The sequence below is a fragment of the Papio anubis genome, chromosome 5 (genome assembly GCF_008728515.1).
Source record: "Papio anubis isolate 15944 chromosome 5, Panubis1.0, whole genome shotgun sequence".
Classification (NCBI taxonomy): Eukaryota; Metazoa; Chordata; class Mammalia; order Primates; family Cercopithecidae; genus Papio; species Papio anubis.
The window spans coordinates 145,180,283-145,468,640 of record NC_044980.1 but is presented as its reverse complement, the minus strand read 5'-3'; the positions used below and the strand labels follow the sequence as shown (position 1 = coordinate 145,468,640).

The window sequence follows — 288,358 nt, the reverse complement described above, 5'->3', positions numbered from 1 at the left end:
TCTGATTGCTTTATTTTATACACTTACCTCTTCCTGTTTCATTTCTTTCAGCTGAAAGTTCATGATATGTTTTACTATATTAAAAATTATTTACATTTATTTTGAGCATCCTAAATATACTCTAATGCACATTTTGAAGTCTTTTTTTCAGATTATTTCATAAGATGAATTTTGTGTGTACTTTATTGCAAAGGTCCTGAACCCTGGGCCATGGACCAGTACCGGTCTGTGGCCTGTTAGGAACTGGGCTGCACAGCAGGAGGTGAGCGGCAGGTGAGTGAGCAAAGTTTCATCTGTATTTACAGCTACTCCCCATCGCTTGCTTTACTGCCTGATCTCCGCCCCTCCTCAGATCAGCAGTGGCATTAGATTCTCAAAGGAGTGCAACCCCTATTGTGAACTGTGCATGTGAGGGACCTAGGTTGAAAACTCCTAAGGAGAATCTAATGCCTGACGATTTGTCGGTGTCTCCCATCACCCCCAAATGGGACCATCTAGTTGCAAGAAAACAAGATCAGGGTTCTCCGTGATTCTTTATTATGATGAGTTGTAATAATGATTTCATCATATATTACAATGTAATAATAGAAATAAAATGCCCAATAAATGTAATGCACTTGAATCATTCTGAAACCAACCGCCCCACCGCCGGTCCCTGGAAAAATTGTCTTCCATGAAGCTGGTCTCTGGCCAAAAAGGTCAGGGACTACTGCTTTATTGCACAGGAATATTTTTTCTCTCTATTATTTTCACACAGGAGATAAACTCAGGCCACCCTTGCCTATAGCAGGCCTAGAGCAGCCCATGGCTCTGGTTTTTCTCTTAGCTTCTGTTTTTAATCCACTTCTGTTCATTTTGTTTGAGAATCCTGCAGTTTATTTTTTCCCCAAATATATTTAATGCATTATTGTTATGTTTGGAGCAGAGTGAGGTAAGTCAAATTATAAACTTACTGTAGTACCTAGACCAGAAATATTTGTCCAATATATTTTTATCATTCCAAGTAAGTGGGAGATTTAGTTGTAACAATTATTTTTCAATGCCTTTGATTTACCTTTAGTCATAATTTTAAGACAGTGTTAAAGCATTTCAACATGTGAAAATACAGATTAAAATAGATTGCTGTAATAAATTTTTCTCAACCTTATTGCTCCTTGCACTCTGCCACAGAACCATAAATACACACTATAATACATACTACAAAATGTTCTAAATCCCCATGAACATTTTATACTAACATAGCCTACTTCAGCTCAGGTCGAAGGAATGTAATGAAACTCTTTGGTTTTCATGGAGAGTACGGAAGACCTCTGATGGAGAACTCTTGAAGACTATTCCACTATTCAAAGAGCTTTCCATGGATGGTAGTATGTCTTATTTTCAAATATATTTCCTTCTGCCATTGTAGAGGAGGTATAAAATGGCCTGTTCCCTGATCAGCAGAAATGTAATGTCAAAATGATTAATTTCTGCTTCATGTAAACTAAGCAACACAAGAAAAAGCACCAAAAATTGTAAAGGCTTAAGTTGTATATCATTTAGTCGCCACTTTTATTCATTGAGTCTCTACTATGTTTCAGGCATTGTGTGGGCACTGGGAATATAGCAGTGAACAAAACAGACTAAAAAACCCCTGCCTGTATGGAGATAGAAGCAAATAAGTAAATAACATATATAAAATGTTGGATACATGATAAATACTATGAAAAAACAAAGCATCAGGAAAGAATGCTTATAATTGCCATTTGAAACAGAATGGTAACTAAGTTGAGATCTCAACATAAAACATAAAAAGGTGTAGGAGCAAGTCACCAGGATAACTTTGGGAGAGGAGAGGTTGGCGTAGCTGAAGACACTGAGCAATGCTCATGGTGAGTGTACTTAGAGGAGAGGTCAGAGAGCAAGGGTTTCAGATCATGTAGGGCCTTGCAGGGCAGGTAACAATATGGAGCCATTGGAGAGTTTTGGGCAGAGCAACATGATTTAACTTGTACTGAAAAGAATCCCTTTGACTATTGTTTTAAGAACAGAAAAGAGCAAGGGGAAGTGATTACTAGTTTACTGTCTTGGATGTATTTTAAAGTAGACACTGTAGGGTTTTCTCAGGAATTGGATTTGGGGTATGAATGAAAGAAATTAAGGATAACACTAAAGTTTGGGGCCTGAACAATGAGAAAGATGGAGTCATCATTTAATAAGATAGATAACTGTAAGAGGAGCAGGCTTGGTGCAAGGGTGATAAAGGTAAGAAGTTGTGTTTTTAAATTATTAAAATCGAGTTTCACATTCGATATCTAAGTGAAGATAGTGAGTAGACAGAAGAATCTAGAAATGTGGAGTTCAGCCATAAGTGCAGACCTAAGTTACACATTTGAAAGCTATTGGTATGTAGATGGTATTTAAAGCCAAGATTGCAGGAAGAGATCATCAAGGGAGTAAAATTAAAGAAGCTAAGAGACTCAAGGACTAATTCCAAGCCACTGGGATTTTCCTGGAAGAAAATAAAAATATGCTTCCAGGAGGACAAGGGATCCATTGTGTAAAAAACTGCTGATGATCAAGTAAGATAAAGACTAGGAACTGATCATTGGGCTTAGACATCTAATGAATGTTACTGATAATCTTCATCAGGGCTGTTTTGGCATAATGGTAGGGATGAAAGTCCCACTGAAGAGGTTTCAAGAAATAATGTTGCAGAAGTAGACATAATGAATTTTGTTGTAAGGTAAACAGAAATGAGGTAATATCTATAAAAGGTATGCAATCTACAGGAATGCTTATTTTACTAAATTGTATTTTATTTATTAAATGTATTCCCATGTTTCAAAATCAAAGTGATAGAAACAGTACATATTGAGAAGTATTTCTGCCATGATTTTTCTCATTTTGTTATCTGTGAATACCTCTTTTTAAAATTTGTTTTATATTTCTCAGGTTTATTAGAAAGTAAATATAAATCATTAGTTCTTTTAATCTACGTTTTGTACCTGTAGGTTAGATAAGTTAAATTCTTACTTTTTTGCATCTAGTCTCCTAGAAGTATTTCCATTTGGGTATGTATGTGAAGGGCTCTCATTCTTTTTTTACAGCTAAATAGTATTACATTTTGTGTAATAGTATGGTTTATTTAATAAATCCCCTCAGAGGGATGTTTAGAGTGTGCCTTTTGCTATCACAAACAATGTTGTAATATACAGCTTTGGAAATGGTCTTTGTGTACGTCTGCATTCCTAGAAGTGACTACTAGTTTAAAGAGCAATGCATGTGTGATTCTGGTAGATACTGCTAACTGCCTGCCATAGTAGTTGTGCCATTTTCTGTTTCTACTAGCAATGTGTGAAAGTGCCTATTTCCTCAAAATCTCACCAAAGTGGGCTTTCAAACTTCTCTAATTTTACTAATCCAGTAATAACTGGAAATAGCAAGTAATATAATTTATCTCACTGTAATTGAAGTTGAGCCTTTAAAAACTATGTCTAAGTGCATTTGCAGGTTATTCTGTGACCTGGCTAATCAAGTTCCATGCTCATTATTTCTTTAGAGTTTGGTTTTTTAAAATTCTCAATTTATAAGAGCTCTTTATAAAATCAGAGATAGATACATCTTTTGCCTAAGAAGTTGCAAATAGTATTTCCCTGATTGTCCTTTGTCTTTGATGTTTTATAACATTTTTAGTATAAAATAAAACTAACAGAAAACCACCTAAAACAAATAAATGGCTTACTGAATTTAATTGCAACTGCCACCCTGGTCATGAAGTGGACATTTCTAGTTACCCCAGAGGCCTTGTTTATGTACTCTGCTCATTCACAACTCTCTTCCTTCCCTAACGGTATCCACTATCCTGCATTTTATAGTAATAACTCTTGTTTTTCCTCATTATTTCACTACCTAAGTATATATCTCTAGATACTTTAATTTAGTCTTGTCCATTTTTAACCTGATATGTCTTTTAAGTTCCTTTTAATCTACAGGTTTCCTATCATTTAACTTTTTCCATACAATTTTTCTCTTGAAGAATTCAGGACATTTGATCTATAGAGTTCTTTTTTTTTTTTTTTTTTTTTTTTTTAATCTGGATGTTATTGATTGTACACTCTTGGTGTAGCCAATACACTCCATTGTCCTCTGGATTTTCTATAAATTGGGAGGCAGACCCAAAGGTTTGATTATACTTAGATTCGACCCCTTCAGAATGATTATGTGTGGCACTGTATTCTTTCATCAGGAGGTGTATAATGTCTAGTTTTTGTTCTTTGTGATGTTTTCACCCACTGCTGCTTAATACATAGATATATTAATTTAGTAACAATTGCAAAATGGTGATATTTTAATTGTGTTTGAAAACTATTTTTGAGAATAACTTTAATGAGACATTTCCTCTCATTATCATTGTTATTAATGACATAGTCCAAATAGGAAAGGCAAGAGAAATGCTGGTTTCTTTTATATATCCAGCTTTTAAGAAATAGGAACACTTTTACACTGTTGGTGGGATTGTAAACTAGTTCAACCATTATGGAAAACAGTATGGCGATTTCTCAAGGATCTAGAACTAGATGTACCATATGACCCAGCCATCCCATTACTGGGTATATACCCAAAGGATTATAAATCATGCTGCTATAAAGACACATGCACACGTATGTTTATTGTGGCACTATTCACAATAGCAAAGACTTGGAATCAACCCAAATGTCCATCAGTGACAGACTGGATTAAGAAAATGTGGCACATATACACCATGGAATACTATGCAGCCATAAAAAAGGATGAGTTTGTGTCCTTTGTAGGGACATGGATGCAGCTGGAAACCATCATTCTTAGCAAACTATCACAAGAACAGAAAACCAAACACCACATGTTCTCACTCATAGGTGGGAACTGAACAATGAGATCACTTGGACTCGGGAAGGGGAACATCACACACCGGGGCCTATCATGGGGAGGGGGGAGGGGGGAGGGATTGCATTGGGAGTTATACCTGATGTAAATGAAGAGTTGATGGGTGCTGACGAGTTGATGGCTGCAGCACACCAACATGGCACAAGTATACATATGTAACAAACCTGCACGTTATGCACATGTACCCTAGAACTCAAAGTATAATAATTTAAAAAAAAAATGAAAAAAAAATACAATTAAACCATCATGGAAAAAAAAAAAAAGAATATTTGCCTGTCATCCTAATAAAGTAAATAGTACCATTATAAAATTATGGATTAAATCCATATTTGAAAGCCTACCTAAAATGTCTAATTTCCTAGCACACATTATTTGCCCATAGAGGTTCTTCTGAAGAAAGGTTTAAGCAGATAAATTTTCATAGAAGAAAAAGGGAAATCTGACAATAAGATTAGGTTAGACAATGCTTTATTGCCAGAGGTGGGACATTATTCATTGTAAGATAATTAGCAGTATCCCTAGTCTCACTTCCTAAATATTTTCCACAGTTGTAAAAACAAAAGCTGTGCCCATATATTGTCAAATGTCCCCTGAGAAGCAAAATCACTTCAACTGCGAAATACTTATTCATAGATCAATGCAATTTCAATCATAATCCCAGAAGAAATTTTCTAGAAATTAACAACGTAATTCTAACATCTATAAGATAAGCAAAAGACCTAGACAATCCAACACACCCTTGAAAAAAGACAACATGAAGGACATAGAGTACTTTCTCTAACAATTTCTAAGATGGGGGTGGTGGTACTGAAATAATGATTGACAACCGAACCAATGGAACAAAACCAACAGCCCAGAAACCAACTAAGACTTACACAGTTGTTTGAGGACGGAATGTATTTGGGAAAGAAATGTGTTTTCAATAAATTGGTCTGATCCAAGTCGATATCCATATGGCAAAATGATTAAATGTAACCCTATGTCACAGCATACGTAAAATTTATTGAGAGAGGAATCATAACCAAAATATAAAAGTCAAATGTCATAGAACTTTTAAAATAAAATAAGCAGAAAAATATTTTCATTATAAGGGAATAAGCTAATGTTTCTTAAACAATGTGAAATAAATATAAAAGTAAAAATTAATACAATGGACATTTTCAAAATCCAATATACTTCCCATTAATGGTCACTATTAAGAAAATGAATAGGTACACCACAGAGTCAGAAAAATTTACAACACATATATCTAAAACAGGACTAGTCTCATGGATATATAAAGATCTAAAGATAATAATACCAAGACAAAAATAGGTTTATTTTTAAAAAGGCAAAAACAAATTGTGAACTAACAAGGTTATGGATCAAGTAGGAGTAAGAACATTTTCTTAATCCAGTCTGTCACTGATGGACATTTGGGTTGGTTCCAAGTCTTTGCTATTGTGAACAGTGCTGCAATAAACATATGTGTGCATGTGTCTTTATAGTAGCATGATTTATAATCCTTTGGGTATATACCCAGTAATGGGATCGCTGGGTCAATGGTATTTCTAGTTCTAGATCCTTGAGGAGTCGCCACACTGTCTTCCATAATTGTTGAACCAATTTACACTCCCACCAACAGTGTAAAAATGTTCCAGTTTCTCCACATCCTCTCCAGCACCTGTTGTTTCCTGACTTTTTAATGATTGCCATTCTAACTGTTGTGAGATTATTTCTCATTGTGGTTTTGATTTGCATTTCTCTGACGGCCGGTGATGATGAGCATTTTTTCATGTGTCTGTTGGCTGCATAAATGTCTTCTTTTGAAAGTGTCTGTTCATATCCTTTGCCCACTTTTTGATGGGGTTGATTTTTTTCTTGTAAATTTGTTGAAGTTCTTTGTAGATTCTGGATATTAGCCCTTTGTCAGATGGGTAGATTGCAAAATTTTTCTCCCATTCTGTAGGTTGCCTGTTCACAATGATGGTAGTTTCTTTTGCTGTGCAGAAGCTCTTTAGTTTAATTAGATCCGATTTGTCTATTTTGGCTTTTTTAATTTTATTAATTTTGGTGTACATAAATTTTACAGAAATGAAAAAATGATGAACTCTAGTAAGAGATACACATGCTGAAGTATTGAGGAAGTATGCATTGTCTACAATTAGAAGTCCATCAAAATTAAGATGCTTTGAAAGGTGGAGATATTAACTGTGATTTAAAAAAAGTGTAGACAATAGTAATAATATAATTTAGGTAGCAGGTATATTAGAGTTCATTATAAAATGTTTTCAACATTTCTGTGTATCTCGACCTTTATGTGATTAAAAAAAAAAAAAAAACGTGGGTAATGTCTATAAAATACTCACAGAAAAAGTGCCCCTCAGATTTTATTTTCAGCCAGTTTGAGCTTCAAGTATGAAGGCTAAGACAAATCATTATGAATATGCAAGAACACATAAGGTATTTGTCCCACAGGCATTTCATGAGAGCCTATTGTAGAACAAGCTTTAGAAATCCAGTAAAATTAGTGAAGTAAGAACATAAAGATTAATATAGACTACAGGGGAATAGCCAGTGGTTCTTTAATGGATACTGAGGACTAAGCTGTGATTTTTTATCTTGCCCAAATTCCTATCTAAGGGGTGTCGGGAATCATTCCCTACAAACCTTATATTCTCATCAGATGGGTTTTGTTTAACCCTGTATATTGTGACTTTACAATTTGACTCTGGCTTAACGCGGAAGAAAATCAAAGTGTTTTTCCCCAAAATATATTTCCCTGTCATACCTTGAAATTGCCCTGCAAAGTCTCTTGCAGGAAAAATTCACATTCTATAGAGAATCCCCTTCCCCCTTTGTTTTCCTTTCTTCCTTCCCAGATCCAGAGATAATCAACTCAGAGCCAGACACCCTTTTAAATCCAATAAAAAACAATTTATGTCTTGCTCTCTCTAACGTCTGCTATCTAAGAGCTTCCTCTATACAATAAAACTTGGTCTCCACAATCCTTTAACCTGAACATTCCTTTCTGGGAATCCCAGGTCTCTAGACAAACTCAACCAATTGTCAACCAGAAAATTTTTAAATTTACCTATGGCCTGGAAGCCCCCACTTTGAGTTGTCCTGTCTTTCTAAACCAAACCAATGTATATATATTTTTAATTTATTATACTTTAAGTTCTGGGATACATGTGCAGAACGTGCAGGTTTGTTACATAGGTATACATGTGCCATGGTGGTTTGCTGCACCCATCAACCCGTCATCTACATTGCGTGTTTCTCCTAATGTTATCCCTCCCCTAGCCCCCTACCCACTGATAGACCCCAATGTGTGATGTTCCCCTCCCTGTGTCTGTGTTCTCGTTGTTGAACTCCCACCTATGAGTGATAACATGTGGTGTTCGGTTTTCTGTTCTTGTGTTAGTTTGCCAAGAATGATGGTTTCCAGCTTCATCCATGTCCCTGCAAAGGACATGAAGTCATCCTTTTTATGGCTGCATAATATTCCGTGGTGTATATGTGCCACATTTTCTTTATCCAGCCTATCATTGATGGGCATTTGGGTTGGTTCCAAGTCTTTGCTATTGTGAACAGTGCTGCAATAATCATATGTATGCATGTTTCTTTATAGTAGAATGTTTTATAATCCTTTGGGTATATACCCAGTAATGGGATTGCTAGGTCAAATGGTATTTCTGGTTCTAAATCCTTGAGGAATTGTCACAGTGTCTTCTACAATGGTTGAACTAATTTACACTCCCACTAACAATGTGAAAGTGTTCCTATTTCTCCACATCCTCTCCAGCATCTGTAGTTTCCTGACTTTTTAATAATCTCCATTCTAACTGGTGTGAGATGGTATCTCATTGTGGTTTTGATTTGCATTTCTCTAACGACCAGTGATGATGAGCTTTTTTTCATATGTTTGTTGACTGCATAAATGTCTTCTTTTGAGAAGTGTCTGTTTATATCCTTTGCCCACTTTTTGATGGTGCTGCTTTTTTTTCCCTGTAAATTTGTTTAAGTTCTTTGTAGATTCTGGATATTAGCCGTTTGTCAGGTGGATAGATTGCAAAAATTTTCTCCCATTCTGTAGGTTGCCTGTTCACTTTGATGGTGGTTTCTTTTGCTGTGCGGAAGCTCTTTAGTTTAATTAGACCCCATTTGTCAATTTTGGCTTTCATTGCCATTGCTTTTCGTGCCAAACCAACATATTTCTTAAATGTATTTCATTGATGTCTCATGACTTCCTAAAATATATATGAATAATATAAACTATATTTCTTATATTTTATATTAATAATATAAACTATATAAATATAAATTATTTATCTTAGGAAGGCATATATATACACACACACACACAGCTTTCTATACTATAAGGAAAAATAAATAATGGTAAAAATATATATATAAATGTGTGTGTGTGTGTGTGTGTGTATATATATATACCTCCAAGCTGTAGCCAAACAACCTTGGGCACATATTGTCAGGACCTCCTGAGGGCTGTGTCAAGGGCCATGGTCACTTATGTTTGGCTCAGAATAAATCTTTTAAAATATTTTATAGAGTTTGACTCTTTTCATGAACAATACAAAAGTAAAGCTGCACGGGAAGAAAAAGTTCTAGGAGTCTATAGTACTATAGAGAGACTATAATAAAAAACAATTTTGTCTATGTTTTCAAATAGCTAAAATAGCAGATTTTGAATATTTTCAATACAAAGAAATGATAACTTTTTTATTATGAATATGCAAATCACCCTGATTTGATCATTGCACATTGTATATGTGTATTGAATTATCACATTGTACCCCACACATATATACAAAGATTATGTCAGTTAAAACTAATGAGTATAATAAATTATAGTAATAAATATGACCACAATAAAAAACAACAATATATAGATTTACAACTATTAATTTGAAAAGAAATAATATATAGTATATAGAGTTACAACTATTAATTTGAAAAGAAATGATATTTTATCATAACCATTTTCCAACCATGGTAAATTTTCCAACCTATGGTAAATTAATTGACCTAAGTTAGCCATTCTCAAAATTTAGTGTGCATAATAATTACCCAGGAAATTTGTTAAAGACTTCTAGGCACCATCTCCAGAGATTGTGATTTACCTGTCTGGGGTGGAGCCACTGATTTGCATTTCTTATAAGCTTCTAGGTGGTACCAAGATGGGTCCACAGAACACACTTTGAGGGGCACTGATGTAGACAATGGTCTGTAACAGTTGCTAATATCACAGGACAGTCAACTAGATATGAGTCTTCTGATGAAGAAACACCATGCCACATGTGTTGTTGTCATGCCAAAAGTAAATACAAAACCAGAATTAGAACAAGCCTCTATATCCTACCACCAATTTTTCTGAAAATAAAAAAGGTAAACATTACATAACCATGGAAATGTAATCAGCAAAGTCCAAGTTATGGGAAATTCTGCAGGAATTACTTTAGCAAAAAATTACAAGGAAATAAAAGGAGGGGGGAAATTATAGTTTAAAGAGACTCAGAATTTATATCAACCTATCACATTACATAGAAGTTATTTAGGCCCAAAATCAACAATAAATGCTAAAGTAAAATTTATAATACAAGTGAGAAAATTTGGAAACTGTATATGATGATATTAAGTGCTTGCTGTTATTTTTTAGGCATAACAAAGATTCACTATGATCATAAAAATACAGTCTGAGTTTTTCTAGATACATTCTCAAATATTTATAAAATTATATTTTGTCTGCAAACTGCTTTGAAGTAACCTTGTTTGGTGGTGAGTATGGATTAGATTAAACCAGATTAGCTATGAGTTGCTAATTGCTAAAATTGGGTAATGGACACATGGGGATTCAATATGGTAATCGTTTGATCGTTTCCGTAATAAAAAAACACATGTCATTGTAATAACTGAAGAATAATTCATTAGTTTGCATATAATTGGGCAATGTTGCAAGGCTGAATCATCAAATAATCCACATAGGGTTATTCATAACATAAAGGACAGATTGAAAATAAATGTCAGTCTATTTCATGTTGTAAAATATCCCCATAAACTTCTACAACCAAGGTGATTTACCAGTCAGCAGGAGACACTCCAGAAGCATATACTGAAAGAAATTTGAAAAGTAGTTATACCAAGATCACATAGAAAATCACTGGCATATGATAAAACCAAAAGCCATTGCTCCCCTCCATCCTTCCCTTTCATTTTGCCAAGTGTTATTGTATCAAATTCCCTATTTCCTGTTCAACATTGTATTTATTTTTTAACATATTATCCCACTGTTACGTGTTTCTTTGCTCTTTTTTTGAAGCTAGAATACATTGCAAATTGTGATTTTTCAGTGTAGGTTTGCTAAGTAAAATGAAATAATCTTGCTTAACTAACTAACTGGGATTTTATATAATGTGTTATTTTTCTATTTTTATGTGAGCATGGATGCTTTTCTAACAGTGATACTTACATATTCTTAAATTGCTTTGCATAATGTATGCTAAAACAAATTTTTTAATATAAAAAAAGTTTAATGTGCCAATTGCTCTCCAAAGGGAGAGCACCATCATTAGCCATCATGAATAACTGATATCATCAAAGTATTTCACTGTTGTCAATTTGTTGAGTGAAATACGCAACTGCAGTACTTTATTTCCCAGTGATATTGAGAATTGTTTCATGTGTATATTTGCATTAATCTTTGGTGATTTCCTTGTTCACAGCCTTTGCCTACTTTTTTCCGTTGGATTATTTACCTTTTTTCATTGATTTGTAGGATTTACTGCTGTGTTCTAAATATGAATCCTTAATTTGTTAGACATGTTGCAAATATATTTTCAGTTGCTTGCTCTGCTTTGAACTGTGTCTATTTTATTGTATCTAAATTTTTAATTTGATGCACTCTCTTATTGATGGGAATTTAAATTACCAACTGTCTCATGTTACCAATAGCACTGAAATTATTTTCTGCTTTATAAAACATAGCAAATTTAATTATTTTAGTTTTAATTCTAATAATAATTTTAAATGAATTATTTGTATGGTTCCTGCTCCCCGTCAGGTAAAGTGATAAGTACTTTAAATATTTTATTTCAATAAAATCTCGAAACAACCCATGTGACATAATAATCCTTAATTAGCAAAGGAAGAAATTTAAGTATAGAAATGTTAATTGAGTTGTCTAAACTCAAACTGCTACTAAGGAGTGAAACTAGAATTTTGTTCAAAGCCGTTTTGTTGTGAAAGCTAAAACTCTCTTCATTATGCTCTACTGCAGCTATTTTTATTGTAGCTAATCATGAGTTGTAAGTTTCAAGAAGGCAAAAATGATGTAGTCAATTTATAAACTCTAGACTCTCTTCAAAGAGCAAGTACTAAACAAATATATACTAAATGTATATGTCAGCTGATGAACCTCATTTTGGCAAAATGTATTTAATTAGTGAGATGTTAACTTTCTCAGAAGCTTTGGCAACTTTTTAAGAGGGGGACTTTTGCCTCGTTAGAGGGTTATTTATTAGTTTAAATTTGGCAGGTAGGAGACATTTGGAGGAAGATGGATCAAGTCTTTAGTCTTTGAAGAGTTAGATGTGTTAACACATAGGCTGTCACTTCCCCTGTATTTAAGGGAGTAACTTTTTTTCCTCTCTCTCTGAGTAAGAGTTGTCTTCACATTGAATAGGTTGAGGAGAAAAAAGAAGAGGGGGTTGTCTTGCTGTCTCAGGGATAGCAAAGGTAGAAAAGAAATCTGCATATAAGTCACCCACATGGTCCAAACCATGTTGTTCAAGGGTCAGCTACATTCAAAAACTGTCAATCAGTTGATGTTACTGTAGGTAGGTAAAGTAAGATGATGCTGACCTACTGCTGTCATGGAGTTTAAAGTCCAGGAAATTTGCTTGGATTTTCTATAAGAAAACATATTAGGAGTTTTTTTTAGACCTGGTACTGGGACATTATATTTCAACATAGCATGCATAAGTAGAAACATTAATACCTGGTGTACAAAATATAGTTAGTCTTTAGAGTACAGACTAGAATAGGAGCAAGGATACCCTTGGAGTTTAACTAGCTTTCTTGCCATTTAGCAGTTATCTCTAGTTCACACAGTATTGTGTTCGGCCTCATTAGTGGTGATACTGACAAATAGAGTAAATAACCTTGCTTTTAAAGAAATGCATATTGCATCTGAATGAAGAAGTCTTATAAGTCTTGCCTAAATTATGATAATCTGATTCAGATACATTTTATTATGGCTACTTAGATACTTTCTTTCCCTACTGACACTGCCACCAAGTCAAGTTGAAACCAGAGTTCTGATTATAGACTGGTACAGGTATGTTGTGTTTTTCTCCACCATTTTCTTTCATATCACATTCTCACTATGCTTCAGAATTTTTTTTTTTTTTTTTTTTTTTTTTTAGACATAGTCTTGCTCTGTCTCCCACGCTAGAGTGCAGTGGCGTGATCTTGGCTCACTGCAACCTCTACTGCAACCTCTACCTCCCAGGTTCAAGCAATTCTCTTGCCTCAGCCTCCCAAGTAGCTGGGACTACAGGCACATGCCATGACACCCAGCTAATTTTTGAATTTTTAGTAGACACAGGGTTTCACCATGTTGGTCAAGCTGGTCCCTATCTCTTGACCTTGTGATTTGCCCGTCTTGGCCTCCCAAAGTGCTGAGATTACAGGTGTGAGCCACTGTGCCTGGCCTTAGAACATCTTTATACCTTATAATATTGCTTTGTTAACAGCACAATTTTTGGAATCAAAAAATAAGCACAGCTTGACCACTCACCTGTGTGACCTTGGGTAAATAACATCACTTTTTAAAAACCAATTTCCTCATCTGTCAAATGAGAGTAACAATAAATGTATTTTAGAATACTGTAAGAAGTAATGAAAAAAATTACACTTCTGGTTGTAATGGAGTAGCTTAATAGCCTAGCCTTCCTGCTGAGAAAATTATAGAAATTTAATAAAACAAAAAGAAATCGGCATTTGAAAGCACTGAAGAGCAACCATGTTAGCTAGAACCTGAGAAGTCGTGTTATTAAAGAAAGTAGAACTACAAAGTTTGTCTGATATTGCATGTGACTTTTTACCTCAATGAATTTGCCTCACCCTAAACAGCAAAGAGCAAAAGTTTTCATAAGCCAAGAAGAAGGGAGATTCTGGGAAGACAGGTAGAGCTGTCAGCCACCAACTGGAGTTTAGGTCTCCCAGAGAAGAGGGTCCTACATGTATTGGCTTTCAGTCGAGAATCTTGAAGAACTAAGCCAGAGAAAGTAGGCAAACCAAAATAAACTAGGACTTACAAAGACTAAAACTAAAACACAAAAAATTGCAATTCCTGGTTCAAATCCTCTGCACCTACTTCAACTGCTTGCCAATAAGAGAACTAAATCATCTCTAGAAAAAGACACTATCATCCTTAAGCTCTTGAATAGTAAATGTGAAATGTCTGGAATTCTGAGAAGGGATATTTTCAAGCAAAACAAAAATAAACTCGGAAATGTGGAACTGCAAGTAAGATTGAATAACATACCAGTAAATATATAGACAAAACTAAACAAATATTGAGTAGTTAAAACCAAAGATAATATATTTCAAAATTTTCGATATATATACAATTTAATATAGCAACAGCACAAAAGGCATGAGGAGATAAATGTGCTAGAATATTATAAGACACCTTTATTTTATGGGACTTGGAAAAAGCACTTATTTATTACCAATGCTAATAAGTCAATAATCCATTCCAGCATATCTAGAGACACCATGAAAAATACTTTTAAATGTGTAACAAGCAATTTAATGAAAGGAAATAAAAGACATCAAATAACTTTAAAACAGACTAATTTTAAGTGGCAAGAAGAGAAAGTTACATGACAAAGGTATATTAGAACTCTAAAAGAAAATGTATTATGGAAATCCTAACCAAATGAGAACTAGTATACTAAAATCAATGTAGAATTTTAAAGAAAAAGTACTAGAGATTATGTTGAACATTTTGCTATGATAAAATACTTAATCTACACATATATACACATAAACATAGTTTCAACCTGCAAAACAAGTAAAAGAACCTCACATACAGAAAATGAGAATTAGTCAGATCAATAATTATTGTAAAAGATTTTTAGTATCTCTCAGTAACTGGTAAAACAAAGCAGTATTAAATATTTTTATAACAATAAAATTGATCACAAACAGACATATGCAATCAATAACTGCAAAATACAGTTGTAAATTCACATAGAATAATTACCAATATTGATCAATTGCTAGGTCATTTAACCAATTCTCAACAAATTTCAAATTGGAGATTATACACAGCATTATTTTTTATTTTCCTAAGGATAGAATTGGGTAAGAGGTTAGTTGGTAACACAAAAAACTATAAATCATGGCTATGAAAATCCTCTAATGTTTAAAAATTAAGCAGAACACTTTTAAATAATCCCCAATTCCTAAGAAACATAAAAATATAAATTAGAAAATATTTTAAATAATTGATAATACTTTTCAAATCTTTTGGCATGCAGTTAAAACTCTCTTAACAGAAAAAATGCAGACTTGAACTCATTTATGTGTATTAGAAAAGGAAAGCTCAGCATTCAAAAAGACAATGCACCATGAACAAATGGTTGATTACACATCAAAATCAGTAAATGCTATAATAGTAAAATAACTTTACATGATCATCTCAATAAATGCAGAACGATCATTTGACAAAACTCAATATACTTTCATAATGAAAATACTCAACAAAGTTGGAATATAAAGGGAATTTTCTCAACCTCACAATGAGTATCTTTGAAAAAAGCGTAGCTAACATCAGACTTAGTGAAAGACTGAAAACTTTTCCTGCTAACAAGAGGAACAAGATATGAATGTCTAGTGTCACAATTTCCATTTGACATTGTACTGGAAATGCAGCCAGGGAAACAGCAAGTAAAAGAAATGAAGTCATTCATATTGGAAAGGAAGAAGTAAAAATATCACTATTTGCAGATGGCATAATCTCATACATAAAAAAACTGAAGAATCCATAAAAAACTCTTGGTTGGTGCTCATAAATGATTTAGCAAATATGTAGAATGCAATATCAACATACAAAAACTAGTTTTATTTCCATTTTTCCTTCTTAAGGTATAATTAACAAAAGTTGTATACTGTGGCAGTGTGATATAAACATACAGTGTGAAATAATTACAGTTGAGTAAATTAACCCATCACCTCGCATCATTACCTTTTCTGTGTGTGCTGAGAACAATTAAGATATGCTTTTTTAGCAAATTTCACAGTATACTATTTTTAACTATATTCAACATTTTTACATTAGATTCCAGAACTTAATCAGTTATAACTGAAATTTTATATCCTTTGACCAATGTCTTGTCATTCTCCCCAGCCACTAGTTCCTGGCAGCCACCATTCTGTTTCTGTGTGATCAACGTGTTTCAGATTCCACATATAAACGAGATCACAGTGTTTTGTCTTTCTGTTTCTGGCTTATGTCACTTAATAGTGACTTCAGTTTCATCCATATTGATGCAAATGACAATTTCTTTTCTTTGTTACAGTTTAATAATATTCCAGTGTGTCTCACATTTTCTTTCTCCATTTATGCACTGATGGATATACAGGTTGTTCCCATATCTTAGCTATTGTGAAAACTGCAATGAATATGGATTTAGTATCTCTTCAAGATACTGATTTCATTTCTTTTGGATATACAGACAATTCCTAATTTAGAATAATTTGACTTACCATTTTTTGACTTTACAATGGTGTGAAATCAAAATGCATTTAATAGAAACTACACTGCAAGTACCCATATAACCATTCTCTTTTTCACTTTTAATACAATCTCCAATAAATTACATGAGGATAGTCAACATTTATAATAAAATAGTCTTTGTGTTAGATGATTTTGTTCAAATGTAAGCTAATGTAAGTGTTCTGAGCATGTTTAAGGTAGGGTAGAAAAAGCTACAATGTTTGGTAGGTGTATGAAATGCATTTTTGACTTACATTCTCAACTTACACACAATGAGTTTATTAGGACACAACCTCATTGTTAAGTCAAGGAACAACTGTATACCCAGAAGTGGTGTTACTGGATCATAGCGTACTTGTGTTTTTAATTTTTGAGGAACTCCATGATGTTTCCCATACTAGCTGTACTAATTAATATTCCTACTAAATCATATAGGTGTACAAGAATTTCCATTTCTCTGTATCCTTGCCAACACTTGTTATCTGTTGTCTTTTTATACTAGCCACTTAACAGGTGTGAGATGATATCTCATTTTAATTCATATGCCTATTGACCACTTATATGTCATCTTAGGAAAAATGTTTAGGTCTGTATTAGGGTTCTCTAGAAAAACAGAAGCAATTATACAGATAGATATCAGAGATTTATTATGGGAATTGACTTACAGCTCTGGAGGCCAAGTCCCACAATATGCCATCTGCAAGCTGGCAGAATCCGAAAAGGTAGTGGTGTAATTTGGTCCTAGTCTGAAGTCCCAAGAACCAAAAGAAATAATGTAACTCTAAGTCCATAGGTCAAAGGCCTGAGAACTCAGAGCCAATGGTGTACGGCCTAGAGTCTGAAGGCTTGAGAACTGGGAGCTCTGAAGGGAAAGGCAGGAGAAGACAGATGTCTTAGCTCAAGAAGAGAGAAATAATTTGCCTTTCTGCCACCTTTTGGTCTAATGAATTTGATAATGCTGTCCACATTAATGAGGGGATTTTTTTTTTTTTTTAACTTCAAGTGCTGGGATACATGTGTATAATGTGCAGGTTTGTTTCATAGGCATACATGTGCCATGCTGGTTTGCTGCACCTATCAACCCATCATGTAGGTTTTAAGCCCCACACACATTAGCTATTTGTCCTAATGCTCTCCCTCCCCTTGTCCCTCACCCCTTGACAGAACCCAGTGTATGATTCTCCCCACCCTGTGTCCATATGTTCTCACTGTTCAACTCCCACTTATGAGTAAGAACATGTGGTGTTTAGTTTTCTGATCCTGTGTTAGTTTGCTGAGAATGATGCCTTCCAGCTTTATCCATATCCCTGCAAAGGACATGAACTCAATGTTTTTTATGGCTGCATAGTATTCCATGGTGTATATGTGCCACATTTTCTTTATTCAGTCTATCATTGATGGGCATTTGGGTTGGTTCCAAGTCTTTGCTATTGTAAATAGTTTTGCAATAAATATATGTGTGCATTCTTTATACTAGAATGATTTATATTCCTTTGGGTATATAACCAGTAATGGGATTGCTGGGTCAAGTGGTATTTCTGGTTCTAGATCCTTGAGGAATCGCAAGGATCACACTGTCTTCCACAATGTCTTCCACAATCACACTGTCTTCCACAATGGTTGAACTAATTTACAATCCCACCAACAGTGCAAAAGCATTCTTATTTCTCCACATCCTCTCGAGCATCTGTTGTTTCCTGACTTTTTAATAATCGCCATTCTAACTGGCATGAGATGGTATCTTATTTTGGTTTTGACTTGATTTCTTTGCTTTCTTTAATGACCAGTGATGATGAGCCTTTTTTCATATGTTTATTGGCCATATAAATGTCTTCTTTTGAGAAGTGTCTGCTGATATCCTTCACCCACTTTGTGATGAGGTTTTTTTGTTGTTGTTTTTTTTTTGTTTTTTTTTTTTTTCCTTGTAAATTTGTTTAAGTTCCTTGTAGATTCTGGATATTAGACCTTTGTCAGATGGGTAGATTGCAAAAATTTTCTCCCATTCTGTAAGACTGTTCACTCTGATGATAGTTTTTATTTATTTATTTATTTTTTTGCTGTGCAGAAGCTCTTTAGTTTAATTAGATTACAGTTGTCAATGTTGGCTTTTGTTGCAATTACCTTTGGTGTTTCAGTCATGAAGTTTTTGCCCATGCATATGTCCTGAATGGCATTGCCTAGATTTTCTTCTTGGGTTTTTGTGGTTTTGGGTTTTACATTTAAGTCTTTAATCCATCTTAATTTTTGTATGAGGTGTAACGAAGGGGTCCAGTTTCTGTTTTCTGCATATGGCTGCCCAGTTTTCCCAGCACCATTTATTAAATAGAGAATCTTTTCCCCATTGCTAGCTTTTGTTAGGTTTGCTAAAGATCAGATGGTTGTAGATGTGTGATATTATTTCTGAGTTCTCTGTTCTGTTCTATTTGTCTATATTTTTGGTGCTGGTACCATGCTGTTTTGGTTACTGTATCCTTGTAATATAGTTAGAAGTCAGGTAGCACGATGCCTCCAGCTTTGTCCTTTTTGCTCAGGATTGTCTTAGCTATACAGGCTCTTTTTTGGTTCCATATGAAATTTAAGGTAGTTTTTTCTAATTCTGTGAAGAAAATCAATGGTAGCCTGATGGGAATAGCATTGAATCTATAAATTACTTTGGGCAGTATGGCCATTTTCATGATATTGATTCTTCCTATCCATGAGCATATAATGTTTTTCCATTTGTTTGTGTCCTCTCTTATTTATTTAAGCACTGGTTTGTAGTTCTTCTTGAAGAGGTCCTACACGCCCCTTGTAAGTTGTATTCCTAGGTATTTTATTCTCTTTGTAGCAATTGTGGATGGGAGTTTGCTTATGATTTGGCTCTCTGCTTGTCTATTATTGGTGTATAGGAATTTGTGATTTTTGCCCACTGATTTTTGTATCCTGAGACTTTGCTGATGTTACTTATTAGCTTAAGGAGTTTTTGGGCTGAGACAATAGGGTTTTCTAAATATACAATCATGTCATTTGCAAACAGAGACAATTTTACTTCCTCTTTTCCTATTTGAATACCCTTTATTTCTTTCTCTTGCCTGATTGCCCTGGCCAGAACTTCCAATACTGTATTGAATAGGAGTGGTGAGAGATGGCATCCTTGTGTTGTGCCAGATTTCAAAGGGAATGCTTCCATCTTTTGCCCATTCAGTATAATATTGGCTATGGGTTTGTCATAAACAGGTCTTATTAATTTGAGATATGTTCCATCAATACCTAGTTTATTGAGAGTGTTTAGCATGAAAGGTTGTTGAATTTTATCAAATGACTTTTCTGCATCTATTGAGATAATCATGTAGTTTTTGTCATTGGTTCTGTTTATGTGATGAATTACATCTACTGATTTGTGTATGTTGAACCAGCCTTGCATCCCAGGGATGAAGCTGACTTGGTCATGGTGGGTAAGTTTTTTGATGTGCAGCTGGATTCAGTTTACCAGTATTTTATTGAGAATTTTCACATCAATATTCATCAGGGTTATTGGACTAAAATTCTCTATTTTTGTGTGTTTCTGCCAGGTTTTGATATCAAGATAATGCTGGCCTCATAAAATGAGTTACGGAGGAGTCCCTCTTTTTCTATTGTTTGGAATAGTTTCAGAAGAAATGGTTCCAGCTGCTCTTTGTACCTCTGGTAGAATTAGGCTGTGAATCCATCTGGTCCTGGGCTTTTCTGGTTGGTAGGCTATTAATTACTGCCTCAATTTCAGAACTTGTTATTGTTCTATTCAGGGATTTGACTTCTTCCTGATTTAGTCTTGGGAGGGTGTATGTGTTCAGGAATTTATCCATTTCTTCTAGATTTTTTTAGTTTTTTGATAGAGGTGTTTATAGTATTCTCTGATGGTAGTTTGTATTTCTGTGGGATCAGTGGTGATATGGCCATTATCATTTTTTATTGTGTCTATTTAATTCTTCTTTCTTTTCTTCTTTATTAGTCTAGCTAGCAGTCTATCTATTTTGTTAATCTTTTCAAAAAATGAGCTCCTGGATTTATTGATTTTTTTCGAAGGTTTTTTTGGTGTCTCTCTTTCAGTTCTGCTCTGATCTTAATTATTTCTTGTCTTCTGCTAGCTTTTGAATTTATCTGCTCTTGCTTCTCTAGTTATTTTAGTTGTGATGTTACGGTGTCGATTTCAGATCTTTCTAGCTTTCTGATATGTGAATTTAGTGCTATAAATTTCCCTCTTACACTGCTTTAGCTGTGTCCCAGTAATTCTGGTACAATGTCTCTTTGTTCTCGTTGGTTTCAAAGAAGTGCTTGATTTCTCCCTTAATTTTGTTATTTACCCAGTAGTCATTCAGGAGCAGGTTGTTCAATATCTATGTAGTCGTGCAGTTTTGAGTCAGTTTTCTTAATCCTGGGTTCTAATTTGATTGTACTGTAGTCTGAGAGACTTCATGATATCCATTTCATCTCTCCATGATAGACTTTATGACTTCCATTTTGTTGCATTTGCTGAGGAGTTTTACTTCCATTTATGTGGTTAATTTTGGAATAAGTGCTATGTGGCACTGAGAAGAATGTATATTCTGTTGATTTGGGGTGGAAAGTTCTGTAGATATCTATTAGGTCTGTTTGGTCCCGAGCCGAATTTAAGTCCTGAATGTCCTTGTTAATTTTCTGTCTTGTTGATCTAATATTGACAGTGGGGTGTTAAAGTCTCCCACTATTATTGTGTGGGAGTCTAAGTCTCTTTGTAGGTGTCTAAGAACTTGTTTTATGAATCTGGGTGCTCCTGAATTGTGTGCATATATATTTAAGATAGTTAGCTCTTGTTGCATTGATGCCTTTACCATTATATAATGCCTTTGCCTTTTTTTATCTTTGTTGGTTTAAAGTCTGTTTTATCACAGACTAGGAAGGCAGCACCTGCTTCTTCTTTTTTTTTTTTTTTTCCTTCTATTTGCTTGGTAAATATTTCTTCATCCCTTTATTTTGAGCCTGTGTGTGTCTTTGCACATGAGATGGGTCTCTGAATACAGCAAACCAGTAGGTCTTGACTCTATCCAATTTGCCAGTCTGCGTCTTTTAATTGGGGCATTTAGCTCATTTACATTTAAGGTTAATATTGTTATGTGTGAATTTGATCCTGTCATAATGATGCTACCTGGTTATTCTGCACATTAGTTGTTGCAGTTTCTTCGTAGTATCATTGGTCTTTATATTTTGTTGTGTTTTTTGCAGTGACTGGTATCAGTTTTTCCTCTCCATATTTAGTGCTTCCTTCAGGAGTGCTTGTAAAGCAGGCCTGGTGGTGACAAAATCCCTCAGCATTTGCTTGTCTGGAAAGGATTTTATTTCTCCTTTGCTTATGAAGCTTAGTTTGGCTGGATATTAAATTCTGGGCTGAAAATTCTTTAAGAATGTTGAATATTGGCCCCCACTCTATTTTGGCGTGCAGGGTTTCTGTAGAGAGATCCGCTGTTAGTCTGATGGACTTCCCTTTGTAGGTAACCTGACCTTTCTCTGCCTGCCTTTAACATTTTTTCCTTTGTTTCAACCTTGGAGGATCTGACAAGTGTTTTCAGGTTGCTCTTCTCAAGGAGTATCTTAGTGGTGTTCTCTGTATTTCCTGAATTTGAATGTTGGCCCATCTTGTTAGTTTGGGGAAGTTCTCCTGGATAATATCCTGAAGTGTATTTTCCAACTTAGTTCCATGCTTCCTGTTGCTTTCAGGTGTAACAATCAATTGTAGGTTTGGTCTTTTCACATAGTCCCATATTTTTATTTGGAGGCTTTTTTCATTTCTTTTCGTTCTTTTTTCTCTATCTTGTCATCATGCCTCATTTCAGTAGGTTGATCTTCAATCTCTGATATCCTTTCTTCCACTTGATTGATTCAGCTGTTGATACTTGTGTATACTATGCGAAGTTCTCCTGTTGTGTTTTTCAGCTACATCAGGTCATTCATCTTCCTCTCTAAACTGGTTATTTTAGTTAGCAGTTCCTGTAACCTTTTATTAAGGTTCTTAGGTTCCTTGCATTGGGTTCGAACATGTTCCTTTAGCTCAGAGGAGTTTGTTATTATCTTCTGAAGCCTACTCTGTCAGTTCATCAATCTTGTTCTCCATCCAGTTTTGTGCCCTTGCTGGAGAGGAGTTGCAAACATTTAGAGGAGAAGAGGCATTCTGGTTTTTGGAATTTTTAGTGTTTTTGTGCTTTTTTTTTTCCTCATCTTTGTGGATTTATCTACCTTTGATCTTTGAGGCTGATGACCTTTGGAAGGGGTTTTTGTGTGGCGGTCTCTTTCGTTGATGTTGATGTTGTTGCTTTCTGTTTGTTAGTGTTTCTTCTAACAGTCAGGACCCTCTTCTGCAGGTCTGCTGTAGTTTGCTGGAAGTCCACTCCAGACACTGTTTGCTTGGGCGTCACCAGTGGAGGCTGCACAACAGCAAAGATTGCTGCCTACTCCTTCCTCTGGAAGCTTTGTCCCAGAGGGGCACTGACCTGTTGCCAGCCAGAGCTCTCCTGAATGAGGCATCTGTCGACACCTGTTGGGAGGTCTCTCGGGAGGCATGGGGATCAGGGACCCACTTGAGGTGGCAGTCTGTCCCTTAGAGCTGGTGTGCTGTGCTGGGACAATCCCCCTTGTCAAGATCAGTTGTTCTCTTCAGAGCTGGCAGGTAGGAAAGATTAAATCCACTGAAGCTGCGCCCACAGCTGCCCCTTCCCCCAGGTGCCCTGTCCCAGGGAGTTGAGAGTTTTATCTGTAAGCCCCTGACTGGGGCTGCTGCCTTTCCTTCAGAGTTGCCCTGCTCAGTGAGGAGGAATCTAGAGAAGCAGTCTGGCCACAGCTGCTTTGCTATGCTGTGGTGAATTCTGCTCAGTCCAAACTTCCCAATCTCCTTAGCACTGTCAGGGGAAAACTGCCTATTAAAGCCTCAGTAATGACGGACGCCTCTCCCCACACCAAGCTTAATCGTCCCAGGTCGACTTTAGACTGCTGTGCTGGCAGTGAGAATTTCAAACCAGTAGTTCTTAATTTGCTGGCTTCTGTGTGAGTGGGACTCGCTGAGCAAGACCATTTGGCTGCCTGGGTTCAGCCCCCTTTCCAGGGGAGTGAATGTTTCTCTCTCACTGGGGTTCCAGGAACCACTGGGGTATGAAAAAAATTCTCGCAGCTAGCTTGGTGTCTGCCCAAACAGCTGCCTAAATTTGTCCTTGAAACCCAGGGCCCTTATGGTCTAGGCACACAAGGGAATCTCCTGATCTGCAATTGCAAAAACTGGGAAAAGCATAGTAACCTGGTTGGGTAGCACAGTCCCTCAAGGCTTCCCTGGGGTTGGGGAGGGAGGTCCCTCTGCTCCTCGCACTTCCCAGGCGAAGCAATGCCCCACCCTGCTTCTGCTCACTCTCTGTGGGTTGCACCCACTGCCTAACCAGTCCCAGTGAGATGAACTGGGTACCTCAGTTGGAAATGAAGAAATCACCCACCTTCTGCATTGGTCTCGCTGGGAGATGAAGACTGGAGCTATTCATATTTGGCTGTCTTGGCCTCTCCTGATTGTCTTTACTCAATCTGATGATCCAAATGTTAATTTCTCCAGAAACACCCTCATAGACACACCCAGAAATAATGTTTTCTCAGCTGTCTGGGCATCCCTTATTCCAGTCAAGGTGATACATAGAATTAACTATCAATTGTTGTTTGCTGATTTTTAAATCAGATTATTATTGGTTTTGAGTTATATAAGTTTCTTATAGTTTTGCATATTCACCCTTACCAAACAGATGGCTTGCAAATATTTTCTCTCATTTTTCAGGTTGTCTTTTCATTTTGTTGATTATTTCCTTTGCTGTGCAGTAACCTTTTAGTTTGATATAGTCATACTTGTTTACATTTGCTTTTGTTGCCTGTGCTTTTGGTGTCATATCCAAAATATCATTCCCAACAACAATGTCTAGGAGTATTTTTTTTTTCTCCCCTATGTTTTCTTCTAAAAAAGTTTTGGTTTCAGGTCTTACATTTAAGTCTTTAATCCATGTTGAGTTAATTTTGTGTGTAATATAAGGATATAATTTTATCTTTTTGCATACAGACATCTAGCTTTCTCAACATCATATATTCAACACACTGTCCTTTCCCCATCACATATTCTTGGCACCCTTTTCAAAGCTTGGTTTACCATATATGTATGGGTTAATTTCAGGGTGCTCTATTCTGCTCCATTTGTCTTTCTGTGTGTTGTGTATCAGTACCATGCTGTTTTGACTACTAGAGGTTTGTAATATAATTTGACATTCAGAAACGTGATGCCTCCAGTTATTTTTTCTTAAGACTATTTTGTCTATGCAAGGTCTTTTGTGGTTCCACATATATTTTAGGATTTTTGTCTATTTCTATGAAAAAAAATGACATTAGTATTTTGATAAGGATTGCACTGAATCTGAAGATTGCTTTGGGTAGTATAACCATTTTAACAAGATTGATTCTTCCAAGTTGTAAACACAGGACATCTTTCCCCTTATTTGCATCTTTTACAATTTCTTTCAAAATGTAACTCCTTGGTTAAACTTATTCCTAAGTATTTTATTATGTTTGATGCTATTATAAATGGAATTGTTTTCTTAATATAATTTTTAGGTAACTTGTTAGTCTATAGAAAGGTAACTGTTTTTTATACTAATTTTGCATCCTGCAACTTTACTGAAGTCATTTATTAGCTTTAACAGGTTTTGGGGGAAGTATTCAGGGTTTCCTAGAAATATAATCATATCATTTATAAATAAAGACAATTTAACTTATTTCTTTGCAGTGTAGATACTTTTTATTTATTTCTCTTGCCTAATTGCTCTACCTAGGACTTCTAGTACTATGTTAATACAAATAGTGAGGTTGGACATTCTTGCTTTGTTGCTGATGTTAGAGGAAAAGCTTTCATCTTTTCACTATTGAAAATAATGTAGCTATAGGGTTGTCATATATGTTCTTCAGCATGTTGAGGTAAATTCCTTGTATATCTCATTTGTTGAGAGGTTTTTTTTTTTTTATTGTGAAAGGATACCAAATTTTGTCAAATCCTTGTTCTGCATCTATTGGGTGATTGTATAATTTTTAAATTCTCCATTCTGCTAATGTGGTGTACTATGTTTACTGATTTGTATATATAGAAACATCTTTGCATCTCTGATATCTTCTTTGACACACTGGTTGTTCAGTAGTGTGCTTTTTACATATTTGTATTCTTTCAAAATTTATCCTTTTATTGAATTTGAGTTTTATATCATTGTGGTTGAAAAATACATTTGATATTATTTAAAGCTTCAAATTTGTTAATATTTGTTTGGTGGCCCCACATATAATCTATTCTGGAGGATGTCCCATGTGTACTTGGGAAGAGTGTGTATTCTTCTCTTTGGATGGAATGTGCTGCATATGTATCTGTTAGGTCTATTTGGTCTATAGGGTTATTCGAGTTTTATCTGAATGATCTATCTGTTGTTGAAGGGGGCATTGAAACTCCCTGCTATTATTGCATTTCTATTTCTCCCTTAGGTTTTAGGCAATCTTTGCTTTATATATTTAGGTGCTACTGTGTTGGCTGCATATATGTTTATAATTCTTATATTGTCTCAATGAATTGACCCTTTTTATCATTATATAGTAATTTTCCCTGTCTCCTGTGACAGATTTTGACTGAGTTCATTTTGTCTAATAGAAATATAGCCACCCTTGCTCCTTTTGGTTTTCACTTGCTTGGAATATCTTTTTCCATCTCATCATTTTCGGCCTATGTGTGTCTTTAGGATTTAAATGCGTCTTTTATGAGCAGCATATTGTTGAATCTTATTTTTCTGTTTATCATTTCACTCTGCATCTTTTGACTGGCAAATTTAATCGATTTATATTTAATTATTAATGGGTAAGGACTTACTACTGCAATTTTATTGTTTATGACATTTTAATTTCCTTTTTCATCTCTTGCTATTTGCTGTTGTTTTGTAACAGAATGCTTTGATTCCTTTCTCTTTATTAAGTTTAATGGTACATGTGCAGGATGTGAAGGTTTGTTACATATGTAAACATGTGTCATGGGGGTTTGTTGTGTAGATTATTGCATCAGTCAAGTAGTAAGCCTACTATCCATTAGTTATTTTTGCTGATCTGTTCCCTCCTCCCAGCCTCTACCCTCCAGTAGGACCCAGTCAGTGTGCATTGTTTCCCTCTATGCATCCATGCGTTCTCATCATTTAGTTCCCATTTGTAAGTGAGAACATGTGGTATTTGGTTTTCTGTTCCTGCATTAGTTTGCTAAGGATGATGGCCTCCAGCTCCGTCCATGTCCTTGTAAAGTTACAGTTGCATAGACGTATTCTTTATCCAGTCTACCATTGATGAGCATTTAGGTTGATTCCATGTCTTTGCTATGTTGAATAGTGCTATTTTGAACATATGTGTGCATGTGTCTTTATAATAGAATGGTTTATATTCCTTTAGGTATATACTCAGTAATACCATTACTGGGTAATCCTGTTACTAGGTCTTTGAGGAATCACCACAGTGTCTTTCATAATGGTTGACTGCAATCCCACCAACAGTGTAAAAGTGTTCCTTTTTCTCTGCAACCTTGCCAGCATCTATTATTTTTTTGACATTTTAATAATAACCATTCTGACTGGCATGAGATTGTATCTCATTGTGGTTTGCTTTGCATTTCTCTAATGGTCAGTCATGTTGAGATTTTTTTCATATGCTTATTGGCTGCACGTATGTCGTCTTTTGATAAGTGTCTGTTCATGTCCTTTGCCAACTTTTTAATGGGTTTTTTTCTTGCAAATTTGTTTAAGTTCTGTACAGTTGGTGGATATTACACTTTCATCGAGTGCATCGATTGCAAAATTTTTCTCCCATTCTCTAGGTTGTCTGTTTACTCTGTTGAGAGTTTATTTTCTGTGCAGAAGCTCTTTAGTTTAATTAGATCCCATTTGTCAATTTTAGCTTTAGTTGCAATTGCTTTTTGCATTTTGTCATGAAGTCTTTGACCATCCCTGTGTCCTGAATGGTACTACCTAGGTTTTCTTGTAGTGTTTTTATGGTTTTGGGTTTTACATATAAGTCTTTAATCCATATTGAGTTGATTTTTGTAAATGGTGTAAGAAAGGGTGTCAGTTTCAATTTTCTGCATATGGCTAACCAGTTCTCCAAGCACCATTTATTAAATAGAAAATTATTTCCCCATTCTTCTTTTGGTCAGGTTTGTTGAAGATCAGATGGATGTAGGTGTGTGGTCTGATTTCTGGGTTGTGTCTGTTCTTGTACCAGTACTATGCTGTTTTGTTTCCTGTAGCCCTATAGTATAGTTTGAAGTCAGGTAGAGTGATACTTCCAGTTTTTCTCTTTTTGCTTAGGATTGCCTTGGCTATTCAAGCTCTTTTTTGGTTCCATAAGAATTTTAAAATAGTTTTTCTCTAGTTCTGTGAAGGATGTCAATCAATGGTGGTTTAATGGGAATAGCATTGAATCTAAATTGCTTTGGGCAGTATGGTCATTTTCAAGATAATGACTCTTCCTATCCATAAACCTGAAATTATTTTCCATTTGCTTGTGTCATAGGTATTGAAGGAACATACCTCAAAATAATAAGAGCCAGCCAATATGATACTGAGTGGGAAAAAGCGGCATTCTCCTTGAAAACTGGCACAAATCAATGATGTCCTCTCTCACCACTCCTAGTCAAAATAGTATTAAAAATTCTGTCTAGGGCAAGCAGGCAAAAGAAAGAAATATGGGGTATTCAAAGAGGAAGACAGGTTATTAAACTATTTTTTTTTTTTTTTTTTTTGCAGATGACATGATCCTATATCTAGAAAACCCCTCACATCTCAGCCCAAAAGTTTCTTAAGCTATTAAGCAACTTCAGAAAAGTCTCAGAATACAAAATAAATGTGCAAATATCACTAGCATTTCTATACACCAACAACAGGCAGGCAGAGAACTAAAGCACAAAATAACTCCCATTCATAATTGCCACAAAAAGAATAAAATACCTCGTAATACAGCTAACAAGGGAAATGAAGGGAGAACTACAAACTACTGCTCAATGTTTCTTTTCTGTTTATCTTTTGTGTACTTCCTATTTTGTTTTCCTCAGTGGCTACACGAGGCTTACATAAAATATTTTTAGTTATAACAAATCTATTTTAAAATAAAAACTTATTCATGTATAAAAACTCTACATTTTACTCCTCCATCCACCAAACACACATTGTATGCTATTGGTGTTATATTTTACACATTTTTATGTTATGTTATCTTTTAACAAATTATCATAGTTACAGTCATTTATTCTTTTGGCTTTTAACTTTTATACTCAGTTAAAAGTGACTTATGTACAGCTATTACAGTATTAAAGTATTCTGAATTTAGGTTTACCTTACTATTATATGTTTTCATTTTGTAAGTTTTATTACTTAACATCCTTTTGTTTCAGCTTGAGGAACTCTCTTTAGTATTTCCTGTAAAACACATTTAGTGGTGATATATTCCCTCAGTTTTTATTTGTCTTAGAATATCATTATCTTTTCTTATTTCTGAAGGGCAGCTTTGCTGATTATAATTTTCTTAGTTGGCATTTTTTGTTTTGTTTTTCAGCCCATTGAATATATTATTCCGCTTCCCTTGGCCTGCAAAGTTTCTGCTGGAAAATTCACTGATAGCCTAATACATACTCCTGTGTATGTGGTAAGTCACTTTTCTTTCACTGTTTTCAAAGTTCTCTGTCATAACTTTTGACAATCTGATGGTAAGGTTTCTCTGAGTAATCTTCTTTTGATTAATATAGAGTGGGGATCTGAAAGCTTCATGAATCTACATTTAGCATTGCTCTGAAGATTTTGGGAAGTGGCCATGTTATTCTTTAAATGAGCTTTCTACATTTTTTCTCTTTCTAGCATATTTCTGGAACTCTTATAATGCATATATTCATTTGTTGGGTGGTTCCCACATGTCCTATATGCTTTCTTGATTCTTTCTCATTTTTTTCTTTTCTTTTTGTTCCTCTAACTGGCTAATTTCAAATGACCTGTCCTTCTATTCACTGATTCTTTCTTCTTCATGATCAAGTATGATATTCAAGCTTTCTATTAATTTTTTTCAGTTGTCAATGTATTATTCAGTTCTGGGATTTCTGTTTGATTCTTCTTTATGGTGTTTATTTCTTCACTACATTTCTCTTTTTCCCTAAATCATTTTCCTGATTTTGTTTGTTTTTCTATTTGTGTTTTCTTACATTTCATGTCATTGAGCATATTTAAAATGAATACTTTGAATTGTTTGTCAGGCAATTTGTAGATCTCCAATTTTTTATGTTGGCTACTGGAGCTCTGTTCTTTTTGTGGTGTCATATTTGCTTGATTCTTTGTGATTCATGTAGGCTTGCATCAGTGTTCATGCATTTGAAGGAGCAAACATCTCTATTTCTTATAGTCTGGTTTCTGCAGATAATGACCTTATTCTATCAGGTCCCCTTACTGATGAAATTGCCTCTTGGGAATGAAGTAAAGTGGTTTTGTGGTTAAGTTATGTGACTGCCTCTGGGTCTGCAATGAAGTCTATGGTTCCTAGGCTTGCTATCAGGCAATTGTGGATCCTGCATGGTCTCTGGGTAGATGGAACTGTCTACAGGACATTGGTCAGTAGGGCTAGTGCTGGGGAAAGGGTCCATTTCAGGGTCCACATTTGGATCCACAGATGGTGGGCCTGATACCAGTTATGCAGATGGGGGTGGCTCATACTGCATCACTGGGTACATCCATGGACAATCAGAAGTGGTCCTGCAGCGTGGCTGATGGGCGACAATGGAATCACAGGGTTGCTTCAGTGTTGACAGCTGGTACTGATATGTACAGGTCTGTCTTTGGGGATGGGTATGCCTCCTTCTAGGTTCCTAGGCAGCAGGACTGGCCCCAGATCTCAATGGATTGCAGCCAGTACTGGGTCATAGGGCCAGTGGAACTGCAGTGGAACCTACATTGGCATTCCTGCCTTTGACTCAGTCTTTCCTTAGGGCTCAGTGGGGAACGTGCTCCTCCATGTACTCCTCTCTGAAGGGAAGGCAAGACTGCTCCTAGACTCCAACTGAAAAGGGCTAGAACCAAATCATAGGGCAAGTTTCAAATCCGCAGTCAAATTAGGTTGGCAAGCCTGTCTCCAGGGCAAGGATGGTTGTATCTCCTTCTGGGTTCTTGGTAAGCAGGATTCTTCCAGATCACAGCTGGGAGGTGGACTTGGTTTACAGGCCACTTCATAATCCACAGCTGGTAATGAGGTTAACAAGTCTGTTACCCAAGGCACAAGCAGATATGCCTCCAACCAGCTCCCTTTGTGGAAAGCCCAGGTGACAAAACTATAGCTGAGTCCATGGGGGTACAGGACTATTTTCAGGTCTGTATCTGAGACTACTGTGGGCAATCCTTCTGTGCAGGTTCAAGCCTGCCTTCTCAAAAGTGACCCTCTTATGTCTTCGATTCTACTAAGGTATTGTATCCTCCTACCTGGATCTCCAAGCTATAACAAACCATTTTTGTTCCCCTATCACTGACAAATTATTGTTTTGGGGGACACAAACAGGAGACCTCCTGTTCCATTGTCTTTCTGACATCCCTCTCCCTAAAACCAGTTGTATTTCTATATACTGGAAATGAACAATCTGAAAAGAAAATTGAAAAAACAATGCCACTAACATCAAAAATAATTTAAAACTACAATTTTAAAGATAAAGTCCAATACTTTTACACCGAAACCTACAAATAATTGTTAAAATAAATTGAGGTGGATTTAAATAAATTGATATTTCATGTACATGGGATAGAAGATTTAATATTGTTGAGGTAGCAGTACTCCCCAAACGGATCTGCAGATTCAGTGAATTTCTTATTAAATCTACAATTTTGTTTTTTCAGAAGTAAATAAGACCATAATAAAATTTATATGAAAATGCAAGGGGCCCTGGATAACCAAAACAGCATGGAAAACGTTAACTTACAATTCCATATTTCAAGACTTACTACAAAGTTGTAATAATCAAGACAGTGTAGTAGTGCCACAAGAATAGGCATAGTGACCAATGTAATAAAATTGAGAATTCAGAAATAAACCCATACATCCATGGTCAACTAAATATTTATAATACTGCCAAAACCATTCAATGGGGGAAATAATCATCTTCTCAACACATGATAATGAGACAACTGAATATCCAGATGCAAAACAATTTGGACTTTTACCTCACACTATGTATAAAAATTAGCTCAAATTTACAGGGCTAAATCAAACAGCTAGAACTATAAAACTCTTAGAAGGAAACATAGCTATAAATCTGTGTTACTATAATTTAGGCTGCAGTTTCTTAGATGTAACAGCAAAAGCTTAAGCAACTAAAGAAATAAAATGGATACAGTGAATATTATCAAAATGTTAAACTTTTTTTTTTTTTTTTTTTTTTTTTGGAGATGGATTTTCACTCTTGTTGCCCAGGCTGGAGTGCAATGGTGCAATCTTGGCTCACCACAACCTCCGCCTCCCAGGTTCAAGTGATTGATTCTCCTGCATGAGCCTCCCGAGTAGCTGGGATTACAGGCATGTGCTACCACGCCCAGCTAATTTTCTATTTTTAGTAGAGATGGGGTTTCACCATGTTGGTCAGGCTGGTCTCGAACTCCCGACCTCAGGTGATTCGCCTGCTTCGGCCTCCCAAAGTGCTGGGTTTACAGGTATGAGCCACCATGCCTGGCCCAAAATGTTAAACTTCTCTGCATCAAAAGACACCATTGAGGGAGAAGTTCCAAGAAGGCTGACTAAAAGCAACTTGTGTATGCTACTGTCATGGAGAGGAGATAGAGTGATGAGTAAACACTAGCTTTTCAAGAGGATTATCTGGGAAGCCATATTGTGATTCATCAAGGAAGTATCAGTGACCCATAGAGAGCAGAGAGGAGTGAGGCAAGACAATCACTCACCCAGGATTGGAGCAGAGGCAAGGGAGGTTACCCACCTACCACCTACCAATTTAATTTGTGAATAACTTGTACACTGAGAAGTATAAGAAATATACAAATAAATGGAAATATACTCAATATTCATACACTGAAAAAATTAATATTGTTAAAATGTTCATCTTACTCAAAGTGATCTACAGCTTCAATGAAATTTCTATCAAAATTCCAGTGTCAGTTTTCACAGGAATAAAAAACAAATCCTAAAATTCGTATGGAAATAGAAAAGACCTCAAAGAGCCAAAGCAATCCTGAGAGAAAAGAACACAGCTAAAGACATTACAATTTCTGATTTCAAAATATATTATAAAGTCATTGTAATTAAAACAGCATGGTACTAGCATAAAAACAGACACATCAACCAATGGAACAAGATTAGAAAGCCCAGAAATAAACCCAAGAATATATGGTCAATTGATTTTAGAGAAAGCTGCCAAGAAAACAATGGGGAAAAGCCTCTCTTTAGTAAGTGGTGTTGGGAAAACTGGATATCCACAGCGGAAGGATTATGTTGGACCTTTATCTCTCACCATATACAAAATTACAAAATCTCAACTAAAATGAACAAAAGACTTGAAAGACTTGAAACTCTAAAGCTTCTAGAAGAAAATGTAGAGGAAAATTTCTATGACATCCATTTGTGTGATGGTTTCTTCAATAGGATTCCAAGAGCACAGCCAATAAAAGCAAAAATAAACAAATGGAACTCTATAAAAGTAAAACAACTTTTGCACAACAAAGGAAATAATCGTCAGAATGAAGATACAACCCATGGACTGGGAGAAAATATTTTCAAATCATACATCTGATAATGGACCAATATCCAAAATATATAAGAAACTCAAACAACTGAATAGCAAGAAAAAAAAATTGAAAATGGGCAAAGGATCTGAACAGAAACTTCTCAAAACATGAGATATGAGTGTCCAGCAGACATATAAAAATGTTCAGCATTAATAATCATCAGTGTAATACAAATTAAAAGTACAATGAGGTTATCTCTTTACATCAGTTAGAATGACTATTATTAAAAATACAAGTAATAATAAATGTTTGTGATGATGTGAGCAAAAGGGAAACCTTGTACAGTCTTAGTGGGAATGCAAATAAATAAATAAATGCAAATGTATTTATTTGCATTCCCACTAAGTCACTTTGGAAAATAGTATGGAGATTCCTCAAACAACTATAAATAGAATCACTATACAATCCAGCAATCCAACTTCCGGGTATATAGCCAAAGGAAGTGAAATAGGTATGTCAAAGAGATAGCTCCACTTGCATGTTCATTCCAGCATTAGTCACAATAGTCATGATTATCAGAGCAACCTAAAAGTGCAACAGAAGAATGGATAAAGAAAATGTGGCATATACACACAATGGGATATTGTACAGCCTTTAAAAAGAAGAAAATTGTATCATTCATGATAACATAGATAAATCTGGAGAATATTATGCTAGGTGAAATAATCCAGGTACAGAATGACGCATAGCATATGATCTCTCTTACATGTGGAATCTAAAAAAGTTAATCTCATAGAAACAGAGGGTAGAAAGGTGGTTACCAGAGGCTAGGATGTAGGGAGAATGACAGGAAAAGGGGAGATGCTGATCAAAGGGTAGAAAGCTAGAATAAGCTTTAGTGACTTATTGCACTGCATGATGACCACAGTTAATAATAAAGCACATTTCAACATTTTTAAAAGAATAGATATTTAATGCTGTCACTACCCACAAAAAAATAAGTTTGTGAGGTGATGCATATATTAATTAGCTTGGTCAACTTTTCCAATAATGTTTACGTAGATCAAAACATCACACTGTGTTGCATAAATGAACATTATTATTTCTCAGTTAAAAATAAAATTTTAAAAACCCACAGATTGGGAGAAAATACTTGGAAATCATATATCTGATTAGGGACTTGTATTTAGAATACATGAAGAACTCTTCCAACTCAATAGTAAAAGAGCAAACTGCCCATTTAACAAAAAAATGGTTAAAGGATTTGAATAGACATTTCTTCAGAGAATATATACAAATGGCCAGTCCATACATAAAAATAAGCTCAACATCATTAGTCATTAGGGAAATGCAAATCAAACCACAATGAGATATCACTTCACATCCACTAGGATGGCTACTATGACGTGAATGTCTTTGCTAAAACTCATGATGAAATTTAATTGCTATTAAATTAGTGTTAAGAGATGCTGCCTTTGGGAGGTTATTTTGCCATGAGAACTCTACCCTCATACATGGATTAATGCTGTTACTGCAGGAGTGGGTAATAGCAGGCTCTTTTTTTCTGTCTTGTGTGCCAACTTCCACCATGAGATGATTATCACCAGGTATAAGCACCATGTTCTTGGAATTTCCAGCCTCCAGAAACATGAGCCAAATAAACTTACTTTCTTTATAAATTACCCGGTCTGTTACATTGTGGTATGTTAGCAGGAAACAGACTAAGACAATGGCTATGACCAGCAAGACAGATGATACCAAACATCAGTGAGGAAACTGAACTCTAACACATAGTTGATAGGGATGTAAAATGGGACAGCCACTTTTGTAAATTGTTTGGCAGTTCCTAAAAAAGTTGAATTTAGAATTATCATATGAACCAGCAATTCTACTCCTAGGGATATACTCAAGACAGTTAAAAACATGTTCACACAAAAACTTGTATATGAATGTCCACAGATGCATTATTCATAAAAGACAAAAAGCAGAAACAACCCAAATTTCCATAAGCTGCTAAAGCAATAAGCAAATTTAATATATCTATACAATGGAATATTATCCAGGCCTAAAAAGGAATGAAGTACTGTTACATGCTACAACATGGATACGCTTTGAAAACGTCATTTCTAAGTGACAGAAGCCAGACACAAAAGCCACAAATTGTGTGATTCCATTTATTTGAAATATCCATAAAAGATGTAAGCCAAAGATAAAATTCTAAACCCCCCAAACTGACTGATGGACCCTCCCCTCCCCAAATTATCCTAAATAACTAGTTCAGGACATGACAGGAAGTGGGAATCAGACATGCCTCACAAACATCAATACAGAGACTTTAAAACTGATAAAACAGACTCCTTAAGTATGGTAAAAAAACATTTACAATCTATTCTCTCTGAAGCCTGCTACCTGAAGGCTTCACCTGCATGATAAGACCTTGATCTCACAATCCCTATTGTAACCCAGACATTCTTTTCTATTTGATTCCAGACCTTTAGATAGTAACTCTTTCAACCAGTTGCCAATCAGAAAACTTTAAATCTACCTAGAGAGAAAAGGTCAGAGTCAGAGAGAGATGCATGCAACTAACAGGAAAACAATGCTACACAGAACTTGACCCACTGATGCTGGCTTTAGGATGAAGGAGCTATGAGTCAAGGAGTAAACATGGCCTCTAGAGGTGGAAAAGGCAGGAAAATGCATTCTCCCCTAGAGCCTCCAGAAAGAACATAGCCTTGCTTGCCAAAAACTTTATTCTAGCTGGACAAGACCTCTGTTAGACTTCTAACCTAGAACATTGTAAGACAATAAATTTTGTTGTTTCCAGCCATCAACTTTGTGCTAATATTTTAATTCAACAATATAAAACACAAGTTCTAATATGAAAAAATACAAACCACAGCCATAGATTTCACACTATGCACACAAATCCATTCCAAATGATTGCTTATCTAAATGAGAAAAACTAAATCAAGTAAGTTCTAAAGGATATATGGCAAAATATCTTCATAAATTTGAGGTGGACAACATTTTTTAAGCAGGAAACAATTGCACAAAGCATAGATAAAAATGAAAGTGAAAAGTTCTTTTTAATTAAGATAATATACAAAATAAAACATAATAAAATAAAAACCAATATAAAGAAAACTCTGCTTTCTTAAGTGTAAGAAAGCAAAATGAAAATACATGCCATGGAGTAGGACAAAAAATATATACATATACATATATACACACATATATATGTGATCATATATCTATATATGAGTATATGTTCATAGCCAGATTATATAAAAATTATAAATCAAGTAAAATTTTAATGTACATTAAAAATAATAAAAAGACAAGTATCTGATGTACCCCATAAAGATATATACCTACTATGTACTCACAAAAATTAAAAATATAACATTTATAAAAATAGAGATATCGTAATTTTGCAAATGCTAAGATATAAAAAAGACTTGACATTTCATCAGAGGCTACATTTCTACAGCAGTAAAAGTGAATGTATTGCAACTATGTACAATATCAGTGATAACCATCACAAAATGGCCAAAAAGATGCAAAAGAATGTATATTATATCTTGCTATTCATATAATGTTTAAAACAAGCCCAAATTACCTATAGTTTCAGAAGTCAGGACAGTGCTTATCCATGACATGGGGTTAGAAGTGAGATGGGTACATGTGAGTAGCTTCTCCTTGTAATTTTCTGTTTCTTGATCAGGATGTTTGTTCCACACCAGATGTGTGTGTTCACATTTTGAAAATTTACAAGGTAAATACTCACGATTTCTGCATTTGAAACAAGATGTATACTATTTCTTGATAAAAGTCAACCTTAAAAGCAAGCAAGCAAATGGAACTAGTATTAGTAGTTAAAGAACACAAGCAAATCACTTATGTGGCTCATTCTAATCTCTCAGTAAATGGTAGCTATTATTTTTAAACCGTTTTTTCCTTCTTCCACTTCTCATCAATGTGTTAGAAAACACCCTCCCTCTCTCTTCTTTGCTGTTTTTCTTCAAGACAACAAGAAAGACTATTGTTAATAATTATTTGCTTGTATTAAGAAAGCTCTGAAATCACAGTATCTAAGAATCTGGGCTGTAAATTTCTAAAATGATTTTAAGTGTTCATAAATCTCCTTCAGAATCTCTGCAAAAGGTATCTACCTCTTGCACTCCTTGAATTACATCCACTTTTCTTCAAGTACCAGTAATCAGTATTTTTTTACGAAATATCATTTTAAATAAACATTATTGTTTTATCAACTTCCATTTCTAGTACCTACTAGTGCAATGGTATTTTCTGTCATTTTGCTATACAGATCATGTTATATACATAAATATGTTATATACATATATATGTATGCATGCATATATGCTATGTGTATATATGTGTTTTGTTTTGTTTTGTTTGAGACGGAATCTTGTTCTGTTGCCCAGGCTGGAGTATAGTGATGCTATCTTGGCTCACGGCAAACTCCACCTCCCAAGTTCATGCCATTCTCCTGCCTCAGCCTCCCAAGTAGCTGGGACTACAGGCACCCACCACCACGCCCGGCTAATTTTTTGTATTTTTAGAAGAGATGGGGTTTCACCATGTTCGCCAGGATGGTCTTGATCTCCTGACCTCGTGATCTGCCTGCCTCAGCCTCCCAAAATGTATATGTGGTATTTCTAATACAGTTTACACAGGCTTTTATCAGAACCAAAATTTCAAAATTATATTCACCAGAAAATACATTCTACGTTCTGAGGTTATTGAATCAAAAATGACCTGTATGAACTTTAAAGTAAAACTGTATATTCCAAAAAGTTTAATATGGACATAAAAAATGTAATTTAAAACTCTTCATAGTGATTTTACTTCTTGTACCATTTCACCATATATCCATACATTTTTCTTAACAACTATTCCATGAAGGACCAAGGCAGACACTGTCAGCTATATTTTACATATGAGAAATCAGGCACAAAGTAATTGTCTCAAGTTCACAAAGTTTGTTTCAGATTCAAGGAAAAAAATTAAAAAACCACAAAGCCCAGGCTTTCTTTTTCTATTTAAGTTTGTTCTTTATGTCCTCTGTACTCCATTCTTCCTCCTATACTCAACACACTTTACTTATGCTGCTTTGTGTACTCCTTGTACTTAAAATAAGAAAGGTACATATAGATATTAAGAATACATAAGGAAGGTCCAAAGAATACAGGTGACTCTTGAAAACATGAACTTCGAACTGCAAATAGGATTAGGTTTAGCATTGGGTAGAGAGAAGTGCAATACAAATGGAGGAAGTTACCATCAGTCAAACAGGACACATGCAGCTATTAATAAGCAAAGTTAACTACTTAGAAGAGACTGACAGTGTTAAGATGAGAGGAAAATAGACTCAAAATTGAAAACTATGGCAAAATATTCAACCCACACTATAGTATAGTAATCCCTCCTTATCCAAGGAGATACATTCCAAGACTCCCAGTAGATGCCCACAACCCCAAATCATATAGAATCTGACCTATAATAAATGTATTTTTTTGCTATACATACATAACTATGATAAAGTTTAATTTATAAATTAGGCACAGTAAGTAATAATAAAATAAAACAGTTAATATACTATAATAAAAGTTCTGAAAATGTGTATTCACAGTCTCTTACTCACATATTCTCTCTCAAAGTACTATAATATTCTTGGACCACGGTTGACTGAGAGTAAATAAAACTGCAGAAAACAAAATTGGGGGTGGGAGGACTGGTACATTTCTACCAAATGAGTCAGTATTAATTAATGAAACTCTCTAGAAGTCTATTTGGACTTTAAGAGCGTGTTTTTATTTCTTGTTTAGCTCAGTTAGGATTGAGAAAGAAGGTAGACCTCCCTGGATGAGAAGCTAGTGTTAAAAATATACTTTAAACAAATTAAATTTAACAAAGTTTAATTGAGCAGAGAATGATTTGCAAATCAGGCAGCCCCCAGAACTGTAATAGGTGTTCAGAGCAACTCCAGGGCTGCCTCATGGTCAGATAAAATTTGTGGACAAGGAAAGAGAAGTGGCATACAGAAAATAGAAGGGAGGTACAGAAACAGCTGAATTGATTACAGCTGGGTCTTGCCTTATTTGAACCTAGTTTGAACAGTTGACTGTGGTTAATGTTCTAGGGTACATGTGCACAACGTGCAGGTTTGTTACATATGTATACATGTGCCATGTTGGTGTGCTCATGGAATGCTATGAAAATACATTTCTAATAACCTTTAGCTAAGGTTATAGCATTGGTCTTCTTGCATGAAAAAGCTTATATAGAACCAGAAAACATAGACTGAAAATGGCAATTGAATGAAAATCCCTCCAGAAATGTTCATATGGCCCATCAGGTAGCAGAAATGTACCCAAAGTTTTGATTATGTTTCCAGGATTATGGATTTGACAAAACATTGATCATAAATCATTTTAACAATTTTAGAAAAGTCTCCACACTTTTTTTTTTTTCATGATTTTGATCATTTTATTCCATGATGAGTCATGGAGTGCTGAGTTTTAATAATGGAGATGTTAAAGAAGCAGGAAGGGACTAGGCAGCTGTTCAGGCTTTCTATGAGTAGACATTTCATATTGAATTTATATCCTCTGAAATACCAATTTTGTTTCTCCAATTCCAGTGCATAGCACTGTTTATTAAATTAATTATTATAGGTAATTTGATTTGGATCAAGGTGTTCATTCAAATTACATATTTTAACAATTTCAGTACCAGCTGACTTAGCATGAAAATCTGCCAAAGTATTTGCTCATAATTTAATTCTCCTGCTTGGATTAGCAGTATTATAAACCAGATATTTTCATCAGAGTTCTGAGGTTTTTTTATCCAGTCCAACGGTATAATCTTAAAGTTATCAGACATTTATACTTTCAGAATCCCTTCCATGAACCTCCTTGAAAGCACAACCCTTTAGGATTATAATAGCTTACAAAGAGCTTTCAAAAAAAGCATCAGAATTAAGCAATTTGCTGTGTACAACCAGACTTAAAACAGTCATGGTTAAAGATGCAATTGACCGGGAGCGGTGGCTCAAGCCTGTAATCCCAACACTTTGGGAGGCCGAGACGGACAGATCACGAGGTCAGGAGATCGAGACCATCCTGGCTAACACGGTGAAACCCCGTCTCTACTAAAAAATACAAAACACTAGCCAGGCAAGGTGGCAGGCGCCTGCAGTCCCAGCTACTTGGGAGGCTGAGGCAGGAGAATGGCGTAAACCCAGGAGGCAGAGCTTGCAGTGAGCTGAGATCCGGCCACTGCACTCCAGCCTGGGCGACACAGCGAGACTCCGTCTCAAAAAAAAAAAAGATGCAATTGACAATGAAACTTGGTTATTCCTGTGGCCTATAATAATTTAACATAGTAGTAATAGTTATGACTCATAACATACATCAAGACATATCAGAATTTTAGGAATCTCATACAAGTTTGGAACATGTATTAATAGCACAGTGCTTCTTGAGTAATTTAACATTTCTTGTTACATGACAGTGCTTCTTCGTTTATTATCTTTGTTTATTATCTCTCTTTTAGATGCTTCAGGGGACCTCTTAGACGTCCAAAATTAGTTGGTCAAAAAGACTTCATTTTGATTTTGAATTTTGATTTTGGGAAGTCTGTCAATTATGTCAGAGGTTTAAAACAAGTGATCAAAATAGGATCACAGACCATGGTAATAATTATTCATTTAGCCAAAATAATAACCAAAAGATTTTAGAAAGAAAAAACCTTCACTGTTTGATAGAGACTCAATTTTCCAAATAATCAAAAGACCTAATAAAGACAGCAAAAAAAACACACAAAATCTGTTTCCCTTTCTCTCTCCTACCCCTTTTTTGGTTTTTGTAGTTCACTCAAAAGGTGAATGAAAATCTTTTACTCTCTTATTTAAAAGCGAAAACTGAATTTTAGTTTTATAATGGTGTACTTTTGATATTAAGGCTCAATTTTAAAAACGCTTATAATACATCTATTTAACTTGAGTCAGTTTAACCACACAAGATTTTTTTTACACTTTAGCTTTCAATATCCATTTAGTTTTCTCTCTACTTTTTTTATTTATTCCTTCATTTTAAAACAAACTTTTAAGTCATCTCTAAAATGGAAAATTTTTTTCTTTTAACAAAAATGACATTTTTATATCTTCTTCATAATCTTTCTTCCCCAAAACACATCCTGTTTTTCTTGTACCCTTTGCAGATGAAATTATTTATCTTATTTAGTAGTTTTAATCACACACATTAATGTTGTGTTTTAATCACAGACATTAATGTAGTAGTTTTAATCACACACATTAATGCTAAACACATTAATATTGGAAATAAGAGGCTGGAGTTGCCAAGAGAATGAGCACTCAAGCAGAGAATTTCTCAGCAAGTCAAAGTTTACTTTTGCAGAAGGGTGCTGCTCACAGTTTTGGCTACTTCTGGAGCACCCCAAAGAAAAGACGGAAGGAGTTTTTATCCCTAATGCAGTCCCTACCTCTGTGTCACTCCCGCCATGGGCTGGGGTCGGACCACACAATCTAAGCTGACCCAATTAGCTATTTGTGAATATGTTCCCAAATAAGGAAGGGAAAGGGGACGTGAGTTACAGGTGGAGGCTGGTGGGAAGGAAGAGTTGTTTACAAAGCAGTTAACTAGGGGTGAGGAGGTACAAGGGAGTTGTTTTGAGAAACAAAGAACGAAGAAGTTGAACAAGCTAAACCTTTGCAGAGGAACTCACTGTGCCTTACAATTTCCTCTCTTTTGATTTTTATAATTCTTTCTCTTCAAATTTGTCTAACATATTTTGGCTTTGTTGTTCTTGATTTCCTAAGAGTAACAGTTTATCTGAATAAGGCAGGGGAGAATTGGAGAAGGTTTTAGGTGAGGGCTGTTTCAATAAGTTTTTGCAGCAATCTGCAGACACAGGGTATAATGCAGCATCCTACAAGAATAAGTACACCTATGACAATTGCAAGGGAGGTGAGGATTGAGGTCGTGAGTCTCTTTCATTTGCCAAACCATTTTTCCATTAAGTTAGTGAAGGGGTTGATTATTCTGTAATTTTCAGCTAACTCATTGGCTAAGGTAGTAAGACCTTGTAGCACCTTTGTTATGGTTCCATCTCGATTATGGTAAATGTAATTTATCCAATTTACATTTTTATTTATAGTAGACCACCAGAGTAATGCAGATTCAAATACTGCGGCTATTTGATTTCGGGCTCTAAATTCATTTGGTACCCCTCATGCAACTCCAATGGCATCTATATAAATGTGAGGGTCAAAAGACCCACGAGAGGCACTTCTTTTTTTGAGATTTTCCTTTCTGTTTGGTTGATGAAACGCCAGGGTAAAAGGCATGGCCAATTGGGGTACAGTGCAAGTGCCGCTCCTGTTACTTGGCAGAGTACACAATAGTGGTCCACTGCAATACCACCATACATCCGCCCGGGGATGAACAAGGGCAGACAGATTGGTTAGCTTCTGAAAAGGCTTGGACTCACTGCATCCCATTAGGCTTCTGAGGAATGCTAAATTTTCCCTTTGCCGTGAGAGACCCAAGGTAAAAATGACATTGTTAACCGGAGGCCAGAAGGCCCTTGGGGGCTGACCTGCAGGGCCTTAAACTTCCAAGAATAGCAGTGAGAGAGTTAAGCATGCCTTATTGCCCCAAGCTGCAGGGTCTTGCAAGAGAGCTACCATACAACTCATACCCTGTTGATTGGAGGACCATCCAATGGAAACGGAACAATTTGGGTTTCTGGCCTGCCTGTTGCACAAGTGTAACAATCGCTCTTATTCAGGGTGTGAACAGAATATTTAATCCATTCCGGCCAGGTATTTACATCTTGATACCCAGTTTCTATGGCTAGGGTTTCTTTTAAACCCTTAACTTCTACAATGTTTACTATAGTTTCATCATTGGGTACGTAAAGAACAGCTGTTTGATTGGAATAAGGTTTAGACGGCGGAGGAAGGGAAGAGGGTAGAGGAGCAATGAAGTGCATTTCAAAGGATCCTATAGGGTCTATTCCAGGAACATCAGCTTCTATGCCATAGAAGCGACCTAGAGTGGGGTTAGTATTGGTAGAGGTGGTGACAGTAATAGAGATTTGCACAGGGTTACATTGTTGGAGTTGACAATTAGAGGGAGTTGTCTTTTTTGTAAAGTGGATGTAAGGCTTTAGGTTAGTGGAACCTCCTCCTGGGGAGGTCCAGCCTTGATACTTGATTGTCCAGACCACATCCCCACCAACCAAAACAGAACTTCCAATGACTGCCCTGTGCTCATTTGGTGCAGGAGTACTTTTCTGAAGAGGCTAGCTTTCTTTGGCTTTGGAATAAGATGTGAAGTAGCTGGGGAGAAGAGGAAAAGGAGGAAGAAATAGATTAAACTTTTCTTTTTAACATTACTCTGGTGGGAGTTGGCCCTGGGAAATGGTCCATGGCTTTGGAGAGGGCGATGCCTTTTTGACTCGCATATGATGGGTCCACCCCTTTTCAGCAGTTTGGACTGCTGTCTCAGTTGTGAGGAGCACAAGGTAAGGTCCTTCCTAGGTGGACTCAAGCATTCCCTCTTTCCAGCTTTTAACAAGGACGTGATCTCTGGGTTGGCGCTGGTGAACTGGAAATTCTAGGGGTGGAGTCTGCGGTAAGAGACCTTGAGTCCTAAGGGAGGAAAGGGTGGAAGACAGACCAAATATATAATTTTTAAGGAAATGATCTTTTGTTTCAAATGTAGGAAGGTTACTAGTAGAATTTAACCCGTAGAACCATTGGTGGTTGTGTGAGATTCTACTAATAAGAGTGTAAGGATTGGGAACAACAGCGTGGGTGGTTGGAATTATTTGATTAATAGCCCTTAGGTTTGTAATAACCAATATGACCCATCTGTTTTCCTTACAGGCAATATGGGAGTGTTATAAGAGGACATACAAGGTTCAAGGAGTCCATCATGGACAAGGCTTTCATTATAGGTTTTAAACCTGTTCTAGCTTTTAAAGGAATAGGGTATTGTTTTCTTTTTACTACTTCCCCAAGAATTTTTAATTTGACATGGATTAGAAGGACTGGTAGTTTTCCTTGATTACCTTCTCTTGACCAGATACTAGAATGGATATACTCTTCATCAAAGTAGTGAGTAAGTTTAGGGAGTTGAGAAATTTTCCCTGGTTAACATAGGGGCCTAAACCTAATTCTAGCATTAAATCTCTTCCTAGTAGGTTAGTTCTTGCCTCTAGTATTAACAAAAATTTTATGTTAGCTGATTTATTTTTGTATATGACTTTTGTTTCCTCTAAAATTTTTGCTTGAAATCTTTCTCCCTTCACTCCTGAAATAAGGAGTTGTTCTTGTGAACAAATTACACCAGATGAGGAATGACAAACAGAGGAGTGAGCCACCCCTGAGTTGATTAAGACAAGTAATAAGCTCAGAGTTGGGTCCCACCTCTAAATATATCAAAGGCTCTTGGTGGGATTCAAGATAGAAAAGACAGAGCCTTCATTCTTCCTCAAAAGCCATAAGTGGGATGACTTCCTTGTCTTTTTCCCACTTAGGGCATTCTCTTTTAAAGTGACCTATTTTCCATATTTGAAATATTTGTTTTGCCTTTTTCCTCTTTTTATTTCCTGGCCTTCCATCTTTATTCCTTTGCCTCCTGTGTAGGCTCTGACAGCCAGGTATTTGGAAGGCTTACAGGTTCTATTTCCCTGGGCTCCCTGTTGAAGAGTCCCCTGTTGTAGGGTGGACAGCATAATTTTTGCCTTTTGCTTCTGCCTTTCCTCATCCCTTCATATATATACCTTTTGGGCCTCTCTTAAAGGTTTCTCTATGGGACAGTCTTTCCAATTTTTATCTTCTGTAATTTCCTTGTAATATCTGGCCAACTATTGGTGACAAAGTGGAGTTTTAGCATCTCTTGTCCCAGGGATTCTTGTAATTCTGGCCAGCATACTTTCTCATTTGCTCCTTAAGCCTATCTAAGTACCCTATAGGTCCTTTATCCTTTCTCCACTGTATATTAAAGGCTTTGGTAATATTCTGGGTGTGGGGCACCTGTTCTCTAATTCCTTTAATTATCATTTCCCTTAGGTCTCTTGTATTTCCTCAGTGGGCTATTGGAGGGAATTTTATTGTCTCCCTTATACTTTTTATTTTCTGCCTTGCTTGAGATATTTCTCATCCTGGAAGTTTTAGGTGTTTCCCTGAGTTTTCTGAGTCTGTGGGGCTCAACCTCTCTTACTAGAGATTTCTTGCACCCTTTGCCCTGGAGGCTTAACGCCCCCAGCGGAGGTTTCCTGCACTACCATCCTTTCACTTCACACTCAATTGTGCATCCCATTCACACACATTCAACTTACCAGGATGTCTTGACCACCAAGGAAGTACTTCACCGCCCCTGTGGTTTTCCTTACCTTGGTTTTTGCACAAAGTTACCTGGTTACTGTGGTATCTGTAGGCCTTTTCATCCCACATTGCTGAGAGTCTGGGTTTATTAGTCAAACTCGGTGGGTCTTGATTCCTTACCCCCAAGGCCACTGCAGTGAGGCAGCGGAACGTGTCTCCTCATAAGAGGGGATCAGAGACCCTTCCCCAGAGGAGAATGGGATCCCGGATGAACACCTATGTTGTTGGAAATAAGAGGTTAGAGTTGCCAAGAGAACAAGCACTCCAACAGAGACCAAAGGCAAAGGCAACAGAGAGCAAGGCAAAGTTTACTTCTGCAGAAGGGTGCTGCTCACAGTTTTGGCTACTTCTAGAGCACCCCAAAGAAAAGAGGGAAGGGGTTTTTATTACTAACACAGTCCCTACCTCTATGTCACTCCCCCCATGGGCTGGGGTCAGACTGCACAATCTAAGTTGACCTGAATGGCTATTTGTGAATATTTTCCCAAATAAGGAAGGAAAGGGGGATGTGAGTTACAGGTCAGGACTGGCGGGAAGAGTTGTTTACAAACCAGGTAACTAAGCTGGTAACTAGGGTTGAGGAGGTACAAGGGAGTTGTTTATAGGAATGAAGAATAAGGAAACTGAACAAATTAAACCTTTGAAGAGGAACTCACAGTACCTTACATTAATAACAATTTAACTCTTAGTAACCTTAATTTCCAGTGAAAATCCTAGGATGTGAGCCATTTTGAACTGTTTTATATCAGTATTTATAGATGAAAACAATGTTATGATTTTTAGAAAGTCATGTTTCCTCACTTTTTTGTTTCTTAACATATGCAAATATATTTTGCTTCTCTATACTATGTAAAAGCAAGATGTTGGAATATATAAACAACTTATGTTTACCAATTAATGTTTCAGGATTTTAACTTGCTTAGAAATGATTCAGATATTCAGTATCTATTACTTAATTTAACATTACTTTAAGGTTTTAAATTGCTGAAAGAGTTTTGAAACTCCAAGTTCAATTGTAATTTTAATGCCATTTGCCTTTGCCTACATTATTAGTTCTTAACAATTATACTTGGATTGGTTATTTTTAAAAAGCTGACTATTGAAGAAGTTTAGAAAATACTACACTAAAATATGTCACTTTGGTATATTATTGCTACCAATAGTTAAACAAAGCAAGGCTTTTTGAATTCCTTGTCTATTTTCCAAAGGAACTCAATTATGCTTAATACTTTCCTTAGGTGTTCCAGCAACCTTGGAAGATTAACTTTTATCACAGGAAAGGAGACTTCACATTCAGACAAACCTTGACACAAACCATTATCCATTCTTCTAAGGGTCCATTCATCTTTCCTAAAAACTATTTACTAGCTCGGGCCTAAATACCATCATTTGCCAAAACCAAGGAAGGAAGGGAGGGTTTAGGTGAAGCCCTGGTTAAGATAAGATGGCCAGAAAAAGCACCTTAACAAAGTTTGGCTTGTTACACAAATTTAAACCAATGCCTTTTTCATTGTAAGTATTTCCAGTGACAGTCCTCCCTCTCTTCCCAGTGCCCAGAAGCAGACATCCTTACAAATGGAAATTTCCATTGTAAATGTAAATTTATTATACAAAAGCATTTCAAAATAGCCAGCTAAATGCCAGAAAGGTATATTTTAGAAACCGATTTTAGTTCCATAGGTGGTCTTTTTAACTTAGCTTCTGTTTCTTAGCTAAAATTACTCAGTTTAGGGTGGAGTCCATTAAGAAAGAAGGCAAAGAAAATATTATCTACACCTGGACTCAGCACAAATAGCTCTGAGAAAGAAGCAAGCCTCTGTATTTACCTTAGGGCCCATTATGTATAAACTTTTATCCAACTTGCTTTTTGCCTTTAGTTCAGGATAGTAACTAAACCAACAGGTTAACAGAGTCAAAGTTTTAAAATCAATTAGTCACTCATGCTTTCTATTTGCCTTTTGTAAAGAGTCTTTTAAAAGGGACAATAAAAATATCAAAATCTTTTTATAAGTTTCTACACATCAATAGGCATCCCTGGGTGAGCCTACTTTGGGAGCTGTCATTTGTAAATGCATTTCTTAAAGTGTAATGTTGTTCATTTGGAATGTTCCACCATAATTTAAAATTATGTTTAGTAATTATGTTTTGCCATTTTAGTAAGTATTTGCTGCCTCTGGAGCCTAATACCTACATATATGTAAAGGGAGGTATAGCATGAAGGGTAGAGTAAGTCCTTCAGAAATTAACATTTTTATACTCTATCTTGGCTTTGCCTCTGTGATCTTTGTGAACAACTTAGCCAATGAGATTTCCCTATCTCTAAGCATGTAAGAAAAAGAAACAAAAAGAATAGAACACAAAATTCCTATGAATTTCTGGAAGCCAGAATTTGCACTCCTTGCAGTATTGCCATTGCTGCCAGTTTATGTGTGACCCACCTATATATTGGAGGCTTATATCAAGATCCAATCCGGTTCGTTTTTGGATTCAATCCAAAACTAGAATCAGTCCAGTTTATGTCCTAATTTTTAGCCCAGTGTGGATAAAAAATTTGCTTCAACAAACTCAGATAGCTCAAAATACAAATCTCTAAAATTTTCAAAATTGACAAAAAACTTACCTTCCCTAGTTGTTGTGAGACAGCAGCGGACACAGTGGGCTCATCAGGTACTTTGCTTGGCCACACGATCCTCCTGGGGGTCACTGGAAGCTCTACTTCAGATTCCGCTTGTAATACCACCTGTTAAAAGAAAAACTTTAGACAAATTTAACAGAATTTAACCGAGCAAAGAATGATTCACAAATCAGGCAACCCCTAGGATCTAGAGTGGGTTCAGAGGAAAACCAGGGCTATCTCGTGGTTGAATAAAATTTATGGACCAAAAAAAGAAAGTGACATACGGTACACATGTTGCAGGACTTTTCCTTAGTTCCCCGCTAAAGATGGGATTCTTTGTCTCATGGCCACAAAAATTTAGGCTCACAGACAATTTGAATGGTAAGACAGGGTTTTATTGGGTGAAAAGGAAGAAAAGGAGGAAGCAGGGACTCTTGCTAAGCCACTGTCCCTGCTAGAGTGCTTCCTGCCTGGCCGTTCGAATCCCAGGTTCCACAGGAAGAGGAGGGGCCAGGCTCCTCTCTGCTGCAAATGTCATGAACTTCCCGAGTCTCCACTTCAGTGGGCAGGCTGGTTGGAGTGTCTCCAGGGAACCTCTCCCACCCGGCTCTCTCAAATCAAGTGAGGTACAGAAACAGCTAGATGGGTTACAAATAGACATTGCCCTTATTTCAACCTGACTTGAACATTTGGCTGACTGTGGTTGACTGACATTTGGCGACTGTGATTGGCTAAGACTCTGCTACTTGTTAGACATGTAGGTTATAATCTCTTTACACATCAAGTTGGCTTGCAGTTTATTATGTATGGAGAAATCTTTAGGTTGAACTTAAAACATACAAAAAGTCAGCTTTAGGCCAAATTTAATTTAAACCTAGAAAATTGCCTTATGCAAACAAAACCTTAAGACCATTTCAAATATCATATGTTCATCTTGACCCATTCATATATTTTCAGCACAATTTTCTCTAGTAAATGTATTTTCATGTATTACAAACATTTCACTCAAAACTGTTCTACAACTAGAAGAAAGATAGTGTTCCACATAGAGAAGAAAGCATTTAAAAGTTGTTTTTTAAAATGGTGGTGAGAAAACTACAAATAAAAAAAAATATTTCCTGTGTTTTTATTTTATTTATTATCATTATTACATTTTTTGAGACAGGGTCTCATTCTGTTGCTCAGGCTGCAGTGCAGTGGTGCAATCTTGGATCACTGAAGCCTTAACCTCTCGAGTAGCTGGGATTACAGGTGTGCCACCAGTCCCTGCTCAATTTTGTATTTTTTGTAGAGATGGGGTTTCACCATGTTGCCCAGACTATTTTGGCTTTTTGAAAAGATTTATTCTGGTACTCCCTTCCTTTCTGTCTCTGAGTTTGATTCTGTACCAAGTCCTATCATTTTTCCTCCTGAATATTGTGACTTTAACTTTATTCCAATTGTCAATCGTACCATATCTGTATCGTTTGATTGGTCTACCCTTTCCACTCTTGGCTCTCTTCAATCTGTCAAGGTACTATTATTTACCTTTCAGATGAACAAAGATCTAAGTTTGAAAACATACTCCATTGATGTGGCTATGTGAAAAAAAGTTATTCTTACATACTGTTAGTAGGAATTCAAACTGTTACAAACCCTATGGAGGGTATATGGGCAATACGTATAAACCTTTATTTTTTAAAAAATTATTAATTTAATAAAGACAGAGTCTCACTATGTTGTCCAGGCTGGTCTCAAATGCCTGGGCTCAAGCATTCCTCCCGACTTGGCTTCCCAAAGTGCTGAGATTACAAGTGTGAGCCGCTATGTCCAGCCCAAAATTTCTCATACTTGTATATTTTTACCCAGCATCCACCTGCAGGAATCTAGCAAAAAATATGAAAAGATATGTGTAACACATTATGAAATGAACAACTGCAATGGAAAGACAGGAAACCACCTATGTGTCTATCAAGTGGAGAATGGTTGAATAAACTATAATACATTTACCCTTTGGGGTGCTGTAAGATAAAATGTGGCATATTTCTTTATACTACTATAACATGATTTCCAGCATATATTGGGTGTAAAAGACAAGGTGAAGAAAAGTACATAAAGTATGCTACCATTTATCCATGAAAAGGAGGACATTGAAACATAAGTGGGTATTTGCGTATATATTTTATTAAAAAATTATCATCAAATAGAAATCATTATATGGGTTGGGTTGTTTTGTATATTTAATTTTGTATACACATAATTACATAACAATGAAACAAAAGTAAATTAAAAAATGCTAAAATCTAAAGCAAGATGAAACACATAAACTTGTATATCAAATTAGAGGCACAACTAATAGAGTTAAACAAGTGACCAAAAACAATGTGATTTGACCATATATTCCTAGGAGTATATGCCCTATGGACAAGCAAGACTGCAACAGGACTTAAAATGGTTTTAAGCAATCATAATGTTGGGAGTCACATTGGGACTTTTCTCTGGTCCATTAGGTGATTACAGCAAAAAGTGATTATTTCAGTGCCATGAAAATCAGGGTTCTTAAAGTGGGAGAAAGGAGATACACGTGGAAGACTGAAAGATTAGGTAAAAACCCTGTGATCTCAAATATGAATTGAAAGAATAAACACAAGAAATATTACATCTTTAAAACAAAACTTTATCCATGAAAAGGCCTAAAAACAATGATCCCCCAGCACTATTATTACCTGTATTGTAATCTGCAAATACTATTTCCCATAAAGGAGCCAACATTCCTTAGATAAATGGCCAAATTCATATCTGGCATAGTTAATGGACATGCTGAACTCAAAACATTTTGTCATACCTGAAAGCAAGGAAGTGACCACAGATCATTACCTGAAGTACTTTCTATTGCCTAAAGGTGAAAAAATTTGAGTATTGACTATTAATTGAATTGAAATGCAAACATGTTTAAATCTCTGTGTTTATAATGATACTTTAAAAGCCCTCATTGATCATTATTTTGACAACTTGTAAATTAAAGGAAAGAATCAACCATATTATCTTCCTTCCATTTACAAACTATATCTTCCTTCCATTTACAAACTATATGTCAGGGACCAAATAGTTAATAGGGGGAAAGTTTTTTTTTTTTTTTTTTTTTTTTTTTTTAACAGGAGTATTTCAACTAGTAAATGAATGCAGAATGGTTGAACTTGGTTACGATTTTGTGTATCCTGAGGAAATAATGGTCTAGGCCATGATCCTCAATGGCTGTGAACCAAAAGGAGAGACAACCCCTTGAATTACAGGGAGCCACCATGAGGTTATTCTTGCCAATGGTCAATGCAGAATCTGATCAAGCCCCTAATCCACCAATTATTTACAGAAAATACAGGAGAGAGAAGAATGTATTAAATAACACCATGGGTAGTCGATCCGCATTTCAGGCCATGAGAAATTTTATAGGACAAAATGTCCTATTTAAATTGGACAATTTAATAAAAACAATTTAAAATCAATTTTTAAAAACCCCAAAAATGTAGAAGGAACCTATAGAGAGAACAAGACTTAGGGGATATATCAACCAATTACAGTACATGCACCTTATTTAAATTTTAAACTATAAAAAATTATCCATCTATACACATATACATATATTTGTTTATACATAAAAGTTGGGAAAATCTGAACACTGACTAGATTTAATATTAATAATATTGTTTATATTCTAAGTATGAAAATGGTTTTGTGGTTAAATTTTTTAAAGGAGACTTTATATTTGAGAAATGAAAACTGACGTATTTATAGAAGAAAAAATATGCCTTGGATTTGCTTCAGAATAAGCCAGGTTGAGGACAAGTGCAAGAGAAGTTATATATAAAATAAGTATTGGCTGTAAGTTAATAATTGTTGAAGCTGAATGATAAATAAATAGAAGTGCATTATTATTTCTTCCATTAAAAAATTTCATTTGAAAAAAAGAGAGAAAAGAAAGCCCTGAATATATTTGTCCTGCCATCTTGCATCAACCCCCTCTCTGTCTCTTTGTGGGTGATCCACCCTATCCACCTTTACCTTTTGAGCATCTTTCCTGCCGAGGGATTTTCTGTGCTGTGCTGCCTATGTGGAGCTCTCTTCTGCACCATCTGTGCCACCTTAATGCCTACTCCATCCTTTGGACTTTGGTTCTGCTTTTGCTTCTTCAAGGACATCTCTGACTTCTCTGATTTGGTCAGATCTCTCTGCTTTAGGCCTCTGCATTATCATCTACCTCTGCTTTCTAACACTCGCACACTTAGAATTTTGTGAAAATTTGTATTTCTGTTAGCGCCACTAAATTCTAAGGTACCTAAAGGCAAAAGCCATGCTCATTTCATTTAACACAACAGCCTGGTATATCACTCAGTACACAGTACTCTGTGTGCTGAATGTTATACCACATCTGTTAAAAATCAGGTAATAAGAAGCAAGAGGTGTACCCACTAGGGATAAAAACAGTTCACGTTTCAATAAGTATAGAAGAGAAAGTGATTTTTCTGGGTGGAAAAAGCTGGGGTAAGTTTTTCTGATTTTATTTCTTATGATATAAAAATGAAAATAAATTAATAAAAAGCTACCTACTGTTATTAGATATAAGTCTATTTCCAGTCCTAAGGATACTAGGTATGATTTTAAGTGGAGAAGGAAAAGTGAGATGTAGTCTTCTGTGTCAATCTCTGGCTTAGGTTTTAATATATAGAGAGAATTTTTATTGCAACATGACTATGTACTTCTACAAAGTTACCAATAATGCTTCCAGAGATGGCTACAGTGTCCTATAGGGTAAAGTCACCTCTGAGTAGAAAGGGCTGATTGCGTTCTAACTTGTTTTGTGAATCTGACAGGTGACATACACTGAGGGATCAGTAAGCTCAGAATTGTGCACTTCAGTGGTTATTTCTGCTCTCTTTTCTGGAAAGCTCTACAATGGGCCATTAATATTTGGAGCATAAGGAATGTGGCCTTCTCAAAACTTCAGAATTCACAGCACAGAACGTTGTTAATTACAGAAATATTGGATACATGCAGCTTCCTAGCTTCTTAAGTATTTTATGTTTTCTGTTGCAAAACACAATCCAGTTACTTGCTGAGATGCAATTCCTCATTCACACAGAAAACCAAATTGTCAGCAATAGCTAGTTGGGATCAGTAAATCTTCTCAGGTTAGTACTTGGAAAGAAAGCAGGCTGTAAAAAATTAATTGAGACACATGTGTTTGAATAGGGAGCAGGAGAGTGGCAGGCATTTTTATTCTTCTGCTTTAAGTTGGAACCATGTGGCAACTCTGCTGTAAAAATGATAATGTACAGCCAGTTGTAGAATCTTATAAATTCTTAAGCATACAAACAAATCTCATTTATTTCAAAAATGGGTCATTCAGATAGGAGTTTTACTAGAAACAAGATGGGAAATTTAGGGCATTTAGTTGGAAGAAAATAAAAGTTAACCTCGTGAAAATGTGGAAGAAAATCTTAATAGTTTAGAAAGAATATGTTCTAAGAAGCATTTGGTGGGTGAAAGAACTACTAAGATTTAATGTCAGTGTTCTAGACCATTTCTCTTCCCCCTCACACCCCCCGCCAGCCTTTTTTATCTTCTAATGATTATAGTTTATTACAGTGGTTCTCAGACTTGAGTATAGGCAAGATTTATCTAGGGAACATCTTAGAAATGCAGATTCCTCTACCTTCTCCCTAGTAAATCTGATTTAGGAGGTCTGGATCAGGTCCTAGAACCTGCAGTTTTGCTCAGTGCCATAGTGGTCTTAACAAATGTGTTCCCTGGACTACAATTTGAAAAACACAGATGAAATAAAACCGACTGGGATATATGGCTAAAAACTCCTGAGCTGCACTAGCAATAAAATTGCTATATCATAAAGCTAAATAATGTCAGGTGCAAACTTATTCAATATTTGTTAAGTGATTAAGGGCTCTCATAGGACTGTAATCTAGTTTAAATAACACAAGTTATTTAAATAAGTAACAGTCCTATGAGTGATTACAGTCCTATGAGTGCCACTAAATTCCGGCTGTGGGCTACCATCTCAAGAAAATAGGGTGAGTACTTGTGTCCCACACACTGCCATAGAGTTCAGTATCGGGTAGGTCAGTGTTTTAGAACAATATAATATTTTGGTTAAGTGCATAGGCTTCAGACTCAGGTTTTTACAATCTTTGTTATAATGCTGTGGACTCTGTAACTTTGAGAAATTCATTTAGCCTCAGTTTCCTCATCCTTGAAATAGGAGAGTCAGTGACTTTATAGGAATGCATAGTGCTTAGATGAGAAAATGTTTACAAAGTGATAAGTGCAGTTCCTGGAATACTGTAAGCACTTAGTTTTTTAAAAGACACGGTTTTGGCCTTCGTAAAGATAAACTTTATTGTCAAGAGGAAGGCAATGACCCCCTGGGAAACAGGGTTCTTGTAATAGCCCAGCAAAATGGAGTTGAAGATTTGAAGTCTGGGTTTTTATGCACTTAAGACATATTGCCTTGAAAATCATGAGAAACAGTGATTGTCTCACCTAGTGACCATGGCTACATATACATAAGTAAAGTGTTTTAAATAATTATTTTTAATAATTTGAGTAAAGTTAAAAAGTAACAAAGACTACAAGAAGTGTAAAAAGTCATATATATTACTGAGGCTTACCTATGTTGCATTTCAGTACAACTATATCATTGCTGGACATGGAGAAGGTTTATTTTATTATTATTATTATTTATTATTTTCTTTTACTTAGGCCCATACTTGCTCGCTAGTTCCTGGAATAAGACCCAAACAAAAAATAGATATTTTTGCCATGACCTCCAGGAAACTTTCTGGATTCTTTATTCATCAAAGAAGAACCACTCCCCTAAATTTTAACAATGATTTTAACAATTATTTTATGGGAGAGCACATTTGAAAACATTTTCCTATTACACAGTAATTATACAAAATATGTTGGTGATTATAATTACTATTTCATATTGTTATTTTACTTGTTAGATATTAAATGTGCTTCCTCAAAAACAATAAAAATTCCCCTAATAATCCTAGAACTGACAAATATACCATTCTTTGTGTGTGTGTGTGTGTGTGTGTGTGTGTGTATATATATATATATATATATATTTTTTTTTTTTAAAACGTAACCTTGCTCTGTGATCTCGGCTCACTGCAACCTTCGTCTCCCAGATTCAAGCAATTCTCTTGCCTCAGCCTCCCAAATAGCTGGGATTACAGGTGCTTCCTACCATGCCTGGCTAATTTTTGTATTTTTATTAGAGACGGAGTTTCACCGTGTTAGCCAGGATGGTCTCAATCTCTTGACCTCATGATCCACCCGCCTTGGCCTCCCAAAGTGCTGGGATCACAGGTGTGAGCCACTGCCCCCGGCCCCGATCTACCAACCATTCTTTGTGGAATGAACATTGATTATCAATCCAAATGGTGCTCTGTTTCACTTCACCTGATTTCAGCACATTAAAGATGTCACTCCCTTGTCTTCTGATTTGCATAGTTTCTCATGAGAAGTATGTTCTGCTTCTTATTTTTGCTGTTCTGTATAGAAGGTCTTTGTTTTTTTCTGTCTGCCTTCAAAATTTTCTCTTTAGCTTATAGCAATTTGAATATGATGTGTCCAGGCATGTATGCTTATTTGTTTCAGTATTTATTCTGTTTGGTGTTCTCTGAGCTCTTCAATCGATAGTTTGATGTTGTTAAATATTTTTTAAAAGTATTATCTCCATCTCACTCTTAACTATACATTATGTTGTGCCAATAAGATCATTTGATAACACAATTTTCATGCTTTCACAGCTGCATCAGCACAGTATTGATGAGAATAGCAGTGCACTGACAGTCTTCATATTTGGGTTATAAGGCTGATTATAAAACAACCTGTGAATTTTTGATCAAACTACTGCCCTCTCCTAGCCCTCAGTGACTTCACTGATGTGAGAGATTGTATGAGATGATTCTTTAGGCTCTTCTAATTCAGGAACTGGTCTAAAAATTAGGAAGAAAATTGCATAAACTAATTGATACTAAGCCATGAATGGCTGTTTCTGGACTTTAATGGTCATTTTCATTTTCAAAGAGGAAGTACCCCAAGGACCAAATGACTCACTAATTGAGGCAATTAAAGCTATGCAATCAGGGTAAGAAAAGCCTTCAAGCAACCAGAAATTATACCATCACTTATTTCACCCATAGTGCCAGTCCTGCCTGTTTTCTGTTTTCCTAACCTTTCATTTGTTCATTCTGTTTATTGTTCAACTAAAGATTCTCCCAGACATATGCTAAAATCCAGAGAATATGTAAGATCATTTTAAAATGTAAGAATTCAAAATGCCAAAACTAAAAATAAGTCTAGTGAAGAAGCAGGCAGAGGACCTTGCTGTGAGTCCATATGAAGAGGTATATTTGTGTAAACTTAACTCTCTCTATCCAAAACAATATTACATGTTTCCTAGCACTTATTTTTATCCCAAGGTCCAAATCACAGTCGAAATGGTCAGCTTTGTACTTCTCCCTAATACACAGTCAATGTAGTAGAACCTGCTGCAGTGTTTTTTAGCATGATCAGGAGCAAGCTGGAGAACTTAGAGCAGACGAAGAGGCGTGAATAACCCTGTTCTCATTAAGGAAGAAGTGCTTTCATTGTGTGGCATACCTCACTCACTGGTCTTATGCAAACAGTTTGCCAGGGTAAATTTGCCTGAGCCAATTGTCTCTTGATCAAACCCCAATTTTAATGGAATCACTTCTACAATAAATCAACAAGAAATGATACATATTGTTTAAGAGTTTGGGCATTAGATAAACCTGGATTTGAAATGTTTCTGTCCTTCAGTACCTGTGTGTGTCCTTGAGAAGCTTGTTTATTTAAAGGTAAGCTTAATAATAAGGGTAAGCTCCCTTTTCTGTAAAATGATGGGGGCAGGGATGATTAATGATAGTACCACCTCAAACGCTGGTGGGGAGGCTCAAGTGGGATATTACATTTAAAGAAGTTTCTACTTAACAACAATAATGCGGTATTTTAAAGCTAGTTTTGATGCTTTCTGTAGTGGCCCAATATTTTTCCTCTATCTATAATAATTTATTTTAAAAATCATAAAAGTCCTAAATCTTGATAGGCTATCTAAAGATAGGCTTGATACGCTGTCTTTAAGATAGACTATCTTAAAGATAAGAAGAACCAAATATATATCTAACATCATATATTTAATCAAAATTCCTAGACTAAGGACCTCCTCAAGAACTACAAACCATTGCTCAAAGAAATAAGAGATGACACAAACAAATGGAAAAATATTCCATGCTCATGGATAAGAAGAATCAGTATCATGAACATGACCCTACTGCCCAAAGTAATTTATAGAATCAATGCTATTCCCATCAAACTACCATTGACATTCTTCACAGAGTTAGAAAAAACTACTTTAAATTTCATATGGAACCAAAAAGAGCCCATAGAGCCAAGATAATCCTAAGCAAAAAGAACGAAGCTGGAGGCATCAAGCTACCTGACTTCAAACTTTACTACAAGACTACAGTAGTCAAAACAGCTACTGGTACCCAACTACTGGTACCAAAACTACTGGTATCAAAATAGACATACAGGCCAATGGAACAGAACAGAGACCTCAGAAATAACACAACACATCTACAACCATCTGATCTTCAAAAAACCTGAAAAAAAAAAAAAGTGCAATGGGGAAAGGATTCCATATTTAATAAATGGTGCTGGGAAAACTGGCTAGCCATATGCATAAAACTGAAACTTGACCCCTTCCTTACACCTTATACAAAAATTAACTCAAGATAGATTAAAGATTTAAATGTAAAACCCCAAACCAAAAAAGCCCTACAAAAAAAGCCAGGTGCAGTATGACTCAGGACATAGGGATGGGCTAAGACTTCATGATGAAAATGCCAAAAGCAATTGCAACAAAAACCAAAATTGATAAATGGGATCTAATTAAAGCGCAAAAGAGACTATCATCAGAGTGAAAACCAACCCAAATAATGAGTGCAATCTACCCATCTGACAAAGGTCTAATATCCAGAATCTATGAGGAACTTAAACAAATTTACAAGACTCAAACAACCCCATCAAAAAGTGAGCAAAGGATATGAACAGACACTTCTCAAAAGAAGACATTTATGCGGCCAAAAAACATACAAAAAGAAAAGCTCAACATGACTGATCATTAGAGAAATGCAAATCAAAACCACAATGAGATGCCATCTCATGGCAGTTGGAGTGAAAATTATTAAAAAGTCAAGAAACAATAGATGCTAATGAGGCTGTGGAGAAATAAACACTTTTACACTGTTTGTGGGAATGTAAATTAGTTCAAACACTGTGGAAGACAGTGTGGCAATTCCTCGAGGATCTAGAACTAGAAATACCATTTGACCTAGCAATCACATTATTGGTTATAAACCCAAAGGAATATAAATCATTCTACTGTAAAGACACATGCACATGGATGTTTATTGCAGCACTATTACAATAGCAAAGACATGAAACCAACCCAAATGCCCATTATTGATAGACTAAAGAAAATATGGTATATATACACCATGGAATACTATGCAGCCATAAAAAAGAATGAGATCATGTCCTTTGCAGGGACATGGATGAAGCTGGAAGCCATAATCGTCAGCAAACTAACACAGGAACAAAAACTAAACACTTCATGTTCTCACTCATGAGTGGGAGTTGAACAATGAGAACACATGGACACAGGGAGGGGAACAACACACATGGAGGCCAGTCATGGGGTGGGGAATGAAATGAGGGAGAGCAGTAGGACAAATAGCTAATGCATGTGGAGCTAAAAACCTAGATGATGGGTTGATAAGTAAAGCAATCCACTATGGTACATGTATACCTATGTAACAAACCTACACATTCTGCACTTGTATCCCAGAACTTAAAAACTAAAAAATTCCTAGACCATAAATCACTTTACCTACTTCCCAGACCAATGCCCATTTTTCCTTTTTACCCTGGTAGTAATCAAAAAGTTGCACTAAAAATTATGGTTTTGTGTAATGAGTATATGTAGAAGTTAAATTTGTAAGTCAGGGAAATAGCAGAGACAAATGCCCGCTCACCCGCTCCCCAACAATGTGACTTTATGGAAGTGATTTTACCCCTCTGTCCCTCAGTGTCTTTACTTATAAAATAACAAATAAAAGATCAATAAAGCAAGATCTCTGGTCAAGACATTTAGAAGCTCTAGAGTGAGGGAGGGGAAATCTGATGGAGGATGGCCCGGCAGCTATGGCATTGGCTGCGTTTGTGACAAGCAGAAGAAACTCGTTTTGAAAGCAAAGGCAATATATCCAGACTGTAAGGGTTGCAGTGCTATTATCCCCGCTATTTGCTGCCTGTGTAACCTTGGACAAGATGCTCAAACTTTCTGTACCTCAGTGTCCTCATCTTTGAAATGGGAATCATAGGAGTATCTACTCCATAGAATTGGCATGAAGATTAAATAAAGCACTTCGAAATGAGGCTGGCACTTTGCTATAAACAACAGCTTTTGTTAGTTGAATTTTATTTATTCATATGCCATTCATTTGTTTAAAAGTTTTAAGGTAGTTTTCGAAATGACATGCAATGCCTCTGACTTGGACCTCTTTTCAAAATTGTGAAATTCTGCAACCCATCACCCACTAAACATTCTCATTTGCATGTCTTGCATTGTAGTTTAAATGCCCCAAATTGAACTTGCCTTATTTGTAAGACCTCATTTTCTTCTGTAGATTTCTTTACCTCAGTTAATGGTAACCCCATCCATCCAGGTATCCAAACTAGTTCATGTGAATCCTTCTAGACTTTTCTCCTTACCTTCACTCTTAATATCTAAATAGTCACTGCATTTTTCCACTTTTTCCCTCGTATGTATCACATTCACATACCCATATTTCAAAGAGTGAGTCCTGAGGGCAGGGATAATCGCTCTCTCAAGTGAACTCATCTGCTGTCATATAACAGTGAATTAGCCTGCTCTTGGCCATCCTGCCAGGGCCTAAGAGATTAAAGCCAGAGCCTCAAACAAACTGAAGGTCTTCTGACCCCTTGAACTGAAAATTTTACCCCAGTCAGCCTTTTCTTATCCAAACCAAAGCATGTCCTTGGCCACAAGGGAGAGAGTTGGCAGGAGGTCCCATGAAAAGAGCATGTTTTTATCACTGCAGCAACAGATCCTCTCCACTGCTATACTCAAAGCTGGAGGGAGAGTCTACATGCTCATGGTGGCAATTTGTCTCTACAGGAACCCTGAATTCTCTGGATTTTTACCTCCTTGATACTTATTGAATCCAATCATTTCTCTCCATTCTCATGGCCTCTGATCTAATCCAAGGTAGCATTATTTCTCATCAAATTATTGCCACAACCTCCTCCTCCTAGCCCAACATCCTCTCTGGAGATCCCAAAACTCTTCATGCTTTTTGTTTTAAAATAGGAATTTACCTATGCTCCATCTTCACCTAAAACCCTTCAGGGGTTTAAAATAAAATCCAATCCTTTGCAATACTGACATGACCCTACATCTGGATCTTGACCTTATCTCTGCCTCTCCATATTTCTCCTTATTCTCCAGCCACAGAGGACTTTCTGCCTCCTTTCCAATCATGTTGGATCTTCATGAATGCTGTCACTTCCTTCTGGGAAGCTTTTGCCCAAATCCCATTATTTTAAACCTTAATCTTCATACTTCATTTTGCACCCATACCATTTCTTCACAAAGGACTTCCTTGATAACTTCCTGGCATCTTCCAATATTCCCTATTCAGTGATTCTCAGCTTCTGTGTGCAAAAGAATGATCTAAGGAGTTCTTTCTGTTTGTTTAAAAAATAGTTTCCTAAGTCCCATCCCCAGAGTGTCTAGGGGTAGATCCAGTCATTGTGTATTTTTACCAACAAATATCCTTTGGGGTTTCTGACCAGGTAGCTCTCGGACCACACTTTGAGAAGCTCTGAGTGATGTTAACTTACCTTGCTGTATGGTGTCAGAATACCTTTCTTAATGTCTCCATGGAAATGCACATTGTTCTTTAAATTACTTTTTAAAAGTCTGTAGTCCCTGCTAAGTGCTGCATTACTAGGGCAGGGTTGCAGTTACAATCTTTATGCCCGTAGCATAATAGGTATTTAATATTTGTTAAACTGATCATTATTTTGTGGAACACTTAATAATTTATAAAGAATAATACAGATGCTCCTCAACTTATGATGGGGCTACATCCTGATAAACCCATCATAAGTGGAAAATATCATAAGTCAAAAATGCATTTAATATTCCAATGAATCCCTAAAGTCAAAAAATCATAAGACAAAACATCTTAAGTTGGAGACCATCTGTACATGTAAACCAAGCAAACCAGAGCTTTGAGAATACAGTGTATCCCACTGCATCTAGGCACCATGCCTTGAAATCTTGGGAAGCTCTTGACTTTTGAAAAATGGCTACTCAGCTTGCTAAAGCTCATTTATTTCATCTGCCTCTACGTAGGTCCCTCCTTCTCCTCTTCATGCCCTGTTGACGCTTACGGTTTAATTGAACAGTGAGGTTCCTGCCACCTTCCAGGGCTCTGATGAACTGTCAAAACAGAAAACTCCAGGGACAAAATGCTGCCACCAGCAAAAAGCAAGAGACTCATGGTGATCTGAGCACTTCACAGCAGTGCTGTGCTTTTAAGGGGTCAGCCTTTATGGGTGAAGGATGGTTGATGTTTAAAACAACACAAAACAAAACAAAAAAAAACCTGAATCAGCATTCTGAAGGCTTCCTTTCCAAGGAATCATTTAGCTAGGCAAGTACTGAGAAAGATACGCTAAGTCTCAAACATGCTTCAGGTTACCAAGAGACAGCACTTCTCCCAGGTCATGCTGTCACCATGATAGGGTAGAAAGTGTAAAAAGGCTCAGAAGATCTGAGTTAAAACTCCAAATGAACTAAGGTATATGGCAGTAGTTAGTGAGTGGACAGTTAGAACCAGTGAAAAACAAAGGTTCCTGAGTTCACCTCCATAGGCTGTGATCCAGTGGAAAGTGAGCTGGCTGCTAAAAGTCCCTTTTCAAAAAATACCTCCCCAAGAAATTCGAATGCTAGTAGTTTTCAGACCACATCTTGAAAGACTACTGTTTGGACTTAGGCAAGTCAGGCACTCTGTCTGAGCCTCAGTCTTCTCAACTACAGAATGGAGATGAAGATTTCCCAGGGTTGTTTTAGGAAATCCTGAATTTTGTGACAGTCATAAAGTACTCTAAATATATAGAGATTTTGTTATTAGAATTATTGATAATAGTGTTAATAATTTCAGGAAATGTATGAATTATAGATTACTTATAAGTTATGTAACCCAAGGGAATAGTTAACAATTAGAATTTGAAGATCTACTTAATTTATGAGGGACAAGACACATCTGTCTTAATTTATGTTGTATCTCCAGTGCTTGCGATAGAGTAGATACTCAAAAATACTATTGAATAGGAAAAGAAATGCTTTCTCTTTGATAACTAGGGGATGACTTACCACCCCCTCAAATACCTCCAGAGGTTTATTCCCCTTTCCTTCACCAGGATCAGCCCTGAATGTGGCAAAACTCTAGGAACCTGCAGGGACACCGACTTTGCTGACTTAAGACTCTTCTTTACTGTCCCAGGTCTGTGGAGTCACCTGTATTCTGGATTTCTCTTCTGGAAACACTCAGAATATAGAACCACGTATTTAGGGCTGAGGAGGATTTTCTTGAGAAGCATCTCCTTGCAACTGCTTTTGCTCTTTTTAAAAAAGAGACGGGATCCCTAGCTGAGTGTCAGAGATAACCTCCTGCCATTCTCTGAGGTTATCAGCTTCTCTTTCCCCAGCCATCCTTTTATGCTTACCTGTACTCTGGCACCTGATGAGCCCACCAGCAGAGACAAAATTTCCCAACCCCGACTTGTGTTCAATAAAAGGCCCCATGTCAGGTAGGAAAAACAGAGAAAAATCAGGTGGGTGGCTTCAGTCTGCAGAGGCAGAACTGGGAACCTGCTGACTGCAGCAGGAGTGGCTCCATTGCCATGGCAATGAGCAAGCTGATCACCAGCACCATCACTCACTCCCTAGCCATGGCCTTTATGGGGACAAAGGAAACACATGGCTCTCCCAAGGGCTTTGGTATTAATACAGGGGCTGCTTTCTCTACAAGATGACTAAATTTGTGGTCTATTTTAGAGTTATGTTACTATCTTTCAGAGGCTTTTTCAAAATCCCAAGGAATCAATTAAACTCCAGCTAATTCTGTTGTAAGAAAGAATATTTCTTTCCTATTAAAACTCTACAGTGCTACTTACATTTATTTGTAAATACTGAATATAAAATTAGAGAAATATTCTATCCTCAAGTCTTTACAGTCTAAAAATGAAATAAGACATGAGCAAAAATCACTGTGATGAAAAAAAAAGTATGCCCTGGGTAATGTTCTGCAGACTCTTTGCATTCATGGATTTAATATTCATAATTTCAACAATTAAAAAGTTACTGCAGTGGCCCATGGCAGTATAGAACTTGAGAAGATGATTGAATCTTACCCTGTAGGGTAAGACTGGTATGTGCAATGAATTGCAGCATTGGTAAATGAACTAAGCTGCCATCCCAATACCTCTGCTTCAAAGTGGCCTTATTGCTTCCTATTCACTGCCATCTACATAGTAGTTATCAGTAAGCATCTATAGTGTTGACACATATTTTAATTTTAGAATGTTGAATTTTATGTGGAAAATGATGACATGGTTCTTGAAGGTCTCATAGTCACTTTGAAATATTAAAGTAATGGACAATGTTAAATTTGGTGAAGGTAGAAGTTCATCCTGTTAGGAAGGGAAATGTTGGAGAGATACTTTATGGAGTAAATGACATTGAAATTGGCTTTTAAGGGTATAAACATATAACAATAACGCAGAATTTCATATCCTGAGGAAGAGCATAAAAATTTGAAGACATTAAAATGGCAATGATATACCACTATATATCTATTAGAATGGGTAATTAAAAAAATAATAATACCAAGTGCTGACAAGGATTTGGGACAACAGGAACTCTTATTCCTTGCTGGTGGGAATGCAGAATGGTACAGTCACTTGAGGAAACAGTTGGTCATTTTCTTCCAAAGCCAAATATAGTCACAATGCTGAGGTTTTTCCAACTGACGTGAAAACTTATGTCCACACAAATGCCTGCACATGGGTGTTTAGGACAGCTTTCTTCATAACTGTCAATAAATGGAAGCAGCCAAGACATCCTTCAATAGGTGAATGGTTAAACAAACCAGGAGATTCGTACAGTACTGCATTATGATCCAAAGTCTAAAATAAAAACTAATGAGTTCATACTTACATAAATAAATGACTGAATAAATAATTGAGGGAGAAGAAACAAATCCCCCATGCAGAAGAATTCCAAATAGTCTATGTCCATCCTCAAGGGGTGGGAGCATAACTTCCTGCTCCTTAAGTGTGGGCTGTACATAGTGACTTCCATCCAAGGAACACAGTAGGGAAAGTGTGAAAAAGCGTAACTGTATGTTACAGAAATCTAACCAAAACCTCATGTTGATAGTATGTGCTAATATGATATGATGCAAATGGCACTTCATCTCTGTGGTCCTCTTCCCAGAAAATCCCATCACCCCAGTATAACTATCAGAAAAATACCAACCATATTTCAGTATGGATCATTCTATAAAACCTGACTGGTATTCTTCAAAACTGTCAAAGTCATCACAAAGTCTGGACTGGGCGCAGTGGCTCACACCTGTAATCCCAGCATTTTGGGAGGCCAAGGTGGGCAGATCACTTGAGGTCAGGAGTTCAAGACCAGCCTGGACAACATGGTGAAACCCCCATCTCTACTAAAAATACAAAAATTAGCAGGGTGTGGTAGCGGGCGCCTGTAATCCCAGCTACTTGGGAGGCTGAGGCAGGAGAATCGCTTGAACCTGGGAGGCAGAGGTTGCAGTGAGCTGAGATCATGCCATTGCACTCCAACCTGGGCAACAAGAGCAAAACTCTGTCCGAAAAAAGAAAGTCTGAGAAACTGTCACAGTGCTGAGGAGCCTAAGGAGGCATAACACCCAAATGTGGTATTCTGGATGTGATCCTAAAAATAGAACTACCATAAGATTCAGCAATCTCACTGCTAGGCAGATATCCAAGAGAAAGGATATCAGTATGGAGAAGAGATATCAGCACTCCCATTTGTATTGCAGCACCATTCACAGTGGCCAAGACATAGAATTCACTTAAGTGTCCATCAACAGATGACTCAATAAAGAAAATGATGTATATATAATATATATATACACACACATATACACACAATGATATATATACACACACACACATATACACACACACAATGAAATACTATTCAGTCATAAAAAGAATAAAATCCTGTCATTTGCAGCAACATGGATGGAACTGGAGGACATTATATTCAGTGAAATAAGCCAGGCAAAGGCAAACATTCCATGTTCACACTTATAAGAGGAAGCTAAAGATATGTAACTCATAGAGATGGAGAGTAGAATGGTGGTTACCAGAGGCTGGAAAGGGGAGAGGGTACAGGAGATGAACAGAAGCTGGTCAAAGGGGAACAAAAATACAGTTAGATAGAAGGATTAAGTTCTAGCATTGGATAGCACAGTAGGGAAATTATAGTTAACAGTAATTTATCGTATATTTCAAAATAGCTAGAAGAGAAGAATTGTAATGTTTCTAACACAATAGAATGATAAATATTTGTGGTGATAGATATCTTAATTATCCTGATTTGATAATTGCAAATTGTATGCACGTACAACTATCACATGTACCCCAAAATATGTATAATTGTTTCAAAAAAATTAAATATATTTTAACAAAGAAAAAGGGCATTAGGTAAAAAATGAAGAAATCTGGATAAAGTATGGACTTTAATAATAATGTATCAATATTAGTTCACTAGTTGTAAAAAAAACAAGTACCATATTCATAGAAGATGTTAATGATACGGAAACTGTGTAGGGTGGGATATGGGACTTCCTTGTACTATCTTCTCAACTTTTCTGTTAAAATAGTTTTTAAACTCTTTTAAAAAGAGTCGAAATGTTTGGGGAACAGTAAAGAGTTGGGCTGGAACAAGAACTGTGTATAGTGGAATGGTGGGAAATCAGGTGGTGGGGGGGTCATATCATAGAAGGCATTAGGTGACAGACAGTGGAGGTTGACTACACAAAACCACATTTACAACCCGTTTCTTTGCCCAGGTTCCTCCTAGAGCTGGAAAAATGAAAAACTTATCTCTCCTTGAGGGATGAATAAATTGCACAGTTATAATAGAAAATGTCTTAGGAAAAGCCATCTGGGAAAGTTCTCGTTTTCCTGAAAAATGGGTTAAATGTCACTATTGTTACCACTTCCACTTTCTATGCCTCAAATATTTACCTGCTGCCTGGTTGTACAGCCATAGTCTTATGGCCATAAAGCTATAAGGGAACATGCTAAGGATAGTGAGAGTAAACATAGAAAGAGGTTCTGTCTTTGATACATCTTTGCACCTGCTGGGTCAAGACTGCTTCCCTCTGAGCATCTTGTTGTATGACCTAATTGAGCATCTTTATTGCTTAAACTTCTCATAAAGCATTTTGTTGGTTAAATAGGAAAGTACCCCTAATGGAATAATTTCTGAAGACCAGGGTAAAGAGATAGGATTTCATTTACTAGACAGTGGGAAGCTCATCTGGACACTCCATTTATTCACTCCTTCATTTGTCTCTTATCATTGAAGCATTTAAGTTTTCCAGTTTGACCAATGAAATGTCTACTATGTGCCAGTCACAGTTCTAGGTTTTAGGGATATACTGGGGAACTAAGCAATGTCTCTGTTCTCATCAAACTTGCATAGTTTGGGGAGACAGATACATTAACCCATTAAGTGCTTTTAAATGCTAAGAAGAAAAATGAGGCTGGGTGAGAAAAAAGTGATGAGTGTGGTTTAGAGCAAATTCACATTTGACAAGAAGCCCAAATAAAATGAGGATGAACACCATGTGTATACTAGGGGAAAATGTCTCCACATGGGGAAACACCAAGGGCAAAAGCCTTAATGTGCTTGAGCCATTATTGTGTTTGAAGAACAGCAAAGGGATAGTGGGGCCAGATCAGAGTGAGGTAAGATGACAGGTGGCAGAAAACCATGTCAAACAAAAAAATAGAGCCAGGTCACAGACGGACTGTAGGTCATGGGAGGGCTTTGGCTTTTACTCTGAATGAGATACAAACCCACAAGAGGCTTTCTGAAAAAGAACTAAAATGATCTGACCTTTTAACAAAAATGGATAAGGGGATGTCAGTTAGGGTTATTGCCATTGCAATAATCCAGGCAAAAGTGGTAATGGTAATTTCAAGAGGAGTGACATAGTAGAAATAGTAGGTGTCAGGTAAAATCTAGAAAATTGCTTTTGTATATATTTCATCTCGTAAACTAAATTGCAAGGTCAGAATGAACAAGGAACGTATCTTAAGCTTTCTTCACATCTTTCTTTGTCCTGGCACATCATGTATGCTCATTAAATACAGATTGAATAAAGGAATACAATGTTTAAAGGAAAGCAATTTTTTAACAGGAAAAAAATCTAGGAGGAGGAAGAAGTGGAGCTTGGCTTGGAGGATGGTCAAGATACCAGATGTAGGGATTGTCAGGACCTATTCTTCCTTTGGAGCCCATCTGGCCAAGCATTCAGAAATAGCCCCTGCACTTAGAGCCCAGCTCAGCCACATTTGACTCTGTATTTTTCACAAAGCTGTGCCTACAAGGGGTGGGTACTAGCTGAAAGGCTAAGTGAAAACAGCTTGGGAAAATCTTAGTTGAGAAGTGTCAGCAGATACAATCCCCCAGCACTTAGTGATTCACAATTGCTTTAAAATGTGGCTGAGAAAATGTATGATCAAGTTCCCTTAAGTGTGATTCGTGAGGATTATTTGGGGGCAATCAACATGTTATTCTGCAGGGCTTCCTTCTCAGACACAATTCCTATTTTGTTTGATGAGAGTTTTTGTTTGTTTGTTTGTTTGTTTTTTTGAAGGCCCTTGGACATGAACTCTTATTACGTGGCTAACTGAATAATCAGCAGAACCTGCTCATCCCTTAATGCAAGCAACTGAAACCAACAGCCACAGCAGCTAAGATAAAATCATAGCTTTACTATGGAGCCCATTAACTGGGTAGAAACTGCATCCTGGGGTCATAAATAGTTATTAGCCAGTTAATGATAGTGATAGTCAAATCATTGCATTTACATCTGATGAATAAGGATAAGCCTTGTTTCGTTTGCAGCTCTCCGATAATTTAGTGCTTTAATATTCTGGGCAGTAGAATTTCCAAAGTTAAAAAGTTAGATATCCTCCCACCTATCTTGAAGAGAAATAGTGAATAAAGTCAGTAAAGAATTATGTAAGTTTTCCTGGACTATTCCACTTTACCTTCATATGTGTCATCTTTATATTCTTAAGTTGCTTATATCGTATCGGAGGCAGAATTGGGACTAGAACCAAGTTGCCTGACCACTCAGCTGTGGAACTCTACATGCATAATTTAGCACTTCTAAGGTTCAGTTTCCTCACCTGTTAGCTGAGGGGATTGAGCTAGCTCAACTTCAAGCTCTCTAATGGATCTTCTATGCTATGCCACCAAGGCTTTATTCTGAATGACAGAAACATATCAAAGTGTAGCCTTCTTGTGTTCTCTCTTGTGCCATTTTGTGAATCTGATGTATTGTCCTATTTTTCTTAATGGCTCTGCATTGAGAAATTTAAAATACTTGTTTAATCTAGCAATGACGCTTCTCCTCCAGTGGTAGACACAAATTAACCCACCATATATTGCTTGTGGTTGATTTAATATTCAAAAATATGTATTTTAAGCTAGCTTTCCATTTTGTTTAATGAGGGGCTTCTGCTTTCATTGGAGCTACTTGGACTAGGATATGGCATTTGCTCAGGCAAGCTCCCTAAGTACAGGCAAACCTTGCCTTATTGCACTTTGTTTCATTGGGCTTTATGGATACGGCATTTTTCACAAATTGAAGTTTTGTGACAACCTTGCTTTGAACAAGTTTACTGGTGCCAGTTTCTCCACCAGCGTGTGCTCACTTTTTGTCGCTGTGTCATATTTTGGTAATTCTCCCAACATTTTAAATTATATCTGTTATGGTGACCTGTGATCAGTGATCTTTAATGTTAATCATTGTTTTGGGACACTACAAACTGTGACTATAGAAGACAATAAACTGTGTGTTCTAACCGCTCTATAGATTGGCCTTTCCCCAACCTCTCTCTCCCCCTTCTCCTTGGGCCTCCCTATTCCCTGAGACAAGAGTATTGAAGTCAGGCCAATGGCCTGACTTCAGGCCAAAGTCATGCCACAATGGCCTCTAAGTGTTTAAGTGAAAGGGAAAGTCACATGTCACTCACTTTAAATCAAAAGCTAAAAATGATTAAGCTTAATGAAGAGGGCATGTCAAAAGCTGAGACAGGCCACAGCTTGGCCTCTTGTGCCCGACAGCCAAGTTGTTAATACAAAGGAAAAGTTATTGGAGAAAATTAAAAGTGCTACTCCAGTGAACACACAAATGATAACAAAGTGAACAGCCTTGTTGCTAACATGGAGAAAGTTTGAGTGGTCTGTATAGAAGATCAAACCAGCCACAACATTCCCTTAAGCTAAAGCCTAATCCGGAGAAAGGACCTAACTCTGACTAATTCTGTAAAGACTGAGAGAGGGGAAGAAGCTGCAGAAGAAGAATTGGAACCTAGCAGAGATGAGTTTGTGAGATTTTATAAAAGAAGCCATCTCCAGAACTGAAAAGCACACTGTGAAACAGCAAGTGCTCCTGTAGAACCTGCAGCAAGTTCCCTGGAAGATCTAGCCAAAATAATAGATGAAGGTGGTTACATGAAACAACAGATTTTACATGGTGAGGAAACATCCTTCTATTGGAAGAAGATGCCATCTAGGATAGAGGAGAAGTCAATGCCTGGCTTCAAAGGACAGGCTGAGTCTCTTGAAAGGGCAAATGCAGCTGGTTACTTGAAGTTGAGGCCGATGCTCCTTTAGCATCCAAAAAATCCTAAGATCCTTAAGAATTATACTAAATCTGCTGAGTGCAGTAGTTCAGCACTTTGGGAGGCCGAGGTGGGCAAATCGCAAAGTCAAGAGTTCAAGACCAGCCTGGCCAACGTGGTGAGACCCCGTCTCTACCAAAAATACAAAAATTAGCCAGGTGTGCTGGCACATGCCTGTAATCCCAGCTACTCAGGAGCTGGGGCAGGAGGATGACTTGAACCCAGGAGGCAGAGGTTGCAGTGAGCCGAGATTGTGCCACTGCACTCAAGCCTGGGCGCCAGAGCAAGACTCCTTCTCAGTTGGGGGAAAAAAGAATTATAATAAATCTACTCTGCTTGTGCTCTAGAAATAAAACAAAGCCTTCATGACAGCACATTCGTTTAGAGCATGGTTTACTGAATATTTTAAGCTCATTGTTGAGAACTGCTAAAAAAAAAAATTCCTTTCAAAATATTACTGATCATTGACAATGCACCTAGTTACCCAAGAACTTTAATGGAAATTTACAAGGAGAGGAAGTATAGTGTAAGCATAACTTTTATATGCACTGGGAAACAAAAAAAAATTGTATGACATACTTTATTGCAATATTCACTCTGTTGCAGTGGTCTGGAACCAAACCCACCATATGTCTAAGGTGTGACTGTATAAAAAATAAAATGTGATCCACAAATATCACTGAATGGTACAAGTATTTAGAAGTCTTATGGTTTAGAAATTTCTAAAAACATTAGAGAAGATTAAAATTATTTTATTAATAGTGAACTTGGAAATTCTCTTCCCTCACCAAGAGTTATTAGCCCAAATACAAACACATGTGCTCTGTACACAAGCACTATACAATTTGTATTACTAAGGGATAAAGTTTTACATACATATCACTATTAACAGGCAGTTAGGTTTATTTGTCACTGGCTACATGTACAGACCCACTAAGTTGCAAATGGCATAAGATACATTGGGAAGAGGACGACAATATGATCATTGCCCTCAAGTATCCTGAGGTTTAGTTGAGACTACCAGACTAAATAACTAGAAAACAGTGTAACTATATAATCAATACTTGTTTTGAGTTCTGGCAATAAATGCTATGGTGTTTTCTGAGTGGGTAGAAGAGTTAAGGCAGGTTTTCTTGGCATTGGAAGACCTTGAAGGAGGCATGAGACTTGGACATGTAACAAGCAAAGCAAAGGAAGGACACCCAAGGGCAAGAAGGCTTTATTTTCAAGTTTATTCTTGCACCTCTGTAAAGAAATGTCTCATTAAGAAAACTTATGAAAAGTGTCCATTGTTTTCCCAGTTTACTTCCTACTCTGCTTTCCAGAATGCAAAGAAACAGGATTAGACTGATGTCCACTTCTCATGACTTATTCAGTTCAAGCCACCACAATTGCAAGGTCCTTTCAACCACAACGTCACTCAGAGAGGAACACTGAACATTCGCCTTTGTCTTATCCTCTTCTGAACATTGCCAAGAGAGGAACACTGAACATTCGCCTTTTGTCTTATCCTCTTCTGAAATTGCTTCTCTCTTTTTTTTTTTCTACCTAGCCTTCTCCTGCCTCATTCTCCAAGATGTTAAGACCAAAGGGCCTTCTCAAGCAACAGAAGGGTTCAGCTCTGCATCACACAAATCAAAGAGACACACAGAACACAGTAACCCTTGTGTCCCTCCAACTTTGTGACATTATCACCTAGGTAGATATTTGGGGGTGGGGGTGGCATGACAGAGGAAGAAATAAGATGAAAAGAATAGCATTCTTTTTAATGTAGAAGGATTCTTGTCATTATTACTAACACTTGTTGACTTTTTAACTGAAGCATAATTATAACCATATTTCCAGCGTTACCCTCTATCATCTCCCCAGCCTTGTAAATAGGTACCTCTTTAGGGCTGCTGAAAGCATGGTATGTGAGATTCTCCCAAAGTTATGTAAGGTTTAGGGGTAGAAGGGAGAAACTACACATGTGGATCAGCCCAATTTCTCTGAAGTTAAGGACGTTTTAGTGGCATAGGTGAAGACAAATTTGCCTCATAGAGTGCTGCATCCTGGAGACAGGCAACCTTCGGCAGATTATAGTCACTCTCAGCTTCACTGTCCTTCACAGGGATGTGTCAGTACCCATCTCACAGGATGTCTGTAAAGACAGCACAGGAAAAGCATTGTGCAGGGCCCTGGCATATAGTACTTCATGAAATGTTAGCTGCTGCTGTTACTGATAATTGTGCATGTTTAGCATCTTGCAAGAAAATGCCAACAACATGGGACTTGGAATCACAAAATCCTGCTTTGAGTTTCAGCTTTGCCAATAACTGGACGGAATTGGGTTAAGCAACTATTTATATGAACTCAATTTTTTAAAATAAAACCTAAAAAATGAAGAATACCTCCTTTTAGCTTTACCTCATAGATTTGTTTAGAACCTCAAACAATGAGCACATTTGTGCTTTGTAAACCGTGAGTCCTTTCAAATTGTACTTGCTTAATCCTCGACCACACATCTAGCTGAGCCTGGGCCCACACAGCCTTGGCTGCTTTCCCAAGAGTGTTTCCTGTACCTCCTTCCTGGAAGTCTGACGGTGCCCAAGGCCCCAGGAACTTCCCCGTGAAATGACTGATTAAAAGTGCTCAGTGATTTGCTTGACCGACTGCATGCAGTATTGCATTTGGAAGGCGTGGAAATCTAATCATATTTTCTGCCTCAAGGGACTGAGCAGCTCCCAATAAGATTTTCCTGAGTGTGTGTCTCTGCAGCAGCTGATGGGAGTGATGTGACTGGTGAGACTGAGACAGCCTGGGGCTCAGAGCAGGTAGGAGTGGTCATGTGGGTAGAGGAGAACACAACCAATGGGAAGCCCTGGGGAAGGTCCTCACTGTGGCTTCCTAACTACTTTTCTAGTTTCTAGGGTTGTGTGTTACAACTCTCTGAATGGATACCCGTTCTGGAATGGTCAACAGTCCACCTTGCTGAGATAGAGGAATTTAAATTCATTCCCCACAGTAGAGTTGGGGAAGTCAAAATATACATTTCAGCAGGTAATTGAATTCATTCCACAATGTGGTACTTCTTGCCACCTTAGTGAGCCAAGAGCCCATTACCTGCTCCTAGGCGAAGGCAGACAGTTGACAGATGTAAATTGCTTTGTCAGGTGACTGGTTTGCAGCATCAACTGCTACAGAGTGATAGCAGTCTTCCCCTCATATTAGTTTATGTTTGCAAATGAATTTCCTAACCTTGACCTGAACCCCATGAATACTTTCAAATCAGTGGCTGCCTTCAGGTTCAAACTTACAGCACAGGAGAGAATAATTTCTAAGCCCAAAACTTCTAAAATGCCTGGTTTTAAAGGATAGGAGTTGGCTTTCAAAGGCAGTGTCTTATTGTGGGCTGCAATGATGAGTCAGCTCATTTTATGACTAATCCACTTATAACACTGCAAGCGGCCGTGCTGTTCTGAGTCTCAGCACATTCCTCCTTATTAAATCATGTCACTTAGAGGCCAAGAGCTCTACTGAGGTGTTCAGGGGTGACCATAATGTGGGAGGAGAAGAGAAAGAAAGTCCAAATAGGGTGGGAAATCTCTGACTTGGACTAACCCCCACCCCTGATTGTAATCAGAGCTGCTCAACTTTCATTTGTTCATTGTATTGTGGCACCTCACAAAGTTTTCTGTAAAAAATGATTCTACTCCAGGGACTGTGATGTGATGAGAATTTTTTGATTAAATTTTAATTGACAAATAATAACTCTATACTTATGCAATACAATGTAATATTTTGATCTATGTATACATTATAGAAATATTCAGTCAAGCTAATTAACATATCTATCACCTCAGCAAGTTATTGTTTTGTGATTGAGAACATTAAAAGCCTATTTTTTTTCATGGTAAACTTTATTTCAATAGGTTTTTGGGGAACAGGTGGTATTTGGTTACATTAATAAGTTCTTTAGTGGTGATTTCTGAGATTTTGGTGCACCTATCACCTGAGCAGAGTACAATATACCCAATGTGTAGTCTTCTATCCCTCACCCCCACTCCCACCCTTTCCCCCAAGTTCCCAAGGTCCATTGTATCATTCTTATGCCTTTGTGTCCTCATAGCTTAGCTCCCACTTATCAATGAGAACATATGATGTAACTCATTTCTCAGTTACTTCACTTAGAATAATGGTCTCCAGTTCCATCCAGGTTGCTGCAAATGCCATTGTTGCATTATTAACTGTGGTCACCATGGAGTATAACAGATCACTAAAACTCTAGTCTAACTGAAACTTAGTACCTTTGGATCAACATCTCCCTTTTCCCCCATCTCCTTTCCCCTCAGCCTCTGGTAACCTTTCTCTTCTGTTTCTATGAGATTGATGTTTTTAGGTTTCACATATAAGTGAGATAATATAGTATTTGTCTATCTGTGCCTGGCTTACTTCACTTGGCATGATGTCCTCCAGTTTCATTCATATTGTCATGAGTGACAGAATCTTCTTTTCAAAGGATGCATAGTATCCCATTATGTATAAATATCACATTTTCTTTACTCTCTTTCATTGATGGACCCTTAGATTGCTTTCCTATCTTATCTATTGTAAATAATGCTGAAATAAACTTGGGAGTACAGATATCCCTTCAACATATTAATTTTTTAATGTGGACACTAATAATCTTTGACAGTTCTCTCTCAGTAGCATCTGTTATACTTTAATTTTTGTCCGGGTCTGCTCAGTCATAGGCGCATAATGGCAGAGTGAGAAGAATACTGCACAGGGATTCAGGAGACCAGGCCACTGGTGTCCTATTTCTGCCCCTAATTATTCTGTAACCTTGAGGAAATCTCATCCCCTTTCTCAACCTGACTCTCCCCCATTGGTCTCTAGGTGTTACTCTTCTGCCAGGTCTGTCCCGCAGACCCTGGCCGACTGACAGATGAAAGGAGTACTCAGACACAGGTATGCAGTATAAGAGCAGCTAGGGGACTGCCAGGCTCTAGTGGCCAAAGAGCAGCAGCCCTGAGAAGCTGGAGCTGCTGGCTTTTATTCAGCATAGGCACAATGCTGAAAGCATAGAGCAAACAGAATCTGTGGGTAACATTTATTGTGCCCCTTTCAGGGAATGTCAAGGGTGCATGAATGATTAAAGGTCAGCTCCTGGTCAACATAAGTAAACAAGCCTGTTTAAGATAAATTCCCCTACACTCCCTTGTACCTACTTCTTGCCTTCTGCCTCAGGGTTAGAGAACAGCTGACTTCAGCTAATCTCCCCTGAAGCTATGCAGAGCCTTCTGACCTTTCAGAAGGCCTGCTCCTTTCCGAAGGTCTGCTCCTTTCCCTATAGTTTCTCCCACCACTCTGACCCATCTCCTACAGTCTTCTATGGCTATTCCCAGGTGTGCGACTATGATATAGACAAGACTTGCTTTGGGTTATGTGTAGTTCCTGGTACCTACTATAAAACTACTAATCTCTGAAGTTATAAACCCCTGATGTTCACTTCCAGATATCAATGATTTTTTATACTTTTAATTAATCAGTACTAGAGACTACTTTTTAAATTGAATCTTGCATGGAAGCCCATATCTCTGGCACAAGAAAGTGAAGCCACTATGTTTGGGAGGAAGGTTACAACAATTGGCTACTCTCTCTTCTTTTATGATTCCTACAGTGAACCAAGAGACATCTTTGGGGGAAATCTAGAACTATCTGGAATGTGTTTTGTAAATGGTTGGATTAGATGTTTTTCATGCTCACTTCTAGTTACAATGATTTATGAATCTATGAGGCAGTACACTAGAATCAGGAAAGCATGATGTCATTAGAAGGTCTATAAACATCAATTCAGATCTCATGTATGGGGTATGGCAGCCAGGGACATATGCCATTGGGATCACTCTTAAGGAACTTGCTATTCAACTCTAAGAAATACAGTGAGCTGATGCCCTCCAAATATTAGGACCTTCAGGATCTGCCCCATCCTTCCAACTGATGCCATGTTCCTCACCCGCATCCCCAGCCAATGACTCAGTATGATGGGGTTATCGGAGTTTGACCATTTTTGCCCACTGTGGGTTACCTCTTTGCTCTGTGTCTTTGCTCTGTGTCTTCCCATTGGGTGGTCCAAGACTTGTTAGATTTGCCCAATTCTATTTCCTCCACTTTTTATCCCTCACAAGTATTAATATTATGACCTCACGTAACCTTTTACATCACTCTATAAAGCTTTCAGATGACCAAAACAATACTGATTAGTATTGGTTTATTACAGTAGGAATGAGACTTCCTTTCTACTAAAAACAAATGAGAGAATTAAGATGAGAGTGAGTGAATGGAAAGGAGAGGAAGAGGTCAGGCATTAATCATAGTATCTTGCATGTAATAAATGCTTGATAATCATTTCTCTTCAATACTAAGACTGGCCAGCTAAGCGCCTGGATTCTCCAGGTGGTTGACTGAAGTTATCTTTCTCTTGTTTTCAGTTAAGTCATAAGTATCACAGGTCTCTACACCAAGTCCTCTGGGCATAAATTTTGACTTTGGTACTAAGGACCTTTCTTCTCCTAGACTCTACTCTCAGTACCTATATCCCTTATTCCTCTATTGTGGAATCAGTTGTTAGTATACTGATTACTGTTCTGCCCTCCTTTTCTTTAACTTTTATATATACCTATCCATCAACAAATATGCTTATTAACTGTGATGCGCAAAATGTCATATTTGCCACCATGGGGAGGGGGTAGAAGTCTCATTTAGACATTAATTTTGGCCTCAGGATACTTATAGGTGATAATAGATTCCCAAAAATTACATTCATACTTTATTACAGTTATAAATACCTGTTAAGAGTATTTATAAGAGAAGTTCAGATGATGCTCAGTTAATACTCAGAGGATACAATTAAAATATATATATTTTATATAAACATTATATTTGTATACATATATATATATATATTTCAAAGTTTCAATATCAGATGACTTCTGGGAGAAAGTTGCATTTGCAATGGGGCTAAGATATTAAGTCATTAGTGGAAAGCTGATCAATAAGCCATAATAATATGAACTGCTGTATGAATCAATCATCCCTTACTCCCTGTCCCAAGGTGGGAGTCAAGGGGCAAAGTACAGATCATAGACCTGAGAAATGTCTCATTAGAACTTAATCTATGAAGCCAAAGTAGACGCAAATGCCAGGAAAAGCATCATCATGATGCACAGGTTTTTAGTCACACAGGGTTATCCTCACACACCATCAGCACAGCCTTCAGACCACTGAGTTATTTCTGAAAATCTGTCATATGTTATTTTTTTCCAGATGGTAGTCTGAAAGGGACAGAATGAGAGAGGGAGCTGGAGAAAGAAATGAATAAATACGAATGCATCTGGAGAATGAGGCATCTTAGAATCTGGAAAGTGAGGCATCCTGGAAGAGAGATGAAGGTAAAATTTTAAAGAATTTTTTAAAATTATACCCTCACCATAAGTGAGGATGAGTCGAAAGGCACATAGACACATTAGCTTGGATTTCCCCATGTAACCCAAACATAGATAAAAATAACAAAAGAAGCCAACTCCACTGTATATTCTGAGTGCCCCCATGTATGAAGAGTTGGGATTGCGACAGAATATGAGGAATGGAGGAAGGAGTGACTTCTAGTTCTTTTTATCAGTCCCCATAAAGAAATAAGAGAGAAACGAGACTTAAATGGGCCCCATCTTACAACCTCTAGAGATAAGCACCATAAATTAAAACAATCTTCCAGAGGCCATATTAAGAGTTTACAGAGTAAGTTGGTGACAGGGTGTGACGCTACTTCTAGAAGATGGGGTGGTGGAAGGAGAGATGAAGAGTGGGTTAAAACAGATGCTTAAATTTAGACTGACAAGTATGCATAAGTGTCATTTTGTCTAAAAGCAGAGTGGACTAAATGACATCAGAGGGTTTTTTTTGTTTTTTGTTTTTTTTTTTTTCAGTGTAATAGCTATTTTACAGATATGTTTGCCAGTTTGAAAGTTGAACATTAAAATAAATAAAAATAAATAAAAATAAAAATAAATTAAAAAAAAAGAAAGTTGAACATTAAGGTATTTCAAATCTAGGTCTTTGTTTGCATATGGACAAACAAAAGCTAAAACAAAACTCCCCAAATATATACCTTGGGTTCTTGGCTTCCCTTACTACTATTTCTCTCTTGCAGTGGGTATAGGCAAACCCTATGCTTTTAGTCAGCCAAATATTTTGGTTCTCTGAACTACTCTAAACCAAGCAGTGTCATTAATTTGACTTGGGACTGCTTTGGGGAAATGTACTTTTCTGTTAATTGTGGGCTTTCTTTCAGAGTTTGGGAATGTGGCTCAAACATTATCACTGGTGTTACCTAAGTTCAGCCCTGGAAAGCTATGTTTGGAAACTGAAATACAAACCTAACTTCATAATTATATAGAACCCAGAGGCTGTCTATATTTTATGATTTGAGAGAAATTTGGATTAGGAGTCTTTTACTCTCCAGCTTGGAAAACTCACAACAGGACAATCCTAGATGTACAGAGTAAAGAATAATGAAAGCAAAATTTGAGGCCACCACTGAGAATATTTTATGTACTCCACAATTTCATTTTAAAGCTGGGGCCATAGACAGTTGGCCTGCAACATGCATGGAGGTTCAGTGTTGCTTCTCTCCAACCTAGCTGCAAGTAACAATTCTAACCTCACTCCCCAACATCACCTTGCAGCCCAAAATAGAAACATTAACTTCTGACTTGTGCTTAATGCTTTCCTGCCTCTGTTCCCTTCTTCCACGCCATAACACTGTCTCCCTGCTTACAGGGTGTTCATGATCTAGCTCTACTGTGAATGTACCCTAACAATGAAGTCTTTTATAATTTTCCTAACCAGAATTAATGTTTCATTTTTTGAGATATTGTTAACATGCCCTAAAAATTTATGCTTTTAAAGTGCATCCTTTTAAAGTCAGTGACTTTTAGAATATTCTCAAAGTTGTGCATTCAACACCAATACTTTTAGGATATTTTCATCACTCCAAAAAGAAATCTCATTCCCATTAGCAGTCAGTCTCCATTCCACCTACCTCCCAGCCCTTAGCGGCCACTAATCTACTTTTTGTCTCTATAGATTTGCATATTCAGTACATTTAATACAAATGGAATCATAAAATGAGTGGCTTTCTGTGTCTGGTATTATGCACTTAGGATGTTTTCAAGATTTATCCATGTAGAACATGAACCAGTACTCTATCCCTTTATATGGCTGACTTTCCCTTCTGTCAATATATCATATTTTATTTCTTAATTGACAGCCATTGAGTCATTTCCACCTTGAGTATTATTAATAATACTGACATGAACATGTATGTATAAGTTTTCATATAGGCATTTATTTCCATTTCTCTTGGGTAGACACCCAGCTAGGAGTAAAATAATCTGAATCATATAGTAACTCTACATTTAGCCCATTGAGGAACTGACAAACTGTTCACGAAACTGGCTGTACCACTTTATGTTCTTACCCAAAGTATATGAGCTTTCCAGTTTCTCCACATTCTCTCCAACACCTATTGTCTTTTTAAAATGTATTTATCCTAGTGGGTATGAAGTGATAATATCATTTGGTTTTGATTTGTATTTCCCTAATGATGGATGATGATGACTATCTTTTCATGGTTTATTGGCCTTTTGTATATATTCTTCAGAGAAATGTCTTTCTTCTTTAATTGACTTATTTACAGCTGTAAATTTCCCTCTAAGCACTACTTTAGTTGCATCCCCGAATTTTGGCATGCTATTTTGTTTACAGTCATCTTGAAGTCTTTTGTAGTTCCCCTTGTGATTTTTTTCTTTGGCTTATTGTTGTTTAGGAGTATGTTGTTTAACTTCCACATGCTATTGAATTTCCCAAGTTTCCCTCTGTTACTGATTCCATTGTACTTGGAGAACATACTTATTGTGATTTCAATCATTATAACTTTATTGAAACTTGTTTTGTGGCCTAATATAGATTCTATCTTGAGAAGTATTCAGGAGCACTTGAGAAGAGGATTTATTTTACTGTTGCTGGGCGGAGTACTCTATAGAGACTTTGTATTTAGTTTATTTATATTGTTGTTCAGGTCTTCTGTTTTCTTGTTGATCATCTTTCTTGTTCTATCCATTGTTTAAATTGAGATATTGAAGTCTCCAATTATTGTCAAATTTTCTATTACTCCCTTCAATTCTATATGTTTCTACCTCATGTATTTTGGGATTTTTTTGGTGCTTACATAATTATTGTCTATTTTTGGATGAATTGACTCATTATAAAATATTGCTCTTTATTTCTAGTAACATATTTATCTTAAAGTCCATTCTGTCTGATACTAGTCTAGCCCCACTCCTGCTCTCTTTTGGTTACTGTTTACATCATGTTTGTTTTTTACATCCTTTGACTTTTAGCCTATTTTTGTGTTTGACGTAAAGCATATGTCTTGTAGACAACATGTAGTGGAATCATGGTTTCTTTTGATCCATTTTGCTAATTTCTGGTTCTTAATTTGAGAATTTAGTACAAATGGGATTACTGATAAGGTAAGGTAGGAATTATATCTGCCATTTTGTATTTATTTTCCTTATTTTTTGTTTCCTATCTCTTTCATTATTGCCGTCTTTATGTTAAATAGATATTTTCAAGTGTACCATTTTAATCACCTTGTTTCCTTTACTACTAATTTATATTCCTAGTGGTTACCCCAGGGGTTATAGCAATGACCTTAATTTGAAACAATCTAGTTTATTTCAATCAATTTTAACCAGTATACAAAAAATTGTTCCTGCATAGATTTCATCACTCTTCTCTGTGCTATTGTCATACAAATAACTTCTTTACACATGATATACACATCAACACAAAATTATAATTATTGATTTATGCAGTTTTTTTAATCAAATAGAAAAAACCTTTATAAACAAAAATATATTTAACCTCATTTTATATTTACCTATGCAATTATTTTTACCAGTTATCTTCACTTATTTATGTGAATTAAAGTTACTTTCTAGTGTTTCTTCACATCAGCTGAAGGATTCATTTAGCGTTTCTTATAGGAAAAGTCAAAAACTGAATTCTCAGTTTTTGTTCATCTGGAAATGTCTAAATTTCTTTTTTTATTTTTGAAGAATAGTTTGGTTGGATATAGATTTTTGGTTGACAGTCTTTCTCTTTTAGCATTTTGAATATGCCATTCCTCTGTCTTCTGGTCTCCTTGATATCTGATGGCAAATCAGTTTTATTCTCTTTGAGCGAGCACCCCCTTTAAATGGTCAGTTTCTTCTCATCTGATGCTTTTAAGATTTTTTCTGTCTTAAGTTTTCAACAGCTCAATCAATTATTATGGGTCTGAGCATGGATCTCTGAATTCATCTTATTTAGAGTTCTTGGACACGTTTTCAGCCATTATTTCTTCAAATATTCTATCTATCTCTATCCTTTTGGGGTTACCACTGTCTATATATTAGTATGCTTGATAGACTGCACTCCTTCAACACTCTGCCAGGCAGTTAACAACCATGATTTAGCCTTTACCTCCTCCTTCTGCAGAAACTCAAAGTTAGCCAGAAGTAAGAGCTTAGGCCTTTCTCAGTTGTTTCCAGGGCGTTTTCATAGGCCTAAACATGTACACAGCACTATGTGCATGCCTGTGACCTTCTGGATTCTCTGAAATATGTCAGAGCTTTTCAAAACACACTTTGGATCTCTTATTCCCAAGATTTCCTTAAGCTTTTTGGTTAGCCTATTATTTTCCTCAACTGTTTCACACTTCTTCAGGAATTAAGCTTCATGTTAGGTTAAATAAAGAAAGCTTTGCTAGTGGGTTCTTCTAGGAAACCACCGAACAGATCAAATAATGACAATTCTCTGATAATGGGACTTTGAAAGGGTTTGCCCCATTCTCCTCCCTTTGGTGGTTCTTAGGCTGCTGGATTTTACCATGATTGCAGGCTATTGGATTTCAAGACTACTATGGTGCTGGGGAGGGGAGGGTATGCAAATAGGGAAAACTAAAATGTCATGAAGCTCACTGTTCATATCTAGATACAGCTGGTTATCTTAAATGTTTTCAGGAGTTCCATAAACCTTTAATTAGAGTTTTGAAAAAGTTAATTCTGACAATTTATGCTGGTGTTCTTACTGCTTTTATGGAGAAGAAAATTTTCAGATTGACATTTTTGTTAATGTCCTTAGTCTTTCACTTTTAATGCACTTCTTCTATAGCACAAGTGAAACTAGGTAGGCACACAATGGTAAATATACATATATATAACCAAAAGCAAGGAATTTAGATGACTGTGGGCTCAACAGAATGTTATAGTTAGGATAGTACATGGATTGAGCTAGAGAGATGCAAGATGGTGGTTTTTGAATGAAATGTTTAAAAATGAGGTTATGGAGGTATTGTGGTTATTGTTAATGATAAGGTATGGGGAATGAGTAAGAGAGAAAGACTGAAGAAGGAGAGGTTAGAAGCAAAGGCCAGGGTGTTGGACAATCCACTGTGGTGAATTTTGACTTCACTCAAGATTATTCCAGAAGAAAATTTAAATAGGGAAAAGCAGTGAACCAAAATCTTTAAGGAATGGGGAATAATGATGAAGATGTCATCTGACAATGATACTAAGAGGGGGCAACACGTATATAAGGTCAATACAAGATTCCAATAGGTTTTTAGGTAAAAGAAAAATAAGAAGTATCTGGAAGTATCAATGAAGAGCAAGGAGGACAATTACTCCACCTTAGGACCCTTGTAGAAGAGATGTGGGGGAGAAAGAACCTATAGCAAGAGGGCTTCAGGGGTGGCCATGTCCTCAGGAAACATTCAGGTTTATATTAGAGGAAGAAGGTGATGAACATTTCATGAAAACATTGAGGGCATGGGAAATTTGTGGGGGAAGCCCACGGGACACAGTGAGATGATTGTAGGATATGGGGAAGAAGCAGCAATACTGATGTACAGAGTCATGTGGGGTATTAGTGTCTGCAACATGATGGATTCCAAAGGAGTCCTGGGTTTCTTGTGTTGCCAGTAGTCACAGGTAATGCAGGTAGGGGTAGAGAGAAGGGTGAGTGATGGGGGTTTCTCAAGAGTGCAAAGAGATCTAGGGCTTAGATTTCACTCTTGCTAAAGACAGAGGTCCAGCTGAGATACCTCTTAATGAGTGAATAACTCTTGCCCTGTGATGATGGAGGCACCTTGCCTCCCTTTGTTCTTCAATTTCTGTTACTGTGACTGGGTTTAGCACAAGCCCTAACAAAAAACTCTTCACTGGCAATCACCCAGCTATGAACTCTTCTATCTATAATGTGGCATGTTGGTTAGTACTTATTTATGTTCATTCTCTGCGTATAAGACCAGATCCCTTTAACTAGATATCAAACTTCTGCAGCACAGAAGGCAGCTTTACCTAAGCAAATTTTTACATTTAATCACACACTACCATCTAGTTCAGGAAGTCTCAACCCCCTCTTTTGCTGTAACATATACAACCATGCTACTCCAATGAGTGACAGTTTCTCATAGATACACCCATGTCTTGATGAAACATTGAAAATGGATATAACTATACAGTCATGTCTTGCAAGTACTACAGTAATTACCACAACTATTAATTATATACTAGTAATCATTCTCCACAAAGAATTGCTACAGTGTAGATTCTATCTATGAAATGTAATTCTTAACATCCTAGCTGTACCTTTGACCTGCCTCTCCTTGTTCAGAAAGCATATCATAGAAAGAGTGGCATAGCTGCAGTGACAGTCGTGCATTCACTCTAATGTTTAAATCATTTAAAAACGTTAGTACTTAGAGGAAAAATTATCTAAGGCCTATCTTAAAATTGTTTGAGAACATTAGTGTCATAACCACACTTGAGAACTACTGCACTTGAAGACTTTAGAGGATATATCTGAGTTCCCATAGATATTGGCACTTGCAGCCCATCCTGGGTGTTTTCAGTAATGTACATTCTTTAGGCACTGAGTTTAATATGTTCTTTTATACCTTAGAAATCTTCAATGAGGCCGGGCTCAGTGGCTCACACCTGTAATCCCAGCACTTTGGGAGGCCGAGGCGGGTGGATCACGAGGTCAGGAGATCGAGACTATCCTGGCTGACACGGTGAAACACCGTCTCTAATTTAAAAAATACAAAAAATTAGCCAGGCATGGTGGCAGGTGCCTGTAGTCCCACTACTTGGGAGGCTGAGGCAGGAGAATAGCGTGAACCCAGGAGGTGGAACTTGCAGTGAGCCGAGATCGCACCACCGCACTCCAACCTGGGCGACAGTAAGACTCCTTCTCAAAAAACAAACAAAAAAGAAGGAATCTTCAATGAAAACATTGTTCTTCTATTATAGTAGCTATGCAAATTCATCAGGTTTTTATTCTGGCTTCATGATTTTATAGTTTTATGATATTGGGCAAACTGATTTCTCCATCTTCAGTTTCCATATCTTTAAACACATGTAAAATGCTTAGAATAGTGTCTAGCACTTGGCAAGTACTCAATAAATGTTAGTTGCTGTTATAAGATTATTATACTCACAAGTCATTTTGTGATGTTGATGTCTCTTTTGTATAAAGTCATTAAGGTGTACTTCATAGGGTATAGTATATATTTTAAGTTGCTTTATTTAAAAATGGAAACGTTTTCAGAATCTTTTATAGTATCTCAGAATTCTCTTGATAAACAGAAATGTTACTGTTATCTTCATTATCATTATCATTGTTATGATACCACTTATGTGGTACTGACTTAAGCCTTGTGACAGGCACTGATCTAAGCACTTTGTGTATACTGACTGACTTATCAAATCGTTATAACAACCCTCTCAGGTAATATTATTACATCCATTTTGCTGATGAGAAAAAATTAGGCACTAAAAATTTTAGAAACTTACTCAAAGTGCTAGTAAGTGCCAGAGATGGAATCCATACCGAAGCTATCTGGCTTCAGGAGTCCACATATAACCCCAACACTCCACTGCCTCTCACAAGTAAATTATAGACATTATAACTGATGGGATTGTAGCTACAGTTTCCAATGCTAATCCAGGGCAGCACACCAGCCCACTTGGAAGAGGAATCTTTCACTCTGAGGTCATTTCCAACCCTCTCTAGGTAATGACTTTAAGAGTCATGACTCTTCATTTGTTCATCAAATAGTCACTTCACAGTGTTTCCAGCACTGTTCTAGGCTCTGGGATACAGTGGTGAAGAAAACAGATTAAACTGCTTTCAAGGAATTTGTATCCCAATTGGGAAAGCAGATAGTAAATTATGTAGTAAGTTAAAGGACAATAAATGGAATAGAGAAAATAATGTATGGAAGGAGAATAGATTATGCATGTGTATATGAGGGGGAGTTTGATTTTAAACATAGTAATTAGGGAAGACATCACTGAGAAAGAGTCATCTGAGCAAAGACCTGAAGGAGGAGATGAGAACAAACCATATGGCTATCTGGAGAAAGAGCATTGCAAGCAGAGAGAAAAGCCAGGACACCCAGCAAGAAGGCCATTATGTCTAACTCAGAGTGATTCAGAGAAAAGATTGGAGATTTGAAGCAGGAATGGGACATATTGCATGGGGTCTTATAGACTTTTGCAAAGACTTCATGTTTTCTGAGTTAGATGGAGAGCCACCACAGTGATTTAAACATGTAAATGACACGATCTGACTGACAAATTTAAAATATCGTTATGGCTTATACATTGAGACTAAGAGGTAGGGAGTAAGGTTGGAGGAAACAGGCATCTAGGAGGCATTTACAATAATCTGGGTAAAATATGGTGTTGACAGAGATCGTAGTGGTATCAGTGGAGAGTGAGTAGCAGTAAGAGTCTAGATATACATTGAACATGGAGCATGAGAGAAACAGGAGTCAGGTGACTTTATGGTTTTGGCTTAAGCAACTGAAAGGATAGAACTGTCATCAACTGAGATGTAGATAATTGTGGATGGAGTGGCTTTGGCTGAGAAGCAGGGAGTTTGCTAGATCAGTTTGAGATATGTTAAGCTTGAGATGTCTATTAGCATCCAGATGAAGATATTAAATAAGAAGATGGATGTCAGGAAGGTCCGTCAGCACAAGGCAGTGAGTGTAGACAGAAAAGAGAATTCCTAGGAATGAGCTCCTCTGTATTTCTTAACCATGAAGATGTCAGGAAGATGAAACCAGCAAGGGTTAGTGTGAAGGAATGAAACTAGGACTATGTCTGTTTGGCAGCTAAAGGTAGAAAATGTTGGCCTGGCACAGTGGCTCACACCTGTAATCCCAGCACTCTGGGAGGCTGAAATGGGTTAATCAGCTGAAGTCAGGGGTTCAAGACCAGCCTGGCCAATATGGTGAAACCCTGTCTCTACTAAAAATACAAGCAATAACCGGGCATGGTGCCAGGAGCCTGTAATCCCAGCTATTTGGGAGGCTGAGGTAGGAGAATCGCTTGAACCTGGGAGGCGGAGGTTGCAGTGAGCCAAGATCACGCCATTGCACTCCAGCCTGGGTGACAGAGCAAGACTCTGTCGTCTCAAGAAAAAAAAAAAAAAAAGTAGAAAGTGTTTCAAGAAAGAGGGAGTGATCAATGCCACATGCTGCAATGTGTAGGTGACTGTTAGAGGAACAGTGTCTGGAATGGTGAGATGAAAACCTAACGACAGTGGGTCAGGGAGAGAATTAAAGGAGAGGAACTGGAGACAATAAGCATAAACAAGTTTTTCTAGTAGCTTTGCTATAAAGAGGGCAGAGAAATGGGGTGGTAAGTAACTGAGGGAGAAAATGAGGTCAGCAGATGTTCTTTAAGATGGGAAAACTGCTGTATTTGTAAGCATACTGATCGGAAAGATCTAGTAGACAAAGGGAATTAAATGGGGAGAATGGCTGCAGTGTATCATCAGGCTTCAGGGAAAGGGTCAAATGCTGTGGTGAAGGTGTGAGTCTTCAATAGGCGCAGATGGCTCATGTCAGGAAAGGAGATCCAGGCTCCTGAGGCAGACTGCCTGGGGTCACATCTAAGCCCACACATGGCTTTACTGCATATTTTTGAGTAAATTTTTTAATCTCCCTGAACCTCTGTGGTGCTCGAAAAATACACCACAGAGTATCTAATGTATAGTAAGGGGTCAAGTAGCTATTGCTGCTTTAAGAGAAAATAAACCTCAATAATTTTGCTAACGACAGAAGAAAAACTTTCAGCATACTTTCTGCATTGTCTACAGCATGTTTTCCAAAATTTGAGTTAATCCTCCTTCCTCTGACGTATTTTCCAATGGCACACATAGATTTGTGTATTTTGCACACACTTTGCTTCGTCCATGTCATGGACTGCTCAGTAAGGTAATTATCCCAGCAAACTAAGCTGCATGAAAAGATAAACTGCTTAGTGGATTAAAATTGCATATTTTGTATAACCCGATGGCATAAACATCCTCGTTTCGCTTGTTGCACGTCTCATAAATCTCTCCAGGACGTCTACTGCTGCTGCTTTGGAGTTTTTCCATCATCACCTTCTTTTCTCTGGCGGTGGTGGAGCAGACAGAAAACATCTCCTCTGGCAGCACTGTTCCCTGTCTCCAGGAGATGAGCTATGATGACACCCGCCTCTCACAGAGACACAGGGGTTGTGACAATTTAATAGACTGGAAAAATAATTGAGAGAGAAAACCAACAATTCTTCCCTCCCTCTGGAGAGGAGGATGGGGTTTCATTAAGGGCTCAGATGCTTAGAAGCAGTTGGCTGTTATTACAGGGGCTTTGTGCTGGCAACCTTTATGTACTAGTGTTAATAAAAAAAAAAGGCAAGTGGCTTAATGCCATTTGCCACTGGAGCGGCCTTTCTAGCTTAGCTGCCACTGTAATGTCGCAGCCTTTATGCAGGTCCTGGCAGTTTTGCCATAGGCATTAAAGAATCATTTGGGGAGCATTTATTGACTGTCTATTTAATGGTCAGACAGAATAGGCGTAAGAGAGACTGCAGTTAGAAAGGAGGAAGTATGGACATAATTGTTAAGTCAGGTACAAGAGGTATAAAGTATGTCCCCAGAGATCTTTATTCCGATACGATACATTCCTCAGTTCTAAGATTCTATATATTTTTAAACTTTTAAGTTTAGGGGTACATGTGCAGTTTTGCTAGATAGCAAACTCATATCACAGGGGTTTGTTGTACACATTTTCATCACCCAGGTACTACACCTAGTACCCATAGTTTGTGGCATTTTTATCCTTTCCCTCCTCCCACCACAGGTAGGCCCCAGTATCTGTTGTTCCCCTCTTTGTGCCCATGAGTTCTCATCATTTAGCTCCTATTTATACGTGAAAACATGCGGTGTTTCGTTTTCTCTTCCTGCAATAGTTTGCTAAGGATCATGGCCTCCAGCTCCATCCGTGTTCCAAGATATTCTATATTCTACAGCTCTGACAGCTTCAACAAGCCTGCAGCCCACCTTGGCCATTCATCCCCCACTCCCATGCCAGTATAAGCATTAGGAGCACCTGAAGGCTAGTCCTTAAGATTGTGTATTTTTTTTTTTTTTTTTTGAGACGGAGTCTCGCTCTGTCGCCCGGGCTGGAGTGCAGTGGCCGGATCTCAGCTGACTGCAAGCTCCGCCTCCCGGGTTCCCGCCATTCTCCTGCCTCAGCCTCCCGAGTAGCTGGGACTACAGGCGCCCGCCACCTCGCCCGGCTAATTTTTTTTTTATTATTATTTTTTAGTAGAGACAGGGTTTCACCGTGTTAGCCAGGATGGTCTCGATCTCCTGACCTCGTGATCCGCCCGTCTCGGCCTCCCAAAGTGCTGGGATTACAGGCTTGAGCCACCGCGCCCGGCCAAGATTGTGTATTTTTATACTTTCTACTGACTTGAGTTTCTTGTATTGCCTTGCCTTCTTGTTTCCTATGTCATTTCAGTGGCTATAGTGACTGACAGATAGTAGGTATGCAAATGCTAACTGAATAGCTAAAGTCTTGACACCAACTCAGTAGTTTTGTTATCAGTGTCAATACCTGTAACTTCAGTTTTGAATCCACATATCAATTCTCTGCTGTCTAAACTAAAAATTTCTATGACTTTAGTCTCCATGACTACAGGGTGTCTACATCCCTCATACTCAGAAAAGAGCCACATCACAGGCACCAAGTGAGTACTGATTGCCTGGCTAACTTTTATACAGGATGTACAAATGAGGAGGAATCCAGAAGAGTCTTACTAGATGAGAATATGTCCTCAGACTTTGTCAATGTGCTTGTATTCCAAGCACGCTACCAGCACTAGCTTTACTTTTGCGGAGTACCTCCTCTTCCTTGCATCTACATTAGCTCTGAATGCACATTCCACACTTCCACATAGTCATCACTGAGCTCCATAAAACAAACCAGCAAACTAACGTGGCATGAAGGTGAGGGCATCCAGGATCATTTCAGATTCAAAAGCTGACTGGAAGAGCGATGATGTGAGACCTGACATCTTGGCACTGGAATTGGTGTCCCTTGGGCTGCCAGGAAAGCTGCCTCGAGTATAGGAACACTTTTCATTTAGAAAATGGAACTTAATTCTGTGTGTGTGTGTGTGTGTGTGTGTGTGTAAGAATCAAGAGGTGGAATTTATAGGAACATATATCTCAATTTAACACCACAAACCTATAAAAATTATGACTACTTTGTAATATAGCAAAATCATCTAAGGAAATATTCAAAAAAGGTCTAGGTGACTATCCAGAATATCAGAGAAAGCATTTCTGAGTCAGGGAAGTGATCAGTTAAGAAGATATTTAAGATCTCTTTTAACTTGAAAAGGCAAGTGTCCAAGAAACACGTAAATCTATGATTATTAGAAGTATTATGATGGCTATTATGTATTAAGTACTTAATATTTGTCTGGCACTATGTGAAACCCTTTAATTAACATCATTCCTATAACAGATTTATGAAGTAGGCAATGTTCTTATACCCATATTACAGGTAAGAAAAGCAGGTTAAGGTAACTTCCCCAAGGTTACCTACTAAGAACAGTAGTCTCCATTGTTACTTTCTTATAGTTTTAATTACCTATGGTCAACTGCAGTTGGAAAATATTAAATAAAAAATTTCAGAAATAAGCAATTCATGAGTCTTAAACATGCACTGTTCTAGGTGCTGTTATGAAATATTGAGCCATCTCATGCTGCTCTGTGAATCATCCCTTTCTCCACTGGATCCAAGCTTTAAACCATACTCACCCATTGTGACTTAGTAGCTGTCTCAGTTTTCAGATCAACTCACAGTGCTTCTGTTCAGGTAACCTTTATTCTACGTAATAATTGACTCATAGCCCAAGAGTGGTGATGCTGGCAATTCAGATATGCCAAAAAGAGAAACTGTCAAGTGTTTTCTTTAAGAGAAAAGGTGAAAGTTCTCAACTTAAGGAAGGAAAACAAAATCATATGCTGGGGTTGCTAAGATCTGCAGTAAGAATGAATTTTCTATCTGTGACGCTGTAGAGAAGAGAAGAGAAATTTGTGATAGTTTTGCTGTTGCACCTCAAGGATGGCAAAAGTTATGGGTATGGTGCATGATTGGTGTTTCGCTAAGATGGGAAAGGCACCAAATCTGTATGTGGCAAAAAAAAAAAAACACACAGATGTTCTTTTTATTTATTTATTTATTTATTATTATTATACTTTAAGTTGTAGGTACATGCATAAACATGGAGGTTTGTTATTATGTATACTTGTGCTTATTAAGTTAGTCTGCTGCAACTCCATCAACCTCGCCATTTGCTAATTGTGGTGGCACTCTAATGCAATCCCTCCCCCTCCCCCTCCCTGGGCGATAGGGCCCCGTGTGTGATGTTCCCCTTCCCGGTGGTCCAGAGTGACCTCATGGTTCAGTTCCTGCCCTATGAGCGGAGAGAACAAGCAGTGCTTGGTTTTGTGTTCTGTGATAGTTTGCTAAGAATGATGGCGTTTCCAGCTGCATCCATGTCCCTGCCAGCGACCTATGAAACTCATCCTTTTATGGCTGCAGTATTCCATGGTGTATATGTGCCACATTTTCTTAATCCCAACTTGGTCACTGATGGACATTTGCTGATTCCAAGTCTTTGCTATTATGTAATTAGCAAGTGCTGCAATAAACACAATGCAGGCATGTGTCTTTATAGCAAGTATACCTATAATCCTTTGGGTATATCCCCAGTAATGGGATGGCTGGGTCATATGGTGACATCTAGTTCTAGATCCTGAGGAATCGCCATACTGTTTTCCATAATGGTTGAAACCAGTTTTGCAATCCCCACCAACAGTGTAAAAGTGTTCCTATTTCTCCACATCCTCTCCAGCACCTGTTGTTTCCTGACTTGAATGATCGCCATTCTAACTGGTGCGGTATTGGTATCTCACAGGGTTTTGATTTGCATTTCTCTGATGGCCAGTGATGATGAGTATTTTTCACAAATTGTTGGCCGTGCTGAATGTCCTCTCTTTGAGAAATGTCTGTTCATATCCTTTTGCCCACTTTTGATGGGGTTGTTTGTTTTCCTTGTAAATTTGTTGAGTTCTCAGGGTTCTGGATATTAGCCTTTGTCGATGAGTAGATTGCAAAAATTTTCTCCCATTCCTGTAGGTTGCCTGTTCACTCCTGATGGTAGTTTTGCTGTGCAGAAGCTCTTTAGTTTAATTGTGATCCCATTTGTCAATTTTAGCTTTTGCTGTCAGCTGCTTTTGGTGTTTTAGAGCATGAAGTCTCTTGCCCATGCCTATGTCCTGAATGGTACTACCTAGGTTTTCCTCTAGGATTTTTATGGTATTAGGTCTAACATTTGTGTTCTAATCCATCTTGAATTAATTTTCGTGATAAGGAGTAAGGAAAGGGATCCAGTAGTTTCAGCTTACTCTATGGCTAGCCAATTTTCCCAGCACTTACTTATTAAATAGGGAACTTTTCCCCATTTCTGTTTTTCTCAGGTTTGACAAAGATCAGATGGCTGTAGATGTGTGTACATTCTTGAGGACTCTGGTTCTGTTCCATTGGTCTATATCTCTGTTTTGGTACCAGTACCATGCTGTTTTGGTTACTGTAGCCTTGTAGTAACACACAGATGTTCTGATGAATGATAATTAGGTTTGGTACTGTCTGCAGGTTCAGGCATTCACTGGGGGTCTTCGAATGTATGTCCCATGGGTAAGTTGGGAGTACTATAACTATCAGAGCTAGGATTCAAACCCAGGCACTGTGACTCCAGACCTAAATTTTTAACCACTAAATGCACTGCTTCCTCTTAAGAGAGAAAATAATTAGCTCCTCAGAGGGGTGAAGCTCTTAATTTTAAATTGAAAAACTCAAACAGCTTCTCTGAAAAAGGATATTTTAAGCTGGGACCTGGAAAGTTAGTTATGAAGTAGGGGTAAAAGGCTCCCATGAGCAGGGAGTGTCATACAACACTGAAAATAGGGTCCTTTCAAAGAACTAGAAGGAGATAACTATAGTAGGAACAAATGGAAGAAGAAAGTGATTCACAACAAGGCAAAATCTCTGGGCTGGTGTAAGGCCATACAGGCTGTGCTTAAGGACTTCGGATTATACTCTAAGTACAGCAGGGAGGTCTATGACATACTAAGGATGGATATCATCAGCTCATTTTGCAGATGGAGGAGAAAACCTGGTGAAGGGAATTAAATTCCCAGAGTCCTTAGAAGGATGCTATTATTGTTGTCAGCCATTGAGATTGGGGGATTGTTTGTTACTGTGTCATAACCATGCAAAAGTGGACTAGTACTACATGTAAGAGTTAGATACAGAAGGGCTGTGAGAATGGAAAGAGTGGTGTGGCTAAGAATGAACATTTACAAAGACCCTGGAGAAGGAAAGGGTATGACATGTTAGAGAGCCCAAAAGGTTGGAGTTTCCAGATCCAAGGAGGGAGTGGCTCTAAAGGAAACTGAAAAATCAGGCTGGGGCCAGATCATGTAAGGCTTTGTAGTTATTTAAAAATTTTAGATTTAATCCTAAGTGCGTTAGAAAACCAAGGATCAACAGGATAATCTTGGTGAAAGTGATACTTTTACTTTGCAAGCTGTAAAGCAATAGCAGATATAATGTATTTTTCATTAAAGATAAAAGACCTTTTCAGCCTGAAACATTGAAAGTCACAGTCATCCTAATTCTCCACTCCTAATTTCGCTAGCACATCTCTCTTCCATAAAAGGATATTCTCCTAAGTAGCCACAACATCATGATCACATTTAACAAAATAAAAAAATTGAAATTTACAAAATTTTAAAATAAAATTTCATGGGAATAATAAACCTGAGCCTCACAGAAGAGATAGTCCCAAATATAACAAAGATTATTTTAATTCCTACTAACCTGATAAGAAACACTTTAATTTAACCCAAGCATATTAAAGCTGTAAGATTCTACAGAAATCATGTAATTTTAAAACTATCATTCTTACTAGGAAGACATATATGTGCCACAAGTTATCGATTGACACAGCTGGGCCTAGAAATGTTTTTCACCTTTAGCTCCGTCCAACACCATCATCTCTACGTACTACTAAGAAAGCGTGGGGATTTTCCCTTGTTTTCAAGGGCAACAAGGGAATCAATTTAAGCCAAGTCCTACCAAGAATTGCTTTCTCTCCAGATAATCCATTTTTAATAAATCAGTCTGAAGTGTAACACTCCATTAGCATGCTTCATCTCTGTCAACATTCCAGAGGTGTTCAGTTGGCATGGTTAATTCCCAGACATTCATCTTACCTCTATAACAAGTGGCTAAACTCAGATAGAATTTAGAATCTTGTACCTAGTCATGAGGCACTGTTTAAAGCCAGTATTTTATCCATGAGCCCAATGGGAATATTGCTTATGACAGTTTAATACAGCTGCAGTATTAGAGCAATTTATTTTCAGAAACCTACACCAATGCCTTCTTTTTCTACTCCCCTAAATGCCACAATGAGATATGTTTGAGCCATGAGAAGTCTCACGGTGCAGGAGAAGAAGAATAAGATTATGAACTGCTGCTATATTACCTACGAGTTTCAGTAGATGTCAGTTCAACAGCACAATAAATCAGTAACTGTATATGCATTTCAAAATATACATTGACTTAGAGCCTCCCTGTCTTCTCAAAGAACATATTCGAAACAACTTATTGGGGAACTGTAGACCGTCCATCATTTCTCCTCACACTCACCCTCTGTTCATGTATCTCTAACTCCTCAGGAGCCAACACCTGACGCTTGCATTGAAAGATGGTTATTCGAACATCCCTTCCATGTGAATGTCACATAAAAGCATCAAATTCAGTGAGCCACTGTTTGCTTTTAAGTGCAATAACTGATCATCCCTCTTTCCCCATTAAGTTCATAACTTGGGAAAAAACACAGGAGGAATATATGGTACAAAATATTAGCCTATTCCTGGTAAAACTGGATAGGAGTTCTGGGGCTGATTCCAAATTGCAATTTCTAACCCCCTCAGACATCCCAAATTATATTTAACTACTGAGTCACATGCCAAGAAACATAAACATTGCAGGCTTCCTCCTGCTGTCTCTATTCCCAGTTACCTTACCTATTCTAATTTGTAGTCGTCTTCTTTCTTCTTTCTTCTTCTTCTTTTTTTGAGATGGAGTTTCACTCTTTCGCCAAGGCTGGAGTGAAGTGGCATGATTTTGGCTCACTGTAACCTCCACCTGCCAGGTTCAAGCAATTCTCCTGCCTCAGCCTCCCAAGTAGCTAGGATTACAGGTGCCCACCACCATGCCCAGCTAATTTTTGTATTTTTAGTAGAGACGAGGCTTCACCATGTTAGCCAGGCTAGTCTCAAACTCCTGACCTCAGGTGATCTGCCCGCCTTGGCCTCCGCAAGTGCTGGGATTACAGGCTTGAGCCACTATGCCCGGCCTTCTAATTTGTAATTTTAAATCTCACTCTGTGGTTTGGGTGCTGTCTTGAGTTAGATTGTAGGCCTATGTGAACTTGAGTGTTACTTACCTACTCAAAAGACCTTTCTCACTTAGCCTTGAGTTTCTGTTTGGAGTCCTGTGGATTAAGGATGGTATGAATCCTACTGCTGGTCAAGTCAAACTGATCACCTGGAAAAGCCTGAGATAGTCCATGATTTTAAGCGGATTGTAATCCAATTATCTTTCTAAATATGAACATGATTTTGCTTACAAAATACTGTCAAGTCATGTATAATCAAGGACCATTATATTTGGTGTATAAGATTGTTTTGTGTTTTGTTTTGTTTTCTGGGCAGTAAGGAAGGATAGAAGGAGAGAGAGGAATGTGGGTCTGCATGCATGTATGTGTTGTGACAGAAAAGATAATATTCCCTTATTTCCAATATCTGATGACAAATTCTAATTTACTTTTTACAAGTAGATAATTTTTAAAAATCAATAGATGAATATTAATGAAGTTCAATTTACCATTCTGTTTTCTTATGGTTAGTGCTTTTTGTGCCCTGAGAATTATTTGCCTACCTACCTACCTCAAGATCAGATGTTTGTCTATCTATGAGAGAAGATATTCTCTTACACATTATTTTCTAGAAACTTGTTCTTTTATTTTTCATGTTTAGATCCATGATCAAATAGAAATTGAATGTTTATGATTTAAGGTAGCAGATGAGCTTTACAATTAGGGCAATTGTGCTGGAACCATTTATTGACAAAACTTCATTTCTGTAAGTCAAGGGACTGTGAATATGTATCCATTTGTTCTAAGACTCTGTAGGCTGTTCGGCTGATCAATTTATCTACTCCCTACCTATATCATTCTGTTTTCATTTCTGTAGCTAATTTGTCTTGATTTCTGGCAGAATAGGTTCTCTTACTGTATTCTTTAAAATCAGCTTGTCAGTTTCTACAGAAAAAATAATCCCTGATATTATTTTTACTGATATACTGAGCCTAGCAACGTGGAAGAGAAATGACATCTGTAAAATAGTAAGTCATCTAACTCATGAACATTAAATAACTTTTCATATATTTTGGTGTTCTTTAGTTTATCTCTGTAATATTTTCTAGTTTTCTGAGGAATTTTGTGTATCTCCTGTTATTTATTCCTAGATATCTAATGTTGTTTGAATTCCAATTTCAGTGGTTTCAAACATTTATTTTCTAATTGTTGTTAGTATATGAAAATGCAATTGATTTTTATATTTCACATCTTAATATTCCCCTTTTATTCCTAAAATTTTGGGATTATTCTTTAAAATTTTTTAAACCTTTCCTTCTTGCTCTTTTAATTGATGAATTAACCTTGTACGTATTTTTTTGTAGAGCATATTTTAAAATAAGTATGCATGGTGGAATGGCTACATCAAACTAACATGTAATACATTTTTTGTGGTGAGAACACTTAAAATCGACTTTTAGTGATTTTCAAGAATAGAACACATTGTTACTAATGATAGTCAGTGTGTTATACATTAGAATTCTTAAACTTATTACCTCTAGCTAACAGAAATTTTGTGTCATTTGACCAAACAACATCCCTCCAGTCCCCATCCCAGCCCCTGGTAACCACCATTTTCTTCCATGCTTCTTTGGGCTCAATTTTTTTTTTTATTCTACATATAAGCTACATTATGCCATATTTGCCTTTCTGTGCCTGGCTTATTTAATGTAATGACTTCCAAGTTCATCCATGTTGTCTCAAATGATAGAATTTCTTTTCCTTTATAAGGGTTAATAGTATTCCATTATGTATATAGACTATTTTTCTTTACTCATTCCTTGATGGTCACATAGGTTGATTCCATATCTTGACAACTGCAAATAATGATGTAAGGAATATGAGAGTGCAGAGTTCCCTTTGAGATACTGTGACTTCATTTTCTTTGGATATATACCTAAAGTGGAATTACTAGACCATATGATAGTTTTATTTCTATTGTTTAGAAAAACTTCCACAATATCTTCAATATTGGCTGTACTAATTTACATTCCAACTAACACTTGTTTTCGTTTGTCTTTAAGTAGCCATTCTAACAGGAGCCAGGTGGTATCTTGTTATAGTTTTCACTTGCAATTCTCTGATGATTTGTGATGTTAAACATTGTTTCATATAGCTGGCCATTTGTATAACTTCTTTTGCTACATGCCGATTCAGGTTCTTTACCCACTTTTAATTAGAATATTTAAGTTCCTTATATATTTTGCTTTCTATTAAGTTCCTTATATATATTGGATATTAATTCCTTAATAGATATATGGTTTGCAAGTATTTTTTCCATAATCCATGAGTTATCTCTTCACCCTGTTGGTTGTTTTCTTGGCTGTGCAGAGGCCTTTTAGTTTCAGGTAATCCCATTTGTCGATTTTTGCTTTTCTTACCTGTGCTTTTGAGGTCATATTAAAAAAATCATTGCCTAGACCCATGTCATAGAATTTTCCTCCTATTTGTTCTTCTAGTTGTTTTACAGGTTCAGGTCTTCTGTTTATAAATTTATTCTACTTCGAACTGATTTTTGTGTGGAATGTTCAGATAAGGGTTTAATTCCTTTCTTCTACATATGGATATACGGTTTCTCCAACACTATTTAGGAGGCTACTCTTTCCCCATTGTATATTCTTGCACATTTGTTGAAAGTAGACTGTAAATGCATGACCTTATTTCTGAGCTCTATGTTCTGTTTCACTAGTCTGTTGTCTGCTTATACATCAGCAGTATGTTGCTTTGTGTAGTATCTTTTGAAAATGGGCAGCCTCATATCACCAGCATTGTTCTATTACTGAATATTGTCTTGGCTATTTGGGGTCTTTTGTGTTTTCACACAAATTTTAGGATTTTTTTTCTATTTCTGCAAAAAATAACTTTGGAATTTTGACAGAGATTGCATTGAATCTGTACATTTCCTTGACTAATATATTTTAACCATATTCTTCTAATTTACGAAAATAAGATATCTTTTCATTTAGTTGTGCCTTCTTCAACTTTTTAATGTTTTTAGTTTTTCATGTATATAGTTATTTTACCTTATTGGTTAAATTTGTTTTTGAGTATTTTAGTCTTTCTGATGCTATTATGAGATCATTTTCTTGATTTTCTTTTCAGATGGTTAATTATTTTTATAGAAATGCTACTGGTTTTTGCATGTTGATTTTTTGTCCTGAAACTCTGCTGTCCAGTAAGTCCTCTTTAACACCATCAGTGGGTTTTCAGAAACAATGACTTTAAATGAAATGACATATGGCAGGTCCTTGAATAACGTAGATTCCTTCAATGCTGTTTAATTATAATGTTGAGGAAAAAATGGTTTCATTATAGGTCATTTCACTGAAAGTTGCAGTTTCCGAGAACCTTTTGACAAGATTGAGACCTTACTGTATTTGTTTATTTGTTCTAGCAGGTTTTTTTTTTTAAACAGATCTTTAAGGTTTTCTATATATATAATCATATTATAAGTAAATAGTGACAATTTCACTTCTTTCTTTCCTACTGAATGCCTCTTTTCTCTTTCTTTTGCTTCATTGTTTTGGTTAGAATGGTCCGGTACTATGTTGAATAGAAATGATGAGAGTGCGCCCGCGTGGTGGTGGCTCACACCTGTACTCCCAGCTACTCAGAAGGCTGAGGTAGAGGAAATCACTTGAACCTGGGAGGCGGAGCTTGCAGCGGGCCGAGATCGCGGCAGTGTGCTCCAGTCTGGCAACAGAATGAGACTCCATCAGAAAGAAAAGAAAGGGCAGGGCAGGGCAGGGCAAGGGGAGGGGAGGGGAGGGGAGGATGAGTATCCTTATCTTGCTCCTGGTCTTAGAGGAAAACTTTCAAAGTTTCACCATTGAGGATGATGTCAGCTGTGAGACTGAAACACATGGCCTTTATTGTGTTGAAGTATTTTCCTTTGAAACCTTATCTGTTGAGATATTTTATCACGAAAATATGTTGAATTTCATCAAGTGCCTTTTATGCATCTATGAAAGTAATCATCAGAGTTTTGTCCTTCATTCTGTTAATGTGGTGTTATCACATTTATTGATTTGTAAATGTTGAATCACCCTTGCATGCCTGGGGTGAGTCCCAGTAGATCATGGTGAATGATCATTTTAATGTGTGTTTGAATTTGGATTGCTAGTATTTTGTTGTGAAATTTTGTATCTGTATTAGGGAAATCGGCCTATCATTTTCTTTTCCTCTAGTGTCCTTGTCTGGATTTGGTATCAGGGTAATGCTGGTCTCATGAAATGGGTTGGGAAATATTGCCTCCTCTTGGATTTTTTTTTTAAGAATTTGAGAAAGATCAGTATTATTTATTCTTTTATTTTTATTTTTGTAAAAATAGGTTCTCACTCTGTTGCCTGGGCTGGAGTGCCGTGGCTATTGATAGGCATAATCATAGCATATTACAGCCTTGAACTCCTAGCCTCAAGTGATCCTCTTGGCTCAGCCTCCCAAGTAGCTGGGACCACAGGTGCATGCCACTATGCCCAGTTCCTCTTTAAATGTTTGGTAGAATTTATCAATAAAGACATCAGGTCCTGGGCTTTTCTTAGATGTGATACTTTTTTTAATCACTGAATCAATGTTTTCCTTTGTTGTTGATCTCTGAGTTTTCTTGACGATTCAGTCTTGGTAAGTTGCCTGTATCTAGGAATTTATCCATTACTTTTAGGTTAGGTTATCAAATCTGTTGTTGCTTAGAGTCTCTTATGATCCTCTGTGTTTGTGGTATTCTTTCATTTCTGATTTTATTTGGGTCTGTTTTTTTTTTTTTTTTTAGTCTACCTAAAGGTTTGTAGATTTTATTTTCCTAAAAAATGAGCCCTCATTTTGTTGATTTTTAAATTATTTTTCTAGTCTCTAATCTTTATTATTTTCTTCCTTAAGCTAACTTTTGGATTTAATTTGCTCTTTTTGTAATTTCTTGAAGTGTAATATTGGGTCATTTACTTAAGGTCTTTTTTGATGTACACATTTATCGCTATAAACTGTCATCTTAAACTGCCTTTGCTATGCCCCATGTTTTGGCATGTTACATGCCCATTTTCATTTGTTTCAAGGTATTTTATGCTATTCCTTTTAGTGGTTTTACAGTAGCAAGTTGTTTCATTTCTATGTTTTTGTAATTTTTCTAAATTTTCTGTTGTTATTGATTTTTAGTTTGATACTGTGTGATCAGAAAAAAAATAGTTGATATTATTCCAATCCTCTTGAATTTGTTAAGGCTTGCTTTGTGGTCTACCCTAGAAAGTGTTCCATAGGTGCTTGACAGAAATGTATTTTCTGTTGCTGTTAGATGGAATGTTCTATATATGTCTGTGAGGTCCATTTAGTTTAAAGTGTAATTCAAGTCTGTTTGAATGATCTGTTCATTGCTGGAAGTGGGATATTGAAGTCCCCTACATAATTTCAGTGTACTCTATTTCTCCCTTCTGATCTATTAATATTTGCTTTATCTATTTAGGTGTTCCAATGTTAGGTACATATATGTTTATGAATGTTATGCCCTCTTTATATAATGATGTTCTTTGTCTCATTTTATAGTTTTTGACTTAAAATTACTTTATCTCATATAAGTACAGCTGTCTCTGCTCTGATTTTTTCTTCTTGCATGGCACACCTTTTTTTATCCCTTCACTGTCAATTTGTAACCTTAATAGTGAAATGCATCTACTGTAGGCAGCATGTAGTTGTGTATTATTTTTCTCCCCAATTCAGTCACTTGGTCTTTTGATTGGAAGATTTATTTACATTCAAACACACCCAGCTAATTTTTGTATTTTTAGTAGAGACAGGGTTTCATTATGTTGGCCAAGCTGATCTCAAACTCCTGACCTCAGGTTATCTGCCTGCCTCAGCCTCTCGAAGTGCCAGGATTACAGTCGTGAGCCACCACGTCTGGCCTACTGAGTTTTTACTTTGTATTTACCCCGACGCTTACATAAAACATATTATAATTATAACTGGCTATTTTAAGCTAATAATAACTTTGATTGCATAAACAATTCTACAGTTTTCTTTCACCTGCTCCCAAACTTTTATGTTTTCAATGTCACAATATATATGTTTTCTATTGTGCATTCCTTTTAAAATTATTGTAGATACGATTTTTAGTATTTTCATATTTTCCCTCATACTAAAAATATGTGATTCACATACCACCATTGGCGTATTCTGGAAAACAAAAAAAAGTGTACTTTTACCAGTGAGTTATATGTTTTCTTAGTGATTTGCATCCTTTTCTTTCAGCTTAAAGAACTTCCTTTAGCATTTCTTGTAAGGCAGATCCGGTGGTAATGAACTCTCGTAGCTTTTGTTTGGCTGAGTCTTTATCTCTCCTTCATTTTTGAAGGACGTCTTTGCCAGAAAAAAAATATATTCTTAATCATAAGTTGTGTTGTTTTGCTTTGTTTTTCTACAACTTTTTAACATATCATTTCCTTGATGGTGAAGTTTCTGCTGAGAAATCTGCTTGCCTTATTAGAAGTCCATTATATCTAATATGCTTCTCTTTTGCTGCTTTTGGGATCCCTTACTTATCTTTGATTTTTGATAGTTTGATTATAAAATATGCCTTGAAGTTGTCTTGTTTGGATTAAATCTTCTTGGACACATTTGACGTTCCTATCCCTGGATAGGTATATCTTTCCCAATATTTGAAAAGTTTTCTGCTATCATTTCTTTAAGTAAGCTTTCTACCCTCTTTCTCTTCTCCTACACAAACCCCAATAACTTGAATATTTGCTTTTATGCTGCCTCACAAATCCTTAACTTTTTAGAAGAAAGTTTTCTTAATTTCTTTTCATTCTCTTTTTTCTCCTCTAATTGTATATTTTCAAATAATTTTCTTTCAGTTTACTGATTCTTCTGTGTCATCAGTCCTCTATTGCATGTTGACATGTTCTATTGTTTTTTAAATTTCATTTTGTGGTTTTTGGTTCCAGGATTTGTTTAAGTTTCTAATTTTTGGTCACTTATTCCTTGAGTTTTTTCCCTGTATTTGATGTTTACTGAACTTCCTTAAAACAACCAGGTTACATTCTGAGGAATGTGATATTATGCAATTTTGTCATTGTGTGAACACCAGAGTGTACTTATACAAACCTAGATGGTATAGCCTATTGCTCCTAGGCTGAAAACCTTTATAGCATGTTACTGTACTGTAGGCAATTTTAACACAATTGTATGTGTTTGTGTATCTAAACACAGACAAGGTACAGTAGAAATATGGTATGAAAGATTTTTAAAATGGTATGCTATTTTAAAAATCTAGAGGCCACTTGCTGTAAATGGAGACTGCAGGACTGGAAGTGGCTTCGGGTGAGTCAGAGATTGGTGAAGGCCTAGGCCATTATTGTGTACTACTGTAGATTTCATAAACATTGTACAGTTAGGCTACACTAAATTTATTTTTCTTTCTTCAGCTTACTATAACTTTCTACTTCATAAATTTTAAATTTTTTTAACTCACACTTAGGTTTATCACAAACGTCTTGTACAGTTGGACAAAAATATTTTCTTTAAATCATTCTATATGTGGTTTTTTGTTTTTTTTTTTTACTTTTTAAATGTTTTTGTTAAAAACAGATGTACACATTAGCCTAAGCTTATACAAGGTCAGTATCATAAATATCACTGTCTTCTACCTCCATATCTTGTCCTACTGGATGGCCTTCAGGGGCAGTAACATGAATAGAGATTTCACTTCCTAGGATAGCAATGCCTTCTTCTGGAATACCTCTACCAATAACGTATTTATTGTCAAATATTTTGTACTATACATATATGTAATACTTTTATATGACTGGCAAGGCAATGGGTTTATTTACACCAGCATCACCACAAACATGTAATGCATTGTGTCCCAAAGTTATGATGGTTACAGTATCACTAGGCAATAGGAATTTTGCAGCTCCATTATAATTTAAGGGACCATATGCTTCATCATTGACCAAGATGTCCTTATGTGGTACATGACTGTCCTTTGTCAGGCAGTTTGTATGTCTCCATTTTTTAGAAGTTAGCTATTGGGAAATTGTTGTATACTTGTGATGGTATTATATCTCCTTGTATTTTTATGCCTTCTCATTGCTTTATGTTCGTGTCTGTGTGTTTGAAGAAGTAGGAACCTATTGTAGTCTTTCCAGACTGGCTTTGTCTGGGAAAGCCCTTCACCAATCACCCTGTCCTGATATTCTGAACAGATTATCTGATGTGGTCCATCAGCAGGAAGGAAGGTCTGGCACCTGAATCTACGTCATTGTGTACCCATGGGGTTGGCCTGAAGCCCGGATCTACAGAAGTGCGGGGATAGGCCTTGAGCCTGAGTCTACAGGGGCCAGCCTGGCACCAAGGTTTATTGGAGCTGGACCCTACTGGAGGAGCCCTGGACCCTGGTGCTAGGGAAGTCATGAAGTCTGAGTCCACAGAAATTGGCCTGAAGGTTGGGTTTGTGGATGCTGCCCTGAAAGCTAGGAAACGGGGTCCACAGGGACAGCTCTGGAGCCTGGATTCTTTGGGGCTATGCCAGCACTGGGGTCTACTGGAATGAATCTACTGGAATGAACTTAGACCCTAGGTCTTTTAAAGTGTAGATCCAGAGGGGAACTCTGGTACTGAGTGGATCCACCAAAGTGATCTGGAACTTGGAATGGGCCTGAAGCCTGGGTCCTCAAGTGCCAGCCTGATGACTAGGGATTGCTGTTGCAGGCCTCTGGGTGGGGAGGGCCTTGTAACTGGGTCTGTCAGGAAGGCCTCTAGCTACAGGATCCAGCCTGTGCTGAAGCAGGCCAGGATGCTCTGTACACAGGTATAAGCCTGAAGTCTACAGCCATGGGAGCCTGCCTAGTGTTACTCTAAGGTGTTAAAATTCTAGTGCTTACTTTCCTGTTCTTCCCTTCAGTAAATGGTATTTATCTCTATGCTGCACTGTCTGGTCTTGTGGGGACAGGTGACATGGGTAATTTGAAACTGTCCTTTCTACCGTCTTCAACATATGTCTTATTTCTGTGCTACACCAGGTGCTGTAATCTCTCATCTGCTTTCCTTAGCTTTTATGAAGGCATTTTGGCTCATACTCGTTCAAATAGATGTTTCTGTGGGGGAATGAAAGCTGGAAAGTCCTATTCCAACATCTTGCCTTAGCTTTTCTCTAAAATTTACTTTTAAATATATATACACAAAGATTTTCATAGATAATCTATGTATGTAACCATGTTATTTGCAAATAGTACCAGTTTTACTTCATTTTTTCAAATCTTATACCAATTATTTCTTCTTTCCTACTGCACTGGCTAGAAACTTCAGCACATGCTATATGGAAGTCACAATGTCAGACATCTTCATGTAGTTCCTAAACTTGGGGGTAAAGAAAGGCTTTCAGTATGGGACTGTTAAATATAATGGCCACTGTAGGTATTTTTTTTTAATCATCTTAAGGTTCACTTAATTTTATAACTGAAAAATTTTTTTATAACTGAAAAATGTTTTATCTGAATGGGTGTTGATTTCATCCATCTATTGAGATGATGTTATAATTTTTCTGCTTTATTCCATGAATGTAATGAAATACATTGACTTTTAAATGTAAAATAAATCTTGCATTCCTGGAATAATACCATCTTGGTTATATTATCTATTTTATGTATCACTAGATTTCAATATTTTGTTTAGGAATATTGTATCCATGTTCATTAGAAAAGTTGACCTGCAATTTTGGTTTCTTGTAATGCTCTTGTCAAGTTCTATTATGCTTGCCTCAGAAGGCAAGTTGGGGAGTTTTTACTTATTTTATATGTCATGGAAGAATGTGATTAAGAATAAGATTAGCGCTTTATTTTGCTCTTTCTTTAGCTGTATGGAAGAAATTACTATAAAATTCTATTTTTAAGAAAATACCTGTCTTGAATTAATTTTCGTATAAGGAGTAAGGAAAGGATCCAGTTTCAGCTTTCTACTTATGGCTAGCCAATTTTCCCAGCACCATTTATTAAACAGGGAATCCTTTCCTCATTTCTTGTTTCTCTCAGGTTTATCAAAGATCAGATGGCTGTAGATGTGTGGTATTATTTCTGAGGACTCTGTTCTGTTCCATTGGTCTATATCTCTGTTTTGGTACCAGTACCATGCTGTTTTGGTTACTGTAGCCTTGTAGTATAGTTTGAAGTCAGGTAGCGTGATGCCTCCAGCTTTGTTCTTTTGACTTAGGATTGTCTTGGAGATGCGGGCTCTTTTTTGGTTCCATATGAACTTTAAAGCAGTTTTTTCCAATTCTGTAAAGAAACTCATTGGTAGCTTGATGGGGATGGCATTGAATCTATAAATAACCTTGGGCAGTATGGCCATTTTCACGATATTGATTCTTCCTATCCATGAGCATGGTATGTTCTTCCATTTGTTTGTGTCCTCTTTTATTTCACTGAGCAGTGGTTTGTAGTTCTCCTTGAAGAGGTCCTTTACATCCCTTGTAAGTTGGATTCCTAGGTATTTTATTCTCTTTGAAGCGATTGTGAATGGAAGTTCATTCATGATTTGGCTCTCTGTTTATCTGTTACTGGTGTATAAGAATGCTTGTGATTTTTGCACATTGATTTTGTATCCTGAGACTTTGCTGAAGTTGCTTATCAGCTTAAGGAGATTTTGGGCTGAGACAATGGGGTTTTCTAAATAGACAATCATGTCATCTGCAAACAGGGACAATTTGACTTCTTCTTTTCCTAACTGAATACCCTTGATTTCTTTCTCTTGCCTGATTGCCCTAGCCAGAACTTCCAACACTATGTTGAATAGGAGTGGTGAGAGAGGGCATCCCTGTCTTGTGCCAGTTTTCAAAGGGAATTTTTCCAGTTTCTGCCCATTCAGTATGATATTGGCTGTGGGTTTGTCATAAATAGCTCTTATTATTTTGAGGTACGTTCCATCAATACCGAATTTATTGAGCATTTTTAGCATGAAGGGCTGTTGAATTTTGTCAAAAGCCTTTTCTGTATCTATTGAGATAATCAAGTGGTTCTTGTCTTTGGTTCTGTTCATATGCTGGATTATGTTTATTGATTTGCGAATGTTGAACCAGCCTTGCATCCCAGGGATGAAGCCCACTTGATCATGGTGGATAAGCTTTTTGATGTGCTGCTGAATCCGGTTTGCCAGTATTTTATTGAGGATTTTTGCATCGATGTTCATCAGGGATATTGGTCTAAAATTCTCTTTTTTTGTTGTATCTCTGCCAGGCTTTGGTATCAGGATGATGTTGGCCTCATAAAATGAGTTAGGGAGGATTCCCTCTTTTTCTATTGATTGGAATAGTTTCAGAAGGAATGGTACCAGCTCCTCCTTGTACCTCTGGTAGAATTCAGCTGTGAATCCATCTGGTCCTGGACTTTTTTTGGTAGGTAGGCTATTAATTATTGCCTCAATTTCAGAGCCTGCTATTGGTCTATTCAGGGATTCAACTTCTTCCTGGTTTAGTCTTGGAAGAGTGTAAGTGTCCAGGAAATTATCCAATTCTTCTAGATTTTCTAGTTTATTTGCGTAGAGGTGTTTATAGTATTCTCTGATGGTAGTTTGTATTTCTGTGGGGTCGGTGGTGATATCCTGTTTATCATTTTTTATTGAATCTATTTGATTCTTCTCTTTTCTTCTTTATTAGTCTTGCTAGCGGTCTGTCAATTTTGTTGATCTTTTCAAAAAACCAACTCCTGGATTCATTGATTTTTTGGAGGGTTTTTTGTGTCTCTATCTCCTTCAGTTCTGCTCTGATCTTAGTTATTTCTTGCCTTCTGCTAGCTTTTGAATGCGTTTGCTCTTGCTTCTCTAGCAACTTCAGCAAAGTCTCAGGATACAAAATTAATGTGCAAAAATCATACAATGTAATAAGGCCCATAGACAGAGGAAAAATAGATGGCATACACTTTGAAAAGCAAAACATGAAAATACCTTTCTCTAGAAATGTATAGAAATATAATCCTATATTTTAAAAATTTGAAAGAATATACAAATAAAACTAGAACTAAAAAATGAGTTTAACAAGGTCTATACACTGAAAACTATAAAACATTGCCAACCAAAATTCAGGATCTACATAAGTGGAGAGAGACACCACAGAATACGTTTAATACGGCAGTTCTACCCAAATTTATCTATAGGTTCAGTGAAATTCCCATCACAATCCAAGGAGGTTGTTATTTGTTTAATAAGTAGGGTCTGATATCTGGAAAGGCAAAAGACCTAGAATAGTCAAAACAATTATTCTTGCAGAAAAAAAAAGCGCAAATTGAATGTCTAATACTATCTGATTTCAAAACTACAGTAGTCAAGATAGTGTAATGTTGAAATAAAGATAAACATATAGATCAAAAGAACAGGAAAAATACCCAAGAAAGAAATACTGATATTTATGTTCATGTCAATACAACTCAAATTAGTCTTTTTAGCAAATGTACATGTAAGGAACAGAGACCTTTAATTTCTATTACACATAAGACTTAATTCAAACAGCATCATATGTCTAAGAATAAGAGTTGCAAATACAAAACTTCTGGAAAGAAAAAACAGGAGAAAATCTTTGTGACTTTGGATGAGGTAAAGATTTCTTAAATATGACACCAAAAACACAGCCATGAAAGAAAGAGATAAATCAGATTGTATCACAATATATCTGATACATGACTTGTGGTCAGAATATATAAAGAACACTTGTAACTCAAGATTTTTAAATGGGCAAAAGTTTATACAAATGGCTAATAAACACAAGATGCTTAATAGTCTTAGTCCTATGGGAATACAAATGAAACCACAATGAGATAGCACTACATACATGAGATAGCACTAGATGCATATTAGTATGGCTATAATCAAAGAGACTAATATGCAATATTGGTAAGAAGGTAAAGAAACTAGAACCTTCATACATTGCTAGTGTGAGAATGTAAATGTACAACCACCGTTATAAACAGATTGGAAGTTCTTTAAAATGTTAAAGATATACTTATCATATGACCCAGCAATTGCACTCCTAGGTATCTTACCAAGGTAAATGAAGACATATCTCCACAAAGACTCATCGTATGTTCATTGTGGCCCTATTCATAACAACCAAAAAGTAAAAGCAACCGAAATGTGTGACAACTGATGAACAAAAGTCACACATCGGCATATTATTCATCCACAAGAAGAAACAAACTACTGATTCACAAACCTCTGTCATTCAAACCCCTCTTTCAATATTTATATCTTCCCCTTTGCAGGACTTGATTTTATGACAGATTAAGAATGCAGTGGTATTTCCAGAAAATGCAGGTGGTGACTATTAATTAAACATGGATAAACCACAAAAACATTATGCTAACTGGGGGAAGCTAGACACAAGAGAGCACATATTGTGTGCTTGCAATTTGTAAAATTTCCACAGAAGGCAAATATATACAAACAGAACACAGATTAGTGGTTGTCTCAGGTGGGAGGTGGGAACGGGAGTAGACATTAGCTGTAGACAGGCAGGGTGAAATTGTTAGGTGATCAGAAAGTTGATTATGGTAATGGTCGCACAACTCTTTAAGTTTTCTATAAATGATTAAGTGTATACTTACGGTTAAATTTTGTGTTATGTAAATTATGCCTCAAGGAATGCATTAAAGCCCTACCAAATGTGATATCAAATCATATCCACTAATTTAAGAGAATGAAAATTAACTTAGGATAAGAGAATCAAAATAGTGGTTTCCTGAACAAGAGGGTATTCACTGGGAGGGAAAGTTTCCCGGATGCTGGTAATGTGTTTCTCAATCTGGGTGGTGATTACATAGGCACATTCACTTGGTAAAAATTAGTCAAATAGTTGACTCAAAATGTGTGGACTGTCCTCTATGGATGTTATCATTTAATAAACACTTCACAAAATGAAAACAAAAAAGTGGCTCATTTTAAAAGTAGGAATCCCATTGCAAATCCTAGAATTTCCTCAAACTGTTAGCTCTGCTTTTATTAAGAAGGGTCATGAAAATCATAGGTTAAAAACAAAACTAAACTTAGGCAGTTTATTCTCCAAAACCTAGTAGGTTTTTTCATGTGCCTGAGAGATATAGTTGATTCCAAACAGATTAGGTTTCCAAGTGAAATCTAGGCTTCCCCTGCAAAATGTTTGAAGGCATATATTTTCTGTTTAAGAGTGCCCATTCAGAATTGCTCTCTTTTTAGAACACTAAATTAACACTGGCATGCTTTTTACAATGACATTTTGGAAATCCCAATTCTATATGGCACTTTAAAATGCTCCTATTCTCCATAACACTAGGCAAGTGGTGGCAGCAGTCATTTAGGATGATGAAAAGAGTCTCACAGTGATTCACAACTAGGGGTCACAGTTGGAGCTCTCAGTGGGGTCGGGTATGTCACACAATCCCTGTCCCTGTGGAAGTCACCATACCAACTTTACCTAATTTATCAGATTATTGTAAAGGTCAAATGAGATGAAGTTTTGTAAGATGTCATTCCAAGAATTCAGTGTCATCCAAGGCCACTTGTTGGTATTATTAACAGCAGCAAATAAATACATGTTATAAAAATTGACTTGCTTTCAGTGCTGCAGCTTTTAAAATTGGAGTTATAATGAGTTCCTCGAAATGTGCTTATCTGCAAATATTATGTTCCTCCATTTGGTATAGAAATGGGTTCTCTAATAAACTGCAGACCAGTTTGAATTTGATATAATCTCAGTGGCAGCATAATTCTGCAGAGGGAGATTAGATACAAACATGGAGGTTCTCAACATATGTTCACCTTCATCACACTTGAGATGGACAACACACACCATGCCAATGATGATACTCCACAGGAAAATGGAGAAGGTGGAGGGGACCCTGGTAAGCGCATCTCTTCCTGTAGAACTTGACTAGATGCTTTGGGGGTTAAGGGATTCCTGGTTTGAGATGCAGCCCCCTCTCACAGAAGATTCTGACATGCCATCCTAGGGAGTGTGCCCCTCACTGAGTACAATAATAATAATGACAATAGCTAACATTTCTCAAATACTGGAAGCCAGGCATTGTGCTACATACTCTGTGCTACATACTCTATTTATTTACATTTTCTTCTGTTGGTCTTCTACACAGAAACTAAAGAGATTTTTTTTGTAAGGTAAATTAGATCATATCATTCCAGTGCTTAAAACTCTCCCATAGATTCCACTTGCATTTTGGGTAAAATCCCCTTACACCTCACCCTATCCATGAGGCCCTGGGAGGGCAGCCTGTGTCTGTCTCTGGCCTCAGTGTATACCACCCTTTGTTCCAGCCACAAGATACAAAGCACTTTTCCAGGAATGTGCTCAATTCTGGCAATCATTGTGTGTGCTCATTTTGCTCCTAGCTAACATGACACCTCTACAGAAATGCTTTTCCTGACCTTCCTCTCTGAAACAGACTCAAAGGGTTTAGTCATTTGCCCGTGGACACATAGAGGGAAAGTCATGATTTGAATCTAAGACCTTCTGAAGTGGAGGTCAAAAGAAAATGTCATTGAAGGAATCTGAGTAAGGCTTTATTCTAAAAAAATAATAATAATAAATTCAAAACTGAGTTTTTAGTTGAAGCAAAAATCATTCTTGACTCTGAGTTGGGTTTGAGTCCAGAAGGCACTTAATTAAATAAGGAGTGACAGAAAGGAAGAAAGTTATAAAAAGAGATGAAAGTAAAGAGAATCTTCATCTACCTTCAGGACAGCTCCATTTTTTCTGCTCATTAAAGTAACTGTTGGGCTAATCCAAGATCTTTTTGTCAAATGGGTCCATGTGACGTTGGACACTGAATAAACATACTGACTGATAACAACTGATGAAGGTAAAAGGTGAAATTTCCACTTAGAAACAGTTATTTCTTGTTGAAATTTCCCAGGAGCAAAGGGTCATCCAGCTGAGATAATTGCTAATTAAGACTGGACAATTCAGGCAAGAAGCCAAACCAGTACCCCTAGTGTTGCAATATGTTGGCCATTGATTGGATTTCTGACTCTTGATTAAATGTCACCAAATGATTAACTGATTAATCCTCAGACCTTTCTGGAAGAGAATCTAGTTCACCATGCTGAACTATAGCCTGTTACTCTACGATTCTTTTTGGCATAGGATCCTTTTGGAAAGTTTCATGACTCACTATTTTACTTCCTTCCTAATAGCCTCCTTAAGCTTCTGTTCCACTTGGTACTGACTAATGTGCGCTCTTTTCTTTGCTAAAGATATGACATGGTTAATTTAACGTATTTCTCAGGTAATAATGCTTTGGACCAATAAAGTATAATACAAATTATGAATACTTGCCTGTAGACTAATTAGAAAGGCAGTAAAGTCAGACTTCATGGGTTCACAACCAATTTTAATACTGTCACCTCGGGCAAGGTATTTAACCTCTCTAACTTTCAGATCACTTATCTAACAAAGGAGGGCAATACTTGTATCTATCTTAAAGAGCTATTGAAAATTAAATGTTACTAGAATAAGTCCATGTAAAAAACAAGTAGGAATAATAGACTATATGCACCATCCTTTTGGCAAGTTTAGCTTCTCCCAGGAGAGTGACTAGGAATATCCTCATTCTTCTGCTAGACTGAGTTCAAAAGAAGCAGAGACAAATAGTGCTAGCCTGGAATAGACTAAATGTGATAATACATCCTACTTTGTTCTTGGAAGATGTGACTTTTTATCAAACAATAGAAGAATAAAAGCAACTACTAATTATTAAGCATTTTCTATGGGTCAGGCACAGTTCTATACACTTTGTATGCATATATTTATTTAATCTCCCTAAAACCTAATGACGTTGGCATTAAGAGTGACAGAGGCAGCAGGCAAAGTCAGGCCACTGCCCTCCAGAGTGATGCAATGTAAGACTTCCCTTGCACACTGTAAATTCCCAGCTGGTCAATCCTTATACTGGTGCACCACATGCCATGACTTCTCACCTTCTCAGAATCATTTCAGTTTTATACATTCTCTCATGTCATCAATTTCTTACCTCTCTACTGGACTTTTCCATTCAGATCATAAATATGATTTTTTTTTCATTTTAAGACACAAAATGAAAATAACAAAACTCACATTAACCGACTTTCCTCTCTAGCTGCAGCCCCATTTCTCTGTTCCCCTTAACGGTATAATTCCTAAAAAGACTTTACATAATACTCTTTCTAAAGCCTCTCCTCCAATTTTCTTTAACTCACTCCAATTAGACTGCCACTTATCCTTTGTAACAAATTTCTTTTTAATATCACTGTTGCTCTGCACACATTGTTAACCCCAGTATTTCATTCTCCTTTTTCATCCCATTTGACCTATCAGTAGCATTTGAAACAAGCAGATCCTCCTTGAAACTTTTTTGAGAGTCTCAATCTGTCACCCAGGCTAGAATGCAGGCATGATGTTGGCTCACTGCAACCTCTGCCCGGCTAATTTTTGTATTTTTAGTAGAGATGGGGTTTCACCATGTTGGTCAGGCTGATCTCAAACTCCTGACCTCAAGTGATCCACCTGCCTCAGCCTCCCAAAGTGCTGGGATTATAGGTGTGAGCCACCCGCACCCAGACTGAAATATTTTTTTCACTTGGCTTCCAGGATACCTCAGCTGTTCTGGTTCAGCTTCTACCTCATCCAACTTAACTCCTTGTGCTGCTTCCTCCCCTTCTCCCCAGATTCTAAACATGGGAATAAACCAAGCCTCAATTCTTGGTCCTCTTTGCTTCTCTATGAATACCCATTCTGCTGATCTAATCTATTTGTAGTATATAAATACCACATATATGTTGACAACTACCAAATGAGGTATCCCTTGCCGAGAACCCTCTCCCAGTTTAAATAACCACAACTCTTAAAAGGTTGGCATGCCCCCGTGGTCATTGTGTCTTTTTTGCTTTCAGAATGTTTGAAATCTTTTCCTGGGCAACTCATGTTGATGGCCTTCAGGGTAGATCTCCTATGAAACTCGTCATGTTATGTTAGAAATATCCATATGGCAATTCTCCAGGGCTTTTAATTTGTCTGAAGAGATTAAAGATAAATCCTAGCCTAGTAAAGAGGAGAAGGGAATATGTGATTTCAGCTTAGAGAAAGGAGTTTAATCATGATACAATGCAAATCCAAATACCTGTTTGCTCAGTTTCATACCATGAATAACTTTTTAAAACTCCTTTTTTAGAATTGTTATATTTATTATGGATGGTGACAGAATGGTTCAGAGCAACCAGTCCTTATCCCCAAGGCAGATGTCCTGTTAGTATTTAAACACCTCTGTCATCCTTGCATTATAATAAGGTCATACTGTTTTAATTACTATTTCATTTATTTAATAGTCATTATTGTTAGTGAGTTTGTCCCTTAGAAGAAGAAATAACTTCAATCCTAGTTTATAAAATTAGAGTAGCCTCAGTTTGCTCAATTATAAAATAGAAAAATATATCTTCACTTTCAAAGGGTAAATAAACATTATTAAAATGCATGGTATTGGGGTTTAGAGATTGAGAAAATATTGGTCAAGGATATAAAATTTCAGTTAGACAAGAGGAATAAGTTTAAGAGATCAGGATGACTACAGTTACTGACAATACATTACATACTTGGAAATTGCTAAATTTTAAGATTTTAAGCATTCTTAATACAAAATGACAAATATGTGAGGCAATACATATGTTAATTAGATGGATCTGGCCTTTCCACAGTATATACATATATATAACATTATATATATATATATATATATATATATATAAACATGTTGTATACCATAAATACAGTTTTAATTTGTTGATAAAAATAATTTATAAAATAAAGTGTTGTAAACATACAAAAATCATAATGTGTCATTATAACGTATGTGAAACCCCATTTCTCACAAGGAATCATGAACTGGTCCAGCAATCTGAAGCAAAACAATATAAAATAGAGAATTTTAACTACAGTAGACAATTAGGCTGCCTAATTGCATAGCAAAGCTAAAACACAAACTCCTAAATCTCAATCCATATCAGGACTCTTCTTTTCCAGAAAGCAATCTCTTCACTTGAAATAGTTTATATGTAGATGAATTACAGTTTTCTACAATTAAAGAGATGGCTCTATTTCTATCTGATAACTTTTTAAAATCCTCCCTAAATTTTAAGAAAAATAAAAAGGATTATATTGCCTAAAAAGACCGAAGATAAAATTTCCGACGGCTCCTACCTGTTTCCTTTCTCTAGGAAGTTCATGTGCCCTGAAAACTGTGAGGTCAGAGAATGAATGTCAAAGCAACTGTTAATGTAACCTCTGCAGGATGATGAAGGCTTGAAGTATAAGACTAAGGTTATTTTGTAGAGGTAGGTAACCAGTTTCCTTCTAGGAATGGAATATAACTAGACACAAAGTGCTTCTGAGAGGTGTAGATTATGAAAAAAGAAAATCTGATTTACTTGAGGGGTTGCAAATTCTGATTCTCTGGAAGTCACCATGTACCATCATTATTTTATAACTCTTTAAATCTTCACATCTTAGTATTATGCCCATTTTATATAATAGCTGAGAATTTAAGGGAATGTAAGTACCTTGCCTAATGGGACAGAACCTAACCTCTTTTCACAGTGCAAAAATATGATCTAGCAAAATAAGCAAGTATTCTTCTTGGGGAAAAAACAGATGAAAATTGTCTCCAGACTAACTGACGTATTAGTTTGTGTGTATGTCTTAAATATAAGATTTAAACAAAGATACACCTAGGAAATAGTGGACCTAGGCAATGTGGCCTGGCAGGAGCTTATGTGGAATAAAGGTTGAAACAATTTGACATGCAATTGTGATTATGAGAACATGAGATGTAGAATTCTGATTATAAGCATGTGGAATGTTTCTGGGTGCTATTCATTAAGAAGGACACCATACCACCAAGTTAGTGTTTAGTGTTTTGAGAGGAAAATTACCAAGAGGAAAAAAAGATTTTAACACTATCAGTCATGGAGCATAATTGAACAACCTAAGGTTATTTAACCAGAAAGAAAAAGATTCTAAGGTCTGTGATACCCTCTTTGAATCAAATGAAGTGACTGTCTTGTTAAGGAAAGACTTGCTATGTACATTGTGACAACAAGAATTTAACTTCCGGAAGTTCAGGGAGTCAGAAATGTCTTTCATATAGTGTGTTTAAATAGAGCAGTTCAAGACATTCAAGATCAGAAGAGAATAAAGAGTCTCAAGAGATAGCAAGTCCCCTACCATCTAAGATATAAAAGCAGAAAGAGTTACTGTGGAAAAAAAGTCAAGCACTGGGATTGAATTAGACTAGAGTCCTCTTAAAGATGTCTTTGCTGAGCATATTAAGAATCTTTGATACAGTTTCTTACTCTGGGATTTAGAGATAAATTTGTGGTGACACAGCCTTTAAAAATTATCTAATCTTCTAGTTTTCTAATTAGTCTATCAGTCCAAGGGTATATTTAAGGTCAATGGCTTCATTATTTTTCTTAATCACTATATTCCTCTCAGAATGCATCCATTCTAAGTAATTCCTCAAAATAAATTTAACAAATTTTTTCTTCTCAAATGAAATAATATACATTTAAGGGTCACAATTAACTTCTACAAGATTTTTCATGATTAAGTTTGAAGTAAATTGACAACAGGTTCAGCACTCAAAGTATGCTAACAAATGCAAAGAATTTTACTAATGTTAACTTTCCTAACCTTTGGGACTTGAACAACCTTACCCTCATTATATAGGTTGTGAAATAGGTTTGGAAAAGTAAAATATTTTGCCAAATAGTAAAGTGATAATTATGTCTCAATCTCAGATCTGGGTGACAAGGACTTCATAACTAGAGATAGAAGTAATAGGTCAACCGAGCTGGGAGCCCACCTGGCCTGCCAAGTGGCAACTACCACACCATGGCAGGGGACCTATAACTCCATTTGCATTGTTCTGGCAAAAACTCAGGAACAAGGAAAAAACCAAAAACAGTACTGCTGGGTGCCTTGAACAATAACCATCTGAGAAGCAATGGCAAGATGATCTTATTCAAGCAGTGGCTTGAAGGGAAGCATTGTGTGATGGAACCTCCCTTCAGGAAGGATTCTGAGGCACACTTCTACCCATGCCTTTATCTGGCTCACTGAAATCTAAGAGGGGTTTTTTAGATGGGAGTTGAGTTGGAAGGAGGTGCTGTAAAACAGATCCTTCAGAATCTGCCCTGAGTGGGTCTGCCTATTACATTGCAGCCAAGCAGCCATTCAGTAGTGATTTTATTGACTTTACTCACAATAGGAGTAATAACTTTGTCCACAGCTGTCCAGTAAACAATTACCTATGCCTGGAGTCATGTGCTTGAACTTGTTTGTTAACTGATTGATTTAATGTATTCCTTTACTACCAGAGAAGGTCACGTACCAACATGCCATTATCTGGATGATTTCTTACTCTTATTAAACCATCTCATTTGTTGTTATTATTCTGTTGAAAATTGACTTCACTTCTATCAATACTCCTCCCACCCTTTCCCTTCTCAGCTGTTCCCCTCACAGTTCTGGCTTACATTTTCACTAACGTTCCTTATAATTTTGCAATTCAGTCACACCCTTTCTTTCTTTTCGAACGTTGGAAGATCTGTGTTTACAGACTGCTTTCTCACTCCATACTAGAAGGAATATTTTGCTTTTCACAGCAAGTTTGAACATGCTCAAGGGTTAAGTAAAAAGAGACTATGATTTACTTTTTTTTTTTTTTTTTTTTTTGAGACGGAGTCTGGCTCTGTTGCCCAGGCTGGAGTGCAGTGGCCGGATCTCAGCTCACTGCAAGCCCTGCCTCCCGGGTTCACGCCATTCTCCTGCCTCAGCCTCCCGAGTAGCTGGGAGTACAGGCGCCCGCCACCTCGCCCGGCTAATTTTTTTTGTATTTTAGTAGAGACGGGGTTTCACCGTGTTAGCCAGGATGGTCTCGATCTCCTGAACTCGTGATCCGCCCGTCTCGGCCTCCCAAAGTGCTGGGATTACAGGCTTGAGCCACCGCGCCCGGCCGCATCACATCAATTAGAAAATTCACTATAGTTCAGAGATAAGTGTCATGACAAATGTAATCTGCTTTCTTATACACAATTATATATTCATACCATCTGGGGTCAAATTTATATTACCAGGGTCAGAGAGCAAACAATGAGTTCTATGGGGGCTACTTGTAGACCGAGGTGGGCAGGAGAGTGCTTTTGTCTCTAATTGACTCAGAGCTTGGCTTGAGAGAAAACAATGGAAAAAGGAAAGATGTCATTCTTTGTAAGCTGATGGACTTCGTCTTGAAATATCTCTTTCACAGCCTGCCTGGGTTCTGTTATTAAATCTACCAAAGACTTTATTGTATTTGCATCAAATGCTTTACATGCATTATCTCATTTTGTTCTTAGAATATTAAGTTAGCTACTATGACTATCAATTTTATGGATGAGAAAACTGCGGTGTAAGCTGCTGAAAGGACTTGCTGCCAAAGTCACATTGCTTGAGATTGGTGGTTCTATAGTTTGAACCAAAACCTACTGGCCCACAAAGTTTGTCCTCTGCAGTTATTATTATTTCCAGTTTCTAAGTGAAAGGGAAATTAAACTTCCTTTTAAGATAATTATCATATGATGTTAAGTACGCTAATAATTTTTGTTCACTGAAAAAAAATACCAACTCCTGTTATTTCTCTCAAAAACAGTTGACACAGGAACTCCAGCATTGTGATGCCTAAAACTCTTAGCCTATCTGATTACTCACCTAGAGTTACTCACTGATAGGCAAATGTATTAACAGGCATTCTAAAATGTCACAGCAGTAATAAAAGGTCTTGAGGGAAAAATGGAAATTGTTGAGACCCCAGACTTGGAATCACTATAGTATCCCTGAATGACTAGGCAATAAATGGGGCCCCGATTACCTAGACAGAAAAGCTGGAGTAGAGAGGAAGGAAAATAGGCTTAGTGTAATGAAGACTGCAACTCCTTTTCTCTGGGGTTGCAGAGCAAAGGCTTGCATTTGAGCCCTAACTCTTCCCTGGTCTCCTTTAAGTCTCTAAGCTGAATTCTCTCATTTGCGTAAGAATTAATCATTACTGTCTCTTTAAGTTGCCCTGGGGATCATATGCACATACTGTGAGACTGCTTTGAAAATTACAAAGAAGTAAATAAGAAGTTACAAATGGGAGACCCAGATCCAATCTGCCCCACTGATGTTTTAAATTTGTCTTGCAAGAGTGGTCCTTCAAAAAAAAAAAAAAATCTGGATAATGATGAGCAATGAGAATGCCATTAGGCAAGGCCTGTTCTCCCCTATTCACCTCTGGCCTCACCAATCCCAGACTCTGTTGTGTTTTTTTTGTGTTTTTTGTTTTTTTGTTTTTTTTGCGCTACATTTCATGCCCTTGCAGGCATTTGTGTTTTCTCCTCTACTAGATATGGATCATCCTTTAGGATTAAGATGGTATAAGATGAAATTCACTTGTGTCACCAGTATGACTCAATCTTCCGTAAAATACTGACCAGTGGAAGGCCTACACAAAGAGTGAGGAGGTAGAGACTTGGGAATGTGAAACTCCCAGGCACACTTCAGCTTAGAAGACCAAGAGCCGCACAGCAAAGAGTGTGGTTCCATGCGAACTTGCCTGGTTGCCCTAGAGATTGGGAAAGAAGAGGGGAGAGGACTGAAAAAATCCCCCTTTTTAGGAATTTCTCAAGTAACAGATGCCACGCCAGCTAAGATAGCGAAAAAAACTAAATGTATAGTGGAGGAATGATGTGAGAGAGGAAAATTCATTTTGGCATCTGAAAGAACTGTTGGTTAAGCAGCAATAAGAATTTAAAAACCAATCTCTGAAAGGCCTCAAACGAGTGCCTCTGGAGTGTTCTGGCAAGCTGATGAAGAGCACAAATGCAGGAATTGCAATTCACATAGCAACTGGCCATTCATCCTGAAAATAAATCTACTCTGGTCGTTATTTATCCAGCAGTTATCCTTGATTGCTAAATGAATCTGTGGCACCTAATGTGTGTTCCTCAATTCTTTGATGTCTGTAGTCAACCAGGCATTTAATAACTGTCAACAAAGATACTGTATTTGAGGAAATATATTCAGTGGAAGATTAAATTAGGCACCGTGGCCAGCCCACCCACCATGCAGAAAAGCATTCTGTGCTGGAAAATAACATTACCATCGTAAGGATGAAAGAGCCAAATGACAGACTTAGGCTTTTCCTCCCCAAAATACAAGGCCTGAGTTGTTAATCCATAAACTAGGATATGTGTGGCTGGACCTGGTTGAAAATTTCCTCACGACCACTCCTGGCCCATTTCTTGTTTATCACTGCCTTTGAGATTTGTTTTTGCTCAGTAGTTTTCCCCGATTCTCCCCATCAAGTCCTATCATGGTATCTCTCCTAATTCCTCAGGTCATAATATTTGGGGCAGAATGGTGACAGAAAAAAACACCAAACAGTGTCAGAACACCAGGACCTGAATAATAAATTCCCTTCCCCTGCTCCTGTGTAACTTGGTCTTTATGGGGCATTATATAAGTGTATGTGCTATTAGAACCATAACATGTTACAAATATTGCCTTGTAAGAGTTTTCCTATTGTTTTCAGTGTGTGTGGTTTATTAAGCTTTTAATATTCCTTGGGCTAGTCCAAGGAATAGAGTTAAGATAAAGGAATAGAGAAAACACGTTACATGTGTTCAATTTCATGTAAGAGAGATTCCAGGCATGCAAAGGAAAATACAGAATTTAGAATTGAAGTAGTTATGGGTTAAACAAGAACAGCTGTAGCTGACAGGATTGAACTGTGTCTCATGGCAGAAGCTGTTTATAGTTGCACCATCTTTGCACTACCAGCCTAAAGTTGGTGGTCTTCAACCAAAATTTATTAAATTTACAAATTAGGGAGCTAAGAATGAATCCACAGTAGATTTAATCATCTTATCTCTGTAGGCCCCCTGAAACGTTAAGACAATTGTTTGTCAACAAATTTGGCCCAGTGATAAAATGACATTAATAGCTACTAAGAAAATTACAGACTGTAAGTATTGAGAGAGCTATATGCTTTCTAGCACTAAGTGGCTTTTCCATGTGATTCTATTCCCTACAGTATTTGAAGGAACTATAGCATTTTCAGAAATACTGTTGTTATGCAATTGAAAAATCCATAATGTTTGGATTTTTTTCTTTTTTTTTTTTTTGAGACAGGGTCTCACTTGTTGCCCAGGCTGGAGTGCAGTGGCATATCTTGGCTCACTGTAACCTCCGCCTCCTGGGCTCAAGCAATCCTCCCACTTGAGCCTCATGAGTAGCTGGGGCTACAGGTGCGCACCACCATGCCCCGCTAATACTTTGCAGAGACGGGGTTTTGCCATGCTGCCCAAGCTAGTCTCAAACTCCTGGGCTCAAGCAATGTATTCGCCTCGGCCTCCGAAAGTCCTGAGAATATAGGTGTGAGCCACCACATGATTTATTTTTTGGTTTATCTATGCTCTTTATTTCCTTAGACTATAATAAACAACTAACATTGATGAGACGTATTTGATATCAAACACTGTAGACAGTATTTATATCAGCATCTTAATTTCCATAACCAACCTTTTTAACTGAGAAAATGGAAACTTAGAGAAGTGAGGGGCCATATCCAAAGTCCTAGAGCTAATAATTGATAGAGTCAGTATATGAACCCAGTTCTGTATAATTTTCTCAGGGGAGTTTTGGTGACCTGAGTTGTTTTGTCTCTAGCATTGTTCTTCCCTCTATGGAAGTAGAACTTCTACCAAGGGAAGAGATCAAGCAGAATGCCTATGGCCCATCACTGGGCATCTTCACTTGGCATCTAAAGGCACCGGTGGATTATTTAAAACCTGTTTGGTCCTTCTCTCACCATGGAAACCAGCTAGAACTTGAGTCCAGTGCTTAATCTGATCTCTACTAACCTCCTGCCCATATATTTTATTGGCCCCATTTCTTAGACTTCCAATGTTTAAACTCACTTATTGGGGAATTTTTCAAAGACACTAACATTTCATTATCAATAGCCTATACATATTGATGATCTGAAAGGGAAGGACATGCCTGTCTTAGGATGAATTCTAGTTACACAGCTGTCTGCAAGCCTGCATTACATAACTATGCAATGAAATATGGTCTATCTGATGGGATAAATGTTTTCTATATTTGATAGTTGAGAAAATTATTTTATGTGAGATTTTTTTGAGAACAAATGTTTAGAACAGTTATCATTTAGCCTTACTAGTCTATGCTAAAGAAAGCAAACTTTTGATTATAAACCCTACTATTTTGTACAGGCTGTTAAGACAACCAAGTGTTTTATACATTATCTTCTTTCCACTGGGAAGTTACTTCTTAAATAAGAACAGTGAAAGCATGTATTCTGAGATTTTTCTTTAGACAGTATAAAATTTCAGTATTTTTTATGAAAATTGGAACAGTGTTAATGAAGAAACTGTGTTGAATACCTGAACTCTATTGAAGGCTGGGGAATTGCTTTTCCATTAAAAACTACACCTGCTCACCAGTTGACATTTTACCCCTACCCTCTTAATTCCCGTGGTCCCAGAGCTTCTGTAATTGGCATCTCAGATTTCCTATTTAGTGACGAGCCTGAGATCTCCAATATCCAAATTTGTGGCACATCTGAAATGCTCAGTTTGGCTGTTTCAAAGAACCATCTGGATTGATTCAGCTGGGAAGCATCTGGGTAGATTGGTTATGGGCCAGGTTTTAAAAAAACTACACTGGATGGAGTTGCCTTTCAACGGTCTGGTTATTTTTGCCTTACAGATTTGGACATGAAGTCATAAATTAGGAAATAGTCTCAAAGGGCAGAAACCTTTACTTCTGTGGGTAGAGTCCTCTATTCTAGTTCTGACTTACTATTCAGGAAATTCTTCTGCACCTGTAATAAAACTTTTATTGCTTTCTTTTAGCAGAGAGAGGGAAGTCTTCCAGTTAGTCCTACAAAGTTGTGAAATTATCACAATAAAACCATCATCACATATGAGTTTGTGTTAACTGGAGATTTCATATAACTGAGAGTTGGCTAACAAAAAAAAGGTGACTATTTATGTTGATAAATCTCTCTCCAAAATGTGTGACTTCACTCTCTAGGCATAGTAACCTTTACTGTTCTTTCTGTTCTTCAGTGGTCCTATTTTCATCTGTGGTAAGTAGTTGGGTTCCTTTTCTGTGGCCCATCTCAAGTATGAATACTGACTTCCTAAAATGGAGAGGCATAAGTGATGGAGCATCCTGTGCTATTTTATTTACATTCTACCTAGCATCTCAGGAGAACTGTTCAAGACATGTCTTCATTCATTCAGCCTTGCTTAGCCATATTTTTAAGAATCCGATTGACAAGGTCTGGCCTGAATAGAACTCTGGAGATCAAAGGGAACTCATCTGAGACAATTTAGAACATCAAATGTTACATCTCATAAATCATCCACCCATAGAGTGTCCATGCACTTCTGAACCTCCCTCTAAGAAAGGTATCCACGCCAGACTTGCTTGGTCTTCTTCATCTCAGAAAATGTCAACCACTTCCATCTATTTCTCAAGCCACAAACCTAGGAGTCATTCTAATTTCTACCTCTCCTAGAATTGCTAATTCATCAGTAAGTCTTAACCTCCTACCTCCAAAATATATCCCCAATATATCTACTTCTCACCAACTTCAGTGCAATTTAATCTATGAAAATGACTATTATCTCACCTGCAACAGCTTCCTATCTGTTCAAGTTTTCACTCTTGCCTCCCTACCATTATTTTTAAAGCAAATAAAAACATCACAATCTTATACTTAGGAATCACCACTAAGAGGATACTTTAATATACATCTTTGTGGATCTCTTTCTATCCATGTATGTACACATATGTGGTGTTTTTTTTTTAACTAATGTGACAGCATAGTGTTCCTGTTTTGTAAATTATTTCCAGTGGATAATCGGTCTCCATTTAATAATGTTTTAATTTCTTCAATTATTCTCAATTGTCTTTTCAGCTATTTTCCCCCATTCCAGATCACACATTATACCTTCTTGTCATTTAAACCTCTCAATCTAGCATAGTCTTTTTTAAGTTTCCAACTTACTAAAAACACTGGGCTGATTTTCTTAACATCCTTTCTTCACAAAAAAGTCTGACTTTTGTTTCTGCAGTGTGAATTACATCCATTCACCCTCCATCTTCAATATACTGATGGCATCACTCTGCATGTAGAGTTAAACCCAAAGTCTTACTATGGCCTAGAAGGCCTTATGGTCTGGCCTTTGCTCACACTCACTGACTTTTCTTCTAACTCTTCCTTCCCCTGCTCACAAAGATCCAGTCATAGAGGCCTCATCTCAGATGTGTAAAAATGCTAAGCTTTTCTTACTCCATCCCCTTTGTACTTGTTTTTTTCTCTGCCTAAAACCTTCTGTCTGATCTACTCACAGCCTTGAGGTCTCAGTTCAAATAGCACTGCTTCTGAAAGGCTTTTCTCATGTTTTGGTAAGAAGCAGTCATCTTCCCCAAACATTGGTATCTCCCATCACCCTGCATTTTTGTCCTTGTACTGTTCCCTCCTAAACCAACTCTAGGCTTGCCCATGTGACTTAATTTTGCCAATGGCACATTTAAAAACAAAACAAAACAAAACAAAACATGATGAGGCCGAGCATGGTGGCTCAAGCCTTTAATTCTAGCACTTTGGGAGGCTGAGGCAGGCAGATCACCTGAGGTCGGGAGTTCGAGACCAACCTGGCCAACATGGTGAAACCCCATCTCTACTAAAAAGTATAAAAATTAGCCAGGTGTGGTGGTGCATTCCTGTAATCCCAGCTACTCAGGAGGCTGAGGAAGGATAATCGCTTAGAACCCGGGAGGTGGAGGTTGCAGTGAGCGGAAATTGCACCATTGCACTCCAGCCTGGGTGACAAAGAGCAAAACTCCGTCTCAATAAATAAAACCATCATGACCACATATGCTTTAGGGGCATTTGCATATTGTGGCTTGTGCTCTTGGTGTCCCACTGCCATGCTCTAAAACAGCCTGGGAAGGAACACAGCGTGGCAACAGGATGAAGAGGCCTTGAGAATGAGACACCGTCTTGGTTATTCCAGCCCCAGCTGACGTCCCAGCTGAATGCAGTTGCATGAAAAACTTCAACTACAGCACAGGGAGGAGGAGAACCACTCAGTTGAGTCCAGTCAACCCACAGAACCATGAAAATAAATTTTTGCTTTAAGGAAGTAACTTTTTGATAGTTTTACTTTGAAATTGATAACTAAGACAATTCTTTTTCTGAAGTACTTCATAGCATTTATCACCATGTGAAATAATCAGGCAGTCCTATTACCTGGTTATCAATCCATCTCCTGCTATCATCAGATCCATGGGAACAGGAGTTTTGCCAGGCTATTTAACTTTGTACGTATCTTCAGTGCCTATGACAGTGTCTGCACCTGGTAGGCACTCAATAAAATGTGTCTGGTAAATGAATGGCAATTTCCAAGGCTCTTAAGTATTAGAAAAATGTATAAAATACTGGAGCTGAAGCAGATTCAGAGGTCATCTGGGCCAATTTTTCTTGTTATTGGTGAGGAAATGGGAGCTCAGAAAGGAAACGATACACATTGTTTAGAGCAAGGCCTGTTCAATAGAAAATAATCTGCAAATGTGGTCTTCTGGAATGCAAAATACTCACAGTTAAAATTTCAGATCCAAGAATACAAAAGCCTCTGAAAGCACTCAAAGAAAGGTGATACCTACAAATTACAAATTTCAGACTAGAAGTGTTCTGAATTTGGAGTTGATTTGCTGAATTCTTTTTTTTTTTTTTTTTTTTTTGCCTTCATTTTACCCCTTTAAAAGTGATTATTCTACTTTGAGAAATCTTACATCAAGCAAGATGTGAAAAATACTGTTCCGTGTTTGGAAATACAGATGCCATCTTTTATCACAACAAAGAAAAATCCCAAGTAATATTTTCCTTTTCCAAATATACAACTTAATACAATACAGTAAAAGTGTTTGATTTCTCAACTTGCTGATTAAAAACATACCAGCAACTTGAAGAATCTGCAATAATCAATATTCCTTTACCTTGATTCTATTATTTTGATTTAATGTTATTGTAAAGATTTTAAACTTTTTTATATATTCGGTACATCAAAATATTGAAGAGTTAACGAAAATAAATGATTTTGGTTCTCTTTTTATTTTTTTGGAGATAGAGTCTTGCTCTGTTTCTGAAGCTGGAGTGCAATGGTGCTATCGTAGCTAACTGAAGCCTCAAACTACTCAGCTCAAGCAATCTTCCTGCCTCAGCAGAGATCTATAGTAGTTTTCTGTGATACTTGAGAATGTGGCCTTTCACAGGCACTTGCTCTTTTTGTGCATCCTCTGAGCTGGTATCATTGACTAGAACTATTGATCCAGATCCCATTTGGACTGATTGCTTGGTGATGACATAGACTCCCACAGAAGTCTGGACTCCCAACTCCTATTACTGGACCTTTCCATGTTCGCTTCTTTCTCCTTTTTTTTTTTTTAACCATGCCATTCAGTTATAGTCTGGAACACTAACCCAAGTCCCTACACTGGCTAGCTCACTAGCCTCTATTCACTGTTTACAAATATGTCAGGCCCCAAGCACTGATGAGTAAACTATTTAAAGAAACATGCCCAAGGTTAACAATTAAAATAAGCAAAGGAGCCCTGCTTTAAATCTGTGTCTGCCAAGCTTACAATCTATTACTTTCAGTAATAGATTGTCACAGACATCTGACTGCAGGTGCTTTTCAACTCTCGGACAGGTGCATTTTCACACAGGAAATGACTATATATTTGTAGTTTGCCATTAGAGAAGGGATGGCAGAGGGTCATTTTCTAATAAATCAGACTCAGTGTTTCTCTGATTTAAGGGTTATGCAAAGGGGTGATGGCTGCAGTGGCAGGCATGAGGAGAAGCTGCTGCTACCTGGTTCCTTGACTTTTTGCTACTGTCAGAGAAACCAATGCTGGAGTAAGTCACCTACTCAAGGTCACATAATTTTCCAGATGACAATATATAGTTACCTGTGAGTGTTGGCACCTAACACTTTTATACTAAGATGCACTGCATAAATAAACATATGGACCACTTCTTTACCTGGATGGTAGACAGTACAATTGACTTTTTTTTTTTTTCTGCCTCAGCTGATTCTGAGAAAAGAATTGCTTTTCCCTATTTTCTAGACCCACCTCCCTAGATATCCTCTTGGTGCACACTGGTTGCTGCCTCCAGACTGGGTTGCCTAGCAACCAAGCTCTGCAGGCTTCCTAATAGACCAAGGCTTTTCCTTCCAGTCCAACTGCTATACTAATGCTCATTGTTGACAAGGGAGCAGCTCCCTGCTGAGCATATGCTGTATTCTGGAAGCAGATTTGGGGACTTGGTGCCAGGAGCTATGGACATCTCTCCTGAAACAGGAGGGATAGAAGTTTGAAGCTGAACTCATTTTATTGCATGGACTATTAGCTGCATTGATAGATATCTGTACAGGCATTTCCACTTGGTTAGTCATGAGACATTGCATTAGAGTAGATATTTTTGTTACAGTGGGATCTGAATTCAGACAAAAATTTGCATCATCTTCTTGACCCATACAATCCACAGAGAAATCCTCTAATATTCCAATGCATACAACCACACAGTCTGAAATAATTTCGTATCTCTCATCTAAGCAGCTCAGATTTCAGCTGTGTTCAACTAGAAACCCTTAAATTCATAGAGAATCTTCACACCCATCTCATTAGATCTTAACATTGGGCCGTCATCAAGGTCAATAGAAAATGGAGTGACACTCTCACTTACTGGAAAATGAGGTAAATCACCTAAAGGTAGACAGGGAAAAGGAGACAGAGCTTATTCTTCTAAAACCAGCTCTTCACAGACATCTGACTCCAGGTGCTTTTCGACTCTGGGACAGATGCATTTTCACATGGGCAATGACTATATATTAGTAGTTTGCCTGTAGAGAAGGGAGGGCAGAGGGTCATTTTCTAAATTAGTAAATAAGCTTGGAGAAATGTAACAACTTATTCTAGGTCACTCAGTAAAGCTGTGACCCTCTTATCTTTCTGAATCAAGGCAATCAGCTATAAATGCTGCATTACTGATTTCTCTGTTGCTTTATTCTAAAATAGCATATGACCATATTTAGAGAGACATGCAAGCAACTAAATTTTAAATAGACATGATTGGTAAAATACAGTTAAACACACTCAACTATTGAATGTGGCGAAATTTCATAATCTTTTTTGTTTTATTAGAAAAAAATCAAGATAATGCATTTAGTGAGAATAGGCACTCTGTTTTTCTCACCTTCATGTCATGTATAAGTTTGTACAGACCATGGCATGTAAGAGTCATATCACAAATATTTATATAATTAAAAATAAAACTAAAGAGAAAGCAAATAAGGAACTTGTATGTTACCAAATATAGCAAAAAGAGCTGTGTTCCAATTCCTACTTCCTGTGCTCTACTTAGATCATCTTAGGTTAAAAAGCAGGAAGACCTTTCTGGCATTTAATACCACTAAAATCTCAGAATGTTTTCCTGAAGAAAAATAAATTGATCTTCCTTGTGAAATAAGACTAGGCACCCAACTGTAAGGCCAGATGACCTGTAATTCATATTGGGAACAGGAGGCAGTTTCATCCAAACCAGAAGTGTCCTCTAGCCCTCAATATTTTAAATTTTCTTCCTTTTATTTAATATTACTTCATCCTTAAACACAGTGATAACCAAAGACATTTTGCTTACCAAGTTCTGCAATAGATTATTTTTCTGGCAAGTTAATCACAGCATAATGGTCAAGAGTGTAAAACAATTGGATATATAAGAGTCCAACTGACCTAGGTTAAAGGTCTCCCCTCCTAATGGCTGTGCTACCCCTAGGCTTCTTTCACCAGTTTCCTTAAAGGCAAAAATTGGGATAATCCCAGCATGTATGTCACAGTGCAGTTGTGGACACGTAATAAGATAATGCTTCCAAAGCTTTTAGCTCCATCTGGCATGTAGCTCAATAAATGTTAGCCATTAATTTCTATGATAATAGGTAATAGTAATTTGAATAAATACTTGGCTTTATATTTGCTTTTTATAATGGGTCTATGTTCTTTGGCCTTTGTTCAGTCAAGTCATGGAAAATGTTCCTAGTATACATCTAAGAAACGTATTCAAACAGCATTTAACAAAATTTAGCATCTTTCTAGACTCAAGGAAGAAATCCCAGAGAAGTTATCGTATAGACAGACCTTGTCCACAAAGGACTTTGCTATCGGTACCCTACCAACTCTTTTTCTCTTCCCACCCCACCACCTGGAAGGAGGAGCTCTTCAGTACACACTGTTCCTGCCCCTCCCTGTGCTGGATGGAAACATACCATGTTTTTCTATCACATGCTAGATTCTTCTGACACCATCTGTTCTTTTTAGCCCACAGCACACAGTTTGCCTTGCTGTCACAACTCTATTTGAAAATGTCGAGAAGAAATGTGATGAATGATTCTGAGGAATGTTGTTTACCTACTAACCATCCACCACTGAGTGGTAGGGAGTGCGGGCTGGAAAATAGCACAGGCCCTTCCAACCATGGAATTTCTATGATTATCCTTACCTAATATGTCACCAAGTTTGAAAGATAGAAAGAAAGGCTGATTCTAAGGAGTTTTAATCCAAGAAGCACTTGTTGCTATGGATCCTATTGGAGGTCTCATTTACTGAACTCTTATTTTCCACTAGGCACTATGTTAATTACCCGACCACACATTATAGCACTTAATCCTCACAGCACTCCAACAAGGAGGAGGATATACTGTTATCATCCATATATATACTTGTGAAATTAACAGCTTGAGAAAATCAGTTAACCTTCTCATAGTCACAGCACTAGGAAATGGAAGTGTTATGAGCCCAAGTTGTCTGTCTCCAGACTCTCTGTCCTTGACCCATGCATACCCTTCATTGGCATGCATACATTTCAAGAATAGGAAACTGATAACCAGTTGGCTTGTATTCTCTGGGTCCCACTGTTAAGATGACCCTGGAGTTGCAGTTCTATTTTGCTATTGTTGTAACCCTAAATTTGAAGCTCATTAAAGGAAGAGATGGTGGTGACATGATTCCACACACACCACCTTTGGTCATGCATAGATGTTAAGTATCACTGATGGATGGTTTATCAAATGGAGATGTTACCAAGGTGATCAAATTATCATCCAAATCAGGACATATTTGAAAGAGGAAAAGGGTCTACTAAAAATTATACTAGGACAATACTATAAACTGGGGTCATCTTCAGCAAATTGACCCACATGGTTGCCCTAGTTATAACTCCTGTTCTACTATATTTATTCAATGTCGTGAGTTTCCTCTGAGATGAAGGTTAGGAACAGGCTTCAAAAACAGGTAAATTAGAACACCACAAAATGGAGCCATCTATTCTAAATACAAATGTAGAAACAGAAAGTATCAAAAAGACAACTTGAATGTCACCCTGATTTTATTTTCCCTTTTATAAATGTGTTTGTGATTTTTTTTTCTGCTCCTCAGCAGATGCTACCTGATTTGTGCTCTGGCTAATGTCACTCACGTCAGGAGTGTTGCCAAACGCAATGAGGTGCGACCGACACCAGGAAAGATGATGAGCAAAGAGAATGGCAGCTGGCTGTGTTTCCTTCTTATAGCATTTTAATGAATCAAGGAGCATCCTCATAGAGTACATCTGTACATGCTAGAAGCCAAACTCTAAGATCTGAGAACCCTAAAGCAGCTCCATCTTCATGACAGGGAGGATGGGTCCTGAATAGAGGGATGAGGCCTGGGAAATATAAGAGGCGGTTGCAGTGCTATAGAAAGAACTATAGACTAGTGGTTAGAAAACCTGAGTTCTCTCTCACTCTGTGCTACCCATTAGTTTTTTGACTTAGGCAAAATGTTTGTCTTACTCGAGACTCTATTAACAATAAAAACACACTAGAGTTACCAATAGGGTCCCAAAGGGAGTGGATAGGGGATCTAGAAAGGGGCTCATTCTTCTTTCATTATTGCTTCCCTTTCTTCTCTCTCTCTGCCAATCAGCTTTTTTCTTTTACCTCCCAGTCTGCCTGGTGGAAGACAAGATAATCCAAGTTTTCATGGTATAGCCATGAAAGCCACAAAGAAAGACTGATTCCTGATTCTCATTTCCATGTTTAATTCCTAGCTGAAGATATGATAGATGTAGCTAATTCCCTCTCACCAAAAAGTATGAACAGGGTGTATATGAATTTTAGACATCATGCCTGAGGCCCACTCCAGTGTCCCAACAGATTGTGGATCAGTTCTCATTGCAAGGAAACTGTTTGTCAGCTGATATGTTTCCAAAGGTATTCATTTGTTTGTGTTACTTTATTTCCTCAAAAGTAAAATCTGACCTCCCTTCTCTTGTGTGGTTATAAGTCTTAAAGGAGACCATGTACAAGAAAAAAAATGTGAAATTCAAAGGGCTTTACATATATCAGGCACAAGCTGTAAACTTAAGTCACCCTGTGAATCAGATGTAGAGTTATCATATTTAGGCTCACACCCTCTAAATCCCCAAGGTGTAATCCTCTTTCCATGGACATTTGGAAGGTCAATGTCATTGCAAGAAGAAAGGTAAAGCTTACCTAATGCGAATGTTGTGGGCTTAGAGTTCACCAGCAGGCAAGAACTCTCTCCAGGTTTGTAATTAATTACCTTATTTGCATTATGTAAATGTTACCTTTTAAAATTTCATAATTGTTATCTCTGAGATACTTAATTGCTAGAACTGTAAACAGAACATAAGGGCTGCAGAATGCATGAATATTTAGTGATACTGACAGATTTTGTTCATGACCTGCCATGATTATTAATATTACTATCAATTTCACCAGGGCAGGTTGTCAACATGGGTACTAAACATGAAGCAAAGACAACTCCTTTATCCAGAACTTAATTCACTACGAATGTCACTCCAAAAGGAAAGGATATCCAATCTGACAAGGGATTAATCACAGTAATATATAAGGAGCCCAGACAATTATAGAGGAAAAAATCTAATAATCTGATTTTAAAATGGGAAAAAAGATCTGCATAGACATTTCTCAAAAGAAAACATACAAATGGCCAACAGGTATATGAAAAGGTGCCCGACATCAATGATATCATCAGAGAAATGTGAATCAAAAGTACAATGAGACATCATCTCACCCCAGTTAAAATGGCTTTCGTTCAAAAGACAGGCAATAACAAATGCTGGTGAGGTTGTGGAAAAGAGGGAACTCTAGTACACTGTTAGTGGGATTATAAATTAGTACAACCACTATGAAGAACAGTTTGGAGGTTTCTCAAAAAACTAAAAATCTAGCTACCCCTATGGTCCAGTAACCCCCCTGCTGGGTATATACCCAAAAGAAAGGAAATTAGTATATTGAAGAGATATCTGCATTCCCATGCTTATTGCAGCACTGTGCATAAATAGTCAAGATTTGGAGACAATCTAAGCATTAATCAACAGACAAGGGGATAAATAAAATGTGGTACATATACACAACAGAGTACTATTCAGCCATAAGAAAGAATGAGATCCTGTCATTTGTCATTGTGTTAATTGAAATAAGCCAGACACAGAAAGACAAACTTCACATGTTCTCATTTGTTTGTGGGAGCTAAAAATTAAAACAATTGAACTCATGAAGATAGAGAATAGAATGATGGTTATCAGAGGCTAGGAATGGTAGTGGGAGTAGGGGAGGGAAAGTGGAGATGGTTAATGGGTTCAAAAAATAGAATAAGATCTAGTATTTAATAGCACAACAGGGTGATTATAGTCAGTAATAATTGTACATTTTAAAATAACTAAAAGGGCATAATTGGAATGTTTATAACAAAGGATAAATGCTTGAGGGGATGGGATACCCCAATTACCCCGATGTGATTATTAAACACTGTATACCTGTATATCTCATATAGCCCATAAATATATACATCTATTATGTACCCCCCAAAAATAAAAATTTTCAAAAAGGATACACATCTCATTTATGACCTGTAATAATAGTCGATCAAATGACAGATCACTGCTAAGGCCTGTCGTGGGTAATAATTCAACAATATTGGGAGTTAGAAAAAGGCTAGAATGTAAAAGAATATTCTGGGAGTATTTATTGGTAAGCCCCTTCCACATGTCTGATCTGCAGAGTTCTTCCCTACCAGCCCTCTGTAGAACTCCATAGTCTAATTCTGACCCTCCCAGAGCCCTCTAAATCCTCACTATTCAAGGGGGAAAAATTATATCTGCTCTGTTTAGCTGGAGCTGGCAGATCATAAATGCTCTGCAAAGGGAGCAGCAGAAAAGAGTGGAGAGTCAAGGTTTCAGGCATATTTGACCCAAGAAAGCCAGAAGTGATACAAGTTGTGGGTGAACGTGAGCTATCTTATATGGAACCATTGAGAGACTAGGTGTAGTCACTCTGTGAGGCCCTCAGCAGGTAAATACATGGTAGCTTTAGCTTTAGGAGAAAGATGGTAAGGTGTAAACTGTTGAGTCTTAGTACGATATGAGAGAGTGAAACTTGTGGAGATGAGAATGGAAAAGTGATTGAGAAGGAGTAGAAAGAAAAGACAACAAAGGGAAAAAGAAACCACAGGATAACCTTGAACAGGCCGAGATTTAAAAAAAAAAAAAAAATCAACTTGAGGAGAGGTTGTTCTTTATACTGCCAGGGGTGCACACATGCAAACATATATACACAGAGACACATAGCTATACATTTCCTCCACCCACACATCCCATATATACACAATAGGCTCATTTCCTTAACTCAATATATACAACTCATGTGTCCACACCTACACATAAATATGTTCCTGTAAATGACACAATACACTCACTCTCTTTCACCTCTGCATATTTTCTGATATCAACAAGAGTAACAACGGCATCTCAGCAAAGCTGTCTAAAACAAGAGCCCCAAAATAAAGACAGGCACAGGCACAAAGACTGTGTGACCAAGACCTGACTAAATGCCAACAGAAAGGTTAGCATGACCGACTCCTGCTTCCTAAAGCTATTGGTAGTTTTTTCTGGAATTCTGTAAATAGAATTACAAATGGAAGAACTTCAGGTTAATGGCTAAGAATTAACATTATCCAGATTGTTTCCCATTTTGGAAAGGATATTTTAGTGTTCATGTTTACCAAATGACCCTATTCGAATGTTAACTGAAGTAGCAAGATATAAAAACATAAAGCACAGTCCTTCTAGATTCATTCCAAATGCACATAGGAATCAACTTGGACACAAACATACAGACACATACTTGACCATCTCTTACTATGAAATATATTACTGCTAAGACTCATATCCAGCTTTATCACTAAAGAAGCTTTTAGGCCAGGTGCAGTGGCTCAAGCCTGTAATCCCAATACTTTGGGAGGCTAAGGTAGGTGGATCAGTCAGGAGTTCGAGACCAGCCTGGCCAATATGGTGAAATCCTGTCTCTACTAAAAATACAAAAATTAGCCAGGCATGGTGGCATGTGCCTGTAGTCCCAGCTACTCAGGAGGCTGAGGCAGAAGAATCACTTGAACCCAGGAGGCAGAGGTTGCCATAAGCTGAGATCGTGCCACTGCACTCCAGCCTGGGCAACGGAACAAGACTCTCTCAAAAAAAAAAAAAAAAAAAAAAAAAGCTGCAGCAGCTTTTAATTACATAGCTGAAGGTAGTACTACATAAAGAAAAGGGCAATTAGGTTGACTTGCAAACTACCATATAGTAAGAACTATGTATAGACACTGTTCTAACATTTTTACATTCTCTCATTTAATCCTGACAACTCTATGAAGTAGGTATTATTTTCATATTACATATGACGAAATGAGACACTAAGAAATTAAATCTTATGTTGAGAAAAATGGACTTTGAACGCAGATGGTCTAGCTCTAAATATTATGCTAAAATGAGATTTTCTTCTTATGCCAGCCACAGACTAGTAGTGACTTTCTGTGGTCCTCTAAGGAGAAGTACTTTGGGCTATGTTTGGGCTTCATAAGAAGGAGTGCTATACTCAATGGCTGAAGTCTGCCACAGGTAAGAAGGTGAATTAAGACATGCATAGAGAGTATTTGAAACACTGATCTGGGTTCCAGAGGTTGAGCACTCACTATATGTGCAAGCTTGCCCAAATACCACAAGTGAGAAGTGAAGGAAGCAAAGACAATTTCGCTACCTTGTCAACATTGTAATGGATTTTGGACTCATGTGAGGACATGTTACCACAACCTGAGTGGCTCAACGTCGTAAGGTTTTAGATCACTATCCTCTAGTTTGGAATTTCACAACTGAAATGTTTGTTTTCCTAACTTCACTCTGCCTGAATTAGAGTTCTCCAGAGGGACAGAATCAATAAGATATATGTATGTACATAAAGACATTTATTAGGGAGAATTGGCTCCTGTGATTGCAACGGAAAGTCTCCCAGTGGGCCCTCTGCAAGCTGAGGAAAGAGAGAGGCTGGTAGTGTGGTTCAGTTCAAGACAACAACCTCTCAAAATCAGGAAAGCTGACAGTGCAGCCCTCAGTCTAAGGCTGAAGGCCTGAGAGCCCCCAGGGGACCACTGGTCCAAGTTCTGGAGTTCTAAGGCCAAAGAACCTGGAGCCTAATGTCCAAGGGCAGTAGGAGAGGAAGCAAGGGGTCCAGCGAGGTGTGAACTCCAAATATCCGAGATAGGTCTCAATCAATTTATGAAGTTTCTTTTGCTAAAGTTAAGGACTGTGCACCCCTGACAGAGCCTCAGAATGTCGTGATGACATATGCCCAAGGTGGTCGTGCACGGCTTGGTTTTATACATTTTAGGGAGACAGGAGACCTCAGTCAATATGTGCAAGATCCACATTAGTTCAGTCCAGAAAGGTGGGACAACTCGAAGCAGGGAGGGGGCTTCCAGGTCATAGGGTAGATAGAAGACAAACTGTTCCATTCTTTTGAGTCTCTGATTCGTCTTTCCAAAGGAGGCAATCAGATAGATATGCATTTATCTCAGTGAGCAGAGGGATGACTTTGAGTTTTGTCTGTCCTTTGTCCACAAGAAAATTCCTTGTCAGCAAGGTAGGTAGCTTATCTTAGTAGCTATCTTTTTAAGGAATAGAATGGGAGGCAGATTTGCCCTAAGCAGTTCCCAGCTTGACTTTTCCCTTTGACTTTGTGATTTTGGGGTTCCAAGATTTACTTTCCTTTCACAAAGGAAGAGAAAGAGAGAGAGAGAGAGCTGGAAGACTCAGCAAGCTGCTTATGCCCCTTTTTCCCCCTACTTTGTTCTGACTGTGCTGCCAGATGATTGGATGGTGCCCACCCACACTGAGGAGGGTCTTCCTCTCCTAGTCCACTGACTCAAATGTCAATCTCCTCTGGCACTCATAAACAGTATGAGACACACTCATAAACAGTACTTCACTAGCCATCTAGGCATCCCTCAATCCAGCCAAGTTGACACTTAATATTAACCATCACAAAATCCACTGTTTGTCAACTTGACACCCATATATATTTTAAAATTATAATCGCTAAAGATGATAATAAAGTCGTAATTCTGCCTAACATAATTCTTCATGCAAGCAAAAATGCACAAATCCTTAACTTAAATATTATTACACAAAATTAACACTTAAGTGCCAACATGAATTCAATAAATTTTACATTACGTTTCAAGGGAATAGAGAAAATAAAGATATTTGTTTAATACAGGTATATATATATGCACAAACATATTTTTACCAAAATGAGCAAATATAGTCTTCATTTCTGTAACTGGTCACATGGTCATAGTTGGTATTAATAATTACCTTTTTCTGCTCGCAATCCCAGTACTTTGGGAGGCTGAGGCTGGCAGATCACCTGAGGTCAGGTGTTCGAGACCAGCATGGCCAACATAGTGAAACACTGTCTCTACTAAAAATACAAAAATTGGCCAGGCATGGTGGCATGCCTTGGGAGACTGAGGCAGGAGAATCACTTGAACTCATGATGCAGAGGTTGCAGTGAGCCAAGATTGCACCACTGCACTCCAGCCTGGGTATTAAAGTGAGACTCTGTCTCAAAAAAAAAAAAGAAAAAAAAATACCTTTTTCTATTATTTATTTTGTATTTTCTTTGTCTTTAACAAGTACTTAGCTGGTTGTGCTTTTTATTTGCTAGAGTGACCCAAACTTATTTTTTTGTTTGTTTCATTTTGTTTTGTTTTTTGAGATGGAGTCTCATTCTCTCACCCCGGATGGAGTGCAGTGGCATGAACTTGGCTCACTGCAAACTCCGCCTCCTGGGCTCAAGCAATTCTCCTGTCTCAGTTTCCCAAGTAGCTGGGATTACAGGTGTGTGCCACCACACCCAGCTAATTTTTGTTGAATTTTTACTAGATACTGCGTTTTGCCATCTTGGCCAGGCTGATCTTGAACTCCGCACCTCAGGCGATCTGCCTCCCAAAGTGCTGGGATCATAGGTGTAAGCTAACACACCAGGCCTCAAATTTTCATTCTCACAGGGTCTGGGTCATCCCTAGTCCTGCCTGGATTGGGCTGTTGTCATTTCCTATGGACCATAATTATAGAGCAGGGTAATACTATTAATAACAGACACCCTAAGGGATTTTTTCTATTCCAGACATACTCTCTCTCACCTCCACTGTGGAGTAGTAGTCTGATTTTGATAGTCTGGGTCAGTCACCACAGCCAACACTGTAACCCCTTTCTTAACCTTTTGACTTAACGGCATGAGGTGTTAAAAGTGACCAGGTGACAGTCTTAAATTTCATTTCAATGGAATCGTTGTGTCTTGGTGGCAGCATTCCTCCCTCAGGAACTAAGAGCTCTAGGCCAGCAGAACATAATGTCATGGGAACAGGAAGCAAACATTCTGCTGTTAGGTCACTAGGGGTAGTGGTGAGTGGGGCCACTTCTACCTCCTATTAACCATCACACGGCCTCACATCTGTTACTAAACATGATAGAATTCAATCTACAATAAAACTCCTTTATGTCCTTAGAATACAGTGGGGAATTTAATGAACATTCAAAAGTTGTGATAGTAAAGAAAGTGATTTTCCATACTCAGAATTCAATAGAGAAGAAAATAAAAGGACAGTTGAAATTCCATCACTTGAACAAAGCTCAATATGTTTAGCTGCTCTATCAGACCACGAATAAAATCATGTGCTCACCTTCCGAAAAGAATATGATGCTTAATACTGATCAATGGATATGAGTAAGAAGAACGCTCTATATCAATTTTTTTTTTTTTTTTTTGAGATGGAGTCTCACTCTGTTGCTCAGGCTAGAGTACAATGGTGGGATCTCAGCTCACTGCAACCTCCACCTCCCAGGTTCAAGCGATTCTCCTGCCTCGGCCTCCTGAGTGGCTGGGATTACAGGTGCACGCCACCATATCCAGCTAATTTTTGTATTTTTAGTAGAGACGGAGTTTTACCATGGTGGTCAGGCTGGTCTCAAACTCCTGACCTCAGGTGATCCGCCCGCCTTGGCCTCCCAAAATATCAATTTAATTTTTACAACTTCTAGCAACCCCGTTAGAGAACTTATGTAAGGTCACCGAGTCATTCTGAGAAGATGCAGAACTATTACCCCAAGTTGCTAATACCCAGCTTATTTTTTCTCTGCCCTCAGATTTGCCATTTAGGGGATGGGAAGAACCAAGTGTTTGTCAGTCTCTCTCATGACCAAGGGTCTGTGGGCAGGTGACTGGCAGGGAAAAGGGCTGTGGGCTGTGTCCATGTAAGGGCTTGGCCCTCAGCCAGGCTTCATTTGAATCACACACTCAAGAGACAGAATTAACCAGCTGTGGAGATTGAGTTCACTGAAAAGGAAAAATGAGGCTGCCAAAGAGGGGGTGGGGGACACTACTGCAATCTAAGACTGTGTTGAATAGAACAACAGGCATTTGTTGTTGTTTTTCTCCCTGCTCCACTTCATGAAGGGTTTAAGGGTGTAATACAAATTTTGTCCAGAAACAAGTAGATAGAAATCTCTCTCTATACTTGTGGCTGTCAGATCACACACTTAAAAAGAGTCCTAAATTCCATAAAAGAGCTTCAGGTGGTCTTTTGGGAAATTAGAACTTGAAGGGTGACCAGGATGATGATGGGGCAAAAAGCAATAGCATGTGGTGGATGACTGAAGAATCTGAGAATATTTCTTCTAACAAAAGGAAATTAAAGACAGTTATGTTTTATCTAACACTTAAAATTGTCACATTGAAGAAGAAGACTTTTTTAATGTGGGTTTGGAGAACAGAATACAACTGATAGTTGAAAGTTCTAAAACCTGTCCAAAAATGAAAAACAATTCTTGTGAAGTAATGAGTACCTAATATCAGAACTATTCCAAAAGAAGCACACGTATAAATTTATCTGCAGCATGCCTAATGTTTGGTGGTCATAAGGAAATTTTAAAAATCATGCATTTAACCAACTCAGTCATGTATTTTCTAAGTTATCTTTTCTTCTTTATTAGGCACTATTGTGGAAGATTTCATATGCTTATTTGCTGAGTCTTAATAAGTAACTTGGGCTACTTTTATATAAAATGCCAAAGAATTTTATTAATCAAAATTAAGGAGGGAAGTATGTCACATGTCTGGGTGGATCAAGGTGGTTGGGGAGAGATATCATCTACTTCAATTGTCATGGGATTTACTTTTTAAACCTTTCCCTACAGAGGAACAAACATTTCAAATACCATACAGAATTCTGGGCTATGGATTATACTGTCAGCCATGTGGAAGATTTGACAATAGCAAATCATTTATCACTGATACAGCACATTAGTCCAGCTCCTTTGAACTGAAAGGGGTTTCAGGACCAATCCCCGTTTCCCCTTCTTTTCTCTCTTTATGAATTCTACTAAGTTATTATTCTCATAAGAGCCCATCTGATCCAGCTATTTGTAATACAGTTAGTGACCTCACTACCCTGACTCCAGTTGAATACCTTATTATATATGGAAAGAAAAGAGTGAAGCTGTTCTTTCATCTGTTCTGTCATTCCCAGACTTAAAAAAGTAACTATCTGCATTTTCAGAAGGTTTTATATCAGATTCCCTTTACTTTGCTGATACAGCAGTAGATACAATAGCTGCGTAGGGCAATTTTGTAGCCAACTCGCTGCAACTGAACAAGGCAGGATGAGAGATTGTATTCAAAATTTAAGTTTCACAGTTTTATACGTCTTTCCAGATGAGTAAGATCAGAACTTTCATTCATAGATGACAATAAGTCACAATGGTTAAAATAAATAAATAAATAAAAAAGGAGGGGGAACCCTTTCCTTATAGGTGCTGCTGAATTGAATGTATTTAGAACCAAAAATCACAAACATACAAATTTGATGCCTTCAAAATAAAGTAAATAGGTAAAAGGGATGGATATGAAGCAATAGAAAGCATAGTGTTGATGTTTAGTTGGAACCTCTGTGCTCTGCTTAAGCACTTTGTAATTCAACAACAAAGTCAATACCACAACAATTTAAAAATGTAGCTTAACCAAACACTTCAGTTGAATATTTTTAGCTTGTAGATTTGCCATTTAAGCGGGAAAGATCGTTAAACATCACCTGGTCCAGTAGTTTTTAACTCTGACTCCAGATTCAAATGCCTGGACAGCTTTTTAAAAATACTAATGCCTGCTCCTCACACCAGATCAATTAGATGAGTATCTCTGCCATGACAACCAAACAACAGTGCACTTTAAAAACATCACCAGCTGATTCTAATGTACAGCTAGGCATAAGAAGCACTATGAGGAAACAAAAGCTTAAAGGAATAAAACAGTTTAAGATTGCAGTAGCATATGGTAGCTACCATAACCAACTCTTAATTTTCAATGATTAACTTCATAAGTTCAAACTCCGAGATGTCCAGAAGCAAACGCAAAGAGGAAGTAAGGAAATGGATACATGCAAAAGTCGTCAAGATTCTCATTTGATTACAGTAAATATTTGGCGAGTTGGAAGTTAACGATATGCTACACCATCTATACCTGTAATGTGCCCAAACTAACTGAATACTTTACATCTCTCTTTAAATCCAGTAATAATCCATTAAAGAGATGAAGGTGCCAATGTGCAGGCAAGTAAACCACATTGCCAAGTATACAAGCTAATAAATTTCCCAGGATGGATTTAGGGTTTTCTATTTCAAGCAAAATTTACAAAAAGTTAAATGCACAAATCTTCAGTGTACAATTACATGAGTTTAGCAACTATATACATCCATGTAAGCAACACTATCACGATGAAGAACGTTTTTATCACCCAGGAAATTACTTTATGTCCCCTTCCAGTCAATCCACTCACCACAGGAAACAACTATGGTTCTGATTTTTATCACTGTGTACTAGAACTTCACATCTTAGGAAATTATATAGTACTTTCTCCTTTGTTTCTTGCTAGTTTGGGCAGTATCATTTTTTTGAAATCCATTCCTATTGTTCCATTTTATCAGTAATTTGCTCCTTAATGTAGCTGAGGAGTATTCCATTATATGAATATACCACAACTTATGTATCCATTGTACTCTTGACATTGGCTATTGTTAGTAAAGCTTTTGGCTCTTCACTAGTAAAGTTGCTATAAACATGCTCAAGTCTTGTTGTAGAAACATTTTCATTTCTCGTAGGTAAACACTTAGGGATGGAATTTCTGAGTCACAACAGAGGTGTATGCTTAACCTTATGAAAATTATCAAGCTGTTTTCCAAACTGGATGTTCCATTATCTACTTCTCTGAGTAAGATCTGAGAGTTCCACCTACTGCATATCCTCACCAACATTTGTTGTTGCCACAAAGAAGTGGTGCAATATTTTATTTTCGTTTACACGTTTACATTTCTCTGATGACTAATGATATCAAGCACGTTTTCATGTGCAATTCACCATTTTTTTAACGTCCAGCACTTTTGTTCAGTTGTAAAAAAAATAAAAAATAAAAAAACAGTATCTTTTTATTAATGGTTTGCTCTTATTCTGGGTCAAGTTCATCATCGAATATATATTGCTAATATTTTTCCCACATTGCAGCTAAACTTTTAATTTTCTTTTGATGAGCAGAGAATTTTTTCTTTTTTTATTTTGGTGAAATCCAATTTACTGCTTTTTTGCAGCTAGTGTTTTTTCTTTCATCTCTATAAAATCTTGCCTATCTTAAGATCATAATATAGTCTTCTGTGTTTTTTTTTCTTCACAAGACCTTTACAGCTTTAGCTTTTATAATTGGATCTAGAATTTATCTACATAAATTTTGTGAATATTGTGAACTGTGGCTAAGATTATTTCCATGATTATCCAGTTATTACAGCACTGTTCAAAAAGACTTTCCATTGAAGTGTCTTTGAGCTTTTATTGAAATTAACTGACTATATGAGTATTGATTTATTTCTGAGCTCTACTTTGTGCCAGTGATCAGCTTGTATATCCTTATGCTAATACAATACTGTCTTGATTACTGTGGTTTGCTGCAGGTCTTGATATCAAGTAATATAATTCATCTGAATTTGTTCTTTTTCACGATAGCTTTGGAAGTTCTTTATCTCTTGTATTTTCACATAAATTTTAGAATAAAGTTGTGTATTTCCACAACAGAATGCAGATTTCATTTAGTTTGTAATTAGGTCTAATCAAACCATATTAAATCTTCCAGTTCAGTAACATGTTATCTATCTTCATAAACTTAGGTCTTCTTTAAATCTCTGAGGAATATGTTAGAATGTTTAGTAGAGTTTCTATATCTTTTTGGGTAGTGCAGAGAGGGGCATAAAGAGAGAATGGTTAATGGGTACAAAAATACAGTTAGAAGGAGTAAGATCTAGCATTCTGTAGTACGATAGCCCAACTACAGTTAACAATAATTTGTGGTATATTTCAAAATAACTAAAAAGGTGGAATTGAAATGTTCCCAACACAAAGAAATGATAAATGTTTGAGGTGATGGCTACCCTAATTTGATCATTACACATTGTATGCTTGTATGAAAATATCACATGTACCCCATAAATGTGTATAACTATTATGTATCCATAATTAAAATTTGTTAAATATATATGGTCTGTTTATGCTATTGTAAATGGCATATATACATTTTATTTTCCATGTTTGCAGCTAGATAGAAATACAACTTTTTATTTTTTATTGGTGGTGTATCAATCATTACCATGGGTTACCTGTAATATGTCAGAAACTCTATTAAAGATTCTGCATTTCAATATTTTATGGCAATCCAAGAGAAAAGGAAACTGAGGCAGAAATAAATGAACTATACATTCAAGAACATAAAGCTAACAATGTTTAAACTGCTCTGCTTACGTCATAATATGGAGCACCTTGAGTATCACATCCTTGAGGGCATGAGCCCACCAGTCAGTGAGTTTCCTGGTAGGTCCTTCAGCAGGGAAATATAAGGATGTTTTAAGAAACATATACAGATGGAGGTAGGAAAAATGAAATGGATGGGGTGATGAGATTCAGACCACAAGCTGTCAAATATCTCACATACTGCCCCCTCCAATTCAACCCCACTTCTTTAAGTTGCTAGGAGTGAAGTTTCATGCTGCCACTTTGGAAAATAGCCTTGTAGTTATTCAGTGATAAAACATAGAATTATTTATTGTATGACCTAGCAGTTTCACTCCTAAGTACAGAGTCAAGAGAAATGAAAATATATGTCCACAAAAAAACCTGCATGTGAATATTTATTGGAGCATTACTTATAATAGCCAAAAGGTGAAAACAACCCAACTGTTCATGAACTGATAAATGGATAAGAAAAATGTGATGCTCTATTTAAAGGAAACTATTTGTCTGTGAAAGGAATGAAATATGATCCATGCAACATGAATGAACCTTGAATACATTATGCTAAGTGAAAAGAAGCCAGTCACAAGAAGACCACATATCACTTAATTCCATTTGTATAAAATGTACAGAATAAAGAAATATCTGTAGACAGAAAGTAGTCAGTAACTGCTCAGGGCTGGGGCAAGGGGAGACAGGAGAGTGATAGCTAAATGGCATAGGACTTTTCAGGTGATGAAAGTGTCCTAAAATTGACTCCGCTGATGGTTACTCATGTTGATGAGTACAATGAAAATGATTAAATTCACATATTTTACATATGTGAATCATATAGTAGTATGTGAATTTTAACTATTAAAAATAAAAGAATAAAGTTCCTGTCTTTTCTTTTTTTTTTTTTTTTACAGCACAAGGTTTGACACCTAATAGGTGCCCACTAAATATTTATTGGAAAGATTAAAGAAAGAATAAATTCACCATAAGAGACTCCTATTATGTCCACATACTGAGCTGCAGTGAGGAAGGAGAAAATGTTTTTGTAAGAGGAATAAAGTAACTCCCTTTCTTTTATTTATTCTACCATGTGTTAAATCACCTGAAACACCACTTACTGTTCTAGGCTTTATTTAACTAAATCTTTTACATCTTTTGAGACTCTTTCTGGAATACTATTGTCATCTATTATGACTGGTATTTTCAGCACTGCCTTAAAGCATGATCTTTGGTGGGTCACTTTACTTTTCCTGGCTTGTTTCTAACAGAATTCTTGAAAGCTACCTTGAGAAGCTGACTAATGAGAACAGCAAGTGAAGCAGAAAAGGCTCTGGGTGGAAACTACAACAGAGCTACAAGATCACGAAATATAACAGGCAACTTTGTATCATTCAGCATTTTTGCTACCCTAGTTTTGAACTAGAAAAAAAGAAAATCTTTGCCTTTTTCAGAAAATATCAACATCACTGTTGCTGTGTTTCCTCCTTCTCCTTCTCCTTTAAGTTCTTTCAGCCTACAAAGTTAGAATAGAAAAGGACCTTAGAGATTCTTTAGTTCAGTGTTTTTTACACTTTATTGTGAACCATCTGAAGATTTTAAAATGTAGAATCAGATGTAGTAGTTCTGGAGAGAAATTCAAGATTTCAACAGGCTTCCACGTGATGTGGATACCGCTGTTTCATGGACCATACTTTCAGTAGGAGACTTGTTCGAGGTCACAAAGCTTCCCAATAGGAAGACCCAAGATCGAACAAAGTCTCTAAAATCTTAACGGAGGGTTCTTTCCACTACACAGCATGTATCAGAAACCTGAAACACATTTCCCCTTCATCCCCTAATCATTAAGTCTTGAGGTGTCCTGAGATTCTCATACTTAAGCAAAAATCCTCATATGAGTTTTTTAATCTGCCCTACCAAACTCTTAAAAACATTAAACATGAGAGAACAAAACCCCCTCTTGGTCATCAAGGGATAATATTTTCCTCCTAAATGGCCACTCTGCCATCCCAGGATACAGTCAGCTTCTGCTCTACTTTCTGCCATCAGTGTGTGATTGGAGATACAGATGCATTTTAGCTTAGTCAAACCATATGCGTAGCAGATTTGAAGAAAAACACTCAGAAAAACTTTCAAGAGAAAAACTCCAAGAGTAGTCTGTGATTTATAACCCTATCAATATGGATAAATAAGAAAGTGTTTTAGAAATTAGAGACTTGATAGAATATAATAAGCATATGTTGGTATGTGCATAGAGCATTTTTGACAGACTCCATAATAAAGTTAATAATGATTAAATTTAATTGCTAATGGTTAAGTGTGCATACTTGTGATTAGGAAAAAACTGAAGGCCTTTTTATTTTCACATTGTATAATACCTTTTGGTCTTTTCATTTCTGCCATATGCACATATCGCTTTAATGTTTAAAAATCAGAAATGTTTGAATGATGTTAATAAAAGGCAGTGTGGCAGACTGTAATCTCCAAAGATGGCCACAGCATATTTTCAATTCCATATGCCCCTCCAGAACCCTGCAACTCCCTATCAAGAGTTGTCACCTATTTCCTCTCCCCTCAAACCTGGAAAGGCTTGTGACTTTTCCAGCCAATAGAGTAGAATGAAGTAATGCTGTATGACTTCCAGGACTGGGTCTCAAAAAGCATACCGCTTCCACCTGTCTCCTTCTTTTTGAGTTGCTCACTCCAAGAAGACAACTCTTATGCTATGAAAAGGCCCACATTCACCCACACAAAAGGATCACACAGAGAAGCTCATGGCTAGTGTAATTGAAGTTCCAGTCAACAACCTTTATCTACCACCATTTGTGTGAGTCAACAAGCCTTCAGATGATTCCAGCCCTCAGAATGAATCATCTTGCTGGGGCCCCACACGTCATGGAGAGGAGATAAGTCATCATCTATTATGTCTTTGTCTAAATTCCTGACTCAGAGAATCCATGAACATAATACATGGGTTTTATATATCCTAAATTTCAAAGTAGTTTGTTATGTAGCATTAAATAAATGAAACATATTTTATGCCTGGAAACAAGGTGCTGTCATAACAAAACTACCTAAAAACCACAGGAGAGTGACTTTAGGATTTGGAGATTAATAGAGACTGGAAACACACTGAGGAGCATGTTGGTGAAAACCTAAAGGGTCTTAAGAAGTCTGACAATGAAAGTTTGATGGCCTTCAAGAAGAGTCTAAAGAGTGGAATTAAATAAATAAAAGTGTTTCTGGAAACCGAAATAATACACTTGTGATATACTGGTAGAAAGTTTAGAAACACTATTACCTGTGATAACATGGAAGCTAGAAAATGTATTGACTGGTCTAGATAATCAATGGAGACTTCCAGGTAGAGTATTTATTGAAGGTGCCACCTGTACTATAGGCTGCTAGAGCATTCTATGATAAATATAGAGAAATGCTAATGAAAAGACTACTGAATGTAAAGGAGCCAGGACTTTCTGGGTTTAAAAATAACAATGTTTTTCATTCCTAGGCTTTCCAGATGGTAAATTATGCTGAAATTAATAAACAGCTTTGCTGTCGAGATCAAATCTTGGGTTCTGTCGGGAAACCATGATCTACAGATAAAATCAAGGGTATGACATTCAAACCCTTTGTTAAGATCTCAAACTTAAGGTGGTGTCTCAAACATATAAAACCTCATTCAAAGATCTTAAGGATATGTCTCAAAGATCCTCTTTATTTAAATGTGGAATTTCTAAAAATCTTAAGGGCATTGTTCCCTTGCAGAGTTACAATCAGTCTAACGTACGTAAGCACGTATTTCAACAATGTTTGTGGTTGGTACCTTTTGTCTAGTGGGGTTAACCTCTATAAATAAATAGAAAATCTACAACATTTACAAGATAATTATTATATTCCCTTATATATTCTCATATACAAAGGAAAACACTGCCCACTATTTCTTGAGGAAATGGAAGAATGACTCTGAAAACACAGCCAAGAGCCACTGAGAATCATTCTCAAGCAGTAGTCCTGAGAACCAGTCAAAGAACCGGCAAAAATAATTTTAAAAATGCCTAGTTGGATTTCAAAATTCCTATGGACTAGTGATTGCTGTGTGCCTCATGTCTTCTAATTTTTTAAATAAGAATGCCTTTAGTAGTGATCCTATGCCAGTTCTACCATGGTATGTTGGGTGGATGTGGGGAAGACAATTGTTTCTATAGTTTATAGGTTAAGAGAAACTATACCCAAGAAGCTATATTGAGATGCTGTATCTATGAAACATTTTTCATCCCTGTACTTGTTTCAGATTATGAGATTCTAGACCACAAACCTGAGCCTGACGCTATAATGGGATGGGACTTTGATAAACGTGTATAGATGGAGAGGTGAGTATATTTTACATGCATGTGAGAAGAATGTGAATTATTGTGACCAGAAGGCTGACTGTGGCAGATTATATTTTTCAAAAATAGTTACAGCAATATTTCAAATCCCACATGCTCTTCTATAATTTTGCTTGTTCCAATCAAATGATAGTCTATTTCTCCTCCCCATGCACCTTGGCTCTCTTATGGCTGTTCTGACCAACAAAGTACATTGACAGTGATGTTTTGTGACTTTTGAGGCTTTGTCTTAAAAAAAAAAATACAACTTCTCCCTCCCTGTGTTTAATACCTAGGTAATGAGTTGATCTGTGCAGCAAACCACCATGGCACACTATGTAACAAACCTACACATCCTGCACATGTACCCCTGAACTTAAAATAAAAATTGAAGGTAAAATAATAAAAATTGTAAAAAATAGAAGCATCCAAACCAAAAGAAGAAAAAAGGACACAGCTTCTATATGCTCTTTTTATTTGAAATGTTTGCTGTGGATCAAGCAGCCATCCAGGAGGTAGCCCACACTAGTCCATGCAAAGGGGCCCACATGGAAAGAAACTTAGGCTGACAGCCAGCAAGCATCAACCACCAGACATGTGAGTGAACAAACCTACAGACGACTTCAGCTCCCAGTCTTCAAGTCTTCCATTCAAGTCCCCAGGCATCAAGAGGCTAAAGACAAACCATCCCTGAAGAGCGATGTTTGAATTTTTCACCCACAGAATTTGTGATCATAACCAATGGTTGTTTTATAACACTAACTTTGAGTTAGTGTTATACAGTATTACATAACTAGAACAGCTAAGAAGAGTGGCTACCTGCAACATTTTCACTTTGCTTAGTAATAAGATGAATAAAATTATTTTAAAATGCTTTCATATCCAATAACATATATGATCTTCACAAAAAAGCAGGACAACATTTTTATGTCTGAATTTACTTTGTCCAAGTCTTGTGTTAAATATAATGATCTAAAACCACAGTTAGGAAAATTAAGGTGACTTGACCAAGGTTATACACCAGTAAACAACAAAGCTATGGCACTGACCCAAATTCTCTAACTCTAAAATCCAACCCTCACATGAAATATTAACACCATATTCATGAATGTCCATGAAACCCAGGTGTGCGTTAGAAAGACAGGCCACTCCAAAGGAAGAACAACCAAGCACCCCTAAATATTGACATTCTGTGATTTAATTAAGTGTAAAAATAATGATTGGTTTATCCCTATGGCTCCTTGGAAAGTTACCATTCAACTTCCCATGAATGATATCAGGAATATCAAAGAAAAGATGAACACATAACATATACATCAAACCAACTAGGATGTCAGTTTCATAAGAGAATGATGTTTTGCCTATTTTGTTTAGTATTATACCCCCAGTGACTGAAACAGTGTCTGGCATTTGGTAAATGCTCAGCAACTTTGGCTTACATGATTAAACCCAAGAATACTTCAAAAGTGATCTTTTTTCCATATTCATTGTAAAGCTCTGGTCATGTAAATTCAAAATAAATGAAAGGAAATGGAGTTTAGAATCACACACTTGAATCTCCCAGAGAACTTCCAATTCAGCTAATGAAGGTCCTTTGTATTGCCAGTGGGGAAAATGAACACCTAAGACTGTACATCCCCAGGCACAGGTCACATGGCAACTGGGTGTCACAGAACCACAAAGGCTCCTCCTATTTCAATGTCCCTTTTCTAAGTCTGGTAAATTCATTATTCCCAAGGAACTGTGCAGAATTAAAAGACAGATTTAGTAAAACTAATATATCATCAAAGGAGAACAGAATGTCTTTGGCATGTCCCTAACCTTTGAAAATAGGATCACAAAGAACAGGCAGGACCTTCCATCTCCATCTCCTTGGCTACTGATTGAAAGAGGCACCTTATGCAGAGGCCTTTGGGGACACTGCTGATTTGTGTCTGGGTTTCTTGTTGCGTACTGAGATTCAAGAAAGATAAAGGGGATTTTCTTAGCCAGAGACAAGATTTCAATATAATCTTCCCTTTATTAATAGGTAAGATTAGTATTAATCTTTTAATCTATTAATACTAAGATTAATAGAGAATTAATCTAGCAATACTAATCTTACCTTTACTATTCATTCAGCTAACATTTACTGAATGATTACCAGTGCCATACATTAGGCTAAGTGCTTTCCCATCATTATCTTAAATTCTTTATCAACAATGAGGGGGAAACAAATAGCATCTCCATTAATAGATGAGAAAAGTAACACATGGAGAGTGGAAATCAGTTGCCCCAAATCAGACAGCTCATTAATGGCAGAAGCAAGATTTGAAGCCAGGTACATATGACTTTAAAGTTTGTTACATAGCTTATAAAGAGAGTTGCTTTTGGTTTACCACTATAGTATAAGTCCTTTGACCCACTGAGAAGCCCCCAGTTCTCCTTCCCCTGAGTATAGGATTCTGCAGTCAAATGCTCTACCACTGAGCTATACAGCCCCCTGAATATAGTATTCTGTGAGGAGACCCATATTTAATCTGAAGTCTCTTTGAACTAATGGGAAGTACTTTTTACAAAGAATACTTATTCCCACTGGCCATTACTTCTCGGTTTCCCTTATTCCCTCCAGAATGTGGTTCATCAGGGTTGCAATTTTCTTAGTGACAATAGGGTCTCAGGGTTTATCATACCTCTTCCAGAACACCTTCTTGTATTCTCCCCTCCATTTGCTATTGTGAGGAACAGAGTGGGGAGAAAGTCAGCTGGACTTTATTTGGCCAGCTGGTCTGCGGAAGCCTGAACATCAGAGCCAAGATGCTGATCCTGAGGAGGAAGGCCAAAAGCCTGCCACGTTCCATTTGTTTTCTTTCAAAGGCCATTGCAATGGCTCTAGACAATTGTCTGGCAGGCTACATCAGAGGATATTTACTTCACACCTACTCACAGATGGCTTTACCAAGTTACACACAAGTTCCAATTTTTCCCAAAGCTTAAGTTTATAACTAGAAAATTACAGAAGTTATAGCTGAGCAGTTAGTCATTATTAAATATTTTCATCAGCTATAGCATTCTCGCATGCTAGAGAATGTACAAAACACTTAACAGTAATACCTCACTTAATCCTCACATCAACCTTGTAAAGTAGGCATTGCTGCGACCCTTATTCTACAAATAAATAAGCTGAGCCTCAGAAGGGCCAAGTAACTTGCCTAGCATCACACAGTTAGTGAGAAATGGAGTTGATTTTAAAACTCCAGGTAGTCTGACTCCATATCATATAAATATTCTTTTTTTTCCTTTGACGGAGTCTCCCTCTGTTGCCCAGTCTGGAGTGCAGTGGCACAATCTCAGCTCATTGCAACCTCTGCCTCCTGGGCTCAAGTGATTCTCCTGCCTCAGCCTCCTGAGCAGCTGGGATTACAGGCATGCACCACCACACCCAGCAAATTTTTGTATTTTTAGTAGATACGGGGTTTCACCATGTTGGTCAGCTTGGTCTCCAACTCCTGACCTCATGATCTGCCCCTCTCGACCTCCCAAAGTGCTGGGATTACAGGCATGAGCCACCACGCTTGTCTCATATCCTATATTTTTTAATCCCACTGTGCTATAAAAGCTAATAGAGGTGATAATGATAGTAGTAGTGGTAGTGGTGGTGATAGAAGGTATTGTTATTAAGAACAGAAGCAGCAAAACACAAACGTTGTTCTTGCATTGTGCCAACTGATTTATACACACTATGTCATTTCACCCTTACGGTTTTTCTTGGGGTACATCAGTATCTTTATTTTGCTTCAAGAAACTGAGCTCCCAGATGAACATAGATGCAAAAATCCTCAAAAAAAATACTAGCAAACCAAATTTGACATCACATCAAAAAGATAACAGATCACAATCAGGTGGGATATATACCAGGGATCCAAGAATGGTTCCACAAATGCAGATCAGTAAACATAATATATCACATTAACAGAATGAAGGACAAAAACCATATGACCATATGATCACCTCAACAGACAAAAAGAATTTGATAAAATTAAACATCCCTTCACAATAAAAAATTCTCAACAAACTGGACAGAAGGAACAGGATACTAAAGGTCATCTATAACAATCCCACAGCTAATGTCATACTGAATGAAGAAAAGTTGAAAGTCTTTCCTCTAAGAACTGGAACAAGACAAGAATGCCCACTTTCACCACTCCTATTCAACATGGCACTGAAAGTCCTACCCAGAGCAGTCAGGCAAGAGAAAGAAATAAAAGGCATCCAAATTGGAAAAGCAGAAGTTAAATTGTCTGTCTTTGCTGATAATATGATCTCATGTCTAGAAAAACTTAGACTCCACCAAAAAGCTTTTAGATTTGATAAATGAATTCAGCAACATTTCAGGAAACAAAATCAACATGCAAAAATCAGAACCATTTCTTTTTTTTTTTTTTTTTTGAGATGGAGTCTTGCTCTGTCGCCCAGGCTGGAGTGCAGTGGCCAGATCTCAGCTCACTGCAAGCTCCGCCTCCCGGGTTTACACCATTCTCCTGCCTCAGCCTCCCGAGTAGCTGGGACTACAGGCGCCCGCCACCTCGCCTGGCTAGTTTTTGTTTTTTTTTTTTTTTTTTGTATTTTTTTTAGTAGAGACGGGGTTTCACCGTGTTAGCCAGGATGGTCTCGATCTCCCGACCTCGTGATCTACCCTTCTCGGCCTCCCAAAGTGCTGGGATTACAGGCTTGAGCCACCGCGCCCAGCCCAACCTCTTTTCAATTGTGACTGCTACCATTTCATTTTAAAGCTGGAGAAACTGAGACCCAGAGAGGGAAAGTCCCGAGCCCATATTTCCAGAGTAAGTTAGTCTAGCAGTCTGGTAGTGACAGCCCTCAAACGTGGATTACTAACTCCTAGAGAAGTGCTCTTTTCTTAGAAACACCTATGAGAAAACTCAGCAAAGCTTTGTTTTAGGCAATCAAGGGGTGTTCTGAGAAACAGTAAGGGACAGAGTTGGCCTTGAAGCCAGAAAATAAGAAATGAGCCATTTATTACCTGATTCTTTTTTACCAAGACACTTAATTTGTCTCAGGCCCCTCCTCTTTCAGTAGGAAGCTGATTGTATGATTGGGAAGTTTTGCCATTAGGGACTATTCAAGACAGTGTGTGGGCAAGAGCTAAATTAGGCTATAAAAATATTAAGTGCTATCATTTGAGACTGAATACATTTCTATTGGTCAAAGTAACAAAAAAGTGCTTTAATTGAAAATGTTGACTTAGGTTGGCTGTGAAATATATGAGAATAAAAATTCTTTTTTTTTTAACTACATTCTTAGCATGAACAAGGTCCTGAGATAAACAATGTATATGTATTACTTCAGTTTAGCATCACAAAACCCTATAAATTGACTGTTATTGTTCTTCCTATTCCAGAGGTGTGAAAAATGAGGCCCCAAGAAGTGCAGTACCTGTCCAAGTTAAAAGCTGGCAGGTGACATAAGTTGAGATTCAAACTCAGGGAGTTAGACTCAATCACTGTATTATGCTGCCTTTGTGGGTAGGCTGAGAAGGAAATTGTAGGGATGGCTTCAGTGAAAGCCAGAGGCATCCAGACTTACATCCTCCACAGAAACTAGGAGGACATGCATTCAACCATACAGAAGTCAGTATTTCAGAGAGCCTAAAATGATATCCTGGCTGTGCCCTGTGCTTTCAGAGAAGGGAAGCATCACCACCTGTGTGCATTTCAGAAGGGTTAAAGGATATTCCACAACATCACACATTAATTATTCGCCTCCTTCTCCTAAGGAAGTTCCTTTTTCTCAATCCCTTGCCTTGAAACACTGTTCGCATTCATGAACATCCAGGTCTCAGATAAAAACTCTCCTGTCTACCTTACATGTATCTATTTTATAGACCACAGATTATACACCTAAGTGCTGAGTTGTATTAAAGCTCTTTCACAGAGAGAAAACTTTATATAAATACCAGGGATCTTATGGAAACCTAGAATCAAAGATCCTGGGCACTATCAAAAACAGCCAGATTGAAATTGAAATGCATGGGCTTTGTTAATCAACAGAGCACTACAGCTAAAAGAAGACACGAATGTAAGGTAATCCAAGACACCCGTGTTTGGGTGTAAGCCCAAAGAGTAAAAAGTAGAATGATTTGCACAAGGGGTCACAGATGGCAAAAGCAGAACCTGAGCTGGCACTCAGCTTGCAGATTTGCAATCGCTGTTCTTTCTTCTTCATCATGCTGCCCTCTCTCTCCATTTCTATCACTCTGTTAGGTCCACCCCCCACTTCTCATTTGCATCACTTCCCAGTTTCTCTGAAGCCATGGCCTCAGAAATAATCACTTTTAAACTATCTGTTTTTCATTAAAGCAGTCTCCTTGCAGACCTTTTCACCCTCTGCTCACTGGTTTACTCGAATGGAGGTCCTGCAATACTCTCATTAACTACCAAGATGCTTATGTGGCTCTTTCACAGGTGTGGATGTAACATCCTATTGAGCTGACCCTGATTGCACTGCACAGAACAGGCCTCCTCTTTGACAGGAAGCCTGAGAGAATTCTGAAGCAGAACAACTGTCAGTGTGTTGGGAGGGAATAGCCTGCTGTGAGTTGAACAGCTTCTCAGTATAAAAGCCCATTTGATTTCACATAATGGAGGCTGGGGGGATTCAGAGTGAATAATGGTGGAAGTTCATTTACATTTTTAAAAAACACAACATTTGCCTAAGAGCAATGTTTCATCCTAATCATCTAATCTGTAAAACACACCATATCTTTTTCAAAATCCCTTTCCTTAAAGTCAATAACAAATATATTTCTACTGTCCAAATCTGCTACTATCTGTATATCTTTTAAGCATAAAATTAAGACTGTGTCTTCAATGAAAGACTGATGTGGGCCATATAACCATTTCCACATGAGTTAATAGATTGAATGACTTGTGGGATTCTTTTTATTTAAAATGCAAAGAATTCTCACTGGGGAGAGATTCCCCAGCCACATCTCCAGTCTCCCCTTCCCTTGTAGGGGGAGAAAATAAAGCAACATTACTTGGCAAGAAAGGCTTCACAGATGCTTCAATGATTCCCAAGGTAATTCCACAGAGAAAAATCCATTCCCTTCAGGCAGCCAGGGCCACACGAACGGAATGTGTTCCACCACAAAGAGCATTTGTCACCCAGTGAAATTATATGTTTGAAACAGAATCAATTAAGGATAGTGAAAGAGTTATGATAGAGCCCTGGCAGGGAAAGAGGTGATGAATTTTCTTAGCACCAGCTTCTCCAACACGTGTTTAGAGAATCATGGTATAATTGAGGTTTGCCAGGGTCATTTAGTTAATAAAAAACAACAACAAAAAAAAGTTATGATTCCTCCAATTCCTGTGATTACACCAAAGCACATACATTCTTCTTAGAAATAGAAAAAACAATCCTAAAATTCATGTGGAACCAGAAAAGACTCCAAATAACCAAAGAAATCTTGGGGAAAAAGAATACAACTAAAAGCATCAAACAACAAACAACCTGACTTCAAAATATACTACCAAGCTATAGTAATCTAAACAGCATGGTACTAGCATAAAATCGGACACACAGGCCAATGGAACAGAATACAGAGCCCAAACATAAATTCATGTATCTAGGCCCTGTGCAGTGGCTCATGCCTGTAATCCCAGCACTTTGGGAGGTCAAAGTGGATCACCTGAGGTCAGGAGTTCAAGACCAGCCTGGCCAACAAGGTGAAACCCCATCTCTACTGAAAATACAAAAATTAGCCAGGTGTGGTGGTGTGCACCTGTAGTCCCAGCTACTTGGGAGGCTGTGACAGGAGAATTGCTTGAACCCAGGAGACAGAGATTGCAGTGAGCCAGGATCCTGCCACTGCTCTCCAGCCTGGGCAACAAAGCGAGACTCTGTTTCCAAAAGAAGAAAAAAAAAGAAAAAGAAAAACAAACAACAGAAAAAGCATGCATCTACACCCAACTGATTTTCAACAAAAGTGCCAAGAACACATAATGGTGGAATAACAGTCTCTTCAATACATGGTGCTGGGGAAACTGAGTATCTACATGCAGAAGAATGAAAGTTGATGCTGATCTCACACTATATACAAAAATAAACTCAAAATGGTTTAAATACTTAAACATAAGGCCTGAAACTATAAAACTACTAGAACATGGGGGGGAAAGCTCCATGACATTGATTTTGGCAAATTATTTTTTTGGATGTGACTTAAAGCACAGGCAGTCAAAGTAAAAATGTACAAATGGGATTACATCAAACTAAAAAGACTCTGCATAGCAAAGGAAACCACCAAGACAGTAATGCAACAACTTTCAGAGTAGGAGAAAATATATGCAAACTATTATCTCATAAGGGTTTACGATCCAAAACACATAAGGAACTTAATAGCAAAATCAAACAACAAAACACCTGAATAACCCAATTAAAAATGGGCAAAAGTCCTGAATAAACATTTCACAAAAGGCATACAAATAACCACGTTATATAAAAAATTGCTCAACATCAACCATCAGGGAAATGTAAGTCAAATATCCAGTGAGATATCACATAACTCCTTTTAGAATGGTTATTATCAAAAAGACAAACCATAACAAGTGTTGCCAAGGATATGGATAAAAAAACTCTTGTACATTATTGATGGGAATGTAAATTAGTACAGCTATTATGAAACACACTATGGGTTCCTTGAAACATTACAAATAGAATTACCATATGATCCAACAATTCCACTTCTAGGTACACATGCAAAGGAAATAGTATCAGTAAGTTGAAGACCTCTCCATATTCCTATACTCACTGCAGCACTATTCACAATAGCCAAGATATGACGAAATCAACCAAAGTGTCCACTGATGGATGAATGGATAAAGAAAATGTGGTGTATGTACAATGGAATCCATTCAGCCATAAAAAGAAGGAAATCCTGCCATGGACAACAATATGGATGAACCCGAAGGAAATCTATTAAGTGAAATAATCCAGGTACAGAAAGACAAATACCACATGACTCCACTCATATGTGGAATCTAAAAAAGTTTACCTCATAGATAGAGTAAAATGGCAGTTACCAGAGGCTGGACAATTGGGGATGGTGGGTTGGAGAGATGCTGGCTCAAGGGATACAAAATTATAGTTAGATAGGAAAAATATGTTCAAAAGGACTATTTTACAGCATGATGACTAGCATTAATTATGACATTGTATTCTTGAAAGATGTTAAGGGAGTAGATATTAAGTATTCTCATCATAAAATAACTGTGAAATAATACATCTATTAGGTAAATTTAACAATTCCATTATGTATTTATACTTATAACATGTTATACAATAAATGCCATTTTATCTGTCAATTTTTAAAATAAGTTTGAAAAAAGTTAAAAATGCAAATTATTATAAAATACATGTAAATATCCATTTTAATATTCCCTCACTCCCACCCCTAGTGTTGCTTCTTATTGTATGGGCCTCACCCTTTGGAGACCTCTGATCCAAACAATGAGATCAGAGACTCCTGCCTCCATACCTCATCTCACTCTTCCTCTACCTGGAATCAACCTATAACCAGACAGCAACCGCTGACAGTACAACTACCATGGTCAGGTGAGAAGCAGGTACTGTGGGGGCTGTAACAAGTTGCTGGAAATTGAATGCCACATGCTTGTGAAAACCAAGTGTTCAACTCTTGTTCAAAGGTTACATAAGCTCTATCATCTCTATAACTTTTTCCAGCCTATTTGAATCTGAAACGCTCCTTTTACCGCCCCCACCCCTCCACCCCGAATAAATCCCTGTAATGAACTGACATTTGCCTGGGATCAGGCATTTTCAAGTGTTCTCATGTCTGTCACTCCCATAAGTCAGAGAGAGAGGCAGCTTAATTTTCTTTTCCTCAGATAAAAAAAAAATTGGTTAAGGTTTCATAGTTATTAAGTGGTATACCTACAGCATTCAAATCTTGGTCTCACTCTAAACTATCTCAACACCACTTTTCCAATAATACATATAACCTTTGTCATTCATTTGAAGTAAGTTTTACATATACTTTTGTAATAATAATTATTACCTAGACTTTAGGCTCCTTCAGCAAGCCATTTCTGAGAGCGCCTCCTCTAAAGTTGTGTCTCCCAGCATTGAATTTCCTATGTTGAACTTGTACTTGGAACCTGGTATATGCCAGGAATAGTGCATGACTTCTCTCACTCAATTTTCCTGATAACCTTTCCACATTGCATAATTAAACCCATTTTAAAATGAAAAAAGTACATCAGACAAAAGTTTAAAACCTTCTAAGATCACTGATTTTTATAAAGGGGTTGAGTTGGGATTGAACCTTGCTTAACTCCCAAGCCCGTATTCCACCAGATTATTTTATATGCCCTTTATCAGGAGTAGGCTCATTACCATTAATTTCCTTGATGGGCTTGCTATCTTTGCATTTTACATGTTCCGGATACATGACACTTCTTCATGTGGCTGCTGTTAGTCACATGCTAAGTACTCAGTACATGATAAATATTTTTTCTCCTCGGATAAGTCTCTTTAGAATAGAAACACTTGCCAATGGTTCAGATTAGAACATGTCAACAACAATGACAAAAAGGAATACTTGCTGATGAAAATTAAAGAATACATTGGACATCATTCCATATAAATGAATTCTATATGTGGTCCTTGTGTCTGATTTCATTCACTCAGCAGAATGTTTTCAAGGTTCATCCATGTTATAGCAGATATCAGTAGCTCATTCTTTTTTATGGCAGAATTACATTTCATTATATGTATATACCACAATCCAGTTATTCACTAGTTGTTGCATATTTGTGTTGTTTCTTTTTTTACTATTACAAATAATGCTGCTATGAACATTTGTGTGAAAGTTTTTGTGTGGATATGTGTTTTCATTTTGCTTTGGTAAATACCCAGGGAGAAAGAAGCAGGAAGAATATTTTAGGAAATAATAGCCCCAAATTTCCCAAATTTGAAGAAAAACATTAATCTTACACATCTAAGAATATCAGTGAACTCCAGGTAGGATAAATTCAAAGAGTTCTACATCCAAACGTATCATATTTTAAGCTATTGAAAATTTTTTAAAAAAAGAGAATCTAGAAGACTGCAAGAGAAAGAAAATATAGTCTTCACATACAATGAGGTCCTCAAAAAGAGCACACTTCTTATCAGAAACCATGAAGAACAGAAGGCAGTGGTGTGACATTTTCAAAGTGCTAAAAGAAAACAAAAAAAGAATATCATTCTATATCCAGCAAACTCTAGGCAAATCTGTAAAGACAGAAAGAAGATTGTGATTACCAGGGACTGAGGGGTAGGAAAAGGAACTGCTAATGAGTATGGGATTTCTTTATGGGTTGACTAACATATTCTAAAATTAGGTAACAGTGCCTGTTCCACAACTCTCTCACTAAAATTCACTGTATTATACACTTTAGTAGGGTGACTGTTATGATATGTGAATTATTTCTCAATAAAGCTGTTTCAAAAAAAAAAAAGCAGAACCCATTAGAGAGTTAATGGTATACAAGGGATAGCCATCATTATTGCTATTTTTATTATTTTTTCATGAGTCAATCTGGCTGCTGTGTGAAGAACAGATTCTTTGGGGAAAGCAAGTTAGAGGCTACTGCAGTACACAACGGCAAGAGACCCCAGAGGCCTAAAGGAGGTGATTTTGAAGATGGAGAGAAGAGGCAAGATTCAGGATAAGTTTTGAGGTAGAGCACCCACGATATGAAAACACAGCAGTGCCCTTGGTTAAAACATCTTTGTGTCTGTATGCCTGCAATAACCCTTAGTGAACAAACCACCACCAACTCCCCAAGCAAATACAGCTGCTATCAAAGGAAACCTTTTAAGCACAGAGACTATTTTCTCATTTCCTGCCCAGTTGCTGACTCAAGAGCTATTTCAATCAAATACTTCTGGTTCTTTGAAAAAAGATAAAAGATAACATTTGTCTAAGCTGATTAGTCTAAAGATTTTCATGTGGCAAGTCTGTAGAGGAAACAATTAGGGCTCATGATCCAAGTGATAGGTGGTTAGATTCCAGATCTAACAAAGATGGATTCGAAGTTGGAATTCAAGTAAAGAATCAGTCAGTGTGCTCTTGACTCACCCAGTAATAAACAAGTGAACAGGGAATCCTCAATTGGTAAGGAGACAACTGCTCAAAGGTATGAAATTCCTGGCCAGTTCTTGTCAGTTGTTAATGTCTGACATGGTACTGAGGGCCAGCTGTGATTTCCATGCAATGCTCTGGAATGAGCTGGTCAGGTTATTACCAAGACCACTGAGGTCTTATCCCTCACTGTAATGACCTCCAGGGGAAAAATACTTGAGATGGGCCTCTATGGATTGGTGATTCCTTCTGACAATAATGGGTTGAAAAAAAAAAAAACTCTAATAATTAAGTATTAAAAAGTAAAGCTACTCCATATTTGAGATTTTTGACATTAAAGACAATTAACATTTAATGACTATAAATAATATTCAAAGACTGCAAATTACTTTATATGCATGCTTCATTTAATGCTCACAACTTCATGAGGTAGTTACCATTATTGTCTACATTTTGAGAGATGCAAGATCACAGCTCTTAAGTGGTGGAACAAGAAAACTATCTTCAAACCCAGACTATTTGATTCCAGAGCAGCTTTACAAGATATATTACCAAAGATAAACACTATTTTCCTCTGGCCTAATAGGAAGACATCCAAGATTATGTAGTCTGAGCCCCACTCATCAACAAACTCAAACATTCTTTCAGTTGATATTTACTTTGTGCTTAAGAATATAACACAGTGTCCATCAAAATGTCAAAAAATTAACTACAAAATGTTATGCTTAGCTCTGCTAGACATTTTAAGTGGGAGATACAAAGGCCACATAGGATTTTTGTCCAAAGTATCTTTGAACCTAAAGAAACAGACAACAATCTTGCAGAATACAATGCAAGACAGCATAAAATTACATGCTCTATTGTGTAGCCCTGAAATGTATATTGTGAGAATAATTAAAATGAATTTTGACATCTTCACAGACGCTTATGACTATAAAACTCCATTTTAGTAGCCACAAAAATGTGCCTTGACTAAGAGTAAAGAAATATGGTGGTCAAAAGGAGGAAGACTTTTACTTTAAGAAAAATTTCATGGTCTACACAACTCATAAAAATCTATAAAATGGTTCCCCTGCTTTTGGAATTGCAGAATTATAGAAAAGTAAGGTAACTCATAAGAGTAAACGAACTTGAGGTATGACAAAAGGGCACATGGAAACTATCTTCAAATATGGGCATGACCATTCCACAAAGCAGCCATGTTTGTTTCTTGTAGCTTCAAAACAGTGAGAGGTCAAAAAAGAGAACATTCTCATGTGCATTTATTAATAGGGATATGGTAATGCAACATTTTTAATGGTCTATAATTGAAAGCTGCACATTTTGTTGTTTGAAAGGTGTGGGAAAAAATATCAGTAACATCGAAACACAAACATTCTAGCTACACAGTGGCTTGCCTTTGAGGTTCGTCCATGATAGGTTAGTCCAGTATAATGGCATCCTTACACCTATACACATCACGTTCTATGTCCCCTCCTGGAAACACAAGTTACTCATTCTTCCCTCTAAATAAACCCACAGAATTCAGTCAACTATTTAAAGACTACCCTATGTCCCCATCCATACTGATAGATTCCTCCCTTCTTTGAACTTATGTTGCATGTATTACTTGAGTCCCACAATACCATCTCTTCACTATTCCCCTGGATGAATCTGACCTCCCAAGGAGAAAAAGGCAGGTCTGTGTCTTCTACTTCTCTGGTATTTCCAGTAGAGCCCAGTGCAAATGCGGAAACAGGCTGGTCAAAAATAGCACAAATAATTTGTGTTACAATCAATAGGTTACCAGGTACTCCCAGAAACGCTATTTAGTTGAACTCTTATTAACAACCTGCTAATATAATTGTTGAGAAAATGGAAGTTGAGTTATGTAAGTGATATACTTATGGTCCTATAGCTAATGAGTAGCATGAGTTCTGCTTCTCTGAACCCGAACTTGATATGATTAGGTCATCCTGTTATATGATCTCATAGTACTCTGAACTTCTATTGCCTCTTCAATTGAATAAATAAACGAGCAATTATTTGCTTTTACTTTTTCCCCTAAGTCTATGAACGCCATATGGGTAAGATTCTACCTGGTTCATCCCAATATTTTCTATAGTCTTTGGCACAGATAGGCACAAACTAAATATGTGTGAAAAAAAGAGAGAGGAGAGGAGAGAGGAGAGGAGAGAGAAGGAATGGAAGTGTCAATAAATGTTAGGCTAGAACCAGAGTCAAAGACTTGAGTTATAGGTGAGCCTATAGTTCTATATCTTACATGCATGTAGGCAAATTCTATCTGACCCATTCTGGGGGTTAGGAATTGGGTGAGAGCGTTAATGAGAAGAGAAACTAAGAGAGCGTGAGAGCATGATTTAAATAGTATAAGCAGTTCCATACACCATTCCCCTCAATGAGCCTCATGTCCAGTAGTGAGTGTGAGCTAGGAGACTTAGCAGATCTGGTTCTTACCTGTGCTTCATGGAAAGAACATCTAACAGGGCTGTATGTGATTTGTGTTTAATGACACACTGCACTTTTTTCAATATTGCACAGCCCTGAAAATACTTTAACTATATTCATCCAAAGAAATAGATATCTGTTTTGTCACTGGAGGAAAAACTGGCTCTGTTGAATTTCTGAGATATTATGTCACCTGCTTAGGATATTTTCAAGAATAGTTGTAACTAAACTTGATGTTTGCCTCATATGCTGACTTGAGAGCCCCTTTTTAAATATGAGGCTTGACTGCCTTGTTAGTCTTCATTGATGCACTAGTTCTACTAAACTTACGTTTTATATAACATCTTAAACTTCTGTAATTTTAGAGGAGAATTTTTCTCTACTGCCTTTTTCTTCTGACTCACAAGATACTTGTGAATCCAAATAGAAGATACCATTTTCTTCAAAATACCTGTAAAATACTATTGGCTAGAAACTTCAAAACAAATAAAAACCTCTCTTGCACCTTGAAGAATTGCAAGGGTGTTCTGTAAAATCAATATGGCTGAAACACACTCAGTATTGAGTTGGCCTTGGGAAAAGGGTACTCATCTAAAAGAGCAGACATTCCCTCCAGTTGAGGCTTTGAATTTAATTAATGGCTTTATAAGGAAGGGTTTGCTTTCCTGAGAATCTCAGACTTGGTTTTCAAACAACACCCTTCTCTTGATTTATGTTGTGACCCTGGGCAATTTATTTCCCATCTTTGAACATGGTGTCCTCATCAATTGAAAGAAAAGTCAGAGAAAGTAATGTCTATGGCTGTCTCCATCCTTGGCAAAGTGACCCCACATTCAAGCCATACCAAACAAGCTTATAAATTAAACCAATGTGTCCATTTCAAGACAAGGTTTCTAGCTCATATAAGACTCTCCAATTAAATTCTGGAACTACCACTATCTATAATTGTGGTTCTGGTTTTAAAAGATGGAGGGTGATACGGAAGGGCAAGGGCCACTTTAGTTTGTCATGTATTTCAAATTTAAGTAAAATTTCTAATATAACTTCTGGGGCTAACCTTAAAGAATAAAAAACAAAAAATCCCCTTATGGTTGCATTTAAGATATGTCCTGGTCAGCTGACAATGTCTTTCAAAATCCCAGACACCCTTCAGAAATTTTACCTATAAAATCCTCATGTTAGAAGGCAAATCCTATTGGCAGGGCAACCCCCTAAGGTCATGTTTGTTATTTAGGGGCTGGGAAAATAGGGATACTAGTAGGTGGTACTGGGGTATAGAAATACTAAGTTAGGTGCCAGACACTAAAGCCATATTTCACTAATCCACAGTTTGCCAAGGTTATCTCCCACACTAGGCCTTTAGGTGCAACTATTGAGTATTTCATATGGCTTTGCCCAAAAGGCTGTCCACTCTGCAAATCTTTGTCATCTGAGGCTCTCAAAGAACAAAAAACTTCTTTATTCTATCTACTGAGAGATACTTCAGTCCTGTAAACTTACAAAGTGTAGGAATTCAGGCCAGAGACACAGCTGGAATAGGAAAAATAGAACCTTTTTACAACTAGTTATGCATTTAAAGCAATAAAAATAAAGACAGGCACAGACATGGCTTTTGTTAAGGATAACAAAAAGATATCACAGGAAACAGTGTTAAACCAAGACCTTGGGAATCACAGACAATATAGGAAAAAGGTGATACTTTTTATGCGAATACTGCCCCCATCAACTAATAGTACAGACGTTGTTCAACCCATCCTTCCCCTCCCCTGGGCATCTCCCATGATCTATCCCAGCTATGACTTTGCCCAAGAAGTCACCAGTTCTAACACTCTCATTTCACATTTTGTGTGACTGAGGCATAGCATCCAAAAATAGTTATTTGCTTATGGGAACATAACAAGTTTTAGTAGCAAAACACAAACTCTCTCTTCTCTGTCTACGATTTTGTTGGTAGCTGTGTTTACGGCAGAGTCCTAAATTATGCTTATTCTCCCAAGAACAATTTTTTTCCGGAAATATGCCAAACTACCAGCAGTAGAAAAATTCATAAAAGCAACCCATTTCATTCTCAGGACAGACAAAGACTAAGATGCTTAAATTAAATTTACAAAGAAAAAAGAAACACCTTGGGATTATCTAGTTCTGTCTGCCAAGTGCAAAATTTCACACTGATTCATGTCAGTTCTCTTCCTACAATCACATCTCCCATTTATAATTGCTAAATATGCCAGGTTCACAACGTTTCCCCATTTGGGTGCCCTATTTGAATTTGTATATAAATACTCGCTCCTCCAAATGTTCCATTTGAATACACAAAATATCCATTTCAGCACAGAGTGCATACATTCTGGGCCAGAGGAGTGCGATGTACTGCAAAATAGCACCAACTCTGGAATCGGGTCATAGGGATACGGACATGGCTCAACTGTATCCTGGCCATGCGACCTCGGGTAAGTCAGTTTCCCTCTCTGAACCTGTTTTCTTAATCCCAACGTGGAGGAAATGAGACTTTTCATGTTCTTCTCGCTGGATAATTGGAAGAATCATATGAAGCCATAGATATGATGTTTTTAACTCTTCATGATCCTTGCTTTGAGTTAAAAGAAATATAATCAGCGGCAGATATTTAAATACATTGCAAGGAACTTGGGAGCCAAGTGATATGTACTCAGTTCCAATCTTTCTACCAACGTGCTCATGTTTCTTCTCTGGGCTGTAAGTCCTCACCAATGAAATAAGAATGCAAGATTGAATAATTTTTAAATCCCTCCTCTAACTCTGAATCTGGCTAATTCAGCATTTGCAGCATTATTTAACAGTCCTGTTATTGTGACTTGAGTTTTAGTCATATCATTACCTGAATAAACTCTCTAACACCTTTCAGAGCCAGGATTCTGCCTCTGTCACGTGGAACATGGAACTATTAGATAGAACAGTAAAACGTGCCGTATGTAACAACTAAAAACAATGTGGAACTCCTAAGCTGGGTCCTGGAATAGGGGACAAAAATAGTGAAAAACATTGATGAAATATAAATACAGTCTAGAGTTAGTTAATAGTTTTGTTCCAGTGTTAATTTCTCGGTTTCGATCTTTGTTATATAGTTAGGTAAAACGTTAACATTATTTATGAGAAGCCGAATTAAGTGTTCACAAGAACTCCCTGTACTGTCTTTATAACTCACGGGAAGTCTAAGATTATCTCAAAATAAAATGTCAAAAACATATGCACACTATTTTTCATAGGAATCACCTGAAGTGTGACGTGAAAACACAAATTTCTCCAATCCCAGAGACATGGAAATGATAGTCCTAGAGCAGAGCCCAGGAATCTGCATTTCAACAGGTATACCAGGAGATTCTGATGCAGATTTCTTAGGAGCAATACTTGAAAAAACTCTGATCTGAAAGAAGCACCAATTCATGATAAAATGGGTGATAATTACAGATAAGTAAATTAAACATATATATAACCTGAGGATGTAAAAGGGCTCTGGGATAATATATAAGTTTGGGGTTTACCTCTTTCAATTACAGTATAAAATTAGTCAAATTACTAATATATTGGGTCTCACAGTCAGTCCTCATTATACAGGAAGAAGGTAGGTTATAGATCACTAATGGGATTCCTGTAGAATACATAAAAAGAAAGTCCAGAATGGTGAACAGTGTTCTCCAAAACCTCACATTGGCAGCCACAAGTCTCTTACAGCATCTCCGTGGATTCCCTTCTCTTATGCTACTCAACAGAGCCAAGCGGCAGCATCTGTCCTAACCATGCAAGGGTATGGTCCTGCAGTGAGTTAAAGCACAGTCACAAAGGGGACACAGCCAGGTTAAAAAAACAAAAACATTCCTGATGAGTTCCCCCAAGCATGGAAGTATTTGTCTGAATTTTTGTAATTGGCTTCTTTCATGTCAGAGTAGGCTCTCCACATGTCCCGAGACCCTGGAAAGGAAAGAAAATGATCAAAACAATTATGTCTGGGAAAATAGAGGAATGAGCAGTTTTCTTCTCACTAATTTCTTCCCGAAGATTTCAGCCTTTAACAAAGCCCTCCGAAATTATACTGGCTTGAAATAAATATTCTTCTACTTTTCAAAAAAAAAAACAAAAAAAACAAAAACAAAAACAAAAACACAGCCCCTATAACAAGGTCGGCAGCAGGGGACGTTAGATTTTGAATTTGCTTAATTGAGTGGAGAAGCAGAGACTGTAAATCCAATAGTAAGCTCTTTTGCATTATGAAATAGAAATCCTAACCTCCATCTGTGAAGACTCTGGGGAAAAGAAATAAGGTCTTTGGCTCTAGGCCTTTCATTACAGAGCAATTTTATAACAGATGAGGCTACAGACTCACAGCTACTATGTCTCTGGAGAGACCCTGCCCAGAAGAAAAAGAAGAAATGTGGATTTAAGTTAGCTCAGAGCAACTAAATGTAGGAGTAACACTGACTAGAGTCTGGGCATAGCTCCTTGCTTCTTGCTTGACTATTAATTATCTCTTCCAAGTGTAGTGCATGCATACATACACACACACACACACACACACACATATGCACACACACACTAGCATGAATATAAACTTTCCTAATCAGAGGGGGTCAGGGTATATACTCAAACAGAAATTCCCATACTGCAGGTAATATGCCAAATTCATCTGATTCCAATTCTATTGACCTGACTCAGGAGGTTAAGTAGATTAATGTGGGTTTTTAGAATTTTTTTTTGTACAAAGAGCTTTAAACCAAATTACATTTATTAACAGACAATTAACCAATTACATGGAAATACTTGTCTTAGGAGAAGTCAACTCAATAAATAAACCTCTTCAAAAAATACTATTTACACTTTTTTTGGTTATAGAAAATTGAAAAGCAATGCCAATATTTCTTAAATTACTTTGTTTTCAGTAACAACACAATGAAAGTCCTTTAAGAGATTCAGAGAGAAATAAATGTAATTTATTATTAAAATATAATTTTGTCGAACAGTATTATTTTCATTGAATCTGTTTTCATTTATGTTGCATTCAGACATAGGATTCTAAAGCTGACTAGCTTTTGAGATATATTGAATAGATTCTTAAGTTATAGCTGTACAGAGTGGCACAGTCATCAAAATTGACTAAATTAAATTAAATTAAATTGACTATCAGAAACTCTGCAGAATTTCCAGTAAAGTGACCAAAAATTATTAGCTCTCACTATGCATTTTATATTTGGTCTGACAAAAATGTTAGAAAGTTTTTCTTTATATTGATCTCAAATTACTTAAATTTCAACCTTTGTTATTTCTAGTTCTTATTATTTGCAGCTGAATAATATATCTTTTATTTTTAAGGGCAGCATGACTTCTTATTTTCTTTAATGTTTTTAATAGTACCTACGAATCAACTGTTGGCCAGGCGCGGTGGCTCACACCTGTAATCCCAGCACTTTGGGAGGCCGAGACGGGTGGATCATGAGGTCAGGAGATCGAGACCATCCTGGCTAACACGGTGAAACCCCGTCTCTACTAAAAATACATTTAAAAAAATGAGCCGGGCGTGGTGGCGGGCGCCTGTAGTCCCAGCTACACGGGAGGCTGAGGCAGGAGAATGGTGTGAACCCAGGAGGCGGAGCTTGCAGTGAGTGGAGATCGCACCACTGCACTCCAGCCTGGGCGACAGAGCAAGACTCCGTCTCAAAAAAAAAAAAAAAAAAGAAGGGACAGTTTGTGTTTATGAATGGTTTCCTCAGAATAAAACACGCTAGGTAGATGGAACAAGTTCCCCTACCATCTGGAAGTAAGATCTAACCCAAGGTGAAATAGAATGAACAGAAATCACTTCATCTATTTATTCCAGAAATACTGATCTTCTGGATAAAGAATTACAGGTATGGGCATGGAAATAAATAACGGGAGTCAATAAAACAAAAGTTGGTGTGTCGAATCACTAGTTCAATCTTCCTTTATGTTATGTTTTGTTTACCAGGGGTAAGACCATGTTATTTGTTTAACCAAGCCTACTGCTCACTGTTGTGTAAATTTTTCATTTCCCAACTCTAGAGGGCACCACTCACATTCCTCGTTACTAAGTATTTGTTGTGATACCATGGCAGTTTTCAAGCAGATGACATTAAAGTGACTTAAAGAAATTTAAATAGAAAAATATATATATATGTGTATACACACACACACACACACACATATATATATCTCAGATAATAGCAGGGTTGTGCTTTGCCTCAGAACCACAAAAGAAGAGAGAAATATCTGGAGGATTATGCTAAGTCACAGCATAAAACCCTTTGTATTGTAGACAAAGCAGGAGAAAATACAAGCATCAGTAGAAGAAAAGATAAAAGTGCTCAGGAATTGTGGCACATTCCTTTCTGGCATTCTCCTTGTCTTCCACCTCATCTGAGCACCATACCTGCTTAGAAAGCCCATAACCTTGGCTCAATTCTACAGTCTTCTGTCTCTGCCCTTCTAAGTGACTAGCATCACTGGAAAGATTGATTTCACTGTGAAAATCAGAGTCTTTATAATTTCATGAGTTGAAACTACTTATGAGCCTCATGTTTTTTTGCAATCAGTTCACTTTCCCATTTTTCATGGGAATTACACAGGTCTTTATCACCATCTTCAAGCCCAGTATGCAGCCCATATATCTCTCTTAAAGTATGGTCCAGTCTTCTATTGCATCAAAAAATTGAGGCCACCAAGTATGATTTGCATCAACTAGCTTCCCTACTGCCAACTGTAAATTACATGCGGCTACACCAATCCTCACCTTCATTCCTCCAGTCTTTAAAAATAACATGATACAATATCCCCTCCAGTTCTCCCTCTTGTATACATTCATGTTTCTTCTTCAACCTTTGGTTGTAGATATTTAATTGCAGCCAGAACAACTTTATCTGCATCTCCCACGGATGCCCGAAATGCAACTTGTCTAAACTTCTATCTTGTCCCCTAAATTGCTTTTTCCTACCAATATTCTTGATATCATTTCATAGTACTATCAAGCTGTAAATCAGGGAGTGTTTTCTCCTCATTTACATTAGGTACATCTCCTAATGCTATTCTCCCCCTTCCCCACACCCCACGACAGGCCCTGGTGTGTGATGTTCCCCACCCTGTGTCCAAGTGTTCTCATTGTTCAATTCCCACCCATGAGTGAGAATATGCGGTGTTTGGTTTTCTGTCCTTGCGATAGTTTGCTCAGAATGATGGTTTCCAGCTTCATCCATGTCCTTATAAAGGACGTGAACTCATCCTTTTTTATGGCTGCCTAGTATTCCATGGCGTATATGTGCCACATTTTCTTAATCCAGTCTATCATTGATGGACAATTGGGTTGGTTCCAAGTCTTTGCTATTGTGAATAGTGCTGCAATAAACACGTGTGCATGCGTCTTTATAGCAGCATGATTTATAATCCTTTGGGTATATAGCCAGTAATGGGATGGCTGGGTCAAATGGTATTTCTAGTTCTAGATCCTTGAAGAATCACCACACTATCTTCCAAAATGGTTGAACTTGTTTACAGTCCCGCCAGCAGTGTAAAAGTGTTCCTATTTCTCCATATCCTCTCAAGCACCTGTTGTTTCCTGACTTTTTAATGACTGCCATTCTAACTGGTGTGAGATGGTATCTCATTGTGGTTTTGATTTGCATTTCTCTGATGACCAGTGATGATGAGCATTTTTTCATGTGTCTGTTGGCTGCATAAATGTCTTCTTTTGAGAATTGTCTGTTCATATCCTTTGCCCACGTTTTGATGGGGTTGTTTGATTTTTTTCTTGTAAATTTGTTTAAGTTCTTTGTAGGTTCTGGATACTAGCCCTTTGTCAGATGAGTAGATTGCAAAAATTTTCTCCCATTCTGTAGGTTGCCTGTTCACTCTGATGGTAGTTTCTTTTGCTGTGCAGAAGCTCTTTAGTTTAATTAGATCCCATTTGTCAATTTTGGTTTTTGTTGCCATTGCTTTTGGTGTTTTAGTCATGAAGACCTTGCTCATGCCTATGTCCTGAATGGTATTGCCTAGGTTTTCTTCTCAGGTTTTTATGGTTTTAGGTCTGACATTTAAGTCTTTAATCCATTTTGAATTAATTTCTGTATAAAGTGAAGGAAAGGATCCAGTTTCAGCTTTCTACTTATGGCTAACCAGTTTTCCCAGCACCATTTATTAAATAGGGAATCCTTCCCCCATTTCTTGTTTTTGTCAGGTTTGTCAAAGATCAGATGGTTGTAAATGTGTGGTATTATTTCGGAGGGCTCTGTTCTGTTCCATTGGTCTAGATCTCTGTTTGGTACCAGTACCATGCTCTTTTGGTTACTGTAGCCTTGTAGTATAGTTTGAAGTCACGTAGTGTGATGCCTCCAGCTTTGTTCTTTTGACTTAGGATTGTCTTGGCAATGTGGGCTCTTTTTCTTGGTTCCATATGAACTTTAAAGTAGTTTTTCCAATTCTGTGAAGAAAGTCATTGGTAGCTTAATGGGGATGGCATTGAATCTACTACCTTGGACAGTATGGCCATTTTCACGATATTGATTCTTCTTATCCATGAGCATGCAATGTTCTTCCATTTGTTTGTGTCCTCTTTTATTTCGTTAAGCAGTGGTTTGTAGTTCTCCTTGAAGAGGTCCTTTACATCCCTTGTCAGTTGGATTCCTAGGTATTTTATTCTCTTTGAAGCAATTGTGAATGGAAGTTCATTCATGATTTGGCTCTCTGTCTGTTACTGGTGTATACGAATGCTTGTGATTTTTGCACATTAATTTTGTATCCTGAGACTTTGCTGAAGTTGCTTATCAGCTTAAGGAGATTTTGGGCTGAGACAATGGGGTTTTCTAAATATACAATCATGTCATCTGCAAAGAGGGACAATTTGACTTCTTCTTTTCCTAACTGAATACCCTTGATTTCTTTCTCTTGCCTGATTGCCCTGGCCAGAACTTCCAACACTATGTTGAATAGGAGTGGTGAGAGAGGGCATCCCTGTCTTGTGCCAGTTTTCAAAGGGAATTTTTCCAGTTTTTGCCCATTCAGTATGATATTGGCTATGAGCTTGTCATAAATAGCTCTTATTATTTTGAGATACATCCCATCAACACCTAATTTGCTGAGAGCTTTTAGCATGAAGGGCTGAAGTTTGTCAAAGACCTTTTCTTCATCTATTGAGATAATCATGTGGTTTTTGTCTTTGGTTCTATTTATGTACTGGATTATGTTTATTGATTTGCATATGTTGAACCAGCCTTGCATCCCAGGGATGAAGCCAACTTGATTGTGGTGCATAAGCTTTTTGATGTGCTGCTGGATTCGGTTTGCCAGTATTTTATTGAGGATTTTTGCATCGATGTTCATCAGGGATATTGGTCTAAAATTCTTTTTGTTGTGTCTCTGCAAGGCTTTGGTATCAGGATGATGCTGGACTCATAAAATGAGTTAGGGAGGATTCCCTGTTTTTCTATTGATTGAAATAGTTTCAGAAGCAATGGTACCAGCTCCTCTTTGTACCTCTGGTAGAATTTGGCTGTGAATCTATCTGGTCCTGGACTTTTTTTGTTTGGTAGGCTATTAATTATTGCCTCAATTTCAGAGCCTGTTATTGATCTATTCAGGGATTCAACTTCTTCCTGGTTTAGTCTTGGGAGGATGTATGTGTCCAGAAATTTATCCATTTCTTCTAGATTTTCTAGTTTATTTGCATAGAGGTGTTTACAGTATTCTCTGATGGTAGTTTCTATCTCTGTGGGATCGGTGGTATAATCCCCTTTATCGTTTTTATTGCATTTAGTTGATTCTTCTCTTTTTTCTTCTTTATTAGTCTTGCTAGCAGTCTAACAATTTTGTTGATCTTTTCAAAAAGGCAGCTCCTGGATTCATTGATTTTTTGAAGGGTTTTTTGTGTCTCTATCTCCTTCAGTTCTGCTTTGATGTTAGTTATTTCTTGCCTTCTGTTAGCTTTTGAATGTATTTGCTCTTGCTTCTCTAGTTCTTTTAATTGTGTTAGGGTGTCAATTTTAGATCTTTCCTGATTTTTCTTGTGGACATTTACTGCTATAAATTTCCCTCTACACACTGCTTTAAATGTGTCCCAGAGATTCTGGTATGTTGTGTCTTTGTTCTCATTGGTTTCAAAGAACATCTTTATGCCTGCCCTCATTTCGTTATGTATCCAGTAGTCTTTCAGGAGCAGGTTGTTCAGTTTCCAGGTAGTTGAGCGGTTTTGATTGAGTTTCTTAATCCTGGGTTCTAGTTTGATTGCACTGTGGTCTGACAGACAGTTTGGTATAATTTCTGTTCTTTTACATTTGTTCATGAGTGCTTTATTTTCAACTATGTGGTCAATTTTGGAATAAGTGCGATGTGGTGCTGAGAAGAATGTACATTCTGTTGATTTAGGGTGGAGAGTTCTGTAGATGTCTATTAGGTCCTCTTGGTGCAGAGCTGAGTTCAATTCCTGGATATCCTTGTTAACTTTCTGTCTCATTGATCTGTCTAATGTTGACAGCAGTGTGTTCAAGTCTCCCATTATTATTGTGTGAGAGTCTGAGTCTCTTTGTAAGTCTCTAAGGACTTGCTTTATGAATCTAGGTGCTCCTGTATTGGGTGCATGTATATTTAAGAGAGTTAGCTCTTCTTGTTGAATTGATCCCTTTACCATTATGTAATGGCCTTCTTTGTCTCTTTTGATCTTTGTTCATTTAAGGTCTGTTTTATGAGAGACTAGGATTGCAACCCCATCTTTTATTTGTTTCCATTTGCTTGGTAGATCTTCCTCTATCCCTTTATTTTGAGCCTATGTGTGTCTCTGCACATGAGATGGGTCTCCTGAGTACAGCAAATGGATAGGTCTTGACTCTTTATCCAATTTGCCAGTCTGGGTCTTTTAATTGGAGCATTTAGTCCATTTACATTTAAGGTTAATATTGTTATGTGTGAACTTGATCCTGTCATTATGATATTAGCTGGTTAGTTTGCTCATTAGTTGATGCAGTTTCTTCCTAGCATCGATGGTCTTTACAATTTGGCATGCTTTTGCAGTAGCTGGTACCTGTTGTTCCTTTCCACGTTTAGTGCTTCCTTCAGGAACTCCTGTAAGGCAGGCCTGGTGGTGACAAAATCTCTCAGCATTTGCTTATCTGTTAAGGATTTTATTTCTCTTTCACTTATGAAGCTTGGTTTAGCTGGATATGAAATTCTGTTCTTTTCTTTAAGAGTGTTGAATATTGGACCCCACTCTCTTCTGGCTTGTAGAGTTTCTGCCAAGAGATCTGCTGTTAGTCTGATGGGCTTCCCTTTGTGGGTAACCTGACCTTTCTCTCTGGTTGCTCTTAACATTTTTTCCTTCATTTCAACTTTGGTGAATCTGACAATTATGTGTCTTAGAATTGCTCTTCTCAAGGAGTGTCTTTGTGGCATTCTCTGTATTTCCTGAATTTGAATGTTGGCCTGCCTTGCTAGGTTGGGGAAGTTCTCCTGGATAATATCCTGAGGAGTGTTTTCCAACTTGGTCTCATTCTCCCTGTCACTTTCAGGTACACCAATCAGACATAGATTTGGTCTTTTCACATAGTCCAATATTTCTTGGAGGCTTTGTTCATTTCTTTTTACTCTTTTTTCTCTAAACTTCTCTTCTCACTTCATTTCATTCATTTGATCTTCAATCACTGATACCTATTCTTCCACTTGATTGAATCAGCTGCTGAAGCCTGTGCATGCATCACATAGTTCTCATGCCATGGTTTTCAGCTCCATCAGGTCATTTAAGGTCTTCTCTATGCTGTTTATTCTAGTTAGCCATCCATATAATCTTTTTTCAAGATTTTTAGCTTCTTTGCAATGGGTTTGAACATCCTCCTTTAGCTTAGAGAAGTTTGTTATTAACGATCATCTGAAGTCTTCTTCTCTCAACTCATCAAAGTCATTCTCCAACCAGCTTTCTTCTGTTGCTGGCAAGGAGCTGCATTCCTTTGGCGGAGAAGAGGTGCTCTGATTTTTAGAATTTACAGCTTTTCTGCTTTGGTTTCTGCCCATCTTCGTGGTTTTTATCTACCTTTGGTCTTTGATCATGGTGACGTACAGATGGGGTTTTGGTGTGGATGTCCTCTATGTTTGTTAGTTTTCCTTCTAATAGTCAGGACTCTCAGCTGCAGGTCTGTTGGAGTTTGCTGGAGGTCCACTGCAGACCCTGTTTGCCTCATATCACCAGTTGAGGCTGCATAACAGCAAATACGCGGAACGGCAAATGTTGCTGCCTGATCCTTCCTCTGGAAGCTTCGTCTCAGAGGGGCACCCAGCTCTATGAGGTGTCAGTCTGCCCCTACTGGGAGGTGTCTCCCAGTTAGGTACCTGGGGGTCAGGGACACACTTGAGGAGGCAGTCTGTCCATTCTCAGATTCAAACTCTGTGCTGGGAGAACCACTACTCTCTTCAAAGCTGTCAGACGTGGACATTTAAGTCTGTAGAAGTTTCTGCTGCCTTTTGTTCAGCTATGCCCTGCCCCCAGAGGTGGAATCTACAGAGGAAGGCAGGCCTCCTTGAGCTGCAGTGGGCTACACCCAGTTCCAGCTTCCCAGCCACTTCGTTTACCTACCCAAGCCTCAGCAATGGTGGATGCCCCTCCCCCAGCCTCACTGCTGCCTTGCAGTTCAATCTCAGACTACTGTGCTAGCAGTGAGTGAGGTTCTATGGGCATTGGACCCTCCAAGCCAGGCACAGGATATAACATCCTGGTGTGCCATTTGCTAAGACTGTTGGAAAAGTGCGCAGTATTAGGGTGGGAGTGTCCCGATTTTCCAGGTACTATCTGTCATGGCTTCCTTTGGCTAGGAAAGGGAATTCTCCAACCCCTTGCACTTCCCAGGTGAGGCAATGACCCACCCTGCTTTGGCTCACACTCTGTGGGCTGCACCCACTGTCTGACAAGCCCCAGTGACATGAACCTGGTACCGCAGTTGAAAATGCAGAAATCACCCGTCTTCTGTGTCGCTCATTCTGGGAGCTGTGGATTGGAGCTTTTCCTATTCGGCCATCTTGGAACCTCCTCTGTTTTCTGATTTTTATCTTCCCCTCATCTTCAAATATAATATATTCATCTAATCAATTATTATATCCCACTCATTTTGGCTTTTAAATATTTCTCGCATTTTATCCCCCAACCCTCTTTGCGTTTCACTTCTGTCCAGTTTCTGGACATAGGTCCTCTTCTGGATAGCCTCCTAATAAAGCCATGGCTTCCAGGATTTCTTTAAATCTTCTGTCTACATGGCCACCCGAACTACTTACATAAAATTAAAACCTGAACATGTTAATTATCCACCTAAGAACTTTCACTGGATCCCTACTGATCTACTTTTCTAACCTCATCTCTCACTTAAGCACCACACATACTTCAAAAAACTTACTCTTCAGAAAACATTGTAAGTCTATGAGTAATTCTCTGCACATATTTTTGTACTCTGGTCACGTTATTTTCTCCTAAGAATATGCCCTCTTAATGCCTCCCTTTTCTCTCTAATCATTCCTCATTTAACTTTTTTTTTTTTTTTTTTTTTTTGAGATGGAGTCTCACTCTGTCACCCAGGCTGGAGTGCAGTGGCATGATCTTGGCTCACTGCAACCTCCACCTCCCAGGTTCAAGCAAGTATCTGCCTCAGCCTCCCGACTAGCTGGGACTACAGGCACCCACCACCATTCTCAGCTAATTTTTGTATTTCTAATAGAGATGGGGTTTCACCATCTTGGCCAGGCTAATCTCAAACAGCTGATCTCATGATCTGCCCACCTCAGCCTCCCAAAGTGCTAGGATTACAGGTGTGTGCCACCAAGCCTGGCCTCCTCATTTAATTTCACTTTCACTTCAGGACATATCTCAGACACGACCTCCTCTAGGAAGACTTTCTTAAGCATCACTATTGTGCTAGGTTAGATAACTCATCTTCAGCACTCCTATAGTAGCCATTAATGTTCTTAGATTGTATAATTTGTTATTCTGTGTCTTTTTTCCTCCATTACAATCCAGTTTATAGAAAAGGTATTGGCAAACTATAGTCAATGAGCCAAATCTAGTCTATCACCTGTTTTAGTAAATATATTTGAGTACTGAAAGTAAAAATTATAACATTGTCTAATATGGTTCCCAGCAGATGTATACACAATATATAAGAAAACTGCAACATAAAAGAAACTTATATCAAAGTGTAAGGTTTGAACATTATGCTTGAGGTGGTAAAATACTGATTCTAAATAAAAGAATTAAGTATTTGCATTTGTAATCCCTAGAGAAACAATTATCAAAATGATAGGATGAGATAGTTTTAAAATAAAGCAGATAAAGTAGAATTTTTTAAATGTTCAAAATAATATGAAAGATAGGGAAGGGAGTAGAGAGAAACCAAATAAATGGGAAACAGAAAACACACAAGAAAATAACAAATCTAAATCCAAATATGTTAATAATTATGTTTAAAGGCTTAATCACAGCAGTTGAAAATCAGTGATTGCTGAGTTTCTACCCCTGCTAATCTTCACTGTGCAGGGCCACTCAACCTTGTATCCCAGCACAGACATTCCATTCTTCACTGAACTCTGGGGCCAGCAGAAGCTTTGCATTTCCAAGGGATAGAGCTCAGAGGTAAAAGACAGGCCTGACATTTTTGCCCCTCTCTTCTCTCCCACCCCGCTGCCCTCAGGCTTGGTGGGGAATGAAGAACTTATGGACAATTACCGGCCTCCAGGACAGCATAGATGCCTTCCAAAATGCAGTCAGAGTGTTTTTCACAAGGGTCCCTGCCCCTGTTACTCCTAACTGCCCGGGATCTCTCAACCTGGGCCCCCAGCACAGCTGCCCTACCCCTGTCTACATACTTTAGTCAATGGCAGCTCTGCCTTTCTCTGGGAAGAAAAGCCCAGAGTCAATCCACAGCCCCTCTGCCATTGCAGCTGTAGAGGTACCACCTATATTGCTCTTGGGCTGGGGAAGGAACTAAGGGCCTGGCCACTTCGCTGGCACCTCTAATATGCCACAGCTGCCATACAGAGAGGAGCTTAGTCTCTCTTCACTGTGAGCCCCTACCCACTACCCTTCACCAAGCAGGGCCCCCAGCTCTGTCCACAGCACAGCCACACCACCCGTGACTGAACCTTCCCATTGGCAGTGGCTCTGTGTTTCTCTGAGATGGAGCTCCCAGAGGCAACTGAAAGGCCTCTGCAACTGCAGTGGAACTGCCCTTGCTGCCCTTGGACTGGAGAAGGAACAAAGACCCTCAGTGATTTACTGGCATCTCCAGCATGCTGCAGGTGCCCTGTGGAAAAAAGGCCAGTCTGTCTTCCCTCTGAGCCCCTGCAAACCCCCCACCTTCCTCTGCTTATCACCAGGCTGGGCCCCTGGCTTAGGCCCACAATGCAGCCACCCAACCCCAAGAAGATTGTTCCAATTGGCGGTGGTTCTCTGGGGTGGAGTGCCAAGAGACAAGTGAAAGGCCCTCTGCCATTGCCACTGCCAAGGTTCCCACCCCTGCTGTCCCCAAGCTGAAGAGGAAACATGAAGCCTGAGCTTGCCCCAGGGCTTCTTTATGCAGTCTGGAAGTGCCAAACCAAGATGTGCAGCCAGCACTCAAGTGGGAGAGGAGCCCATACTCAGAGCATGGAGAGAGAGCATGGCCATAAACACAAGGACACAGAAGAGCCTTGTGACTGAGCAACAGCCTACCTACTAGCCATTACATGTAAAGGCCATCTACTGCATCACAGCCCAAACTTCAAAACCAAAAATACTTTGCTATGTCCCCCTGTGAAACCAAGGACAAGAATTTAGTCACAAATAAAGACCCTGCACAAAGCCTCAGTCCTCTACAAACATCCAGAAAAGAAGTCAACTGACTATACTCAAATTACACCACAGGTAAAGGAACATCAGCCCACACAGATGAGAATGAACCAGTAGAAGAACTCTGACAATGCTAAAAGCCAGAGTATCTCCTTTCCTCCAAATGACTGCACTAGCTCCCCAACAATGGTTGTCAACCAGAAGAAAATGACTGAAATGTCAGAGAGAGAATTCAGAATCTGGATGACATCAAAGACCACCGAGATTTAGGAGAAACTAAAACCTATTCCAAGTAATCTAAAGGATCCAGTAAAATAATTCAAAAAAATGAAACATGAAATAGCCATTTTAAAAAAGAACCAAACCAAGAAGATAGAGCTAAAAAAAATTCACAAGAATTTTATAACACAATTGAAAGTATCAACAGCAGAATAGAAAAAAACTGAGAAAATAATCTCAGTGCTCAAGGACCAGTTCTTCAAATTAACTCAGACAAAAATAAAGAAAAATAATTTTAAAAAATGAAAAAGACCTCCAAGACATATGGGATTATGTAAAGAAACCAAATCTATGACTCATTGGTGTTCCTGAGAGGGAGAGAGGCACACAACTTAGAAAATATATTTGAGGATATTGTCCATGAAAATTTTCCCAGCCTCACTAGAGAGGTTAACATAAAAACTCAGAAAATTCAGATAACTCCTGTGAGATACAAGACAACTCTCCCCGGGAAAAACAGTTATGAGAGTCTCCAAGATTAGTATTAAAGAAAAAATATTAAAGGCAGCCAGAGAGAAGAGGGAGATCACCCTACAAAGGGAACCCCATCATGCTAACAGCAGACCTTTCGGCAGAAACCCTGCAAGCCAGAGGAGATTGAGGGCCTATATTCGGCATCCTTAAACAAAAGAAATTTCAACCATGAACTTCATATCCAGCCAAACTAAGCTCCATAAAAGAAGGAGAAATAAATTCATTTTCAGGCAAGCAAATGCTAAGGGAATTCATTACCACCAGGCATTCCTTACAAGAGGTCCTTAAGAAAGTGCTAAGTATGGAAATCACAGACTGTTACTAACCAACACAAAAACATGCTCCAGTACATAGACCATCAACACTATAAATCAAATACACAATAAATTCTATATAACAACCAGCTAACAACACGATGACAGGATCAAATCAAAACATATCAATATTAGCCTTAAAGTAAACAGGTTAAACACCCCATTCAAAAGGCACAGAGTGACTATTGGACATGGAACAAGACTCACCTGTATGCTGTCTTCAAGAGACCCATCTCACATGTGAGGACACCCACAGAAATAAAAAAAAAAAAAAAAAAAATCCTCAGAAACTATTATGAATATTTCCATGCATGCAAACTAGAAAATCTAGAATAAATGAATAAATTCCTGGAAACATACAACCTTTCCAGCTTCAAACAGGAAGAAATGGAAATCCAGAAGAGACCAATAACAAATTCCAAAATTGAATCAGTAATGAAAAGACTGTGACTGGGCACAGTGGCTCACGTCTGTAATCCCAGTACCTTGAGAGGCTGAGGAGGGCAGATCACCTGAGGTCAGGAGTTCAAGACCAGCCTGACCAACATAGTGAAACCCCATCTCTACAAAAACACAAAACTTAGCAGGGCAGGATGGCAGGTGTCTGTAATCCCAGCTATTCGGGAGGCTGAGGTGGAAGAATTGCTTGAACCTGGAAAGGGGAGGTTTCAGTAAGCCAAGATAGTGCCATTCCACTCCAGCCTGGGCAATAGAATAAGACTCTGTCTCAAAAAAAAAAAAAAAAAAAAAAACAGAGAAAAGATAAGAAAAAGAAAAACCTGCCAACCAGAGAAAGGCCTGGACAAAATGGATTCACAGTCAAATTCTACCACTTGTATCAAGAAGAGCTGGGTGGCTCATGCTTATAATCTTAGCACTTTTGGAGGCTGGGTGAGGATGATCACTTGAGCCCTAGAGTTCGAGACTAGCCTGGGCAATATGACAACACCCTGTATCTACAAAAAAAAAAAAAAATTTTAAATATCCAGGTCTAGTGAGGCATGGCTGTTTTTCCAGCTACTTGGGAGGCTGAAGTGGGAGGATGGCTTGAGCCCAGAAGGCCAAGGCTGCCCTGAACCACGTTCATGCCACTGTACTCGAGCCTTGGTTGCAGAGTAAGGCCCTGTCTCAAAAAATAATAATAATAAAATAGAGAAGCGCTGGTACTGATTCTTTTGAAACCCTTACAAAAAAACTGATAAGGAAGGATTCCTCCCTAACTCATTCTATGAAGCTAGTATCATTCTCACACCAAAACCTGGCAGGGACAAAACAAAAAAAGAAACTTTCAGGCCAATATCCCTGATGAACATACATGCAAAAGTCCTCAACAAAATACTAGCAAACCAAATATAGTAACAAATCAAAAAACTAATCTACCACAATCAAGTAGGCTTTATTCATGGGATGCAAGATTGGTTCAACATACACAAATCAATAAATATAATTTACCACATAAACCAAACTAAAAACAGAAATCACATAATCATCTAAATAGACATGGTTATTGATAAAAAGGCTTTTGATAAAATTCAATACCTCATTAAAAACCCTCAACAAACTAGGCATTAAAGGAACATATCTCAAAATAATAAGGGCCAGCTATGACAAACCCATAGCCAACATCACACCGAACAAGCAAAAGTTTGGAGCATTCCCCTTGCGATGGGAAACAAGACTAGGATGCTCTCTCTCACTATTCCTAGTTAATATAATATTGGGAATCCCAGACAGAGCAATTAGACAAGAGAAATAAATAAAAAAACATCCAAATAGGAAGAGAGGAAGTCAAACTGTTGCAAATGATATGTTTCTATACCTAGAAAACTCCATAGTCTCTGCCCAAGAGCTCCTAGAACTGATAAACAACTTCAGCAAAGTTCCAGTATACAAAATCACAGTACAAAAATCAATAGCATTCCTATACACCAACAATGTCCAAGCTGAGAGCCAAATCAAGAATGGAATCCCATTTACAATAGTCACAGAAAGAATAAAATACCTAAGAATACAGCTAACCAGGGAGCTGAAAGACCTCTACAATGAGAATTACAAAACACTGCTGAAAGAAATCAGAGATGACACAAACAAATGGAAAAACATTCCATGCTTACGGATAGGAAGAATCAATATGGTTAAACAGCCATACTGCCCAAAGCAACATATAGATTCGATGCTATTCTTATCAAACTACCGAAGACATTTTTTGGATTTAGAAAAAAACATCTAAAATTCACAGGGAACCAGAAGAGTCCAAAGAGCCAAAGCAATCCTAAGCAAAAAGAAAGCTGGAGGCATCACAGTACACAACTTCAAACCATACTACAAGACTACTGTAACTAAAACAACATAGTACAAAACAGACACATAGACCAATGGAACAGCTTAGAGAACCAGAAATGAAGCTGCATATCTAAAACCACTTTATTTTTGTCAAAGTCAACAAAAACAAGCAATGGAAAAAGGACTCCCTATTCAATAAATGCTGCTGGGATAACTGGCTAGGCACATATAGAAGAATGAAACCAGATCCCTACTTTTTATAATACGCAAAAATCAACTCAAGATTAATTAAAGGCTTAAATGTAAAACATAAAACTATAAAAATTCTAGAAGAAAACTAGGAAATACCATTCTGGACATTGGCTCAGACAAGGACATCATGACAAAGACTCCAGAAGCAATTGCAACAAAAACAAAAATTGGTAAGTGGGACCTCATTAAAGAGCTTCTGCACAGCAAAATAAACTATCAAAAGAGCAAAAAGATAACCTACAAAATAGGAGAAAATATTTGCAAACTATGCATCTGACAAAGGTCCAATATCCACAATCTATAAGGAATTCAAACAAATCAACAAACAAAAAACAAATAACCCCATTGAAAACTCAGTAAAAGACATGAACAGACACTTCCCAAAAGAAGACATGCATGTGGCCAACGTGTATGGAAACAAAATGCTCAATATCAATCATTAGGGAAATGCAAATCAAAACCACAATGTGATACTATCTCACACCAGTCATAATGGTTATTATTAAGAAGTCAAAAAACAACAAATGCTGGCAGGTTGCAGAGAAAAGGGAATGCTTATACATGGCTAAGTTGTAATTTAAGTTAGTTCGGCCACTGTGGAAAGCAGTCTGAAATTTCTTGAAGAAGTTAAAATATAACTGTCATTCAACCCAGCAATTCTACTATTGATTATATACCCAAAGGAATATAAATCATTCTACCATAAAGGCACATGAATGTGTATGTTCACTGTAACACTATTCACAATAGCAAAGACATGGAATTAACCTAAATGTCCATCAGTGGTGAACTAGATAAAGAAAATGTGGTACATATATACCGTGGAATACTATGCAGCTATGAAAAAATGAGATCATGGCCTTTTCAGCAACATGGATGGGCTGGAGACCATTTTTCTAAGCAAATTAACACAGGAACATAAAACCAAATGCTTCATGTTCTCACTTATAAGTGGGAGCTAAACAGAGTACACATGGACCTAAAGAAGGGAACAGTAGACACTGGAGCCAACTCAAAGGTAGAGGGTAGGAGGAGCGTGAGGATTGACAAACCATGTATTGGGTGCTATGCTAATTACCTGGGTAACAAAATTATCTGTATACTGAACCTCTGCAATGCACAATTAGCCTATATGACAAACCTGCATATGTACCCAATGAACCTAAAAGTTAGAATTTTTTTAAAAAAGAAAAATCAATGATTGTCAGAATGTATATAAAAGAATTACTATATCTACAAAAAAACATACTTCAAATATAATGAAATAGAAAGGTTAAAATCAAAAGGATGAAAAATACATATACTGCACAAACATTAATTAAAAGCAGGCTAGAGAGGTTATATTAGTATCAAACAAATTAAACATCAGAGCAAAGAAAATTAACAGGAAGAAAGAGGACCATAATGATAACAGGGCTAGTCATCAGCAAGAAATAACAATCCTAATTACATACACACTCAATAACAGAACTTTTAAAAGACATGAAGCAAAAGTTCATACAACTGAAAAAACAGATTTGCAATTATTGTTGGAGACATCAACAGTTTTCTCTTAGTAATAGAACTAACAGACCATAATTTGTTAGAATACAGAAGAATTGGACATCATCAGTCAATTGAATGAATCCCACTGCAACTTTGAACCTCTTTATCCAAGAGCAGCAGAACACATTCTTTTCAAGCACACACAGAACATTCATCAAAATAGGCATATCTCAGGCTTAGTCAGTTTAAAGAATTAAAATCATATGAAACATTTTCTATGACTATAATAGAAGTAAACTAGAATTAAATTACTGAATAACAGAAAAATATCCACTTAGAAATGAAACCTGCATGTTGTGCACATGTACTCCAGAACTTAAAGTATAATTTAAAAAAATAATATTTGTAAATACTTCATGAATCAGTCTCGTGAATCAAGGATATTAGAAAATACTGTGAACAAACAATGGTAAGTGGGAACTTAGCATACTCTCAAAAATGAAAGTAAGACGTTGCAAAAGTTATGCAATTCAGCTAAAGCTGGGCTAAGAGTTAAGTGTGTAGCATTAAATGCTTACATTGGAAAAGGAAAATGGTCTCAAATCAAAAATCCAAACTTCTATTTAAGGAACTAAAAAAAATTAAGAATATTAAGAGTAAGCATAAAGAAGGAAATAAAGGTAAGAACAAAGTCAATGAAATATAAAACAAAGATAAAATAAAGGACACTAAAAGTGAGTTTACAAATTGTTTGGAATCAAAGAGGAAATGGCAGTACAGACTAAAGACATCAAAATAACTTAAAACAGGGAAATAATACAAAGACCTCTATATACATAAATTCATAAATGTAAATAAAACTGACCCATTTCCCAGAAAACATGAATTACCAAATAAATGAAATAGATAACCTGTATAGCTTTATAACTATTTTTTAAATGAATTCATAGTTGAAACTCTTTAGAAAAAAATTCCCAGGCCCAAATGTTTTCACCGGTGAATTTACCAAATATTAAAAAGCAGATAATATCAATTTTACATATTATTTCTGGAAAACTGAAGATAAGGCTACCACTTTTCTATTTATCCTGTAAGATCTGTATTACCCTTAATACTGACTACAGACAATGACAGTCCAGGGAAAGAAAATTAAAAATCAATAATTCTGATGAGCATACACATGAAAATCCTGTATCAAATATTAACAAAGCCAATTCAATAATATATAAAAAGAAAGGTGCACCACAAGTGAGTGGGCCTTGTCACAGGAATGCATTTTGGTTGCAATATTTGAAAATAATTCAATGTAATCTACTATATTAACAGTCCAAAGGGAAAAAAAACCTACAGAATAAAATTGACACAGAAAAGGCATTTAAAAAATCATCATCCATTCATGCTAACAGTCTAAGTAAAGTAAAAATAGAAGAAAATTTCCTCATCCTAACAGAAGGTATAAAAAATAAAAATAAAAAATTGTAAAGCCTACCACTACCCTAATATATAATGGTAAAACATAGAATGTTTTCCCCCTCAGATTGGGAATATAGCAAGGATATCTACTCTCACCACTTCTCTTCAACATCATCCTAGAAGTCTTAGTCAGTGAAATAACCTAAGAATAAGAAATAAAAGTAATGTACATTGTAAAGGAAGATAATTGAGAAAATTCTCAGGATCCGTAACAATTTCTTAGAAATAATAATTGATTTTAGCCAGGTCACAGGATACAAGATCAACACACAAAAATCAATAGTATTTCTACATATTAAGAATGAGCAACTGAAAACAGAACTTTTTAATGCAGAAAAGTTCCAAAATAATAATACACTTATGTATAAATATAATAAAACATGTGCAATATCTGTATGCTGAAAACTACAAAATGCTGATAAATCAAAGAAAATCTAGGTAAATGGAGAAAGATAGCATGTTTATGGATTGGAAGATGTATCCTATAAAGATGTTAATTTTCCCCAAATTGACCTATAGACAACACAATACCAAATAAATCTCAGCAGAATTGCCTATAGATAAAAGGAAGCTTATTTTAAAACCTACATGAAAAGATACAGAAACAAAGACAGCCAACATAAATTTGAACTAAAAAAATAAAGTCAGAGAAATCACACTAGCAGATTTTAAGCTTATTATGGAGCTACAGTAATCAAGACAGCAAGGTATTGACTAAAGTATAGACCAATGGAACAAAACAAAGAATCCGGAAGCATATCAGCACAAATATGGCTGATTCTTGACAAAGGTGCAGAGGCAAATCAATGAAAGAAGAGTTTTTTTCAATGAATAATGTTAAAGCAACTGGGCAACCATTTACCAAAAAAACAAACAAACAAACAAAAAAACCTTAACTTAAATCTTACATCTTATATAAAAATTAACCCAAAATGGATTATAGGTCTAAATGTACAATATAAAACTATTTTTCTTTCAGAAGAAAACACAGGAGAAAATCTTTATCATCTTAGATGAAACAGCTTGTTTTAAAAATAATGTTATTTATATAATTGAATGAATTATTTTTAAATTAAATAATATTGATATATTAGTAATCACTGATTATTAGTTTTATAGAGCTATAATATATAAATTTATGATATATTATTTACATAAAATTTACCCACGGTACACAATTTGAAGAATTTTAGTATGTTCACAGAGTTTGAAACTCTTTCTACAATCTAATTTTAGGACATTTTCACCAGCATAAAAAATTTTATACCTATTTGCAACCTTTCCCATTCCTCCTCATCATTTAGCTCTAGCCATCCACTAATCTCCTTTCTTAGCAAAGAATTACTACACAACTTTAGATGCATGATTCATAGAAGAAAATATGGACAAATTGTTACTTCATAAAAATTAACAACTTCTGTTCTGCATAGGGAACTATGAGAAGATTAAGCTGGGAGGTAACAACTGCAAATTACACATCTAACAACTTAAATACAGAATATACTGAGAACTTTCTAAACTCAACAGTAAGAAAACAAACAGCCCAATGAGTCAGCCAGGTGTGGTGGCTCATGCCTGCAATCCTAGCATTTTTGGGAGGCTGAGGAAGGAGCATTGCTTGAGGCCAGAAGTTCAAGACCAGCCTGGGCAACATAGTAAGACCACGTATCTACAAAACTAAAAAACTTAGCTGGGCATCATGACTAGCATCTGTAATCCCAGCTATTCAGAAGGCTGACATGGGAGAATCACTTGAGCATAAGAGTTTGAGGTTGCAGTGAGTCATTATCTCACCTCTGCACTCCAGCCTAGGCAACAGAAGGAGACCCCAAATCTGAAAACACAAAAACAGACAGTCAAATATCAAAATAATGGATATTTCACAAAGAGGATATATGGATGACAAACATGCACACAAAAGACTGATAGCTGTTATGGAAACACAAGTTAAAACTACAATGAGATATCACTTCATGTCTTTTAGAATGGTTAAAATTAAAAATACTAAGAACACCAAGTGCTGATGAGGATGGCAAACAACCACAATTCTCATATAAGGTTGGTGAGGATGAAAAATAATACAGTCACTTGAAATCCATTTTTCAGTTTCTTAAGTTAAACATACATTTACCGTATGCCCCATAAATCCCACTCCTGGATATTTACCCTAGAGAAGTGAAAACTTACATTCACAAAAACAAATCTGTACACAAATGTTTATAGGAGCTCTATTCACAATCACCAAAGAATAAAAAATCCAAATGTTCTTCAGTAGGTGAATAAACTTTGTTTCATCCATACAATGGAGTACTACTAAATTTTTTTTAAAAAGTAAAAATAAAAAATAAAACTACTGATATAGTCAACAAATCAAATGAATATCAAAGATATACTGAATGAAAGAAGCCAGTCTCTAAAGCTTATATTGTATACAATTTCATTTGTATATCATTCTTATAAAGATTAAATTATAGTGACACAACAGATCAGTGGTTGCCAGGGATTAGGAGTTTAGGGAAGGTGTAAGTACAAAGGGATAATATGAGAGCATTTTATAATGTAATAGGACTGTTATATATACTGATTTTGGCAATAGTTACATGAATCTAAACATAGGCTCATAGAACCATACACATAATAAAGGTAAATTTTATTGTATGTTCTATTAAAAATTAAACACAAAAATAGAAAATAAATGACAAGCAAAGGACTATGAAATATGGAAAACTTGCCACTCGCTTCTCCCATTTGTCTGTGTACCTCCTCTCAAATCAAATAAAAGCTTAATATTTTTCTTCCACAATGATGTGCTTTTATTCACTTATTTGGTACATACTTACATAGTACTTACTGTGTGAACAAGGGGGTAAGACTAGAAAAGACATGGGAAGTTCTATGGAAGAGGTAGCATATTAACTGAATGCTGAGATACAATTTTATTGAGAAGAGATGGAGGAAATACTTTGGGTATCTTCCTATTTGAAAGCTGAAAATCATCTGCCTATTTAAGGAACGCTCAGTTTGAGACTAGAATAGAGGTAATTTGGAGATAAAACAAAAAGATTGAGATAGGTCAAGAAAACCTTGAATGCCAGGTATATTAGTCTGTCCTCATGTTGCCAATAAAGACATACCTGAGACTGGATAATTTATAAAGGAAAGGGGGTTAATTGACTCATAGTTCCACATGGTTGGGGAGGCCTCATAATCATGACAGAAGGTGAATGAGAAGCAAAGTTACATCTTACATGGCAGCAGGCAAGAGAGCTTGTGTAGGAGAACTCCCCTTTATAAAACATCAGATCTTGTGAAACTTATTCACTATCAATGGAACAGCATGGGAAACACTTGCTCTCATGATTTAATTACCTCCCACCTGGTCCCTCACATGACACATGAGAATTATGGGAGATACAGTTCAAGATGAGATTTGGGTGGGGACACAGCCAAACCATATCATTCCATCCCTGGCCCCTCCCAAAGCTCATGTCTTCACATTTCAAAACCAATCATGCCTTCCCAATAGTCCCCCAAAGTCTTAACTCGTTTTAGCATTAACTCAAAAGTCCACAGTCCAAAGTCTCATCTGAGACACGGAAAGTCCTTTCTGCCTATGAGCCTGTAAAATCAAAAGCAAGTTAGTTACTTTCTAGATACAATGGGGCTATAGGCATTGGATAAACACATCTGCTCCAAATTGGAGAAATTGGCCAAAACAAAGGTGCTACAGACCTTATACAAGTCTGAAATCCAGTGGGGCAGTCAAATCTTAAAGCTGCAAAATAATCTCCTTTGAATCCATATCTCACATCCAGGTCAGGTTGATGCAAGAGGTGGGATCCCAAAGCAGTTCCACCCCTGTGGCTTTGCAGGGTACAGCTCCCCTCTTGGTTGCTTTCATGGGCTGTCATTGAGTGTCTGTGGCTTTTCCAGGTGCACAGTGCAAGCTGTCAGTGGATCTACCATTCTGGGGTCTGGAATATGGTGGCCCTCTTCTCATAGCTCCACTAGGCAGTACCCCAGTGGGGACTCTGTGTGGGGGCTCCAACCCCACATTTCCCTTATGCACTGCCCTGTCAGAGGTTCCCATGAAGGCCCCACTCTTGCAGCAAACTTATGACTGGACATCCAGGCATTACCATACATCTTCTGAAATATAGGTGAAGGTTCCCAAACATCAATTTTTGGCTTCTGTGCACCCACAGGACCAACACCACATGAGAGCTGCCAAGGCTTGGGGCTTGCACCCTCTGAACCCATGGCCCAAGCTGTATTTTTTCCCCTTTTAGCCATGGCTGGAGCAGCTGGGATGCAGGGCACCAAGTCTCTAGGCTGCGTAGCAGAGGCACCCTGGCCCAGGCACATGCAATGGTTATTTTTTCCTACTAGGTCCCCAGGCCTGTGATGGGTGGCCCTGCCATGAAAGTCTCTTAACATGCCCTGGAGACATTTTTTCCATTGTCTTGGTGGTAAACATTTGGCTCCTTGTTACTTATGCAAATTTCTGCAGCCAGCTTGAATTTCTCTTCAAAATATGGGTTTTCTTTTCTATTGCATCATCAGGCTGCAAATTTTCTAAACTTTTATGCTCTGCTTGCTCTTGAAGGCTTTGCTGCTTAGGAATTTCTTCTGCCAGATACCCTAAATCATTTATCTCAAATTAAAAGTTTCATAGATCTCTGGGGCAGGGGCAAATTGCCACCAGTCTCTATGCATAGCAAGAGAGATCTTTACTCAGTTCCCAACAAGTTCCTCATCTCCATCTGAGACCACCTCATCCTGGACTTCATTGTCCATATCACTATCAGCATTTTGGTCAAAGCCATTCAACAAGTCTCTAGAAAGTTCCAAACTTTTGCACATCTTCCTGTCTTCTTCTGAACCTTTCAAATTGCTCCAACCTCTGCTTGTTACCCAGTTCCAAAGTCACTTCCACATTTTCAGGTATCTTTACAGCAGCACCCCACTCTACTGGTAACAATTTACTGTATTAGTCTGTTCTCATGCTGCTAATAAAGACATACCTGAGACTGGGTAATTTATAAAGAAAAGAAGTTTAACTGACTCACAGTTTCACATGGCTGGGAGGACTCACAATCATGGCAGAAGGTGAATGAGGAACAAAGTCATATCTCACACGGCAGCAGGCAAGAGAGCTTGTGTAGGGGAAATCCCCTTTATAAAACCATCAGATTTCAAGACACTTATCCGTTATCACAAGAACAGCATGAGAAAGACTTGCCCACATGATTCAATACCTCCCACCAGTTTCTTCCCATGTCACATGGGAATTATGGGAGCTAAAATTCAAGGTGAGATTTGGGTGGGGACATAGCCAAACCACATCGCAGGGCAAAAGAGTTCATATGTAATTTATATCTTATCTACTTGCAAATAAAGATCATCTCATATCCTGTTTCTTAGCCTCATCACGTGGGCCTCATTTAAAAAAGATTTTGCATCATTAAAGCCAACTCTACGGGTTAGAATATGGATTTCAGTATGTTCTTCAACACTGATTTACCATACAAACTTTGTCAAATTAGTTCAGCTCCCCTTTTACCATGCATAACATATAAGAAATTTTGCCAGCCTCTCCTATTTCATGTAGCTTATCTGACAAACAAACCTGATGATTACTGTGAAAGAAAATTTTAAAGCACAGTGTAAAACATTTTCTCAACATGTAGTCCTTGAGTCAGTAGCATTAGCACAACCTGGGAACTTATTAGAAATGAAAATTCTCATACTCCACCCCTGACTTACTGAATCAGAAATGCGGGGGGAGAGGTGCAGGGGCTGGCAGTTTGCAATATCATTTTAACATGCCCTCTTGGTTATTCTGATACACTATAAAGTTTGACAACCACTGACATAAAATATTATGCAAATATATTTAAGTGCTATTAAGCTCAAACTGTGCATGCTTTAGTCCACTCTGAACATCAGTCTCACAAAAGGAAAATGTCTTACTTGTAGCCATAAAATCAGATATTCTTCATTAGCATTTTTTCACAACTCATGAAGTTATCCAAAGTTTATTTTCCTGAGGAATAATTACTTTCAGAAATATTCAGCACTCTATATAAGAAGGACCAGGAATAATTTCTTCAAAGGAAAGAAAATAGAAAATTTTTCTTCATTAATTTGTATTTTGATAAAATAAATTTTCTTGGGAGAATTGATGTCAGCACACTGACCTGCAGTCACAATAAATTTGTGTCAATTTACTCAATGATTCATCTCTAATGTCAGCATTTTCCCCTATACCTAAATGTTCTTATCCATTATAAATTCCTGCTGCAAAAAAGATAAACAATAAAGACATTGCTAGTCAGAGGACAAAACACAAATAACAGCCAGGTAGTTAGGACATTTTTCTCTCTCAGAAAAAAATAATTAAAATATATTTCTGTATATTTCAGCAGGAGATATTAAGATATTACCAGAATAAATAATTTAATAGACTGCCAGTGCTTCATTCAACTAAACAACTAGAAATCTGTGAACTTGTTAATGCTTTTAAATCTGTATCCTTTTTCACTGATCCAGATCACATTTTTTCTATGGCTTGCTTGGTTCAAGTTATCACCATCATCATCAATATCATTATCATTTTTGCCCTAAGACTGAGATGTCCCTGTAAGTCAACCTGTCAGGATGAGCTGCATGTGAACATTCAAATTTAGAAGGCAGTTGTCTTTGAAAACAGCTTCTATTAGGGTGTAAGAAAAACAACACGGGCTGGGCGTGGTGGCTCACACCTGTAATCCAAGCACTTTGGAAGGCCAAGGCGGGCAGATCACCTGAGGTCAGGAGTTTGAGACCAGCCTGGCCAACATGGTGAAACCCCGTCTCTACTAAAAATACCAAAATTAGCAAGGCATGGTGGCGTGTGCCTGTAATCCCAGCTACTTGGGAGACTGAGGCAGGAGAATCACTTGAACCCAGGAGGTGGAGGTTGCAGTGAGCCAAGATGGCACCAGCACACTCCAGCCTGGGAGACAAGAGCAAGACTTTGTCTCAAAAAAAAAGAAAAAGGATAAAAGAAAGAAAAGAAAAACAACACGTGACAAGTTGAGTGGTTGACTGACTAACTTCCAAGTTTAGCCATTGACTTACTGTGTGATTCTAATTGGGTTTCAATTTTCTATCTATAAAAGAGGAACTAATGACTTCTATAGAAAGGAGTCTCATTCCCTCCTTTCCATAGCCAAGTACTTTCTTTTAATGCCTCCTGTTTTCCATAAAACATCCCATTCCTCATTCTGCCCACATTAGCCCTGTCTCCAGAAGAAATAAATCTGATAAAGTCATTACTATTTAGGCCAGAGGTCATATATTCAAATGTATGAAGGTTAATAAAGTTATCACAATGCTTTCTGGGTATACAAAAATATGTACTCAGCACTTGTTCTATTACTAAACAAAACACTATTTCATTGCAATGCTTTTAAAAACCTATGAGAGTATATGTAACAAAATGCTCGGTCAAAAAACCTGTACTAGTTGAAAAATTTTGAAACCACCAATTTGCATCCTTTAGTTTAATCCTTTAGTATGTCATAATACAGTGAAGGATTATATAGTTAAAATAAAAGATTACTATATAGGAAAAATACTTGACATGACCCACTACTGATGATTTATATCTTGTCTGCTTGTCAAAGACTCTCAAATGTCATTTCTACATCTCACATTTTTGTTTTTCTACCAAATATATGATATATGTCTCTCTCTCTCATTTACATTCCTATTACACTGTCTGTACCTCTCAGTAAAGGCATTAGTTTATTCTACCTTGTACTGAAGGTGTATTAGATAATATGTCACCTGTTATACTTTATCTTATTTTGTAATCTGACATCAGGGAATGTGTGTTATTGCAGTTTAGCTCCACTATAATTTAAATCTGTGCCTGGGACATTTCTAAATCACCCTCAAATGTGATACTGCTAACAATGGAATTTTATTCATTGAGTTAAAATACTTACGCATAAGCAACTACCTATTCTTGCCCAAACATAAGCACTAACCAAAGTCACCTACAGTGTTACAGATTTCCACTCACACATTTCCATGGAGTCACATTCCTGTGCTCTACAGATTTCAGTATCCTTTATCCATACGATTTTATTATGAAGAAAAAGATAGACATTGAAAGAAAAAAAAAAGCTGCCTGGGTTGATAGATTTTTTTTTTATAGATTTTAAAAGAAGCAGCAAGACACAAAACTTTTCAAACACTATAGAACACTGATTCTTGTCTAAAATATTTTTCCTTAAGTCCTTATTTACTAGAAGTTATTGTCAGGCTGTGATTAAACATGTTGATCACTAACTCCTCCCTGTTAACAAGACTAGCAATCAGTCCTCTTAGAAGAAGTCTGATTGCCCCCATTGTGAAGGCCTAAATATTCCAGATGGCTTTGCACAGATTCTTGGTTTTTGTCCAGTTCCACGGACAGCTCCACTTATTCACCCACAATAGCCTGTGTACAAGTCCTCCCCAGAAGTATTATTATGCATCCTTTGTCTAGCGGTTGTCACAAGCCTAAGTATATATTTTTCTCTTCCACTAAGAGATACAGTGGCATTTTTGGATTCAACGTCCACATTTCATGTGCATTGGACTTCTCTCTGAACCACCGCCAAGTTATATAGCAAGCTCTTTGATGAAGTACATAAGTCAATGACAAAAAAATAATTTCTTCCAAATCTCAAGAGAGCCTCAAACTTGGCATCTTGTTTTCTGTCTAGTGACTGAGAGCTTTTATGAGTCATTATTACTATTTTTTTTAAGTATCATCATCATTATTAGGTTGTCATTGCTGGGAGAAAGAAAAGAGAAGAAAAAATAGATTTCAAAACTATCATTGGCAAGGCACACAATTTTAGATGAGGAAAGAATTGTTGCTTAGGATTTTGGTGAAAATAAGTGCTTCTCCGATACTTATTTGTTTCAATAGGGAGAAAAATAATCCCAGAAATCATAGTTTCTGTACTACATACGAAACATTGGCACCCATTGTTGGATCACAAAGGCTTAGCATTTCTGTCATTCCCAAGAATGGCAGACACACTAAGGTCGATGAGCCTCTATCCCCTCCCTCTAGTGTCTCTAGCTTAAGGAGGAAATCAGTTTCCCCACTGGCCTCCTATTTGCTTCAAGTAACCTTGTAAAAATATCTATTTGCATTGTACTTTTCATTTCAGGTGTTAATAAAAAACCTGGTAAATCCTCCAATAGCTACCTTTGATTCAATCTAAAGTTGCTCCCAGTAGAAATAATAGCATGAATTTACTTCAGGACCTGAACTACCGCCATATTTCTATGCCATCAAGGAATTAAAGTAGATGAGAAATCTTACTCATTCCAAAGCTGTATAGATCAGTTCATGTGATCTGATATGTAACTACTGATAATGCTTCCATGCCTGGTCAATTTGTCCTTGAATACGGTTAAAAGAGAATATATTTTAGCCTTGATGATATTAGTAGCTCAATGTATAAAGTTGAATAGATTATGCTTTCTCCCCGCAAATGTCTCCTCTATAAGATGACAGGTTTAAACAAGATGACCTCCAAGAATTCTAAAATTTTGTGAAATGGCACAATTTCTTCATCAAGTCATTTTAGGCCTCTCTCAGTTTTCTTATTTACAAAGGTAATTAAAGAGATATCCTCTACTGCTCAGATCAAAAGGCAGATGATTAATATAAAATTCCAGAATTGTTTTAGCTAGATACCTCACTGTATTTATTTTTACAGTGTTACATTACACCAATGGCCAGTAATTCATAGCAATAAGTGTAAGGCCTCTGGAGTTAAGACTGTCATGTTCAGATCTCAGACTACTTATAAACTGAGTTACTCATAACCTCTCTCAACACAAATTTCCTCATTTGTAAAACAATAGGAGGAGGAAGAGGAGAGGGGATATTTGATACCAGCACTAAATGAGAAAATCTTTTCAAAGCAGTTATCATAGTTTTTGACATTTAGCAAACACCCAAAATTGATAGTTATTACTAATTTTAGAACTGGGATCATCAACATGGTAGGGGTAAAGTCAAGAAACTAGGTTATAATAGCAAAGCCGATAGCAGCAGCAATTACTTCAGCCATACTGAGCATTTGCGAGGTACCGGACTGTGCTAAGTGTTTCATATGGATTGTTTCCTCCATTTTCTTATTTGTGCACCTCTTCTTCACTTGTCTAATTATCATCTTGCAAAGACAGGTCATTTTAAGGTTATTTTGTAAATAGAATTATCTATTAGAAAACATTTTCATACATCTTCTCTCATTTGATTCTAGAAACAATCCAGTGGCTATTGAAGTGATTTTTAATTCCCATTTTGCAGAGTCAGAAACATTGAGACAAATGGAAAAGTTAGTAAATATTAGAGCAGGTCTCCTGATTTCAAGTCTGGTATTCCTGTCATCCTATCCTGCTGCCTCCCACTGCAAAGACACTCTAGGTGAGCAAATGGCATTGGGCTAATTACTGAGGGGCACTGAAATGGGAAGGATGCCCCACTGAGGAAATCTGAGTAGATGCACAGCTGGATGTCTTTTGAATCCCTCCCCTGCCACAAGTATATCTGGCCACGGAGTTATTTTATTCATCAGATGCCAGAGGGTTGAATTTGTATGTAAGCGCAATACTGAGTTGGCTGGCTAGAAGAGGGCTAATAAAAATTGCATGAAGTTTGGAGTAGGCTGGGGTGAGTGGCAGGAGTCTCCCTGCTGACTTGGCCTTTGCTGCTTGAAAGAGAAAGCTCAGCCTCAGTAAGCTTCATGTACATCCTAGAGAAATTCTTTTGACAAAAATATAAACCTTCCTTATGAAGGGAAATTCATGAAGCTACAAAGGCCAGAGAAACTGACTATACATTTTTTTTTCTTTAGAAGGTAATGTGACAAATAGAAACTCTCTATTTTCCCTTTGCTCATTCAAGATATATTCAATTCCTACTTTACATCCAACCGTATTGCTAGGCACTGGGAAACACATAGAATAAATGTAGATTCTTATGCTCAAAGAATTAAATATATTTAGTACCAATGCTGGGCTATGAAAAATACAAAAAGATGGTGCCCATTTAAGGAACTCAGTTGGAGAGTTGACACCACCAACAAACAACAGTACTATTAGCACTACAAGACTGGACCAAGACTGGGCCATGACTGGAGGTGGACTCTGACAAGTAGCATAATAGAGATGGTTTAGCACTGTAGGAGGAGGAAGCAGAGAGAAATTGCAGTGGTGATAGTCTGGAAGGCTTCACAAAAGAGTTGATATTTTAGGCATGCCAGTGAGAATATTTCAATATTGTAGTATTTCCGGAAGAAATGAGACTTGTAGAAATGCTGAGGCATTCAAGGAAGGCTTCCTGGTGATGACAGGTCTCCCACTTAAAAATTTCCACTTTTTCTTTAAGACAGCATCTTAATAGAATCTACTGGGAAGCTAGTGGAATCAGTAGAGTAGGAGAAATGTGATCATTGCGAATGCCGTACAGCAAAAGCAGAACAATGATGCAGTAGAGCATAGCATGTAAGAGCTGGCACTGCAAGTCAGACCCTCCCAGCTTCAAATCTCAGTACCACCTTTTCTGAGATTTATAAGCTTGATTAATTGAAGTAAAGTCTTTGAACTTCAGTTTTTTCAACTGTAAAAGGAGATAATACAACTAACTTAGGGTTGATGAAAACCCAATGGTAAGCTTTTAATAATATTTAAAGTGCAAGGATACATAATATTTAGAGAAAGAAAAAGAGAAGAAAGTACTGACTGGTGTTTAGGACATAGTGGATGATTAGGTTCATACGAATAAAAAGTGGACAAGAAAGGTAGAAATAATTCAAGTCGTATTATTTTACTTGATATGAATCTTTTGGGGAAATGTTCATCTTTTTAGGTATAGGTAGTATATCATTAAAAGAATCAAGTAGAGGAGAAGAATGGTGAAAAGTAAGCATTATTCTCTGTTTATCTTGAGCTCTTTAACTGATATTTTTGGCCACTCTAACAAAAGTGGTCAGTGGTCACCGGCCAAAAGCATATTAATTTGCATAATAAAGCATGAATTTAAACTAGCCTTTGCCATACAGGGAAGTAAGTTATATCAGGGTGCCCTATGAAGGCAGCCCTGCATATGGAAAAAGTATGAAAGGCTTAGCAAAGGTGAAAATTACAGTAAATCAAAACTTGATTATTCCCAATGCTCTTTCTGTTTCTGAAAACTTTAGGTTTATCCTTGACTCTTTGCTTTCTTATCCCACATGTATTTCATCAGAAGGTATCATCTGCTTTAGTTTTAAAATGTGTCCAGAATCTGACCACATTTTTTCACCTCTAAGGCTATCTCTTTAGTCCAAGCTACCATCCTCTCTCATGGCAGCATAACAATGGTCTTTGGTCTGCCTTTCCCACACTTATCCTCGTCAAGTCTCTTTTTCACATAACTGCTAGACAGATAGTTCAAAATCATATCAGATCATGTCACTCCTTTACTCACATCCCCCAAAGGCCTCCTGCTTACTCCGTTTGAAAAAAAAAAAAAAAAAAAGACCTATGTTATTTGACCCCATTACCTGCCCCTCTCTCCTTCCTGCTTGATCTCCTCCTCCAGCTATCTGCTATGCTGGCTTCTTTGCCACTTCACAAGCACACCCAGCACCCTTCTCAAGGCCTTTATTCCTAATTTTTCTTTTGCTGGATCACACTTCTTTTAGGTAACATCATGGTTTATTCTCTCACCTTATTCAGGCTCTAATAAAATAGGACCAATCCTATCGCTGTCTCGTTCCACCTTGGCTTTTTGTTTTCATAGCATTTATCACCACCTGATATAGTAAACATATTATTTTTTATTATTTTCCCTCACCAGAGTGAAACTTCATAAGGACTAACACTTCGTTTTGTTCTCTGCCGTATTCACAGTGCCCAGGCTATATACTCAGTATGTTTTTTGTTGAGTAAATAACTACAGAGTCAGTCTTAGGAATTAGGTGTGGTACTTTATTAGTCTATTCTCACGCGGCTGATAAAGACATACCAGAGACTGGGTAATTTATAGAGAAAAAGAGATTTAATGGACTCCCAGTTCCATGTGGCTGGGGAGGCCTCATAATCATGGTGGAAGGCAAAGGAGGAGCAAAGTCACATCTTACATGGTCGGAGGCAAGACAGAACTTGTGCAGGGAAACTCCCAGTTATAAAGCCATCAGATTTCATGAGACTTATTTACTACCATGAGAACAGTATGGGGGAAACCACCACCATGATTCAATTATCTCCACCTGGCTCCACGCTTGACACTTGGGGATTATTACAATTCAAGGTGTGATTTGGGTGGGGACACAGCCAAACCATATCAGGTACCTTAACTGCCTTATTATCTAACTTCAACCTTGGGATACTAAAGACCCACCAACCATGTAATAAAAAAACCTATTTGAAGATATTACTGTTTATTGACTTAACACTAAAATGAGATGCTAAAAAATGGAAATGTTTATTAATATACAAATCAATATCAAGGAAAAGCTGTGACATTAAATACATCCTAGGTTATTGGATCCTACCTACCCCATGCTGATTTTTATTAAAGAAAGCAGAAAAGGAATTGCAAGCCCCAAGTTAAAAATGATAAAAAAAATTAAACTGAGAGCTGCTAGTTTAAGAGCTACTTCATAAATATAAAATCTATTTTTACCTCATTAAAAGTAATGATCAACATTTGCCGTAAAGTTACTACTGAAGCAATTATACCCACTCATCTGCTATTTTGTTTTACAAGCATGTTAATCTTATGAAAGTATTGTGGAAGTATAAAGTGGCATATAGCCAAACTATTTGAATGTGTTTTATATTTAATTTATCATATGACAGGAGAAAAACATGTCCCTAGCTTGAACTCCTATTTCTATGAATATTATTACTTTGACTGAGAGCTATGTAGATATTTCAGATTTTTAAAAAGTGAATAGAAAGAAAAATATTAAGTAATAGATGTGTTATCTGCCTGTGGCAAAAAAAGTGAAGGTTGTTTTTGAGTTACTGAAGTATAGAATATACTGACACATAGTATTTAATTTTAGCCTTATAGTAATCCTGTGAAGAAGGTACTATGAATTCCATTTTTTTGGTACAATATTGATACTCAGAGAGATGAGAACTACTCAAAGTCTCCTAGAGTTTTGCAGAATTGAGACTCACATCAAGTCCCCTGACCACACATTTGGTATCCTTTCTACTACTCCACCATAACCAAAGGTCTCTTCCATCTCAAAACAATGATTGTCAAGAATTAGATCAGGATTGCAAATGGACAAGTTATGCTCTAGGATCTGGCCCACAGTGGGGGTTTGTTTATCCTATATTCTACTTTTTATAAAATTTATACTTGTCACCAACATTTTTTACAAACCAAGAAATTGCACGTATTTTTTTTTCTAGTTTTATTTGAAAAATCCAGCAAATCAGGCAATAAATAGAGGCATATATTCTCTAGAAACTGAAAAACATCTCTAGAAACATGAAAACATCCAAAGTGGGACTTGAGTCCCATAGATGTGCAAATATTCTCTAGAAACTGGTTAACTATGTTTTTGGTGCCTGACTGGCTATGATAGACGTTTTAAACGTTGAGACCAGGGGATTAGAGGATTATATGGCATCCTGGTTCTTCACCTGAAAGGTGAACACAGAAACACTGGGTAAAATTCAATTAAGTTACATTAACAAATCATACAAGCCCAACTCAGTACTCAGGGCAGAATTGGCACCAAATAACTACTAGTGCGCTTTTGTCTAGTCTGCTACCTTTATTCCCCTGTCTTAATAAAAGGGATCTTCTAGAAAAGACAAAGAGCCCTCAGAGTCCAAAAGAGTCATCAACAGAACCTGTTGATCACCAGCATCACAACCATCTGGAAAGTTTCTTAAAATGAACATTTTCTGAGCCTCAGTTTGAGATGCATTTGACAGGATCCTGCAAAATAAACTTGGAGTCAGGGCCTCACCTTTGGATCACCTCTGAGTCCAGTTACTTTGGTTAGAGTTGTGTTTCAAGGGGTGGCATTCACATTGAAGGCAACAAGAAAGGTGTCCCTGTAAATGCATGGTAGGGTAGCCCTTATTGACTTCCATACAACTTGGCTTCCAGGAGGCCAGAAAATGGCTGGAACGTAAAGTAAAAACATTTTGCAGAAAAACATATGGATGGATACCTCTATGGAGAGATGGCAGAGAAGTCAATTTGAATAGGCTTTAGTAGCCACGAATAGCAATTTCTCATATGCACCAGCAGCTGTAACTGAAGTCTTGGTCCATCGGGCCTAATAATCTCATATTGTGGCCAATACTTGCCATCACTTTAAAATACTGCCTGTGAATGTAAATTCCCAAAACACCTTGGTCACACAGGTGAAATTTTCTTTTCTTGGAAGAAATGAAAATAATTCCCAAGGTGACTAAGTGTTAATTCCAAACCGATGACAACTTTTCACCAGCAAAGAGAGCGTCTCCTCATCTACCACGCTGCCTCAGTCCAGGTGATGGGCCATGGCAGCGCACAGGAACCGCAGCCAAGCCTTTTGATATCTGCTGCTGGAATTGCTGCCACAGGACCTGGAGCAAAACCTACTCCATGATCCCTCCATACCCCTGAGGTTCTAGCCTTCCAGTGTCTACGTGAAAATAATGGAAATCATAACTCCCTATGTTGGATGCTGCTTATATCCTAGGCATGGAATACAGTCTGAGCTAGCCTTTCATGAATAGATGGGTCTCACTCCAGTAAGACTCGAGGAAAAGGCTGTAAAATAGGGATGGTGTGCCACTTACTGCCTCACCACCACATGGTGTTATGTCAGTTTCAGCCTACTAAAATACTGCACTTGATTCTTACCCTATTTTATTTAAATATTCTGCACTAACAAGAACACAATTTATTTGCCATGCAGGTAGTTAGAAAGCAATCTTGTTCCACACTCGTAAGCACCACAAAGACATCTCCAAGGAATAAGACCACACAAAGACTGGCTGTGGGTATTGTTCAGAATAAATTCAGCTCCTGGCGTGAGTAAACATGCAGTGCCCCCTCGTGGTCACAAGAGGCCACAGGAGCATGTCCAGGGTAAGAGTAACAGCTCGGAAATGCGGCCCAAAACAGGATATTTGGTGTGATTGACAGTGCTGATTTATAAAGTCGTTTTTCCCTGCTCACATGGCAGTGCAGTAAGTTCCAGTAGTCACCTTGTTTGTCAAAGTGAAAATCTCAAAAACACACATTCCTCCTTTCAGAGGAGGATGGTCTTCCATTGTACCAAATATTTCATTTGTTTATCAAAGAAACATACATTCATTCAACAAACATTTAACTGATTGCCTACTAAATGTGAAAAATTTTTCTGGGCACTGGGAATATCTATGGGAAAAATAGAAACAGTCTTTGACCTTGTAGTGACTGTTTTGTGAACGCTGGGGATACATATGTTAATAATGATTATGACTTGAGTTTACTGATCGCAAAATAGAGTGACAGGTTCATACTTAATCCTCATTACAGATGTAGAAAATAAGGCAAGAAGTCATGCTACCCCACTATGCCATTCCGCCACCCTAAATCATAGACTGTGTTGGAAGGACTCCACAAGACCATGAAGTCAAACCCTTTCAATGGTATTGGTGGCAGAATGGCATTGTGATCAGGAGTATGGACTTCAGGCTGGGAGCAGTGGCTCATGCCTCTAATCCCAACAATTTGGGAAGCTGAAGCGGGTGGATCACTTGAGGCCAGGACTTTGAGACCAGCCTGGCCAACATGGCAAAACTCTATCTCTGCTAAAAATACACAAATTAACCAGTTGTGGTGGTGCATATCTGCAGTCCTAGCTACTTAGGAGAGACATGAGAATTGCTTGAACCCAGGAGGCAGAGGTTGCAATGAGATGAGATTGCACCACTGCACTCCAGCCTGGGCAAGAGAGAGAAACTGTCCAAAAAAAAAAAAAAAAAAAAAAGAGTAGTATGACCTTTGGATTCCAAAGTCAGGATGATCCACATTTTAGCTTTATGGCATATGCAAGTCACTTAATCTAAGTCTCCATACTCTCCTCTTTTTGATGAATATTATAAAATTAACTTGTAGGTTTGTGGTGATATTAAATGAGGATCCAAAAGTAAAATGCTCAGTTAAGCAAGTGGCAGGGTGTTTCAGTTAGTGAAGGGGGACCATCATTCTGGGGGGCAACAGGGAGTTGCTCCATAAACCATTGCTCCTTGTACCTTTGCTTTTCATTTTTATCTAGAGGGGGAAAATGTGATTTTCACAATGTTGCAGAACAAATAGAACTGTGACTTTCATTTCACATTGTACTTTTGTGTTCTTTCCAAGGGTTTGGCACATTCCAAGTCATCCTATTTTTCCCTTCTTTAGTATATCCTAGGAGCACATTTAGATGTTGCACTAGGTCATTTGGGAGCACACGAGGATGCCCACCATCCCCATACTGATGCTACACTTACAGTGATTGGCTCATGGCTGGGTTCAATAATGTTAGTTAACATTGAAAAATATTCTTCTTCTTTTAATATTATAGGCAATATTATTAATAACATAATTAATAACATTATCATTACCACCTTGAGTAGAGCTGCCTAAAATGGCCCTCAGGCAATAAAATGGTAGCCCCAAAATCTATGATCTTAGTTCAAAGTGTGTCATATCCAGATCGTTTTGGACACTGTCCCTGAGAATGTGATGACATATGGAGTCAGAACACACAAAAGCAGTAAAATCTTCCAGGCCATAATGAGAGGTAGAGTCAGGTCATCATAGATACACAGCGTCACACTCCTTCTTAGCCTTTAAGACGAATGATTTTATGGTGAAGGCAGAGTTGAAAGGAGACCAAGGATGACCTATTCCAGGTGTCCCTCATTCATGAACCAGGCAGATAACACACACGTGTGATCTGGTTTGGAGGTGGGACCATGATAAACCAAGGAGCAAGTAATGCCCTATCTTGTGAGAGTAGCCACAACTCGGAACTGGATCATTGTTTTTAGGCAGGAATGTGGGCATGCTTTTGCCAGCTTTGCAAATATACTAAGAGAAGTCAAAACTCTGGAATTTATATAATGTTTCCTGGTTTTTCAAAACATACTTTGTTTCAGTGCAATTCAAACAAGCAGATCAGCGACCAAGATTCAGCCTGCAGAACTTCTACTTGCCCTTCTGACCTATTTAGGGCCCCATATGTTAAAGAATGAAACCTGAAGTTAGGGGAAAGGGATCTCGTCACATGGTTAGTTAACAGTAAGGACAGAAGGAGACAAGAGAATAATCTGCACCTCATTTTATTGGGGAACTGATATATTTCTCAGATGTTTTCCTCTCCCTCACACACATCTTGTTACATCTGCCATTTACGAAAAGAACCACAATGACACAAGTAGGGACTTTCATCTACAGTTGGCCTCTGTTTTCCAGAAAGTGCCAATTTCAAAAAAAAAAAAAAATGCATGCTGATTTGGGTAAGAAATGCAGCCTGGATGGATCAAAAGCACTTAGAGAAAAGAAGGATGCATTATAAGCTGAATTATTATTTGTGTGTCTACAAGTAGTTTACATATGGAAAGAGCCATTCAATGTAATGAGACTTGGAGCCATAATCATCTTTAAACAGGAGAAAGGAATTATGGAGGAGCTTAACTACCAAACTAAGATTCCTACTGGGATTTGGAAAGCTTGCATTACAGCCCCATTTTGAGAACTAACTAGCAAGTGACTTGGAAAAGTCACTTTGACTCTACAGCTCTCCTGGGATGATAATCTCCCCTACCCTGAACATCAAAATGATTAAACTTTTTCTATGTATTAACATAAATATCTAGCAAATCTGACACTAGGACAAACAACAGAAAGCTCAATGCCACATTGGAGGGATCCATGAAGGAAGCAACATGGGATCTCTGAATCTCTCTCTCTTCACTGTCATGAAGCAGGCCCTGGGGCTGATGCAGAACCTGGCACTGCAGCTAAGGAGGTGTTGTGAAGAGAAGCGGACAGCTTGCCAAGTGAGAACAGTGTATAAAAACTGACTCCCACCTTTAAATACATTAAGAAGTTTGCATCCTGTGAATTTCAGGATCCTTGCTCTCCAGGTCCAGCTCATGGCTGTATTTGAAGGGAGTCATTTTTCATATCTTTATGTCCTATACTAGAATGATGCTTTTCCTATTCTAATGACAGTCACTTTTATTGCTTTCCCTTATACAACTGAGCAGTAGAAAAGTTGGGAGCTCTTGACTCCCAGAAGTGGAAATATGAATGGAGAGATGATATGGCTTGCCCAAGTTATGGAGCCGGTGAGTGGCAGAGATGCAGTCAGGCCTCAGGGCCAGTTCCACACCCCATTCTTCTCTGCCTCAGAAGCAGATGCTCCTGTGTTGGGGACCAACTTCCTCCAACCGTGAGCTCTCTTTTCTATGAAAGGGGCTTTGGTGACACTGTTTTAGCTTTACACTAGTCACCTTTCACCCTACAGCATGTTTCTAATTAGTATGAGAGGGAGGGAAGAAAAGAAATGACACTTTGAAGCTGGGGCAGAAGGAGGAGGAGTGAGAGAAGGATTAATTGCCTCCCAACTGTCAGAACAGTAATTAAATTCAGGTTGTTGACTCCAGCCTTGCTTCAATAATGTGAAATAAATCTCTAAATGCATCCACATTTCCACTGCCTTTTGCTTTTGTGCTGAAAGCAGGATGGCTCGAATAGCATGCAAACAGAGAGTGACAGGTCCTTGGCCAGTATCCAGCTCCAATCAGCTTCTTGGTGCCAAGCAGGGCTAGGGGCTCCCTAACTTTCAGTGTTCTTTATAAAGCAAAAACACTAGACTCATGTGTTCATGCAGGGTCACCTATGGAGGGAATGAGAATAAAGCTTTAGAAAGTCTTTATAAAAAGAAGAGACAAACATATTATTCTCAGGCCCAGTGAGTTTAAACCATTCCAAAGGGAAGTTAGGGTTTTGTAATCAATGATGTTAAATTGCAGATGTGGATTCTAGCACAGCTTGACATTGACTCTGTCTGACTTTAAGCACAGTGTATTTTGCCTCTGGACTTCAGATTAAATTTTCATCCTAAGATTAGACTACAGTAATCCTTTTCCAGTCCTCGATTCTATGACCTTCCCACATTCCATGAAAATCTATTCATGTCTAAGTATTTCAGGCTCCTACCCTAATAAAACTGTAGCTACGGAATGATCTGAATTTTCCCCTGGCCTTGAGATACCTAGGAAAAGGGATGCCTACCTGTGTATGTAGGAAACAATAGTTTGTCAACACATCGTCAAATTTAATGATTCTAGACTTTTCTTGCACCTGGCTCCCTAATGCCAGGAATTCATTTTGGTGGGAAAAGTCCTAATGCCCTCAGAGTCTAAGTATAAAACCTTTGAGAGAACCCAAAGGTCATCTTCCCAATGTGCTGACTGCTGTCAGAATCTTTCCTTTAGCAAGTGAAGATTCTGGAAATAGCATGCAATTCCTTGACATCTAGGAGTGGAGGTGCCATGAATAGGGGTAACAGGACAAAAACAAAGGGTGATTCATGCAGTATCTTGTCCCAGGCCAGCTCTGAATAGCAAGACTTGTTACCAACATAAAATTTCATCTTTTTTTTCCTGAAAAAGAAACAGCAAGAGAAGAAACACAGAGCGTGGGTCTTCGTCATCTTAACAGAAAACTAAAAACAATGGTAATTACTGCAGAGAACTATTATTGCAAACATCTAAGGAAGTAAGGATGCAAAATACTTTTGAGTATGCTACTTCATTGGAACAATAGTGTTGAATATTTGTGGAACAGAAATGAAAAATAACTTTTACAGAGGAACAAATATGGGCTAGATACTCTAAGTACTTTACTTGCACTACTTTATTTAATCCCCTTATGATATAAATACTATCTATCCTTCCTCCCTATCCCCCAACTCACTAATGTGAAGCCCAAGGTTTAGAGAGGATGTCATGGACTCAAAGGAAAACACTTGGCCAATTATGAATCGAGGATTTAGGTAAGTCTTTCTTATTTCAGAAGCTGTATTCTTTTTTGTTTTAGATACAGGATCTCCCTCTGTCACCCAGGCTGGAGTGCAGCAGTGAGATCGTAACTCACTGCGGTCTCCAACACCTGGTTCAAGTGATCCTCCCACCTCAGCCTCTTGAGTAGCTGAGATTACAGGGGCATGCCACCATGCCTGGCTTTTTAAACAATTTCAACATTTATTTTAGATTCAGGGCGTACATATGCTGGTTTGTTACATGAGTATATTGTGATGCTGAGGTTTGGGATATGGATCCCATCTCTCCTAGGTAGTGAGCATAGTACCCAATAGGTAGTTTTTCCAACCCATGGCCCCTTCCTCCCCTCCCATCTCTAGTAGTCCTCGGTGTCTACTGTCTCCATCCTCATGTCCATGAATACCTGTTGTTTAGCTCCCACTTAAACTACAGAGAACATGCAGTTATCTGGTTTTCTGTTCCTGTGTTAACTCGCTTAGGATAATGACCTTCAGCTACTTCCATGCTGGTGCAAAGGACATAATTTCATTTTTCATGGGTTTATAGTATTCCATGGTGTATATGTACCGCATTTTTATCCACTCTACCACTGATGGACATCTAGGTTGATTCCATGTATTTGTCATTGTGAACAGCACTGTGATGAACATACAACTGCATGTGTCATTTTGGTAGAATGACTTATTTTTCTCTGAGTATATACTCAGTAGTGGCATTGCTGAGTTGAATGGTAGTTCTGTTTCTTTTTTGTTGGTGGTTTTTTTGTTTTGTTTTGTTTTGTTTTGTTTTTTGAGACAGAGTCTCATTCTGCCGCCCAGGCTGGAGTGCAGGGGCACAATCTTGGCTCACTGCAACCTCCACCTCCCAGGTTCAAGCAATTCTCCTGCCTCAGCCTTTCAAATAACTGGGATTACGGGCACGTGCCACCACACCTGGCTAATTTTTGTATTTTGAGTAGAGACGGGGTTTCACCACAGCCTGGCTGGTCTCAAACTCCTGACCTCATGTGATCTGCCCACCTGCGCCTCCCAAAGTGCTGGGATTACAGGCGTGAGGCACTGTGCCAGGCCGGTAGTTCTAAGTTCTTTGAGAAATCTCACAGCTGCTTTCCATAGTAGCTAATTTGTATTCTCACCAACAGTGCATAAGCAGTCCCTTTTTCCACAGCCTCACCAGCAACCATAATTTTTAAATTTTTTTGTAGAGACAGGGGCCAGAAACTTTTTTTTTTTTTTTGAGACGGAGTCTTGCTCTGTGGCCCGGGCTGGAGTGCACCGGCATGATCTTGGCTCACTGCAACCTTTGCCTCCTGGGTTCAAGTAATTCTCATGCCTCAGTCCCCCAAGTAGCTGCGAATACAGGCACCCGCCACCACACCCAGCTAATTTTTGTATCTTTAGTAGAGATAGGATTTCACCATGTTGGCCATGGTGGTTTCGAACTCCTGACCTCAGGTGATCCTCCCTCCTCGGCCTCCCAAAGTGCTGAGATTACAGGCATGAGTCACTGCACCCAGCCAGAAACTGTATTCTTAATGAACCAAAACCCTGTAATGCAAGTGAGCTCCCTATCATCAGATGTGTCCACACAGAAGCCGGAGATCCAAGTATCATGAACATTGAATGAGGTGGGAGTTAGATTTTAGAGACTCAAGCTCATTTGCAAAGAATGCAAATTCTATAGACATAGGTATTAGTTTAAATACCTGGCATTCCTTAATGGTTGAAGAGGGCAACCATCAAGGGCTGAGTCACATTCTCCAAAGTAAAGACTATCTTCTCGGGAGAAGTTACCTTCTTTTATTTTAAACCACTTTATTGAAGTATAATTGACATTTTTTAAAAAGCTGTATATATTTAATGTATACAACTTGATGAGTTTAGAGATAAGTATACACTTGTGAAACCATCCCTACAATCTATGCCATACACTTATCCATTACCTCCAAGAGCTTACTCCTATCCCATTTTTGTGAGTGACAAGAACACTTAACATAAGATCTACCTCTTAGATTTTTAAGTCATAGAATATTGTCAGCTATAGGCACTACACTGTATAGGTTTCAAGGGCTTACTAATTTTGCATAACAAATTTTATACCCTTTGACAGTATCTGCTGATTTTACTCATACTTTCAGCCCTTAGCGACCACAATTCTACTCCCTGCTTCTTTAAATTTGGCTGTTTTAGAGATTCTTCATATAAATGGTATTGTGCAGTATTTTCCCTGTGTCTGGCTTATTTCACTTTAGCATTATGTACTACAGGTCCATTCTTGCTGCCATAAATGGCAAGATCTTCTCCTTTAAGATTGAATAATATTCCATTGTATGTATATACCAAATTTTCTTTATTCATCTGCCTCTGGCCATTTAGGTTACTTCGTTTTCTTGGTTAATTTGAATAATGCTGCTATGAACACACAAGTGCAGATCTCTCTTCAAGATTCTGATTTCAATTTCTCTGTATACCCAAAGGATTGCTAGATCACATAATTGTTGGTTCTACTTTTAATTTTTTACCTCCACACTATTTTTCATCGTGGCTGCACCAATTTGCATTCCCACCAACAATGTACAGGGCTCCTTTTTCTACACAACCTCACCAGTACTTTTTAAAAATATAACAGCCATCCCAGCAGGTATAAGGTGATACCTCGCTGTGGTTTTGATTTGCATTTCCCTGATGATTAGTGATATTGAGCACCTTTTCAAGTGCCTGCTGTCCATTTGTGTATTTTTTTTTTTTTTTTTTTTTGGAGAAATGTCTGTTTAGTTCTTTGGCCCATTTTTTAAATGGGGTTATTTGGTTTTTGGATATTAAGTAGATATTCCTTATATGTTTGCAATGGATATTAACCCTGTATCAGATATACGTTTGTAATTATTTTCCCTCATTCCATAGGTGGCCTTTTAATTTGGTCATTTCCTTCTGCAAAACTTTTTTAGTTTTACCTCTGTTTCTTTGAAATTTGCTCAATTACCCCTTGATTTCCCAGAATATGCATTTTCCTCCCCATCCAATTACTCATTGTCTAAGCCTCTATCTTCAGTGCACTCCACCATGGGCTCTGGTATTCAATCCCCATGCCCTCTCATTAACCTAATTTTCTTTTCCATGGTCTGCAAGAAAACCATGACTAATATAACTTCCTTTGCTCTGTGCTGTTGGCCCTGCATACTTGCCACTAGCTAATGGGAACAAAAAGGTAATTAATTCGCTCAGGTACCATTACCACTGCTATGAAAAGAAAAAAGCCTATTGTTCATATTTTTAGAAGCTATAAAATTAACCTTTATGGGAAAGAAAATCTGCCTTTGGATACAAAGATAACATCACATTTCTCTAGTTTTCATCTATGGCCTGATTTTAATCAGCAAGCATTTACCAAACACCTATTGTGTGTGCAGACTTATGCTTAAAAACAATCAACTTTGAAGAAATTATAAGGAAGACTCTTTTCCGATATGGATGGGAAATAGACCATTGTCCATAAGTTATTTTTAAATAATTAAAATTTACCCTCTGGATCCCAAAACTTCAGAAAATAATGTAGCTTTTTGTTCTGCAAAATTTCTACAATAAACACTTTCTCATCTATTTGAATTGAGCATACATGCAATTAGATAAATTTCTTAATATGCATATCAATTACATGACTGGCTATGACACATTCTCTTGGGGATCATCATGCTTTTTGCCTTCATGTTATACATCCCATAAGATATGAATACTACTGGAAATGTTCACTCTTTTATACATCTATATGTATTTTGTTTAAAGACCACCAGTCACCCATGCACATATACACCCATTCTGATACACACTATTTGATTAGCCAAAGTCTCTGCAAATGTTTGCGTCCCTGCCTTCAGCCCCACATTCTGAATTGCTGCTCCTTGTAAGTTCTAAGACAAAATCATGGTAGTTGATCTGCAAATATAACTTACAACAATTCCCCCCATTAATAGGTGGATCTGTTTGAATCAGGGTCAGCCTTATGACTTGCTTTGACCAAAAGAATGCTTCAGAGGTGATGCTATGCTGATTCTGGGCCTAGCCCTTAATGGGTCTGACAGTTTCACTTCCACTCTAAAAACCCAACCTCCATGCTGTAAAGCACCTCAGAACAAACTACTAAATAATGAGAGGCCCAGGACGAGAGGTAGGCCTCAGAAGATGAAAGGCTGTCTTGGACACTGCAGCCCCATCCCTGATCCCCCAGTTAAATGCAGCCACTTGAGCGACCTCAGCCTATACCATGTAAGGCAGAACCAACCAGCTGAGCCCAGTAAACTCACAGATTCCCTGAAAATAACTAGCTGTTGTTGATTAAAGCCACTAAATTTTTGGTTGGTATGAAATATTTTGGAATCACATGAGAATAAAGGAGCTCTAAACATGCAAGGTAGTGCATAGAGTGACTCGTCACTTCTATGAACTAAATACATCAGATTTAGTAATAAACTCTGGCATCTATTCATAGTGGTCAAAAAACTAATTTTTTTACCCTTCTAATTATGGCTGTATTCTATCAAGTGGGTATTGCTAGATGAGTGGGGAACTATCAGAAAGGGGAGGGAGTCTGTTTTCAAAAGGTATCTAAGGAAAAGATGCAAAGGCAGACCTGAACATGGTATGATGCAAGATGGGAAGATGAGACTGATTGAAATCAACAAGGGTCATGTTAGAAACCAGGAATACCATGAGGTAGGGAGAATGGGTGGCAGGTGGCAAATAATAAATGGGTTTAGGAACTTCATGAGATGTGCTTTTGAAACAGAATGTCAATTTTAAACATAAATTGGATAATATAAGAAGCGTTGTTATATCTTTAGCTAGGGCTAACTGGAAGTTTACAGTTTGGCCTAGAGTTTTATAAACTCTCAAAAAGCTAATAAATAAATTAGTAGAAGTATAAAGTAGGCAATGGTCATTTATTCAACCTATATTTGTTGAGCACTTGTTCTAGCTGACAGATACGTGTCAGTGAGGACACAGCCAGATAACCACGCTTTCATCAAGACTTCACCCTTTCTTAAGGAGGTAGATAATAAACCGAATAAGCAGATAAATTCATTGTAGATTAGATAAGAGCTATGGGAAAAAAAAAAAACAACAGAGCAGAGACAGGTAATCAGAAATGCCATGAGAAAGTTGTGATTTTAAGTAGGGTGGTCAAGGAAGATCTCATGTAGAAAGGGGCACTGAAGCAAAACCTTGAAGGAGAAGGAATGAACCAATCATGGGAAATGAGGTGGGGGAGTGGAGTGTGCATGGCCGAGGACACCCACTGAGGTTATGAAGAGGGAGAAAGCCTCGCATGTGTGAGGCACAAGGGGGACAGTGTGGCTGGAGTAAAATGGGTGAGAGGGTAAGAATAAGAGGAGAGATCAGCATAGTGATAGAGGAAAGACCCTCAGGGCCATCCTAAGCACTTCGGCTTTCACTCATAATGACCAGTTTTGTAAAGATATCATTCCAGCTATGACATGTTGAGAATCAAATAGAGAAGAAAAAGGAAGAGGTTATAGGTTATTTACTCGATCTACTGGAGAACTAATAGTGACTTAAATCAGGGTGGCACACACGCACACATGTACACACACACAAATATTTAGGTCTATAAAGAACTTTGGAGAAGAATGAGTCACAGAATCACAAATATGGCATTGAAATTTCTTTCCAACGCTAAGGCTCTGGGACCCTGGCTAGGTACTAACAAGGCAAGATTCTAGGGATTTACTATCCCTAGGCAAGATTCTGGGGGATTTAACAAAATTTCCGGAGACATTCTAAGAATGGCTGGGATGTTCGCTACAACATCCTAGTCATTCTTAGGATGTCTCCTGAAGTTTTATCACCAAAATTTTAGTATTTTTTTTTTTCTTTTCTGAGACGGAGTCTCGCTCTGTCGCCCAGGCTGGAGTGCAGTGGCGCGATCTTGGCTCACTGCAAGCTCTGCCTCCTGGGTTCACGCCATTCTCCTGCCTCAGCCTCCGGAGTAGCTGGGACTATAGGCGCCCGCCGCCAGGCCCGGCTAATTTTTTATATTTTTAGTAGAGACAGGGTTTCACCGTGTTAGCCACGATGGTCTAGATCTCCTGACCTCGTTATCTGCCCGCCTCGGCCTCCAAAAGTGCTGGGATTGCAGGCGTGAGCCACCGCGCCCGGCCATTTCAGTATCTTTTTTAAGGAGTCCATTTTTATTTAAACATGAACTACCCCTGGGACTTAAACTCTATGAATAATTATCATACATCTGTTTGAATGAAGAAATTGAGGAGAAAAAGAATGGTTTTAGGTAAAAGGGGATTAGACTTGCACTACACATTCACCAGAAGAAATGCTTTATGTGGAAGCTAAAGGAAAACTGATTATAAAAGAAAAAAAAACACAGGCAATTGATAAATACAATAGCCTTTGGTAGAGGCTAGGGTTTTTGCGGAGAAGGCTCTTCATTTTGGTCAAGAGGGCCGTGAAGGGGAGATAAGAAGCAGGATCTGTGAGAGGAAAAGCTTCCTGTTGTGTCACATATTCCTTCTCCACAACTTCCAAGTCTGCAGTAAACTCAGCAAATGCTTACGGTGAGGGGCGTGTGTGTGTGTGTGGTGTGAACACAGAGAGGCTGATAAAACAGACAGCACAGTGAGCAGGGATAAAACAGTATAAGAGGCTATGGAGGCAAATAGCAGAGGCACCAAAACCAGATTGAGAAGTGAGGGAACATTTAACAGAATGAGGGACCTCTAAGCTGAGAGCAAAAGAATGAGTAGACGTTGTTAAGTTGAAGGTAGTGATGATGGGAAGGAGTGTAACATTCCAAATAACGGCAATATCATGTGCAAAGGTCTTCAGGTGAAAAAAAAGGAGAACAGGCTCTTTCAAAGAAATCAGAAAGTGGCTCACTGTTCTGTTCTGTATTGGAGAAAGGGTCCAGGGTGTGGGCCAGAAAAGCAGTGGAGGAAACTTTATACGAGATTGAGCATTGAGGCAAAAATCTTACAAGCCATCAAAAAGTTTTAAGAAAGGAACTGATTAATGTTTACATTAGACAACTTCCTATGTCTTCTGTGAGCAGGGAATCCACTTAAGATACTTTATAATAGCCAAGAGAATAATGATGGTGGCCTAGATAGTGAAGACTTTTTTTCAAGTGAAGATATTTAGAAGTACTTAAGAGTTAAAGTAGGTAGAATGTCCTGACTGACCACATATGGCAGTGAGGTGAGAGAGGCAAGCTGAGATGGTGTGTGTGTGTGTGTGTGTGTGTGTAGCAAATTTGGAGTTTTAAAGATTAAGGACTATACAATGGAAAGAGCACAACACTTCTTGTGAGAAAACCTAGATTCTATTCTACTGAGGCTATGGTTCCAGTGGTCAAGAGACCTTCCTCCATGTAAGGTGCAACATGTATTGATCTTTGAAAAACAGGAGACTCCAGCTTGAATGTGGGAGCCAGGCGGGTGCTGCAGACAGAAGGAACATCTCTCTCTGATGTCTGGCAGGGGGCCACATAATGCACTGATTCCATTTGGCAGAAGCAAAGTAGTTAATGAAAACTCCTCTTTCAAGATGTGACATGTTCCGCGTGAGCTGTCAGAAGGAAAGTTTACATAATGAAGTGTACTGGCATGGATCAAAGCCATCTGGAGTAGCCCAGTTCCCCTTTGGGCATCTTGTGACTGGGGAGTCCTTATGAGAGAAAAGCATAGAGATGAATTCTGGTTCTGTGAACAGTCAGCCAAGGAGATTAGCTCATGGCACTAAAAAGATTGAGATTAGAGGTTTGATTTATAGAGGATCAGTGAATGTGATGTTGCATACTATTTGTTGGATACAGGACCATCTAGAATTCATTTACTGTACTTCTAAGAGTAGCCCCCTATTTCAAGTTATACTGTCATTCATTCCATAGTTCAGGTGGTATAGACTCACAGGTGGCACTCCGTTGCTCAAGCCCCCACACTGGTTCTTGGGTGGGCCTGTGAAATATGTGATCCCAAACAGAGAAAACACCTTTTCTGGAGTTGTGAGGACCAAGGTACACCCCCTGCCACACACACACACACACACACACACACACACACACACACACACATAAACTCTAGATTTCAATATGGAATGATGTAATTCTAGCTAACTCACTTGTCTGACTGCTCTGACACAGGGAACTCACAAAGCCAATGATGAGTTCAGAATAGACACCAGGCTTCCTTCTTTCCAATCTTGTACTCTTTCCACTGTGTGCTACTGACTCTTTAAGATATAGGATGCTCTTTTAAAAGTATGAGTTGAGTCACTAAAAGAGGAGATGTCTTTTTTGATAATGGAACCAATCCAAAGGCAGAGGAAATGAGTGATGATTCATTATTTCATCATTTGAACCCTGAATCCATTGCTGTCTTTGGGCTTTTTAGTTATAGGAGCCAATATATTCCTGTGATTTTAGACCACCATAAGTTGTATTTTGGTTACTTGTGAAACAAAGATTCTTAATTGATACTCAGACTTTTTTCTCTCTGAATTCAAAGGATTCTCTTAAACCTAGTTTCTGGTTTTATAATCAAATTACATTGAATAGTAAAGGAGGAGGAGAGGAGGAAGTACTCCCTCTTTATTCTATCAAGATGACTTGCCTATCCCGACTTCAAGTGCTACCCACACTTCATCCAATACTCCATAGAATAACAGAGGTGGTCCCAAAGGTCCCTGTAAGAAGAGGCAGATAATGTCCCACACGTCGTACTTTCTCATGTGGCTAAGTATGAAATGACAACATGTTTATGAATGAATGTTGTCAAGTCTAAAGTCTAGTAGAACTAGGTATTATCATTAGTTCAAACTAGATGCTCCGGTGATAAAATTTAGTATCACATGGAGTTATGAAAACAACCTGCCAAGACAATAAATGTACAAATTTGGTGCTGGACTAGGCAAGATGAAAAGGTTAAGCAGTCATTCAAGTCAGTGTTATACTAATTAGTGATGTCTAACGACTATCTGTAATACATATTGCTAGCTAACTGAAAAGTTGCATTTCTACAGAACAAAGCACATGACATTTTGCATGTAAAAAAATCATTTAAAGGTAATTCTCTTGGCTCTAGAACTCAAACTAATGTACCATGACACTGTAGAAAAAAAAAAGTATATAAACAGAAACCTGTATTATGAATTCAAGTTCTTGACAAATTTTTAAATCAATGAAGCTGACAAAAATTACTGCTGAAAAACACAGCTATTTGCCAGCACCCCAACCATGGGCATTTCATCTGCATAATCACTTATATCTCACACCATAAATTACTAATCTATGCAGTCTGAATGTTATACATTTGGAGAAGAAACTCCAAGGACTGACAGCTTTAAAAATAGTCAAGTTATTTTAGGTCAATTTCCTATTCAGTTCTTTACTTTCTCATATTTTCTTTCAAAAGCTTTCAAAAAGTAAATGTCTCCAGACCTCATAAGTTAGCTTCCTTCTAGCAATATCATAAAAGAAATTTTTAAAAAGCTTTTATCCTACTTTTAATCATTCTCAATTGATTACTGATACAACATTTAAAATACACACACACACACACACACACACACACACACACACACACACATATCTCTTGCCATCGTTCCTTTTTTTTTTTTTTGAGATGGAAGATCCACTCTGTCACCCACACTAGAGTACAGTGGTGGAGTCTTGGCTAACTTTAACCTCTGCCTCAAGTGATCCTTGTGCCTCAGGCTCCCAAGTAGCTGGAACTATAGGCTCATGCCACCATACCTGTCTAATTGTTTTATATTTTTAGTAGAGAAAGGTCTTTGCTATGTTGGCCAGGCTGGTCTTGAACTTCTGACCTCAAGTGATCTGCCTGCCTCGGCCTTTCAAGGTGCTGAGATTACAGGCATGAGCCACCACGCCCAGCCCATTATCATTTGCAAGTGTACAGTTAAGTGATAATAACTACATTTATATTCTTTCCCCCTTCATATCCCCTCTCCCCACCCTTCCTGGCCTCTGGGAACCACCAGTCTGCTCTCTATCTTCATGAGGTCCACTTTTTAAACTCCCACATATGAGTGAGAACATGTAAAACGTGTCTTTCTGTGCTTGGCTTATTTCACTTAACATGATCACCTTCAGTTCTATCTATGTTGCTGCCAATGGCAGGATTTCATTCTTCTTATGATAGTATTCCATTGTCTACATATTACATATTTTCTTTATACATTCATCCACTGATTCAACATTTAGGTTAGTTCCATTTCTTGGTTATTGTGAATAAAACTACAGTAAACATGAGAGTGTAGATAACTCTTCAATGTGTTGATTTCCTTTATTTTAGTTATATATCTAGTAGTGGGAGTACTGGATCGTATGGTAGGTCTATTTTTAGTTTTTTGAGAAACTTCCATAGTGGCTGTACTAACTCACATTCCCACTAAACAGTGTATAGGTGACCCTTTCTCCATATCCTTGATAGCATCTGTTATTGCTATTTTTTTAATATACAAGCTATTTTAACTAGAGTAAGATGACATCTCATTGTGCTTTTGATTTGCATTTCCCTGATGATTAGTGATGTTGAGCATTTTTTTGTATACCTATTGGCCATTTGTATGTCTTCTTTTGAGAATTGTCTATTCAGACATTTTGTACATTTTAATTGTTGTTGTTTTTGTTTGTTTGTTGTTTTTCTGTGGAGTTATTTGAGCTCCCTATATATTCTGGTTACTAATCCCTTGTCAGATGCATACATTGCAAATATTTTCTCTCATTCTGTGTGTTGTTTCTTCACTTTGTTTATTGTTTACTTTGTTGAGCAGAAGACTTTACAGCTTAATGTAATCCCATTCGCCTATTTTTGTTTTGGTTGCCTGTGCTTTTGACGTCTTGCACACACACACACACACACACACACATATACAAAAAAACACTTTGCCTATACCAATGTCCTGGACCATTTCCTGAATGTTTTCTTCTAGTAGTTTCATAGTTTCAAGTCTTAGACTTAAGTCTTTAATTCATTTTGATTTTTGTGTGTAGTGAGAAATAGGGGTCTAGTTTCATACTTCTGCCAATAGTTATTCAGTTTCCCAGCACCATTTATTTCAAACCATCCTTTCCCTATTGTATGCTCTTGGTGCCTTCAGACATGAGTTGGCTGTAAATGCGTGGATTTATATCTGGGCTCTTTATTCTATTCCATTGGGCCATGTATCTGTTTTTATGCCAGTACCATGCTCTTTTGGTTACTATAGCTTTGTAGAAAACTTTGAAATCAGGTAGAGTGATTCCCCTAGCTTTGTTCTTTTCGCTCAGGATTGTTTTACCTGTTAGGAATCTTTTGTGGTTCGATATAAATTATAGGATGCTTTTTCTATTTCTGTGAAGAATGTTATTGGTATTTGATAGTGATTGCATTGAATCTGTACATCGCTTTGGGTACTATTGTCATTTTAACAATATTAATTATTCTAATCCATGAGCATGGAGTAGCTTACTTTTTTGTGTCTTCTTCAATTTCTTTCATCAGAGCTCTATAGTTGTCCCTATGTAGATCTTTCACTTCTTTGATTAGATTGACACCCAGTATTTCATGGGTTTTATAGCTATCGCAACTGGAATTTTTTTCTTGATATCTTCTTCAGACTGTGTTGGTATAAACACATGCTATAGATGTGTAAATGTGGATTTTGTATCCTAAACTGTACTGAATTTGTTTATCAGTTCTAAGAGTCCTTAGATTGTTCTAGGTATAAGATCATATCTTCTGCAAACAAGCCTAATTTGACAAATTCTTTTCCAATTTGAATGCCCTTTCTTTCTCTTGCCTATTTGCTGGCCAATATTTAATTTACATTAAGTTTATTAAACTTCTTATAAGCAAGAATCTTGCCTAACTTTTTTGTTCCATGGTAGGCGCTGATATTTTCAAATCAAATCACATAATAGAGTTGACAAATGATCAAACATGATGATAGATGCTGTGAGGGGCTCCAGCACTTGGGCTCTACAAAAAAGATTCATTAGGAAGTGACTCCTGTAATGCAAAACAGGGATTGGTGCATGCCTCGGGAGATAGCATGGTGCTCTCCATGGTACTGGCCCACACATTGCCTGAGTTTTGCATGATGTGGCTATTTCTGCTCCTTCAACTTTCTGTCATACACAATACAATTCACTCAGCAAGCTCCAGTTTCTGTCAGTTCTTCAAGCATACCAACCCAGTTCCTTTATTGGGGACTTCTTCCTTTTGTTCCACAATATTCTTTCTATTGCTGTTTTTTTCTCACCTCTCAGATCTCAAATGGGGTGACAAGTTGTACCTGAACACCCCATAAAGTACACCCTTTCCCATTTTCCTCTAAAGACCTCGTTTATTTCACAGCACCTAAGACAATCCCTATTTCTTTAAAAGGGCACTAATTAATTGTCTACCACTCCTTCTAGATCTATGCTATGCAATTCAGTAGCCACTAGCTACATGTGTCTATTTACATTTTAATTAATGAAAATTACATAAAATTAAAATTTCAGTTCCTCAGTCACACCAGCCACACTTCAAGTGCTCAATAGCCACAGGTCGCTTGCAGGTACACATTTAACAAAAGAGATGTGGCACATTTTCACCATTGTAAAAAGTTCTATTGGATAACGCTAATCTAGAACATAAGTTCCTCCAGCACAGGTGATAAAGCCTGGAACATATTATGTGCTCAAATGTTTGTCAAATAAATGTATCAAAGAGTGAATAGAAAATAATAAAAGAAAAACTGAATGACTACTAGTGGGGGAAATTATTAATTAAGACCAATAATTAAAGTGGATGGTTGGGGTAGGTCATTTGGGAGAATTCAAGCCCCAGGAATGAGGCAGGGTTGTCACAGACATTACAAATGTAACTCTTGGTTGTTGACTGATTCTCTCCCCACATTAGACTATAAGCTCCCTGGGAGCAGGGACTTTTGCTTGTTCACTGTTGTATTTCCAACACTGAGAACAGAGCCTGTCTATGGTAAGGAGATACAAACCGTCTTGTCCTTTTTCATATCATTACTGTCACATATAAAAATGAAATGACAACTTTATTTCTAAAGAAGGTTGCATCCATTTTTCAAATATTTCATCCATAACATTGTCCTTCATATTGCTTCTTCCAAATCTTATTTGTCAATTCTCACTTTTAAAAATGTATAAATCTGTCCCTGATCTTGTGTAAACTACCTGACACCTACTTGAAGGCAGACAAGGGAATTCTCCCACTTTCAAGGTCATTTCCCCACTCCCCAGAATCACCTGCCTCTTCAGGGCATGGCCTGTGCTCAGCCTCTCCTCTTTCTATTCCCATCCATTTCTGGGTGCCTCCTCTTAATTCTGACAAATACTGTCACCCCTAAGCTAAGCATCTAATAGCCACAAATGGGTTAAAGTGATTCCTCTGCCAAGGTAATTTGGATCCTTATAGAATTTCTTGGAGTTGTCTTAACACTGAATCTTACTCATCTCAAGGCTCAGCTTAAACCCCTTCTCCTTCACAAAACCCTCCCTTACCCCAGAATTAAATGCAAACATACTTTTAACTTTAGCCTACACACATTTGAAGTCAGTCATTTACTTGCAGTCAAATGATGCCAACATACAGCATTCCTCAGCCCCTCTACAACAAAGTGACTTCTTTATCCTCTTACCTCCCATAGCAATTTATCTCTTCCTCTCCTGTGACACACATTACTATCTATCTTGTGTTGTGCTGATTTATATCCAGGCCTTATCTCCATAAGACAGCAATTCATCTTTATACACCCAGACTTACACAGAATAGGTATTCAATACATGATTTTCACCTAAGTGAGATAGAGAGACTCGTTTTTGGCCCATGGTTTAGATTTTATGTATTTGCCTAATAATTTCTGCAGGAAGCCCTTGTCAGAAACGGAGAGGAGAAAGAATTTCTGGGCCCTGGGACCTATGAAGAGAAAACAACCACCAAACATATATGGAATACATAGGGATTTAATATAACATGATCTAAAAATTATCAGAAGCTGCCCCACAACCTGAATTTTTACCCCTGTTAGCACATCATGCTAAGGTAGTAGCTAGGGAGGTAGGAAAGGCCACTTTCTAGAAAATTGGTGCATTTTTTATTGTTTGATTAGATAACAGGTGAGAATAAAAATGTGAAGCATGTGATTAATAGGCTATTTGCATGATACCCATAAATGCAACACCATGGTGACAAAGGTAGAAAAGCGATCAATGGCCGATGCTTTATAAAGTAAATACTGCCTTACCAAATAATGGTGCAGACCCTGTGTTTTCTCTAATGCCCCTTCTCCTCAAGGTTATGACCCATCTGCACATTTCTGGTAATGGTACTCCAAATTCCAGCATTTTACACACATATCTTTGAGTTAAAGTTTTTCATTTCTAAGGAGACTGACATAAATTGTAAAATCCTCTTAAAGTGTTAACTTTCCAAGGATAAGGCATGAATATATGAGTATAATCTCATATATATATATATATATTTTTTTTTTTAAAGCTCTCCACTAGGAAATTTAGAACTGGCCCCAATACTACTTGTCAGCATGTCTCCAGTAAGTTCTGTGTGTCTGTTTGATTATGTGCAAACACAGCAACGTATACACAATCGCACACAGACCCATGTATGTACCTACATGTGCATATATATACATCTACTTATACAAATTTAACATATGTAATGAAAAGGCTACAGAGTACTATTTCTTTTCACAGAAAATTAGAATGTATTAAGCAACTCATAAGAACAACTGATTCATATTTTCTGTTTTACATATGAAAAAAAAAGGCCCAAATTGGTGATACCATTTCCTTGAAAAAAAAAAAAAAAAGATATTCATTCTATTTTCTCCTAGTGTAATTTTCCTATGGAGAATCAACCACTTTCCCAGTTCTAAATCATTATGTTCAGGAGAGATCACCCCCATTCTTAACTCTAAGGATGAGCCGGTAGCCAAGGAACAGAAATACACAGTATGTAGCCCTGGAAGAGCATAGAATACGTCAGCCACAAACAGCCATAACAACTATAGGGGTGATTACTGAGTGATCTCTTTCCTGACAAGAAGCAAGAAAACTCAGCTATTTCATCCTCAGTGGCTGTAGTGATTAGTTTCAGAATGGTCACAAGGGACAAGTCAAGCCAATGTGCAGAACTAAGGTCTTTGGAGGACTTATTAAAGAAAGGAGATGTCTCCTTCTTTGGAGGCTTGTTGAGCTATAAGAGACAGAGAAATCCTAAATTCATTGGGGGCTCCCACGTAGAATCAGAGAATCACACCAAAGGAGAGGAAAGAAGAGCTAAAGAGATGGTGAAATAAGTTTCTTGTAATAATTCTTGGGACATTGATCCAGCTATACTTGGAGCCAGCCAGAATCAGCCTTAGATATGTGAACTAAACCCCCTCTTTTTGCTAAAGCCAGTGTGATTGGGTTTCTGTTTCTTGAAAACAAGTAAGTCTTGAATAATAACGAAGTTTATCTAGGAAAAAAGTGACAGGCCAAGATTCAAATCCAACAATGTCCTCTGACTTAAAATTTAAGTATCTTTTCCATCGCATTGGTGGTCTTATTTGCAGGGAAGAATGAGACTTAGGTCATGGAATAACTTAGAATAACTTTTCCAACAGGTACATTTGCCCTCAATAGTCACCTGCCCCCAGGGAAACCAGAATGAAGAGAGGCTGAAGGTTGACAGTAAAAGGGAAATAAAGTTGAGAATATAAGCAAATTTATTTCAAGAAAGCTTTCTTGAGTGATTGATTCATTCCTAGCTCTAAAACAACTTTACAGTCTTATACTGCTTTGTTACATTGAGTGCCAAGAACTCAATTATGGTGTAGAAGTGAGATTCCAATTTAAAGCAGTGCCTTACACTTTATGAAACAAATAACTGGTTTCTGAGCTAGTAACAATGAACAATAAAGTAGAAAAATTTTCTTCTCTAAAGTAAATGATTGACTTCACCGGCTCCCTAGAATAAAATTACTTCTTAGAAGTACAGGAAGTAAGTGCATAGCAATTATGCTTTTGAAGAGGGGAATTCGCGAATGACTACTGGGTGGCCACTGTGTCTTCTTACAAGCAGAAATGATAATATCCTCAAAGATGTAGAAAAAACAAAGTACCCAGTCTGTCAGCTTCTGTGCAAATGTCATGTTCTTTGGAATGTTTACATAATTTCGTATGAATTGTAATAACACAGGCTATCTTGTTAATAAGTATCAGGCATAATAAAGAGAATAAAATTGTTTTGAATATCACCTAGAAAAGGAAATGGGGTTTCAAGGATGGTTTTAGATCAAAAGGCTCAGGCAAACCTCTAAGTATGTCTGTGCTTAAAGCAACATGGAAAATAGACTAGTTCTGAACACTTAGCAGTGCCTGACTAGAACACCAAATTGGAAAGAACTATGAAGCTCATCTGGATCCAATGAGAAAGAATATCACAATTGACTATCGATGACTGTCATGGTCATGGAAATGGAAAATGGTAGCTTGAATATACTGTACATATCTTCTCTGACTTAAACTACCCATGACTAATAAAGGACTGCAGTTTTAGCTTTCAACTCATGTGACCTCTTATAAGTATTCTGAAATAATCATATTGACATTTGGCCATTATTTTAAAATAAAAAACAATTAAGTGGCTTATTTGGAGTGAGAACCTTTCAGCTGTGAAGCCTGTGTCTGTCAACTATACCTCTGCTGATCCTTTCAGGGAGACTTCGTCTCCATCTAATACAAGTGAACGGGCTGGATGGTAACTGATAATGTTCACTCTCAGGGAGACACTGTTGCATTCTGGGAAAAGCTAAGTTATGTTGACTTAAGATTTCTAATAGCAATCTTACCTCTTTCAAGTATTGACTATGCATCCTCATGCTAACCATTTGACCTTTTTGGGCTTTAGGGTCCTTAGCTACACTACACAGACACTTATTAGCTGTCATAATGCTCCATTGAAACAATGCACACAAAGGTGCTTTGGAAATTGAGAAGTGCTATAAAAATATGAGTTATTATGAGGCAAAAAAATATCTGCAGGCTTCCTATTTAAAATTGAGAGATCTTTTGCAATTATAGGTCCCAATGGGTTTACCCATTTTACTTAGGATTACATGAACTCAATTCTACTATGCAGGGTGATAACAACTCAGTTAAGTGTTATATATTGATTGACTCACCTGATACCATCAAGCTTTTTACCCTGTTGAATATTATTCCAGTCACCATACAGGTCAGTTACAGCTCTCTTTATTAACTCTCCTCCCACTTGAAGAATGCTATTATTTTAGACAGAATAGAATAAAGGTGTTAATGTAGCCATTTTTTAACTCATAAAGCTGATATTTTCTTTATTCCAGCCTAGGCTTCCCCTGTTGACTCTATATTTGACCTATGAACCCAGATTCTGAACTTGTGAAACCTCTAGTTATGCTCACTTTTTACTATTCAAGTGGCTTTAGTGGGCTCTATTCTTGTGTCTAAATCAGTATTTTGGTGGCCATCATTCTATGACCTGCACGTTGTTTTCCCTAAACACTTCTGTTCTGATTTTGTAATTCTTTCTCTAACTCATATATTTTTCTTATTTTTAAAAATCTACAAAAATGATAAAAACTTTACAAGTATTACCTCATGTAATCATCATAGCACACTTATCAGGTTTATAGATGGGAACATGAATACCCATGAAGGCTAATAAAACTTGCCAAGGTCACAGAGGTAGTACACAATGGAGATGAAATAGAAATCCAGGTCTACATGATGCAGAAGCCTGCAATCCTTCCAGAGTACCATGCTGCTTTTAAATCCTCATCCATATTGGAATTATCTTCGTTATCTTTACCTCTGATCAAGAATGTGCCAGAATGGCCTATAACAAAATGTGTTCATCTGAGAAACAGATATACCATTATTGCAAGCACAATTTAAGTACTAGACAACATTGCTGAAGTTGATGATTGGCTTGTGTCTTTATCTATAATAGCTATAGACTTTAAACAGAAACAATAAAACAATGAAATATAGATCAGCATTACTGGTCACTAATTAGGACAAGAATTAGAGAATATTAAATATCTCCATTTTGCTAGTTTAGAAGTGAAGATGCAGGTCAAAACCTTATCATTCTCATGGATTATGCCAGAAGTTTAGAACAGAGATATTCAGATTTTTCCCAAGACCCTGGGCTCCCAGAAGATTACTGTGTTTAAAATTATAGAACTCAGAATAGGTTGAATCTTCATGTTTGTTTTCCTACCTAATCATTTGAGTGAAAGTGAAATTGCGATCAGAAAGGTCAAGTGAGGCTGGGCACGGTAGCTCACGCCTGTAATCCCACCATTAATCTATGGACAAATGGCTGAGGGAGGCAGATCACCTGAGGTCAGGAGTTCAAGACCAGCCTAGCCAACATAGTGAAACCCCAAAATACAAAATTTAGCTGGGTGTGGTGGCACGTGTCTGTAATGTCAGCTACTCGGGAGACTGAGACAGGAGAATCACTTGAACCCAGGAGGTGGAGGTTGCAGTGAGCCGAGATTGCACTACTGCACTCCAGCCTGGGTGACACAGCAAGACTCCATCTAAAAAAAAAAGAAAGAAAGAAAGAAAGAAAGGTCAAGTGACTTACTACAATCACTGCAGCTAATAATACTCCGAGTGTCAGACTTGCAGTAGAATATAAATCAGCATTTATGACTTCCTTCATCAGTCTGGCTACAAATAACCCCAGCTCAACTAAATTGTATGCTTATTTTATACATTTTGTTACATTCTGGTTTCTTATGTAGTGCAGTCTAATAGCAGGTAGTATGCAAACTGGCAGTCCTTGGTCATATTTTGAGTAGCACTGGCTGCAGCTAAGTAGTTTACAAGACCAGAATTGGGAATTAGTTTCCAGATATCCAAACCTATGCTCTTTCAACTGAACTAGCATTTCCTACAATACTCCATGAAACAATATTCCCATCAAGATGTTAAGTAATAGGTGTTCTACATATTTTTAAGTCTGAAAAACATTGGTCAAATGTAAATTTTTTTCTTTTTTTTACTGAATTTCTTGGTGGTTTTATGGTGTTAATGTGCTCTGTGACACTCAGAATGGAAGAGACTGTGTATTACTTTTAAAACCTTATGGTACAAATACTTATTAACAAAATTAATCCAAGTGATTCAAGGAATACAGTTTGCAAAACTGTGTCCTGTATAGTAGGATGTTATGCAAGTGAAGATCTTACTGGTAGTTTAAGGTACAACACAAATGTATTTCCCCCTCACATTTAGACGAGATCGATCTGATAGCCCCTGAGTTAGTACACAGCTTGGTGTCACATTTAGAAAAACCACTATTCTAATGTTCAAATTTAAATTAGGGAGTCCTTTGAGTCTGTATCAGGCTTCCTTGTAGTTAAATCCCAGGAAATACTATATTGGTCTATTTTCTGTTGCTTATAACACAATTCCTAAACATGGGTGATTTAATAAGGAAAATAAATTTATTTCTTAGACTTAGAAGGCTGAGACGTCTAGGTTGAGAGGCCACATCTGATGAAGGTCTCCTTGCTGGTGGGGGCTTTCTGCAGAGTTCTGAGGTGGTACAGGATATTGCATGGTAAGGGGGCCAAGTGTGCTAACGTGCTAGCTCAAGCCTCTCTTCCTCCTCTTATAAAGGGCCAGTTCCCCTCCCATGATCATCCATTAGTCTATGGACAAATTAATCCATTCATGAGGGCAGACCCCTTATGTTTCAATCACCCCTGAAAGGCCCCACCTCTTAATATTGCCTCATTGAGGATTAAGTTTCAACATAACTTTTGGAGGGGACATCCAAACCATAGCAGGTATATTTCAGAACTCCTATCAATTTAAGATTTTCTCTGTATCCATCTATTGCATCTAAACCTCATTTATCATAGTAAAGCAACTGACTGTAATTCAAAACTGCAAAACTCTCTTCAACCCACCCCAAGCTGACTCTTCTCTTTCTCATTTCACCCACCTTGGTATTTTCCCCCCTTTTAAGAGACATCTTTGCTCATTCCAAACTAAATCCATCCAGCCTATCTGTGCTCACTTCCATTAGCTCTCTTACCCACAGTCCTGCTTTTACAATGAAGCCCAGAAACAGCATGGCAGGCACAATTCCCCTTGGCAAACAGTAAAGGAAAAGCTGTGAACACTCATACACTAACAACTGTTTTCTCCAACATATACTTTTCATTAATCGTGCAAAGGCTTAATCTAGTCTCTCTTTCATATTTATAATTCACACTCATTTTCAATCTATTGTATATGTTGGAGAAAACAATTAGTCATGTATTAGTGTTTACACCTTTCTGCCTCCACCGCCTGCAATCTATTAAACTTCAATTACTGTGACCTGGTAGAGGACATGAACTTCCATGAATTGTTCTAGGTTGATAACTTATCCTGCCTGGAATTCTCTGATGATAAGGAAGCTGATTTTACTGTCTGAGGTCCACTATGTAACTCACATTTTGGACTAAATACTATATACTCTCCAGGCAGGTTTCCACTCCACTCTTTAACTTTTACCTTGAAAAAAGATCTTAAACAAGGATCACTATAACACACCAGAGTTTATGCTATCCCAGAAGCAAGACAAAAATGTCAGCAAAAAAACAAATAAAAGATCTAGCATAGTCTCTTTGAATAATAATATGCTGGATTGATACTTCCTGTTTACTTTTAAAACCCCTTATTATCAGAACTGGACTGGGAACAGAAAATGCAGATTCTTATACCATCCATCCCATCCCTCAACCAAATGATCTTGAATACATCCCTTAAAATTTATAATTCTCAGTTTCTTCATCCATAAAATGAGTCAGTCAAACTAAAGTCCCTCTTGGCTCTAAAGTAATGTGATTTTATAGTATGCCTCAATGTCTGTTAGGTACTTTGAGCAGTGGTTAAATGATCAGGCTCTGGGTTTGAATCTCAGCTTTCCCATTTACTGCTTGTATGACCTTGAACAAATTAATTATTCTCTCTGGGTCTCATTTCCCTAATCTATAAATTGAAATTACAATAACCTACCCTGCAAATTTTGGAGAAGACTAAAGAAATGCATTTAAAGTACTTCAAACTTAGTTCCTAGACCCTAGTTACAGATCAGTACGTAGAAATTATTATCAACACCATTATAGGTTTTTTAAGTTTTATGCCACGCCCATTAAATGTCTGGTACAGTGTTCAGTGAACAGGTGCTGATCTGGGTATATCTCAGGCCTATGTTCACTTCACTTCCAGATAAATTCCTTAAATAATACAAACTATTGTCTTTTCATCACTAACCTTATTTTGACTTCTTATGCCTAGTGCTACACAGAAACTTATTTATTCAAAGACTTAATGTAGTTCTTAAGAGCTAGACGCTTTTCTAAACACTGTAAAAATATAAACTCAATCTTTCCATAACCCTATGAGTTGAATATATTATCATCTCACTTTCTCAACAAGGAATTTGAGTTGGTAACATGCCCCAAAGTATGTTCCAACAACTAGTATGTGCCACAGCTGGGATTTGGACTCAGGTGGCCTGTCTGTAGAATCTGTGTTTGTGCCACCAGGTCACACTGCCAGCCTTACATGCTACCCTTCTCGGACTTATCCCATCTTGAATGGTTAACTGGTCTCTTCCCATTCTTCTGAAAAGTCCAGGCTATTTCACTCATTTACACTGCTATACATTTAACTCTGCCATCCTTCCCACCCCTTTCTAACCCATCAAGTGGCCCCTTCCAGGTTCAACACTCTACAGACCCAAATCTAAGACACCCATCAAGACTTCTTGCAATTTTCTCCCTTTCGATGTTGTCAGCTTTTTCTTCCACTCACTCTAATTTCTCCTGTCTTGGTCTATTTCACTTGCAGGCAAAAGGAATGGGTAACATGTAATTTTTTGCACATGACTCCTCCTGCACATCCCACTAAACTGTAATTACCAAGATACTGGTATTATTGTACCTCTGTAGGATTCTTTCATATTTTGTTCTCATGGTTGGCGGTCTGTCTCAAGACAGCCCTAGAAATTCCCTTATAAGCTAAAACATTAGGATGTATAGCATTTATTTGATCCCATTTTTTCCTCAAAGCAAATCTGGCAACAGATACAGTAGTCTTATTTGGCATAAGCTAGCCTAGGGTGACATCTGGTGGCTATATTCTTAAAAGGTTTACAAACATTCACTAAAAGGGTAAGGTTTGTACCTTTACTAACCTTTAAGGTTAGTAAACTAAGGAAAAGTTCATTATCTATCAAAGCATGTGTCAGAACTGAGCTACCCACCAAGAGGGCAGGAAAAATCTAGTGAGATCTACACTTAGTCCTGAAGGACGGAGCACCTTCCCTCAGAAGGAGAAACCACAGAAACTGAGGACAACTACACAGAAGTTGAAGTTCTGTGTCCCAGTCCTGACTATTCCTAGAGAATAGACAGGCCTCTGTTTCTCTCTGGGCTTCGGTAATGATGGAAATAAACTCAGCCTCTAAGTTCTTTCCTCTCTAATAAAACAGAATATAATCTACAAATAAATACCTACGATTTCGCTCACATATCTAGTGCCAAGTAAAGTTGTTAGTTACGATTTCTCATTTAAACATCACCTGTCTTATACAAGTACATCATAGAATTAGCCAAAATTAAGAGGCTAAAATCTCTCTCATACCAGTAATAACAATAGTACCATTCATGAGAGTAATAATAACAGCTAACACTGCTATATAAGTTTTCTTGTATGTATAACCTCATACTGTTAGACACAGCTGAGGAGCCTTCAGCAGCAGACAGTCCTAGATGGCATGTTATGACTCAGGATGGCTCTGTGGAAGAGGTTGGGTTTGCACAAGCCTCACAGGGCCGGCCTTCATAGCTGGAGAGCATCAACATGAGATTACAACCCTGCCTGTCCTATAAGACTTTAAGGCCTCTTCCCTTTTCTCACAGCCCTAACCTATAGTCATGCAGGAGGCAGAGCAGTCCTGTAAGGACAAGTGAGCAGATGTCCAAGCTGTCCAACCATCCCTCACTTTCTCCATTGGTAACCAAGCCTGGATCTGGCTCAACAGAAAGGGGTAAAGGCAAAAACTGGAAGAAATCTTGTAGCTGATACTAGACTGGATGCCTGAAAAAGGAGACTGTTTATTACTACTACAAGTGACATCAAAAGTTATGGAATATACTCAAGGTAGTATCAGGGTTACAGAAAGGCGGTTTGACACAGTACAGAGTAACAGCAACAGTGAAAGAATAAAGTTGTTTTCTGTTGGAGGTTTACTTAATCTGCCTCATTCAATAACCATACTTACTATTATTAACTGAATAGAATTGCCCATTTTGAATGATAGGTAAGCAGAAGAAATAACCCAGTACAGAACCTCTAAAAGAATGAAAGAGATATGGAATATGGGATAGCAAAGAAAATAATATATTCCAACTGCTTTTCCCTGTTAAGGAAATTAAAGAAAATAATGAAGCTATAAAACATGAAATAAATCCACAACACACAATAAAAAGAAAAGTAATAGTACAGGAATACTAGTATTGCATATATAGCAGGAACAGCTGCCGACAAAACCCCTCAGACACCGAGTTGAAGAAGGAAGGGGTTTATTCAGCCGGGAGCATCAGCAAGACGCCTGTCTCAAGAGCTGAGTGCCCCGAGTGAGCAATTTCTGTCCCTTTTAAGGGCTCACAACTCTAAGGGGTTCCGCCTGAGAGGTTGTGATCGATTGAGCAAGCAGGGGGTACATGACTGGGGGCTGCATGCATGGGTAATCAGATCAGAACAGAACAGGATAGTGATTTTTACAATACTTTTCCACACAACGTCTGGAATCTACAGATAACATAACCAATTAGGTCAGGAGTCAGTCTTTAACTACCAGGCCCAGGGTGTGGTGCCAGGCTGTCTGCCTGTGGATTTCATTTCTGCCTTTTAGTTTTTACTTCTTTCTTTGGAGGCAGAAATTGGGCATAAGACAATGTGAGGGGTGGTCTCCTCCCTTACATATACTCTCTAAAAGGATGAGGAGTTAAAGCAGAAATGGCATTTATGACAAATAAATAACAAGTCAGTGATGTTGCAGGCAGGCTTGAAAAATATCATATATAATGTTGAAGTCAAAAAAGACCAAAATAAAGATGATTAGAGAAAAATGTAACTATGTAGAGGGGAACAGATAATACAGGACCATTACATGTACAATTTCTCCCCCTGAAAAAGGAGAAAAACTAATTGCAATAGAAGAAAATATTCAAATAGGTATTGGAAGAAAATAATTTAGAAGTGAAGGCAAGAGTTTATCTGAAGGTCCAACAGGTTTCTCATTTTCCAGGAAATTTAAAGAATGTCTGAAATCACAATTCTGCTTAAGTTGTTAGACTTTAACAATAAAAGTATGTTACATTTGAGTCCCACTAGAATTGTAAAAAAAAAAAAAGAAAAAAGAAAAGAAAAGAAAGAAAGAAAGAGAAGGAAAAGAAAGTATCTTAAAAGCATAAGGTAGAGAAGTGGTTAGTGAAACAGGAAGAAAAGAGATATCAGGCCCTGACTTCTGGGACAGTTTAGATGCAAATCGCTGAGTTATGCCTACTTAGTTTTAACAGGGAACTGCATATTTGTAAAACATTGCACGCAATAAATGGAGAAAACACATTTACCCTGTACTTCTCCCCTAAACTCCAAACTCATTCCAGAGCCTACTCTTTATCACCCAGTTATCTAATAGACAACCCAAAAACAAAATCTGCGAAACCAAACTCCCCGTCTTCCCCTGACAATTAGGTCACAGTTTCTCCACATTGAAGTTAACAAAAATGCATTTTCTCTTTACTCAAATGCAAAAACCCAGCAGAGTCATCTTTAACATTTCGTTCTCTCTACTATTCCATACATCTAGACTATGTAGAAATCCCACTGGCTCCACTTTGAAAATACAGCCTGAATTGGACATCTCTTACCACCGCCCTCATCACCCTTTTCCACATCACTACTGTTTGTAACCAGGATTATTAAACCAGCGTCCTAGTTGTGTCTGCTTTCATCCTTGCCCCTAGTTGTTTATTCTTAGGGAGATCCTGTGTTTCATCCTCCGACTTGGGACATTTTGAAAGTGAAAGGGGCTAGTACAACAGGCATAAGCTAGGATTGCCCTGCACAAGGCAGGGCGTATGGTCCTTCTACTTAATCTCAATACAGAAGCCAGGAGTGTTTTGTTTTGTTTTGTTTTTGAGATGGAGTCTCACTCTGTTATCTAGGCTGTAATGCAGTGGCACAATCTTGGCTCACTGCAGCCTCCCGAGTTTAAGTGATTTTCCTGCCTCAGCCTCCCCAGTAGCTGAGATTACAGGCATGCATCATCACATCTGGCTAATTTTTATATTTTTAATAGAGACTGAGTTTCACCATGTTGGCCAGGCTGGTCTCAAACTCCTGACCTCAAGTGATCCTCCCCCTTCACCTCTCAAAGTGCTAAGATTACAGGCATGAGCCACCGTGCCCATTCAGCCAGGAGATCTTTTTAAAACAAGAGTCCTGCCACTCCTTCTCAAAGGCTTCTCACCTCCTTGGCTTAAAAGCCAATGTCCTTCCAATGACCTACAAAGCTCTCCATGATCTGGCTGCCTGACATCTCTGACCACATCTCTCTCTTTCCTCTCTCCCTTTACTCCAGCCCCAAGTCCTCCTTTTTCTGAAAACTGCCAGGCATCTCCTGCTTCCAAGACTTTGACTTGAGGCTCCTCCTGGAAATGCTTTCCTCTCCCCCATTGCCTCTGTGTGACTTACTCTTTCATTCCTAGCAGGCTTTGCTCAAATGTCACCTCATTAGAAAGTCTTCCCTGACAATCCTGTTTAAAATTGCAGTCTCCTCCCCCAGCTCCCATGTCTTTTATTTATAGCACTTATAACCTGCCCATACTTCCATATCGCTTACTTACCACATTTTGCTGTTTGTCACCTCTCATCACTGCCCCACTTGAATGCGAGTTCCATGAAGGCACATTTGTTTTTCCTGCTCCTTTTCTCTGACCTAGTCCTTATGATACAACAGTGAATGGAAATGAATGAAAACCAACCCAAAGAGAATAAGCAAGTCCTATTTGTTCAGAGTTTGCTGTAGCAAGGGAGCCAGAGTTTTAACAGAGACTCAAAGGCAGGCAGGGCAGTGGAGAAGCTTTAGAGTGGATACACGGGAAGACTTCAGGTATGCCCTGACTGTAGGCTGGTGGTTTGGGGAGGCTGTAGGTCATTTACTAAATTTGGGGTATCATATGTGATCAGTTAGGGATATATATTTGGCTTTCTCTGATCCAAAGTTGGTATTGATACGGGAGGGGATCAGGGAAGTGCTGGACATAGAAGGGCATAGTCCCTGGTGAGGGCTCCACCCTCAGTCCTGTGCCCACAGATCTAAGTGAGAACAGGCACTCCTGTTTTCACACTCAAATGATGTGTTTTCCAAGACCACTCTGGCCTGCCTCGGCCCCCATCCTGTGCCCATAAAAACCCCCAGACCATAGCCAGCACAGACACAAGCTTCTGGATGTCAGGAGCAGCAGAAGAGCACACTGACAGACACCAGTAGACACCAGCAGTCCATTGATGGCGGGACAACATGGAATTTGATCTGGGGAAGTCAGAAGAGAGTCCCGCAGCTGGGCGACCTGACTCCAGGGAAAGACCACCTTCCCACTCCATCCCCCTTCTAGCTCCCCATTCACCAATCTGAGAGCTACCTCCACCACTCAACAAATCCCTGCACCCATCCTCCAAGTTCACATGTGATCCCATTGTTTCGGTACACTAGTGCAGGAACCCAGGACACAGAAAGCCCTCTGTCCTTGTGATAAGGCAGAGGGTCTAATTGAGCTGATTAATACAAGTCACCTGCAGACAGCAAAGCTTGAAAGAGCACACTGTAACACAGGTCCACTGGGGCTTCAGGAGCTGTAAACACTCAACCTTAGATGCTGCCACGGATTCAGTGCCCAAAAATACTCCCCATGACCTGCCTGTATGTTCCCCCTAGGGGTTTGAGCAGCAGGGAACCAAAGAAGCGAGCCACACCCCTGTCACAAGCCCTGCGAGAGGGATAAGGGAACTTCTCCCATTTCAGTATGTTATTTATATCATAAAAGTGTTGATTAAAGAAAATCTCCTTATAATGTTTAAGGTTATAATCTATAAAGGCATGGTTATCATTCAATCTTTTAGCACTGAAAGATATAATATTGATATCTATAAAGTACCATCTACAGACAATGGAGGTAAAATCTACAAAAAAAAAAAAAAAAGGTAGCAAACTGTTTCTCTCTTATAAAACTTGACCTTTCAGGTGAGTAAAAAATTATTAAGGAGACTTCAAAAATACAGTAAAGATATTGTAAAGAGATAATATAAACTGTTCAAATACTTTAAGCTGTCTAATAGAACACTAAGACAGATTTTTAAACAAAATTATAAAGGAAGAAACTGACTTTATTTTTTAGTCATCATAATAAAACTTGAATGAAAAGCAAAAGTGAAACAGGAAATATGGGATCAGCAATACTAGCAACTCCTGAAATGTAACTGAACAAAACAGAGATGCAAACCTCTCTCATAATCGTTCTTCTATTATAAAGGATATAAAAATTTCAAGTATAGACTTTGCTTCTAGCAATACAGTGAACTAGATTCCTTAATGAGACCTAGATAAGTTATGACAAATGTATATTTTTTTGGTTCATTGCTAAGCACTCAAGAAAATAAAGCCATATAAACAGTAACAGTGAAAGCAACCCAATGAGAATAAGCAAAGCACTGACACCACAGCACCAATCAAACGCATGAATCAGGACTGCTTTCAAGGCATGCTGAAACAGGAAGGGAAATCGGAAACGAGCAACTCCAGGCCCTTGAGAAGTACTGGAGCTGAACTTAGACTCCTACATTAAGCCAGGGGTTCACAGAGGGACTATACCCTGCAAAAGTCTGCTTATCAGCAAAAGGAGGTCACCAGGAATTCTGGCTGCAGTTGTTTCCATATGCAGTTTCCCTTGAGAACTGTAGCTCTTGGCCTTCTCTCACCTGGGTCTGGAGTTAGAATGGATACCATCTTTCTGGTCAGAAAGAAATCCCAAGCCAAGGAAATAAAGTAGTCCCTATGTGGCAGCATCTCCCGAGGTCCAGCAGAAGCAAACACAAGTACACCACAGAATAATGCATCCCTAACTTTGGTCCTTTAGTGTTATTTGGTAAGTTCAGCCTTAAATGACCTCAGGAAAGGTAAAACAAGAACAGAAATAAACACATGAGGAAGCAAGAAACCATAAATGAGAGTCAGCAAATTTAGACTCCAGAGGACTTCAAATCTTGAAATTATCAGATAGAGAGTAAAGATATAATAATGTTTCAAAACCAAGAGGTTAAACAAAAAAAGCAAGAAAACATATTTAGGAGGGGATTCTCTGAGTAGATTGAAAAGGGGATGCCAAGGGGAATGTGCTCAGGCATCCTGACACAATGGCATTGTTGTGTGTCTTTGGTTGGGGGATAGGGTTGCAAGTGTGTGGTTACTATTCTGCGCCATAACACACATTCAATATTACAAATAACCATTGTCCCAAATATCACATGAAATATAACTTAAGTGTTAAAAAACACTTAAGAACCTTTGTGTACATAGATATTTATTTTTGTTTACTCCTAAAACCTCACCAAAATGATATTTAACATATTTTTAGAGTCATTTAAAAATATTTTTAATCAACCCAGAAGGACAAAGAGAAAAACAGCTGAGGTGACAAGAGAGATATCGTTGAGGATGTGGGGAGGATATTTCCAGGAGTTCTCCAGCATCTCATCCCCACTGTTGAGTCTCTCCAATTGCAGCTCCCTGATGCAGGGGTACTTCTTCTCCGGCTGGCCACTCCCGAAAGTACACTCCACAGCCTCTTGATGTGAGGCTTCCTTTTTCCTGCCAGGCTGTCCTCCGAACAGCACCCCTTTTGACTCATCATCAGAGAGGACTTCAGTTATGTCCTGGACCATTTTCCCCTTCTCAGGTATGACTCAGGACCCAATGCATATTTCCTCCAAAAGTTATATCTCTTTTATTATCTTGTAAATTCTGGCAAGTGTTCATTGCTTCCTCTCATGATGGAAGAGGATTAAACAGAAGTTCCCTAAAAAGCAGTCACAGCTAAAAGCAGCAGTACTACAATGCAAACAAAGATTAAACACCATGTGCATCAAGTAGGATAAGTCACCAAAAAAAGGCACACTGAGGCACATTGTAGTATTATTGCAAAACGTTAAAATCAAAGAAGGACTTAAAATCCGCCAGAGAGAAGAGATGAGTTTCCTGCAAAGAGCAACAATTATACTCGCAATAAGCTTCTCAACCGCAAAAATAAAAGCCAGAGAATAAATGTCAATCTAGAAATATGCATCCAATAAAACCAATTAGATATATTTTCAGAAAAATTATTCTTAAGAGCTTGCCAACCATACAGCCTTAATAAAGAAATTTTCAAAGGATATATTTCATGATTATAAAAACTTGAAAGATGACCTAGAAAGTAGTTCTGAAATTTTAAGAAGGGTGCAAACAAGTTGGTAAATGTGAAAATAAGTGTGAACCTTGTATACAAACAATAATGTCAATTTGTGGGCTCCAAAATGATATAACTACTATGTAAAAATTACATGTAAATTAAAAGTAATCAGAGATAACAGATTAGGTCCCTGTGATTTTAGTAGAGAAGGTTAATATGTTGATTAACTATACATTTTTAATGTTTAACTTATACAATGAAGTAGAAACTAGTAGAATTATCATATAAGTTACTTTACTTCTGTCTCCAATTTCTTCTATCAGCAATTTCCTACTCAATGTATGTTGTTCTTTTTCTACCCCTGAATGAAAATTCTTGTAGTCTGAAACTTTTCTTGTCACTTTTAGATAATCAGGAGTCACACACTCTTTAAGACACAAACCTCAATCTCAAATCAGTAAAAAGCAGTCTCTAATCCAGTGCATTTATAAAACGTTCATCTTTATTGCAAAGCGAATTTTCTTTCTCTTTATCCAAATGAGATCCACTTGTAGACATATTGCCTTTTGGCTGTGAATGACAGTAACAGGTTCTTTTTTTGAAAGAGAAACACATTCCTGGTGTTTCTTTCCAGGTTGTCAATGGTGAATATTGAATATTGAGTCCTAGTGACCTCTGTTCCTTCTTGGTTCTCAAAATGAAAAAATCTTCTTTGGGAAACCGGATGAATGTGCAAGGAAAGACCTAAAAGCATTGACGTTTGGGGGATCCCCCAAGAAAACAGTCCTTCCAGATCAACCTCAGTAAAGTCCATTGTTGACTAGCTCCAACCTGAGGCTCACTGCTTCTGCCAGATCTCACAGGCCTGTCTTTAATACGAAAAAAAACACCAATGATCCTAAAACATTTGAGAAAATCCTCTTACAAAGATGCAAATCCCAAATATAAAACACAACTACAGAAGAAAGCCAAAACTATGCACGGTGATGAAGCTTAAACAAAATCTCATTGATAATCTCAAATATCTTCAGAACAAAAACAGATTTTTCATCCACAAAACAAGTGGAGAGTACAAAAAAAGGGTTATGTTGCTGAAAACCAAACAGAGCTCTTGCATATTAGAAATAGCAGTAGAAATTTAAGTCACAACAGGGCTGGAAAACAAAGTTTATAAAAACAAGAAAGTAGAACAAAAATACAGAAATAGAAAAAGATAGGTTTAAAAAATAACAGGCCAGGCACGGTGGTCTGTAATCTCAGCATACTGGGAAGCTGAGGTGGGTGGATCACTTGAGGTCAGGAATTTGAGACCAGCCTAGCTAACATGGTGAAACCAAAAAATACAAAAATTAGCTGGGCATGGTGGTGTGCGCCTGTAATCCCAGCTACTCGGGAAGCTGAGGTGGGAGAATTGCTTGAACCTGGGAGGCAGAGGTTGCAGTGACCAAGATCACACCACTGCACTCTAGCCTGGGGGACAGAGTGAGACCCTGTCTCAAAACAAAACAAAAAACACTCAAAATCAGTTCAGGTATACCAACATCCAAATAGAAATTCTAGAACTAAATAAATTTAGGAAAGTAAACAGTAAAATTATTTTTTAAAATGTCCCAGACTGAAAGGGCATGTAGTTACCCACCAAAGGGCTCACCAAATTCCCAGAACAGTAGATGAATCAGACACATTCCAAGACACCCACATATAATGACATTTTAGGACACTGCTGACAGAAACTAGTAGACTCTACAAGGTTTCAGAGATGGGGGTGTGGAAATCACTGTTAGGTTTTTAAGCATGGTATATTAAAATTGAGTTTTATTCACCCCCTCCTTCAATCCACAAATCAGTTTCTTTCCATCTTACACATCTTTGTAAATGGCCCTATCATCCATATAGTTGTTCGGACACTGATCCTTGATCCCTCACTTTCACATTCTACTTCTCAGGAAGTCCTATTGACTCAACCTTTAAATTCTTACCTTCATCTCTCTCTCTCTCTCCATCTCCAGTATCTGCCTGCTTCCCTAATCCTAGCCTCATCTCTTCTTACCCAGGTTATTAACTGGTCTCCTGGTTCTCCCTCCTGCTCCTCTCCAACTGGGGAATTTTTTTTTTTTTTTTTTTTGGAGATATATATAGGATCAATGTCACTCCTCTGATAACAACTCTTCAATAACTTCCCATTCACTCTTAAGATAAAGCCTAACCTCACTGTGGTGAGTTCAAAAGATTGTGTAGTTGATCAAGGGAAAAGATGACCATGAGGTAGCAGTAGCACACAATGAGATCTGACAGGTTTCTTTGGGGTGCGTGATAGTTCTTCACAGTCTGAGAGCTTCCAGAGGCTACCCCCACTCAGCCCAGAGGAAGAGGGGAAGGAAACTCCCAGGGTGAGGGTAATCAGAAGGGACATCAGGGTCTAGGTGATGTTATTCAGCAGCATAACAAGGAGGTCAGAGAGCACCAAGAGCAGCAGAGGCTTAGGCGTGGGGTCTCTTATAGCTCTGAGGTTTATCTTATCTATGACTAGCGGATTTCTGGCACAGTTTTACAGTCTGTGTGAAGCAGGCATGTTCTAAATGGGAGTTAGGCTATGTGATCTCTAGGCCCTTTTAAACTCTTCTATACATTTTCTAGATATGTAAGGTGTTTTTTTTTTTTAGTCAATTGGTTCATTCATGTGTTTGTTCATGCATCCATTAAGCATTTGTTTAGTAATAAGCACTGTACTGGAACTGGGAAACCAAGTGAGAATGATGCAGGTACAATCTTTGCCATCACGGTTCTTACAGCCCAGTGAGCAACAAAAGTAACTGCATCACAGTGTGGCAGGTGCTATGATTACTGCAATACAGAATGCCATGGTGACAGGCAGAAGGGCCACCTCGATTACCACAAGGAGTAAAGTAAGCAATGCTTTTCAGTGATAGTGACATCTAGACTAAAACCTAGCACCAGATGGACCGGGTAGGGGTGGGATTAAAGTAGGGAGTTTGTGGAGTGCTGTCTTTCAGAGCAAACTCTGCAGAAGCCTGTATATGGTAGAATATATGATATGAAATGGCTGAAAGGTAAGATTCACTTTAAGAAGTGGTAAAGTCTGGGGCTGGAAGGTGAGCCATGACTTGAATGGGATATACTGCTTAGGCATGTTAAAGAAATGAGAATTCTGGGAACCCATCCCAAGTGCACTGAGAAGCCACTGGAGGGGTACTACTGAAGATTTCTATGCTATGACTTCTCATTGAGAAGGATTACTCAGCTCACAGCTTAAACAAAATGGTTGGAGGGAGGCCATACTGGAGGCAGGAAGACCTGTTAGAAAGCTATTGCAATAGTTCAAGAACAATGATGATGTCCTGACTTACGATAAAGGTGGTGAGAATGAGTGCTTTGAATGGATTCAGGAGAACCTGGGTATCGATCAATACAACACCAGATGGATTCAAGAGTACTTTATGAATTATATCAATACGACTCGATTGATGCAAGTGGTGAGAGAGGAGTGAGACAAGGATGAAGCACTCCCATGGCTGCCTGTTTGCTGAGCTGACTTTCCTGTGGCATTTCAATCCAGAGCTGGTTTTCACCCCCGCACCCTGATACAGCACTACTGTTGTCCATATAGGACAATCTGAACACTTACCTTACAAGCTGGGAAACTTACATCAGGAAAAAGGAGTGATCTGTCAGGAATGCATTAAATTACTCCTATAGTTTAACATCAATTCTAAAGTAATGGGATTCTATAACTTCAGATATTTTAGTGTTATTTAACTATCAGAACAAAATACTTCAAATCCTAGTTATATATAATCAATGTATTTTGGAACTAAGAGATACCTGACAGGTGATGTGGTTTAAAATTCTCACCGACATGAGGACACTGATGCCTAGAAACAGGATGGGATTTTCCCAAGTTATGTAAATAACAGAATGAGGTCCATAATTCGGGCTGCTAAATCTATTCATCCTAATTCTTTAACTCTATCTAGCAGAATTCAAGACATAATAGACTCTGAAATCTGAATTTTGGATGTGAATCAAGGCTCCTCCATTTACTAGCTTTGTGATCTCATGAAAGATTTGAAAAATTTGATGACTCAGTTTCCTCAAATTAAAATTTAAAAAACAGGGCCAGCCATGGTAGCTCACGCTTGTAATCCCAACACTTAGGGTCAAGGCAGGTGGATCACTTGAGGTCAGGAGTTTGAGGCCAGTCTGGCCAACATAGTGAAACCCTATCTCTGCTAAAAATACAAAAATTAGCCAGGTGTGGTGGTGCATGCCTGTAATCCCAGCTACTCAGTGGGGCTGAGGCAGGAGAATCACTGGAACCTGGAGGCAGAAGTTGCAGTGAGCTGAGATCATGCCAAGACACTCCAGCCTGGGAGACAGAGCAAGACTGTCTCAAAAAAATAAATAAAACAAAATAAAATTAGAAGAATTGTAATATCCACCTTGTAGGATAATTATGGGGTTTAAATGAGATATGTAGAAGTGTTTGGGATAGTGACTACATGTCAAAGATAGCAGTAATCATTAGCTCTTATCAATGTTTTAATATTAACATTATGTTTTAATATTTTTAAAATTACTATTCATTAGTCTCCTAAAACAGTTTACTACTTTCACTTACCCCTCTTAAGTCCCAGTGAATTACAACATAGATATTGTAGGTGAACTCTATATTCAGACCTTTTTTATTGTCCTGAATTTATTCTTTCACGATACCCTTGTTTCCTATCCATATCCGCTTCATGTTTCAAGACTAATGCCAGTTTAGTTTTTGTAATGATACCTTCCCTGAGCACTCTGCCTTCTGAGTTCTCTCTCTCCTCCTGTCTGCAATTTACAGTTTAACACTGAATCATATTGTGTACGTTGCCATAATTGGTCTTGCCCCACAACTAGATTAGAAGAGCAAAAGACAATGACCAAGTTTATCTTTTAAACTCTCTCCCTTCCCCTTCCCTCTACACAACTCCTCCCCAACACACACATGCGGGCGCACATGCACATACACACACACCCCTAGAAAAACTTAGCATTTGTACGAGGATCCCAAATTTCTTTGGTAAATAAATTCAGATTCAGGATATTCACTTGTGGCCTAGTCTTTGTTAATTACTTTTCTCTACCATTCTTCAAGTTTGGGCCTCCACTGTAGCACGTAAATTGAGCTGAAAGAGTAGAATATCTCTCTTCCTTAGCACAGTAGAATAACATTTCAAATTTATTTATTTTTGTTGATGAATTATTTTTTGTTGTTGCTGGTGTTCCTTAAAAACACATTTTCTTTACTTCCACTAGATAGCATTAACATCACTATACTGATCTTAGGAAATATTTGTGAAAAAATGTGTTAAGGCAACAAAACGAAGACCTTGATATAGATGTGACACTAACATACAACCTGTCAGCTGTAATGGAGTATATATGAAATAAAGGAGTTGATTTTGAGGCCTTGTCTACAGAATTTAAGTCAATCAAAAATGGTCTACGTGTCTTACAAAACTAAATATACTCTTACCATATATATAATCCAGCAATCTTGCTCCTTAGTATTTGCCTAAACTATTTGAAAAAAAAAGTCGATGTCCACACAAAAACCTGCAAACATTTATAGCAGCTTTATGCATAATTGCCAAAACTTGGAAGCAACCAAGATGCCCGTCAGTAGGTGAATGTAAATTAACTGTGGCACATCCATGCAATGGAGTATTATTTAGCACTAAAACGGAATGTACTATCAACCCATGAAAAGACATGGAAGAAACTTAAGTGCATATTACTAAGTGAAAGAAGCCAATATGAGAAGCCTACACGCTGTATGATTCCAACACATGACATTCTGGAATAGATACAACTAAGCAGATATTTGAAACCTCAGTGGTTTCCAGGAGTTACAGGAAAGAAGGGATAAATAGGTAGAGAAAGGGGATTCTCAGGGCAGTGGAACTACTCTGTATAATACTATAATGGTAGATATACATTATTACATAATTGTTCAAACCCATGGAATATGTAACACTAGGTGCTAGCCCTAATGTAAACTGTGGATTTTGAGTGATAATGATTGTCATTGTAGATTTATCAATTTTAACAAACGTGCCACTGTGGCTGAGAATGTTGGTGGTGGAGGCAGCTGTGGGAAGGAGGGGGTGTATGGGAACTCTGTTTTCTATTCAAATTTGCTGTGAATGTGAAACTACTCCAAAAATAGTCTATCTAAAAAAATGTTCCATTACACTGATTCTTTGTATCCACCCTCCCTTCAAACTATCCACACAAAACTCAAACCCAACAGACATATCCTTCCTTGGCCTGTCACTTATTTCACCCAGTAGGAAATCCCATAGACCCTGCCTTCAATATATACTTGGGATCTGAGCACTTCTCACCAAATCCACTGCCATCACCTTGCCTCTGTATCCTCATCTATCAACTGGATTGTCACAACAGTGCCCCAGCTGGTCTCCTTGCTTCCACTCTTCCTTCTCAGTACATTCACAAAACAGAAGTCAGTGAATCCTACTAGAGCAGAAATTGGATCTCCTCACCCTCCATGGGGGCCTCCCTTTACTAGCTTCAAATTGTAATTAAAATCAAATTTTTATTATATGGCCTATAAACCCCAAATAACCTGGTCACCACCTACCTCTTAAACCCATCTTATATAGTCTCCCCCAGGGTACTGGCCTAAGGTGCCCTCTCCAATGACTCCCCATCTTATCACTCTGTTCATTATCTTTACATGTTTACAATAATCTGATATTGTATTTTGCATGTGTATCCTCTGAGACCCCACATGAGAATGACAAACCCATAAGTGTGTTGGACAGACTTTATGGGTGCTGCCATAATTTCCACCTTCTGGTCTTCTCGCCCTGTGTTATCCCTTCCCCTTGAATGTGGGTTAGACTGATTGATTTGAGATGGAATCTCCCTCTGTCACCCAGGCTGGAGTGCAATGACACGATCTCAGCTCACTGCAACCTCTGCTTCACAGGTTCAAGTGATTCTCTCACTTCTGCCTCCTGAGTAGCTGCGACTGCAGGCAAGCGCCACTATGCCTGTCTAATTTTTGTATTTTTAGTAGAGACAGGGTTTTGCCATGTTGGCCAGGCTGGTCTTGAACTCCTGACCTCAAGTGATCCATCCTCTTTGGCCTCCCAAAGTGCTAGGATTATAGGCATAAGCCAGCATGCCCAGCTTGTGGGCTAGATTTATGACTTGCTGGTGATGACATCTCATCACCAATAGAATATAGTAAAGGTAATGAGATGTCACTCTCTTGATTACATAAGGTTGAATTATACTTCTTGTTAAAGCTCTCCTCCCTTCTGGCCTTCGAGAAGCAAGCCACCATGTTATAAGATACCATATGGAGAATGCCACATGGCAACAAACTTCAGGGTGGTCTCTGGCCAACAACCAGCAAGAAACTGAAGTTCTTGGTCCAGCAGCCTGCAAAGAATTGCATGCAGCTAACAACCATGTGAGCATGGAAGCAGATTCTTCCCAAGATGAGCTTTCAGGTGAGACCGACTGAATAGTTAGAAGTATAATGAGTACAGAGAAGTAGTTTAGGGCTCCAAGGGCATGTGTGTTATGGGGAAATGATTATAATCCTTAGGGACCTAGGACTTTTCTGATATTTTCTGAGGAAATAGTTAAACTGAATTGAAGGATGATGATTTAACCAGACAGAAGGATCATTTGGTGTTAAGTACACAAATTTGGCTGGATAATTCTCTGCATCTTATTTTATATCAACACCAAGGTTTTAAAAATATTTGCATAGAGTTTCTAGTATTCAGATCTGTTTCTAAATATAATGCTCCATTCCTTTTAGTGCTAATTCCAGGTTGGGTTAGAAATGATACTGGAAGGGTTTGGGGCAGCTTGTGCCAGAAAGCAAGGAAGTACCTCAAATACACGGAAGAGCAGAGCAACCAGCCCGACGGGGCTCACATGGACCACATTTCAGACAACATGGGATTGGGTAAAAAGATAACGATGGCAATAAAACACTTTGAATAAAAAGTTCAAAATCTTGGGTCCAGAGTAATACCAAAAAAGTAAAACAACAACAACAAACAAAGTTCTTTTAAAAGACAGCCAGATAATCAATGCAGAAATAAAGAGGAAAATTACCATTCTTCGACCTCCCTGGTAATAACCGATTCAGTAAAAGTTTGTTCATCAACAGGTGTGTAAAACTTTTGGGCCAAAATATGTTTGCATACAGAATGTTCAGTTTCAAAATATCACCCCACAAATTACTAAGTGTAACTGAGAATATATACCTTTATGATTAAGGAGTCTCTAACTTAACCAAGTGATCAAATTTATATCACCAATAGTTAAAATATACTTCCTGATTTGATACAGTAAGAAGTATACATATTTTCTCTGCAGTATTCTAGCTAAAAATATTTAACTTGAATCTAGTTATAAGCAAAAATCACAAATCCAGAATGTGGGGTACTCTACAAGACAACTTGCTCATTCTTCAGAAAGTCAACATCATAAAAAATAACACATTTGTTTTTAGGAGTGCTATTCTAGATTACAAAACTCAGAGATTTAATAACCCAATGCAATACGTTAACCGTGGTGGAATCTTGGATTAAAAAAATATTTAACATGAACTATTCATGAGAATTAAAGAAATTTGAATATAATTGGTATTAGACAACATTATGAAATTATTAATTTTCTTAGTTGTGTTTATGGGATTATGGATGTATGAAAAATTGTCATTTTAAGGAGATACATGCAGAAGAATTTAGGAATGGAGATTACGAGGTGTACAACTTTCAAATGAGGTATACAACATTTACCAATGTTAACAATTGGTAAATCTAGAAGGGTATTTGGGTACACAGTGAATGATTTTTCAACTTTTCTGCAGGTTTGAAATTAAACAGTAAAAAGGATAGCTGAATTAAAAAATATGTATTTATTCCAACAGAGAGAAGGGAGGAAGAAGGAAAGAAGGGAAGCAAGAGAGAAGAGAGAATATGCCTACAGAGTGCTTTATTATGCTTCATCTCTATTTTTTATTTATATAAATTTATGAGGTACACGTATAATTTTGTACCCAATAAAGTTTGCAGAGTCAGGACTTTTAGAGTATCCATAACCCAAATGACATTCATTGTACCCATTAATTAATTTCTCATCATGCACCTCTAACTCATTCTGTCCCACTTCTGAGTTTCCATTGTCCACCACTTCACTCTCTACATCCATATATACACACTTTTTAGCTCCCACTCATGAGTGAGAACATGCAATATTTGACTTTCTGTATGCTTCATCTGTTTAAATCTTCCAAGAACCTTGAGCTGAATGGCACATTTTCACTGTCTCTATTCCAGAAATATAAAGACAAACAGACCTCAAGTAATGCAGCCTGGAAGGAGAGGAGCTGTAACTCAAAATAAAGGGTACACCACTCCAATATCCTTAAATATCTAACCTGACAGTTACAGGTAGTAAAACTTTTTTCATCTCCCCTCTAATTTCCTCTCCTCTCTAAGTTCTTTTACTTATGGGAAACAGAAACAAAGGTCAAAACTTAACAGCTGAATAGAAATGGAATAAAAAGTCATGAAATCATAAGACTTACATAACGTAATCATCACACATATGTATTTAATAAATCTCTAAACAGCAGGTACATAGATATTTTTTTTTGAGTCCACAGTATGATATTGATAAGTCAAATACCCTGAGGTGAGTAGTGCTTCCATGGTGTGTGATAACAGCCTCCTAGATGTTTCCCTGAAGACTTGGAAAAATTTACCACTGACATTCATCTCCTTTTGTAACTATGAATCCAGAGAGGCTAGTTTGAGAAAATTTATACAATTTGGAATGGATTCCTTTTCATTTTTTGTGAGTGTTATGAAAGACAACGCTTAGGCTGGGCACAGTGGCTCACGCCTGTAATCCCAGTACTTTGGGAGGCCAAGGCAGTTGGATCACCTGAGGTCAGGAGTTCAAGACCAGCCTGGCCAATGTGGTGAAACCTTGTCTCTACTAAAAGTACAAAAATCAGCCAAGTGTGGTGGCAGGCGCCTGTAATCCCAGCTACTTGGGAGGCTGAAGCAGGAGAATTGCTTGAACCCAGGAGGTGGAGATTGCTATGAGACGAGATCAGCCATTGCATTCCAGCCTGGGCAACAGAGCAAGACTCTGTCTCAACAAACAAAAATCAAAGAGAAAAAGAGAGAGAGAGAGAGAAAGAGAGAGAGAGAAAGAGAAAAAGAAAAAGAAAGAGAGAGAAAGAGAGAGAGAGAAGGGGGAGGAAGGAAGAAACAGGAATGAAAAAGGAAAAGGAAGGAAGGAAATTCTCTGCTATAGGATAGAAAGGTCTGAGCATTGAACATGGACTGGAGAGGCCTGAGTATAAGTCATCATACCTGTGTGACCCTAAGACATTGCTGTCCTTTTCTGGGCAGTAAGAGAGGAGGTTGAAGATGTTGATCTCTGGTTCTCTTCAGTGCCAACATCCCGTGCATCTGAAACCCCAAGATATCCCTTGGTCTTGTCTTTGATATTTGCCAACTCAGAATTCATCTGGAATATTGGTCTGACCTGGTTTATATTTCTGTTGTATATTTAAATAAATCACCCATTAATATCACTTATTTTAGATAAGTTGCATAAAATCACACCTGAGAGACTTTTTTTTTTTTTTTTTTTTTTAGCTGAAGTTGATTCAGAGTCCACTAGATGGCAATCTTGCCCATTTTTTTTCTAGGACCTGTAAGGTTTGAAACCGTCTTGCCAACATTTTCAGAATATGTACTGCGTGCTCAACAGAAGGTCTTGGCCCCTCCTTTTATGGACTTCACAATGCAAAAACCTCTCTGAGAACTCAGTGTCATCCAATTAATTTTTAAAATCAATAATCAGTACTTATACAAATTCTTTTTATAGCCAAGATACAGCACTATCACAATTAAACATTCAAATAAAAATTGCCATTGAGGAAGAAGAAAAGCAGTAGGGAAACACAAGTGCTTCTAACACTTCTTACTCCTGTCTACTACTTTAATTTCCATTCTCAATGACTTGCTGCTGAACTCTGAAGAGAACTACAAACTTTTTCCCCTTAAAGTCCTCATATAGCTACAAGACAGAGACTAACAGCACCTAAGGGGCAGGTGAAAGGGCCTCACTTAACTTGGGAAGAGAAGTTAGGTTAAAAGCCTCTAGCACCTAAAAGAAAGGGAACACATTTCAATCTGCCACTGACAGTGAGACTGTGAGCAAGTTGAATCTCTTTGAACCACAGCATTCTTCTCAGTAAAACGGGGATAAAATAACCTAACTTACAGGGGTTGTGTGAGGAGTAAATAAGTAAAGCTCTGAGAACAGTGTCTGAAAATAAGTGTTCAATAAACAATGACTACTGCTGCTGGTACCACTACTATTACTAACGTTTCTTAACATAGTATTTAAGGCTTGCTGTTGAATATATTGTTGCCATTAATGATGATTGGTCTAATAACTATTTAAGTAGTGCTACAATAATTCTTTTATATCAACTATTCAATTTAAGCCTAACAATGCTACAAGATAAATATTATATACACCTAAGAATAAATGAGGCTTGAAAAAGTAACTTGACCTAGTCACGCAGCTTTAGATAGCAGAGTTGGAATTCTCATATAGGCTCACTGACCATAGAGACAGGACTTTATAGAATACAACTAAACTACAGGCTGTAACCCTATGATGGGAAGAGGACAAAGTGTGACCTCTATTTTACAGTCTCAAAGTTTCAGCTGCTTGACAAAGTAACACAATATTAAGAGCATGCTTAGTACCAGAAATCTAGTCCCTTTTTAGCCCCACAGCTATTATCTTATACCAGCCTTGTGCACAGTACGCATCAAACTGTTTGACTAAGAAACACTTTTGCCAAACAGTATCCTGCAGGCTCAGTGTCCCATGAAACACACTTGTGAAACAATTCTGTATGCTGATACTTTTCTTAAAACAGTATTTGGTCATCGGCCGGAAGCGGTGGCTCACTCCTATAATCCCAGCACTTTGGGAGGCCGAGCCAGGCAGATCACTTGAGGTCAAGAGTTCAAGACCAGCCTAGTCAACATGGTGAAACTTTGTCTTTACTAAAAATACAAAAATTAGCTGGGCGTGATGGTGGGCACCTGTAATCCCAGCTACTATGGAGGCTGAGGCAGGAGAATCGCTTGAACCTGGAGGCGGAGGTTGTAGTGAGCCCAGATTACGCTACTGTACTCCCAGCCTAGGTAACAGAGCGAGACTCCGTCTCAAAAAAAAAAAAAAAAAAAAAAAAATCAAAAAACAAACAAACAAAAAACTCACAATGCCTGGTCAAGTAACTGGTACTTCGACCAAACACAGAGTTCTGGGGTGGTTATAGCTGTCACTGAAAGGCCCTGGATGACATTAGCATGAATAGAAACAGGATGGTGATTTCATTATACCCAGCCTCTTTGAATGCAGCTTAGGAAGTAAGACAGAAAGCAATATCAAGAACATTGATGAAAAATAAATCTCAGGAGGGCAAAGCCAGTGAAAATAGTGTACTGGAATGAGAGTAGACAATCGGTATTTACTATACTAAAATTTGTTTCAAAGGTACAGGATCATTGAATCACAAATACTAAGATCAGGAAACATGTTCAATTTATTCTGTTCTCGAGAGATGTGTTCTTCTCAAACCAGGCCAGAAAGATGCCACAGTCAACATTTCCTTAACAATGCAAAAAATAAGATTTGCCAAATTAGGTGAATATCAAACAGCTTTCATAGTACAGCTTTTACAACCAGAAAGTGCAGTTAGATCTAACACAAATTCCCTTGTTTAGAATTTTAAGTATTTTATGAAGATAGAAAATATGTCACAGTTCCTTTGCTGTGCACTTACCTCTATATATGTACTCCTCTCATTCACCCCTCTTATCTTTTCCACTCCTTTCTACCCTTTGTGTCATCTTAATGTAAATTATGGTGGCACGCCCTCTGGTCTTCGTTGTATGTCATATTCAGGAATGAATGATCAGAAGCAATTACAAGCGATTGCAATCCTTACTGAACTTCCTCAAAAACCTTATACAAGGAACTTCAATTCAGTCCACGGAAACATTCATTAAAATCTTCTTTCTGTCTTTACACTTACCATGTTTTTTCATCTCACTCATTTTCCAAAGCCTCCTTTCTGCCCCATTACTTGCAACCTCCCTAAAACTCTTGCTAAAATTGAGCTCTCTGATGTCTCTTTATTTTCTGTCCCCTGTCCTTGTATAGCAAGATGAGCCACAGACAAAACCCCTCAGACACAGAATTAAAGAAGGAAGGGGTTTATTTGGCCGGAAGCATTGACAAGACTCACGTCTCAAAAACCAAGCTCCCCGAGTGAGCAATTCCTGTCCCTTTTAAGGGCTCAAAACTCTAAGGGTGTCCGTGTGAGAGGGTCATGATCGATTGAGCAAGCGGGGGTATGTGACTGGGGGCTGCATGCACCGGTAATCAGCATGGAACAGAACAGGACAGGAATTTTCACGATACTTTTCCATACCATGTCTGAAATCTACAGATAACATAACCAGTTTAGGTCAGGGTTCTGTCTTTAACCATGCCCAGGGTGCGGCGCCAGGCTGTCTGCCTGTGGATTTCATTTCTGCCTTTTAGTTTTTACTTCTTCTTTCTTTGGAAGCAGAAATTGGGCATAAGACAATATGAGGGGTGGCCTCCTCCCTTACTTGCATTCCCAATATATTCATTTCTTCTATGCCTGGTGGGTTTTCTCCTCTCCAATATAACCTTTTCCTTTCCTGCTTCTCATGACATACCCACTTCCTTTCCCAAAATGATAACTGGGAGTGGAAGAAAAGCCCAGACACTGAGCTACCAAATTTGACATTGAACTTACAAAGTGCTTTTGTAAGAAGATAGATTGTTTAGTATCTTCTTTTTCTTTCTTTTTTTTTTTAAACAGAGTCTCGCTCTGTCACCCAGGCTGGAGTGCAGTGGCACAATCACAGCTCACTGCAATCTTTGCCTCCCGGGTTCAAGGGATTCTCGTGCCTCAGCCTCCAGAGTACCTTGGATTATAAGCATGCACCACCATACCCAGCTAATTTTTATGTTTTTAGTAGTGATGAGGTTTTGCCATATTGGCCAGGCTGGTCTTGAACTCCTGGCCTCAAGCGATCAGCCTGCCTCAGGCTCCCAAAGTGCTGAGATTACAGGTGTGAGCTGTTGTGCCCAGCAGTATCTTTTTTTCTATTGTTAAAATATTAGGTAACAAAAAGGGAGTGGGATCCCAGTGGGCTTGGTTTTGTATCCCTTATGTCTCTTCAAACTGAAACAGTTAACATCAATCTGAAAAATGCTTCTTCTTTCCATCTTCAAATTGAGTTTGCTTCTTCATTTATTATTCCTCTTACCTTTCTCATTCTTATCCTCTGTCCTACTGTCATTCATCCTGGCCTTTTAACCCCTCTACAAGCCTCCTGCTGTTCTTCCTTTGTTCTGCCTATTCCTCAGACTTGGTGGTGGTTCCCAAAGGTATAGCCTGGAAATGTTCAAGGCCCTGAGAAATAGACTGATGGCCTTTTTTAAAGATGAAAAATGAAGGGAGAAAGAAAGGATGGATTCTTTGGTAAATAAAGCTAATATGGCATTCACATAGAGAAACATGGCTCACATGTTCATTGTTTTCAGAGTACGGCAAAATCTTTGAACAACAAAGGAATGTTTTTCAATACTTAATGTTTTTTGCTAAGAAATGTATCCCTTGAGATTTGAAGCAAATGGGATTACAAGGCGCAGTCTGAGTATCAATATTTCTTCCATTCCACCCTGGGCAGTTGCCTAGTAACATCTAAGTGAGTATATCAGCTCTATTCTAAATCTAACTGGTCTCTTACCCAACTTCACAGTTTCATAATTCTTCTCTAGGGAGAGTCAGACCTTAGGTCAGTGGCCATTCTGATCCAGTTATTAATTGTCTTCAAAAGATGATGGAAAATCCGCACAGAGTATAAGACAGCAAGTCATGATCGACTCAGGGAGATAAAGGGTGGACTGAAGCTCTACTGCCAAACTATCACTTAAACAGAGTTGGCAACTTTATCCAAAGCAAGTACTCTTTCAGGATTTACACAAAAACAGCTTTACATTAGCCAACTTGATTAAAGAAAGTAAATGAACAATTATTCTGACCTCATATTTTATTAATGGGAAAACTGAGTGCCTTAGTTTGTTTTCTGTTGCTATAACAAAGTATTACAGACTGGGTAATTTATAAAGCAAAGAAATTTAATTATCTCATGAAGGCCGGAGAATCCAAGTCCAGATGGTGCTGGCATCTTGTGAGGGCCTTCTTGCTGTGTCATAACATGGCAGAAGACCTAACATGGCCTGAGGGCAAAAGCATGAGAGCCAAAGAGAACTTGCTTTTATAACAAAGCTGCTCACAAGATAATAAACCCACTCCTGAGATAGCAACATTAATCTGTTCGTGAGAGCAGAGGGATTAAGTTTCCAACACATGAACTTTTGGGAGACACATTTAAACCATAGCACAGAGGTTCCAACAGGAAAAATTATGTGTCCAATATCACAGAAAATAAAGGTAGTGATGGCAGAACATGATGGTGTCTTACTGTGGTTCTCTTTCTATATCAGTTTGTTCAAAACCATGTCCCTCAGGCTACTAGTGAGTGTTCTGTTCAAAGTCTTTTTGACTGCTGGACTGCTCAGAATTTTCAATATGCTACTGTGTACTGTGCATCTCTGAGGGGACATCTATTGGGTCTGTTTTCCACACTTATTTGGCCAGAGAACAACATTCTGGACCAGCAATTCATGAAATCTGCTTTTGAACTAGGTAAATAACATGTGTCCCATTTTGATGGACTTGACCAAACCCAGCAGCCATTTTGACCTTTTGTTGTACCAGCAAGAGTTTGTATGGTTTCAACTGCTCTATGATATCTGGTTGCTGAAGCAGTGGTAAGTATGGTACCCGTATGACATGGTTTCTACATCTCCACTGTAACTTCCTTCCTCCAAGTCACCGTCTTCTCTTTATTCACTTTTTTTTTCTATATTCTAACTGGTATTCTTAATTCTGCTTTTATCCTCTGAGACATGTTCTCTACTTAATCATCAAGGGGAGGCTGAAGCAGGAAGATTGCTTGAGGCCAAGAGTTTGAAACAAGCCTGGCCAGTATAAAACCCTGTCTCTACAAAAAAATTAAAAAGTTAGCCAGGTATGGTGGCATACATCTATAGTCCTAGCTTCTTGGGAGGCTAAGGCAGGGAGAATCACTTGAGCCCAGGAGTTTTAGGCTGCATTGAGGATTGATCATGCCACTGCATTCCAGCCTGGGTGACAGAGGGGGACTTGTGGTTGGCATTGGTCAACAGAATGAGCCCAGTTCTTCTCCACAACAGCGCCTGATCCCACATCACACAACCAATGCTTCAAAAGTGAATGAATTGGGCTACAAAATTTTGTCTCATCTGCCGTATTCATCTGACCTCTCACCAACCAACCATCACTTCCTTCAAGAATCTCAGCAACTTTTTGCAGGGAGAACGCTTCCACAACCAGCAGGATGTAGAAAATTCTGAGAGTTCCTCGAATCCCAAAGCATGGATTTTTATGTTACAGGAACAAATAAACGTTTCTCATTGGCAAAAATGTAATGATTGTAATGGTTCCTATTTTGATTAATAAACCAGGTTTGAACCTGGTTATAATGATTTTAAACTCATGGTCTGAAACAGCAATTACTTTTGCACCGACCTAAGAGGTATAAAACGATTATGTAAGAAAGGCTAAGTGGGGTTTGGTAAAGTTCAAAATACTTTTCTTCTCAAGAGTAACAGTCGTTGGTTATTTTAGTAATATCTCATTTCAAAAAAGATCAAAAACATTAGCTTATAAAGAAAAGACTAAGAAAGGCATAGTTGACAGAGTACCTCACTGCAATTAAGGAAATCAAGTTCTACATCAGCATAACCCACTCGCTTTAGGTGATCTTTGGCAAGTGACTTCTTTGCTCTGAGCCTCAATTTTTTTTTTTTTGAAAAATATAAGACTGGACTAAATTTTGAAAAAAAAAATTTTGAAAAATGTAAGACTGGACTAAAATGATGTTAGAGTTTCTCACAGCATTTGCACCCTGATTGCTGAAGTCAGGTTTATGACATGAACAGGCTTGATTACAAAATCCAATCTTCCCAAGCTTTCAGTGACCCATTCTACTTTTTTGAAAGAAAATTCCAATTTTATCACACTCACAACACAAACTAAGAAATTCCAAGATTAAATGGTGAGGTGATAATCATATAATAGATAATTTTCAATTCCAGAAATTCCTGAGCACCTGGAACCAGGCACTGCTCTGTCCTGATAGAGCTTTCATTAGTCTAGTTGATGAGATAGACAGTAAATAAGATACATAAGTAAAATATGTACTAGAATAAATAATGTTAGATACTGAAGGTGTAAAATAGAGCACAAAAACGGGTGGCTGAGGCAAGAGAATGGCGTGAACCCAGGAGGCGGAGCTTGCAGTGAGCCGAGATTGTGCCACTGCACTCCAGCCTGGGTGACAGAGAGAAACTCCGTCTAGAAAAAAATAAAATAGAGCACAGAAAGGGAATAAAAAAATATTCTTAGGTTAAATCTTAGAATTAAAATTTTAGATAAGATGGACAAGGAAGACTTCACTGAGATGGTGATGGCAGAATAAAACGTTTGAAAGAACTGAAGAAGTGACCCATGCAGATATCTGCAAAAGAACACTGCAGACAGAGGAAACCACAGTACAAATGCCTTGAGACAGGAGCTCACCTAGTATGTTCAATAAACAGACAGCTTGCCATTATTCTGACTACAGCAGAATGAGCATGAGAAAGAGTAACAAGATATGAGCTTGTTGAAGTAATGGGGGGGCCTGTGATCATGATGACATTGACTTTTATTCTGAGTGAGGTGCAGAGCTATGGGAAGATTTCAAATAGAGACTGTATTTTCATAGAATCAGTTTGTCTGCCCTAATACCAATTATGTGTGTGTATGTCTATGTGTGTGTCTCTCTCTCTGTGTGTGTGTGTATGTGTGTGTGTGTGTGTGTGTGTCTTTAGGGGGATGCCAAGGACGAAGGGAGCCCAGTTAGAAGGTTGTTGTGATAATTCCAGAAAAAGGTAACGGAGACATTGATTAAAGTGTTTGCAGGAGAAAAAGTGAAAAAATGGCCGAGCTCTGGGTATATTTCCAAGAAAGATGTGAGGATCTGCTGAGAAATCTGATGTGGGGGTAAAAAGAGTTAAAGAGGCTTATCTTTAGTGAATACTCACACATTTCCAGTTAGCTAGTATAGGGATGTTCATGCTTGACCAGTGTTATGATCAAATATTCCCCTCCATTCTAAGCAACTACATTGCTTAATCAGAGTTGTGAGATCCTGAAGCTGGACAGAACCACAAAAAATGACCTGGGCTCATTAGTGGATTATCAATGGAGGTGAAAACTTTCCAGGAAATTTCAAATCCTATTCTATGCTTCTAATATGCTGTGAACTTCAGCTTCCCTAACTTTGGGTCAGAGCATCTTTGCAAGTCATTCTTGCCTGCCTTATATTTATAGTCATTAATTCAACAAACTGAAGCATTACAGGTCTAGCTCCTTGAGGGCAAAGCTAATACTTTTCTATTTCAGAAAATAGATATAAATCTCCTCTCTGTACAAGAGTATGATAACCAATAACTGAGTTTTGTTTCCTGTACAGAAACCATGAATAAAAAATTAATATATCCAACCCTTTCTGACCCAATACTATTAACACAACTATGCTTCCTAGAAAAAAATATATGGATACTACAAAAACGCAAACTTACACATAACCCAGAATAACAACTCCCAAATCTGATGGGTCATGTGAATCACCCTGGGATTCTGCTAAGGATATCAATCTCTGTACCCCTTAACCTGGTAAATCAAAATCTCTGGCAGCAGAACCTAAGCACATATATTTCTGATACATTTCTCTGATTCGGATGCTCCTTCAGGTTTAGGAGCCAGTAGCTGAGCAGCTCTATGTTTGTGGATCCCTGCTAATTGCACTGGTCTAGTGAGAGCAATGGCCTGTATTATTCTCACAATAACCCACTTGCTGGTGTTTTGCTCAAGAAGGTACCCTAATACTGGTCATAGAGCCCCTGGCTGTTCCATTGACTCCATCTGGTCTGGAATCACATTGAAGTGGAAGTACATTAGGTCTCTGAATGTGCTCAGCGGTAAACTATAGCAGGTTCAACAGAGTTTAAGAGGATCCTCCTAACTTCTTGCTAAATAGACATGTGTGATCCTATTGAAGTGATGGAAATGCTCAAAAACTGATCTATGATATAAATTTACCACCAGGTGAATTCACTAAAAAAGAAATTATTGAATTGTGTGAATGGTGCAAATGGTGTGTGAATTAAAATAGGTAAATTATATGATATGTAAAATATGGCTCAGTAACGTTTAAAAAATGACCCTCATCTCCTGCAGCTAGAGGGTAGACAGCTAAAAATTTGGCACAGGCATTAATTTTAGAAGAGGCAGAACTTCAGAGAAGACTGAATTCTTCTTTTAGACATGTCTTTTATGCCAAAGTGAGGCCCCTGATAAGAAAAGATGTCTCCTACTTGGGATGAGGTTATTTGCATATGTGTTCTTGGATACATTGAACAATAAGAATGCCAAGACAATCCTGAATCCTTTAGGATTACACAAGTGGCCCATTTTCCCTTCCTTGATGGCTGTGAAGAAACCCTAAGTGCAGTAGGTCCCTTAAAATGCAATGCTGGCTTTTCTCAGGATCTATCCTAACCTCCCTTCTAGGCACCAGACCAGTAACTAATGTAACATCTCATCATGACCCAACTGGAAACATTATGGATGTGCTAAAAGAGAAGACGGAGTCTCAGCCAGTGGAACCATAAATGTTGTTTACATGTCCTGGAACCTAGAGAATCTTTGTGCTAGATAAAGGTGGAGAGGAATGGATTATTAAAGTTAGGTAAGAGGATTTGTTGATATGGGACAGTATTCTCAGGCAAGATTTAACACACTGAAAAGACTCTGGGAGAGGGTTCTAATATTTTGCCAAGGTGATATTTGGAAACTTGGAAAGAGACATAGCCAGCCTTAAAAATAGGGATAGCCGAATTGCCTTGGCAAACTTTGGAGAACAGAATCAAAGGCACAGAGAAGTGGGTATACTAGGATGTTTCTACTATATACTGGAAAACCTACTAGCTGATTAAGTTCAGAAGGGCTCAGAGGATGTTTCATTTTACTAAAGAATTAAGAAAGGCAGTGCTCACAGCACTGCTCCAATGAGAGCAGTGGCCAGTATTATTCTCACAATCACCCACTTGCTTGTGTTTGGAGGGGAGGGGACCACCATCATTCATAGTTCATCAGTGGTGGCATCTGAGGCTTACACTGACAATAGAAAATGCTGTTGCAAAACTGGGTTTTCTAATACCAATGGGAGATAGATTACCATACTGACGCCAGGTGGCAGCACTTCAACATCAAAAACAGTGGACGTAATTACCATAATCAGCAGCAAGGTTAGACTGGCAGCTACAGGGGTGAGCCATACTCTGACCTGTAGGATTCTATGGTGTTGGTTTATAAAACATGATGTTCCTAGGGGCAATACAATTGGTCGCTTCAATGGATAATTATGATCCCTGTCCAGTTTCCAGGCCTGAGCATTCTCACACCTAGAACCCATTGACTGAAGAAGTAGGCAAGTCTCCCATGAGGAAAAGACACTGCAACATCAGAAGTATATACAGCAGTGATTTCAACCAGCTCTTCCCCAGAAATATCTATCACCATTTTCTTGGGTGACAAAATACCGGGGGAAAGAGACTATTCAATTCATTTGAGGGCTGTTGGAGACACGGTCTGGGTTAATACTGACATTAATTACTGATATCCAAAGAAGTGAAGCAGTATTATGTCCTACCTATTAGACTGAGGGATTAAGAAAACAATAAATGGAGTTCTAGCTCAGGTTTCTTAGGTCTCTCCCATGACCACCAGTTGGTCTGTAGATCCAGGCCAACTGGTGGTCATGTCCCTAGATCCCAAGTGTTTTATTAGAAAGGACACAATTAGCAGTTGGCAGAACCTTCACATTGCTCTCTCAACCTGTAGGATAAGAACTACCATAATAGGAAAGATTAGGCTATAGCCACAAAAACTACTCCCATGTCTAGCTAACATGATAAATCAAAAACAGCATTGCACACAGGTGGCATGACAGATTAGCACCACTCTCAAAGACATAAAGGTATAATCTTGGCACTATTGGGGGCCAAGATGGGAGGATTGCTTGATCCCAGGAGTTTGAGATCAGCCTGGGCAACGTAGTGAGACCTCACCTCTACAAAAATTTAAAAATTTAACCAGGCATGGTGGTTCATGACTGTAGTTCCACTTACTCAGGAGGCTGAGGTAGGAGAACTGCTAGAACCTGGGAGATCGAGGCTGCAGTGAGCTGTGATTATGCCATGGCACTCCAGCCTGGGTAACAGGGTGAGACCCTGTCTCCCCCTAACCCAAAAAAGACATAAAGGATGTAGGAATGATAGTCTCCATCATAATCTTATATAATCAGTCCCATCCCTGCCAAAAAAAAAAAAAAAAAAAAAAAAAAGGACTATGGCAAAACAATAGTGGGTTAAACAATACATTTCCCAAGCAGAGGTCTCCACTGGGTCTTCTGTGCCGAATGTGATATCTTTACTAAAACAGGTGAGCACAGCCTTGGGTCTGTGGTGTGTGGTGAATGAATTATTTCCCCTGCTCATTAGGCGAGCTTCTCCTAATACTGGAGCATCTCTTGATACTCCTGTGCCTAACTCTAACCCTAAATGAGAAAGTTGATCAAGCACAGCCCGATAAAGCATGTAACCCGAGCTTCAGACATATTAGAGATGAGGATCAGCCTAAGGCAAGCCACCCAGACCTGAGAAGTGCTAGCTGAGAGGGAAAGGAGTCTAGGATCAGGGGCAGAGAAAGGAGTTAAGTATGTTTCAGCCCAGGACTAACTACTGCAGCAGGTGCTGTAGTTCATATCCCACTAATCCTTCTCTTAAAAATTTCCCAGGACTTGGCTGGGTGTGGTGACTCACGCCTGTAATCCCAGCACTTTGGGAGGCCGAGGTGGGAAGATCACTTGAGGCCAGGAGTTCGAGACCAGCCTGGCCAACATGGTGAAACCTCGTCTCTACTAAAAATATAAAATTTAGCCAGGCATGGTGGCAGGTGCCTGTAATCCCAGCTACCTGGGAGGCTGAAGCAGAAGAGTCACTTGAACCCGGGAGGCAGAGGTTGCAGTCAGCCAATATTGCACCACTGCACTCCAGCCTGGGCGACAGAGTGAGACTCCGTCTAAAAAAAAAAAAAAAAATCCCCAAGATTCTTGAACCCAGAATCCTGGAGAAGCCATAACTGGATAAAATGAATGTCATATGAGAAGCAAGTGGTTCTGAGCAATGTTTGGGGTGGACTATAGCCTATCCAGCCCAGCCTGGGTGTGCCCTGGGCGGCATACCCAGACACCAGCCTCTATGAGGCACTGGCTGATTGCTCACTCTCCTCTGGAGAACTGTCCTAGCTGACAAGAGTGGCCTCCCCCAGAAAGTTTTGTATGTAACACCTTCTGGAGGTAGCTCACAGCCAATGGCTGACTCATACATGGTACGAAGGGCTGACCCCTTTGCCTCAAAATGTGAGGACTCTGCAGGACCACTCCCTGGGCAGTTTATCCTCTGGAATTCCCCACATCCTCACAGATCAGGCCAAGATTAGGCTTCATGTGGGACCACATTCTTCTCCCCTATTTCCCCTTGGTGCTTCACTCTCTTTCACAAGTTTACACCTGAGTCCTGGTCTGAGGCTCTGTTTCTATGAAACTTGCCCTAAGACACATGGTGCAAATAGAACATAGATCTTTTGGGCCCCCAAAGTAGGTAGGGACCAGGCAGTTCCAGTATGATATATAGAGCGGCCCCCAAGTCAGAGACCCAGGCTCCTCTTTCTTCCCTTCAACCTTAACTCATGGTTGCTGCCATCAAATTTGCCATCACACCCACATTCCACATAACAGAAAGTCAGGGTGAGATAGTAGCCGAAGTATACACCTCATCATGCTTAGTCTTGCCTAGAAGCTTTCACGGAGGCACTATTTGATGACTTTGTTCATATCTAGTGGCCGCAGCCCCCATCCGCAAGAGAAACTGGGAAAGGCAAGCTTTCAGCTAGGCACATAGGCACTGCCTATTAACAGCCTGTTAGAAAGGAAGATGGGAGAGCAGACATGCTAGCAGCCTCTGCTACGGGCCCTACAGTCTCTGCTGCTATGGCAATGGGGCCTGACACAAGGATTGAAACCTCCTAAGACAGTAGCCTTTTATAGATCACCTCACCAGAGTCACAATTTATCAGGAAGTACGATGAGAAGAGTATATTTACCTAGTAGAAGTAAAGAAACAGTAATGTGTGGAACCACACATGGCTCAGGGGCAGTCTGGGACCTATTCATGGGTTCATGTATCTACTTCTAGACTATAGGGGTAGGAATAGGTAAGTACCTTTTGATCCCAAATTCTTCCTATGAAAGCCACTTTTTCTCACCCTCAAGGCATATGCTTTGTTCTCTAAGTAGAATTCGCTGCATAAAGCCTTAATAAAAATGCCCAGGGCTCAGAAGAGCTTACATTTTATTTATTGTACAACTTTTAAATGCTCCGGATTAATCCTCAGTACAATCAATTATCATATCAATGAAATCACAGTAGAATTACCAGAACCAGTTTCACTGTCCAAAGTCAACTCAATAAGGAAAATAATTGTATCAAATTTCTGCTTAACATAAAAAAGTTAACCCCAAACTGGTTTTCCCCCAAAGATCCATTAAACCTCAAGGACAAAAAAAAAAAAAAAAAAAAAAAAGCTGAAGAGCTTTAATGTATAGTAACATTTTTCTGAATAACATTATCACCATTTCTTGAATTTGAGAATCTTCTATCCTATAATTCTATCTCTCCAGGTCCTAATAATGTGCCCATTCCAAACAGATCACTTCAGGAATAATCACACCAGCCATAACTACATAATACAGTCATTCAGTACACGAGTAAAATTACTTTTTTAAATGAATCACAGGCCAGGCACGGTGGTTCACGCCTGTAATCCCCACACTTTGGGAGTCTGAGGCGGGTGGATCATGAGGTCAGAGACTGAGACCTGTCCTGGCTAACACATGGCCAAAACCCCTGCCTCTAGCTGGGGCAACACAAAAAAATTAGCTGGGTGTGGTGGTGGGCACCTGTAGTCCCAGGTACTTGGGAGGCTGAGGCAGGAGAATGTAGGGTACCCAGGAGGCAGAGGTTGCAGTGAGCCGAGATCGCACCACTGCACTCCAGCCTGGGTGACAGAGCGAGACTCCGTCTCAAAAAAAAAAAAAAAAAAAAAGAAGAATCATCACACTATCTTTGTGAAATAGAAAAAAAATGAATACAATTAATATTGTTTTTAGAATTGAAGACGAAGTTGTAAGTCATGTGCTAGAAGTCAGATAAAACAAAGAACTGAAACTTCCTGGTTTCTATTTCCAGGCGCTGGTCAATATTTCCTTGACTTTTGCTTTTTATTTACACCTTACTCTATGTGGTAGAATCCGCAACTATCCTCTAGTATCCATGTTTCCTTTCATCCTTTCAGTATAGAGTCTCCTAAGGTTTTTTAAAATTCATTTTTGGTTTTTAAATAGAGACAGGGTCTTGCTCTGTCACCCCCGCTGGGATGCAGTGGTACAAGCATAGCTCACTACAGCCTGAAACTCCTGGGAGCAAGGGGTCCTCCCAAAGTGCTGGGATCATAGGAATGAGCCATCAGGCCTGGCCCACTCTCCTGAGTTTTCACCAGGAACATGGCTGCCCAGGTAAAGGTGGCATTTCCCATCCCAGGCACCTGAACAAATTTGGAAGTGATATGCAAAACTTCCAGTTATATTCTTTTTTTTTTTTTTGAGACAGTCTCGCTATTCTTAAAAATGGAGCTTCTTTCCACTAATCCTCTGACTGCTGGCTGACAAATGAGGATAATAGCAACCCTGGAAGTCTTGTGCTAAGGATCACAGAGCAATGCTGCTAGCCTAGACCACTCACCTCTGAACTTGAAAGTGTAAGAGAAGATATTTTATATTATCTAAGCCACCATACTGAATAATTTCTTTCTCCTCTTAATAATACATTTCACCCAATCTCAGACATCAGTCAAAACAGAAACCTTACTCTAAGGCTCATTTAAAGTGAAAGGAGTTCAGAGGTACCCAAAGGCAAAGTAACTAGAAATTATGTCCCAGGGTGGGGCGGGGTAGGGGAGGGAACCATTTGAAAGAAATTAGAATATATATATAACTTGAGGAAGGAAAAAGAAAAAGGGATGCCAGAGGAATTCTTTTAATATTCTTTAAGGATCACTGTGTGTGAAAAGAGTTACACTTGTGCTCGTATAGAACAAGGAAATAAAGTAAGACTAATTTTCAGAAGCCCAATAGAAACAAATTTCAGTCCCTTTAAAGGAAGAGCTTTCTCATAATCGCAGCAACCCACAGATATTCAGGAATGTCCCGGGTAGTAATGAGTTTCCTGTCCCTGAAGGGTAATAATGAGTTCCCTAACACTGGAAGTATGCAAGCAAAATTTTACGTGAGAGAGGGTGGAGCACAGGTTGTGACTCAGACAGAACAAGTCCTAATTCCGTCTGTGCCCAGTTATCAATTGTTGTTTCCTAACATATATCAGCCAAGTCATTTGTAAAATGGGGTTAATTTTAATATTTATGTGATACAGTTATAAATAACAAAAGATAAACTGCATATGAAAAACTTCCAAAGGAGATGCTAGATGATGTTATTTGGTGGGGATATTTAAGTGGGGTTTAATCATTAGCTAGGGAAGGAGGAAAGAACAGCACAATAAACGGTCCTGAGATTCTGATTCTGAAATATAAATTTCCCTATCAGCAATTTATAACCATGATGCTTAATGAAAACATCTAGCTAACGAAGTAAGCCAATTGTTCCTCCCACTGTGGGAGAGATTTATTTTTTCAAGAATAATTAAATTGAGTGGCCCTCTACTCACTCTCCGCCTACCAGTGCACACCCATAGGAATGCTCAGAACATTTCAGCCTCCTTGTTGGATGAGAGAATTATAACTTCTGGACACCCCCAGAAGTTCTGCCATGCCTGTTTTCCTATTTATACTTGTATTGAGACAGCCAGGTATAAAGGGGTGCCTGGAGAAACTCTGACCAGCCTGCACAGTGGGAGAACGCAGTGGAGCCACGGAAATTTGCACCCTTTGCAGGTGATAGGAGCCTGGCCTCTCCTGTCCCAGGGTGGGAACGTGGAATTCAATCTGTGAGGCAGGAAGCCTACCAGCAGGACTTGCTTTGCTGAGAGTCCCTGTTTCCTTTTATTCCTTTTCATCCGATAAGCCCTGCCCTTCTCACCCTTCCAAGTGTCTGCAAGCCTAATCTTTCATGGCTGTGTGACAAGAGCCCAGCCTTTAGCTGAACTAAGGAGAAAGTCCTACAACAATATTTGGTCCAAACTTTGGAGAATGCAAGGGGTTCTGAAAGACAAAAGGTGTCTGATACAGAGGAAATACTCACACCTGGGAGTCGAGAGGCAAGTTTGAGTCTAGTGGCTGACACTGACTCCCGGATCTTGAACAAGTTTCTACCTCCTTAGAATTGTTATCCAAACCTGAAATACAATAGGGTTGGGAAAGATCATGTAGGGACCCTTGCAGGTTCAGATCCTGTTGTTTAAATTCAAAGGAGTAGGATAACCCACTCTTGAAAGCCTGGATCACACCTTCGAGTTCAAACGCTACTGAAGCCCCAGGGTAAAAGATCTAGGACAATATCCTTGTGAACCCAGAATGTACAACATTGCCATCTGACAAAAACAAGTTTTATGAACAGATAGAAATAATCTGTCTTCTCATTAGAGCAACAGTGCCGAAAATATGAATATCCAGGCTTTTCAATTTCCAAAGAATTACATCCTGGTGTGTGGGCAGGGGTTGTTCATACAGAACAAAGAGATGCTAGTTCAGAGATGACCTCTCTTTGGTATTATGAATGATGGCTAAGACTATGGTGTGGCATCTGGAGTGAGTCAAACCTGTGTTTAAATCCATGTCCTGCTACATACATTTTAGGTAACCCTAAAGAAGTCATATTTCGGGCCTCAACTTTCTTCCCTGAAGAATGGCCACTTTATTGGTTTTTTTGTCTTTAAGTGAATTAAATAAGGTCATAAATGTAAAACTCTTAGTACTTTGCCTGGCAATTTACCCACTGGATTCTTATCTATTTGAGGGTAGGGACTACAGTAGTATTCCTAGAATGTCAGCCTTACATGATACATAGTAAGTGCTCAAGAAGCTTTCAAATATCTGACACCACATGCCCCAAAGGTCTACTGAGTTGCCCTGAGCAATGAAAACTTCTCTCTCCTTTAATTACCTGATACCTGTTTGGTCCAGTAACTCAAGAAGAGAGACAGTATTACTGTTCTTATATCCATTTTTCCTCTACATCTGCCTTTATGTCATCTACCATATTTACTGTATATGCATGGCACTTGGGCCCCACTCTATGGTGCAAATGTATATCACTATGCTTTGTCATATTCAAAGCTTCTTGCCTTATGATCCTGTAATTTTTAGATTTTGATTTTTGAGTGTTATGTATATTCTTCATTTTGTTTAGACACTGATGGAATTCAGCACAAATAGTATCAGTCAGATACGGCAGTAAAACTTAAAAGCAACTTGAAGTCCTATTAGAATTATAACATAGGCTTTCACTGCACTACCACCCCAAATTGAATGCTAAGGAAACTCAGTTTGTAGATACATTTTCTACCAGGTCAATCATCATTTATGAGAATTGTGCTATTTCACAGAGCTGGAATTTTACATAAGCCAATTGAGACACACTTCTATCAAGACAATTATGACCATAATACCAAAAGACCACTTTTTCAATAATCAACATCATCATCATTATAATTAGTCAACAAAAAGGGACACTTGCAAACTAGTGAGCTTTTATAGACAGGATATTATTAAATATGAATCCCAAAAGGACAAGTACATAGAAGAATGAACAATGTGTTCTATTAAAAACAGTAATTTGTTGACAAATTCTGCACATAATGATGTGTAATTATGAAAACCAATTTTGCTTTGCTATTAGAAAAATCATTTTTGCAAAAGTTTAGGATTTTTTTTCATCTTTGCAAATATTGAAAAACAGTTTTTTTCTTTATCCAAATAGAAGTGTTTATATATAAATTACTTTTAATTCCTATAAAATTGTACTTGTACTTTATATCAAGATCATGTCACTTGGTGAAAATATAGAAATTCTTTCTTATCATCTAGACCTGTCCTGCTCAGTGTGGTAGCCATTAGTCACATGTGGCTACTGGGTACTTGACAAGTGGCTACTAAAACTGAGGAATTAAGTTTTTATGTTTTAACTGAGTTAATTTTAAATTTTAAAACTGACGCAATATATTTTTCAATTAAACATAATTACATTATTTTATTAGTACATTTCTGTTTAACTATTAAAAATTTAGTGTCTAAATTGAGTTTTGCCGAAAGTGAAATGTATACATGAAATTTCAAAGATTAAATATTAAAAACAATGGAAAATATCTTCATGTTATAATGATTACTTGTTGAAACAGTAACATTTGGGTATGTTCAGTTAAATAAAATGTATTTTTTTCTATGTATTTTCACTGATTTTTAATATGGCTACTAGTAAATTTTAAGTTATATATGTGGTTCATATTGTATCTGGACTTAACATCATTGCTCTTTCCACCTAGAAAAATCTGCTTATCCATGATCTACTTACTGTAATGGCAGTGAAGCTTTTATCAAATTTATTCATCCACAGACAAGATTTATAAACACTAGACAAAACAGCAAAATACAACAAAAACAACTGTTTTTTTGAAGGCCTGAAGAAAAATTGAAAGCAGGATGAAATTGAAAGTTGGCCTTTGAAGGAAGGGCACTGCCCTGGATAAGATTCAGGTGTAGTAAGCTTTGTACCTGTGGACATTCCCTAATCTGCAGGAAAATGAATGGAAAGAATTCAGGAAGAAAGTCAAAGGCATAGGAATGGAAGTAAGACCATAGAGTTTAGAGGTGCCAAAATAACTAGAAAGTGAAGGGGAAAATTTAGAAAAGGAGGATGCCCCTAAATCTACATATGAATACCTGTCAAATCCTTGGCTAAACTGTAAATAGGAATTCAGAGGACTCCAAGGTTCAGACTGTAAAACATCATCTGTGAGGCTAGAGGAACTGAGCAGAGATCTCAGATTTCATCCACTACAAGAGAGACAATTGGTGTTTAGGTGGACTGCCTATCAGAAAAACAAACAAACACCCTTTAGAAGAAAACTGAATCACAGTCTCTACCATGTTTCATTTAGAACATGTAGTATAGAATAAACTAGTAGACTCACAAAGGAACATGTAATCCACAGTCAAGACAAAAAACAGTCAATAGGTACTGAATTTGAAATGTTCAAGATGTTGGAATTTGCAAACAAGGACTCAAAAGGGTATATTAAATCAATGTTTCAAAAAGTAAAGGCAAACATGTCATAATGAATAAAGAAGGCAGGGAAACTAGGCAGCTAAACAAAAGAAAAAAATGAAAATTCCACAGCCAAAGAATAAAATATCATGAAAATTTATTTGAAAAGGCTTTACAAGAGGACTGGATTCAAGGGGAAGAAAAAAGATCAGTGAATGTAGAGATAGATTATCTTCTGTAGATTAGTACCTGAAGGTAGATTGGATCTTAGTAGAAATTATCCAATCTGGAGAACAGAGAGAATAAAGACTGAAAAATAAATCAGAAACTCAGAGACTTATGGGATAATAGTAAGTGTTCTAAAATGTACGCAACAGACCCCAGGCTGTAGTACTTGAGAAAAAGTGAGAATATTCCTAAAAGAAATGTGACAAGCATCAATACCATGAAGACACACAGTACAAGGAGATCAAGGTTTTTGGTATGCTAGCTTCATTCTGACAGGAAGCAGAGCAGGCTGTGGTGGGCTGACCAAGTAGATTTTCTGGAAAAGTCTCTGCAAAACTGCAAAGAAGATTGTGATGAGGCTTAAATGTGTTGAGCTGAACTGCAGATCTAAGAGAATGCTGACTATTAAGAAATGCGAGAATTTTAAAGTAGTGAGCGATGAGAGAAAAAGCCAAATGATCCAGTTCTAAACTTCATCTTTTGTTTTATTATGAAGACAATACAATATTGAGTTCACTTCAGAGAATGTGTGTGCGTGTGTGTGGGATGGAAATCCCAGAGTAAGGAAGAGATAAAACAAGGTGGGAAAAAATTGAAAAAGAAAAAAAGCAGCCAAATATTCCCCAAACTTGGGGGAAGAAAAACAAACTAGCAGATCCAATGAGTTGAGCAAATCCCAATCAGGATAATTACAAAGAAAATCATATCTAGGGATATTGTAGTCTAACTTCTAAAAACCAAAGATAAACCAACTGTTCTTAAAGCAGCCAGTGAAAAAAGATAAAGGACATACTACCAGCAATATGAATGATGGCTAATTTCTTATCAAAAACAAAGGAGGCTAGAAGACAAAAGAACAACAATTTTGCCCAGAAACCTACATCCAGTGAAAATCAGCTTCAAGATAAGGGTAAAATGAAGATATTTTCAGATAAGTAGAAACTGCGTGAATTTGTTGCCAGCAGATTTCAAGAACTACTATAGAACATTATTCAAATTCAAGAACTAATATAGAACGTTATTCAAATTAAGGAAAATGATAACAGATTGAAACTCAGGACTCCAGAAACTAGTATAGAACACCAAAAGTGATATGCATGAGTAAATAATAAGAATCTCTTTTTTTTTTCCTTATTTAAAAGACACAACTACTTAAGAAATTGTAATATTTTAACACCATAAGTAGAGCTGTAAGTAATAGGTATAATATGAATATCAATAGCCTCAAGGATGGATAGTTAAATGGAACTATGATGTTGCACATTTCTAGTATTTTACATTAATAGGTAAAGTGTGAACCCTAAGTAGACTATGATAGGTTAAAATGCATATTATAATCTCTAGGGTAATCACCAAAAATATAAAGATGTATAGTTAAAAAGCCAATAAAATTGTCCTCTAAAAAATGTTTGATCAACCTAAGGAAAGAAAGAAAAAAAGACACAAGGAGACCCTAAACAAATTCATGAATGCTCAAATGTCTCATAAAATGGTATAGTATTTGCATATAACCTACAAACATCCTCCCGTACATAATCACACATGACTTAACATCAGGGATATGTTCTGAGAAATGCATACTTAGGTGATTTCATCATTGTGTGAAAATAGTGTGTACTTACACAAACCTAGATGGTTTTACCTACTGCACACTTAGGTCTACATGGTATAGCCTATTTCTCCTAGGCTATAAACTGTACAGCATGTTACTGTTTGAAATACTGTGGGCCAATGTATCACAATAAGTATTTGTGTATCTTAACATATCTAAACAAAGTTATAGTACAAATATGGTATTATAATCTTAAGAGACCACCATTGTATATATGGTCAACTGTTGATTGAAATGTCATTTTGGGGTACATGACATTGAATTACCTCTAGATTACTAACAGGTCTGTAGCAAATACAATGTAAATGCTATGTAAATAGTTTATTTGCATTTTTATTTGTATTTTATTGTTGTATTTTTTGTTTTTCCTTAATCTTTTTAATCTTGAGTGGTTGAATCCACAGTTGTAAAACCCGTGGATAAGGAGGGCTGACTATATATGCTGTCTAAAAATGATACCATTTGAAGACAAAGATAACAAATATGGTTTGGATCTGTGTCCCTGCCCAAATCTCATATTGAAATGTAATCCCAAGTACTGGAGGTGGAGCCTCATGGGAGGTGACTGGATCATGGGGGCAGTTTTTCACGAATAGTTTAGCACCATTCCCCTAGTCCTGTTCTTGTGATATTGAGGGAGTGATTGTGAGATCTGGTTGTTTAAAAGTATGTAACCCCTCATCCCTCTCTCTTCCTCCTGCCCCAGCCATGTGAAGTGCTGGCTCCCCTTTCACCTTCTGCCATGATTGTAAGTTCCTGAGGCCTCCCAGAAGCTGAACAGATGCTGCCATGCTTCCTGTACAGCCTGCAGAACCATGAGCAAATTAAACCTTTTTTATATATAAATTACCCAGTCTCAGGTATCTCTTTATAGCAATCCAAGGACAAACTAATAACCTAAAAATAAAAGGATAAAAAATGAAAACCCTAATACATCATGAAAACATTGAACATCGAAAAGCTGGAATGAAGATACTGATATCAGATAAAATAGAATTTAAGGCAAAGAGTACTACAGGAGAAAATAAAGAATATTTCATAACGATAACACTTTTAGTTTTTCAAGAATACAACAATTAAAAATTTATGTGCCCATTAAAAGAGATTCAAAAAACAGCAAGCAAAATTGAAAGACCTAAAGGGAGAGATAGACGGATCCACAATATTCGTTATCAATTTTAACATTCCTTTTTGTGTTATCTTCAGAGCAACTAGACCAAAAAAAAAAAAAAATCCACAAAGCAAGACTCAGAACACAGAAAATGTGAGCATTATAAATCTTCTTGACTTAGATAACATTTATAGAACGCTACACCTGGCAACCGTAGAATACATGTTCAAGTCCACGTACAATATTTAAAAAAAACCATATGTGGGGCCATAAATTTTAATTATGAAACAGTTTCCAAAGATTGCTATGTTAGAGAATGTATTCTCTGACCACAATGAAATTAGAAATAAAATATATGTGTAAAAGCTCTATATACTTGAAAATCAAAAAGTATACATAGGAAAATGTATATGTAGATCAAAGTTGTTAAACAGGGAAATTAAGAAGTATGTCAAATAGAATGATAGTGAAATTTGTTAAATGTATTTCCATCTAAGAAGCTAGAAATGTATGAGCAAATGAAACCTAATGGAAGTAGAAGGGAAATGCTAACGTGCAGAAATACATGAAATCGAGAAAGAGTACCATAATAATAAAGCCCAAAGCAAGTTCTTTGAAAAGATTAATAAAAGTGATCAACCCCTAATAATAATGATCATTAAAAAAAAAAAAAAAGAAAGCACAATTACCAGCTTCAGGAATGAAAGAGAGTACATCACTATAAACCCTAAAAAAAAAATGTTAAATGAAAAAAATCAAACTGCAAAGAGAAGGTACAGTAGGGTGCCATAATGTAAGAAAGAAAAGATTTGTACATATATTTTCATTTTCACAAAAATAAATATAGAAATAACAAACCAGAAATGAACAAGACTGGTTACCTACATTGTAGGAACAGGTGGAAAGGATGTGGAAACAGGAAAGGATAGAAGGTTGGCAGAAGGCAGAGGAATGACTCTTTTCAGTACAGATTTTGTGTAGTTCTGACTTTCAGAACCATACTAATGCTTACCATACTTCGAAAATATAAAAGTCAACAAGGATGAGGGGAAAAATAAGAATAGAATAAAAAGAGAATTGAACATAACTAATTCAGATAAATAATCACACTAAAGAGGGATAAGGAATCATTTCATGTGACTTTTGAATACATTAGTTTCACTCTATACCCTCAAGTATTAAAAGGAAGTAGTCAACAAATGTTAAACTCTAGGTAATAGGTGTGTTTTTCACAGTTTTATGGGTTAGCAATACTAAAATTATTTTGTATATTCTAGGAATGAGGAAATAATACCTTTTAGATAATGTGATTTCTCAATGTCAGAAAAGAGATTTACAAATACAAAAAGAGAGAGGTTAGAATTAACTCTGTGGAATTGGACTGGAAGTGAAAGCATCAGCATCAACTTATGGTTCTAGATATGGATGTGTGTATGCAGGTGTGTGTATATTCATACACATACCTATATTTCTTATCTCAGTCTACTTAGGGGGCCTACAAGCAATGACTCTCAGTAGCAAAGAGAACACGTCCAGATCATGATTTTAAAATACCAACCTCAACTAAAGTACCCCAGTTTTCCCAGAGGAAAGGCTAACTCCAGGGTTGGGTCAAAGTACAACGTGCACCTGGAACATGCCAGAGGTAAGGAAGTGCTCAAAAATGATTAGGACATGCCAACATATACAGAACCTAATTGAAAGAGACCACATTCAGAACATTTGGGCACAAACAATTAGTAACTATACAAATAGATTTAATCCAATAAAATAATCCATAAGACCATGCTCACATACGCAAATAAATAAGGAAATTAATGAAGAGGTACAAAAACTCGTAATACAATGCAACGAAAATGTAGGGAGAGTGATGAGATTAAAAATTGTTTGTTAAATACCATAGCAATAACTTTTTCAGGCTAGAATCATTGATCAGTGCTAAAACTAATAGATAAAAGTTTGATGAGAAACCAGATATTTTAATAGTTTAAGAAATACTTATTAATCACACAAAATCCTATTAACTTTATGGTGAAGAAAATTTATAGACACTAATAAAACCAAGTGATCAAAGCTAGCGCCACCATGAATGGGTCCAATGGACATCATATGCCTACTGATTTATTGAAAAGAATGCATCATTTCTGTAATATTCTTCACAAAAAATGTGTAACTCAAATCTGGTAAGAAACAATATATAATGAGAAAAATATTTTTAAAAAGATATAAATTGAGGGGCATCCTACAAAATGAACACTTTTCAAAATGTCAAGGTCATGAAAGACAATAAAGACTAGGAAACTACCTTTATACATCACTTTATGACAGGAGTATGTTGTGAAGAATGGATGATTTCATCATTGTGCAGACATCACAGAGTGTACCTACACAAACCTTGACAATAGGGCCCACTACACACCTACTAGGCTGAATGGTATAACTTATTTCCCCAGGGCTACAAACCTGTACAGTGTGTTACTGTACTGAATACTGTAGGCAATTGTAACACAGTGGCAAGCATTTATGTTTCTAAATGTAGAAAAGTACATTGAAACTGCAGTATTATAATCTTGTGGGACCAACGTTGTATGTGCTATCTATTATTGACCAAAACATTCTTATGTGGCATATGACTGTATTCTAGATTAAAGGAAATTAGAGAGATTTGACAACTAAACATGTGAGCTTAAATTGGAACTTGAATCAGGGATTTTGTATGTATTTTACTATGAAGGATATTTAGTGAAACAATTGGTAAGATTTGAGTAAGGTTGTATTTTGGATGATAGTACTGTAACAATGTTACTTTCCCATTTTGAAAATTACACTGTGGTTATGAAAGAGAACATCTTTGTTATTAGGAAATACATACAATTGTATTTAGAGATAAAGAGCTATTATATCTGCAATTTAGGACAGAGTATCCAGTCCAGAAAGCTATGTATTATATCCTATTATATTTTATAAATATCTGTGTATAAAAAAGCAGAGAAAAGAAAGAACAAAGTAATTGGGTTAAAATGTTAACATTTGGGGAATCTGAGTGAATGTACACAGGTATTTTTTCAAATTTCACATGTCTAAAATTATTTAAAGATAAAAACTTAGAATAAGATAATAAGGGAAGAAAAATGCCAATAAATTCAACAAAAAAATGCAAAGGATAAAGTCTTTGAAAATTTGTAACTGATTAAAAACAAACAGAAGAGCCGGGCGCGGTGGCTCAAGCCTGTAATCCCAGCACTTTGGGAGGTCGAGACGGGTGGATCACGAGGTCAGGAGATCGAGACCATCCTGGCTAACACGGTGAAACCCCGTGTCTCTACTAAAAAATACAAAAAACTAGCCAGGCGTGGTGGCAGGCGCCTGTAGTCCCAGCTACTCCAGAGGCTGAGGCAGGAGAATGGCGTGAACCCGGGAGGCGGAGCTTGCAGTGAGCTGAGATCTGGCCACTGCACTCCAGCCTGGGCCACAGAGCGAGACTCCATCTCAAAAAAAAAAAAAAACCAAAAAACAGAAGAAATAGAATCTGAAGAGCCCTTTGTCTAGTAGAGAAATCCAATTCATTATGAAAAGTCTTCTTCGAAGAAAATTCTAAGCTCAGATAGTATAACTGGTGAATACTATAAAACATTTAAAGAAGAAAGAATACCAATCTTACACAAATTTTTAAAACAAAGAAGAGAATTCTTTCCAATGCATTTTATGAAGCCAGTATCCCTTGATACAAAAAGCTAACAAAAGAATTAAGAGGGTTCCAAACAATCATTCCTTATAAACATAGATGAAAATCTTTCACAAAACATTAGCAAATAGAAACCTTGTTTTTAGGAAATAGACACAAGTATTTAGGCATAAGTAGGCATAATATCTGCAAATTACTCTCAAATGTAAAAGTGTATGTACACATCTGTATCTCTATATAAAGGGAGTGAATGATGAAGTAAATGGCCCAAATGAAAACTGATGAATCTGAACAAAAGACATAATGAAGTTCCTTGTTCCTTTCTTGCAACTCTTATATAACCTGATGTTTTATTGATGTAAAAAGTTCTCAAAATATCTACTTACTGTCACAGCTTAACAATGTAAGCATACATATAGCTTACCCATACATAAAGATTGTTTTGAGAATGTAGACTGCTACATAAACACAACCTAATTAAACTCTTAGCTTTTCTTCAATTGCTATAAAATTCTAACATTATTTCATAAGATATACTTATATCCTTTGTAGACTGTGTTTCATACCCCGTTTGTCTCCTTAGGATCAAATCTGGATTGAGAAAGATCAGCTAAATGCCGTTATGTATTGACCAGCATATCCCATCGCTCACTTGTTACTGTTCCATTCTCCCTTCTAAATATTTCTAGTATTTGTCCCTGCTGCCAGTCTTTATGGTCACAGCCAATGCTGCAGTCTTGAGACAATCCTACCTACTTGTTTAATCAACTCCTAATTGTAGCTCATCCAGCACAACTGTCAAACCATTCTTCACACAGCCAGAGAAATTATCTTTTATTCTACTAAACTGCAGTCCTCCTTGGATTAAAACCTAACAATAAATCAACATTACCTGCAGGAGAGAATCCATGACCCTTAGAATACTGAACAAGGATTCTGAGAGTTCAATCCCTGTTGCTACTTAAATAGGCAGAGTTCTAAGGTTACCCACATGCCTCATTTCCTTCTTCAACCTCCTCCCCTTGAAAGAGGGCAGAGTCTGTAGCTTTCTAACCACTCAATATGGCAAAGGTGATGAGATATCACTCCTGTTAGTATGTAATATTATGTGGCAATGGTGAGGGCATTTTGCAAATATAATTAAGGTCTCAGAACAGTTGATTGTGAGTTAAATAAAAGGTATGCTACCCTGAGTGGGCTTAAATTAATCAGGCAGGAGCCTTTTAGAAACGGTCAATAACTTCATGTATAGGGACTTTTTTGTTCTCCTGAAGTGGTGATGCAAACTGCCTATAGAAAGGTCCATGTAATGAGGAACTATGGGGGCCTCTAGGACCTGAGAACAGACATTGGCTGACAGTAAGAAAACAGGAACCTCAGTTTTACTAACACAAGGAACTGAATTCTGCCAGCAGCCATATAAGCATGGAAGATGACCCCAAACTTCATGTGAGGAGGCAGCCTGTCTGATGCTTGAATTCAGCCTTGTGAGAACCCAGAGAAGCCAGGCCTAGACTTCTGACCTACAAAAACTCAGATCATAAATGAATGTTGTTTTAAGCCACTAAGTTTCTGATAATTTGTTGCACATTAGAAAACTCAAATACCCACCAAACATCACCTGTCTTTTAATACGATGTGTGTAACTCTTACATGTCTCAAATTATTTGTATATGCTTAAAATGACTTTTATTCTGCAGCTCCTAATGGAGGGGTAGTTATTTCTTTGTCTTTGCTACTCAATTTTTAAAAAATCTACACATAATAATTATTGGCTTAAACATTTGTGTTTCCAACTAATTTCCCTGATGGTAGGGACAAGGGTCTCATTTTAAGATTTCCATATTAATTGGCTTACAGGAGATTTTCAATATGTCTTAGCTGAAATTGGTCTAGTTGGCGAGAAAAAAAATTTTTTTTTTTTTGAGATCGAGTCTTGCTGTGTCACCCGGCTGGAGTGCAGTGGCGCAATCTCAGCTCACTGCAACCTCCACCTCCTGGGTTCAAGCGATTCTCCTGCCTCAGACTCCCAAGTAGCTGGGACTACAGGTGTGCACCACCACATCCAGCTAATTTTTTTTGTATTTTTAGTAGAAATGGGGTTTCACCATGTTGGCCAGCATGGTCTCAATCTCTTGACTTCATGATCTGCCCACCTTGGCCTCCCAAAGTGCTGGGATTACAGGGGTGAGCGACCACGCCTGGCCTACCCTATATCTTTAAGTATGTCACTTTTTGTCATTTTCTTCCTACAAAAGAAATACACAGATTATAGACTTTAAAAAATTTTATACCATAGAAAATCAACACACTAAAGAACGTGTGCAAATTCACACAGGAATTTCTAAATCCAATAGAGTAAATAATAACCCTAATTCCTGTCCTATAATTATAAATGCTGCTACAATTTCTGTAACAGCCAATTTTTCTCAAAACAGAACAATGAAGTCTGCCAGCAAATTCACTAATTGCAGGATGAGAAAAAAGAGTCTATGACTGCTGACATTTCACAAAAGCCTTATTAGTATGCCAGGATACAAGCAAAGCAACAACATAAATGAGCTACACTTCTGAGGAGGATCAAGAATTCCAGCACGCTTAAAGAGAAGAGATCATCAAAAAAAAAAAAAAAAAAAAAGGCATAGATTTGAGAAGTAGTATCTAGAACAACATAACATATATATGCCAATGAATTAATCCTCAGCTACTCTGCTTTCTGTTATATGGGGTAATACTGCCCCCTCATATTCTCACCCCTCACCAAGGTAGACCTATTTCCAGGAAGAAATACTGGCAGTTAGGACTTAGTTAGATGCCACTGTTATGATCCCCCTATGTAAACAACAATTGTTTGGGAAAAAATGTAATTTAGGGTAAATAAAAGAAACACTTTTAGTGAAAATTAAACTTTTTTTTTAAAGAGCATCTCTTTCACTGTTGATGGGATAATGAAGTATAATGCTATGTGTGAGGAGGCAATTTGGCAATATTAAAATTGCATTAAAAATCCTTTTTACTCAGCAGTTTCACTTCTAGAAACCTATTCTACAGAGCTACTAACGAATCACAAAATTATTTTCATCCATAAGTAGCAACAGTGTGCCGGCCTTTGCACTGTCCGGGTATAATTGGCTATGCATGAAAGGCTTGATCCAACAGCTCTACTCCAACCATGCTCCCCAATACTCTAGCTGCATAAAATAGCACAAATAGAACTGTAAAATTCCTATGGCTTTTAATGGCATCATCATCATTTTGAATCATCTCAGAAACAAGTAGGCCTGTACTTTTCATGAATATCTTAGTTATCTTAACTATTTTCTTCTCCCATTTTCTGTGGGAGTGTAACTGGCTAATATTATGGTACAAAGGGTTAGTGTCAGGGCCTTTTCTGTAGTTCACTCTACTGAGGAATATTACAGGCCACAGTTGTTTAAAATATATAGCAAGTATCATGAGAACTTACAAAACTTTGGGGAGATCATAGAAAGAACATACACATATGCTCCTGTGAAAGCAATTTAGCGACAAATCAACACAACAGTATGTTGCCTCACTCACCAGTATGTTATGTTAAAGGCAACATGCACTTTCACATAGTGAGCCCACATTTTTCTCTTTAAATTGTTTCTACTGGATCACCCTGTTTTCTCCCAGTTTAGGATGCTTGCTTGTTCTTGATGCAAAAGGAAAACATCTTTGCTGCATCACTAGAACAGGATTATAGCTAAAACACAGATTCTAAAGAGAAAATAAATAGCTGTATGATTTTAGACACATTACTTAACCTGAGTTTCAATTTCATTATTGATAAAATGGGGCTGATTGTGTTGTTTACCTCATAAGCTAATCCGAGGATTACATGGAGTCATGTGCCTATAAGTGTGTTCCTAAAACCAGACATCTAACAGTGTACATATAATGCAAAGCTGAGGTGCCCTAGCAGATGGAAGAACATGAGAGCTTAGAGATTGAATAGTTAGGATATTCCAGTTGCAAAAAAAAAGAAAAAACAAACCCACCATCACCAAAACAAACAAACAAAAAAAACCCCTAAAAATAAAATAAGTAAATAAACTAGGACATTAAAGAGACTGCAAGTTGGAGCATATGAAATGCTAGATAACTCAGAATACTTTCACTACAAGCATATAGAAATGCTACATAAAATATAATTAACCTCGTAACACATGCATACCTAAGACAATAGACAGAATCAAATCATAGGGCCTAACATGAAGAGGAAACAGACTCCTGTGTGATGAGGCTGTGGCAGTCCTAATGGTGGGGGCACTGTCAATCCTGGTAATTAAGAGGCTTGAGTTTTACTGCCCAAAGACAGAAGAGTGGTCCCTGGACCTAAGTGAAACAAAAAGTTGGAATTAAGATGACTATATAAAGCTAAGATGCTTACAGTGCTTTCTCATCAGAAGGTGAAATAGAAAAAGAAAAAAAAAAGTCACGAGAAAGCAATTAAAAATTGGTTTCTTAACCTGGGATATGGATTGGGGCAAAGACACATTCTCCATGAAAAATTCTAACCATAAACTTATGCATCATATGGATTTGAGACTGAAATTTATACAAATAGTTTCTAGCCCCTCAACTCAAGTTATCAGATGTCAACATGGTCCAAAGCTGCTGAGGTTCTTGGAGTGCCCATCGGAAGCCAATGAAAAAACACCCGAGAGAAAGAACATAGCACTAGTCCCAGCATGGTGACTCATGCCTGTAATCCCACACTTTGGGAGGCTCAGGCAGTAGGGTAACTTGAGCCCAGAAGTTTAAGACTAGCCTGGGCAACATAGCAAAACCCCATCTCTATAAATTTTTTTAAAAAAAATTGCTGGGCATAATGATGAATGTCTGTAATCCCAGCTAATTGGGAGGCTGAGGCAGGAGGATCACTTGAGCCCAGGACTTGAAGGCTACAGTGAGCCATGATCACACCCCTGTATTCTAGCCTGGGTAGCAGAGTGAGATCTCATCTCAAAAACAAAATGAAACACAAACCACATAGCACCTTTGGCTGCACAGGATTCAATCAGATACAATACCACTGAAATAAGCAGGCAATAAAAAATTATAAAGCACAAAAGGAAATCCTCTAGTATGAGAATTAATAGACACAATAGGATGGTTAAAACCAAGAATTTCAGATAAAAGAAAATCTAAAAAACAATATAAAAGTTAGCCTAGGACAATTTAAAAATAAAAAGAACCGTTTAGAGATAAAGACTTCCAAAAAAAAAATGTTTAAAGTTACTAAAGGTATGCCTAGAGACAAATCACTGAAATTTACAATCACTTGGTAACTATCAGGTCATCAGAAGTCAGAAAAGATGGCAATAACAAGTGTTGCTAAGGATGTGGAGCAATGATAACTCACCTCACACACTCCTGGCTAGGGGTGCGATTTGAAAAAACAAACAGGCATTACCTAGTAAGTTGAAGGTGCCCATAACCTCTTATCCCGACACAATTCTGCTTTTGTGCATTTAGACAAATACCCTAGAGACTCTTGCCCTTGTGTAGTAAGAGCTGTACAATATTTTTTATAAAAGTATAATCATTCAGAACTGGCTTCTGCACTAAAGAAGAAAGGCATAATCAACAAGAAATTTTAAAGCTTGTAGTATACTCAATGCAATAATGTACAGCAAGGGGAAAAAATAAAGATACCAACATGGATGCATCCCAGGAATAGATACTTGCTTTATGTCTGACAAATTCCCACCCCCCACCCCCGATAACCTTTCCTCTGTAGTATGGTTCTATTTCTATAAAAATCAAAAAATTATAAGACTAGCCAGTATACTGCTTATATATCCATAACTACATAGCAATATTTTAGAAGAAAATAATGTTAAACTCCTGAAGAGATAAAACTTGACATGGTTCCAAAATGAAAAAAATTGGATTTCAATAGAAAAACAAGTTTATTAGATAACTAGGTGGAATGTACTCCAATAAGTCTCATTTTCAATTTTTCCTGTCTCTGTTGCAATAGCTTCCTGCAGCTGATTTTTTTCGGTAGTTTCTACTTTCTCCCTCTGATATTTTGTGTTATACACAAAAGGCAAGCATGCTATATCACTACAGCATCTATTTTTGTGCTCTGTCAGTCAGGGTTCTCTGGAGAAACAGAGCCAATATGAAATCAGATAAAGAGATTGACTTTGAGGTTTTGAGATTTTAAGGAATTGGCTCAACTTGATTGTGGAGCTGGCAAGCTCAAAGTTTGTAGGACAGGCAAGCAAGTTGAAAATTCAGGCAGAATTTCTATGCTTCAGTCTTGAGGGAGAATGCCTTCTCCAGGAAACCTCAGATTTTGCTTGAGACCGTCAACTGATTGAATGAGGCCCACTCACGCTATACAGGGCAATCTGCTGTACTTAAAGCCAACTGATTGTACTACATTTGATCTTAGCCAAAATGCTGAGAAGCAATCCAGCTGACTGTAAGTGTTACACTTACAAAATATCTTCACAGCAATGTCTACATTAGTGTTTCACCAAACAACTGGGAACATAACCTAGCCATGTTGACACATCAAATTAACCATAATATTTACCTCCCTACCTACCATTCTATATGTTTTCCATTTCCCAATATAGCATAAAAATGTCATATTTACACATAGATATCTTCCTCCTTCAATTTCTTTTGCTGACTTTATTGTATAAATATGTTTTTTATTCAATCAGGTCTTTGTTAATGGATGTTTCAACTCTTGTTTTAAAAATAGCGCAAAAAGATCTTGCACGTTTCATAATTGTTTCAGCATATTTTGGAAGTAGATTCATAGGTTTGGTATTATTGATAAAATTAATATGTATTTTTCTTTGACACTGAGTTTCCCCTCTATGGCAGTTGGACATTTTAGCTCCATGTTCAGCAATGTAAGAGGCCTTTTTTGGCATAACTTCTCTCCAAAAAGCAATTATATTGTTAAACCTTTAGAGTTTTTTCCCAATCTGATAAAAAAGAAGGAATCCTAGAGGAACAATAAAAGCTATCTGCATAGGAAATCTCTTCACCTCTCAGTAGTCCCAGCCCAAAGCTACCTTCTACTAAAGGAGGTCCAGGAGATTCAATCAGGTCTAGACTCCTCCATTGCAGGAGGGGCAGGAAACACACTCTCGTATGAGACTAACACAAGGCAGAGTTTTGCAGCCCTGGCAGGGGGAACAAGAACACTGAGAAAGCCCCACTGTGAGGTTTAATGCACAGGGCCTGCCTAAGACAGAGGCTGGATTAGGAGAATTAAGAATACCTTCTGCCCACCAGGAGGGTTGAATCAAGTAACAAGCAACATCAGTTACCCCCATTCAATGGGTGGGATTTTTCAAGGGATTGGTCAGGTTCCCTGGAACAACATGAACCTCCAAATAGAAATCAGGAGCTGACGGCAATGGTATAAATGTTTAATGGGGGACAACCACAAATCTGCAGTGTAGGCTGGATTCTTGAGGGAGCGTCTTCCAATGGAAGAAGAAAGCAAGTCTGAGATTTTCTTTTGAGGGTTACATTTTCACAAGAAAAGAAGGCTGCATCTGCATGGTGACCTGTATTTTCTGATATGACAGATCCTCCACTAGATGCCAGCGAAGGTTAGGGTGGAGCAGGGAGGCAGAATAGGTGGAGGCAGCCAGCTAGCAATTAGGCAGGTAAGGCCCACCCAGTTGATCTGGTGGAGGAGCAAAGACTTCTGAAAAGTGACACTCTTTGACTACTTCTCACAGCCTTGCTCTCAGAGTGCTTCAACTGTCCCAGTACTCTAACATCTGACTGTCACTGCAAGCTCAATTTGTACCTCAATAGTTATGTGTCTTAAACTGAGAGGTAATACTAGATGAACTCTAGGACAGAATCTACTCTTCTGTTAGCATTTTAGTGCCTCTTCCATCATGGCTTAGAGCTGTCATAAAGGGTCACCAGGCTCATAGTCAGTACACAGTAACAAACTCACCCTTCCCCAAATAGACTATCAAGCTTGGACACTGAGCCCAATAATAGATTGGACTTTGTGGATGCTTTTTACATGCCCTAGAGACACACAGGATACTCTGAATTTTGAGAAAGTAGGGAGGAGGAGGGTATCCCAAAACTTGGCAGCTGGAAAGTGGGTTCTCAGAGTTTAATACAATTTACTATAAAGAAATGAATGTGTTTATTTTCTTATACTTAGATATATGGAACAAAATCCATACTCATTTTATATAAATGAGTTTCAACTGTGTATTACAGAATGTATCTAATAAACTATAAATCCTCACATTTCCCCAAATCATCTCTTCTAGAGAACATTATTTGAAGAATTAAATACATATTGGATTTTGACAGAAAGGTTGTAAGCAGAAAGAAGGAAAAGTCTTTCATATATCATGACAATCACATTTCTGACCTTCCCAAGCAATTGTTCCACTTACAGACCTAGAGGGACTAAATAATCTTTAAAGGTCCTAGAATAGAAATACTGACACCTTTGCAAATGTATTTCAGTGCTACTGAATATGGCAGTTTGTTTGTGCAGAATGCTGAGGGTAGACTGAATTGATATAATCCTTTTTAGTAGACATTATTCCACCAATGCTTTCTATTTAAGAGGTCCACTGGAGACAGTGATAGTTACACCAGTGTAAAATGGGTTGGCAAGAGAGAAATTCAATTACATAACTGCCATGAGAAATGAATCTAAATGTTAATATTTCCCTATCCCAGACTCCTTTGGGTCTGGATTTGAAAGAGCTGTAGCAAACCAGAATGTTATCAAAGAGAATTGCTAGACCAATAGCACCCTGAGGAAATGTTGTAAGATCACTTTCATGATAAGATGGAATCCAATTAGAACCTGGCCACACAGGCAATGCCTTTAAAGTAAATCAACACATGACCTTTCCTAATGCCTATATTCAAACTCCAACACAAGGTGAGGAAGGTTTCAGTCTTGAGGCTGATAGCAACAAGCATCCCTCAACTACGTGTCTCTTAATGAGCAAATGTGTCCAACCGCAGGCATTGATGGAGAACCAACAGCTTGCTTAACCCTGAAACAGTCGTTAGAAGGTTCTCATAATCAGCCACACAGGGTATTTATGGAACACTTTACCATTTACAAATCAGTTTCGCACACACACACAAACCCACAAAAAGCATTATATTTCCCTACTTCTAGAGACAGAGATTAGATTGTGGGTTGGGAGACTAAGACAGATGATGAATATCCCTGAAACAACTAAATGTATGACTATAGTTTTAAATTTTTCACAACGAGCTAAATGCATACTGTATTTCAGGAAATGTGTTGATTGCTTTACATGTTAAGTTTTATTTATTCAAAAATATATGTAAAGCAGACGCTTGGTATGGTGCTGGGGGGCACTGGAGATACAATAATTAGCTTTAAAAAAAGAAAAACAAGACTGATCCCTAGTCTCATGAAACCCATACTTTGGTTGAGGAAGACGGATTAATCAAATGAATCCTACTAACAAATGCACAAAATCATGAATGAGCACCCTTTAAAAAGTCTGGCTGTACTTAAGCATGTAAGAAAGGAAATTGGCCTAGTAATAGATGTCAGGAAAGCTACCCTGAACAAGTGACACTTGAGTTGGGCTGCAAGAATATGCACGTCCATATTCTGACAACAGGATAAGAGGTATGACCATTACTCCCCATTTCAATGTTAGGAAAACTGAAGCTTTGACGTTAAGGAATCTTTCTAAGGTCTCAGAGCTGGTAAGAAGCTGCACTCAAATACAGCAGCCTCCAACTCCAAAGCTTTCACCTGCAACCACTTTATGATGCAAAAATGTCCATGCACTGTGTCAGTGTTTCTCAAAGGGTGGTCCCAGGATGAGCAACATCAGCTTCACCTGGGACTTGTTAGAAATGCAAATTTCTAACAGTTCAGCTGAAAACGAAACTCTGGGGTTGGTGCCTGGCAATTTCAGAGGATTCTTCTGCACAGAATCCTGTTTGAGAATCATTATATTATGGTATTTCAAGGGAAAAGGGGTTTTCGGGGCTATAATCATCAAGAAATTCTCATAAAAGATTTGCTTCATGTTCTACCTGACTTCAATTGATGATCAGTTAATAAGAAACAAGACTTGCAAAAGCAATGGTTTACTTAAGATTCCTATGTATGTTTGCTATAAGAAATGGTGTATTTGTTTACTTGAGACATAAAATGCTACAGAAAATTGCAATCACTCATTTTGGCTGCAGATTAACCCAATAGCCCTGTGATACTGAACCTACCACTCTTTAAACTCACCAGACTCATGTGGATGAAACCATCCTGAGTGGATTCTTTTCTCAGGCAGAGGGCATGCAACGGATTCACCCCCACAGCTGAGGTAATGTCTTTAATTTGCCTACGGTAGACTCATAACATAATGCTAAGGCTCATTTCTCACAAACTCACTTTCTTCCGTTCTCCTCAACTTTGCAGGTAGCAACAAGATTTAATTCTCTCAAATTTTGCTCATCATGGGCATTGTGGTTGCCTCCTCACTGCACATTCTCCTTCCTTCAGCACATCTGAACCTCTCCCCTACCATCTATGAGCTCTGGAAGAAGCCTACCTCTTTGTATAACTCAGGCATAAGCTAATCAGCAACTCAGGGGTAAACTAATCAGCATGTTCTACATTTCTGATCAACCAGAACCAGACCAATCAGAAGTAAGGCATGGTTTGCTGGAACTTTGAAGAAAACAACTTCCTTGTTCTTACAGTGAGATCTTAAGGAGCCATCTTCTCTCCCTGTATATGCATTAGGAAGCATGCGGCCCCAGGAATTGTTGGCAGCCCTGTTTCAACTACAAAGCTGGTACTGCATAGGATTAAGGGGGAAAATGAAGTGATGTAGACAGATCCTAGATGGTACTATTGAAATGCTGAATCAAACTAGTTCTGAAATTCACTTTATCTCGACTTCCCAGTTACATAAGTCAATCAGTCTCCTTTATTGCTTACGTCAATTTGAACTAAGTTTTTTTCTTATTTGTAGCCCTAACACATCTGAAATGATACTGATCACTCCATTAAGGAGGGCAATTTGACAATGTTGAAAAGCCTTGAAAGTGTATGTACCTTCTGAGCCAGCAGTTTCTCTAAGAATTTATCCTAAGGAAATAGTTGAACAGCTATAAATATACTTATATGCAAAAGCTGATTCATGATATTCTTTAGCACGATACTGACAATGATCTAAATTTCTAGTGTGTGGCTAATTAAGTAAATTGGAATATAAAGATACTACTGAATACCATCCAGCCTTGGAAACTGATAAACAAGGCAGCTGCACATTTGTCAGTGAAAGCTGAATCAAATTAGTTGATTTGACCCTACCTCTAAAGGAGGAGTGTGGTAGGTTTTTTCCAGAGCTCCTAGATGGCAGGGGAGTGGGGAAAAAAAACCAGGCAATAATGGGCTTTATTCATCCATTTTTATTTAAAAAAAAAAAAAAGTACAATAATGATGCTAATGCCTTTTTCAGCTTTAAGTATCTAGAGCTCTGCAAACATTATTGCAGAGCTTCTCAGTCCTCCTGGCTGCATCATAGTGACCTAGATAAATCACGAGAAACCACAACAAAAATCAAACCACCAATCCAAGGCAGTACAATTACATCAGGCTCTCTGGGGAGGTGGGATGTGCATACTGGAATTTTTCAAAGATCTTGGATGATTCTAATGTGCAGTGAGGATTGAAAATCATGGTATTCTCTCTTTTATCCTCAGAACAATACTGTTAAGTGTTATTGGTATCATCATCTTCCTTGTATGAACAAGTATCAACAAGGTTAAATAACTTGCTTCCTATAACATAGCAAAGCCTGACTCTACCCAGGGCTGTCTGACCTTAAAAACCCATGATCTTGACAATGATATCAAATTGTGTTTTAGTAAACTAGAGTGATTATGTAAGGAATCTGGGTGCAAAGGAAAAGGAAAAGACCGGAAGACTTCCAAAAACATAGTTGAGTCTCCGAGTGGTAGAATGACAAATACTTTGTAATTTATTATTTTTTTTACAAATATACATGCTGTTTTAACTGATCAATATGCCTTTGTGTTGTAAATATTTGCACTCATGTGTATGCTGTATATACACATTATGTCATGATTACTGCTCTGTTGCATCTCACTTCTTCAAAACCTCAGCTACACCTGTTGCGGCACATCCATTGTGCTGCCATCCAGAACACCATCCCATCTTCTCTGGGGATAATCATGCTATTGGATACTGGGCTTATTCAAGAAGTCCAGGCAGCTCACCCGCTCCCACTCCACTTGGCTCCAGATCCCTCCCTGCTTTAACAGAGCAATTCCATCTTCCATGCTATTTCTGAATATCAAACTGCCCATATTCCCAGTTTATCTTAAAACTCTAGCTCTGAGTTCAAAGGTAACATTTCAACATATTAGAAATAAGCATCAAAAATCACAGCCGCCCAAGGATACTGAAGCTTACAAATGAACTGAGGTTAACAAAAAAATCATACGTGAATCACAAGCTAGCTTAGAAGCTGAAAATATGCCTATTTGAAATGTTAATATAGTCAAACAATTTATTCTGAAATCATTTAAAATCAAGTGTTGTTTTACTGAACTTTCGAAAAGTTGATTTAGCAAAATTGTGTTTTAGGTGAATATAGTTTCCGACAATCCCCCTACTCCAATTTCATCCTGGTCTGCCGAGTAAATATAGAATGTGCTTTCTTAAGGAGATGAACACTCAATTGAAACAGAGATGCACTATTTTCTGATAATGTAGTTTTCAGAATGCTTGTTTTGACTGTCAACACTAATCATCTATGTTGCCCTGAAAATTTTTCTCATCTGTATTACTCAAGAAGCCCACTGTTTATAAACACAGAGCTGTGAATTTGGCACACATGGTAGAAAAATTCACAGAGCAAAGCTTGCTACTAGAAAAAGAACTCCAGGACTCAGGCCCCAGACCCTCAATCCAGGACAGATGAATTAATTTTCTACAGCTGCTGTAACAAATTGCCATCGACTTAGTGACTTGAACACACACACACACACACACACGTATTATCTCATGGTTCTGAAGGTCAGAAATCTGACTGGAGTCTCACTAGGCTGTGTCTCTTTCTGGAAGCTCTAGGAAAGAATCTTATTTCTTGCTTTTTGCAGCTTCTAGGAAATTCTGGCATTGCTTGGCTTTGGCCCCTTCATCTTTAACCAAAGCCAGAGACATGGAGCTAAGTCCCTCCCATGCTGCAGTCTCTCTGGTTCTCTCTTCCATAATTACATCTCCCTCTGACCCCAGGTAGGAAAGGTTTTCTATGACACTTGGAAGATCTCATGTGATTAGGTTGAGCTCACTCAGAAAATCCAGGGTAATCTTCCCATCCCATTTCTTTTGCCATGTAAGGCGACATATTCACAACTTCTGAGAATTAGGATGTGGGCATCTTTGTGGGGAGGCTATCACAGTGAATGTCTGTATGATTTTCTGTCCTAGCACAGCTAAGAGATAGGACATTCTCGTTAACACCAACTTGCCAAGAAAATGACTCCCAGGCACAGAAATGCTCACCCAAAGAAGTCCGTAAGAATGGGAGTAGAAGTGAGAAAGAAAAACCATTTTACAAAGCGATTTCTTTAATCACTGATGCAGTCTATTTTAGAACTAGTATAAACCCTTAACAGCATAACTATACCAGAATTTTTTTCTTGCATATTCTCATATAATACTTCTATAAATTATATGCAAGGGACATGTTTTACTGTTATAGATACATAAGAAAGCAAGATTAGGAGTATTTCTGTAGGAAAAAAATGTATGAATTTTCATGTAGGAGCTTAGCAAATGAGAATTTACAGGTTGCACTTTCATATACTATTTATTTCAGATCTTGTGGGAAATCTGAACTTTACTGGCAAGAAAATGAATGTCCTTAAATGGGTAAAAAATAATAAACTGGTAACTCAAATTCCTGAGGGCAAAAAAGTCAAGCCTCTAAGTCAAATAGTCCTTTCCATTAGTAAGTTGCTCAAGGCAATGTCACAGCCCTAAATCAAGAGATCTGGTAATGCCTAACCACAGGTGAAAACCTTTTATCTCACTCTGACATCATCTCTCTGCAGAGCCCTTCAACACAAAAACCCTTGGCCAGCATTGACCACCTTGACAGAGAGTTGGCATTTACCTTCAGTGCCCTAAACTGTCCTTCCTTTTCCCTCCCTGCAAATATCTAATCCTTCCACTCTCTCTCCACACTTATTTAAAAGCTTATAGAACATCCTAGGGTGTGGTGGCTCACGCCTGTAATCCCCGCACTTTAGAAGACTGAGGCGGGTGGATCATCTGAGGTCAGGAGTTCGAGACCAGCCTGGCCAACCTGGTGAAAAAAAGTCTCTACTAAAAATATAAAAACTAGTCGAGCATAGTGATGGGTGCCTGTAATCTCAGCTACTCTGGAGGCTGAGGCAGGAGAATTGCTTGAACCCAGGAGACGGAGGTTGCAGTGAGCCGACACAGTGCCACTGTACTCCAGCCTCGGTGACAGAGTGAGACTCTGTCTCAAGAAAACAAGACAAAACAAAAGCTTATAGAACATCTTTCAGTCACAGAAAATTAGGCCATTTCCAGTCTTATTCTCAGTTAAACACAGGTTTAGAGAATGTCAGATTATTCTTTACACCATATTTTACATTCATGACATTTCTGGAAAACCAGAGGACATTTAACAAACATGCTCTCAAAATTTACTATATATCTAATACCCTACAGCAGTCATTCTTAATCTGAGTTATTTTAAATGTGTGTATATATAAACATTTATATAAACATGTATTTATATAGAGAGAGAGCAGGAGACCTGTGATTCCACCCCTAGAGATTCAGATACAACTGCCTAGGATGTGGAATATGGCCTAGAATGACAATTTCATGGTTCCTCCATGCACCTCTTCCTTGTGAAATTGTTTTCTGGAGGAGAGGGCTGGGCCCCAGGAATAAGTCTATTGATAAACATTTCAGGTCGATCAGGTGGCAGTGGTAGTCAGAATACAGTTTGGGAATCAAAGTGACAGATGACAAAGACTGTTAGGGCAGCAGAGAAGGGATGAGTAAGAAGGTGTGCTCATTTGGGATAGAACATTTTGGGGTGACTGCACAGGGTGAAAACAAAAACACAAACATATCATCTACACCCTTCAGAATAAGTGGAAAATTAACTTTTTCTCCCCAGGATAACAGTAAGTAAATGGCAGACCTGGAATCCAGACCTGGAGGTTCTAATGTCTATCCTGTTTCCAAAGTGTCTCTTCAATTTTCTTCATTTATAAATATGCCATGAAATCCTTAGAATGGGAAACATTTTACTGAGGTAAAGCAGCCTTAATGTTGACCATAAGCTTTCTGCCCTCCTAAGACAGAAATTCCAAAAGAAGATAAAGAACTGCACTCTTTGTCTGTATTGCAAGTCAGGCCCTCAACTAGCTGGTTTGTTCCTCATAGACCCTGTAGGTGAAACGTGGATGGCTCTCATTAGAAGTCAAGGAATGTGCAGGCTCTGCACACACTACCTCTTCATGCACAGATAAACGAGAAACAGCTAAAAAGTTACCTAGTTAGGCCTTTTCATAAGTTTTGATTAAAATGTACAAATGTTATTTTAAGGCATTTAGATCAAATTCTCGTTTGCATGGTTTAGCCAAGTTTTAAAGAATAAAAAAGAAAGGTTGATATCAGTCTCTTCATTTAGTCTATTTAATCTTTATATGTATTCCTATGGCTAAATAGAACCACTCTAGTTTTAACTCCAGGGTGCTTTCAATACAGTGTACTCTCCCTAGCATTAGTTTTATTCCTGTGCACAATTTCTAAGGGGCAAACTGCTTGCTGCTTCTGGTACATCATAGATAAAAGGTCATAGCCTTTGCTACCATCTTCATTGGCAAGTATTAAGTTAAATTGTTAATTTGCCCCATGCAGAACACTTGTACAGAGTTTAGTTGCAAATGAAAGCTTCTCTGATTTTGGATCTTGATCTTTGTCAATAATCTTTTAGTCTTTTATGCTATTTCCTCTGTTCCTAAGCCAAAAGAAAGAAAAAAAAAAAAAACCAAAGACAAAAAACTACAAAGCCATTGGGCTAAGAAGTGCCTGACTTACAAGTTAAATGTTTCTTGGATTAATTTAGTAGTTATTAAAGTGAAGTAGCTCTTCATTTCCCTTTGACTGTATCACTTACTGAGAATTTGTTCAGTTAAATAAATCTTTCCAGGGCTCAGGGAGCAGACATGTCCACAGTTATCTTCCCCAAAAATCTGTGTCTAGGTTCTTCAGGGACTTTATTGTTTTGCTCTTATAGTGCAACACACAAAAATGTTTTTATCTAATAATATAGGTGTGTAGCCTAAAAGTCAAACTGTACAACAACAGCACCAACACCAGTTGCCTTCTGTTTGGCTATGCCACATAATGAATTCCCACTCAAGATAGCAATGGCCTAGTGACTTAATTCTCCAAACAAATGAATTCCTTGATCGCTCATCAAAAGGTAGAGGGAAAAGGTATTTTAATGTGCTCCATCAAGTCAGGGTGAGGGAACTCAGGAAACATCTGAGCAAAGTTTTCTTGCTATTAAAGATATAATTCCCACAGAAGAAACCTTTTTGGTCATAGAGTCTGGACCATATTTCTTAACCCCGTTTCTAATATTACCCCTGCTCTCTGCCTGTCCCCCTCACCCACTTTTATTTTTTGAGATGAGGTCTCACTCTGTCACCCAGTCTGGAGTGCAGTGGTACAATCATGACTCACTGCAACCTTGACCTCCCATGCTCAG

The 288,358-nt window shown here is 37.7% G+C and overlaps 1 long non-coding RNA gene across 1 annotated transcript; it reads left to right on the top strand.

Moving 5' to 3' along the window:
- The first annotated feature begins 143,870 nt into the window (after positions 1 to 143,870).
- LOC108586482 lies at positions 143,871 to 147,768 on the top strand. Its single transcript, XR_002522819.2, has 3 exons — positions 143,871 to 146,679; positions 147,360 to 147,438; positions 147,732 to 147,768. It is a non-coding gene; the product is annotated as an uncharacterized LOC108586482 (long non-coding RNA).
- The last annotated feature ends 140,590 nt before the right edge of the window (positions 147,769 to 288,358 follow it).